This window comes from Typopeltis vanoorti, chromosome 19, assembly GCF_054136105.1.
Source record: "Typopeltis vanoorti isolate ZY-2024b chromosome 19, IOZ_Tvanoo_1.0, whole genome shotgun sequence".
Classification (NCBI taxonomy): Eukaryota; Metazoa; Arthropoda; class Arachnida; order Uropygi; family Thelyphonidae; genus Typopeltis; species Typopeltis vanoorti.
In genome coordinates, this window is record NC_143567.1 from 26,361,545 (window position 1) to 26,605,337 (window position 243,793).

The window sequence follows — 243,793 nt, forward strand, 5'->3', positions numbered from 1 at the left end:
AATGTCTTCCTTCCCTTCAGATATAATAGACCTTGCATTTGTGACGTCACAATGTTAAAAAAAACGGCAATGAACACATAAAACACCAGGAAACGATATTCTAGTGATATAAAGTCCCATAAATAACTGAGGTCGAGATAAATTGCGCATGTGCAGAGGAAAAAATAGTACATCTGTTTGCAATTTCCATAATATTATTTTCCTTAAGTCGGTAAGAGTCCTTGAAAGAGAAAGAAAAGAAAGTGTAGGCTTTCAAAGATTCAAACATTGCGAATTTAAATAAAGTTCTTCGCTATGTATCTTTTGGAGAGGATTTTTAGGTGGCAGTTGAAGATGAAACGGGAAACGCACAAGATGGAAGAGTTTTTTTGTTTTTTTTTTTCTTCAGAAAGTGAAAGAAAAAGACGGTAATAGAGACTGTGTTGGAATGAGCACATTCGGTTTTTATTAGCGCAGAAGGGAGACCAATTGCCAATCCGTCTTTTTAAACGCAGTTTTAAATTCAATAAAAAATAAATAAATACGGGTGAAGGTTTTTTTTTTTTTTTTTTTTAATGGGGGGTTTAAACTATTTGGATCCCGGTAAAGTTAAAATATTTATCGATATATATATATATATATATATATTTTTTTTTTAAATTTCGATTATAAACAATAATACATTGATTTTACTCATATCACCCTTAATTCAACGTTTTAAATGGGTTAAAATATATTTCTAATTCTGAAAACGTAATATATAACCTTAAATATTGCATATCGAATGATTGCCTTACATCAACTAGAATTCTTAGAACGTCTAAACTGGGCGAATCCCTACGCGGAATTCGGATCCAGGTCGTTCCAACTAACAGGCTTCTTCAATACGGAGTGAGCACCGAAAGCCCTTACATATTTATAGCAGAAGTTGAAATCGAACACAGTTAAGATATTCATGTACTGGTGAGCATCGAGCTGCATGGTTGTTGTTCGCCTAGTTCGTTCTTGACAACGTTAATTATCGCGTGCCAAGCAAAACGGAATCTATTCATTTCTTGGAGACACCAACGCACGGTTTTATATCTGTTTTGGTCAACTAAACCAACAGAATTATTTCAGTTTATATTTTTTTATAAGGTATTGAAGATGCACATTGATTAAGTTTAATAAAATGGCCTTGGAATCTCAATTTAAGTTCCAATTAACCTCTCTAAATATATTTCTGCATGCACTGTTACAGAAAGAAAATAAAAACACGAAAACTTATAATATATTTGGTCTTCTATACTTTCCTTTTTTTTTTTTTTCTTCAAATAATAACGTATCTGTGCGTTATATTAAGAAAGTTCGGCTTTACGCTCTTCGGCCTAGCGCTATGCAGTTTCACATATCTCTGTTGAAGTAGTGTAGTAGAATACCGCTAGATAGCACCACAAACAACCATAGAAACGTTACCATGGTTACTCTAATGATAGTCATTGTTCAATTGTAATGTATATTTTTGGTTCATTGAATTGCTTTACATTCATGATATGTTTTTATTTCAAGTAAAATTCACGTTTCTGCTACACATTTTATATATATATGAAATATGTGTGTTTTATTGAATAAAAGTGTCTATTTTCGGGTCTTTATTGTTGCACCTTTGACATTTTTCGATCTATTAAAAATGAAAGAAATATTTTATTTTATTTTTAAGTTTAAGAAATTTTATTAATAAACCAACTCCTAAAAATGCGTTGAGATATTTTTAGTGCGCATGCTCTATCTACAAGAGGCAGTCTGAAGAATGGATGACGATTCGTTCAAACAGATTAAGGTAAAACTTTCGATCTGTGTTCTCCCAAAGGGCAAGCCGATCTTCTGACTAAATCGTGGTAATTACAGACGTAAGAATACTAATCCCTTGTGATTTTTGTTTTCTGTTGAAAAGCGGGATAAAAAAAAAAAAATTCGCCACCTTACGAAAGTGATGGAGAAAATAGGATGTCTTGTAACGAGATCGAAATCTTCCGACATCTCCTCGATCATCTCAAGATCCTGGAGGACTGAACTTTCCACTTCTGGTGCAGACAGGAAGTAATCATCATCACAGAAGATGAAACTATTTACGAAGGCGAAGAAATCAAATCCGTTTCTTGAAAATAACTTGAAATCTTTTATGTTATAACCTTAAAAAATCATAAAAATGTTTAAAACATGAAAAAAGTAGTAAATATCGACAAAATCTAGTCTTTATTTATATGATTTTGAAATACAACTGAAAGATTACACCCTCTGATGCTCATTTGATAGATGGATTCGTGCCATTTTATTAGAATGCGAGTATCACATTATAAGTCGGTCTTTTACCGAAACTGAGTTAGTCAGTCCCTTACGACAATGAACAGGCTGTTCTTTGGTGACCAGCCTGTTCCTTCACTTCATTAAATTGTATTTTTTCTCTTCCCACCATTAATTAAATTAAAAACAATGTAATGACAAAGAACGAAATCGACATTTGGGTATTGCATGCTTATGATGACACATGTAAGGAAAATATAGGTGAAACTGGTAACGAGAGTAGATGGGCAGACGCAGTTTTTGCTGACCAGCTAACTCACCTTTAGTTCTAAATAGATCATATAAAGATTCCTCACGTCATGGAAGGGTCGAACCCAGGTCTTTCCGAACAAAGGCTAAAATGTTAAATTTAATAAAAATTAATTTTTTTTTATTAAATTCTTAAAAATTTTAAAGAAATCGAAACTATTTTAGGATATTTCGTAATTAACATGATTGCAAAAAAAAAAACCTTAAAAAACAAAACACACCATTAAATTTATTTAATAATCCATTCTTGATAATTGACGTGCAATGGCTATTTTGCATCACATAATTCTTTCCGGATAGTTGATGTGTTATATAATCTAATCGTCCCATTTTTTTTTTTTTCTCTCTATCCAGACGACATTCCACTGCAATAAGCGCATATAATGTTTTACCGAGCTTTTCCACAACACTTGTTTTATCTTCTGGGTCACCGGCGCGCGAGTGATTCTACGGCAGTGGCAGAAAGGTTATCGAAACCATTTGTTATCCAGCAGACCACGAAATATGATGCGGGGTAACATTTATGAGACTTGAGCGTTTTTTTTTTTTTTTCTGCCGAATCCATTGAGCTAATTTCATCGCAAATAAATACATTCTAAGCACAGCTTACGCCCACATCTTCAACAGAATCATAATACGGTTATTATGCGTTTAAAATACATTATGTGAAGGTTTAACTAAATATCGTTACAGGATAATTCATAAACATTGATTGGATGAGTTCTGAAAACAATTCTTTGTGGAATATTGTTATGGTTACGTAATTTAAGAAATAATCTAATCTCCCGAGCATCTATTCTTATGTGCGCGATATTTCCAGTGAAGTTTCTTAGGAAAGTGACAGTGAGAAATGGACAGAAGGTAGAAATTGTCTCCGGCATCACATCAACACATATTTGCAGCCATAGTATATAGTGGAAATCAATAAGCAGTCCAATAGCACCCAGAAAGGCACATACCAAATATTTTATAGAGTAAAAGCATCTGGTGATTTAAAACATTCTTCCTCTTATGGCCAATATACATTTTTGCACAGAATATTAACATTGGAAAGTGCTTATTCTCTTCTCATTAACTCTTTCTAATCTTTTTTATAGTTTATTTTATTTTAGTTATTTATTTTTATTTTTTTTTAAATTTTATTTATTTTTTAGTCATTCAATTCAGCTACACAAATCGGAACAAGGTACTCTCCCAGTCTAATGTTTCTATTTTTTGTCCACTACATATACATTTTTATCATTTAACATATTACATTTGTCATTCCTTTCTCTACAAGATTCTTTCATCCTTGCGTGCATATGCAATGAAACTGACTCACTGTGCAGTATATTCCAATTATTTTTCTAATCCTGGACTCTTGACATTTATCTTACATTGTCTACTCTTCCATCAACTGTAAACATTGGAAGAAATTTGAATTTTGAATTTCTTATATGAGCTACGCGTTTTTTCTTTCTTTTTTTTTTTCTTTCATTTTTTTTTAACACAGATTTGATCCGTGCTTACCTTTCCATCAATATTTTATCTTATTTCCATCAGTATTATGGAAAAGCAAATTCTGATTTTTTTTTTTTTGCCCTTTTTTTTTATTGATTTCGCTATCTTTCTGATTTGCTACCAACGATAAACGCATTTCTTTTGCTCGACAGATTCCAAATAGAGTGACAGAATTCGCAGGAATATTCAGGACACTATTTGGAAAAAAGAAAATTGTGTTTCGTTGCTTTAAAACTTTCTTCTGTTTTTGACATTTCTTTGTTATTGAAATTTCGATAAAGAACTAGTCCTTCCTCAATTCAAAATGATTTAAAGACAAAAAAAAAAAAAAAAAACAGAAAGAAAGGGAAACATTTTTTTTCAGCACCACTTTTTAAATAAAATGCACTCGTATTTACAGAAGCAAAACATTTACAATAAAAAAGCTGCAATTAATAATTAAATACAGTACGATTTCAACATCCAATTTTAATTCAAATCCCTTTCTGTTTAGAGTTGCTATTCTTGTTGTAATTAACTAAATATGTTTATTGTTCTGCTCAGAATAACAGGCCTCGAGCTCCAGGCTTAATAATAGATAAAAGGAAACAAATTAATTAGCAGACGCATGCTCAGTTCGGTGAGCTGAAATTTACATGTTAGTTTCTCATTGAAGCAAGCGCGTGATGATAACAATCAAACAATGCAGGCGCGTGTATGGATCACATGCAGCAGTATGTTGCGTACGTGATAGGCTCAATGAAATGTGATTTACGCGCTGTGTTTATGTTAATTGCTTCTTGAGTGCAAGATTAGTGTAAACTACAGTAATTATACCGCTATCTTGAACAACATTTTACTCAACGCGACTGTGCTATCTCTTCAATAATACGGCTAATGCAAGGTAGGAATTTTAGTTCAAGTTTTGTGAAATTATATTTTTATTTGGGGAATTTAATGATGATAAATATCATAATGTTGCAAAAGTTTTGGTATATACACATTTGTCAAAACACATAAACAGAAATAAGATGAAATTGCAAACGATGCTTAGGCAGCAGGTTATTATTATTATTGTTGTTGTTGTCCTGTGGAAATGACGCGAACCGGGGGCCCTCTCTCTTTTTTTTTTCTTTGATACGGCAAATAGTTAACCCCCCTTCTGGAAACCCAGGTTTTAAATCTCGCAACTCAAGAAGTTTCACCGTATAACTGACACTATTTCAGAAAATAACATATATAATTTTTAGGGTTAGAAATTAAGAGATGGCGGCACTTGTCTGCCGTACTATCTTCTCTAGATGCCAACTAATATCATTGATACTCTTGGACCAGCTATGATTGTTGCGAAAGTTGGATTTCCAAGCATTAGGCCTAAACGGCGTCGTGTACTCCTTGTGGGGGATAAAAGTGGTTCGCAAATTATTATTATTATTATCATTATTATTATTATTAAAGTTCCGTTTAAACCATTTATGGAGTGTACTTTGCCTTATACTTGTTCATAGCAGTGCTTTCGGCTCGTGCTGAAAAGGATGTGACACCATGTCTATTTCAGAAAAGAGGAACTATTTAAACAGTAGATTTCTCTTGTTGCTATGGTTACAACTTACATTTTTTATATATATTTTTCAAATGGCAATTTCTTTAGTATAATCAATTTCTGTGTAAAATCTTTTAGTTATTAATCACACTTGGTTTAAACCGACGCATAAAGAACAACAATGAGTTACAATATGGAGTTTAAAATGACTATTTGAATGAAAACCAGACAGCCAGCTTTAAAAGCGTACTTTAATTCACCATGTCTGAGAAGAAGAAGAGACAGACGATGCAAAACAAAAATCAGTTGTTCGATACTCAATTTAAAGAAAGAAAAGAAAATTGAGAGAGTGAGCAACTGAGATTACTTTAACGATCTCGAAAAGATTATTGTAGTCTACTTCGAAATATCAGTGGTAGACCACGAAAGAGAAGGAGATTACGCAAATTAGATTATAATCATAACTATTATTATTATTAAATGATGGATTGTGCGATTTTTATAATTTTACACAGAAAATAGGAGCTGTATTTGAGATTAGTATTAACGCAACTCGCTTGTGATGTGACTACTTAATTATATTATTAAATTGTGTGCATTCTCTACAGATTTTTCGTAATAAAATTCTGAATCTCAATTGGAACGCAAAGAAATTACTAAGTAATGAAACTTTGGCTAATTTAGCCCTTAAATGCCTCCCCGGAAATAGAGTGAGTACAGTTAATTCTTCAGAGAAAGCTCGATTCATACAAATCCACTTCGTTTTGCGTGTAAAGGGATTAGTGGTTTTTTTTTTTTTTTTTTTTTTTTTTTTTTTTTTTTTTTTTTTACGCGTAAGGCTCTGATGAGTTTCTCAAGAAAGATCAGATACGATTAAGGACAAGGGTAGGTGTTCAAAGTTGACCTACTTTTCCACAGAAAAAAAAAAAATCAGTAAATGCCGATAGGGTTTAGGAGGTCACTCATCATCATCTGATGACTTTTTTTTTTTTTTCTTTTTTTTTTTCGGCTCACCAGTAAGTGCATGGAGTAATAAACATAGAAGGTGTGGATGAGAAAGATGGACGAAGAAAGATAGAAAAAAGAAGATAAAACAACTAAAAAAAAAAAAAAAAGAATGACCTAGAGAAACAATGACAAGAAAGAGAAAGAAAGAAAAACAAAAACAAAAAAGAGGAAAAAAAATAGTAAAATAGAAAAAAGCGATAGATAGCGTAAAAATAAAAATCACTAACTGAAAAATAAAATGACGCAAAAATGAAGTACGTGTCTAGACTAATAATTTTTCCCTCACAAGTAAATTTGTGTATGTTTTCGAACCGAGTGCAAGAATACTTTGATTATCTCCTCGTGTGTTTTCCTCCATCTTGATTGTCTCTTCGGTGTCTATAATGCGACGAAGACAATGACCTTTTTCACGCTGATATTTATTTTGATTATAAGCGGACGTTCGTGGACAGGCAGGTATTATGTGGAATGAATACTCACCTACCGGTGCGACGCACGAAGATTTATTTTCATTACTTTTCGTACTTTGACAGATTTCTTTTCTTCGAATATACCCGCATGCTTTAGCAGTACAAGTACAGCAATAAATCAACCCAATAATAGCTGGTCACGTGCGCAAAACGTTCTGCAAACGAAAAATGGCTGTTTTGTATTGTGAAGAGAGCGCAATCTCGAATGCTACGCGAGCATGTACGTTTCAGTTCCCTGCAAATCTCGTGCACTACCATAGCAACGCTCGCGTTAGAATTTTTATCACTTGTCATTTCACTTCTGTGAATCTCGTGCACTACCATAGCAACGTCCGTGTAGAATGTTTTATCATCGCTTGTAATAATAAACTTAACGAGAAAAAAATCTAGTTAGCAAACAACGAACTTTTGCAATATTAAAAGCCATTTATTTTCAATAAATTCATCCACAGTGGGTGATTTTCTTGGTCAAACGATATCGTTAGTATTTAGCTAACGCATTTATGTTCGCTCAGAATGAGATGTTCAAGTTTTAATCGGAAAATTAAGTTTTAAAAGTGATAAATTTTAACTTTCCGTGACCTTCCTTGATCGTCTGACTCATTCAAAGGCTTCGTTCCATTTAACTTTAATCCCCCATATTCTTTTTTCGTTTCTAAGATTTCCAATTTATTTCCGAAATGCGTTTTATTCACAGCGAGACAAATGCAGATTTGCAATTCAGATAAATATCCTTAAGCCAGAGTGCACTTGATTATTTGCTCTCCGCGCTGCTTTCTTCATTCCCGAAAAGGATATTTTCCCTTAAGAAGACTTTCAGATTTCAATTTCTTTCCTAATAGCATCCGGAGGTTTGTTACTTGTTATAACCAAGTCATTCTTATGCCGTGCACTTAAGTTGGCTAGAAAAGTTCGAGATTCGCATTTCAATTTTTTTTTTTGTCAAAAATAAGCAGGACTATTTCTGTCTTAAAAAAATAGAATAAATTGCAGAGAGATTTCTTTTCTCATTTATTATGAATATATCTGAAATGAAATAATTTTTCTTGCTTAAATCTGAATAATAAACGATTTTCTCGATTTAAAAAAAAAAAACTGTATTCCCCCCCCATCTTTGTTTATTTATTCTACATTGAGTAAAGGCAATATACGTATGTCCCAATACATACATTCATTCGTATTTCTACCTCTATATGATGGCAACATGGACCGATGTATCAGAATTCCTCCAGCAAGACATCCCCGTGTTATAAGGCTTCAATCAAAGCCAGTGATATGAGCCAAGACTCATATCACTGGCTTGATAACTAGCTTGACTGTAACTACTGTACTGTAACTGACTTGATGACTGTAACTAGCTGTACTCGGTTGACGCTTGGGCGGCGCCTATGTCTTTTAAATAATTCGCACTAAGGCAACTCGTGAATGCTTGGGAGTGTATTCCTGTAAGCTCTCTGGTCAACTTACCTTACGAAACTTTCATAGTTTCCCCATTCAGCTTTGAAATAATGCTGGATCTAATATCCACTTTGCTTATACTGTATAATCTTTCTTATTTATTTATTTATTTATTTTTTACATTACTGTATTTCCAATCTTGTTAAACATTCCATACAAGAAACTAATCCAATAGAATATTTTTTAGCTGTCACAAAGTCGACTTCATGACGCATGCGCTGTTGGATACCCCTCCCCCCCCTCACCCGATACCTATTGCGAAGACTTCTTTTTCTGTTCTCTTAACTCTTTGTTGTAATTCGAAACTATCAATCATAGAAAAAACTTTTTCGGTAGCCCATACCGTATGAAAAATAATTTCTTCTTACTATCATTCGTCATTCTTATCTTAAAAGTAGTGGCCCGAACATGTTTGCTATCAATTATGTTGCCAACTCAAGAGGAATACGCAGGAACTGAACAAGAAAAGAATCTTTAACTGAGGTCCAAAGATCTTTGATAGACAGAAAGAAAAATTAAGATTTTTTTTTCTCTCATAAGAAAAATAATAGTCAAATAAGTGTTGACTTCCAGTAAAGATTCGAGTTATTCTAAAAAGAATAACTCGAGAATTGATGAATTAATAATATACTCTACACGATAGATAGACAGAGAAAAATAGGATGCAGTGAAAGAACCAATGAATAATTGTTAAACAATGGTTTATAATGAGAGTTAAAGAGAAAGTACCAACAATACCGTGGTTCGGCAGAACATCACCAGATGGCGCATGGTGCTGATGACCATACCACTGTGAAATGTAAACACTCACTGACAGTTGAATAGAAAGTATCTACAACGTTGGGGTTCAACAGAATGTCACTAGGTGGCGCGCACGTGTATGCTTTTTGATATTTTTGCTGTTTATAATAACAGTATGGCTTGCTGGATATGATGCCATATTCCCATTGCAATAACGGTATGGCTCGAGTCCGCTAGGTGGCGTAGTAGATGGAGATTCGATAAACGATTAAAATATATATATATATATATATATATATATATTAAGTGTACAAATGCAATTAAATTAATTGAATATTTTTTTAGTCATAAAAACGACGTGATAATTTTCATCACTACAGGACTTTTCCTATATTTTACAGCCTGTTCTATATTTGGCCATCCTTTGCCGCAAATAAGTTTTTTTTTATTTTTTATAAAATACTTGATTTTAATTCTGCAGTTTTCAGAACTCACACGATTTCAAACAACGATACTAATTAGAATTAGGAACATATAATGGCGGTCGTTGTCTGCTGTGTAGTGAGCTCAACTATAGATGATGACTAAGACCGACTGTCTACCGATTGCCAAAACTTAAAATTAAAAGAGTGTCCACATCGGTAATATAAAAACGTTACACGATTTATCAAATTGAATTCAGAGCTGAGTCGCTTTTTTAGTAGATTTTTTTGGTCACGATTTGTTAGTGTTCAAACTTCCTTTAGGCGTTCTACGCGCACCGAAGCTCTAGTTTAACAGTAAATTAAAAGTGTCGTTGTAAAACAAGATAGGAAATGTTATCAATTTCAACTAATAACTTTAGACGGAATTCGAACCAAGGATGTGTATGAAAACATGGATACGATGCCATACTTCCATTGCAATAAAGGTTCGGCTTGAGTCCGCTAGGTGGCGTAGTAGGTGGAGATTCGATAAACGATTAAAAAATAGATATAGATATATATTAAGTACACAAATGCAATTAAATTAAGGGACATAATCAAAACCGAAATGAGCTGCGGAAGCTCATCCCCATCATTTATTATTATTTTCAATGTTGCTCTCTTACCATCGCAGTTCCCTCTCTCTCTCTCTCTCTCTCTCTCTCTATCTATCTATCTATCTATCCCTTCCATTTTCGCACTGACTACCTGTGTCTACTACACCATATTTCTCTGCGTTCCCTTCCATTAACCCGTTTCTATAATGCACTCTTTATAAAAGCTGCCGGTCGATCCTACCTAGTAACTTCAATTAAGGTTTATCCATCGCGTAAGGTTCACTGATTGCTTGAAGCTTAGCGGAAAGCTTTTCCGATCACGCGCGTATCCTTAGGCTTTCTCCATAGTTAGATTAGTACACCTTGCAATCGTTCCCCCCCTCAGTAAAAGGACTCTCTCACTCTCTGCCATCGTTTGACAAATTAGGGACTTGGAAATCCCAAGAACATTCGTTCATTTGATAATCTTATGTCAGTGCCTTTAATTCTTTGTTGTTTTATCTTTACTGTACAATAATCTCGCAGGAAAATTTATGTTTCGTTTTCGGTATTCCATTGGAGAATCTTTAAGCATCTTCTGAACCGGAATTTTTAAAGATAATCACTCATTTTCTTAAACTTCCCCAAAGATTAGAACACAATGGTTGCTATGGAAATAAGAGATCCGAGAAAAGTACATCACAACACGGAAGAATAACCGCGAACTCTCTTAAAGATGATTAGATCACTCAGTTTATTTCAATATTGTATCAGCTTTGTGTTAAGTTATGCTATTCGGAAAACATTTGAATGCCATTGCAGTTAACTAAATAAATATTTGGTGCTTAAAATTCTGCCTGTGAATTAAGCTATTTTCTGTTTACGAGATTTTTACTGTTACAAGATACATGTACCAAAGGACGCAGGACATATATGGCGCAGAGGGTGAAGCTTGACGCTTTTTATATTCCCTTTTGTCTCTTTCGGGAGCAGTGATGGGAGAGATTTGTGAGCTATTTTAACTCGCCCTGAGTGGGCAGAAGTGGTTACACGTCGTTGAGTGTTAGAATGGCATTCGGTATTTTATGTTTCCAGTGGTCATTACCGTCATAGTTTCCAGCTTGTTGTATTAGTTGGTTTGGATGCGTAAATGTCTTCATAAAGAATTTTTCTGCTAGGGAGCGTAGTAGTGGAGAGATGTAGGGGATATTTATGTCCCGGTGGATCTGGGCGTTCCTGATGAACCACGGGGCGTCCAGTATTCATTCGCAGGCACTTGTTCTGTAGTCTTTGTAGCTCAAGGATGTTTGTCTTGGAGGTATGGATCCAGGCTGGGAAGGCGTATATAATTGTGAGACGGATCACTGTCTTGTACAGTAGAATTTTGTTTCTTGAGCTGAGTTTGTTGTGTCTGTTGATCAAGGGGTATAGCTGGGCGATAACTTTTGAAGCTTTGGTGCATGTGCTCTTGATGTGGCTGTTGAAGCATAATCGTTTATCGAGAAGTATTCCGAGGTATTTAGCTTCAGTTTTCCAGGGAATTTTAGAGTTGAACAGGGTGATGTCTCCTTTGGGGGATGCTCGTCTTCTTGTGAAGAGTATCGTTGTGCTTTTCTGGGGGTTTAATTGTAGTCGCCAGTCTGTAAACCATTTTTATAAATTCAGGATGGTGTCTTGTAGTTTTTTGGTTACGAGATGTGGTTGGCGGAATCTGGCTAGTATAGCCGTGTCATCTGCATAAAGGGCGATAAAGGGTGGACGTGAGAGGATTTTGAGGGATGTCTGCCATGTATATGTTGAACAGGATCGGGGCTAGCAGTGAACCTTGAGGAACTCCAGCGAATATTTTCCTTTGGGTTGAGACTGTTTCATTGATTTTGACTTGCATCCTCCTGTATGATTTAATCAGGTGCATCATGTTTAGTGGAAGGTTAGCGATGATAAGTTTGCAGAGGAGGCCTTGGTACCAGATCTTATCGAAGGCCTTTGAGATGTCTAGGAAGATGGCTCTGGTGTGCTGATTCCAATTAAATCCTGTGGTGATGTATTCTACCAGTCTATGGATCTGTTGAGTGGTACTGTGATTTTGACGGAAGACAAATTGTTCTTGTGGAATGATATTTAGTTGGTTGACATGATCTTGGAGTCTGAAGAGGATGATTTTCTCAGCTATTTTCCCTAAATTGGATAGCATGCTGATGGGATGGTAATTTTCTGGTAGGTGTGGTGAGTCTTTGCCTGGTTTGTGAATTGGGATGATTTCAGCTATTTTCCATGACTGGGGGAAGTGCTGCCATTTGAGGATGGAGTTTTTTGCCAGATGTGCTATGGCTTTGTGGTAGTGTCTTGATGACTTTGTTAGTGATGCAGTCGGGACCTGAGGCTTTTTTGATCTTGAGGTGGTTGATGATGCCGATTATTTCGGTAGGCATTATAGGGATTGGATTGTCATCGGGACGATTTACTGTGAACCTGACTTTACGATGGATGTTGTATACATGGCTGATGTTTAGGTTCTCATATGCATGACTGCATTGTTTCTCTCGGTTTCTTGCTATAGCTTCAGCTTTGTCAGCATCTATGTATGCAAGATGCTGTTCTGCTTGGAGAGAGAGAGGGGGGGGGATTTGCGCTTATTCCTGAGGTTGTTTAGGAATTTCCATATGGAATGATCTGCTGTGGAGATGGAGGTGAGCTTGTTGTCCCATTGCTGATTCCTGTGGTTCTGGAGAGCTTCTCGGACAGATTTGTTTAGTCTGTTGAGGGTTATTTTGTCCTGGGGAGCACGTGTGTTGTGGTATTTTTTTCTTTGTCTGTTATTTTCCCTTATTAAGTCCATGATTTCTTCCGGGAGACGGTTTTCTTCGTGGGTAATCGTGGATACTGTGGCTGCTGTTATGGTTTTATTGATTTGATTGATGAGGTTCTTTAGTGCCGTGTATATTTCTTCCTTGGCTTTTATATGGGGAACCGGACCAATGTGTTCTGGTAGCACTTTCCTAAGTTTCTCCCAGACAATGGAGGTTTGGGTGGGAGGTGACTGGTCTTTGTTCCCTAAGTGAAGTAGGATTGGGTTGTGATCTGATGATAATTCGTTCAGTGCTTGAATACTGTCCTGGTATTTGATGTTGTGTATAATGGCAATGTCTAGGATGTCGGCTGTGCCAGTTGGGCTGTGGTGGGTTGGTTTGGTGGGTCCTGTTACGGCAGCATTGCTTAATCCTGTGTTGCTGAAGAGGATACGGCCATTTTTATTTGTGGTTCTGCTGTTCCAGGAGGGATGTTTGGAGTTTAAGTCCACAGCGACGATGATGGATTCATTTATGTCCAGTACAGTATCCAAGTCAAAAAATAGCAGGGTCTTAGCGGATGAGTTGTAGGCGGCGTAGATTTTAAGTCTTCCAGTTGAGTTTGTGTGGACTTCGACACCGGTGAGTTCTAGGTTGGAGGTTGGGTATTCCATTGTGCATGATGCAGTTCCTGATAAATATGGCTGTACCACCACCTCTGTAGTCCAGTCGGTCATTTCTATACAGTGTGTAGCCTCTCAGTTTTGGATTGTCTGATCTTAGATGAGTCTCGTTATTTAGGATGATGTCGGAGTCGTATCTGTGAGAGAATTCTTGAAGCTCTAGTGTCTTGTTTTTTAGGCCATTGGCGTTCCAAACGGCGATCTGAAGTGAGTCTGGGAGTAATCTAGTTTTGTTCATTTACAAGCATTGATAAGGTAGTTTGAGTTTCTTTTAGAAATCTTTTTGTGGAGTTTGGTGAAGGGTTTGACTTACTGACGTCTTGAAGCATGTTTGCCAATGAGGCTATGATGACTGTTGTCATGTTTGGAAGAATTTGGTCCTGCTGTATATCTTTGGATGGGCGGGCTACTTGTGCGTATGTCCTGCTTCGACGGTGGCTTTCCAGACTGTTGGTATTTTCCATTTGTGAGAGCTGGTATTTTGTTGTCTTTTGTTGGGTGTCAGGCGAATGGGGATCCGTCGACTCTGGTACCTGTGGGTAGGGTTGAGAGATCTGTTTTCTTTTGTTATCTGTTTTGTTCTTAGGATAGTGACTGCAGCCTCTGTAGTTAGCCGGGTGGGGGCCCCCGCAGTTCGCTGGTGAAGTCCTGAGTTTTGAACAGGTTGATGTGGGGTAGTTTTGTCCATATTTGAGGTATTTGTTGTCTGCTCTGCAGAGTTTCTGTGCGTGTCCGTATTTCTGACATCTGTAGCACTGGCCCGACGAGGCTCTTTTCCTTAGTGGTTCAGTTGTGATTTTCAGACCACAGATCGTTGTTATGTTGTGTATGTTAGGTATCTCTACGAGTGCTAGGGGGCATTGGACTCTTGTCTGCCCGCAATATTCTGCTGACCTTGACAGGTGGGAGATCGTGGACGGAGGTCTTCAGTTATTTCATCTGTGCAGATGTTTTCTGTTACTCCCCTGAGTACAACTTTTAGGTTTTTCTCCGACTTCAGTGAGTAAGTATGATATTTAATATCTAACTCATCCATGGTGTTTGTGAGGCGTCTGTAGTCGCCTACTGTGGCATGCTGGATTTTAACTCCGTCATCTACGTTTTTTGCCCATGAATAGGCAATTTGGTGGTTTTGCATAATAGGCCTGAGGGCCGTCCATCGCTCTTTTTCCCGTAGTTCAATTGGCGGGACTTTTTCACTGTAGGGTGTGGGGAGGTCAGTGTTGGGGCATCTTCTTCCATCTCCTCATTTACCTGAGTCTCCGCTGTTTTACGCTTTTTTTTTCGAGCTGTATGGTCTTTTGGTGTGGGAACAGAGATTATCAGCTTCTTCTTCCCCTGGTGTTGAGTTGTCCCCTTCTGTGGAGTCCTCTGTCGCTGAATATAGTTTAGAAACCCTGGCCACTCTACCTCAAATTTCTTCAACAGTTTTTTGAGAAGGTCGAGCGCCAGTTTCTTATCCAGAGATTGGACAAAGTCGTCGGGACTTAAACTGTCATGTTTAAAAGTATTCAAATATGCTTACCTGAGAAATATATATAATATAATGGCGAAAAGAACAGGCAAGGGGCGGAAAATTGCATCAAAAGTCAAAGTCTTACTTTGCACTCCGCTATCAAAGAAGATTCACAAAATCTAAAACTCACTAATCACAACTGAAATCACAAACATTCCACGCAACAACCATCATGCCGGTCTCATCCTATTCAAAACTCATCAGATCATTCTCTACATCTACCAAGTCCTTATCCTTATAAGGACTGGCTTCAAGGGGCGAAGCAAGAATGCTTTTCATATTCCCCGTTATCTGTAGCGGACAGCGTAGGGATAAGGTTATTAGGCTATTATTAAAGCTCTGATCATGGCAGGAGGGTAACAGCAATAGCAGAGCCTCAGTTAGAGCTTCATTAGCTACAGCATTGCTATCCATTACCCTCCAAGGGTATTGGATTGAATGAATCGCACCAAACCTCGGCTTACATCTATCTACCAAGACGTATGGCAATTTTAGTTATAATTGTATGATATAAACTAATTAAAGGTTCATTTAGTTCATTTTTATAATTTTAGAAATTACTTAAATATTTAAAATATTTCTAAATTAAAATTAAAAATAATATATAAGTTCCACAGTTTTTCTAGAGAAAATTAACTAAATTTTGCTATGAATTGAGCAAAACTCTTAACAATCTCCATTTTTGTGTTAAACTTTGTGCTAAATTATACTATTCTGAACCCCGTCGCAGTTAACTAAATAAATATTTGCTGTTTAAAATTCTGTCTGTGAATTAAGCTGTTTTCTGTTTACGAGATTTTTATTGCCTTCTTCCCCTTTCAAGAGAATGGTTTGTGACTTATTTAGTTATCCTAAAAGAAAAAAAAAATCACAAAAACATTACTCTTGCCAATTTCATAATGCATGACGTTTTGAGGTTTTTCGTGTGTTACCGCCAACAGATAAACGCCATAACAAGAACCACAAAAAAAAAAAAAAAAAAAAAGGCAAGCACGTACAAATAGAAAAATACGTGAGTCTGTTGCTATACAGAAATAATAAGATTTTTACTCCTTCAAAGAAACATTTTTGCCTTAGGCCCAAAAGAAATCTTGATTTTTCTTTCGCAAGAAATCCGATCACCTATAAAATAATATATTTTCCTTTTCCGAGATTGATAAAAACGTACATTCTTAGGATAAAATGAAAATAGTCCCTGTTTCGAAAACGAGATTAAACCTAAAAGTAGAACGGCACTTCGAGATATTATGACTACAAAATATAAAAAATAATTTTTGTACAAATATTGGGATGAAATCAAAGTGAACCAATATGTTTCAAATCAAATACATGTAAGAAAGGTCTATGGCAATTTCAGTTATAACTATATTATACAAACAAATTAAAGGTGCGTTTAGTTTCTTTTTATAATTTTAGAAATTTCTTAAATATTTAAAATATCTGCATTAAATTAAAAATAACATATAAGTTCCACTATTTTTCTTGAGAAAATTAACTAAATTTTTCTGAAAATTGTGCAAAACTCTTAGCAATCTCCATTTTTAATTATCAATTAAAAGATTTCATAATATAGACAAACTATTATTCAAATTATTATGTGTAAAAAAGAAATATAAATCAGTTTGATTCATATTTCATTTAAACACTATATTATTAAGAAATAATATAAAAATTCATTTTAATGTTAGCGTCGGGAATATAGGGAATGGCCTTCAACGAAAACGGGAGAATGATAACCAAAGAGATTTAAAAATGAAGTAGATAAATATTATGGATGGAGGAAGTAGTTTAATATCCACATATGTGAGTGATGGGTATGTCATTAGATCGCAATTTATTGCAATAATTTTCATTTATCTGCATAATCCCAATTAATATAAATGCAAAGACTATGGAGGGTTAATATAGATAATTAGAATAGTGTTAATTGCTATCTTCGATTACTGGAAATGTTAAAGGACGGTTAATATAGTAATTAATAAGTAATCAGGGCTGTACGTGTTACTATTATTGTTAATTAGTGTTTAGTTTGATGACAGTTTTAAAGGAAAGCCAATCTCTTATTGTGATTGTTCAAAGAGTTAACATTGTTGGACCTGTTGCTATGGTTTCGTTTATAAATATAAAAAATAATAAAATTGTATATATGATTAACCGCTCTGTCATAAGCAGTAATTAGGATTTTTTAGACGCCTGATTACTTGACAATTACCGGACATTCAGCTTTAGATGAAAAGAAAGATGGCGGCTATATTCTGAGGCATGAAAGTATTCAGAATGATTTATTAGAGAGAACTGAGGGAAAGCGTAAAGAAGACAATAACACACATGGCTCAAAAACATGGACTTGTAATAATAATTTTGTGAGTTCAACGTATCTCATCATTGGCCTGTGGAGTAAGATAGGCTGAGATTCAGCAGATAGTAGGAGAGGAAATAAAGGTAGAGTGCATAGTGGTAGAGTAGATGAATGAGGCCTCAGCTGACCTGTTTTAGCTGTTCACCCCCCAGGGGTGCTTCTAAACAAGATTAGGTGGAAGACAATTCTATAGAGGAATGAGTTTGCCGAGCAAACCCAGAACAGTATAACCAGGAAAAGAAGGGAGATGACCTGGCCCGGAAGACCCCGCCCTGAAAAGGGCTTGGGACCACCTCGGTGTTGGCCTTCGCAGTCCGGGTTTGTTCAGGTCAACCTCAACCTGGGGACAGAAGAACTTTCAACTGCGAAGGACTAGACATACCTGTGGGTTTAACACTGATCAGGAAGGAAGGTCGAGATAGCGTCAACACCTACAACTTGAAGGTGTTATAGGAGCAGACACAACTGGATTCCCCCCTGTATGATCTGGCAGATGGTTGGTGGGTCGCACCATCTCCTCAGGAACCGCTCTTCACCCTGCAAGTACCTCTCCTGCTCCAGGAAGCGGCGAAGGTAGGCTGAGAGACAGTTCCTAACACGGAGATAGATGCGATCCCCCCTCGTTAAGAAGGTGTTTTTTCCTGATTTTCCAAATGTGATGTTTAATCACATTTATTAGGAAAATCAGGTGTTTCTTGTTTTTGGTTACTGGGGAAGGAAACTGTAGAAAGACTATTTCGTCTTTCGCCCACGAATGAGTGGCCTAGAGATCGTCTGATTTTTTGAGATTTTACCCCTTTACTTAAACAGAGGGTAACAAATGGCAATGCTGTGGCCAATGAAGTTTTAACTGAGGCTCGGCTGTTGCCGTTACTCCAGCCATAACTGGAGCTTTTTAGTTCAATAACACCCCATCCACACAGATTTTCTTCATTCAGATGACGGGATAAAAAGTCAAGGACTCAGTCCATCGCCCAGTTCTTATAAGAACTGTATCTGCAAAACAGGACCATGGAAGTCAAAATTATCGGTACTACACATCTCAGCGACCCGTCTTGGCCGGAGTGCCACAGGGATCACTACTGGCTCCATTGCTGTTCTCTGTATGTATATACATGTCTGATATCCAACATAACCCAGTGACATCCATCACGGCCCTGTATGTAGATGACCCAGCATTATTAGTCAGATCTCTCCGACCACATTTCGTTACTAGAACACTTCAAGAAAACCTTCTAAAATTAGAAAGATGGTTCTCCAAATGGAGACTGCAAGTAAATCCCCTAAAACGGTCAGCTATTCTCTTCACAAAAAGGTCGATATCTCCTGTAGGAGACATCTGATTATTCAACACCAAAATTCCCTGGCAGACGGAAACAAAATACTTAGGTGTTGTCCTCGACAAAAAAAAATTAACTTTTAACCAACACATCAAGGCTACATGTACAAAGGCATCTAAAGCCATCGCTCAGATCTACCCCCCCCCTAATAAACAGAAGCAGCAAGCTAAACACCAGAATCAAACTGCTTTTATACCAGCTGACGATTCGTCCTATAGTTACTTATTGTTAGATCCTAAATGAAGGAATCTTGGAAAGACATCATTCATTTGGAATCTAACATATAAAACCTGCTGACAAAGAGAAATGCCTGCACATCAGTTGTAATTAAAAGTGAAACTTCTTCACTTTATGTTAAATTTGTGTTTTTTTTTATCTCAAGTACCTTATATGTAAGCTGTTGTGATTATATTAAGATTTCATTTTTGAGTATGTCTAAAAAGAGAGATAATCTGATTTAAATTTAAGCCTCACTTAAGCTATGTAAAATTTACTGTAAGTCATCAAAAAAGTTGCTACGTAATAATTCCTGGAAGGCATAAAGCTACACGTGTACAGCGTAACGCTAGAGGCTATAGCTTACTCGGAAAATTACGTTGCCGTGTATTCTCTGAATCCAAGTATAACAGCGTCGTAAAAGCGAAGGATGAACCAAAAGGGGTGAAAAGATAAGGGCCGTGTGCACAAAGGGGACTGAGAAAAGAGGGCGTTCTATAGAAGGAGATAAGGGGTTGAGCCCGTATCGAAAGGCTCTCTCTTGTCATATCGTTTCCCTGTTTTGGTGGTTCGCGTAAGGATGGGGGGTGAAATATGTGATAAGATGTCGGACTGCTTTATCCCTTAAGTCATAAATGTCAATTGTCATATTTAGAACATTTTAATATAATGTTGTGACTAATAATGTTTGATTAATTTATTTTAATCACTTTTAATACGAAATTCTTGTACGACGAGCGCAGTGGAAGGGATGATGAAGCGCAATACATAGCCTCTCCCACTCAAATGTCAACCTCACCTTCCCGTGGTCCATCCTGTTCTAAAAGTACAAACGAGGCACTGGCGACCAAGTATGGGCGGTATAACCTTAACACCCTAACAGAGTAAATGCTGTTACCAGAGGCGTTAGGTAGCAGCCCTACCAACTGACTTACCCAGCGACAGGTTAGTAACCTGCCCTGGGGAAATTCAAAATACTTTCAAGTTTCATGCAAAGAAATGCCGGACGGACTGTCAGGGAAAAGACCACAACCCAGGAAACGGTAAACGAAATTGGAAAAAGGAACACATAATGAAGATTGCAACATGGAATGTGAGAAGCATTGCACACAAAGAAGAAGATCTTGATAAACAACTAAACCAAGCTAACATAAAGATATGTATAGTAACAGAAACAAAGAAAAAACAAAACGGTATAAAAGAAACAATATATACAAATCTACAGTGGGGTAAAAAAAAGAAAAAAGAGCAAAAGCAGGTATAATGATTATGGTATATAAATCCCTAAGGAACAATATTGTATATTACAACTATTTGAATGAAAGACTAATAGAAATTAGACTCAAGACATTAAGAGGCCACATAACAATAATTGGTGCATATGCACCAGAAGAGGGAAAAGAAGAAGACAGTAATATATTTTATAAAGAATTACAGAATGCCATAGATAAAACAAACAAAACTGACTATTTACTGCTAGTAGGAGATTTAAATGCCAGAATAGGAAACAAAAAATACAAAACAAACATAGGTAAATTTGGCGAAGGTACATGTAATCAAAATGGTCGCAGATTGTGCGATTTTGTCATTTATAATAATATGAGAATAACGAATTCAATGTTTAAACACAAGGAAATACATAAATATACTTGGTCATCCAGAGGATACAAATCAGTAATTGACTAAATTATTGCAAATTTTAAATTAGCAGAGTTAATTTTAGATGTAAGAGCATATCGAGGCTTTGAATTAAACTCTGATCATTATATGGTATCAGCAAAAATTCGTTTTTAACCAAAGTGGCTAAAAACACATAGAATTGAAAATTCTTACCAGACAAGCTACAAAAATTTCTTCATTACAGGATCCTCAAGTTAGACAACAATATCAAAAATGCACAAACTTAAAAACAGAAACCACACATGAATCAAGTGACAGAAGATGAATGGGAAAATTTGAAACAAATTCTCACAGAAGCAGCAACAGAAACCTTAGGAATAAAGCACAAATGGATTAGAAAAAGAGGACTACGACACTGGAACAAAGAAATAGAAAATATAATAAAAACAAAAAAGGAAAGTTACCAGAAATGGCTAAATTCCAAAACAATAGAAGCAGAAATAGAGTATAAAAGAAATAGTGCAAGCAAAACGAGAAGTAAGGAAAAAACATAGAGAAAGATGGAACAATTTCGTAACAGAACTAGAAAAGGATTTATTTAAGCCACAACCCAAAACCTATAAAGTAATACAATACATGAATAAAGAAATAAAAGAAAAGATAAAAATACAAACAACAGATTTAGAAAAATGGGTGACCTATTTCCAAAATCTTTGGACACATGAGAACAATGAATTAAAATTTTATAAGACAAAGAATGACCTAATAGAAAATATCACAATGTTAGAACTGAAAAATATAATAAAGAAGATGAAAAATAGGAAAACGCCAGGAGAAGACAATATAAATATAGAACTATACAAAAATGCAAGTGAGAAATTTAATGAAAGCTTTTTGAAAATTTTTAATATGGTTTGGATGTTTTCTGGAAAAACCCCTAACTCTTGGAAAAACACACTGGTTATCCCAATCTATAAAAAAGGAAATAAAGACAATTGCAATAATTATAGGGGAATTAGCCTGCTGAATACAGGATATAAAATATATGCAGGAATATTAAAAGAGAAACTAAGCAGCATCGTAGAAAACAAATTACTAAAAGAACAAAATGGCTTCCGAAAAGGTCGATCCTGCATAGATCCAATTTTTACTTTAAAAATTATTAATAAAAAAGAGAAGAGAATTTCAAAAAGAAACACATGTGGCGTTTATTGATTATGAAAAAGCCTTTGACAAAATTAGTACACAAAAATTGTTTAAAATATTAACCGATTTAAACATACCAAACCAACTTTTACAATCTATTCAAGAAATATATACAGGAAATAAAATAGCAGTTAAATTAGAACACACCTCAGAATGGAAAGATCTATCAAGAGGAGTATGACAAGGATGTATCCTCTCACCTCTGCTTTTCAATATATATATAAATATTAACAATCTGGAAACAGCATAACCCTTTTGGTATACAAATGACTCCGCAAATGAAGATAGATACACTACTATTTGCAGATGATCAAATAGTATTAGCTACATCAGAAGATGACTTACAAAGATCATTAAAATCATTAAATGATATCTTAACTTAAAATACTAGAACAAGTAAACACTTTCAGATACTTGGGATGTGATCTATCATACGAAGAAGAAAAAGACATAGACCCTAAAATATCAAACTTTGTCAAAGTAAATGGCATAATAAATAATACATTTAAGCTATCCATAGTACAAAAACACACTAGAATCAGACTACATAATCTCTTGCCAAAACCAACCAGCACTCTGCTATACGGAAGTGAAACATGGACCATGAAAAGGAAAGATGAAAAACGAATTCAAACAGCAGAAATGAAGTTCCTCAGAAAAACAGCTCGATATACCAAGTGGGAGACCACAAAACAAATGAAGAAATCTTACAATCCCTGAAAATAAAACCAATTAATTATTACATAAGACAGTATAAACAAAAATGGCTAGAACATTTAAATCGAATTGACAACAGCAGACTACAGAAAATATTATACAAATACAAAATAAGTGGAAAAAGAAGAATCGGAAAACCAAGAAAGAGATGGCATAAGACCGGAACAGGCCATATGGCCTATATTCCATGTTAGGAAGAAGAAGAAGAAGAAGAAGGAAAGTATAAAATTGAAATCAATTTAACAGAACATATTTCTAATTTATTAGAAACGGTCAGGATGTCCTAAATAACGCTTTTGATTAAGTGCTACAAGTGAACTTTTAATATAGAGATTCCATCTGCTGCACATCGAATTCCTATGCTTGTAAAGCCACTAATGATGAGTTGGACCTACGCAGTGTGCACGTGAATAGATCTTCATAGTAATGACACCGGACAGAGTCGATTTGAAGATTTTAAATTAATGCAATAAACTAGAAACCAATAAACAATTTATTTTTAAAGTTTTATAGAATTTGTAATCTTCTGCGTATATAATCCATTGACTTTTTTTTTATAAAGTCTGGAAATAAATTCATAAAAAAATTTGAGTTTTTTTTTTTTTCACAAAGCTTTTTTTTTTTTTTTTTTAGATTTCCTTGGTCATCGTTCCTGTGTTTTTTCTATGGGGATGAATATTTATGCTGAAGTTTGTATAAAGAATGCGTAGCTTGTAAAAAGTGTTTTATGCAAGAATGCCGTGTGTTTAGAATTGAAGTTCTCCAAAAAAGATCAATCATTCTGAGCGTGCTCAGTAGTTTATTGTTGGTTTTATTAAGGTGCTACCATTCAAGGGATTTTTTTTTTAGTTTGGTATGGGAAAAGATAGACAATACTTCCGAACGTGTTTAGGTTTTATATACGAGTTGGCGAAGCATCAAATTTTTCGTCATCATAAGAGATTATCGTGTTGGTTGGTTCATGGTGAGTCAGATATACATTAATAACTGACAAAAAAGTAAAAAAAAAATAATAATGGGGGGGGGGCAGAGAGGGATTAATATATTTTTTTTAAGATTGCAAAAATCCAGTATTTTAATATTATTTTACTTTGATTTGATAAATATCATGAATATTAAATGGGGTCTGTCTTAATCCCTTTTTTATATTCCCCAAAGGCTAACGCAAAATTTGCGTCATAGAAATCAACTGACAGTTCCGTTTCTGACCCATCATAACGACAATGGAGTGCATTTCATGCTAACAAGATCAGACGCGAGTAACCACAAAATTCTGGAAGACAACTACTGCCATCTTGTGTTCCTAACTAGTAGTACTGTTGTCGTGACTTTTAAGAATTATACGGTTAAAAGTTTTCCCAAGAAAAACCTTACTGCTCTGTGCTTAAAACGGACTAACTTCAGAAACGACTTAAGAAGTCCTGTAAAAAAAAAAAAGTTCTGATTAATCTTGGAACCCATCGGCTTTCTTCTACATCCAGGGTTTCCCAAACTGTGTTCCGAGAGAATTTGTCATTTTAGTTTTCTAAGCATTTTTCATGAATAATTTATAGTGGAAATATTCTGAGGAGAATAATATTCGTGAATATGTTGAAAAGCTCAGACTCAGAACGCCTAATAACATCTGTGGATCGTTAATTTTCACACATCGAAACCTTTCAACATTTGGGAAAGGGAATGCCGCTGTTTATGACCGAATCATAAAAATTGCCTGTAAGCCGATTACAACAATGGGCGGCGTATCCTCTGTTCTCAAAACTGAACGAAATAACATCTGCGTTGCAAATGTTAGTCACCAATCAGAAAGGAAATATAAAGAAAATTTTTCTTGAAAATAGTAGGAATACAGATTTAAATTCTAATATGAATAAGAGACAAGGGACTTTGTTTATTTTTGGTGTTAAGTAATCGCTTATTGAAGTTGTTTGTGACGCCACAAATAGTGATTCATCCACCTCAACACTACAAAGATTCTCCAGGATGTACAAAAGGAGGAGAAAACTACCAGCACACAGGAGAAAAAGTCAGCATTCACTCGTAAGTACTTATAATAATATACATTTTTGGTGATCAGAATGGGATATGTCAATGAAAATCAGCACAAATTAATTTCATGACGTTTATGTTTAATCGATGTTCAATTAATTATTAATTAATGATCAATTATTAATTAATAATAAAAATAATCTAAATTAACAATTAAAAAGTTTAGGAAACCTGACGATGTCCTGGACACTGTATAAGATCTAACGAGCCATCCATTTATATTGGCACCGAGCCATTCCTTTCTTCATATGGTAATAAGTGACAGCGACCTCTAGTGGATATGAGAAAAATTAGTTCTTTCGTGTTTACATATAAGTTTATGGTTTGAAACATTTGAGGATTAAAAGAATTCTAAAGGCAGTTCTTTTTGTGGATAAAAGATAAAGACTATCCCATCATCTTCTCTTTGGTATCCAGTTCAATACTTTGTTTGTCCATCGTTATCTTGCACTCTCTCTCTATTTCTTCTTTCAGTTTTGAGATCCAATCGTTTATTAACTGTATTTTCTCCGATCTGTTAGTTCAGGATTTTGTTTAATATTTTTAATTGTCTCAATGTTTTTCATCCCAGTGGTTTCTGATTTGTCTAATATTTGTAGTTTCTGCACGTGTTTATGTCCTATATATAACTGTAATATTTTCTATAAAAAATGTTTGAATTTTGACTATTTTCTTAAGACTTATTGCATTATTGAAAGTGTATGCTCCAGATGGTGTTGACATAAATATATTATCCGGATTCTTAAAGAGTTGTCACCCTCTTTATCTTCAATGTCCACATACAGGACACACCCACACTGGAGGATTCGTCTTCCAGTGATCATCCCATAATTGTTGTTGTGTGTTCATCGAGAGTTGTTCTTCCCGATAGCGTGCTTGCATAGGAACAAAAATCTTCGCCTTTGGTACAAGACAATAGTGGCATTGTTTGCATTAACCATCTGATGTCCGGGAATGATGGATTGCTTTCTAAGAACACTTTATCTTGCTACAGAAAATATTTTATTGCTAAGTGAATAAAGACAGGTGGATAACACACATTATCGTTTATTTCTTAAAATATAGGGAAGCAATTTCCGAGCTTGTCACTGATCTTCATGATATTTGTGTCGTAATAAATAGAAGCATAAAGTTGAATAGAAGGATTGATATAACCTAGGGCGATACTTTCACTGTTTCTTTGATAATTGATATGGAGATTTTTCCATATATTTAACCCTATATGGTTCTTTTATCTTTCTCTATATACATATTGTATCGTACACCCACAGTTCATAGAACTGGGAGCTGGCAGATTGCCAAGAAGAGTCAATTCATGCTGAAGCGATGAAAGAACTAAGAGATGTACGAATTGGTCGCCAACACGCGAAATCACGTGCTTTATAGATAAAATTTCCCAACTGTTATACAAACAAAATAGTTACCACTTTAAAAACTACAATGATCATAAAAGAGAAGTTAATTTTCCGACGTGTAATAATAAAAAAAACAACTCATCCCAGAAGACGGATTGCTTACCCCATTATCGGAATGGATTCTCCTTTTTGTGACATGCGCAAAAGTGTCGAAGGGTCTCGTAATACATTCACTACACAAGCAATATTAAAATTAATAATGAAAACAATTAAACCATACACACATCGATGCACGTTTAGCCTACTGTCGTTTTTTATTCCCTAGATGGTGAAGAAAGAATGGTTTTCATATAGAAGAAAATGTATGGATGGGGTAATATAGAGCCATAAGCTCTGATCATGGCAGGATGGTAACAGCAATAGCAGAGCCTCAGTTAGAACTTCATTGGCTACAGCATTGCCATCCATTACCCTCCCAGGGTGCCCATTTTAGTCGCCTCGTACGACATGCATGGGCTACAGTGGGGCTATTCGTATTCCAGCCACCATACGGGGTGCCTACTGTAGTGAGTGGCAACTGACATTTATGTCTTTAGGGGGTGAAGCTAGATGCTTTTCATATTCCCCGCTATCTGTTGCGGTTACAGTGTGGGTAAATTTTATGAGCAGTTTGCTCTCCCTGAATGGGCATGGAGATTATGCATCGCTCCAGGAAGTTGAAATGGCTTTTGGTGTTTTAAGTTTGAATATATCCGTTGCCTCGTAGCTTGCTGAACTAGATCGTTGGGGTGTATGGACGTTTTTAGGAAAAACTTTGTTGCTAAAGATTGTAGGAAAGATTAAATATAAGGAATATTTGTATCTCTATGAAGTTGATTGTTTCTTTCAGAATCATTCTCAAACACTTGTTCTGCACTCGCTGTATTTTGATAATGTTAGTATTAGAGGTGTGGCTCCAGGCCGGAGAGGCATAGGTGATTATAGGACGAATCGTCATCTGGTATAGTTGCAATTTGATTCTGTTGCTGAGCTTGCTATTTCTATTAATTAGCGAATAGATCTGAGAAATGGCTTTAGATGCCTGTGCGCACGTAGATTTGATGTGTTGATTGAAAGGTAGCTTTTTGTCGAGAATTACACCCAGGTATTTAGTTTCTGTCTGCAGGTAATTTTAGTATTGAATAGTAACACATCTCCTGCAGGAGATATTCACCTGTTAGAGAAAAGAATGGCTGAGCTTTTGGGGGGATTCACTTGTAGTCTCCATTTGGAGACTACAAGTGAATCCTTTTGTACAAGTGAGTACTTTTGACAATCTTTCCCACGATATAAATGAGTGAGAGGGAAGAAACAGGTATTCTTGTTTTCCCAGTTATAGAAGAATTGGGTTATGATCAGATGAAAACTAGTTCAATGATTTCAGGCTGTACTGAAGTTTAATATCTTGCACGATAGTTATATCCAGGATTCAGTAGTGCCAAACGTACTAAGACTATTTGGTTCGGTGGGGCCTGCCACAACAGCATTGTGTGATCCCATGAATTTGGAAAGGATGCAACCGTTCTTGTTGGTGGTTCAACAATTCCAGACAGGGTGTCTGGAGTTTAAGTCTCCGGCAATAATGATGGACTCTTTGACGCCTAAGATGGCATTTAGATCAGAATGCAGTCGTTTTTAAGGGTGGGTTGTAAGCTGAGTAGATTTTCAGTCTGCAAGCCGAGCTAGTGAATACTTCCACGCCTGTGACCTCAAGGTTAGTGGTTGGAGGGTTATTTACAGAATGGTGTTTGATTATGATTTTTAATGAAGATAGCAGTGCCGCCACCTCTATAGTTTAACCTGCCGGGTCTGTATAGTAGATAACACCTTATTTTAGGACTATCTAAGGGTCTTAAATGGTCTCGTTTATTAGAATAACATCTGGTCGATATCCGTTGGTAAAATCTTAGATCTCCAAAATTTTGTTTCTGAGGCCATTTGCATTTCATGCAACGATCTGAAGAGAGGCTGGAATTAATTTGTTTCTATTCATCTATAAGTGCTGTGAGGATGGCTTGTGTTTCGCGTAGGAATCTTTTAGTGGAGGTTGCTGACGGGTTTGACAGGCTGAAGTCTTGTAGCATGTTTGCTTGAGAGGCCGTAATAATAGCTGTCAGGTTTGTAGGTGCTGTTGGCTGATTCCGTTCTGGCGTTGACTTGCCTGTACAGACCACCTCTGCCTAACTTCTTGTTTGTCTTTGGCGCCTCTATCTTTGAAGGCCTCTGACTGTGGAAGTCGAGTTGTGGTGTAGGGGGCCCTCTAGTTGTGCTAGAGGAAGAGGACTGTTTAGCTGTCTCCAACCGTCTGTTCTTCGGGGTACTGAGTACATCCCTTATAGTTGGAAGAATGAAGGCCCCCCGCAGTTGGCACATTTAGCCGAGGTGGTTTTCGGCTTTGTACAGATATTGGTTGGGTGGCTATCCCCACATTTCAGACATTTAAACTCAGCTTTGCACAGTTTCTGGGCGTGGCCAAATTTTTGGCACCTGCAGCATTGCTCAGAAGATGCCCTTTTCCGGAGTGGCTCTGGTGTGATGATGAGCCCGCAGATTGATTTTAAGTTGTAAATATTTTTGTAAATGTTATGGATCTCTACAAAGACTAACGCCATGGGAGTCTTGTCAGATCTATACATTCTGCTGACCTTAATAGGAGGCAGATCCTTTAAGTTAGGATAACCAGCTATCTCTTCTGAATCAGTGTCTTCACAGACGCCACGAAGGACCACTTTTAATTTTTTTTCTGAACCGAGTGAGAAGGTATCGTACTGAATACCTCTGACGTCCATTTCCTTTGTTAATTTTCTGTAATCTGTCATCGTGAGTTTTGATATCCTCATCCACATTTTTGGCCTTTGTATAATCAATGTGTAAACTGGACATTGTAGATCTTAGAGCTGTCCATCTGTGGTTTTTCTCTTAGTATGATCAGAGGCACCTTTTCTTTGGGAGAAGCAGTGGAATCCGAAACTGGAACGGTTTTGTACCATTTCTTTATCTTTGGGTGGTTGTACAATTGTTTTGCACTTCTTGCGTGCGCGGACCTCTTTAAAATCTGAGGGAATAGAGATCACCGATTCCAACTGTTCCTCCATTTTAGCGGCACCATCATCTGTGACGCTTGATGGGGGAAACGTATCATAAAGTTTCACCTTTCCCGGCCAATTGTTATTAAGCAGCTGGCGTAGTCTGATGAATTCACGATATACTTCCTCAAATATCGCCTCATCCTATTGGTTTTTCCATGTCTATCAATGTGATGTGTCAGAAGCTGAGAGGAAAAAAAAAAAAAAAAAAAACGCTTACCTTGCAGTTGTAGCCTGACCGGCACTTCTGCAAAACTCCGAATTTTTTGGATAAAAGCACTGCCATGGAATGGCGAAATCTTCACAACTCATCTGCAACAAGTGTCCAATTACAAAAGACCGACTCACAATTGACTAAGAAAGAAAATCTCATCTCATGTGCGAATTTCCTAAACGGATCACCTACTGTCGTTCTTAAAAGAACTGGGCGATGGACTGAGTCCTTGACTCTTTATCCCGTCATCTGAATGAAGAAAATCTGTGTGGATGGAGTGTTATTGAGCTAAAAAGCTCTAGTCATGGCTGGATAACGGCAATAGCGAGCCTCAGTTAAAACTTCATTAGCTACAGCATTGCCATTTGTTATCCTGGAAGTCCTAAAAAGGACTTTTTCTCACTTGCGTGTCCTTATAAGGACTGGCTTAAAAGGGCGAAGCAAGAATGCTTTTCATCTTCCCCGTTATCTGTAGAGGACAGTGTAGAGATAAGGTGTTATAGTGCTATTAAAGCTCTGATCATGGCAAGAGGGTAACAGCAATAGCAGAGCCTCAGTTAGAACTTCATTGGCTACAGCATTGCCATCCATTACCCTCCAAGGGTACTAATTTTAGTCGCCTCGTACGACATGCATTAACTACATTGGTGATACGTAAGTAAAGCCAATCTCTAAAAATTAAGACGATCCCTAGACCACTCAATAGTGGCCGAAAGACCGTCCATCTCAGCGTTGGCTCCACTCAATGATGGCCTTCCACCCAACACCACCACCGAGCAGAACCGCTCAAATTCCGAAGAAAATAATTCACCGACAAAGCCCCTCAGCTGGCCGTGCAGGAGAACACCTTCCCCGGAGACTCAAATTGCTCCCTTAAGGCAAAAACCTTAAGAGAGCGAACTCAAACTCTCGAATCTCAGCGTCCAATTAGTCGCCTCTTACGACATGCTTGGATTTGCATTGGTGATACGTAAGTAAAGCCAATCTCTAAAAATTAAGACGATCCCTAGACCACTCAATAGTGGCCGAAAGACCGTCCATCTCAGCGTTGGCCCCACTCCGTGATGGCCTTCCACCCACACACCACCACCGAGCAGAACCGCTCATATTCCGAGGAAAAGCATTCACCGACAAAGCCCCTCAGCGGGCCGTGCCGGAGAGCACTTTCCCCGGAGACTCAAATTGCTCCCTTAAGGCAAAAACCTTAAGAGAGCGAACTCAAACTCTCGAATCTCAGCGTCCAATTAGTCGCCTTTTACGACACGCATGGATTTACGTCGGTGCTATTCTTATCCTGGCAACCACGCGGAGATTCTCACTTGCGTGTCATACTTCCAAATAACTTATATTAATATTATATAAAAATATAAAAGGTGTTTCGGATTATTTTGTTATATAATCTTTAGTTTTAATATTTTATAATAACTCGAAAATTTTAACATAAATTATAACTAATTTTAGTATTTTTCTAAAAAAATGCATCTCTAAGTTTGCCAAAAACTTGATATTTTATTTTTTTTAATCTATCTTGTTTCATTATTGGATTAATATATCACTTGCCGCAGTTATACGAACTGTTTTACAAAGGAAGCGAAAATTTCATAATACCGAAGATTAAATCCTAATATTTCTCTAAACAATGAAACACATTTCATAATACAATGGAGAGTGAGTCGGATACACAAAGTATTGTACAACAATACAGATATTTTGCCTGATTTTTCAACAATCCTTTTGCTAACAGGTCGAAGTCTTCTTGCAACTGTAAACAATCAGAAATGGAAATAGAATTTATTTTAAAGAAACCAAACTTCCAGGGGGGGGGATGAAGATATTTTTGATTACTGGAATAAAAAAAAAAAAAAAAAAAAAGCCGGAGCCCGCATGATTGTTTGTGTGATTCGTATTTGAAAAAAGTGGGCAGTCTTATTAAACTTAGTTCTGTTCTAGTTTCTATAGTTTACTTGTTTTGGAAGACAGAGAAAAAAAAAAACGACGTTTCCTTTGTTGTTAGTCTTAGAATTTTCATCCGGGATGAAATTGATTTCCAATAGAGTCAGAAAAAAATAAAAGAAAAAAAAGTTTAGCATCCATCACAAGTCAAAACGTGGATTTAAAGTTCAAGGCAAACCACACAAAAGATTATTAATCTACCTGCCAACACACACATCACTGATTAAAGTTATTTGAATAATTTTATGATTAAATTTTCTTATTTATCTATTAAGTACCAGAATTTATTAGCCATTTATGTAAAACCAAGAAGAAGAACATGAACACGAATATTTTTAACTTCCTTAGTTTTTCCTCCAGATAATTACAAACTCTGCCAAGGTTGTTGAGAACACGCACGCACACACACATTCAGCTAGGATTCAAAGTTCGCATCTTTGTTGACAGAATATTAGATCCTCGCGTGTCAGACCTGGAAGTAATGTGGAGCAGAAACTTGGCAGGCCGGTGTCTACCAACCATTTTTCTTTTTCTCTTCTAGGGCTCAAGTTAAAGGCATTAGCCGGGATTACAGTAGCCTTGCGGTTACCTAGGCAACGGTCAACAATCTTGGATGCTAGGAAGTAAGTGCCAACCTACCGGTAATTCCTAAGCTTTCAAGAAACTAACGAACATCGCGTCAAACATGTTCTACTTTTTTGTCACTTTGATCTACTTTTTTCTCTCTCTCTCTCTCCCTGGGACTCAGAGATGATTACAAGAAGATGGCTGTTCTTTTGCGTTTAATATCTAGTTCGCATTAGAAGTGGAGCTCGAAATGAGTTTTATTGGTAGATTCATCCATCATCGCCCTTGTTGATATCATCATCCTTTACTAGGCTTACTGTTCCAGCACAAATATAAGTTTAAAATATTTGGAAAGATTTTAGACACATGTCTTTATACGCGTATCTACACGTATATGTGTATTTTGTCTTTATACTTGTGTTTGTCTACTTATGCATTTTTTTCCCGAATAAAACTTCTATTCTGTGTAAAGGTACTTATAGTTGGATTTCATCTTTGCATTTGTATTTACGCATAAAGGTACTTACACGTGGATTTCCTCATTATACTTTTTTTACATATAGTAGTACTTATACTTGGATTTTCTCTTTATATCTGTATTTGTGATAAACGTACTTACACATACATTTTATCGTTATACTGTATTTACACATAAAGGTTCTTATACTTGGATTTCATCTTTATATCTGTATTTGCACATAACGCCACCTCATAAGTATATTTAATCTTTATAATGACGTTCACATACAGCTATACACAAACAACTTTATGTATGCATGGGATATTTTCTTGTACTTCTACCTTTTCGCTTATATACACAGTTTTTTATATGTTTGCTTTTACTTTCACTTGTAGCCTTATACGTGTACTTTGGCCTTTATACCTAGATATGTTCTTTATACTTTACCCAAAGTCATTGGCTACCAACCAATCTATTCTTAACATCTTTTTAATTCGAAGTAATTCCCGTTCTCGTATTCTTGACCAATTTCCTTGCAAGGAGACACTAACTACGTATCCGAGGCCAGTATAAATCCTTTTAACTCTACAAAATCACCAACCACTCTCGCATCGATATCCCCATGTCATCCAACGCAGCGTTCCTATCGGTCACCTTGTCGTTATTATGTCGGTTACGACACTATTTATTTTTTCCCGGAGCCGAAGTTCAATTACAGGCTTCCCATCTAACCGACGTTCAATGTCATAATAAATTTTCCAGCCGCAACTTATACGATCATCTAAATCCATCGGGTGATTGAAAATTGAATTTTTTTTTTTTTTCTTGTTGCTGCCAGGCAATCCTATCATTTGAAGAACGCAACCAAAATTAGATTTTTAAGCGAAGTATAACAGTCTGATTTTTATTTTCCCTCTTTTCTAACATCTGTTACGCTGAAATTGTAAAAATGGAATCCGGCCATCTTAGCCCCCCCCCCCCCCCAATATAAATGCCAACATTTTGGTATCAGTCAGCAATGTTATCCACAAATACAATGCAACACACAGAAAGTAAACTAACCAACATTTGAGGACACATGAAAGTGTAAAAAGAATCCAAACTTTGCATTCATAGAAGTATCTTTATTTTCTCATGCTTTAAGAATACAAGGGTACTGCTAAATGGAATTTGACTGCAAGTGATGCGACTGGATTTCCCTGTAAAAGGAACACTTCATGCATTGGTAACAAGTAAATATATAGACAACAAAGAATTCTAAATATTTTATCAACAGTTCGGATTTTTAAAATCTCTCTATCTACCAATCTATCTATCTCTGCTCCTTCTTCTACGTCTGATAACCCCTTTAGTTGTTTTTCTAAGCTAATTACCAGCCTTTAGGCTAAGTGGTAGCGTTTGGAGCTAGTGATTTAAGAGATCCATGCATACAATAGCAAAGTAAGCGATGGTAGGGAGCCGACTGTTGCATCTTTTGTTTGTTTATAGATCTCATAGATGCCTGGAGCGGATGTTGAATAGGAGTTCCCATGTATCGTTAATGGATCCATTCATAACACGACGATACATCAAAGTTAAGCTTATCATTATTAGCTGAAAGTCCTGCATAGAAATGTTAAAACGCTTTTTTACACTAGACTAATATAAGAACCCATCAGGCAAAGCTTCTCATATTTCAACAATAAATTAAATCCATGACCAACTTAAACACAAGAATTGTGGCGAATAGCTTTTTAACGTAAAGCAATAGAACTCTCAGAATAAAAAGATAGTTTTGTTGTGGATAATTCATGACAGCATTAAAGATAATTTGGAGAGACACCATTAGGAACTGATCAAGATGATCCGAAATCATCATCATCATCATGTTGAACAAGATTTTTAGCAACTTTTTATAAGAGAATTTTGATGATACTCAAGACGATTCATGATTATATTTGAGATCTTATTGTCAAGCTGAAGATTTTTCAGCGACATACTAAAGGAACTTCATGAAGATGTTGAAGATGATTCAGGGAGACGCCATCATTCAACTGACCAAGGTTTTTTACTAACTTCCTAAAAGTGATTCATGAACATTGCCAAGATAATTCATGCAACGAACAATTTATGTTAATACTAAAGATCATTAAAGATGATTTCGGAAGATAGTGTCATCCTCAAATTAAACAAGATCTTTCAGCAACTTACTGAAGGTGATTCATGATGAAGATCCCGAAGACAATTCATCAATACATCGGAAATGATTCTTCAATAATGAACCTGATTCTTGCACATATATAAATGTTTGTTATTCATCTTTTCAACAATAGATTTCGATGCCACTGATTACGATATTGGAGAACTAAGTGGTATAAAAATGGTTTGTTATCCTGTGTAGTTTCCGGCCTTCTACTTAAGCTCACTCATATTATCCAAGCTTTCGTTAATGAAGTTTAAAAAAAGAAAAAGGAAATAGAAAGAAAATAAAAACAAATTGGGAAATGTAAGGGTCGTTTCTTTAATTCGTATGAGGCATTTTAAGTGTAATTCAGTTTAGTAATAACTAATAAAATGAATAAGGGAAAGTCTTTTTTTATTCAATATAAATTCGCGTAGAATCCAAAATGACAACAATCGATTTAGCTTCGTTTACGATCATCACGCGAATGTAATTTCATGTGCACGTTTTAGAGTTTTGCGTTCGCTTGTTTTGGGAAGAAGATAAAAATGGAAATTCATTCTGTTGCAATTTCTTATTATGGAAAAATAATCAAATCTTCATAAATTATAAAGTTCTTGTTTTGCTATAGCTCTATATTTGTAATGGGTTTAATTTAATGTTATGTTCTCTGTCACATGCAGAATGCGTGGCGAGATGAAAATATAAAAAATAAGCAAAAAAAAAAGGACTGAATAACTACAACGATATATGTTATGGAGTAAATGGGTTTATTAACAAATAAATATATGTTTACACATGATAATATGTTAATCCATAACTATCAGTATTTTTTTTTAATTTTTTTTATTTTTTATTTTTTACGTCCCAACGTATTACTTCAACTGAATTCAATCATTGTTGTTCTTTATTTGCATAAAAAATAAATTAAAATTGGAATTTAGAAAGAAAAAAAATTGCTTCACTAGCTTGTCTGTTTTTAATCAATTTACCCGTTTCTGTTGTATCAATCGAACTGTATTTGAAGTTAAGCCCAATTTGCATCGCATTCTATTCCCACAATGCACAGCCAGTTTGATTTTCCTGCTTTTCGAAAATGAAGATAACTTTGCACTTGTTAACAATTACACGATAATCCAATTGTGTTTTATCGTTCACAATAGCTGCTAAAATACCAAGCTACCTTATGTGAAGAGCTAACGAAATGTATGCGTGTGTGTGTGTGTGTGTGTGTGTGTGTGTGTGTGTGTGTGTGTGTGTGGTGAAACTATCAATAAGGTGGCACATCTGCAAATCTCATTTCGCTCCACGCATATCGGTTTTATTGAGTGAACTACCGTTGTAATTCTCGTCACGAGCCTCCAACCATCCCCCCCACTTTTCATACTCGCGTTGATGTTTCTTCTGTTCCAATAATTCTTCTGGTTCTTTAGCTTTCATCGGAAACAGCAGATGGAGAGAGAGAGAAAGTGTGTGCGTGTTTTTTCATCCTATTTTTCAGTGATGAGTTAGGATGTTGAAGTTCCGAACAAAACGCAATCGAAAAATCGGTATACGTGACGAAAGACCTCGTGATGAACTGCGTATTAAACAGAGTTACAAACCTCACTCTAAGTTATCAGAAGTTTATAACTAACTTCTCAAACTGTTAAGTTTGCAAATAGATTTTAGCCATAGTGTCGATAGTTCGATGTTATGTCAGCCCCGATTAAAAATCTTCATATAAAAAATAATAATAAAGCAATTGCATTTCTTTCCTGTTAAGCTTTTGTATTAAATTTACATCTTATTTAAAAAGGTGTCGCATTAATTTTTATTTTTCAGAATTATTCCTTTAAATTATAGATTTAAAAACTTTTTTTATAATTATTTATTATATTTTAAACTTTTTATTATATTTATATCTGTTTTCAAGACAGAAATAAAATCAACTATGCATCCCACACGCACGGCACTAATCTAACCAATAAACTTTGTATTCTGCCATTATCACGTCATACTTCTAAACAAAAGACATGCGTTCACTTGTATGCAATCCTACAAACTCCACAAAACAGGTTTTTGTTTCTGTTAGCAAGCATTGTTTAAAAAGGGTATCATTTTCATAACACCTTAACTTACAAAAACAACAGTACAAACGGAGGTTATAAAGTATTCTATGTTCCAGATCATAAGTCTACGTGCTGTAGACATTTTGGTGGAGTTCGCCAGCTAACTTGAAAACTATTTTCAGTCGAGTGATGAGTTTATTTTTGCAACCTGCTTTATATTCATGGAACAAACAGCAAGAGAATACATTGGGGAGGGGGCTCTTACGGCTGTCACAGATGACAACTGCTTGAATTCTTATCTTCAAGTTAATGGAATTTCATTTTACTTCGATTGTGGAGTTAAACTCTCCAAGGCATGCAAACTTCAAATCATTTTTCCTGCCTTAAGCACTTCGTAGGGAAGTAAAGTACCTTGCCCAAAACTGCCTCGGATTTCATATTTTGCTACAAATAACTCACCAAACGTAGAATGCAAGCAGCATGTTCGTGTTCCGTGTTGTATATTGCTTTTTGTCTTATTCATTGTTTATCTTTTTTGAATAATCAAAAGGGAGGATGAGAGAGAAAGGATTTCTATATATAAATGTGCAACGTGAAAAGGATCAATAGTTCAGTTTTGATTTGGTTTTTCTGATTTTTTCTGGTTTTGTGATTCTTAATTTTTGTCCCATATCAAACAAATCACACCAATGTTCTATCTTGATTTTATTTTTGTTGTTTGAATTTTTATTTTCACGTGAGACAATCTCTGACTTTTCTTTTGTGATTATCAGTTTTTAAGTGTAATTTTGTGATCGCGATTTCGTCTCTTTTTGATTTTTCTTTCTGTTATTTTGTCTTCTGATTATTTTATATTTTTAATCCGTGATTTTGTCATTTTTCTGGTTTTTCTTCCTTTCATTTTGTCCTTTCTTTTTCTTTTTGTAATTTTGTCCGTTTCTGATTTTTCTTTTTAATTTTGTCCCTTTTTCATTTTTCTTTCTCTGACTTTGTCCTTTTTCTGTTTTTTTTCTTTCTTTGATTTTGTTCCTTTCTTTTTTCTCTTTATAATTTTTGTCCCTGATGTTTGTTCTAATTTTTCTGTTTCATTACGATTTTCGTCAAAATTATGTTTCACGTTTAAGTGATTTCCACACATTTTGTCACTGCCAGATATTTCAAAGTTTATGTGATTTTTGTCACACGCCGATTTTTTTCCATATTTTGTTTTATTATTGCGATTTTTGTCAAAATTATTTTTATGTATAAGGGACCTTCTCGAATTTTGTAATTGTCAGATATTTTCAAGTGAATGGGATTCTGCAATTTTTGTTATCCTTTGATTTTTTCCGATCTGTGTGTGATTTTTGCTATGCAAAAACATACAAAACCTCATTTGCACAAATCTCACACGCGTCATCACCAAGTAACTTATACATCTGTTATATCTGCCAATGTATGTATTATCTGCCAACATGTCACCTCCATATGTGATTACGTAATACACTGTTTGTTAACCTTCGTTTTTAAAGGTGCCTCACATCGTAGGCTGAATTTGAGCTGATTTTTTTCCTGCTTGATTCACTCAGCAAGGACAATAGCGTTTAACTAGAAAAAACCTTGGTTCGAACCCCGTCTGGAAAGCGAGGAATCTTTATAGAGGCTTTTAAACTTCAAATAAGGAAGCAGATCTCATACAGTAGGGTTTACTTACTGAAATTCTGGTTATTCATCCCACAAAACATGAAATTGGGCAAAAGAAACCACTTGGTTAACAGACGTAATACATTGGGCCACACAGCCCTGGCTTCTGTCTAAACATCCAATGTAAATCTGGTAGTAGGCAGGCACTACGCAAATAAATTATCTGCATTTAATGGGGATTTTTTTAAGTACTTTCGTAATGGGAAAATTTTCTATTGACTTTTTTGTGCCGCATTCTTTTTTTCTTCAAAACTAAGGCATGGAAATTTCAAATGAGATTGTTTTCTCTTTCTTCAAGAAAGGTTATTCAGTTCATTTGTAATTAGTAAATCCTTAGCTAACGCTATCAAAGAACACAAAAACAAAACAATTTTTTTTTCTTTTTTTTGGTTGAAGAAATCCGATAATGGACCTTGATGAAAATGCGACCAAGCATTACCTTAAGAAAAAAACATCTGAAGACGATTTTCATGTTTGTTATCTCTTTACACGTGTTCTTCCTTAAGGTAGCTTGTCATGCGAGTCTCAACTAATACCAGCTGCACTCAAAAGAACAACAAAAAAAAGGTAAAGTTCTTTCCAGTGCTGAGAGCTTTCTGCGAAATATCTATTTATTTTTTTTACCTCGAGAAAAGCTAGAGAACAAACTCAAGAAAGAGATTCAGAGAAGATAATAGCAACCAAAAAAAAAAAAAAAATTCCAAGAAAGGCTTTCATATATAGTAAGCATCTACAAATTTCAAAAACACATTCTGAGAGTAAATAAACAAAATTTTAGCTCGGTTAATTCCTCGCAAATTAATTTCCCAAGCAGTTAATGGTAAACACAAAGTACAGAGTTTAGCGTGGCTTGGAAGCTTTTTAGCAAACGTAAGTGAACTCTTAAGTAGATTTATTAGCACAACGTTTGCTTTTTATCTTCACAAATGATCCTACAAGTCATTCTAAATTAATAATTCATTCTTCGTAATTGCATTTACGAAGAATGAATTATTAACATATATTCTTAAAGTTATTACAGTTTCCAATGTTTATGTTTTGGTATGCTTTCAAAAGAGCGTCGACTGGGCTCGAATCCTATAGGGCGAAGAACTTTTATAAGGGTTTTTCAATCAAAGAGTGAGATAACCAGTCTCATTCGGAGGCGGTGAGTTTTTTACCCCTCGGAAAGTCGGGTTTATCATCCCTCAAAACAGACAAAAGAAAGGAAAGAATAATGAAAAACCAAAGGAAAAAATAATTCAGGCTAAGGATATCTATACACATAAAGATGGGCCAACCTTAGAAATCATCCAAAGGCAGATATACTAATGGTAATGAGTGTAGTTCATATGTCCACTTTGTTTGAATAGAAATGCAAATTTGAGACTTATTCCAGTGGATTTTCTTGTTATTGTTGTTCGGGATTATTCTTAGAAATTTAACCCACGAAGCAAATATATTCTAATCTCATTTAGGGTTTCAAGAAACCTTTACAAAGACTTTTGATCTGGTGGTGATTGACCGGTCTCGTACGGAGGTGGAGGAATTTTTCCTTTTACAAAACCAAGCAACCAAAAGAACACATTCAAATAACGGACATCATACACCAGTATATTAAGGGGAAAAAACAACAGGAAACGAAGTCAGATGCTGGAGGAGCGTTTCCACCTCGTATGAGACCGATTAACAAATTTGGATTCAAATCTAATTTTGTGCTATAAGATGGAGTCGCACTTGCTTTGCCGTACGAGGCGGTCCAGAAGACTGGATGTGAGCAAATCCTATGAGAAGTAGTCCGTAATGGGAGCTGAAATCCCAGAGGACTGTTCCTACAATATCCCATATAAGCTACAGACAGTTTAATAATAATAATAATATTTTAAAAATAAAACATAAGCCCAAAACTGTTTCCGAATCTATGTTTTTAGAATTTTATTTATTATTATTATTTCGTCTTTTTTCATGAGATAAACCGTTAGGTCATCCAACCTTGAAGCTAGCTTAGTCTAGTTTCTGCAATTACGCAGTCTGTGATGACAATCCTTCAACAATGTAGGACATCAATAACTTGATATTGTTGATCTCAGGTGAGTCAGATAATTACTATCAGATAATATTTGATCTCAAATGAACCTGAATGTATATTCTTTTGGGACATTTTGATCCAGAGGGTTGCAGCCGTAATTTTCTTATAAATTATTGTATATTCATTATTGGATGTAAAGGATATCATTATTATTACGTGATACCTCCAGGGAGTTCAAAGACTCATCGAGGGAGTCATCTACGTTACAACTTTCTCCACCACTCAATCTACCAACTACAAAATTAGTAAAATATTAAAGAGATATTTTACTAGTTTAATGTTTTAAAAGATTTGTGTTATTTGATGGTTGTACGCGTGATATTACTTTATTTATTACATTATTTATTTGTTTATACTCGAATGTATTTCCTACAGTCTATTTTCTGATATGCGAGGATAAAAACCGAGTTTATACATTCAAAAAATTCTTTTGCGCTGAGCCAAAAAATCGGTCGGATGATTTGTGATTAAGGTGAAGGCAACTAAGGATATGAAGTCCATTACCAATGCATTCTTCATAGAATTTGAATGTAAATATTTGTACTTTTCTTCTTACATGTTAGAATCTACCGTAATACAATATTATTAAAGTATCAACTACATCTTTTTCAAAGGTATTCCTTCTGGTTCACCTGCTTTCTCATTCCCTAACTTTTGCCATCTCGTTCCTCATCTTTCAGAAGGAATCAACCAGTTCCCATATCCTTCAGATAAGAAGTGTCTTCGTCTATACGTCCATTCCTGTCATCTACCAGGAGATCCTTAAAATGTTTCACGAAGGCTGTCATGGATACCAACATTACTGGATGTGATCTACAATTAGATATTGTCATACACTTCACGGCCCTCATCGAAAGGATCCATCTTTTAGATCTCCAGTTCTGCTATTCAAGTCGCCAAGGACAAAGAGCGTTTGTTATCTGTGTATGATTCCAATGGTGTTTCACGTGCATTGGCGTATCCTCTATTGACGCATGCGCTCCTATGATGACCATTCCAACTTTCTAAATACTGAGCACCGTTTTTATTAATCGCTCACTGATTTGCTCTTAGCTATTGATAGAATTTTTTCATTTCTTTTCTTGATCCACAAGAAGTTCCTAGATTTCTCTGCTTTTCTTATCCACCAGACTCTAAATCTGTAGGAACCACACTGAATCTCGAATCAGTACCTTTCTATTTAGTTACTGTCAAACCTATTACACCTACCTATATAAATCTGTTATGTATATCTGAGTTTTTATAAGATATACATAACTTTTATAGCTTACAAAACTTTTGTGAGGAGCAGTTGATGACGAAAGATGAAATGGTTATCGTCCTTCGTTCATCTTTTTTTTTCTCTTTTTTTTTGTCTTTAGGCGAGATTTCTATTAGATATACATAACCATTAAACTGTAAGTTCCATTGAGCCACCATAGCTCAGTCGGTCAGCGCTTCTCAACGTGGGTCGTACGCCCCACCGGGGGAGGGAATTTGAATATTTTGGGGGCAATTAGAAAATGTACATGTACATATTTATATTATGCTTTTTCGGAACTTGGCTGACTATTATGCTAGAGGGTGGCATCAAGATCTTTCAGACGCTGAGGTGGGGAATGATCCAAAAAACGTTGAGAAACACTGGTACAGACGAAACCCTTTGGTCGGAAAGACCTGGGTTCGATTCCCGTCCATGATGTGAGGAACCTTTATCTGGTCTCTTTCGAGTAAAAGTGAATTAACCGGTCTCATACAGAGGTAGGGGTTTTTTCCATCCTGAAACTCGGGTTTTTCGTGCCTCAGAACAAGCAAATCGGCACAGTGAACACACACGGATTACAGTCATGAAAAGTGGCGGTTCGTGGCTTGAAATCGTGGGGGTGGTGCAACTTTCGACATATACATACATACCGTAAGTACAGTGTATACATGTTGGATAAAATATCAAAATTATGGTAAAAATTACAAAAAATTAAACATGAAAAAATATTGTTCATTATCGATAAAATTATACAGTTTAGTATAATTAAAAATTACTTAAAAATAAAATCCATTATCATAACCACAATAATGTTCTAAAATAAAAACTACAACAAATGTTATGTCTTTAATTGTAATGTCCAAATATTTAAAGAGACGGAGTAAATAAGATAAGCACTACGCACACTCTGCTACTGGCGCAAACTGCAGTGGAACTGCGCGACGGACAGTTCCCCATTACGCTAATAGTTCGCATCTCACTATGACGTGCATATGCTTGCGCGCGCAGCAATATAACACTGTGGTAAACACAGTACTGCTAGCGTCCTTCGCCCTCCTAAGTGCTACAAGATGGATTTTTATTATTTTTTATACAAAATAAGAGAATTTTATAGGATTGTTGATGATAAAATTAAATATTACAAGCAAATATAAATAATTTAATAAATATATTTATATATCCAGAAAAAAATGGGGGTGCTGCAGTTCCGCAGTGCCTATGGGCGAGCCGCCCCTGGTCATGAATACATAATTAATTCCCCATTAGGAGGCTTAACCAGTCCCAAGGGATGGATGAGGAACGGGGGGAACCCCATATGAATAAATAAATAAGTAAATGTAAGTTCTATGCGAATAATCTGTGTCGGTGTTCATAGCCAATTTCGTTGCTCAAATTTCTATCCAGCTGCTTTCTTTTGGAAATAAATAGTAGCAATATTTCTTTTTCTAAATAATAAAAAAAAAAGTGGTACTAACGCTTTCCTCAGCGGCCCATCCCCGCCCCAACCTGGAGGAGCATAGTTTTATTATAGGAATGCATGCACCCGAAGCCTGTGGGAAACCTACTCGAAAACTGTACTAGGAAACATAGATTAACATCGGGACCTTTACCCCTATAGGGGCCATCTTCACCTCGACTATGAGCTCATTCTATCCCTCGAATATTTTAGTATCGAAATTAAACAAGAGGTTCCAGAGAGAGAGAGAGATCTATTCAAGTAAGGAGTCAGAACAAACCCATCTAGGGAACCATAGGAACTCCGGAACTCTGGTGGGGGAATCTCGAAACATCAACGCTCTCTGGGAATAGAAAGAACATATTGCATTAATAATAAATCTAACAGTTTAGTGAAAAATCTGCTTTCCTTTAAAATGAATATTAAGTTAGAGACAATTTTAATTTATTTATTTATTTACTGCCAGTTATTATCCAGTGGCACACTCATGATTTAAACTTGGTGAGAGCGAGTTGAGTAGACAATTGGCGAATACACACTACGCATTGCATACGACCTATGACAGCATCTGCAGTGATCGCCAATACATGAAACCCGTGATCTCCTTTGGCCTGGCTCGGGCAAACGAAGTAGCGCTCGGTCCGCCCGAGCACTACTTCGTTCGCCTTGCGTTCACACCCGCCGTGATTCCAGAGAGTTATAGGGTATTCCCGCCTTATGCGACCGCTAATTCATAAGTAGTATAGAAATAGAAGACACAACACAAGATAAATTATAAAAAAAAATTTAAAAAAAAACTAATTTTATTAATTAGGAAAAGATTTTTGGAAAATTTTCTAGTGTTTTTTCCTTTTTCGTTTGGAGGCCGAGCCCTTTCCCCCTTGGGTATGGCACTGTTTTATCTACGATGGAAAAAACCCTTAAGGCTTTGTTGGTATGTTCTGTTCTATTTATATATTATTAAAGCAGTCTGAAAATAAGAGAGAGAGGTCACTGAATACTTAGGAAAATCCATAACGAATTCACTTAATTGACATTACATAAAAATAATGTTCTAACATAACTGGGAATATTTTCTATAAATGACTTTATCACGATTTATTATGATAAATTATTGTGACTGGAAATATTTTTCATATTAGTTTTCTTTATCATTAAAAGAACTTTATCTTGCTAAAAGTAGGTTTATTTTTATTTATTTCTACGCATCCAACTTACATTTATCACGTGAACAATTAAATTAACATCAAACAAAAATCAAAAACAACAGAAAAAAAAAAAAAAAAACTCGACTGTAGATTACATGCTTTCGTTACCATGACAACGAACGGATTCCGCTTCTATTTCTTGAATCTAGTTTAATAAAAACAGATGCTGTCTTTTGAAGCAATAAAAAAAAATCTGAATTAGTATAAGAAAAAAAATGACTTCGGTTAACTATTCAAAACCAATTATCTTGAGTTATAAGAGCACATGATTAAAAAAAAAACGATTCCAATACTACTTCGTAAAGAATAAATATACAATTTCATATTAATAATGCATCCATGGCGAGCAAAAATAACGATACAAGAAATTTGAGAAGTCTGGCGTAGAATGTTACTACTGTAAACAGCAGATCGAAAAAAAAAAAAAAAAAAGCTTAAGTATACCGGATCGTCTTCAAGAAATAATTATATGTATAGGTAATCTGAGCACATTACCTAAATAATTAATTTTTCCTAGTCTAGACCTTATAATTAATTTTTTTTTTTTTTTTGTTAATCTCCCATTAATCACTCTTCATGTATATTTTATGTTCAAGTATTTATTAAAGCATTCATTTAGGTAGCGTAAACTGATATCTGATACACTGAAAATACTCTGTTTTTTTTTATTTATTTATTTTTTCTCTCATTAAATCCCGAACTATACGCTAATACTTTTCTTTCATACTCCAGTTACACAACCCCCCCAAGGAGAGCTGTGTCCAGATGTTTTTATTCTTTCGACAAATTCAAACATCTCGTTACAGGATAAAGAGAAACTGTAATCAGACTTTTTTCCCTTTGTTTTAATACTTTTCCCTTAAAAAAAACTAATTGGTTTCATTCTGCTAGACTTTATTCCGTATTTGATTCATATTCTCCAATTTTATGCCATTACACTGTCGAAAATGCTCGATTTTACAATTAAAATAAAAAGCTTAAAAATAAAAATAGGCTTAAGAATGTATCGATTTTGATTTATTTACCCACTCTAATTTTAATTCTTTCAGCGCTTGCATTTATCATTATTAATTTATACCAGATAAGATGTAGAATACTATTAAAAAAAATAAAGGATATACAGTCCTTTCTTTCATTATCCGAGTAAGGTCAAAGGTCACAGTGATTGCTATTAAAGTACTGTACTGTCACACACAAAAAAATAATGATAAATAATAATAAAACTAAGGCCGAAAATAATCTTAAAAAGATTGCAAGTACCACGTTGATGTCCTTCAAAGGAAACATATGACTTTACCGTCATTACTTTACCCAATTTCTCTTCTGCTGTCACTTTCTGCAAACTCATCAAGTTTTAATGTCGCTATAGCTCACGTTCATGCGGAAGCTTTCGTTCTGATGTTATTTCGGCTTAACAGTGGAATCGACACGAGTTATCGCCTCCTGTTTGATGCCTGTCACGGCAACTAAGTATACGGGGGTTAGGGGTCGTAGGTTCCGTGCGAAATGACATGTGAAGCAGTCAGCAGTTATGAATCCAAGGTAACAGAGGAAACGATTAATAATAATAATAATAATAATAACATTTGAAGATCCTTTTAAATAAGAAAAAGAAAAGCAAATTGACTTTAGCTTTCTATGGGCAAAATAAATTCTCATATTTACGACTAGCAGCTGACATATTCTAATTAAAATTTCCTTCAAATTATAAATATTCCTCGTTTTATAATAAAAAATGGAATATTTTAAGATTTTTCCACTTTAGATATCTCACGAAGTTGTTTAATAATTAAGAATATGAAGCATTACTAGTCGTCCGTATACGTTATGCACGCTTTGACACTAATTAGGAAACCAAAATTGTTTAACCTTTACGTAAGTTCAACCTTTTGCCACATGTAATATATTAAAAATATGAAAAACTGCTTGTTCGAGACTTATTTCAGAATGTTTTCGCTGATAAGTTTATGCTTTGAGCGAGGAAATATAAGTGAAATTTGCTATTTATTTTAATTTTATTTGATTTACGAATTATATTTTTTTACGCAAGCAGAGAAATTGATATTAAAATTGACATTAAAATAGACCGAATTCGTCAAGCAATTGTAAATATGATTAAGTTGGAATTCTACATTTAGATGCATTATTTATCATTTTCGGGGTTTTTGCGCATGTGCAAAAAAGCATTGACTATTCACGAGCAGAACTTTTTTTTTATTATTATAAAGCGTGCAGCGCGTGAATCTACGAAATGAACATTTCTATTAGATTGCTCGGGTTTGCGCACTGGTGTGGAAAGATTGAAATCGTCTTTATTTCTGCATAGTTTGTACAGAATAAAAAAAAAAATATTTGAATGTAAACATTTATTTGATGAGAAAAATATTTAAAAATTCATAAAAACAAAAACTAATTCAGAATGAAGTAGATATTTTTCGTTAGATATTAAAAGAGTCAAAAACATATCGGGGGAAAAAATATCAAGCCAAAACGAAACACATTCATTTGAAAATAAATTCAATAAAAATAAAAACAAAAGCATTCTTTTTTATTAATTTGTTCTTATAAAGAAACTGTTAGTAATAATTATTGTTAAGACAATTTCTTCGAGAGTAAGACGTTCGATGGTGACTCTTTTTATTATTTGCCACAAGATTTTTAATTTATCTCCCATTTAATATCATTCCAATTTATTTTTCATACTCTTCGGAAAACTTGACAGTTTCATATTATTAAGGCGTGGGGGTAGTTAGCAAAAGACAACTTTTCATACTTAAGAATGAATATACAATTTTTATCGAATTACCAGCACGAAAAAATGGGAAAAATAAAATATGCAACAACGGTTATAAACTCGTATTAAGTTTTGAAGCGAAAAATTGGCATTATGATTAAAATGACAGCTAAAGATAAAACTGAATTTAAAAGAAGCCAGTTTTGTTCACTGAATCCAATTGATACAATTAATTTAATTATAGATTGATGGACGCAAAGCCGCACTGTTTTATTAGAATTAAAGACTGAGTGACAGTTGAAACCGTAAAAAACGATCTAGAGGTAGCAGGTTTTCCCTTTATTTGTATATTTAAAGCTCAATTCTGTTTGAAAACAAGAGAGCTCTGAAAAAGATATACGAGTCTCTGGAGTATGGCAAAGCACCTGGGTATGCTGCAAGAAAACTCAATTCAAAAGTTTTGAAACAGACCAATAAAGGGAAGATAAATGAATACAAAAATAAGAATAGAAAATTTTCTTTATACAGATAAATCGTGCTATAAAAAAACAACAACTAAATTAGATATAAAAGTAGCTGCATAGTAAAACTACGAAAAAACCATGAACATTATAAAACAATTCTTCATCGAAAATAATTCGGAAAGTGCATTTTATTATTTTTAAAAATAAATAAATACGAAGAAATCCATCTTGTGGCGTTGTTGTCTCCCTGAAAGGGACTTGGAGCTTATCTTTAAGTCTATGATTTGTAACGTTACGTGCGATTAGAGTATTGCAGACAATTGGTGCCATCTCATGTTCCTAATCCCAACTGGTAATGTGCGAATAGTGGGAATTGAACGGTCGATTTTTGTAAGATGCGGAGTTAAAAATCAGCTTTTTCCGGTGTGGGGGGGGGGGGGTAGGGATCCTGTTTCCAAGATCGACTAATTCAAGAACCGCCTAGAAAGCGTCTAGGAATAGTTTGTACACAAATTGCAATTTGATAAAAAAAAAATGATCTTTTATTTTTAAAATGTGGCGTGAAATATTTGCCAAATTTGATAAAAGATTATTTATAACAAAAATGATTATTTAAATTTAAATTCACAGTAGATTTTCGATGTTTAAGAAAAAATTTTAGTTGAAAACTCTTGAATAGTATCATTTCTGAACTTTTATATAGATCAATTAACGTCTGGGAAGGATCAAAATTTCTTCCTGAATAAGAAATCGTTCAGTATATTTATCGAGGGTGATCAGCCATATCCCAACTCTTTACGTGTGTTAAGCAATCAATGAACTTCCGTATATGGGTAAGACATTTTCAGACACAATTAGTGTAAAAGGTGCAGCATGCATTAATCTATGCATGCGTTGCAGGCTACGTGATTAGTTACCTATTCTCGTCTTGCAGGCTAATCGATTATTCAACCTATTCACGACGTCTTACAGGCTAACCAACAAGTTTAGCCCATTCGTAGGCTAACTGATCGGGTAGCCTACTACGAAGTCTGGTCTCTTAACCTGAAAACTGATCGTGCAGGCTTACCGATCAGTTAGCCTAAGCTTAGCTTGCAGATTGAACGATTAGTTAGCCTACTCCTGCCTTGCAGGTTAATTTATTAGTTAGGATACTCATGCATTGAAGGTTATTTAATTAGCTTATTGACGTCTTGCAGACTACACGATCAGTTAGTCTACTTTTTGTTTTGCAGGCTAACCGATGCGTTCAGTTAGCCTGTGCATAGTTTGCAGACCAAGTAATTAGTTCACACGTCTTGCAAGCTAATCAATTAGCCTACATGACATGTGTAGCAGGCCAATCTATTGGTTAAGCTATTCACGTATTCCAGGCTAACCGATCAGTTAGCCTATTCCATGTCTTGCAGGCTAACCGATCAGTTAGCCTATTCCATGTCTTGCAGGCTAATCGATCGGTTAGCCACCAAAACCGATCGGCTTGCAGACTGATTGATTAGCTAGCCTACTCATGTCTTGCAGGCTAATTATGCATGATTCGCTAAGTGAATGAAAAAATTCCTTTCCATTTAATTAAACACACAGAGCCATAAAAACAAACACAGAGACACTAGAAATATAATATCTTTATTCAACTAACAATGACTTTTTCATTTTATCCTCAGTATTATTTTTGTGAGTAATGATCGAAGATATCTGAGAGCAAATAGTAGTCTAATTACAGAAAAGTAAGTTTTTGGAATCTGATAGAAGCAAAAGAAACTGCGTTTATCATATATATATTTTTTACGATATTTTATTTTATTTCAAAGCAAAGTTTGTGCCCAAGTTTTCGATGCCTTGCCAGCTAATGACCAGAGAATAACAGCCGATAATAAAAAATTAGCCTGCGGTCGATTTCGGAGAAGTCTCGTCAGAAAGGCAGGCTATTTTTTTTCCCGAACTTCATACAATCCCACGCAGAGATTAAAGTAACATACGAAACATAATAATATGGAACACAATACTGCGGATCATGAGCTGGCAAAGAGAACAGAAACGTGGGCATCGCTTCGCTTTGAAAACTGTAACTGTTAGGTTAAAAATTCTAGTTAAGTTTAAATTTTCTAAATATTTTATAGTTATAGGTTTAACCGTACATGTCAAGAGCTTATCTTAGTAATCTCAGTGTTAATAAATATACCCGAAAATCAAGTAGTACAAACACAAATGTAAACTTATTATTGTAAAATGAATAATAGATTTATATTCGTGGACTTGCTATACAGTTCGATATTTATATTTATAGACACGTATAGATGTATCTGTATATACCTGTCTGACGAGACGCCACATGCCGAAATTGATCGTAGGCCATGTCAAACTATGTGTTCAGTATTTACAAGAAATAATTTTATGGTTAGATTGAGATTTTTTTTAAGATCTATTTTAAAATGTAAAATGAATTAAATGGATTTTTCTTTTAAGATATTATTCATGATTTACATAGTTGACTCTATTCGTACGATATTTACCTTGAATTTTATTGCTACTTGAATTGACTAAGCTAAGTAGCTAGCTGAAATTCGAAGATGAAAGTTCGCGCATGCGCAACTTTTCAACTTGGAAAGTTGGAACTTTGATTATAATACATTTTTAATGTTTTTTTTTTATGACTTAAAGGGGGGGATGCGGTTTTTTTTAATGGAGAATGGGGAGGAAGATGGGAATTGAAGCGTTTAATTCTGGATGCAATACTAGAGAGAAAGAGAGAGTGAGAGAAAGGAAATTATTCGTTAAAATAAAGCAATTAATGTTAAAGATATTGCTTTGTTGCTAAGCCTAAAATAGCCTTTTTCTCCTTTTACAGCTGCTAAAAAATTGTAAAGAAAAATTGGGCTATATGAGTTACGATATGAATTCTATACAAGTGGTCTCTTGATGATACTGTTCAGCAATGTTCCATTGAAAAAAAGAACACGAACACACACACACACACACACACAAACACACTCTTCAAAGTCATTGCTCGTAGATGGCCAATGGCTTCCTTACAATGTCCAGCTTGTATCTTTGAAGCTTCAGCACAATTAGCAAAAAAAAAAAAAAGGACTGGGGCGTTTTTTGTACAATCGGTCTTGGCGAAGACCAAAAGAAGGTCCTATCTTGTTCTTCAAGAAAGCAATGCTTTTTTTTTTTTTTTTTGGTTCATTTTGTTTGTTTAATGAATGCTTGGGAGAGGAGATATGGGGGAAAAGTTTAAACTGGGATTTTCTAAATGTCTGACACGTCATCTCTTTCATATCTGTAGTAGCTAACACCATCATCTTTGAGAGGTTCTAGCATCAATTCTCCATGCTCCTGTCAAGAAAAAGTTTCCTTGGAACTGTCTGTGTTAAATCCGGTTAACGGCATAAAAGGGAGACCGTTCTCTGGCTGGCGATCATCGTCATCTTTTTTCAAAGGCTTCGTCGATCCTCCGCACATGATAGCGAATCGGAACTCTCGACACAAAGACGTACACAGAGGTTCCTAAAGAAAAAATTAACAAAGTCAATTACGTGGAAGTAGTTTAAAAAAAAAAAAAAGGCTGTTGGTTATGGCATAAAGCGCAAAAGAATGTTGAGTCGGGAGGCAAACTTGCCAACTAAAAATACATTTTCTTCAAAATAATAATGAAACGCTTTAAGATTTATTTTATCGATCAGGTTAACCAGACCAACTTGAAATTATTTTAATCAGTAATTAAAGTCGAGAAACAGTAGTGGAGTCGTATATAAAAAGTACTTAAAATAACTACACCTCATTTGATTAATTCAAATATAAATAATAATTTCTATATACACTGATGAGCCAAAAGTTTAGGAGAATGACAACCCAGCCTGTTTCCGGCCAATCAGACTGCACGATGGTGGTATCCTGGTATGGAGGTTGTTCTCTCATCCCCTTGAATACATCTTGACGGCTAACTCTTACGTAGCTGTTTCGGACCAGATATTGCCCTACATGGGGACAATGCGGCCGATGGAACCGTACTCTTCCAAAAAGACAACCTCCAGTGTGAATTAGTAATTGCGAAAAAGCCAAATTTAATTCTCCTGATTTGAATCCCGCCTGATCCCATTTGTGGGATCAGGTGGGACGTACCATTATTGCTTCAGCATTGATAAAAGATCTGATGAGCATAAGCTAGCAGGAAGAAGTCATATGATGGAGCTTATTGAGAAAGCTGGTCGACGCCCGTGCCTCGCTTGGTCACTGACCTCCAGGCGTTATTCTGTCTGGTTGGTCCATAATACCTTAGGACGCCTTTGGTGGAGTCAATGTTAACAAGGGTGCAAGGGGTTATCTCAACCAAGAGGTTAAACACGCTACTAGACAGGTAATCATAATGTGTCTGTCCCGAGTGTATATTTTTTAAAATTATCTTTGAAATGAGGCTAATATAAACTAATGCAATTGTTTTATTTATCTAAATCCAATTTTAGTTCCTTAACTTATTCCAACAACCATTCCTATTACAAGATACTTAAAGCAAATAAAACTAATTTGTTTAAAATACACTTGCAATGGCGATGGGATGAATATACAAGTCATACTCTGTGCCCAAAACTTGGTGTCAAAGGGTTGAAGACATAATAGTGAAGCCTGATGTGAGTGCCAATTTCTTTTCAATCGATTATAAACACGAGTTTTAAGGTAAATAAACCTTTATTGTTTGAAATCACTGTAGATCGATGCCTTTAGGTCAATATATCTTTAAGCTATTATTAAGTTTTTAACTATAGTTAAAAACCCTTGTTTTTAACTATAGTTACTTTATAATTACATTAACTATCAACAATAATAATAAGAATTATTAGTTGAAGTTTATATAAAATACACACGCCCAAATGATATTTTTTAACTTCATTAATTGTATCCACGTACCCTTTCTCCACTGGGGATTTTTCGGGACTTCCAGATGAACTCGAATATGACGATGAAGCAAGCCATGGTCACACCACAGAATAGAACCAGGAAAACTCCACCAACATTCGCTAATCCCAACTCACTCGCTGAACTGGACATTGACGCTTCTTCTTTGGCACATTTACCAACCCCTTTCTGTTTCCACCAGCGCTCTTTAAGGATGTGTAACACCCCTCCTTCTTGTAGCTTCAAAATGGCGCTGGAGAGATGCCCACGATACGGGGAGCCTACAAAAAAAAAAAAAAAAGTTTGATTGAAAAATTTAGTACACCGGTAAGTTGTCCGAAAGATGTATGCTTACTGTGGTATCTGCCTACCTTGCGGGGTTGCTATTCCGTATCCTTTTGAATCCAACATCCCACCCACTTGAGTAAGCTCACAGTTTCTCTCTATGATGTATTCGATGGTGGTAGATTCCATCAGAAAGGCATAGTTTCCTTTCTTTACCCGTTCCACCCCTTTGGCATTGGTATCTGTAAATACGCTGGGTCTTGTGGATTCCATAAACGACCACATACGTTTGTAAGTAGGAAATTCAGATTCCTGTATAAATATATAAATTATTTTAATATTTAGAACAAATATGCGAAACAGCTAGTTCCAAATCCATCTGCATCATCGCCATCTATCGTTAAAATCGGAAACTAATAGAGATGAATTACATTCACGATTACTTTACATTTTATTATAATTCGAAAGGCTCCCTCTTTCGGAAGGATACAAAACGGCGTTTAAAATATCGAATTATATATACTTACTCGGAAAAAGGATTCTGTGGATCCTGATTCCACGCAGCCATATGGTATGCGCGTCTGTTTGGCCAAATCTTCGGCTCCTTCGATAGGCGATGCCAATCTTTCTACAGTCAAGAAAGCAGCTAAGTTAGCTGTGTACGATGAGACCATGATGAGGGTGAAAAACCACCACATGCCTGCTATCATTCTAGTAGAAATGGCCCTGCAAGTGATTGAAAAATAAACAATATTTAACTGTTTTACATTTCGTAATCATTGCACACAGTCATGCAAGTATATGAAATTCAACAAGATATACTTGAGGATGAAGCGAAAGAACATTATAGTGTTTGGAATTGAGGCAGAGATACGAGGAATTAGAAATATGCTGCCAGTATGTCGCGTGTGTTCTTGTAAATGGTTAATTTATTTTGAGGATGATAAACCTTGCTGTCCCAGTTTAAAACGTTAAGTTGCCTTCGATTAAAAATCCATTCATTATTTTTCCTACATTCATCCCACATATGAGACGTCCAAGCAGTGGCGTAGCTGGGGGGGGGGGGGGTCCTCTCCGGGCGGCACTTTGAACCTTTTTGAACTTTTGTAGTTAATTCTAAAATACAGTCTCGAGAACTCGGTTCCAAATATTGTAATACTACTGTGAATTTTCCTCACAATTGCTATAAGTGTTGCTAGTTGTGAGAGGAGTCTTTCCAAATAAAATTGATTAAGAATTACCTACATTACTATGAAATAGACGCCAATGTCATCGACGATTTTGCTAACAGAAAAGCAAAAAAAAAAGAACATTTTAGAATGTTGATAATTATTAAAGTTTTACTTCAAAAACAAACATAGTGTTTTAATTTCCTATACGTCGTTTTGACTTTTTGTAGTATTTTTGGCGTGCATTGAGAGGGGCGGCAAACTCAGGGATCGCCCTAGGCGGAAAAAGCTCTGACTATGCCACTGGGACCACGGAAGAATATCACAGAAAAGCAGTAGTAACCATCGTTCAAATGGAATGGTTACTAACGCTTCAACTGCACGAAGTTAGTGAAGAAGGCTTACCCATCGCCAGCTGATCGGTAAGCCTTCAGATACGTTACCATCGCGTTCAATCTCGTGTACTCACTAGCGGCCGGCCTGAGGAAACTGCTTTATTGCAGTAACATCAAATGGGAAAAAAGTGTTGGTTCCCTAATCATTAATAACAAAAACATTTGCAACTTTTAAGATTCTTGGAAAATTTTAAATTAAATATTATTTTTAGAATAAAAATGCAACTTGACTGAATTGCTTACCTTGGTGTAATGTCACAGCCTTGACACATGAGGCAACCGATGGTGAACCACAAAGTGTTCAAAAGGGTGAATTGATTTTCAAGCTCCTCTGGTTCCGTATCGCAAGGGTGAGGGTTCACCCATTCGTACGGACTAAAGCGGGCTACGATAAAAAGAAAGAGACTCACCCCAAGGAAGGCTGTGGCCATATACAGCCACACTTCTACTGACAACGGAGATAAGAAGGAGAAAAGTTTTGGCACCTTTTTCGTTGGTTTTTTGAATAATATTGCTATCCCTAAATTCATAAATGGCATGGTGAAGTCCACAGCCTCTTCTCTCTCGTAGGTGATTGTGAGATCTGCTATGACAATGTCAGCTTTCTAAAAAAATTCAGGATAATATATCAGAAGATGTCACCCAGCCTTCCAAAGTAATCTTTTATAATATAAAATTCCGACTATGAAAAGTTCATACATGCAAGAAGATGTTAATGTTATACTTTATTTAAACACAGGATTAGTGCTACAGAAACAAATGCCATTTCTATGGCTATATGCACATGAATGTCACCTTTACTGAATGGTAGTGCTGTATAAATAAAAGGAATATTGTAACGCGTTTTATTTCCAAGTATATGTGAGCAGGTTCAGTCCTAATTAACTTTTGTCAAGACCATTGTACGTCCTACACGGTCACAGATAGTTGGCATAAGACTATGAATGATTTTCATCTGTATCCAGGGAGGACAGTACGGAAGAAGACTACCTCCATCTCGTGGTCTCTAACCATAACGCTATATATTACTGTCTGTAATAGTACGAGTTCTACGATCAATTTTCTTCATTTTGGGCGGTTAAAAACCTCAGTTTCGGAAGGATAAAAATCCTGCTCGTTGTGACATACATGGATTAATTATGGAACTGTCTGAAAAAAGCTCCTCTAGTTGGCGACTATAACTGAAGTCGATTACCATCATCATACGGGTATCTTCATGGAGTAAGAAGACCAATTATTCACAACACTATTAGAAATATTGCTTCCTTTGCAGAAATATACTTTCGTTATTATTTTAATTAAATTTTACAATAGTTTTAAAATATTTCATTTCAGTTTAATTAAAATCAGGTTACTGAAATTAAAGTTATGTTTATTATTTTTATCATTTTATAATATTAGAAGAATAAATTGATTATTATATTTACAATTCAAAACAACATAATTTTAAGCCACATTATTATTCAAGTAAAAGTATTATTTTTACTTAAAAAAACTCATATCGCGGTAATATTTGTCATTATATTCATATAATAATTGTAAATACAAATAAATAAATGCTTAAATGAAAATAAAAAAAACAAGCATTCATTATTTATTTAATTAATTTTTTTATTCATAATTTGTCACGATCTTGACGCTTTCGTCTGCCTTAGCAATAAAAGTAACTAAGAACGTGGCTTCCATTATTCATAATAAAGGTTTGCGCTACACACCAGCGCCATCTACTCCTTTCTGCTCGATTATGTAAACAGTTAATTATATCGGCATCATTTTATGACATTAGTGAAGTCATTTCAGCAGTTGGAAACGTGAAAGTTCTTGAGTCCACACATCATTAACGTACACTACTGGAGATCGTCCTTCAGTTTTAGCTGACATCTACGGTTTCGTACAATACATCGGAAACAAGTCACCGATTGGGCGTCAAGCCCGGTTACATGTTTGCTAACAACACAACCAGCAGAGCATGCACATTTCACACGTCATTTAACGCGAACGCCATATCGGGGCTTCATCCGGGAACTGTTCGCTGTTTACCATTCGTGATAATCAAATGATACTGAAGCAATGGCTGGGAAAGTGTTCGTTGATTCTGTTTAGAAGCAATTTTATCGGGCGTGAAATCTTGTATAGTTCGTTATACAATGCAACAGGCCAACGAAGCGTTAATAAAAAAAAATAAAAATAAAAAAAAGAAGCGATACTTACGCCATCTATCAACTCACGGATCATCCCATTCCACTCCCCCATGTCATTTCTTCTTCCATAGCTGTTATCATCCACTTCCTTAATCTTATACTTGAAGCCCCATATTTTAGCGATCTCTTCCATCAAGTCAACGCAGTATCCTTCGTATTCTCCGGGAATTTTCTTGTTCTTTCGGGTCATGTATGGCTTATTCTAAAAAAGTCACCAGAACTATACTTTAGTGTACTTGAGCAAATGTTTCAACTGTGGAACAAAATTATTTGAAGGCCACGCGAATTTATTTTAACAAGCAAGCATGCTGGAAAACATTTTAAAACCATCAATTAACAACAACAACAACAACAAAAAAAAGTTTAAATAATTACGTAGCGGACTAAATAACTTTCTTAAAGTTACGTCAGCATTCCCTTAAACTAACAATTGATATAATCTTGACTTCTATAATTCTTCAATAAGTACGATTATGTGGGCCATATTATCATCACAAACAAACGCGATGCGAGTGTACACTGCAGAAAAGACTTACCAGTATTGTTGTAATGATCAAAGTCTTATTTCTCAAACTTTGCGTATATTCTTCGTATACTCGAGTCAAATTTCCAGTCAGTTGAAAACCAGTGTTGATATTCCATTCGCCAGTCTTTTATGTAAAAAAATAAAATACACATTCATTTACTTACGGATAACAACGATACGAGTACAATAATAAAAAAAAAAAAAGTTAAATTAAAATAAGAACAATTAGGATTATTTGTCATTTGAAATATAGTTCATATTGATAATTATACTGCGTTGGCAAAAGTCCTGGAACACCTGAGAAAGACGGCCTGGTTGGCCACGTAGTTAGCGTGCAACGCTACAACCAGCAGGCAACGGGATAGAATTCCAGTGGGCGTGGATGTTTGTGAATGTCTTTAGATGGGAGTTGAATTCAATCACCCTGTCGCGCTTCAGTCGAGATGTTCCAATATTTGAACAGCACAGTATATATGCAATATATAATCAGATAGATAGATAGACAGATAGAGATTCCCAGAATGGACACATCCTTGTTTGCTATTAGTCGCAGACAAGGTTATTTTTTTAAAAATTATGATTATTATTATATTAAAAAGCATACGAACTACAAAAATTGAAAATTATAAATCAAGGAAAAGAGAATTTATCTTTACCAGCTTATCTTAGTTTGTAGGAATTTTACGTTATTGGTAAAAGTCAAATCTGTCTCAAACTATATTTCGCGTGTTGCATCTCTCCAGACTGAAGCTCGAGTATGTCCAAAGTTTTCTCAAAATATCAGGGAAAACAGCATGTGGGATGCAAACTTGCTTCCGTATTGTGAAAGACGGGAAGTAAGTAATTACAGGTAAATCTTACATCTTAATTTAAAGAAGATGGTTGTTCTCTTCGTCGTTCACCCGTCAATTAACCTTTGACATTGATGAATTATATTCCATTACTCGCTACGGTGGAGACTGGTTGGAAATTAACAGTTATTTGGCGCTCAAACCAAGTTCCAAAACTAAGAAAACTCAAATATTCCATAATTTCCATTCCGAAGTAATATTTTCAACATAATCTTCCGGCTAAGATAGTACTCGAGTATTCCTAAGAATTGGCCAGTCATAGAGTTTACATATTTACCATAAACTTTGCTATTTAGACCTAGAGAATCGAACTCGTTATTATATGTAACCCCCATGAAGTCTCAGTACACATTATGGAAAGCCATTCGAGTCTAATTTACCACTCATAGCCACCCCGCACTATACACTACCTCGCAAATGAATTTTTCTGTTAATTACGACTGCTGTCTGATAATTATTTCATATTAATGACAAAATGATATATAAATGATGAGGTCTTAAACAAAACTGCATTTTTGCATAATTTAAATTTTAACGCTAAAAATAAAATATAAAATGACTAATATATAAAGTGATATTATGTCGATAATTAAGTAGTTATCACTTAGCTAGAAAAAAAACCCAAAAGTTACCTCTTTTAGGCCGATGTGAGTTAAATCTAACACTTTTAATTTGAAATCTGTACGGAAGCCGTCATCATCAAATTTTATGTCTCCAGTCAACCCTTTCACCGTTATCTGAAAAAGGTAACATGCATTCAATAAAAGAAAATCTAATGATAAAAAATAATCCATTAAAATATATAATCTAACATATTAACTACTTACATCTCTTAGATGGCTAATAATAGATATTCCATAGGGCCATGGTGTTTCTGTATCACACGATAAAGATCGGATCCTTATTCTCTGGTTCTGGTCTATCGTGCTTAGGGTTGTTGCAAAGACACGTACCGCATCGTACATCAATGCCACTTCAGTCTGCAAAGAAAAGCCAAGCCCACAAATTCTCAGTTTTAAATTCAATTCAATGCGGCCATTTTTATTAGACTACATTTGCGCATACAAAATATGCAAATATCGGCATCTATGAAGGTCCATTTAGCACGTTTCAAGCATATTAAAAAACATTCCACATACTGTAAACTAAACAAAAGAGACTTCATGTCTCGCAACCCAGGAAAAAAGCAATTTTCGTAACCTAGCAACAGCGTTGCTAGGTTACGAAGTTCACTACGTATATTGTTGCTTTCTGCTATGATTCGTATGCGGTATTTCCTGCTTTTATGGAATCTAGGAAACGGGCATTAAATTCGCAGTTAGGAATTTTGTTTCTACAAAAGCAAATAATGCAATAAAGGCAACGAAACTATGCTAAACTGTAGAAAATGAAACATTTAATGAAGCAGCCAAGCCATTGCTAAAACACATTCATCTCGCAGATGAATTATCATATTGCACAGTGAATATTTTTATTCTACTATGTTCTCTACGGATGCTACACTACGCCACCTACCGTTATATTCTATCCACCAAGGAAGCATGGAAGGAAAGACATTTATAAGTTGGAAATATTACACGGAGTTCAAAGATCGCATTCATTGTACATCGACTTTTCCCCTTTTATTTATTTAACATTATAATTGAGTAATTAAATATAGATATTAAAAAAAAAAGAATAAAATAACATATAATCCCCTCCTTAAAGTCGTAAAATTACCTTGGAAAATTGAGAATCAGGATCTGTTTTTTTCCCGTATGTTACAGGCTGAGATTTCCAATCGAGAATCATATCTTGGAATTCAGGAGTTTCATCATCGATCAGTCTGAATCCTGAGATGTTGGTTCCGGCATATTGGAAATCTTCCAGATTTACTGTATGAAGATCCTATGACAAAATGTGGAGAGAAGAGAAATTATGCTTAAAATATTAAATAATCATCGCACAGAAAATTTTAAGAAATAATTATATTAAAAAATTATATATATATATATATATATATATATATATATATATATATATATATATATATATATATATATATATTTATTTATTTATTTATTTATTTAAAAAGCTGGTGTATTTTTTTTAAGTTTATATAAATATATAAATTTGTAAAAATTCTTTAAACTCATATTTAAATCCATTGAACCCTAAATCGAAAGTATGAAGCCTATATAGGCCAGAGAAATTGAAGAACAAATGGAATTGTAACTTATTCTGAACAATTGGTGATAGTAAGGAATTTTGAAGTGTGACAAAAGCTGCCACTCACTATTCAAATAAGCAGAGAGCAGGGATAGTTGTGGAAGAAGATTTATGGGTGTCAGATATGAGATGTGGGTTAATATTTTCCATTTGTAAAAGCAAATCATGTTTTAAACATCAAAACTTACGGAAGTGGTTCTCTTGACAAATGGCCCTTATAGACAACACAATTTGTCACTCTTCCTTCTTTTTTGGGGAGACAGGGAACGGCTTTCAACAAAAGGGTTATTTATGGTAATATTATACAGAAGAGAAAGTATTAAATGTTAAAAACAATAACAGAAAATCCTTCCAAGATTTAAACAGTTTTACTTGGAAAATGCGTTCGTTCAGTTTTAAGGTAGCCAGTCGTGTACTTGGATTTTTGAATGGGCATGCTGAGAAGAGAGAGAGAGAGAGAAAGAGGGAGAGGTGATATAACGGGAAGCGATTAAACGCAGATGACAGTTGATTTATAAGAGCAAGAGAAAGAAAGGTAAATAGAATTTAAAACAGAGCGAGAGAGAGCGATGGAAATAATTTATCACAGGAGAAAAGGGAAAAGAACTGAGGGAAACACATTTAAGAGAAAAAGACAGACAGAGAGAGAGAGAAAGAAAAAGGGATGGATTATTTGGTTTGGTTTATTTAGATTTACAGCCGAAGCAACTCAGGCCACAAGGCCAGTGTATTACTGTACGCCCACATATACAAGTCCCTTCGACACTTCTGCGCATGTCAACAGAAGGAGAATCCATTTCGATAATAGGGTAATCAATCCGTATTGTGGGATGAGTTGTTTATTATTACAAATAAAAAAAATTAATTTCTCTTTTATGAATATCATAGTTTATAAAGTGATAACTATTTTGCTTGTATAACAGTTTGAAATTTTTACGTATAAAGCACGTGATTTCTCGTGTTGGTGACCAATTCGTACATCGCCTTGTTTCTTTCTTCCCTTCAACGTGAATTGATTCTTCTTGGCACCGAGCCAACTGAGGTTCTCGTATCTGTGGTCGGACAGTATGTATGCTAAATTTCTAATGGCAGGTTTGCCTGTTCTGTGGGACGAAAAACCCGAGTTTCCGGGAGAAAAACCCTCTACCTCCGTATGAGACTGGCTAACTTACCTTCATTTAAAGATATGGATTTAGAGAGAAAGTAAGAGACAGATACAGGAAACACACTGGATGGGGAAATGGATTTAAGGTAGAATAAAGATAGAGATAGATAAATAGAGATTAACACAATTATTCACATGGTCACATATGATAAATGATAAGCATAAATCAATACATTCTTAAACTTACCAGCGTTGTAATTACGTAATTGTGATATTCCGACATCATGTCCACTTGTTGAGCCTAAATATTCAAAGAATATTCCAAGTTAGTAGGTACTTATCTAAACACACACATTTATTCATTTATACATGTTTACTCTGAAAATGAATGAATATTCGAAATCATATGCGCGCGCGCCTCATACAGACATGAATTAGCATACATTATTGTAACTGTCTAATGAAATCATTAGATTTACATACGTCTGCATCTATCTACTTATAACGGTACAGCTTTACGTCAATATATTTGTTTCTAGAAACCAAGCAGAAGCCATCAGCACACTTGTGAACAGGAGAGGCAACGCTGATTGCGTGCAAATTGTTAGCCACACGAAGGATCGGCTTCTTACAATCATTAATCACGTTTGGTGAGCGCAGATTTAACAAACATGCCCGGATGTAGGAGACTCCTTTCCGAACAGATAGAGAGAGAGAGAGAGAGAGAGAGAGAGAGAGAGAGAGAACTCCGTCGATGTTTGTGTAAGCATTAAAACTGCGGCCAGGAACCGAACTACTGCATGATCAATGAGATCGCTGACTGACAAGGCTGACATGAAACGAAGAAGGGATAATGATCAAGTAAAGAGAGAAATCTATCGGATAAGAAAGAGGAGGAATAATCTATGAAATGAGAGAGAGAGAGTCATTTACATACTTTTAACTAATAGGATTTGAATTCTTGAAGTAACTTCGAGTTACGGCACTCCAGTTAAAACTACTTACGTGTTTCAGCACGGTGTGAACATGCTCAGTAGCGACATCTAAGACAAAATTCTTAATCCCTCCTCTACCCAGTTCCTTGAGTGTCTTCCGGTACTCCAAGTTCGGACTGAATTGTCTCACCAGAACCCTTCTTTGTCTTATGATTGGATCTTTTAACAGTTCTTTCAGACGAATCAGTGCTGGAATTTAAAAAAAAAAAATAAATAAAAATAAATTCAAAAAACCCAAAGAGTTTCGAAAAAAATGCATATCAATCCTCATATATTCTTATGGTAATCTTAAAAGAATTAGAATCTGAAGTTTTATCTGAATTAAAAACGCTTAAGATCAATCCTAAATTAATTTTTAAATTCACAATCTTATCCATCTCAAGAAACCTGATCTAAAGAAATTATGTAAAAGAATTTATCTTTTAAAATTCATCTCAAAGCATTAATATATTACAACGTACAATCCCATAGTTACAATTAAAACGTGCGAATTGAATTGTATTAAAAATATAATAAAATATAATTAAAATTAAAGAAAACTTAATTTATAATATTTTTTAAACCTTGAAAATTCACATTAACTGGTTTTGCAACAATTTATTTCATATTTATTACAGTAATTTATGTGTTGAAGAATAAGCGCCCTCTATTTCGTATTTATTACACTCATTTATGTGCTGAAGAATAAGCGCCCTCTATTTCGTATTTATTACACTAATTTATGTGCTGAAAAATAAGCCCTCTATTTCGTATTTATTACACTAATTTATGTTCTGAAAAATAAGCGCCCCCCTATTTCATATTTATTACACTAATTTATGTGATGAAAAATAAGCTGTTGGTAACAATGAACTGTTTTGGTTTATTAAACACATCGTCTGAATTCAAGTAGTAGTTCCAATACCTACCATCATTATCTTCGTAAAGGATTGCAAACATTTTCCAATTCCTCTGCTTCACATAATCCAAGTACGCTTTGCCCAAAGCTGTTGGGTCGGGATACAGATTTGCTGAATGATTATCTGGTCTGGCTCTGTAATCCCATCGAGTTTGGATATGAGGGACTTCTAGTACTCCACAAGTAGACTGTACTGCTGCGCTGCTTTCTTTAGACTGTGGGCCAAATATGGCTGCCATTCCCTCTCCTAGAAGGTCACATACTGCAACAAAGAAAGAGACTTCGATTTTGTTTGTTTTAACTATAATCAAATAAAGTACTCATCATTGAGATTATTGCTTGGATTTAGTAAGGATCCATTCTCAGTTATTACCTTTTCTAGAAGCTTGGAAGCTATCGTGTCTCTCCAACCTTTCCACTTGAGCTAATAATCGAGAACCAGGAAGTATAGAATTGTCAGCATTCACTCTCTCTACTGCATAACGGAAAGCCATTTCTAAGATGTCATCCCCTGTTTCAAACATTCCCCCTGAAAAAAAAAATAAATAAATAAAGCCAATGTGGAATCATGTTAAGATTTGTTTCACCATTGCTATAAGTAGTAGAATAATGGATTATTCTATTACGTATTCTAGTGTACTATGTCTGTTTAAAATATGGTATTCTTTAGTCGGTATGTCTGTATTGTAGAATAAAATATGTGAAATAAAAATTCTAGAAAACCTTTTCGAGCTACTTCGTAATTAGCTGTACTAATAAATAAATAATTTATTTTTCATAGCATATTCTAACTGGAAACAACAAATAAATATATTTCATTGGTGAATTGTTTTTTTTACGTATAGTTACCATGACAACCACTCCTTTAGTTTAATACAATAATGACGTCATGTTTATTTCGTTTGGAACGTACAGGTGAAATGATTAACCAATAGGGAACTCGAGTGCTTTGCTTCGAAACCTCAAAACTAACAGCTGTGTAGGATACATGACAGCGCCGATGCAGTCAAAGGAAGAAAATTTTCCAACCACGCATATATACGCGCTGAAATCCGGAAGTAAAAAAAAAAAAAAAAGAATAACTAAAGAAACGACATGGAAGACTTGACACAACTTATAAGAGGCGCTCGACAGAGACCTGGAAAAGTTTCTTTCATCTAGTCGTTTCCCCTTGACGCTCGGAGACAGTTGAAGAAGCAAATGTTAAAGTTGAGAAGGAGAAGGAAGAGAGAGAGTGAAAGGGAAAAAAAAATGCGAGGAGTATTGTCATGCAATGCTTCGCCTCTAGCGAATAGAAAAGCTTCTTTTGTTAGATGTGTACTCTAAATCCTCCTGAATCAGCTTTTGCTGCGAATCAAATAAGATTCACGCAGAAGATCTGCCTCCGGGAAAGCACAACTCATTTAGAAGTCTTAAATTTAAAGTTGAAGAAAAAACTTTTGAAGTTTCATTCGCCTTCTACTGGCAAAAGCAGAAAAACAGTTCAAATCCCTGGACGGTGGTTAAGATGTTTATATAACGTTCGAAAGTTTAGATTCAATGTGACTTAAGAAAGAGCTGCATAGAAAATATATACCTGCTTCCATTTTATTTGGAAAGCACTCAGTAAAAATATTCTACTCTCCCTCTCTCTCTCTCTCTCTCTCTCTCTCACACACAACGTAACCTTAAATTGAAAATTTCATCTTTCTGGTTATTATTATTATTATTATTATTATTATTATTATTATTATTATTATTATTATTATTATTATTGCTACTAATGACACCTGAAAAGACTAATACATTCGCATTCTTTTATTTCTTCTTCATTCATTTCACTTATTTTCAATCTCTTCAGAACTTCAGTTATTAGCCACTGAACATGTTCGTGGTATTTTACTGCTAAAAATACTGACATAATGAAATAAAGAAAAATCGTTAAATCCATAAATTTAATGTCACAGACTTCATTTAGCCTCTAGTATTACATCAGTTCATAATTAAAATTAAAAAATAACGTTCTCTGTTAGTTATAAAAAATCTCTTGAGTGTTAATTGCTTCAGTTTACATTTAATGAGCAATGCGTGATCACGTGCGGCACGTTTTGCGAACTGTTGTTATTCACCATTCTCGCGATCCACGTAGAACGTGGATCGCGAGAGTGGTGCATGACTGGCCAGATGAGTGCGAGAGAGAGTTTTAGCGGTAATATCGGCAAGCGGTGTTGAAATAACTAAATGGATGTGAAAAAAAGAGAAATTTTTACCCGCAAATATATATATATATATAGCAGATTATGGAATGAAATTAGCCACGCAAGCTAAAGAGAATCCCAAACAGTTTTTTCGATATGCTGCAAGTAAAAGAAAAAATGTATATGGCAGAATGATTTTAAGGAATGCCGATGGTAGGGAGGTACCTGAATCAGTTGATATAGTTGAATTACTGAGCGAGCACTTTGCAAGAGTATATCATCCAGACGGTGATATTGTAGGAATGAAGGAACCAATAGCTTATACGGGAATTCAGGTGAAGGAAATGGAGATGAATAGTATATTACAAAACCTTAATGTGAATACATCTGTGGGATTGGACGGTATACCCGCTCTGGTCTTACGTGAAGCGGCTAAAGAATTGTCAGTGCCCTTGACCATTTTGTTTAATTTGCGTCTCGGGTCTGGGTTAGTCCCGGATGGGGTGGAAAGAGGGGAAAATAGTTCCACTGCATAAAGGAGGTTCCAAGACTACTGTTGCAAATTCCCGACCGATCAGCATATCAAGAGTTATTGTCAAGGTTTTGGAGAAAGTAGTCAAGAGAAAAATACAGGAATGGATAGATGAAGATGGGATACTGTATGGGGGGATAGCATGGTTTTGAAGGGTAGATCACTTGCTTACGTTTTATAACACAGTGAGGGCTGAACTGGATAAGGGTAATAGGTATACAGTGATACTGCTGGACCTTGCTAAGGCCTTTGACAGGATACCACATGGAATTCTAATCGGTAAACTGCAGCATATGGGGATGGATATAGGGTTGGTGAGATGGATAGGAGGGTGGTTGATGGAGAGATATAAGAGAGTAGTTTATTCAGGGGTAGAGTCCAAAAGACGACCTGTGACTAGTGGTGTGCCGCAAGGTTCTGTTCCTGGACCACTGCTGTTTAATTTGTTCATTAACGATATAGGAAAGGATCTGAGAGGAACTGTTCATTTGTTTGCTGATGATGAAAAGTTGGGCAGAGCAATAGTGAATGCACATGATGTCAAAATTTTGCAGGATGATTCGGATAGATTGGCAGTCTGGGCTAATGAGAATGGATGTCAGTTTGATGTAGTAAAGTGTAAAGTTATGCATTTTGGGGTGAAAAAATTAGCAGCACTTTATCACATTGGTGGAACTGTTCTCCAGGAGGTTGACGATGCCAAAGATTTGAGTGTGTTGGTGGATAGGGAGTTGAAGTTTAGGGGGCACATAGCAAAAGTGGCTAAATCAGCTCATCACTTGGTTACTGAAGAATACTTTAACTAGCAGAGATAAGAAAGTTATTGTTCCTCTGTATCGAGCCTTGATGAGACCCCATCTTGCCTACTGTGCCCAGATCTGGGCGCCAGGGTTTCTTCTTGATAGGGAGGAGGTGGAGAGGATCCAGAGACGAGTGACCAAGATGACAGCAGGTCTATGGAATGAACCTCATGAGAACAGGTTGAAGATTTGTGGGTTGCAGAAATTGGTTGATAGGCGGAAAAGGGGTAATGTGATTGAAATATTCAAATTACTGAAGGGTTTCTATAAAATGTTAGAACATTTTTTTACTTGGAGAGTGGTGAATGAGTGGAATAAGTCCAAGGCAAAGTATGATAAATGCTATGTGGATGTTGAATAGTTGTTTTTGACATGGCGTTTAGGGCCTCCCTCGATGAGTCTGAGGACTCCTTGGAATTTCCCGTAATAATAATAATAATAATAATAATAATAACATGCAGGAAAATGGTAGTATTTTTCTCTTAATTTGGAAATTTTCTCAATAAAATTTAATTAAAAAACTATCAGAACTGAACTATTTGAATTGCTTGGCGAAAGGGGGGGGGCATTAAAATCCGTCCAATTTTTTTTAAAAAAATTTTATTTGATATAATTCAGAAAAATTATATCAAGTTTAATATACATAACCTCTATAGGAGTTCTCTTTAGATGAGAAAACATGCTGCGAAATATATATAAATATATCTCGCATATTTATGAAATATTTAATAAAAAATATAGTAATACCCTATCGTGGTAATACTGGTTGCTGAGCGATTCTCTAGTAAGTTATTTCCCTGTAGTAATTCTCTAATAATGCATATAGATAATATCTTCGGCAAATGTATTTTCAAAATTGCCTGATCGAATATTTATATTCACCATCTGTTATATGTAAGAGTTTCTTGAAGGTGCGGTGGAGATATTAAGCCTTAAAATTATATTATTCCCTAAGGGATTAATATAATTATAAGGGAGTTTGGATAAATGTTTGGATAAAAATCCAAACGATAATATAAAATTTAAAAAAAAAAAAGTAGAAAAAGTCGTAAACACACCATAACAAAACAGAAAAATTTGAAACAAATTAATAATTTTTTAAAATTTAATAAATTAATAAAATTAGAAATTTTATTAGAAAAAAAGCACTTTTCTCATAAAAAATTAATTTATGAGCAATGAAATCTAAAGAACTGGTAGCATATGTTAAAAAAAAGTAGCAAAATTAAACGGATTTAAATGTATTAAAATATACCGAAGAGTATAATTTGAACTGAGATGCTTACGGAACATAAGTATTTACGACCAAATTCCAAATGGATCGTGAAAACCCTAATTTGATTAACTCAATTCTGAGGGGGGGGGAGCAAGAAATTATTGTTAATCTACACAAAATTTCTTCGTTCAGTAATGAGCTTTCCAAAATGATATATTAAAACTAATATTAATCCAACAATTTATATTGAACTGCGCCATGTAGTTCATTGCCCTCATTTGGAGATTACCCTTTAGAAACTGTCTGCGAAAATTGTATTACCATTAATGGCCAAACAGCTCAATAATAGCATTAGGACGTCATTGATCGCTAAACTGGAGACAATATTGGTATTGGCTCAGTCTACTAAAGATAAAACAAAGATGCATGTATTTCTTCAAGCGTTAAACTGTTCATAAATAAAGGCTATTAGAAATTAGTTGATTTAGAAGTTAAAAAAAAATCCAATTTCTTAAGCAAATTTTTGCAATCTTTGAAACAAAAATAAACGGATATTGGCTAAATTATTGGATCAGTTATCTGAAACAAGAGTGCTGTAATAATAGCTGTCAGTATCGCAGATTCGTCCTAATAATGCTACTATTAGATAGTGAACGGCTCCACAGACATGATAGATTATTTTCTAAATACTATTGACAAACGTCTGGGTACTGATTCAAAGGATAAAAATTACCAATTTCAAAATTGAGTAAAAAGCTTAAGGAAAAAAAACTTTTTTTTTTTTTCACATTTCTACTTGCATTTTTAACCATCAAAAAGTTAGTAAAGTACAGTATATATTGATAATAAAAACAGTGAATTAACAAGCAAAAAATTATTTAATAAGACTGTGAAAAATTTCCAAAGCATAATAATAATAAATGTTAAAAAATAATTTTTTTATTTAAAAAACATTCATAAAATTACTCATTAATTTTATAGTAATATGAAGTTACAAGAACGCTAGTTTTCTGCTAAAAATTCTTAACATTTTACTTAAAGATTCCAACTTCAATTAAAATTAAATCTTTTAGATCAAAACACAGGCTTAGTGGTAGATGCAAATCCGTATGCAAGACAAGTGAATGACCATTATTCTTTATATATTAAAAGTTTTATATAAATCAGAATAGCAACCTCAGTGTTTACACTGAGTGGTTAATAATCTATAAATGTAATTACAGAAATTTCAATATCATTTCCGGCCTGGTTGGCTGCGTGTTTAGCGTATCCGCTTTCCAGCCAATTGCCATGAATAAATGCAGATAAAATTATAGCATTGAGCGCGAGACTCATGTTGCTATAGTAACTCTTTGCTCGTGATATACTAATGTAAACGTGCGTCTTTCCACAATGGAATACTAATTTATTTTTATTTTTATAATAAAAATAAATTTCAGGAATGTCTATAAGCAAAATGAAAGTCACATTTATCGGATTGTCACCAAACATGAACTTTGGGGTTAAATTTGAATCCCCATCGACCATTTTTAACCGTTTAAGAGATGAAAGGGCACAACGCATGCGTCCTACGAACAGACATAAGCTTGTTATATTAGTGACTTATTTAACGTTTTAATCTTTGTATTTTTAACATTTTCATTAGCAAACTTATTGTATAACATCAACCGTTCGTTATTCAGCAAACAATAATAACCTTGTACCTTAACGCCCTCTATGCAAATATTGTAATATTTTATGAGTAATCGATTGATCTCCACAATGAAAATACGGAGAGAAACCCTAGAGACTAAAGCCATTAAAGTAAATTGCCAACTACTATAGCGCCATCTACGAACAAAAGTTCTGAATGCTAAACAAAAATTAGCATAATAAAGCGAATTTAGAATGCTTAACTACGTTTAAAGTATTCTAATTACCATCACATTAATCCTACAGATTAGATGTGTGGTGCATCATTTGATGAAGTATTTCCATAATTTATTTCCGAAACATTAGTAAAGTTGCAAAATTCAGAAGCGTAACATTCTTTGTCATTCCCAAATTGAGTATTTAAATTACTCTATCTTTGCTAATTATGCTGCCAAAATTATTTAAGCTCAGCTCAGTTCTGACCAAATAGGTCACATAAAGATACAAATTTAAGCACTTACCCTTCAAGCTGCTCATTAAAATGTGCTGCTGGCATTTAAATCTGAAGATAATATGTCACCGAAGCTTCTCCGTCTCTTGCAAATCTAACGGGTGAAAGTGCCTAGAGTTATTTAGATGATGCATCAAGCTCTGGCCTTGCAATTTACGATCTAAGCCAACACGTAGTTCCTCCAGCTAGGCTATTAAAATAGAAAGGCTCAGGAGTTCGTGGAACTGTGGTTTCATTATAAACGATGCACTGGAGATATAAGATAATTAACTTCTAAATAAGGAAGATTTAAAAACGCAAATTTTCAAATTGCGTCTTCAATTTCGCAACAAACTTTCAGAGATAAAAGTGAGTCTTGTGGGACATTGCAGGACTTTAAAAATCTGCAACTAGTTTACCGACATGCAACTCAAGAAATGATTAGAAACCACGTCTGCGAGAGAGAGAAAGAGATAAAAAGTTTTCAGAGAGAAAAATGATTAATAAAACTTTATTTTCAAATCTTTAGCAGCGGTGCTTTTGAGACTTTGTAGTATTATAAGTGCGAGTCTGATTGCTGACTACAGGAACTTGTCTTGGAATTTCTTCAGCTGGTTTTCGAGTTGGTGGATCACTAATACAGGCAAACAGGTCTTCTTTATTTTTATTTTTCGGAAACTTGGATTTTTAATCACTGGTAACCATCGATCAAGCTCATTATTTCAGATAATGCTTCAGTTTAGGATTTAATATCACATGGTGGCGCTAGTTATCTGCTCCAGGTAACTCACGGCTACTGATGAATTTAAAATCATCAGTAGCCGTGAGTTCAGCTATCGGTAACCGGCTGCAAAAAGGCTCCTAAAAGTTAGCACCAAAAATAAATAAATAAAATAATCTCTTTGGAGAATTAAAAAAGGCGGTAGAATGCTTATCTATAAGAGTTTGTAAAAAGAGTTAATTTCTCGAAAACGCACTACAGAAATCTGAAGGACAGTCTTACAGGATCTGAAAAGTTTATAGGATATAGTTTATCCTATAAACTATAGGATAAACTATAGGATCTGAAAAGATTTTTATTGTGATTCGATAATAAGCGCGAAAATAACACATATTTTCCTGTCATGCGCACTTCCTTCGCAAAATATCATAATTTAAAACAATGTTTTTTTTTTTTTTTTCTGTAGTGGCAAGTCGATAACTATGTAGAAGTTCAAAAAAGAAAATTATTCTACACTTAACGAAAAATCAACCCAGTAGGTGAACGCTAGTGTATAAGTAGTTGGCAAATCACTATAAAGAGCTAAAAGAGTCACCTATTTATTTTAACGTCTTTTTATTTTCCTTTGGGTAATTTATTACGCTAGGTGTTAAAGAAAAATAAACTAAAATGAAATGAAAAATTGTTTCATTTTACCTATTTCTGTTGTATTTTATGTTTACTTTTCTTTTATTTACAGATTTATCTTCACACGTATAATTGCATTTACTGTCTTAAAATCGTATATTCTTAAGTATAAGGCAGTTATGCACAGCTTGAAATATTTATTCTAAATCATTTTATGCTTTATAACAAACCAAAAATAAGACAGTTAACTAAATGAGCTAGTTTTTCTTGCAAAATCGATAAATTCTTGTAATGCATTCTACTAATAATTTATTTTTATGTGAACAGTTGTAACCCAATTGTACATTAGTATCGTGGTTCAACTAAGTTTTTGTAGCCTAAATGTGATTATATCGGGCTATAAATAGGAACAACAACAACCTTCTCACACTTCGTTTACAATTCATCTCTCTCTCTCTCTCTCTCTCTCTCTGAGATAGCGTGCATTGTTTCTCCATCTCCTGGAGTGCATCCTACTCATATAATATACAGCCTGCAGTCTCCTAAAACTAAAAAAAAAATGTAAAATCGTGCCTTTCGCAACAGTGGAAACAGCGAAGTAATATCCAGTTCAGTGCTGATAAGTTCATTACTCCCTTGGGAGACTCCAGGCACCAGGGACTACTTACCTTTCATCTCTCGTGAGTTTGGACAATGAAAGTATGTTTTATTTTCCAGAAATGTTGAAACTAACAACCCTGCCGCCCACAATTCTATTGTGGTGAAGTTATTTTGCATGTGCACTATATGAGTCATTTCTTATCATTGCATATTTTTATATTTTCACACTTTTTTTTATCAAAAACTCTCTAGTCTTAATTTATAAGACTCGTGAACTGAAAAATCATTTTTCTATAAGATGGAATAGCCATTTTAAAATGAATCATGAAAGTAGTACACAACCTAGGTCATTATTGCCAATGTACATATACACCAATTTTAGCAGCGTTTTTTTTTTTCAAATACATATTTATATATATCTTTGGTAGGCCAATTCTAGAATCAGTTGTTTGATAATCAATGATGGCCTTCATAACTGCTATGATTATCTGAGATAATTTCTGTATTCATGTTATTGCCGTAATATCATTGCTTATTCTGGATAATAATAATCTCCATGCAGTCAATAGACAGTGCGGAAGGCCCATAGTAACCATTATTTCACACAATATCTATCATAAACCATTCTCCAAGCAAAAAATCTAGTCTACACGCCATTACTGGAAAACCTCCAAGGGTAAGTGACCCTTATTCTCTCTTTCTCTACTTGTCAAATTTCCTTTATGTCAATCTTATAGAACTTCTTTAATAATTTTTTTTATCGTGTCTCTCTTTTCTGTCCATGAACTAAACTTTGCAATCCGCACATCTTCAGCCTATCCTCATAGCGAGCATTCAACGGATGTGTAACCAACTTGGTCACTCATCCCTGGATCCTTTCCATCACCTCCTGATCCATGAAATTCAGTTGACCAAATTTGTGTACAGTAGTCAAGAAGCAGTCGAATCATAGCCTTAGAAGTAATAACCTTATTCTATTTTTACTTGTCAGTATGTTGTTCAATATCCAAGTGTTCTTATGAGTTATTTTACCAACTTTTACAGTGTTCCCTCTGAACTTCAATTAGCTGTTCACCATACCACTCAAATTCTAGCCTTGCCAATTTCCTGCAATCCAATAATTCCACCTTACGCTTGCAACATTAAATTGGCAACCATTATGCTTCGTCTACATCGTGAGTCTATTTAAATCATATTGCAAAATGTCTACATCCCTTTTATCAACTCCCTCCTGAGCTCAGCATCACCAGCAAACAACTGCATATCGCTACTTAAATCATTCCTCTATATACTATCCTCTGATGTCTGTCAGTCAGCAACCTTCGTCCTCATCCACGTCACCGGCCTAGGTTGGTCGATTGGTAGAGTCTCTGCTACTAATGGCTCACGCAAAATGTTAAGCGAGTTTGAGAGCGATTAGTAGTTGGAAGGAGATCGATCGTTCGATGCTATTGGCACACTCTCCCTCGATGAGTCTTTGGACTCCCTGGAGGTGTCACATAATAATAATAATAATACTATCCATTCCTATTTTCGCCAACTTACGCATACCTTTCCATGAGGTGTTCTGTCAACTGCCTTTGCAATGGTCATAATTTTCTTTATCCAATTCAGATGTCACTCTATTGTAAAATATGAGTAAATTACTAAGGTAGGATTTACCTTTTACCAGCTTTTACTCTATGGCTGTCCACCATAGAGTATCGTATTCCAATTCTTGAGGTCTACTTTAACCAAATTTTCCAATACTTTAACCACCACCACCGTGAGATACTAATCGATCAGTAATCGAGTACTAGAGCCACTCATGTAATAGAACTGTCTTATCCTCTTTCCTCTCCCTTGGAACTTTGCCAGTGCTAAGATTTACGTTATTTAGTTACAATTTCATCAAAGATACTGCCAACTCTCTTGTATATTCCAATTCATCTATTTCAATTCTCACATCAATCTCTGACACATTGGTGATTTCCAAATCTCCTCCTGGACGATACCCCTTCACCTGCAAAGTACTTACTTAATAACTTAACTATTTATTATGCCACTTTTACTTTCCTACCACAAGCACTGATTAAAATTATCTTTCCATAATAATGTTTCCTCTTACTCGTTACATAGCCAAAAAGATCTTTTGAATTTTATTTTGGCCTACTTAGCTAATTTTCTCTCATAATCTGATTTGGTCTTTCTTGACATACTGGTCACTCTTCTCGCATGCACTTCGTATTGATGATGTGCTTGCAGATAACCCTTTTCTTTATAGTTCCTCCATGATGTTTTTGTTTAAATTGAAGCTCGTACTTTTTATCACTATTCATCAATTTATTCCCTGCTTGCTTCATCTTTCTTCCTCTCGGTATGAAGTCTGATGCTGTCTCTCACAAACAATTCCTAACCACATACATTCCCATGCACTACTGAAATTCTTTCTTTGTAGTTCCTTATAACATGGCACAGCTCCAAGTTGCGGACTAAGCCTGTCATACTCATTAGCTTCGCAGTTCCACAGAAATTGAACGGAGAAATCAACATGTTGAGCAACCTCTCAAAACTAGACTACATGGTCACCCGATCGAAGGAAGGTGGCTATTGTAATTGTGGGTACTCTCTCTCTCTCTCTCTCTCTCTCTCTGATGCTATTACCAGATAACACCCCCAAAGCCCCGGTCTCCTCCATCACATGCTGTTTCAGGTAATTATCCTTAGTAAATGTATAAATTTTATTTCCATCATTGTGTCCTTTCTTCCCTCCAATCTATGTCACTATATTTGAAGTCTCCATAATAATTACACGACTTGCACTTATTTTGCAATTCCGCCTATACATGGCATATACATCTGTCTGAGCACACAATAGTCTATAGCTGCATCCAAAAATATATTTAGCTTTGTTGTTCATTTAAGGCTATCTCGCACCAGTTAGCCTCAAATGATCTATCATCTCAGACCTAAAATCCTTAATAACTTCTATTTTAGTTGGTTGCAGTTCCATCATCAGCAATACCCCCCCCCGCTCTTTCTTATTCCTTCTGTCCTTCCCGAAAATACAATACAGATTGTATTCTATCCTATACCTGTATAATATTCTGTCAACCATGTCTCACTTATGCTGATAATTTTGGCCAAATCAAGCTGAATAATGCCGAAAAAACTCCTCTCATTTATTTCTGATTCTTATGGCATTGATATACATGCACTTAAACACACCTTTGAACCTTAATTACCCTTTCATGATTCTATTACTAAGGTTAGTAATTCAGATTCGAAACCAATGGAATTACATTCGACATTGCATAATCGTTTCTTAGAAACATTCTATTTTGTACACCATGAATCACCATACATCATACCCATCACATCACTGGTAGTTTCTTGTACATCTACATCTCTCTCTCTCTCTCTCTCGTTCTCTTGAATTGTTCATACATTCCCATGACTTTCATCTATCTTTCCTTGTTCCCACACTCTCTTAACGTCATCTCAGCTCACTTCCCTCATTCTTTCGTTCCCTGGACCTCTTATCCTATCCAATGTCTCTCTTCCTTTCTCTTGGTCCTCTCTCACTTCTATTCCTTAGTTCTTCTTACATCAGCCAGTTTTGTGTTAAGCCTTGTAACCTCTCCACTCACCATCTTTAGCTCAAATCTCATACTTTCCACCTCTTTACTGACTGCCTCTATTTCCTTCTCCATATCATACACAATTCTCTAACCAAAGATATGAAATATAAATGCAATAAATTTCCATTATTAATATACAATTTCATTTTGTAAATTCAACCCTCGTGGGTTTGTGTATATAATTTTCGATTTTTTACGGAATATCCGGAAGAAAATGACAACTATATAAATATCTCCCCATTAATATTCCCGAAACATTTCACAGACGATAAATGGCTGTAACTCATTTGTCACGAATAGCGATTAGTTTAACAGCCGGATTCAATTCGGATGAACAGGAAGACATAGAAAATGGAAAGACACTTCGCTTTTCAGAAAGCATCCGTTCAGAAAATTTCATGACTTTTCTGAAAGTTGGAAGTGTGCCAAACCGGAAATAAGAACCTCAATTGCTGCCTAAGAAAGAAACGCCTTCTTTTTAAATTTTCTCTGTTCGAAATTGCGCTTTCGAGTAAACGCAAGAAGCAACCGCTTCCATTGGAAATGAACTCACGGTTCGCTCAAGTACCTTGGACTTCATGACACGGAGAAAGTTTAAGACTTTCGTTCGAACATTTCCCGGCTATTCACAGGAACAATTCAATACGTGTTGGGTTACTTTTATGACGTCATTTCAGTGCAGAACAATTGATCTTCCCTTTTACGGACGTATCTAACAGTTTAAGGTCCTCTTTCCATGCCATTACGATGCAGTAGCGTTCACTATTTTGGAGATTAAGTTTATCGATATGTCAGATGATCATCTTTGATCCACGCCCGTGAAAACGTGAAATGCATATAATCTATCTGGTAGTGATCGTTCTCCTTAAATGTAGTACACGCATGTGTGTGTGTGTGTGTGTGTGTGTGTGTGTGTGTGTGTGTGTGTGTGTGTGTGTGATGACAAACACCAAGAAAATATCACTACATAATAAGAATTTCAAAAATCGGTGATCTGCTGTTAAATTTGCTATTTTTAACATTTAGTGCTAAGATTATATCACGGATTTTTATGATGTGGCGTCCTTGGCTTATTTGTTAGCGTTATGACGTTATTGTATTGTCAAGATAAGTTTTTTTTTTTTTTTTGCTTGTAGCGCCTAAGGTAACTTCCATTATGGCTGCTTTCAATCTTTCAAGACTCCATCTTAGTACCTACAGAAATAAAATTTTAAAAAATACCACCGAAATCAGATTATTATTATTGTCGTTAAACATGTATCTCCATGGAATCCAGAGACTCATATTAGTAGTCCACAAATATTAATCACTATATACCTATCATATCTCCCACAATGCATCCAAAATCTCGCCATGGGAGACACGAACTAACCATTTTTCAAAATTACCTATCATACCTTTCTTTAAACTGATTCAGCGACGAACTGATAACCACTTCAGACAGCCTATTTCAAATGAGTGATCATTCACCACCCTCGTAGCAAAAGTTCTAAAGGTTAGGCAACAGAACTAAAGTCTGAATCACCTACTTTGTTTCAAACCATTTTGTAAACGCCAAATAATCTCTCTCTCTTTTTTTTTTTTTTTTTTTTTTGCGCGCGCACGTGTGTGTGTGTGTGTGTGTGGATGACTACACTAACCAGTTATGCTAAAAGTATACATCAAAGGAAGATAGTTTTATATGTATATATGTAAATGAACTCTCATTGGATGTTAAATCCACTATAATTGACAACAGATACATCTGCTGCTGTTAATAATAATAATAATAATAATAATAATAATAATAATAATAATAATAATAATAATTTTAACACAGTTATCTTTCAAAGAAATTACATGAGTGTAGGGTACATTTTGTTACATGATATTAAAATTATTACGATTAGGACAGGTGTGATATTATAATTAATGTTAAAATTAATAGTAATCCTAACAAAAACAATTTACAGTCACAGTTTTACATTAAAACAGTTAAACAGCTATTTTTGCATTTTTTTATTTACATTTTAATTTTACAATTCTACAATAATAATAATAATAATAATAATAATAATAATAATAATAATAATAATAATAATAAATTGAATATAAAAAGCTCAAATAATGCGGGGAAATAATACAGTTTAAATATTCTGACATTTGCTACTCACCAAAATGCATTTCCAGAATTTAATGTGTTAGAAGCAGAATTAATTGCAAAGTATTTCACGCTGTGTCTGCCACTGGGCATTTTGCAATATCAAACTTACATCAACCATCTGCAGAAAGATTTCGTATAATGCACTTTAATATTTAATGTTGCTTTGATGGAAAGTTATGAAGCAAATCTTTCGAGAATACTTAATTAAGTTAATTATGCTCCAGTAAGAACCGTAATGACTGCTGACATAACGATGAACAAGAAGACAATGGCGTCTAGAAAGCTGAATTACAGTTTAATTTGTTTTACATTTATAATATATCAGCTAGCGTAGCTCCGCCTGATTAGTCACCAGGAGTAATTAATCCGTGCAATGACGCGTGTGACGATATGAAGTTGTCATTAGAGACAGCAGCGTATCGTATAATTAAGAATTTCGTTGATCGGACAGGAAACATGCATATCATATTTGCATAAAACAAGGCCAATAACATACCTGAGTTGGAACTGCAAAAAAATGATATTTTCAGCTAATTATACATAACGTCAGCAGAACACGTGATTAAAAAAGTTACTATCCTCGTGCCACTCGCGCTTGACAAACAAGAAACATCTACGAAGTTAGTAAATTACAATAGCTTATACCAAGTAAGCAATTAGTGCATACAATAAATATTAAAATAAACTTACCTGATTTCAGGTCATTAGTTATTTAATGAATTCTTATTTATAGCAGAGGTTTTAATTGTGCAGCGCCACCATTTAAAAAAATAATAATAATAAGAGAAAATACATCACGTGAAGAATTTTTTTGTTTCCGTCTTCTGCTCCCAGTTTTTAATATACGTCACTCTGATGCGCCACCTATTTTGAGTTCGATTCATTTTAGATAATAGAGTATTCTTATTTTTAGTAGTAAAAAACAAAATGGCTACGAAATAGGTGCTTGTCGTTATAAATATTATTTTAGTGCAAATTCGGCAGCTTCCGAAGTGTAAGCATTCTCCTATATAATTTAAATATTGTGCGATTATTTATATTCGTATTTACAAATGACTGGATTTACTTGGATTTATATTTATGTCAATAATTTTGTTTTCTGCTTCAGAATGATTTGTCTTCGTAATGATTTATTTATTTCATATACGAAAGCGTAAGTACTTATATTTATTTATATAAATTTTGTCGTTTGCTTCACAAATTTGATATGGGTTATCTTAATGATTTATTTATTGAACAACAAACAAAAGGCTCTGAAATAAGTGCTTGTCGTTATGAATAATATTTTAGTGTAAATTCGGCAGCTTCCGAAGTGTAAGAACTCTCCTATATAATTTAAATATTGGGCGATTATTTATACTCATATTTACATTTACTTGGATTTATATCTATGTCAATAATTTTGTTCTGTGCTTCACATATTTTGTACTGGTTATCGTAGTGATTTATTTATTTAATATACGAGAGTATGAGTACTTGTATTTATATTTATTTGTATAAATTTAAATACAAGTACTGACACTCTTATATAATATTGTTAAATATTAAATATTTAACAATATTAATTGTATAATATTGTTAAATGTTAAATATTGGGACATTTTAATACGATACAGTATAATAATCGTAATTACAATTGAGTATATAATAATAATAATAATAATAATAATAATAATAATAATAATAATAATAATAATAATAATAATAATAATAATAATAAATAATAATATATTAAAATAATAATAATAAAATCCAATATATGTTATTTATCGAATCTTTAAAGCAATATTTAAGCATTTTATATGGAATAAAAATGTAAGGGGGGGGATGATACCTTTAATTTTCTGTTTAACCTACTGTCGCTGATGTTGTTGTGTCAACATTTAAATAAGATATTTGATTCATCTATCAGTCTCGTGCGCCAATATCATAAGCAATGGTTGTTTATCTGAATATGTATGAAATATTTCTCTCTCTCTCTCTCTCTCTCTCTCAATATCTTTATGCGCTACATTAAAATAGCAACATTAAAAGAGAAAAGAATTGAAAGAATTTTCTATCTTTTTTGTTACCTTGAAGCTTTTTTGTGTAACTTTCGATGCTTATTAAAATATCTTTGATATTTTCCATGACTAATTACAATTTGATTGGAAATTCATTCAAATTTTTATTTTTCATTGAAGTTATTCCCGATCTAGTGAACTACGAATGCATCCGTAGGGATCACTACACGAATATTTCTAAGAAAAATAAAGGAACTGAATGCAGTTAAACCGAAATTAGAAATACACCCAAACTTGAGTTAATTTTAAGTTTCGGATTTTACGACTTTCTGATTCCTTCGTGAAATTATTGACATTGGCTTCCATTCTAAGGTTGATGATCTTGACATTGTCGTTCGTCTTTCAACTGTCACGGTCATTAATTCCTCTAATCGGGTTCTTATTTCAAAGCAGCCTGTCTCATTTTTGGCGTATTGTTTATTTTTTTAGTTTGGCTTAGACTATCAGAGGGGAGCGTTACAAGCACCAGCACTGACGTCTGCAGATTCTTTTAAATAGTTTTGTAATGCCAAACGCTCTGCTGAAGACAATTATGGCGCAGTTTACTGTTTCCAGGATCATTTAATGTAGAAAGAAACAGTCTAGTTATCAGATGAAATTCTATCTTCTGGAGGTAACTATCAGCATCTCGGTTGAGCCTTAAAAATCTCTTAAAGTCTCTCTCTCAGGTCCATTGAAGGGATGGGAGCGGGGATAGAGAGACTTGACATTGATATATCGAACAGTCTTCATTTTTCTCAGAAAGACCTGAAGGACGGGATTCAATTTTAGTACAAAAAATTATTTGAGTCATGCTTGTTCTTATGTTCAGCTTTTGAATAATCTCTCGTATTGGATTTTCTTAGGTGGTTGAGAGCTCATATGTATCTAACTCAGTAAAAAGATAGCATTTTCCCTAAATTAAAGGTATATCTTTGACTACGATTGTTATTCCACTGTGCTTACTCGATCTCTATCTGAACTAACGAAAGCGTTCACGTCGCGACCCCTGTCGGCTTGTTTACAAGCCGCGAATTCTGCTACCAGCGATCTACAGTATAGCATAGTGCAATACAGTCTTCTATAGTTTCCTACAGTTTTATAGTGCGACTAGCATCTTCTTTATCAGAGACACAATGACTAAAACTCAACGGCCCTTATGGGAGCCAACCCTGACAATCATCTCACACAATACAGAGAGCCTCTCCTCTGTAAAAGAAGATCTTATTGCAAAAATGTGTAAGGAACAAAAATGTGATATTTTATGTTTACAGGAGACACACAAAGGACCTCAACAAGCCAAACCTAAAATTGCTGGGATGAAGCTCATAAAAAAAATACCAGATGAAAAGTCTGGAAGTGCTATCTTCACTCGGCAGAAGTTCTAGGTTACAGGATGCCTAATCACAAACCAAAATAACATAGAAATCCTTGGAATAGATCTGGATAACATCAGTGTTTTCTCAGTATATAAACCACCTAGTATAACCTTTGCTTTTGAAATGTCCCAGTACTTGCCACAAAGGAAATCTGCTATTATTATAGGCGACTTTAACAGTCATAGCACACAGTAGGGTTATAGTGAAACAAATGAGGATGGAGAGTTAGTTGAACAGTGGGCTGAAAGTAATCAAATGAATCTTATACACGATCCTAAACAGCCATCATCATTTAACAGTAGAAGATGGAAAAGTGGTTATAACCCAGACCTTGGATTTGTTAGTAACAGAAGAGCTAATGTGTGCACTAAATCGGTACTTGCACCAATCCTAATTTCACAACATAGACCAATAATGCTGCAAGTTTTCCCACCAGTCCGACTTAAGGAGATCCCAATTAGAAAATGCTTTGCTTTAATTTAACAAATAAAAGCTAACTGGGAACAGTTCTCAAGAGAATTAGACATAAACCTGACCAATATTTCACCCAGACTAGAAAATTATGGAAAGTTCATCAAAGCTATTAGATGGTCTGCTATCAGGCACATTCCAAGTGGTTGTAGAACATGTTACATTCCAGGTTTTACAGAGCACGACGTGGAAATATATGAAACATATATTGTGACCTATATGATAAAGATCCATTTTCATCAGAAACAATTGATGCAGGAGAGGAACTTATAGCAACACTGTCTGAAAAAGAAGTCAACGCATGGGCAGAGAAAATTAAAAGCTTAGATATGAAGCACAGTAGCAGGAAAGCCTGGCTCTTGCTCAAAAAATTATCTGGTGACTCCACAACAGCAGCAACCGAAGTTAATATAAATGCAAATCAAATTGCAACTCACCTATCTCTGAATGGTAAACCAAGTACCGAAGGAAAAATACCTAAAGATTATATTAAAAAAGTTAGGGATTCAGAAAATAATCTCTTCGAAGCACCATTTACTAAAGAGGAACCAGAAAATGCCCTAAAAGCCTTAAAACTAGGAAATAGATGATATTAGAAACAAGATACTAAGGAATCTGGGAGAAAAGGCAAAAAAGTGGTTAGAATTTTTTAACTTTTGTTGGAAATTTGCTTAAAGTACCCAGCATATGGAGGCAAACGAAAGTAATACCTATCCCTGAAACCGGGTAAACCTGCTGAGGATCCAAAGAGTTACAGGCCTATAGCTCTCCCATGCACAACACTGAAGCTGTGTGAGAGGTTAATCTTGAACAGACTAAGTCCTGATGAAAGAACAGGCAGGATTTAGACCAGGAAGATCGTGCACTGGACAAGTATTAAACTTAACACAGTTTATTGAGGACGGCATTGAAAGGAGGTTAGCAACAGGAGCTGTATTTATAGATTTGACAGCAGCATATGACACACTAAATCTTAGAAAGCTTATAGTCAAAATTGACAGCATGACAAACAGCTATCTGTTAGTGGAGATATTTAGGTCGCTGCTGTTCAGCAGGAGATTCGTTGTTGATTTTCAAGGAAAAAAGAGCAGGATAGGGTATCCAGAAAAATGGGCTACCTCAGGGAAGTGTGCTATCTCCCCCTCCTTTACAATATACACTGTATATGCTAACGACCAACCTACAAACCCACGGTCAAGAACCTTCTTATATGCAGATGACCGGGGAATAGCTTATCAAGCAAAATACTTTGACGACATTGAGAAGCAGCTCATACAAGAAACCCTTACAGTTTACTATAAGGAAAACCAACTGAAACCAAATCCCAGTAAAACCGAAATGTGTCTTTTCCATCTCAATAATAGGGAGGCGAGGAGATAGTTGAATATAGAATGGAATGGTGTGAAACTGGTCAATTATCCAAATCCAACTTACCTAGGTGTTACACTAGATGGGACCCTAAATTATAAGCGACGCATAGAGAAGACAGCAGCTAAAACTCAAAAACGTAATAATATTCTCGATTAACATAATCTCGGTGGGGTGCAAATCCACAAGTACTGCGCACCTCTGCACTGGCACTCTGCTTTTCGACAGCCGGGTATGCTAGCCCTGTTTAAGGAAGATCATCACATGTCAAAATTATTGACAAGGTTCTTAATGAAACATGTGGGCACATTGCCGGCTGCCTCAAGCCTACAAAAATTGACCATCTATACTCACTGTCTGGTATTGCGCCTCCTCACATCAGAAGGACTACACAGAGCAGATATGAGCGGAAACAACAACTAAATGATGAACAGCATCCTTTGTATGGACATGTTGTAGTGCATAAGAGGCTGAGATCAAGGAAAAGTTTTATTCACTCAGTGGAACCGTTGGTTGATTCCATAAAAACTACAAAGTCAACAATGTGGCAAGAACAATCTTCAGAGGCTCTGAACTTAAACGAATCTCTTCCTTCCGGCTTACATCTGTACTGGAAAAGATGGAAGACATTGAATAGACTTCGTTCCGGAATGGGGCAGATCAAAGCAGAATATGGCCAGATGGGGCTACACAGACAATGATAGCTGCTCGTGTGATGAAACACAAACCATGGATCATCTTCTGCAATGCTGCTTAATAGACATTAATAATATACTGTATATACCCGAGAAGATTTAATGCAGTGTAATGAAACAGCTTTAAAGTACAGGGTGACCATAAAATAATTTCCCTCTTTGGAGGCATCTGTAGCTAAAACCAATAAACGGAATGAGACCAAATTTTATATTGAGACTTTTGAAGACATAAGGAGATGATTTCCGCGAAAAAAAAAAAAAAGATTTAGTACCAAAAGTCGCCGACAGCGGAAATTTTGGCGCTGGCGGAGCCGAAAACAATCAAATATTTGCAGTAAATGCAGGTAAAAAGGATTATCCAAATTTTCCTGTGCGTATGTGACAGCAGCGCCACCAATTCCACCTAAAAAGGGATTGAGAATGTTCAGGCTGTTATTCGAATGACCGTCGGGTTATCAGTCAGTTTTTTCCGACGGCATGGCCGCCTCGATCCCCGGACATCACTCCATGTGACGTTTGGTAGTGGGAGTATTTGCAATCTGTTGCGTAAGTTGGTGGCATTCCCAACTTGCATGTCTTGAAAGAGAACATAAAACAGTCTGTTATGAACACCCAATCCAACTCCTTACGCTCAGCTGTAGAGCATGTCGCACACTAGATGCAATTTGTTGTATGCAAGAAATGTCAGCACATTGAAAATCGTGTATGTGGTCCAGGGGACCCTGATTCTGATGAATAAAGCATTATTTCCTGTGAGTTCAATCACTACATTAATTTCTGTCTCTCGCAAGTTGTTGTTTTAGTTTAATTATTATTATTATTATTATCATTGTAACGCGCCACATATCCAGCTGGAATGTGTGACGCGGCTGTCGCTTACACCGTCGAAATGTTATTATTCCATTTTATCTGCCTTTAATGTAATTAAAATCCGTTGTTTTCGGCTCCGCCAGCGCCAAAATCTCCCTATCGGCGACTTTTGGTACTTTTTTTTTTTTTTTTTTTCGAGGAAATCATCTCCCCATGCCTTCAAAAGTCTCAATATAAAATTTGGTCTCATTCCGTTTATTGGTTTTAGCTACAGATGCCTCCAAAGAGGGAAAGTTATTTTATGGCCACCCTGTATATTGGTCACTGGTTGAGTGAAATTTGACATTTTATGTTTTTACTTAATATTTCATTCAAGTGGAATTTTTGTCTTTTAATGTATGCTTTTAATCCCTATTCTTTTAATGTCTATTTTTTATGTATGCATTTAATAATTTATATTTATGATTTTCTGTAGTTCGCACTCGAAATAAATAAACAAAATCCCTGTACTTTTACACTTTTGCTCAAGTTAAAGATTCTTGAAAATGGATTCCGATAAATCAAACCATAGGAGACTTAACTCACCATCATATACATTTGTAGTAGAATGAGTGAAGAAATGTTAGAATAAGTGGGAGAAAGGTTAGCATAACAGGTGTTTGATGCCAAGATGACAAAGAGACCCAGAGGAAGACGAAGGTCTAAGTGGATTGGTTCGGTCAGAAGTGCCTTAGCAGCACGGAATTGCAGATATGACAATATTGGAGTGATATTGATTTGGAGGAAAATTGTTGATAGGAGATTAACAATAATGTGAGGTTGATCATGTGCTGCCGTCATAGTAATCTGAACACCCCTTGAGAATACATATTAGGTAATTGATAATGACCGTTATCTCTTCAAACCAATATTTTCAAGCCAATTTATCTGATTTAATTGGTCTGTGTAAGCAACGTTTATGATGTATGTTTAGTTATGTTTTCTAGGCATTGAGAACTAGCATTCTGAGTCCCTTACTGTGTTGTTATTATTTGGAAGTATGGCTGAAGCTGTTAAGGTCATGAGACCAGCGTATTATGTTTGTTAATTTCATTATTTTTTTTTATGTCTGGTTAGTCTATTTTGCGGAGTGAAAAAAAAACACGAATTTTGGGAAGATAAACCACCACTTCTTGATTGGCTAATTTACTTTCGATTGATAAGTCAATATAAACGCTCTTAGCACCAAAAATGGGATTCTAACCAGTATTGTCTTTACCGACTAGGCTATTGAGTTGGGGTCCCTAACTCTTAACTGTGTTAGGATCTACCTCTTTATCTGTATCACCTCAAGATTACTTGAACGATCCTTTTCATCATACGCATCAGTTATCCAGAGGAATTAATTATGAAAATTACAGTCTTCGTTTGTGGTTTGTTTCCACCAACACCAACATTTATTTTGTCGTTGATCAACTTGAATTCCCGAGTGGTAATTTTAACAGAGTAATAATTATTTTATTATTTTTATCACGATCACTTTGAATAGTTCCTTCCGTTAGTAAAGAAGGATCTGAAATAAATCTCGAGAGGAATGATTGCGCGCGTTTTCTATGCTTTTGTATGCGATATTTTATCAGTTCGTTTCTCATAAAACATGAAAGAAGGTAATGAATAAACTCTAATTACACAGCGTCACCATATATTAAATACACATCTTTGTATGTGTGTGTCTATTGGAATTCCCCACGGGTATACACGCATAATAATCATTTGTATGCCATTAATGGGGAACTCAGAAATGGTTCTTCTACATCGCAATCAAAAGCATCCACAAATTAAGAAGATGGTGTCAGACTAACTTGGGGGGGGGGGGATATTTGTCTCTGCGATTGCTGGAGTAGATTTCCCCCCATTCCTCTGCATGTTCTATTGGGAGATTACAGTAACTGTCAATAATCATTGGATATTTGTATTTAAATATCATCTTGTATCAACCAGGTAATCTCTTGATACGAGTATTGCATTGTTTTCATTTGCGGGTATTGTCCTATTAGAATAATTATAAATATGATTATTGTTTTTAAATACAGCAGATTATATTTATCAAATTAATACATTTTAAGATTTTCTGATTTTTTTAAACTAATTTAAATATTTAAATTTCTTCAAAAATTAGAGAGATTATCAAAGTTCCCACTGCAGATATATGACTATCTCATGAGGTTAAATTTACGTTTTGTTTCTCTGATAATTGCATGCTTGCGATGTTTTTCTTTTATTATTATTTTCAAGATCCACCATCATTATAAAATTGCAGAATGCCCCATTGTATTTAACAGGCTAATGACCTCGCTCTCCGTCCTGATTTTATTCAAGTGAGCGTTTTGTAAATGCAGAATTCAGATGACAATTAGGAAGGATTGGACATCCTTACAGCAATTCAGAAAAATTACTTCTCTGGTTCAAAAATAATCACTCTTGAAATGCAGACAGCGGGACAGAAATGCTGCCTATGGTAAGTCCATTTTGCTTAGGAAAATAGGCTAAAATATTTTCATAATTTTATTTTTCGCACCCAAAGATATTTTTGTGTTTTGGTGCGTTTTTTACTCTCAAAATATATTTATTCTTGTAGAAGGAATTACTCATTCATAATTCGTATACGAAACATTATCTCACTGATTATACCGAAAAAAAATGTAAACCTCAAACTTACAACAAAAACAAAAAAAAAAATTATATTCATTTTCTGAAACCAACATTGATTTTTACTCTTTCTTTGTTTCCACATTAATAAAAACACTAAAATATTTTAGAACATATCATTAAAAAATAAATAATGAATTCTCGTATCCAAAACTATTACACCTATCTCATAAGCACACCGTCATTAAAATAATTTATCGTATAAACGCTTCCAGTATATTCTTAACTCTAGTTTGTACCATTAATGCCTTTTAAAGTCATTAAAACGAAGTTTTTTTTGACTCACTCTAAAGTCAATTAAACTCTGGTTTTAATGATGATTTTCTGTTCATTAAAATTGTACTTGGTATCTGAACATTAATCTTTCAGTGTCATCATTGGTTCCTTCTTGTAATAACCGCATATAACATTTCATAGTATACAGTATTTACTTTTGTTAGTTAATGTGTTTCCGTGTTCATGGGAATTATTAATAATAAGAAAGTCTTTCTTTGTTTCAAATAAATCGGATATTAATTAAAATCGAAATATCCTTGAAACCGATGTAAAGGAAAAACAAATAATTTTACAAGACACCTTTAAGGGAATATAGATGACTTCCTTCAAGATGTTTAATACCGCCAGAACTCCAGCAAATAGACATATTGTGTCTGAATGTAAACATTCTTCTTTTTCTCAAAGCAGAAAGAAAAACTATCCTAACAAACCTATTATTATTGTGCCTGGTTGGACATGCTGCTAACTCGGGTTATATTTCTGTGCAAGTAGTTTTTAAAACGAGACAACATAACGGAACAAAAAAAAAGGAATAAAAATTTGAAGGAAAAAAATATTACAAGAGTTCTGTTTTTAAACTTGTTTCTGAACTTGCGCAAAGCAATCTGCTGTTAGCTAAAAGTTGTGAAACCTCGTACGAACGAAAAAAAAAAGTTATTTTAATTTCTTTCGTTTTTCGATTATTATTAAAAGCCAATTCTTGTTAACAAGAATGTGCGTTTTTTTTTCAATAAAAAAAAGTTCTACAAGCGACAATTGTAGGAAAGTTGGTTTCCATGGGAATGTAATTGTTGAACGTTTCTAGTCAACTGTGAATACCAATTTTTATAGCCTTTTTTAAACTTTCTTTCCAATGATAATAAATGTCGATTTTTTTTTCAACGAAGATAGATTTCTCTGGTTGTTGATACCGATAAAGATAAAAACCAGTCAGATTAGACGTAACATCGGTGATATCGATTTTACATTTTGGCACCTTTGGTGTTTGTGCCATTTGATGTCATCGAGTTTGATGGAAGCAGAATTTTTATTTTTATTTTTTTTTGATGGACGTGCTTCAAAGCAATCTGGAACTCCCAGTTATTATAAGTTGCGTTACAATTTCACAGCTGCCATGGTTACGGCTATTTTCCGTGCATGAGGAATTCCACAGACGATTTGAACTCTTGTAATTCGACTTTCTGTTATTATGAATTGACATTGGTTGTAGGAGGAGATTCTAGGTTCTCTAAATCCTCAAATGTCCCTTTCATTCTTTGACCCCCTAAGAAATTGGTAGGTCGCTATACATCGTCTGCTATCATCGCTGAGGTTGAGTGCATTCACGCGGAGTGTTAGATAAGAGCCATTTTTTCTAAATCCTAACTACTATTTATTTCTGTATCCGATTTTATTCAATTGTAGGATTAAAGACAAGAAAACTATTAAATACGGAAAAGGCCGAAAAGATTTAAACCAGTAGGGATTCCATTTTTATAAGTTAAAAGACTACTTAATAATAACCTTAGTTACTCTCTCTCTGTATTCACTGGGCATCTACAGATGCCGTATGGTCACTCCGATGCTCGTGATGTTCCACACCAGGCCTCGCCATGTAGTCCTGTTGTTTGCTTTTCTGGCAGCCTCAACTCTCTGAAGATCAGTCACTCCACACACGCCATCCATCCATCTCATTGATGGTCTACCCCTGCCTCTTTTTCCAGGAACTTTACCTTCTATTACTGTTCTGAGAAGTCCTCCTTCCATCCTTTCTATGTGTCCAAAATATTTTAACTTTCTTCTGTCAATATCCTTAAGGAGCCTTAAAGTTCTGCTAATCTTTTCTGACACCCATTCATTTGTACGCCTTTCAGTGTATGATATTCTCAACAGCCTTCTGTAACACCACATCTCAAAAGCAGATATCTGTTTCTTATCTGACTTCTTTAGGTTCCGAGTCTCGCATCCATAAGTCGCTGTTGGAAAAACAGCTGCATCCAAAATCCTCAACTTTGTTCCCATGGAGATAGATCCATCCTTCCAGATTTTAGACAGGTCTCTGACTGTTGTTTCAGCCATTCCTAACCTTTCTCTGACATCTTCTGAACAGCAATTCTTCACGTTAATAATGAATCCCAGGTACTCAAACTTTCTGACTTTCTCAATTCTTTCTCCATTAAGATACGCTTGTTTTTCAAGAGCTTCTCTGTTTGTTTTTCCTTTGAGAACCATAATCTTTGTCTTGCTAGGATTGAGTTGAAGTCCTCTCTGATTACTGATCTTGTTACCTTTGTCAAGAACTAGTCCTAGTTCTTCTATGTCATTACAAAGAAGTACTGTATCATCAGCGTACTGATCAATCTACCTCCTATCGTAATTCCTGTCCTGAGCTCATCCAATGCTTCACGCATGATGTCCTCTGCATATATACTAAACAAGTGAGGAGAAAGTAAACATCCATTTAAATGCATCTAAGTATTAGAAATATTACATTATTATGGTTACATTATGTGTGTTTCAACCTCGCCTTCAAATTGTTCGAGTCGTTTTTTTTTTTTTAAACTTAAAAGAACAAATTTCTCTTTCTCTAAGCCTTGTACAATGTTTTCCCAGTATTATTTATCAACAAATTCGGGATTTTACAGACATCGGTTTAGAACAATCATGGCATACCACTTTCAACTGAAACAACTTCGTGTATTTTTAATTGCACTTTATATTAAAGGTATCGCATAAAAAATTGTTACCAGATAATGTTACTTGATCTTAATGATTCTGATTTGGTTATTAAACAATATATCATTTTTAGACCATCTATAAAATAGTAGAGTGCTTCTCCAGACACAGACCTATCGAGCATCGCCTATCGGCAAATTGAAAAGAAGTTAGCCGGTTTTCTACGAAAGTAACAGAGTTTATCCTTTGGGGAAAAAAAAATATATAATTCGTAATTTACTGTACTTTTTCTGAGTTGCTTTGGCTATAATTCAAAATAACATTAACAACAGCTGGTTACTTTAATACACCATTTAATTTAATATATCTAATGAAATCAATAAGGTGTTATACTTTCAACACACATCACTTGCTGAAATATATAATATTAAAAATTTAAAGAACAAGAAAGCTCCTAGGCCAGACGACATCACCAACAGGGGTGATCAAGCTGCTGCCCGGAAAAGCTGTAGTGCACTTGATCATAATAATAAATGCAATCTTAAGATTTCACTATTTTCCTTCCACCTGGAAACTGGCTGAAGTAATTCCAGTACATAAGCCAGGCAAAGACCCACACTTACCGCAGAATTATCGTCCAATCAGTCTCATCTCCAATCTGGGTAAGGTTGCAGAGAAGGTCATCCTCTCACGACTCCAAGCCTCAGTAAATGAACTAAACATCCTTCCTAAAAAAACAGTTCGGTTTTCAGCAACACCATAGTACTACCCAGCAAATCCACAGAATTGTGGAATATATTACCACCAGCTACAGCTGGCGTCAATACAAGGGAGCTGTTTTCCTAGACCTATCCAAAGCATTTGACAAAATATGGCATTTCGGATTGCTAGATAAACTTATCTCAGCCGGTATTGATCATATCTATAGAACCCAAGCATGCAAGTCAAGATCAATGGTACTACTTCATCCCAGCGCCATATCTTGGCCGGAGTACCGCAGGGATCCCTGCTGGCTCCGTTGCTATTCTCAATATACATGTCAGATATCCCGCACAATCCAATGTCATCCGTCATGGCCCTATATGCAGATGATGCAGCATTATTAGCCAGATCTCTTCGGCCACACCTCATTACTAAAAAGCTTCAAGAAAACCTTCTAAAGTTAGAGAAACGATTCTCCAAATGGAGACTACAAGTGAATCCCCCAAAAAACGCTCAGTCATTCCCTTCGCGAAAAGATCGATATCTCCTGCAGGAGACGTCTTGTTATTCAATACTAAAATTCCCTGGCAGATAGAAACAAAATACCTTGGTGTCGTGCTCAACAATAAAATTAACTTTTAACCAACATATCAAGACTATCTGTGCAAAGGCATCTAAAGCCATCGCCCAGATCTACCCCTAAATTAACAGAAACAGCAAGCTAAACATCAGAATCAAATTGCTTTTATACCAGCTGATGATTCGAACTCTACTCACTTACGCTTCTCCAGCCTGGAGCCACGCCTCCACTACAAATATTATCAAACTGTAACGTGTGGAAAACAAGTGCTTGCGAATGATCCTGAACGCCTCATGGTTCGTCAGAAACAATCATCTTCATCGAGATACAAATATTGCTTCTATTTTCTCTTTCCTACAATCGTTAGCAACAAAGTTCTTCTTAAAGACATCCATACACCCCAATAATCTAGTTCAGCAACCTGTATCCTACGAGGCAATGGATATATTCAAATATAAGAGACCAAAAGCCATTTTAGCTTCCAGTAACGATGCATAATCTCCATGCCCATCCAGGGCGAGCAAACTGCTCATAAAACTCTACCCTCACCGTAGCCGTAACAGACAGCGGGGAATATGAAAAGCTTCTTGGTTCACCCCCTGAAGACTTTAATGTCATTTGTCACAATGCTGTTGCTATAGAAAATGGAAAACGTGATCTTGATTAGGTATATGGCGTTTTATTAAGTTAATTCATTTCGCTGTTGTAACAGTTGCATGATGTAATATATAACCTTTAACTGCTAATAGTCGAAGGTTTAACACTAATTAAATGTTCACTATTTCGATGTTAATAATATTTTTCTTTTTGTTTTATATAGAATAGTTTTCGCGCGTAATCAGTTTATACGATTCAGTTCAAATGAAAGAAATAATTGCGTTCGTTGCATTTAGTAAGAGTGACTTTAACGAGCAGGTGAAACTAGCAATTAATGGTTATGTTGGCACCGTCTGCCATAAATTAGTCTGGAGTGTCGGGACAGACCGGAAGAACTTTAGTCAAAGTGCACCCTTCCATTTCAATTCTAATACCTCTCACCACACGCATGTCCTGTTGCTAGCAGGATATGCACTGTAGCATCACGAGCGACCTATCGGAAATGGAATCTGCGCGTGTGTCAAGTCAACTTCATATTTCTTTTAACAACTATAATCATGGAGATTTAAGAATGCGAGTGTTATATCTGCAGGCAATGGCGACAGGTTTTAAGATTCTTCGAGCTATCGATCCGGACATCCTGAGACCGATTCGCTTTTTTTTCTAGAATAGACGATATGCAGCATAAACATGTATTCAAATGTCTGATTTAAATATATTTGGCGTTGCCTCCAAGACGAATTTTGGAAGCATCGAAATGTTAAGGCAGTGCCAAATGCAAAATCGATAAATGTAGGAGAAATGTCTAGAAAGGATGGTGATAAACTTAATCTTCAACGTACACCGTTCATATCTAGTCGCAGACTGCAAAGGAATTACAATCCTTCTTTGAGAAGGCAAGACCGCTGACAGAAGTGTCTTAAACTGAGAGAGAGAGAGAGAAGTGTCGATACGGAGATGTTTTTGATCTTATCTTTTTTTTTTTTTTATCCAAGAAAGAAAGATAAAAAGACAAAAGATTTCTCCTATTCCTGGAATTGATAAACGAAAACAAATAGACTTAGTGTGGATATAGCGCTGTTGTTTATAAATATCTAAATCTTTTATTGAAAAATGCACGTGATTTAGTACTGAAGGATAAGATGGCGTACTAGTTTGTATTCTGAATTTGTTTTCTGTTTCAAAAGCTTTCTCTTCTTGTGGACATGATAATGTACTCGTATCGTTATGTATATTATGATCAGAATATTCCAAAGATAATTTCCATTTTTATGATTGCTGGCCTTGTTGACCTGCTAGTTGGTTAGCTTATCCTCTGACCAGCCGGAGATTTGCGAGTTCGAATACTGCCTTGAGGGTGGATGCTTTTAATCGTTCCTCATTTTCGTAAACGTGTACGTATAAAATATAGATCTCTCCCAAGATGGGCCAGAGTCTTCGTGGGAGAAGTTGACCCAACCTTCCCAAAATGGGAGAGGCCTTGACCTGGCAGTGGGGAAGATAGAATATAAATAGATTATCATAGCATATAGAGGTGGGAAGGTTTTTCTTCTTCTTCCGGAAAATCAAGTTTGTTGTCCCTTAAAACAGGCAAACTGGCCAGCGAACTTACATATCTATTGACAAATATATAATTACCCTCAAGGAATTGGATGGGATGCGAGTAAATGCCTAATGGTCGTTGTGCAATTCTTGGTTTTGTCTGTCTGCTATATTCCAACCATCTTTTCTGCTTTCAGATAAGCCTAATCCAGTGTTAGTTCAATACTTGGGTCCAAGATGTTTTAATAATTTGAACGACTGTAGCGTACTTTATTTTCCATATATCATTGGCAGAATATTTATTTATTTTTTTTCTAAAAATGATAGATATTCTAGTTGAACATTAAGTAAGTTCAGAGACACATAAAAGGGTTTGTTGCGAGGTTAAAGTTGTCTACTCGCCTGCCATCGAGTTTTGACAAATTCAACCAAAAATTACAGACTTTCTCTTGGCAAATGGAATCATGTAGAACGCTTTTTAGAGCGTCTAAAGCTCTTTGCATCAGTCAACTTTATTGAAGATAACTCTTCACCGAGACTGTTGAGGAAGTCTGCCTCTTACAACGCATTTTTCCAATGACTTTTGTAACCCGTCGGAGTAGAATGCTCCCGTTCGTGTTTATAGATTGACAAATCAACATGTTTCCCACCGGAAACTGAGTTTCCTCGAGACGGTTACCATAACAACCGATGCGACTATCGACAATGAATTGTTACTTGAGGTAGTTGATTACCATTCTGTGCCTACCGGGGCTTGAAGTACTGAAGACACCAAGTTTCTTAACTTTTGAATTAAACATTTCTCCTTTGCAGTTATTAATTTTTTTTCCTGTTTCCTTTTACTGTGACAGATCGTGACGAATAAAGTTGTAATTACAAGTAGTCTGGTCGTCAGATAATACTTTTCCGAAACATCTTACTTAATTCTGGTGTTCTGTTTTTGGCATTGTTTATGATATGTTCAAACTGGGAAGCGGGCTATGGTAATGAAAGGATGCTGCTCATTCCACGATCAAAATAAATAAATAAAAATGAGTTGTCTGACAACGCACCTGACTGCAAAGTTCGATAGCATGGTTGTCTTTTGTTGCTTCTCGTCTGGGGAATTAACGATTTATATCAATTCCCTGGAGTTAGGAACGATCCTGTGACAAGTATCGCTCGTTGGAACACACACATACACGTGCGTGCTCACTACAAGGGCATTATCTACTTAATAGGGTAGTGTGTAAGAAATATTCACTATGCGTGACGGAGTTGTAAATGAGAGGATGTCTTCTCATTAGGGCATCGATCTGTTATCCCACACCCCTCTTTTTTTTTTTTTTTTTTTTTCAAATGCGAATTCTGTGGGTGATAAACTGACCGATTGGTTCATTTCGATGCACATACATAAAAAAGTCGTTTCTAGCAGAGCCAATTTTTTCCCCCTGACGAAGATATTTCATACAAAGGTCCTCCTCTGTTGGTGTTGGAAGCGAATATTACTTTGGCAGAGTCCGTCCTGTCTTTGTTGCGAACTGCATAAGTCGGTGCTCATAAAGTTGGACTTCGGCCAAGTGCTTATTGCAGAACACCCTATTCTCACTTCGTGAAATAAAAAATAAATAAATAAAAAAGAGGAAACGGAAGAGAGATTATCTTTTTTTTTTAATCAGGAAGACTCAGCATTGCTCTAAGGAAGATTTAATTCTAAGATATTCTATCTTGATGGCTCTCTGTTTCTTACTTCTCCCTTTTTGTCGCTTCGTCTTTTTGCTTTCTCGCGGTGTACATCCTTGTATATTGTAAGATATTCGTAAATTATTCAAGACAGCATTCTATCGATTGTATCTACGCTGGTCCTTCCCGCATACGTAAATGTAATGCATGTAATATCTGACATGTAACAGAACCGGTATTTTAACCATTAATCGTATGACGTTTGGCATATGGGGTCTCATTTCCAGCTGTGTTACATATCCCATATGCCGATCTACAGTAATGCCATCATTCCACCTGCATTAATTTTATGTTATCATAAGTGCGTAGTCTCTCCATTGTTGACGTATAAGTCACGTGATCCAGCTCACCATTCCTTTGCAGTCATTTAGATGGAATGAGAGTGGAATATTCCATTTTTTGAGGGGGAGAGTGATATTCCAAAATGTATTTGATGGTATAATGTTTGGGACTTAACAAACCTTCCGCATTTTGTTAAACTGGATACTGAAGCTATATTTTACAAGGGGATGGTTGATCAAACAGAAGACCGACGGTGACACCACAGGTAACTGGTAACAGGCGAACTTCATACCTGTTGAACAAAAAAACACTAGTTTTCTGCCGGTTAATATATTCGATTCCTTGCGCTTAGATGAGTACAAGTTGGCAATGAATAGCTTCACGAAAATAAAATGCGACTATCCAATTATGAGGATGAATGTTCAAGATTTGTAGATCTCAAAATAATTGATATTTATTATTATTATTGGCTACTCCAAGGAATCCTTAGACTCATCGACGAAGGACCTAAACATCATGTCAAGACCTATCCAACATTTGCTCGGTATCTATCATACTTTGCTTTGAACTCATTCACAGTCATGGCACTCACAACAGACTCTGGCAGCTCTGAAAATTTTCCTCTGAATTAATCTTATAGAAACCCTTAAATAATTTGAATGTCTCGTTCATATCACCTCCTCTTTCCCACCTATCAACCAATCTCTGTAACCCACAAATCTTCAACTTGTTCTCGTAAGGTTCATTCCATAGACCTGCTACCATCTTGGTCACTCGCCTCTGGATCCTCCTCTTCATCACCAAGAAACTCTGGCGCCCAGATCTGTGCACGGTAGCCAAGATAGGTCTTATCAAGGCTCGATAAAGAGGAACAATAACCTGCTTCTTTCTACTCGTCAAAATATTCTTCAGTAACTAAGTAATCTGATGAGCTGCTTTAGCCACTTTTGCTATGTTCCTCCCGAAAATCCATTAACACTCCCAAGTCGCTGGCTTCGTCAATTTCCTGGAGTACAGTTCCATCGTTGTGGTATACAGCTGGTAATCTTTTCACCCAAAATGCATAACCTTACACTTTGCCACATTAAACTGACATCCATTCTCCTTAGCCCAGTCCTCCAATCTATCCAAATCATCCTGCAGAATTTTGACATCATCTGCATTCACTATTGCTCTACCCAACTCTGCATCATCAGCAAACAAATGAACAGTTCCTTTCGAATCCTTTCTCATATCATTAATGAACAAATTAAATAGCAATGGTCCAAGAACAGAACCCTGCGATACACCACTAATAAAAGGCCTTCTTTTGGACTCCACTCCTGAATAAACTACTCTCTGATATCTCTTCATCAAGCACCCTCCTATTCATCTCACCAACCCTATATCCAGCCCCCATGTGCTGCAGTTTACGAATTAGAATTCCATGTGGTATCCTGTCAAAGGCCTTTGCAAAGTCCAGCAGTATCACTATAAACCATTACTTTTATCGAACTCAGCAGCCACTGTATTATAGAATGTGAGCAAGTTACTGAGGCATGATCTACCCTTCACAAAACATGCTGTCCCCCCAAAAAACAGTATCCCATTTCCATCCATCCATCTGTGTATTTTTCTTTTGACCAACTTCACCAACCAATACTTTGACAACGACTCCTGATATTGTGATCGGTCGGTAATTTGCTACATCAGTCTTGGAGCCTCCTTTGTGCAAGGGAACTATTTTCTCCTCTTTCAACCCCCTCGGGACTAACCCAGAGCAGCCACTTAGATTAAACGATATGGTCAAGGGCATTGATAATTCTCTCCCCTCTTCACGTGAAACTCGAGGCTGATATACCTTCCAATCCCGTAGCAGTATTCACATCAAGGTTCTATAGTATGCTATTCACCTCCATTTCATTCACCTCAGTTCCTATATAAGCCTTTGGCTCTCTCGTTCCTGCAATATCACCACCTGAATGATATACTCTTGCAAAGTGTTCACTTAGTAATTCTATTTCGACTGATTCAGTTACCTCCCTACCATCAACATTCATTTCAATCATTCTTCCATATCCATTCTTTCTTTTACTCGCAGCATATCGAAAGAACTCTTTGGGATTCTCTTTGGCCTGCACTGCCAATTGCCTTTCATGGTCTGCCTTTGCTTTTCTTACCACACTAGTTCCCCTTCTGGCTTGTGCTGTTCATGTGCCTGCTGGTCACCTGTGGAGGGAATTTAAGAAAAGTGGCGTGGCAAAGAAAACAAAGAAAATTGAACAGAAATCTGTCATCGAGTAATTAACAGGAACTGCGTGAAACTATATGTCGATTTATAGGAAATGCGCTCCTTTCAGTCCGTGTTTCATAGTCACGCGATTGATGCTGGACTGAGAATGTCCCAATATCTCCCGACTCTTTTGACGAATCTTTCTCTGGATGACTTTTCATGAGAAGTCTTCGGTGATTGGCCTTCCTTTATCACATGACGATTTACTGAAATTGGTGATGATTGTCATAGCCTGAAACGAAGCAGGGAGGGTTTCCTTAATGTACTGTTCAGGAACTGATCACAGTATCTTATGAAACAAAAATTCCGGATTCAAATATTCGTCGACAAGGTCAAGGTTAATCTTGACTGTATAATCCATAAAAAAATCCATGGCAAAAGTTTTCTGACATACTGAGATCAGTTAGGCCTCATCTGTAATCAGCATGCTATTTCTCGTTCATAGTCTTCTTTTACACCAATCCTTAGATTTCTAAAGGAGTATTGAGAGAATAAATCTTTTTCTTCTTCCTTTTCCCATCTATTTAGGGTCGGCCTTTTACATGATGCGACTTTACGCGCGTGATGCCAACCGATTTGTCGCAGAGCCTGACTTTGTGGGCGGGGGAACGGTATTTTTGCTTGTAGAAGTGAGCGCGTTCGTGGAGCCATTCTAGGGGACGAAAATCCCGAGTTTCCTGGCGAGAAAATCGTATGAGACCAGCTAACTCACCTCTCGTCGAAAGAGACCAGATAAAGATTCCTCACGTCAATGACGAGAATCGAAACCAGGTCTTCGTCGACCAGAGGGCTTCGTCTATACCAACTGAGCCACGAGGGCTTTATCTTGGAAAAATGAATAATCTATAAATATATGCGGTTTGGCCGATTTTATCTACAGTAAGTGTGGAATTATTAAGTATTCGGATCATATCCAGTCTCTCTCTCTCTCTCTCTTTATTTCGTTTACTATATATTATGTTATGTGCTTTTCTTTAATTCGTCAATTCAGTTTTACTCAATATCTAGCTTTTTTAGGAGGTTTTAAACTACAAGTTATTTTAAATTTATATTCCCTTATATCAACCGGATATGAATTTTTCCTGACAATCTAACTGACTTTCCAATAATTTAAAACATTTCTCGGCAGATAACGCACTTATCTGTTTATCTAATGGCCATATTTCCATTACTTTGAAATTCTGTACAAGGTAGAATCCTTACCCGATCGATCCATCTTTCGCAGAAATGCAAATTCCTCATCCATTTGTCTGCTGCAAAATGCTTTCTGTATTTTTGTAGATTTGATACGTAGATGATATTTGAAAGGCTTCCGAAGTGCAAATAATGGGAAGAGACCTTACATCTGTCTCATCATCGGAACGCATTAATAAACAATGGAGAATCGAGGGAAGAAAAAAAAAACCCCATCAAGACTGGATGATGATTTTGTGTTAACTTTCATTCAACTGCTTGCTGGTTGCCCATCAGCCAGCGGGGCGAACAAAGAAAGAGTACTTTTCGGAACGATAAAATATTCATCAGTTTTTAATGTAAAACCTCGCGGATGGACCGTACGGAAAACAATATATTAAACATGAAAGAATTCCTGAATTAATGATGAAGTACGAGAAAATCGTGGTTACAACATTTGGGAAAATATAAATGGAAATGGGAATCTCGTGCTTTAGGGGGGGGGAGAAAAAACAAACCCCTTTCTCATTCTCGTTTTGACTTTACTGTAATACTGTGTGTAATTTATAACACTGAATAGTATTTTAGTTTCATTTGTAACAGACGCGGACTCTAAGTCTAATATATTATTCCGGTAATGGCTCCCCCAATAGAAATTATCTCCACGCGTGAAATACAACTGCCGAAAATGAAAGAGGACGTTTCTGTCACCTTTGGCGATAACATTAGAAACACAACTGGGCCATTGAGAAAGCAGAACATTAACATTTTACTCCCCGATACAACAGTGGGTGGTAACGGAGAAATTGTTGGCACTTTGGTGGGTTATAAAGCGTACGAAATTACCCATAAAGGACGTCATTATTATCAGATGACTTCCCACTGTGGACTACTGGAATAACTTTAGACGTTGGAATGCAATTATGAATGGATGTCACTCTAAGGGCTTCTTCAAGATGGTGAGTTTCACTACGCAGTTGCAGCTCTTCATCGTTATGTGAATCCCTATTGTTAAACAGATCGTATGTTGATTGTTGAAGAGATGGTAACAAATGCAAGCAGAATAATGATAGTAATTATTGTTATTATAATAGGTCAAGTACATGAAAGTAGAATGTTTTTGCATTGTTACAATTACTGATTAATGTTAGCAACATACATGCATTGTTGTTGACATTATTATTCGGGACAGTCGTTTTATATTAATGTACAAGAAGTTGCAAAACATATGGAACATTGTTATCATTTGTGTACATTATATTGTTCAGCATATGAACGTGTTGCTATTGTTATGGGTTTTGAGAAAAATCAGCGCATGCTACAAACTTAGTTTGTTGATTTCCTCATTGTTGAGGAAATGGCAGACGAACTGCAGCCTGTTGGTTGTGGAGCGGATAAACCACTGGGACAACTAGTTGTTATTATTGGGTAGATTAATGGTCACTCTTGTTCAGTAGATCAATGCTTACCGAGTAGAATAATAGTTGCTATTGTTTAGTAGATTAATGGTAGCTATTTTCAGTAGATCAGATCAATAGTTGCTATTGTTCGGTAGATTAATGATTGCTTCAGTTGAATTACGAAAATCGCCGAGAATTATGTAATGGTTGGATCGATTTATCCTTGTAAGCAGAATTCGTGTATGAACTTCAGCATTCTGCATCCAACTCTGGGAAATGAAACGAGCGGCTTAATGCCAACTTGTCTTTCTTAGCTCTGCCGGGGAAAGAAAGTCTGAACACTCCAAAACTATTCCAAAGGTTTCTACGTAAAGTGGATCACAGACGTCCGGAGAGAGAGAGAGAGAGAGAAAGAACAGAATAAAAAGAAGAAGTGAGTTTTGAATTATTCAAACCAAGTTTGAATACGTAACAGAGTTCATCCCGTATGCTTTGGGGGCAGGTGACGATCGTTCAGTTTCAGGTCGTTGCGAAGTGCAACACCCTCGCGCGTGAGATACGAGAAACCCAAGAGAAAAAATTTTTCTTTCACAAACGAAAACGGAATTATGATCAAATGTAGGCAACCTTTTTCCTGACATCAGGTTAACAATATACATAAAGAAAGTGAATTGTCTGCACACTTGCATTCGCTATGATATACGTAACGTGCACCACGGATCTAGGAAGCGCCTTAAATATGGTTGACGCCACTAGTGTAGGCAACCCTGCACCATTCCAGGCAAGAAATGGTATTGAATACGTTAAGAAGGCATTTGCTGTACTTATAAATTAAAAAATTTCATCACATGATGTAGGAAATTTTTATAATTTTTTTTTTCAAATTACCTAAAAGTAAGAATACGTGACGTTTCGACCACATTAAAACGACTTTCTTCAATGTTTCAACAATTCTTCTATAGTTACTTTTCAAAGTTTCATGATAGTTGTATAATAAAGAACAATAAATCATCATAATTAAAAAAAATCTTAAAAAAAACTTTAATTAAAAATTAATAACAGTAAAATTCGCTTCAGTTTATTATTATTATTATTATTATTATTATTATTATTATTATTATGGAGTCTGTAGACTCATCGCGGGAAGTCCACCAACAATACTAACCTTCATTTGTACCTGTACAATACCTGTCGTACTTTGCTTTGAATTCACTCACCGACAATGCATTCACAACCACCTCTAGCAGCCCATTCACCACTCTCCAAACAAAAGATCTAGTGCTCACTCCCTTGCTAACCACTCTTAATTTCCAGGAATGACCTCCAGTTCTCCTTCACACGAGTCATGTCCCGAAATGGTTCATCTGTATTAATCCTATAACAACCCTAAGTTACTTATTTGTCTCTATCATATCCCGCTCCCATTTCCAAACTAATACACATTAGCGTACTGTCTAGATGGCAGCACAATCGCCATTTGAAAATATCGGATCAATTCTTGATATATTTTCGCTTTATTCAGTTTTTGCTCTTTATTTCATCTGCAATTTTTAAGTTTTAACAAGAATTGTTCTTCGGCCAAACCGCAGGTCTGCCGATTTAACTGAAGTGTGATGACCGTTAGACGGCTGCTTGTCGCAGGGACCATCCAAACTATATTAAATTCTGCGAGTCGAAACAATCTGGAGTGACTGAACATGACATTTCCTCCAAACCTAAGGTCATTTAGACAAACGACTGAAGTCCTACCTAATAGTCATTATCTTATGGAGGGATTGTATAAAGAGAACTGTAAAGCCTTATTAATACATCGCCCCAACTTGAATCGATCTGATGGGCTTAAGTTATTTCCGATTGGTTTCTAAAAATCAAGCCATGACAGACTTTTATGTGATATGTTGGTTCTCTCATAGATCACTGTTCAAATTAACAGAATTTTGAGCAAATTAATTTTTTTTTGAGAAAATAATTTTGGCGACCGACCAGCGCATCTTCGCGATCTACCAGTCTATCGTGATCAACTTCTCCAGGTTTCATATTGTTGTGACCTGGACAAGACCTGAACTATGTACTAATCCCTTCCCTAACTTCGTGAATACAGTTTGTCAATTTTGACGCCACAGTTTGGGGGTGGAGAGGGGGGGATACAGTACTCTCATTGTTTTCATTTGACGAATCGAAACCTCCTCAATGCTAACTGTTTTAATGCAAGAAATCTACATATTAGTTAGATACGAATGACGTCATTCACGTGCCACGTGCTTAAGTTATCTAATGTGAAATGTGCATTTTTATTTTTAAAGTCATAAAGTTAGATTTTTTTTTTATCTTTCAGTGTTTTTTTTTTTTTTTTTTTTTTTTGAGAATTTTATAAAAACAAAAGTTGTTGATTCTCCCCAACGCGCTCATTACTGCACTATCCTTTCAAACACGTGTCATAATAAAGCACACATATTGTCAGACGAAACTAAAACAGCAAATGATGCTTTTTAACAATCAAACAAAATAAAGCGCAGAAGCTAGAATAGAAGCAATTGTTGAGAAAATTATTGTAATTGCGAATATGATTCATTTGGTGCTTTTTTTTTTTCGTCTGCTTCCGAACAATGCATACTAAATAAAATTCATGCATTCCATAAGCGAAAAAACTTTTTACAGCAAACATCCGATTTTTTCCATTATTAGGCAATTTCAAGGAAATGTTTCACTTACCGATCTTGATGATCTCTGGCAAGCCCAGGACTGCAGGTACACACCACACAACGGCCGCAAAATGCGCCATCATCGCCGCTACACCGGATGCGTCCCCGATCTTCAGCATGATGCCGAAGATGAAGCAACTCGGTAACATCACTCAGAGAGGAACGCACCTTCTTTCGAAGCTAACCGAAGCCCATTTTGTCGACTAACAACTCATGCGGGAGAGAAAGAGAAGTGAGAGAAAGAGAGAGAGAGAAAGAAGGGGGAGGGGGAAGACGATCTTTGTGCACGTGCGAGGGTGAGAAGAAGAAGAAGAATCGCAAGAACTCGACCAAATACCGACACCTGTCTTCGCATCCAAAACTTGCCGCACCGAGAAATAAAAGAGATAACAGCGGACGCTTTTCCAAGGGATGGAGGCGAACGAATCTCGACGCTAGTTGGCGCGCGAGCTGGCTGCCGGTGAAATGTACGCGCAGTCAACAGCACTGCTGGTAAACTGGGATGCTGCAGTGAGCTTCTGTTTGTGTGTGTGCGCGCGCCTTTCTTCTGCGAGCGTTCTCTGACATGGTACGCTGAGCTACCGCACGAGCATGAGGTTATCCACGTTTCATCTCTTCGTATGAATTACATCAGAATATAATTGAGGTTGTCTTTCACTTTTTTTTTTCCTTTCTTATATTAAAAAAAAAAAAAAAAAAAAAGAGGGGGAAGGCTTAACTATAGGAAGTCAAGTATGAGACATCTGCTAAAGCTGATCACTCTTTTGGCTGAATGTTCTTGCTTCTCCTATTATTTGAAGTTGAGTTTTTTTTTTCTCCTTTTAATTGCTCAATTCCCAAATGCGTTACGGAATTTTCTTCGGTTGATTGCAAATAAAAAATTCTTTTTTTTTCCGAAGACACATTGAACAGGAGGTCATTTGATGACTGCTAAAAATAATCCACCATTTTTGGAAGAACCCTTTTCTCTCAAAAAATTATTAATTTAAAGTAAGTTTGAACTTAGAATGGCATAATTTATAAAAAAAGTCTCAACTTTTTATTATATTAAATGATTTGCTATCTCAGTGATTTTTTTTAAAATAATTATCTTTGTTTGCCATATATACGAGTTGTGATCAGAAATATCCAGATCGACCACAAGATGACACAGTCATCTTAATCCTTGTCGAAGTCAAGGATTACGGTCAAGGCTGTAATCCTTGACTTTGCTACGTTTTAAATTCGAAGTAATATCTTGGTAGTCTGCGATTTCGCTGCATCAAAAAATGGCTGGTTTCAAAGAACGCACGCGTGAAGTTCCGTATCAAATTGGGAACAAACTACTACAGAAACCTTACACATATTAAGATTTGTTTTTTGAAGAAAGAACCATAAGAACTTTACCATTTGGTTGTTTCTCTAATTTCAAAAACAAAAAGTAAAACGATGTCTGAATTGCAATCATACAGTAGTTTTGGCATTCAAGTATCCTGTGGATGTACTGAATGACGCATGGCAATACATATTTGAGAAATGGCATACTTAGATTGGTCTATGACAATAGTCCCGCTCATTTTACTTTGTTACTCATTGTAACTGTTAATATTTGGTCCCTTGACACTTAGTATGAGAAATTTTCTTTTTGGATTTATTAATGGACCATAGTTCTTTATAAATAGATACAATCGTCGACAAGTTTCGCCAGCTAAATCTGTCTGGCTTCTTCAGGAAAAGAAATGGGTACACTAACGTTAAATGCTAAAAAACGAATGAAGTAACAAGAGTTAAATTAATTAAAATTGAAATGACGCGTAACATCAAGAGCATCGAGAGCGGAGTCTTAGTCATTGTTAGTTGATCGTGTTTTATAGTTTTTCGCGAAGTTGAGTTCTGCTAAGCATAGTGGATTTATTAAGCTTTTCCAAATGTCTTTTAGTATCATGCCTTGATACTAAACTTGAGACAATCTCAACATTCTGTTGAGATTGTCTCCTGTCCGGAGTACTATTGCAGCTTCTTTAAATTTTCTACATCTGAAATCTTCAATGTAGCATGGAGCTGCTGTCCCAATCGAGAAATGTTTGGCTAATCCTGAAGTATCTGTTCTGTTGTTGTTGACATCCCCCTATATGTTCTTTGTTTCGGATTTCTAGGCTTCGTGATGTTTGGCCTATATAATTCAGTCCACAGGAACATGGGATGTTATTACACCTGCGTAATTGTAGAAGGTGATGCTGTCCTTAGGACATCTTAACGTGTGACGTGTAGTTTGAATAGGTTTGAAGGCAACCCTGATGTTGAAAGACCTCATTATGTTTGCTATTTTTGTTGAAACTGAGCCGGCTTAAGGTATGACAATGGACGATGTATACTGCGTGAATGGAGGTTGTCGCTGTGGGTTGTTTCTATTGAGAATCTTTTGAATGATATTTTGTAGATAACCATTTCTGACTAGAGTTTGAGATATGAGTGAGAGTTGATCAAGCAGATCTTTTTCTTCTGTGATGATATTTGCTGCTCTATTTTTAAGCATATGCATAATGCTAAGTTTTTGTGCATGATGGTGAGTACATCTGAAGTGAAGATAACATCCAGTGTCTGTAGGTTTGCGGTAGATTGTGAGCTTGATTTGTCCATTCTCTTGTTTTTTTATTAGCGTGTCCAGAAAAGGGAATTGATTGTTATTTTCCAACTCTAACGTGAACTTTGTTTTTTGGTGGAAAGAATTATTTTTTGAAGGAACTTCCGAATAATGAAGACATCGTTGGCGTATCTCCACCAGACTAACGGTTTCGGATCGGATTTATTTTGGATAAGATGTTAGCTTCTAGTTTTTCCATGCACAGATCCGCGCAAGGTGGTGACAAGGAACTGCCCATGGCTAAGTCGATTTTCTATGATCTTAATCACTTCTTTAGCTGGTACGTCCGTGAATAATGACACTATGTCTAGGCTTGCAAGTATGTTTGTATTTGAGATGTTGATACCTTTTACTATTTCAATGAAATGCTTAGAATTCTTTATAAAAGAATCCGATTTCTTTATCTTCTCTTTCAACAGACAGGCTAGGTGTTTGGCTAGTAGGTATGTCGGAGAATATCCACCGTCCACGAACGGGCGGAGCGGAACTCCAACTTTATGAACTTTTGGTACCCCATATAAGCGAGGTGGTAATGTGTGTAGAGATTTTAGATTTCGCTGTAATTCCGGAGGCTATTTTTTGAGTTTCTTCAAAAAATAATTCCTTCCACCAAAAAACCAAGTTCACGTTAGAGTTGGAAAATAACAATCAATTAATTTTTCTGGATACACTAATAAAAAAACAAGAGAATGGACAAATCAAGCTCACAATCTACCGCAAACCTACAGACACTGGATGTTATCTTCACTTCAGATGTACTCACCATCATGCACAAAAACTTAGCATTATGCACATGCTTAAAAATAGAGCAGCAAATATCATCACAGAAGAAAAAGATCTGCTTGATCAACTCTCACTCATATCTCAAACTCTAGTCAGAAATGGTTATCTACAAAATATCATTCAAAAGATTCTCTCTAGAAACAACCCACAGCGACAACCTCCATTCACGCAGTATACATCGTCCATTGTCATACCTTATGCCGGCTCAGTTTCAACAAAAACAGCAAACATCGTGAGGTCTTTCAACATCAGGGTTGCCTTCAAACCTATTCAAACTACACGTCACACGTTAAGGACAGCATCGCCTTCTACAAGTACGCTGGTGTATATAATATCCCATGTTCCTGTGGACTGAACTATGTAGGCCAAACATCACGAAGCCTAGAAATCCGAAACAAAGAACATATAGGGGGATCAACAACAACAGAACAGATACCTCAGGATTAGCCCAACATTTCTCGATTTCGAACCACTCCATCGATTTGGACAACAGCTCCATGCCTTACATTGAAGATTTCAGATGTAGAAAATTTAAAGAAGCTGCAGTGGTATTCCGGACTGGAGACAGTCTCAACAGAAATCAAATCATGATACTAAAAGACATTTGGAAAAGCTTAATAAATCCACTATGCTTAGCAGAACTCAACTTCGCGAAAAACTATAAAACACGATCAACTAACAATGACTAAGACTCCACTCTCGATGCTCTTGATATTACGCGTCATTTCAATTTTAATTAATTTAACTCTCGTTACTCCATTCGTTTTTTAGCATTTAACGTTAGTGTACCCATTTCTTTTCCTGAAGAAGCCAGACAGACGTAGCTGGCGAAACTTGTCGACGATTGTATCTATTTATAAAGAACTATGGTCCACTAATAAATCCAAAAAGAAAATTTCTCATTCTTACTTTGTTTTACCAGAAATTCTTGCACAAACGGCTTCATAGTTGTTCCACGCTCGATATTTTCTAAATCTAGCAGTTAGTGACTTTTTTTTTTCAGATTTTAAGGCAGCACAGAAGGATAAAACAATTGATGACATCATGACTAAGTAAAAAAATCCGTATTCCATCTTGCCGAGTTCCAACCTTTCCCCTTCCAAATTCGTAGATATCCATGTTTCGGTTTGATTGCGGCCGAAGTAACTTGGGCTATGAAGTCAGTTTGTTATGTTACTATCTGAGTGTGTTCCCCGGCTGGTTTGTTTGTTGCTGAATGAAAAAAGTATTTACCAAAGGGAAGCTTTTTCCGTAGAGTATATCTAACTCACCTTCATTGAAAAGGTCCCAATATATATTCTTAATTTATCTAGGTTTAAAATATCTAGGTTCAAATCCGGTCTGAAACGGGATTTGAACCTAGGCATTTTAACCGATAGGTAAATCACCTCTTCATTTATTCATCATATCATCCTCTTGACTGTCCTGAATGTGCTAAACTATCGGGAGGGTCGCAGTATTTATGAATGAAGGAGGTGGGTAGTTAAGCCACGCATGCGCAAAATGTAATTTGACACAAACGCAAGGCGATTACAAAATTCTTATAAAAACGATTGTCAATTTTAGAATTTCAGTTGATACTTCCTCTATCACTTATCTTTTCTTTCTTCTGTATAATTCCTATTTTAAATTTAATAAATGTGATTATGGAGCGCACTACAAGCTTTGTTTTTCTTTGCTTTAGCATCTGCGATTTTCTACTTGGGTATCTTCATTCATTTCAGGTTTGTCTGTTTATTTATTTTTTTAATTCGAAGGTTGTTTATTCGTTCCCATTCTCCGTGTTGTTTCATTTTTCTCAGGGCATCGTTAAGAAGCATTTTTCCGGTGCAGCCATGTACGATGAAATGAAAAGTGCCAGTAATTGCTTTGCTGTGTTCCCAGTGTGTGTGTGTGTGTGTGTGTGTGTGTGTGTGTGTGTGTGTGTGTGTGTGTGTGTGTGTGTGTGTGATTCTTGCAGGGTTAATCACCGGGCGGTTAATTTGTTTACCTGCGCAGTGCCATCAAAAAGACATTACAGCGAAAATGATATCGAATTGATCTCGTTTTGGGGTCCTGCCCAGCGTTTACTTACTTGGATCCACTTGGCGCACGCGCACGCACACGCACACATAAAAGAGAAAAGTGTTAATGACAAACAGTTCAAATGCAAATTTGTTTGCATTCTTGTTCGGTCGACTGCAGTATCTATTTTTCTTGTTGTTTAGTTTTTTTTTTTTTTTTGTCAATGTTAGGCAGAGTGAGAGATAGAGATTTTTTTTTTTCGTTTTTGTGAATAATCAAAGAACACATTACCATTTTTATTATCTTCATTTCAGTCATGTGTACAGAGAATGAAGTTTATCCTACAAAAAAAACCAAAAAAAAAACCTAATTATTCTTATTTGATCAACCAGGTTATGCGTGTGTGCGCGCGCGGAGAGAGAGTATTTTCAATATATTATATAAGGCTTTCAATATACCCTCCATTCTGCCCAACGTTTCGACAGGACTTGTATTCCTCAGCACGCCTTTTTTGTTCATTTAGATTCTGTTCTATTCTTTTACTTTAGTCTGGCTTACAACTGATGGGAAGGTGGAGACTATTGCGTTCTTCAGTAGAAAAATCGGAGGAATAAACATCCATTAATTGTATTTCATAAACCACCCGATTAAACAGCTCTTAAATTATACCAAAATATATAATTAACATCAGTATTTGGTGGGAAATTTTTATTTCAGGAAATTTAAGCTAATTCATTAACGTTTTTCTCATACGAATTTTCTGTTTAATTACTTGAAGATAATTTAGTAGTTAATTAATTAGAATACGTCCCATGGCGATAAAGGTAATCGCGTGCCATCTCGTTTTTTTTTTTTTTTTTTTTTTGTGTGGCATTGTTGAGTTACTTCGTTATAAAAAGGTTTTTTTTTTTCATTCCAAACTCAACATTTTCGATTTAATGAAAGTGTCAAAATTGTTTCTCTCTATAAATATAATTTACAAATAAAAAAACGTATCCCTGAACTTTGTATTAATAAAATATGTTAAATCCGGTAATGGATTTATAGACGCAATTATGTACAATCTATCATTTAAATTTCACCAGAGTTTGCAATTGAATCTTCTTAATATCATATCACAGTTTCGTTTGGTTGTCGATTAACTCGGTGTGACGTCATGCGTCACAGGTTTCCATAGCAACAGTAGGTTGTGTTTGCTCTTAAACTCGGCGTGTATTTTTCCAGTAGGAAAAATACACGCCGATGATGGGGAGTTTTATTTTTTTTTTTATTAATACAATAGTGGCCTTTGGGAGTGCATAGCTATAATTTTTTTTTTATATATATTTTTAATTTTTATGTAACTTCCACCCACGAAGAGTTGTAAGCCTATAGTAGATTAGTACGATGGGTGAACTAAGGATTTTTGTCTCTATTTTTGAATTAATTTTTATAATTTTTTGAAGTCCGGAAACCGTGTTCTAGAGGCCAAATATGGAACTTTTTCAAGCCACTTTAGGAATGAAATAATTCAAACTTTTACAATAATTTCATTTTATTTGAATCCTATCAATAACCTATTTTATTCAGCTAAGAAAGACTTTTTTTTTTTTTAATTTTTTGTTTTAATTACAAAGGGCTTACAATTTTGGAAGCGTAGGCGTGTTGTAACCTTAGTGTCGTGATCTTAATATTTCTTAAGGGGAGCAGATGGAGCCCCTTTAAGCCTAACAAACATTTTGAAGATCGGTAGAAGCTGGTTTCCACCTTCCTTTATCAATCGATGGACTCAATCGTTGTTTTCAGGGGAGAGATTACGGCAAACAAGTGCAACCATCTATGATTCTATACATTTCGAAATGGGGGATTAAAAACATGAGTTTCCAGGGATAATCCGTATTTTCCTGTCTCGCTTAACTTAGTCGAAGAAATACCTGCAAAAATGTCTTCTAGGCGCTGCGTAGAGCGACTGGCGATAGAGGCACGTATAGTGACCACATTAGATTATATATTACAGAGCTTGTGTTGTTAATCATTACGTCGTAAAGAAGGATTATTATAACATCGTATCATCGAATTGTCCAGACCGGAGAAGGCTACGAGACCAACAGTCTCTGTGTTAATGGCTTGTTCCTACGGCTGGTTTGGCTGTTTCACTGGTTAACGATATTTCTGTCTGTTGGCTAAGAGAGGCGTCAAAGCTAACAGAACTGATTGTAGTCAGCAATAAAAAGGTAGTTTGCATCTCAATATGAAAATGTTCTGCAAAGGTCTTTGTGACGTATAATAGCAAACACCTCACTCGCTTGTGTCGACTAAATCAGACTGACTCACAGAAGTGAAGTATCTGTTGTCGGGAATGCCGCCAGTTGATACTTCAGTAGCGGAAAAGGTCGGTCGCTGAACACGAATCATGGTTGTTCCACGCTGGCGAAACGATCATGGTACGAAGAAAAAAAAAAAAAATCTGTGGAACCATCGTGTGAGGTGTGAACGTAGCAGATTCGTGCAGCATCATGAGAGTTTCCCAATCTCGTAGACAGGTGGCAGGGCACCCAAACTCCACTCTCGGAAACTGACGTGTAGCATCCTGAAATTGTGTTGTGCGGAGGTATTCTGGTTGGTGGTACGACAAGAAACAAGTCTGCTAACTTCGCGGTCGAATTTAGCAGGCATTCTCAGCCGAAACAGATCTCAATTTTCATACGATCGTTCCTTATGTATCTTTCGGAAATGCCGATCATCATGCATACGGGAAAATGATTAAATATCACTTAAGTATCTGTGGTGAATTTTTGAATGGTGATTTTTTCTGCATGGCTACCGATTGGAGGCTAAATATAAACCAAAAAGACTGTCTAGTGACGAAAGACCATAAAATTGAGTTCATTATACCACACGTTATATCTCTTAAAAATTTCTTTTTAAGAGATATTAGAAGCCGAGTTATATAGCCAAGGGTGACGGTGTGTTTTGACGAACGGTCGGTCGTCACGATATTCATGCCGTATGCGACGAATTCTCACTATCAATCGCTTCGAGATAAAACTCACCATTGACCGTTTGGCCAAGCGGAATGAATTCTTTATGGATAATGCCGTTGGAATCGTTGAAACAAATCAGTATTGTCTTTACTTTTGACTTCTCCAAGCGACTTTTATTTTATTTATTTTTTTTTTTTCGGATGTCCCTCTTCTGGTGGTCTCCACTCAGCACTATGACGCTTTGTTTCGGGCTCATACTCAAAACACCGCGTTTCGTCACCAGTGACGATCATTTCAAGGAAGTTTGTCCTTACGAGCGGTTTTAACGAGGTCCTTTCAGTGTTCAATTCGATACCTTTTTTGGTCGTCGGTCAACTTGTGGGGAACAAATCGCGAATTCAATTTACGAAGGCCTAAACTCTCGGTCAAAATGTTGTGCACAGTTGATTTTTGAATCCCCGATTCATCTTTGATGAAATCGCGCACTTTTTGGATGTTAACTTTGCTCAGTCCAGTTTTGGACGGCGCGGCTTTTTGTCGTCCTCAAGCGTCTCACGACCACTTTGAGGTCATTTAAACCACTCGTAAACATGAGTACGGGATAAGCATTCATCCTCGTATTCTTTTTGAAGCATTTGATGCGTTTCGGTAAAACACAAAAGTCAATCTCAGCTCTCTGTTTGAAACTCATTTTCCGACCGTTCGTCAAAACACACTGTCACTCTTAGCACTATAATTCGGCTTCTAATGAAACAAATGTCACAAACAGTTGACCCAACACTAATGAAGGTTCCCGCTTTCGACAACAGGAGGCGCCACTAGTTCTATTTTCGAAAAGTTCGGTTTCTTTTTGGATAGAGGGAGTACTAGCAGATTATGACGATAACATGTTCTTATATTCGAATGTTATTTCTTGTGGTTGTATCAGTTGCTTTAATATCATTTTTGTTCTAGGGGTTTATGAGACTTTCCAGGATCCTCTCCCACCTTCGTACATCGAGCAATACATAGTCTATATTTAAGTTTCAGCAGTTAGAATTGAAGGAAGTGCAGGAAGATGGTTTAATGTTAAATCAGGTGTCAGACAAGGATGCATATTATCCCCTCTGTTATTCATTATCTATATCAGTGGTTCTCAAAGGGTGCGCTAGGGCGCACTGGTGCGCCCTAGAAGATTTCCGGGTGCGCCCTTAGGGATATACCGCTCTTTTTGTCAACACGTCATTATTGTGTTAATTAACAGCGGTTTTTCTTGCAAAGAGAACAAGAATATGGTTTATTCTTGTTGTGTATATATTACTTATTTTAAAAGTGTTGGAAGTGGATGTTATGTGCATATTACTTATTTTCAGATAAATACACCCAAATAAAATGGGTAGATTTCTCAAAAAGAATCGTGATATTGAAGCATCAGATTCTGGAAGTGAGCAAAAGTTAAGTGCAAGTAAGAAAGCAAAATCGCGGCCTACTCGCAAATATAATGAAAGTTATTTAAGCTTTGGTTTCACTTGGACCGGAAGTGAAGATCATCCTTTGCTGCTATGTTTAGTATGTGGATGTAAAATGGCAAATGAATCATTGCTTCCTAGTAAATCGAGTAAACATTTTAAAACTATACACTCTAATTTACAAGATAAATCTGTATGTTTTTTCAAGAGATTGTCTGAACAGCAAACAAAAGCGGCAAGTTCTTTTAAAAGTATAATGACTATTTCTGATAAAGCTTAAATCGCTTCTTATCAAGTCTCAGAACTGATAGCAAAAAATATGAAAGATCATACTTGAGGTGAGTCACTTATTTTGCCTGCTTACAAAAAAAATGGTCATGACAATGCTAGGAAATGAAGCAGCAATGAAAATAAGCAAGATTCCTTTGTCCAGCGATACAGTTCACAGGCGAATTATAGAAATGTCTTCTGATATCGAGAAAAATGTATGCAGTAATAAACTTCAGTTTAAATTTTGCATTGCAAGTTGATAAGTCAACAGACATTACCAACAAGGCGCAACTCTTAGCATTCGTCCGTTTTATTAATGAAGATCAAATAGTAAATCAGTTTCTTTTTTTTTTCAATGAATTAAGTGTGTCTACAAAAGGTGAGGACGTTTTTAACATTTTGAATAGCTATCTTGATAAATGGCAGTGAACATGGAAGTCGTGTGTAGGCATTTGTACAGATGGAGCCCCTTCCGTGGTAGGCTGTGTTAAGGACCTTACATCTTTTGTAAAGAAAACAAAATGAGAATGTTATCGTAACTCACTGCTTTCTTAATAGGGAGGCCTTGATGGCCAAAATATTGGGAGAAAAATTAAGAGAAGTTTTAGATCAAGTTGTTCAGATGGTAAACTTTATTAAAACAAGACCTGTCAAATCGCGTTTATTCGAAAAGCTTTGTATCGATATGGATTCACAACACAGACGGCTGCTTTTACACACTGAGGTGAGGTGGCTGTCAAGGGGAAAAGTACTTACCCCTGTACATGAGCTACGACAAGAACTTCTTGCGCTTTTTGAAGAGATGAAACAATTACATTTTTGTAACCTCCTTCGGTGCGAATTTTGGATTTCAAGGTTACAGTATTTGACCGATATATTTCAGCAGCTCAATATTTTGAATACTAGCATGCAAGGGAAAGAAGAAAATATTCTCACATCCACTGACAAAATAAAAGCGTTTCAGAGAAAACTACGGATTTGGAAAAGAAAAGCTGTTGAAGGTAATTTGGAAATGTTTCCATTGGTAAGTAACTTGCATAAACGAAACACTTCCAACAACAGTTGAACATTTAACAAGTTTAGAAGAAAAATTGAGTTCTTATTTTCCATCACTTAACACTGAACAATACGATTGGATTAGAAACCCATTTATGGAAACTTCAAGTGATTTTGGTTTAACATTAACAGAAGAAGAAGAACTGGCAGCTATATCCACTGATCGTGGATTGATGATTAAACATAAGGAATCGTCTCTTGAAGCCTTTTGGATTTCTATAAAAGAAGAATATGTGTCAATATCTAAAAAAGTTTTGAACATTTTACTACAATTTTCAACATCATATTTATGTGAATTAAGATTTTCTACCATAACCACAATTAAGTGTAAAAAGAGAGGAACTCTTCAATGTATTGACGAGGAAATGAGAGTTTGCCTTGCAAATATATGCCCAAACATTGAAGCAATCGCTAGGACACATCAGGCTCATGTTTCTCATAAACACAAGAATGAATAAACTTAAGGTATGTTTTATTTTATTTATTTTTTTATCGCATTATTTTTTCTGTAATATTTGAATTAATTATTATAGCATATTTCTCAGAAATTTGTATATATTGCGCCTACAATTATTTGTAGGATTTTAAATGAGCCCCGACTTCAAAAAGTTTGAGAACCACTGATCTATATGGATCACATTATGAAGGAAAGTGGTATTAAACCTGATATGAAAATTGGAGATGTCAAACTTAGCTCTTTGCTTTACGCAGATGATGTTATGCTTCTAAATAAATCCGGTAGAAGTCTGCAAGATTCCCTGACTAAACTGAATTGCTGTTCTGATAAATTTGGTATGAAATGTAGCAATGATAAAGATAATGACTTGTATACTGAATAGAGAATCTATAGAACAAGTAAAATATAGCATCTATTTAAGCACAAAGTTTAGTGAAGATGAAAAATTAGATATGGAAATAGACAACGGATTAAGCAAAACTGGTATATGGTACGTAGTCAGTTAAATAGTCAGTTAAATAAATTCATATGGAATAAGAGAGAAATTAGTCGGAGCACTAAATTAGTTGTATACAAGACAGTGTTCAAGCCAATTTTAACTTATGGATCTGAGAGCTGGGTCAGAAGTAAAACACTTGACCAAAGACTAGAGACCGCAGATATGAGAGTCCTGAGAAAGATTAGAGGCGTGAACAGATGGCATCAATGGCAATATCATATTAAAAATGAGGATATAGGAAGGAACTTGGCGTTGTTAGCATTCAAAAATTTATGTGTCTTAAACAAAATGAGAGAGTAAAGGTTAGTAACAGATGTGGGATACCAAGATGACAGATAAAAAACCAGAGGAAGGCTACCAAGATCTGGGTGGATTGATGCAGTCATACGTACTCTAGAAGGACTTAATATAGCCTTAATTTCTTTATTAAAACAAATTGTATATATCATCATTATTGCTATAATGCTTTTCAAAATACGGTCTGGTAATTTTTTTTCATTTATATCACTAACCTAAAACCAACTTTCTATAGGCAATGGCTTCATTCAATTCAGCAGTACCCGTGACGTCAGTTTTAACTTTTTTTCGACACTGTGCACCTGGCAAGGTTTTAAGTTAAGAACGATGACTTCTTCGAGGTCTGGTTATGACGTCAATTTTAAATAGCACGGTTCAACTTTAAAAATTGAGAATAAGTCAGCGAATGTTTGAGTTATCTTCGACCGTCTCTCTCTCTCTCTCTCTCTCTCTCTCTCTCTCTCTCTCTCTCTCTCTCTCTCTCTCTCTCTCTCTATCTATTATCTATCTATCTACCTATCTCTTCGTATTTCAAAATTCTATCATGTTATATGTCCATCAACCTTTAAGTCTATTAGCAGAATTACTTGCACATACTATTTTACATAAAGAAATTAATATTTTCTTTCTAAAATTAAGAACGACCTCCTAGCGTTCTTAAAAAGCCTCTTACATGAATTTTTTTTTTCTTTGATTTCCTACCCAAAATGAAAGCTGCCGACAACTACCTGGAATAGTTCCAAAAATTTCTTTCGTTCCTTTATTCCTCCAAAAAAAAAAAAAAAAAAGTAACCTTCGGATGCACCTTTAAGGAAGAAATAAAGCGTCAATGCGTTGCCAAAAAGAAAGTCTAAACGATAGATAGAGAGTGAAATTCTCTAGCTTGTCAAACTCTATGGTCTTTCATCCAATTTACCTTTCGCTATTTTAGCTCTGAGCGAGGGATTTGTGGAGTTAATAATGTAATATTTATCTTTTGGATTCTGCAGAATGTGAAGGATAAATATTACCTTCTGCAGAAGGTAAAAAAAAAAAATTTCACTCGGATTCAGCACAATTTTTTTAGCTTAGAAACAAACCTACAGAAAATATCACAAAGTATTGTATTAAACAAACTAAATCGAATTGTGGGTACGATAAATTCAAGCCATAAGGCAGATCAATGCTTCCAATTTCCCGATTTTATTTTCGGGCCCTCTTAACGCTCGATTTCGGAGTGAAGCGGAAATATTTCGAAGGCACGATTGCTAATTTTAATTCCCATCTACCCTCGATGATGCTTTAAAAGAAACGCTAAAAATTAGCGGAGGAGAAAAAAAATCAATGACAGGTTGCAGACCTGCTAACTTAATGAGTACTATCGTACTGAAGCTCTTACATGAGTTAGGCGGAGACCCGTTTCGCCAAATGACCTATCGACCTCCATGTTACGTTCCACTCTTTTCGCACGCAGTTACGCGTTGATGGGGATTGTGTCGTTTTGCTATTTATAACCCCCTAAAGAGGTCGGTCTCTCTCTCTCTCTCTCTCTCTCTCTCTCTCTCTCTCTCTCCATTTCTTTACTCTGAGGAGTTTATTCCTCGGAGGGTAGTGGAAGTAAGTGTGTTGGTTTCGCCCACGATCAAAGTCGGGATTTGGGAAGAGATTACGTTTCCACTGGGCAAGAGACGATTACTTATGGATTTGTGGAGGTTTCGTTCAAGATTATGTGGCTTGTTTCCGAAACGCATGCGCATTGGATGTTCCCGATAATCCTACGAGCGTTGCGTGGGCGTTTCAGCACACTCCGTCGTACCGTGGATAACCTTTATTCGCTAATGAACATAAGACGGTGATAGACAGAAGAAAAAAAAAAACGTCCGGAAATTAGAATTATATCAGGATAAAAAAGAAAACAGAAAATGTGAGGTCGCTAGAGAGAGAGAATGAAAGTCGAAGAGCGATGACTGGACTACTACATTACGCTTTAATGTTTGATTATGTCTTATACAAATTTGAAAGAAAGAAAGAAAGAAACAATCTGGAAGGCTTCTTCATTTTTTTGTAACTGAACGAAGCTTGGAATGCGATGACCAATAATAAGTGACAGAAGAGATAAACAAACAGAGCGGAAGACAAAGATAGATTGGAAAATGAGCGACTGCAGATAAAACGATGGACAAAAGAAATTTGTGGACGTTTAAATGGAGAACCAGCAGAAGATACGACCCTAATATTTATTGCTGTCTGCTTTTATCTTTGTGCAAAAAGGCTTGTTGCAATGCAAGTCAAGCGGAACGAGGTTCTTAAATCCTTCCCAGTAAGCGATTAGGATTCCCGTACGTCACTGTGTCAAAAAAGAAAAGCGATGGCTGCATTCTAACATGGACGTTGGGTTATTATAATCATTCTTATTGGAGGTTGCCAGAATGCAACCCCCCCTCCATACCTCAATTAATAATTCATGAGGAACAATTTTATTGTTGAAATTTTTTGCTAACGACCGATGTTTGGCGAATGTTTAAGATGCACGCAATGGACTGCTTCCTTTATGTTTTTTTTTATATTTATTTATTAATTTGCACTTGTGTTCTAGAGAAAAGTAGCAGTGAAGAATTCTTTGGCATCTGATAGATGTACGGATTACAGTGGATGGGATTAAATTCTTTGACTCCATGAATTTATTCTTTGAATCATTTCCCACACCAAAAACAAAAAATTTAATCAGTTGTGCATCGGAGAGTTATTTATCACTGCATCCAGGCTTTCATTATCTTATCTTGGCATGTTAGAATATAAAGATGGCATCTCAGTAAGACTCATCGCATTATTTGTTTAATATTCCTCATAAATTAATGATTTCCATCTATTGTATATTTGCTTCCAGCATCTAAAGACTCCTCCTCAAAAATTTCCTTGAGGAGGAGTAAAGAATCGATTTCATTCATATGAAAATCGATTCTTGCACTTTCAGAAAATGAAATCTTGAACATTTGTAATGGAAATTTAGTCACAAAAAAGCACTTCGTTTTTCATATGAAATTAACTCTTAACGAGGTATATTAATTCTTATGTGAACAACATCTTTAATAGGACCTTTAATTATGGGTTTACAAAAGGGAAAATAGTAATCATTAAGGATTTACTAAACATTTAGCCTGAATTATGGTCTAGTAACGCCACTGTTGATTTTTGAGAACACTTATCCTTAACTTAGCCTTTTTTATGATTTACAAAACAGACTTTATTACTTTATAACATTCTTCTTCTTCTTCTTATTGTGCTATCTTCTATCGAAGTAAACAATAGATTTAAAAATCTATTTATGGATGAATAAAACTAACGTTGATTTTGAGAAGACTGAATATACTTAACTTAAGCAGATTTGTTATTTAGTAAATTTAGTTTTAGTGTTTAGGATTTAGTAAATGTAGTTCTTTATTATAGATCAAAAATTAGCGATTATCGTGGTTTTAAAAATTTGATTTTTATCGTTGATTTATTAGATTAGCTTTTAATATAATATTAGCCTTTATTGTGGATTTATTAAATATGCAATTTAACATTTTAGGGGAATTACTAAAATTATCTTTTTTGTGAATTTGTTAAAATTAATATTTTTTAGGTATATACTAAAATTAGCCTATGAAAATTTATTGATCATAAATCCTTTATCATAATTTGCTGAAATTATCTTTTATCGCATATAAATAAATATTAGCCTTTAATATGGATTTACAGAAATTAGCTTCATGTTTTTACAAAAAAAAATAACTTGTATTTTGGATTAAAAATCAGCTTTTATTATAGATTTACAAAACTGACTTTTATTGGATTTACAAAAATAGTCTGTATTGGGAATTTATAAAAATTATGGATTTACAAAATTTAGTCTTTATTATGGATTTGTAAAAATTAGCCTTTGTTTTCTATTAGCTTTTAATATCCATTATTCATTGATATTGAATTAATTTCCAAACGCATATTAGTCTTAACATTACGTTCTCTAATATACATCCCTTAATTATAAGCTTAAAGTTTTCAAATGAAGTAATTAATGAGCCACTTTCAAATCCATTCTAACATTTCCCATGACAGTTTCTATCCAAACAAAGGAAAATGAAATTACTGCAACTGGAATTAATATATTTTTTGTCTGGCTTTCCATCATACTTGAAATACATTTAAAAAACTTAAGTTTTCCTTTGTTAGTTAGAAATTATGGATTTTATTCGACTTGACCAAAATGTTTGCTTATTTATTTATGTTCCTAAACCACCATCCTATTTATTGGAGACATGAAGTGGCTTGTTAAAAAAAAAACCTTGATACAAAATTGAACCCAGCTTTTAAGTGCATTTTTTTATTTTCGGAATATTTAACTGCATTTTGAATTCTGAATTCACTGAAAAAAAGTACTTAATAAAGATTGAGCATTTTTTTTTTTTTTTGCACATTTGCTTCTTAAATTAACTGATCTGAACACCAAGTGCAAAGTTCCACTCATCGTTTTATGTCAAGAATTGTCAGCGTACTTAGCTAGGAAGATACTTCAACCACTAAAACGTATGAGAGAGAGTGATTTTTATAGGTGAAACTAAAACGACTTTGTATTCATGAGGATAATGGCCTGTTGAGAAAATCGATAGAAAGTTAAATAAAGAAAAACCCTCGTTTTGTATGCATCTGTATTGTGTAGCATTAAGTTCGTCTTGTACCAAGAAGGAGAGACAGCAACGACAAATCTTTCTCAACCCTCTTTGATTATTCAGGATTGTATCAGGATACGATGGTGTTCATCTCTTTCTTCTTTATTCAGCGCTGAGTGCAAAAGACTGTTGAATCCAAGATGTTTGCGGGTTACAAATTGTCGAAAACACTTCAATCGTTCTCTCTCTCTCTCTCTCTCTCTCTCTCTCTCTCTCTCTCTCTCTCTCTCTCTCTCTCTCTTTCTCTCTAAAACATTCTACTGGATTCCTGGCTTGCATATCACTGCTACTTGAGAAATCAGGAAAATTTTTCCATTCTAATACAAAATTTATATTGTTTTTTCAACGCAAGGTAAAACACCAGCGTCCTCTATTGAACAGTGAAAGAACTATCATATATTTTATTTATTTGCAAATAAATGGGTCTCAAAATGTAAATTTTGAAACGCATTTTTATAGCACTTAACTTTGAGACGCATAATGGTAACACATACAATTTATATGTATGTGGAATACAGATTTGCAAAATAAATCAAAGAAAAAAAGTGTACTTCGACGACATATTGATGACAGAATAGTTCATCCTCCCCTCACCGTTACTCTGCTGTGTTGTCTGCATCTATTTCCCCACTTCCATATAAAATCTAATAAATGACCTCTAGAACTTTTGCTATCCACTGGGTAAAAATATCTGCTAATTTCAGCAGATATTTTTCGTTCACTGAAGTCATGATGAATTCATTTTGTCCATTGTTACTGAGTTCGTTTTTATTGAGACGCAAGGCAATTTTCTTCCAAGACGTGAATAAACCTTTCGTGCCAAGAGAAATAGGTATACACGTGTGCTATTAGCCATTTCTGGCAAAGGAACAACGAATAATAATTAAAAGAAGTGCTAGATGAGCTCCGACCGCATGTTGTCGGCGAAAAGATATTGCAAAGGCGTCATTGATGGATTATACCCTAATTGGCTTGCTACACGCTTGTCTAAGCGCTAGGCACTGTTCTCTAAGCTGTTTCGCAAAAGTAACAATCTCTGCACTTACAGGAACGAAAAACGTTCAATAATGGACAACTCCCAGACTCATCTACCCGATAGTGAATAAGTTCCGGGTACAACAGCTCAATAATAAGCATTTTGTAAATAACTAAAGAGTGCTCAGGATAAAAGAAAATGCGAGTGAGGGATGGATAAATTGAGAGGTAATTAAGCAAGCATAATTTTAATCCAGCTATGGGTTTCTTCCAAAGTAAATGATTATATAAAAAATGACGTCATTTTGATCTTTTCAAGTCACTTCATTTGAATGATATTTTAATATAATCGAAACCTATACAAAACCCTTTTTGATTTTATTATATTATATAAGCCGCAAATATTCAACTTTTTCATTATTTTGATCAATGTTATCTTATTTTGATGACTGATATGCTTTAATATTGATAAACATATTGATACTACTACTATTTAATTGTCTTACGCATTTTGATAACATTTAATTTTGAGACCATTTTGATAGCACTTAATTTTGATATGCATGTTGATAGCACTTAATTTTGAGACGCATCTTAATAGCACTTAATTTTGATATGCATGTTGATAGCACTTAATTTTGAGACCCATTTTGATAGCACTTAATTTTGAGACGCATCTTAATAGCACTTAATTTTGATATGCATGTTGATAGCACTTAATTTTGATATGCATGTTGATAGCACTTAATTTTGAGACGCATCTTAATAGCACTTAATTTTGATATGCATGTTGATAGCACTTAATTTTGAGACGCATTTTGATAGCACTTAATTTTGAGACGCATTTTATAGCACTTAATTTTGATATGCATCTTGATAGCACTTAATTTTGAGACGCATCTTAATAGCACTTAATTTTGATGTGCATGTTGATAGCACTTAATTTTGAAAGAATTTTGATACAGTTAAATTTGATAAGAATTTTGATACACTTTCATTTTATCTTCATATATTTGACTTAACTTTAATATCATTTTGATCATGTTTAGTCCTTTTTTTGTTTTTTAACTCTGACTAAATCTAATTCAATTTTGATGTTCTTTTTAAATTCCATATTCATCCTCTTTCTATATCGATTTCTATTTTCTTTTTGAATCTACTTTGATACCAGTTTTCGTGTAACCTTAGAACACAATCTTTCTTCTCAGCTAAGATATAATTTTTGGAACTTTAGGTAGTAAAGCCGCACAAATTAAAGATAATTCCCTGATTACGGCGCTGGCATATCTCTAGAGAACTTCCACGTAATACTTTGACATTCAATGAATTATTAGGCTGAACAAGTTGCACACTTTATAGGATTAAGACACTGTTGATGAATTCTAAACATAATTAAATTACATAATGATGACAGATATTAGTTAATCCCCCAGAGGAAACTCAAGGGAAATTTCATTATGGGCAACCGCGTTACATGTTTTGCTTTCTAAATCCCCTCCCTAATGTTCTGGAGTAGGTTTTCCTAAACAGGAAAACTTGTTCAATCAACGAAGAAAGAAACATAGTGGCTCTTAAAGTAATTGCTTATGCTCAGACTACACAAAACAGCAGCGAAGGGATGTCTTAGGATAAATACTTTCAAATGAGTGACAGAAAAAAAAAACAAATAAAGCAGATTTAGACACTGATAGCAAGAGAAGTACAAACTGTGCAAAAATAAATTCTCCCAAGTATTCGGACTTGAAATGATGGTAGATAGCGATTATGGGATTCAAAATCATAAATAACAAGGTATACCGTATGCGCTACCGTCATTGTGCACGTGTAATCATCATAAATCACTTGTTTATTTTGGTTTTTCCTGCAAGAGATGCAGATACGGGAAGAGCCAGTTGTTATGGTGCTGATCTCCCCCCTGCATCTGCCGGCGTTCATATGTGGATATTATTGATGATCCACACGCTTGCAAATATTCGCTTTGCTTGTCCTACAGTAATGTGTGTAATCAAACTGGCCTCTCATAATGATGTTAAACATAATGAAATGATAATCGTTGCCTAGGGCAACGAAGTATTATTAATTGCAAGGCAAATGTACGCAGTTGTAAATGGCTGATTAACGAGTGCCGATTACAATTGAAATTTATGCTAAGAGGATTAGTCGTAGAGTATGTTTCGTGGCGCCGGCTGCAACCAACAAGCGGAGACGAAGATATTTGAATGCAAGATTTCATGAGACCTAATACCAGATCGAGCTCTCTTGTCTCATTTTTGCTATTAAATTCTTGGAACGAAGAAATAGCCTACGCCATAAGTATGTAAGTGTAAGGGGATTACTTGCTCGTTTTTTTTTTCCTTTATTTTCTCAAAGCAGACAATCCAAACAGACCAAGAGGTGAAGGACGAAATCCCATAAGGTCGTTCTAATTACCTAATAATGATAAGAGCTTAATTCTAACAAAAAAAAAAATATTGCATCAGGTGTTTTGGTTAAGCTGAAGAATTATCGACTTTTATTTTTTATTTTTTATTTTTAAATCGTAATTCTATTTCTGGCATGAATGAGTACATTCAGGGCTTCCACAAAAAGGATGAGTACTTGAATACAAATGTTTAAAACTTAACAAATATTGGGAATGATAGATTGGATGACCTACTTCAATGTTGTTTTCATACAGATTTAACACTCGTTCTTCGGTGAATAGATAGCCGATGGCTATCTGTTCACCGAATAAGTTAAGTTTCCAACCTTGCAGGGGTGGGGGTTGATACAAAAAAAAAAAAAAAAAAAATCAGAGGGTTTAACGGGGGGGTGATACGAAATTGTTCTATCTTAGAAATTAGTATAACTGCAAGAAAAGTATTCTCATGCGTCAATTTGGCAAAGTAACTTCTATATACGTGTAGGATTATAAAAAAATATTGAAATATTATTCACGAAAAATTTCAACAAATTATATTAATAAATTCAGAAATTTTACTCAACATAATATCGCGCATCATAATATTGTTTCTTTTTTAATATTTGCTCCTTTCCTAAAATTGAGATCTGGATCCATCCTTAGATATAACCTCTTGTGACTATAAATTCTCATGTTGGCAATTTATTGAGAAGCGGTGTATTTGGAGAGTAGAGCTGACGTGTTAACCTATTTACTGTATGAGACACAGTGAGTGTTGTCACTTGGGAAGACATGCTTAAGCTATATTGGGTGATCTTAAAACTCATTTCGATCTGTTGCATTATTTATATACCCAAATTTCCTTTAGCTTTTGTTATCCCTTCTTATATCGTTATCTGATATGAAAAATAAAATACCATGAAACAAAAATAAATAAAAATAATTTAGAAAATAATAAATTATAGTGGAAGAGTAAACTTCCACTACAATAGAAATTTCTATATAACGGGAGCTAACAGGAAAATAGTTTTATTTTTTTCCTTCTTTCTGATCCAATGCAGATTACCTAACAGGAATCGAAGCCTTTTTCTGATATCAAGGTTGTTGAGAGAGCTCGCCAATTTCTCTCTCGTCTATTCAGTTTATATTTACCCTCTTTTATTCCGTAATAATATGAAATATTTCGAATTTGAGAATAATTTATGAAACTAAAACACGCTCTTCTGTGATATTCTCAAAGCTTGTGCAGTCGAATATAACTAACACAGTCCGTAAAGCACTTGAGGCTTCTAAAAGACGGAAGGACCCGATGGTAAACGTTTAAATTAATTACGAGTCAGAAGACAAACATTTGTCCTGCACATTACGATAATTTTAGTTCCCCTTTATAATTTCTTTGCACATGTACGAAACAGCAGAAACACTAATTTAATTTTTCCTCTTCTCTCTCTCTCTCTCTCTCTCTATTTATCTAAGCAGGAAAGAAGAGCGCTAATTTAATTTTGTCTCAGCCATTTTGGCACGGCTAAAAATTCAATTATGCCCTCTCTTCCTGAAGAATCATAATATCAGAAAGCAAAAGCTTCAGGAAAGAATGAAAGAAAAAAAAAGTTGAAAATTTTCAAAATTAATTTTAATACGTGGCTCAAACGTCATCTTCAGTTTTTGTATATTTAAAGATTTAAGAAGTACCCTAAAACACATGGCCATTTCGAATAAATAATAAATCACTAATTACCTCCAGGAAACTAAAAATTGCGCTGCCCATTGTTTAAAAATATAAACGGAACCTAAAAGAATTTTCATTAAACTTGGAATTTGCAGGTTCAAATTTATTTGTCCATGATGACATTTTTATGCAGTGGTAATTTTTAGACTAGAATAAATTTCGTCCTAGATGACGCTTTAGACGTTCTTCAGTTTTAACTTCGAAAAGAACGTCTGATGTAAATATATTATAGTTTTTATTTTTTATTTTTAAAGAATAAATAAATATATATATATTTTTAGAGAGGAAAATAATTTTGGACACAAGATGACGCTTTAGACATTCTTCAGTTTTAACTTCGAAAACAACATCTGATGTCAATATATTACAGTTATTAAATTAAGGGGGATAAAAATCCCTTATTATTTTACAGCCAGTATGCGAAACTCTTAAGATCGAAAACTACGATCTAAGAGTTTCATGCCGAAGAACTATCGGCGAATCCGAGCGTAAGTGACCATCTGGTAGTACAACATCAAGGATTACTGAGGGAGCTTGTTCCACCTTTGCTTCGAGTTGCCTTGGTGTTGTACTACCAAGTGGTCACTTACGCTCGGATTCACCGATAGTTCTTCGGCATGAAACTCTTAGATCGTAGTTTACGATCTTAGAGTTTCGCATACTGGCTGTAAAATAATAAGGGATTTTTATCCCCTTAATTTAATTAACTTCGCCAGAAAAATAGCCGTTTGGCTTTTCATCTTAGTTATATTACAGTTATGTTAAAAAAAAAAAAGAATAAATAAATAAATAAATTTTTAGAGACGAAAATAATTTTGGCAGTAGATGGCGCTTTACACATTCTTGAGTTTTAACTTCGAGAAGAACCGATTAAACATATTACATTAAAAAAAAAAAGAATAAATAAATAAATATATTTTAGACTAGAATAAATTTCACTCTAGATGAAGCTTTAGTTATTCTTGAGTTTAACATTGAAAAGAAATGATGCAAATATATTATAGTGTTTTTAAGAATAAATAAATATTTAGACTAGAATAAATTTAGATGTCCTTCACTTTTAAGTTCGAAAATAATTGAAAGAAACAGATTATAGTTAAAAAAAACTATTTCCCTCTCTCTCTATCTATCTATATAAAATAAAGAATAGAGGTTTCTCAAATAAAATAACTTGAACTTTTGTAAAAGTTACAAATGGGTGTTTTCAACCCCATACGTTAAAATAAACATTTTTATATGAAAATGACTTTAGGGGATAATTAAATTGCCAATTTACTTTTATACCATGATGCCACGGGGCTGGTTAAACTTTGCGTTCCCAAAAGCAATAAAAGAATGGAGTCTGAAATGAAATATAATTTAAGAATCCGAACAGCGGTACCATGGGAATAAAAATTAAACGACAAACTTAACTACATTCTATCCGGATTCTAAGATAAATATGTACACAGATAACTGAAACGAGATGCTAGGAGGAAAGCTAATGATACTATCTTCATCCTAATTACGTGTCTGCTCGCAAAAAAAAAAAAAGTAATTTGTAGTTCGAGCGCCATTAACTGAGTTAGAGATAAAAATACTATTTACGTAATCAAACCATGGCTCACCAATCCTATTTCTTTTTTCTAATTATAGTAAAGAGCAATAAAAAAGGTAAAGTGAAATATTGTTTACTTAGCTGTAATAGAAAAGTAGTTTGTAACGTTCTGCGCATGCGCGCTGTTTTTTTTTTTTATTAAAAAACCGAAGTTTGCGCATGCGTAAAATACCTTTTAGAAATATTTTCAAGAATTTATAAACCGAAACGCGTTAATGATCAAATATTTGTGCCATGATTTTGTCTATAAACAAAATTATGATTTTGTTTATAGACAGAAAATATGAACAAAAAACATGATTTTGTCTGAGACGTCCCATGTAAACATAGCAGACGTAAAATATTTACTAGACTCATCTTTGGGATAATTTGTATTTTTTTATTGGTATTGTTATTTTTGTGTTTTTATAGACTGAAGTTCTTTGAAAAGCAACAAACCGGGATATAATGAACACAGCAGCGAACTAATGTTAGGTTATAAAATGTAAGGTTATAAAAATATTTAGTACTCATTTCTGGTATCGTATATAAAAGCACAATATAAGAGAAAGCGCTTATTGGAGTGGCATTGTTGCAGTCTACATGGCTGGTTACCATAACAACGTAACTTAATGTTCCGGAGGAAATGCGGTTTTTTTTTTGTTTGTTTTTTATGACGTAATTGTATAGTGGAGCAGTTTTTTATTATTTTTATTGAAAACGACTATGGGTTATGGATGATTTGCAGGAATAGGTAAACTAATGGTGGTATTGCTGTACATTCTGTTTTAAAATTCGTTCAGTTCTGTACAGCTTTACATGGAGACTTTTTCTTCTTGTATCTAGTTTGTATTAGCTCTGAAATCAATCATGTGTTGAAGTGTTTTATTTTTTTTCACTCTAATAAAAACGAATCTTTATCGTGTTAAACAAGATTTGTTCTGTTAACATATAAATAAATGAATAAAATAAAATAAATAATGAATGATAAATAAAATAAATAAAAAAGAAAATGAATAATAAATAAAAAAATAAAATAAATAATGAGTAATGAATAAAATAAATAATTAATAATAAATAAAATAAATAATTATTAATAAATAAAATAAATAATAAATAAATAATAATTAATAAAATAAATATAAAGTAAATAACAATTAAATCACTAAATATAATATAATTATTTTATAGCACTGTATGAAATAGGCTATAGGAGTATTATAAAAGCGTTGGTTGTTTTGCGCCAGAGGGGAAAAAAATGTCTTCTCAGGAATTGTGATTCTTGTTTTGTGTAGAACATATCTGGAAATTTAAACAGACTTTTTGTAGAGGAAGAAATAAAATAGTACTGAATTTTATCCTGTTTTTATTCTGATAATAAATTCCTATTATGATGGACATTTAAGGATTTGATTGTAGATGATGTTTTGTTGATATATATATACGGAAGGAAGAAGGTGGATGAACATGCAGGTACTCTGTTGTTGGTAGAGAAGTTGGAGACTTAGGAAAGTAGAAAATTATTACTAAATTTGGAAGGAAGTTTATAAGACGTTTGTTGAATTTCTTGTTTGTGGAAGATTAATATTCTTACTGCTGATTAATATCTTTTCAGAAACCCATTTTCACTGTCAATTATTAATGTTGCATTCCTGTCTCCTCCCCCCCTTTTTTTTCTGATAAATTTCTGTTATTTCCTAATCATGAAAATCCTAAACACCAAAAATCCTAAATATTAAATACTGAAATACTAGATATTAAAATATATATATCGCAAACGCCAAAATAATAAAAAATCCTAAATATCAAAATCGTGGCGAGTATTAAAATACTAAAACTCTAAATAGCAAATTGGTGATCAAAACAGACAGGCCAACAAAGAATAAACAAAGCTCTTCTAGTGGATAAATTTGTTCTGGAGCCGAACTTAACAAAGGCCACAAAAAGATCTTTGTGGTAGAATTTCTAAATCAGCTGCCAATAAACGTTATTCATTTTAGTTAACTTTCATAACTAAAATTAATGACGTTAACATTCAGAGCTATAAAATGTAACCTAAATACCTTTAACGTTAACGAGAAAATTTAAAATAACATTTTCAATAACATTAATTGTGTCAGTTTTGCAAAAAAACAGTTTCAATGTATCAATCAAAGCGTGCAGAAACCAAAAGCTCAAGTGTGCATCCATGGCTTACTACGTTGTCTTATCTCCACCAGCCAGACCGTCTGCTACAAATTACTGATGAATCCGATAACAACATTTGTGCTGAAGGAAATTATTATCTCTAATCACAGGCCTCGAGTTTTTAAAACTACTTCTAAAAAAAATAAAAAAAATAATAATAAATATACTTTTGTGGCAAGCTGTTTTTGAACAGGAGGAAATTAAAATTCTTTCTAGAAATAAAATAAATGGATAAAATACAGAAAGAATTTAAGCAATGGTAGTTAAATACCTTCTGAGACTGGTACAAAGATGCCTGCTTTTCTTTAGTGTTCGGAGGGTAAATACAAGACGCTGTCTCGCATGAACCAGAGAAAATTATTCTGGCCACAATATCTTTGTGTTTTTTTTTATGAACGACGGTCACATTTGCTGTTTGCTTTGATCCTGTTACTTGCTACTAAGATTATACCATAACCTTAGATGCCTGTTTTGGGGAAGAAAAAAAAATCGAGAAAAATTCAGTGAGGCAAAAGGGTTTGGTGCGTTAGAAGCGTAATGTAGAAGTACTTTGTGTGTGTGTGTGTGTGTGTCGGTTTGATTCCCCCAAGGGTTAGTATTCAGCCATTCGGATACTATCCAAACATTCGCCAAAACAGTGCTCTACACAGTTTTATCGCACTTTTTTGTCCTTCTTTATATATAGTAGAGAGGAAAGAGCCATGACAAAGAAATGTCGTTTTCCTTGTGTACACTGAGAAAGAAAAGATAAAAGATAGTGGGAAGAGACCGATGGCAAAAGACAGACAGTGAAAGAGAGATTGAGAAGTATGGTGGATAATTTAAGTTACAATTCGTTCATTTTTTAAAGGCATCTAAGTGCGATCTGAAACTACATTGTGAAGTAGCTTTCGTGTACCAAGTTTAAAACCGATGTCAGTGATACTCCTCCAATCTCGTAATTCGTTTTATATGATTTAAAAACATTCATGAATTAAAGAGCGGTTTTTTTTTCCGATTTACATTGTTGTATGTACATATATGTAGTGTATATAAATAGCAAAAGGTATGATACTTTGCCATTTAACCAGTAGATGGCGTTGATTTTTCGATTTACATTGTTGTATGTACATATATGTAGTGTATATAAATAGCAAAAGGTATGATACTTTGCCATTTAACCAGTAGATGGCGTTGATTTTTCGATTTACATTGTTGTATGTACATATATGTAGTGTATATAAATAGCAAAAGGTATGATACTTTGCCATTTAACCAGTAGATGGCGTTGATTTTTCGATTTACATTGTTGTATGTACATATATGTAGTGTATATAAATAGCAAAAGGTATGATACTTTGCCATTTAACCAGTAGATGGCGTTGATTTTTCGATTTACATTGTTGTATGTACATATATGTAGTGTATATAAATAGCAAAAGGTATGATACTTTGCCATTTAACCAGTAGATGGCGTTGATTTTGTGGACAAGAGTTTGGGGCTATTAAGATGGAAGAAAACTTTTTTAAGTGATTACACGTGGTACAAGTCATGAGAAATAATTACTCAGATTACTTGCAGTTAGCAAACTTCCAATAATAAATAATTAAATTTAAAACAAAAAATCCCATGATTTAGCCGAAGTACGCATTGATGACTGTTAACTCTTTGTATACATAAGCAGAAACTTGTTGCTATGGAAATATGGGATCTTAGAGTCACACTCGCTTTCTTACACAAACAGAAAAATTTCATTATATTCAAATATAATAGATGAAAACCCCTTGTTGCTACTTTTTCTTTAACCTTATATATATATATACGAGAAAGTGGGGTGGATATATTAATTCATAAAAAAGAAAGAAAAATATTTTAATATTGCGGGAAAAGATAGTGTTAGAATAGATGACTACATACGCTTCTTAGATTTATCAGCTGCGCCCAACCGCCAGCTGTTTGCTATGATATCTCAGGCAGTCGTCAAGACTGTGCATTGCGAGGTTATTTGCAACTGTCTCCTACAGATCGCAGCTCTTCCTAACACCTTTTACAGGTTCTGCTTCGAGTTGGTCCACTTCTCCCATTTCTCGCTTCGCAATATCAAAGTTACATCAGCGATATAAACAGAAGGCCATAATGTAATCGGTAAGAAACGCAACGCCCTCTAACGTATAAAAAGAAAATGTCGAATTGTTTTCCAACAATACGTATAGCATCAATCGAAAATCTCAACAAAGTTCCTTTTATAAATTTTCATATTCAAAATCTGTTATTGTTAATATTATTAATAATAATCAGACCACAGCCAAACGAACAAAGTGATCCTAACAGACGCATTGTTGTAAAACTCGCCTAAAAACAAATATAGAGTATCTTACTGAAAACCTCGAAAATATTTTTAGAGTATCTTACTGAAAACCTCGAAAATATTTTTTTAAATCTTTCACAGTATCTTATTTTTGATTATTTCAAAGTTCGGTAAGAATTAAAATTTTTATTTGTAAAGCAAGACGAAAGCTAAACCATTTCCTTAATGACTTCGCAGCTGACGGTAGCTGAACTTGAGTCATTTGTTTCCTGTCGCCAGCAGTTTGGTCGCGCTGTGGACAGACGAATGTTAAATCGAACCAACTCTCACTTCCTGCTGCTCTTTGGCTGTTTGTCACTTACCCAACATGCACTGCGAAATCACAATAGCGCACTGGTTTCAGATATTCGTTAAATCTACATTTAGCTGTAGATTTTGAACAATTAAACGCAGACAGGAATAAAAATGAGGAATTAAAAGCTTGGAAAATGTGTACGACAAACACTTTTTCAGAGTTTGTCTTAGTTCTCTCTGATCGTATTCATTTCGGGCTGATGATTTCTAGACGTTTATATTAGTAACTAGTATGAGCATTGTTTTACAGAAGAAAGACACCTGTATGGATGATTTTAAATGTCTTTAGATGAGAGATGATTTTCATCGCCTGGTGTGACACTACCTCTCCGCTTAATAAGAGATGCGAAGCGGTTTAAATAAAGTGTGTATTTAGGACATTTTAAGGACAGTTATTTAACGCATGGGAGTATCCAAGATACTCCCATGCGTTAACAATACTTCCAAGAAAACTTTATAACACTTTCAGCATTTTTTTTAATTACTGCAAGTATCTATTTTTGCTAATAATAAGGGGGAAAGAAGATTGAAACCGACGCCTAATGATATGCAGTGCAGTTGGTAAAGAAAGTGTATTATAACGGCTTTTATATGGCGTCATTGAAATAAAAAGTTTTATCTCCATAAATGAGTTATAATCGATAGCGCAAAATATAATATGCATATTGTTGAACTGAATTTACGTTATTTTCAAGAGATAAGAAAAATCGAAACTTAGAAAAATGTAATAAAATAATTTTAATAAATTTAGTAAATTTTTGTTTACCCGCAAATCAGGAGCATCTCACAGTTTGTGAATTTCTATTATTAGAAACGGCACTTGGTTTTAAAAAAGTCAGTTATTCTCTTTCCTTCTCTTTAATTCAGACTTCCCACTTAATCTTACACATTTCTATTCAAAAGGTGTAGATTATTCTCTCTCTCTCTCTTTCTCTGGAGGTTTTTTTTTTTTTTTTTTCAATTCGTATCATAGAAGGGGGAGAGTGTCGGCAATATTTTTTCCCACATTGACAAAGAGAACTTGGAAAAGTTCCCTGTGTTATAAACTTGACGGCCGATTTAACTCTTCTTATAGACTTAGAAAAGAAGATAAATTGCTACTGGTTCTGCGCCAGATGACCCTCCCGATTTAAACCAAGTCGATTATAGCTATAAAGCACTTCGAGAAAGTTCAAAAATTCTTTACGATTAGATGCAGATGATTTAAGATGTGCTTCAAAGCTAATGTAGATTAACACGTGAAAATATCTCCGAACTGGAATTTGCAGCGTTGAAGAAATTATATTTCAATATCGCGATTAACATTTTAGCCCATCATACGGATAACATAAGGGTCGTTATCATAACATAGTAAAGTGTTTAAGACATTTAAAATCGAGAGATATTCCAGACCCTCTGTTGAAGAAAATCTACAGAGAGGGCGGGGGGGGGGGGCGCTTCTGATTATCATTTATCCAACCATTCGTCTATATGGAACTCAGTGAACAGCTTTTGATGTTAAGAATTTGGGGAAAAAACAGGAATTTAATTTTTGTTAAAATGAACAATAAAAAACACACTATATTATTGCAAATAGACCTACAGTGTTGCGTTATGTGCACATTTCCTAACTGGTTAAATGTTAGGAAAGACAACTATGGCTAGAAGGTCTCTGATTTTAGCTGCCTTAAACCCTCGCATTAGGAGGGCTATTTCTGTTTGTATTTCCTGTCAAGATTGGCTGTTTTGTAGCTGAAAATGGTCTTTGACAGATGTATACCCGTCCCCATACACATTCACCCAGTCCAGTCCACGGTGAAAGTCAGTATACCTGATACTGGACGTGAGTGATATATTGTTCATTTAAAGCTGCTGATCGACATGGGCAAAGAACTTGGTATGATTGTAGGGTGCTGGTTTAAGTGTAGCAGAATCCAAGAAACTACCAATATTGAACTCCGTTTTTTTTTTTTTTTTTTTTTTTTTTTTTTTTTTTTTTTTTTTTTTGGAGTGCTGTAGTGAAAGCTTTTCAAAGAGTGGAAGGATGCTGAGCATGACAGCAGTCGCCTGGCAAATGGTGGATGCTCGTGTCTCATCATAAACGCAGATTTTCCTCTATGGTAAAGCCCATAGAGGAAAATCTGTGAAATGGCTTACGATGGAATTTAATCAGATTTATTTATATTCTACTTTGTTCATTAAGGACTAAGTGGTTCGATGATGCCTGAGAAATGTTACTGGACCACTGAAAATGGGGAGAAAAAAAAAGAGTTGATTTTATTGTTGAATCTGGTTTCTGTCATCTCCCTAGGTTTTTCGCCAACACGTGTTAGGCGAAAAACCTAGGGAGATGAATCACCCCAATATCATGCCACTGTAGAAACATGCACGCTTACAGTACATTTACTTGGTGCCCGATACCCAGAGACAGTGCTATGGGTGCTACAAAATACCTGAGCACTGTGGATGAACAGGGGCAGCCCTTAATCGGCGACTGTCTCTCCAGGTGCGTTTCAGCAGGACAATTTCGTCTGATTTGAATCCACAAATCATCTCTAGGATTACGTAGGTCGAGATCCAGAGTTCGAAGACTCTTTCCCACACATTCTTCAGATCTAGGGGAAGCATCTGATGAAATGGTTAAGCATATCTTCTGCAACTTAAGATTAAAGAGTCCGTGTCACGTGGCCGTTCTAGCAGCAAGAGAGGAGCCGATGAATATTGCGACAGTGGTCATAATATTTTGACTAGATTGCACGATGATGATGATAATAATAATGTGCAATCTAGTCAAAGATATGGATTTGAAGTAAGCAGATCAAGAACTGGGGGAAATTTGCAACAAAAAAAGGGGAAAATTAGGAGAGAAAATAAATATATATGGGATTTTAAAATTCAAGCATATCCGATATTTAGAGCACAGTATGCCAGATATAACTGTGATAGGGAGACGCAACAATGGTTAATAGATAGCCAATCAGAGAAGAAACAAGAGCTATCAAAAGCCATAAATACCAATCAAATTGAATTAGGATGTCTTTTAGAATAAAAAAACTCACAGTAATACCAAGTTTCCGTACGAACTCTCTTTGCAATATCAATAATCTCTACCTTATTTAGGTATCCTAGAAGTAACATTTTTTGTTCAGTTACAACATTATGTAAGCCTACATCTTACGAAAATATCCACTCGATTCTTAAGTCGCTGGATAGCACTTGAATAAATAAAGATATGATAGTCAAAGAAATGAAATTTTAATTCTAACTGAAATATGCCGTTTCTATTCGCATTAATAATAGCAACAAGAATGAGCGAATGAGAAAGCACCAGAGAGAGGGATAGAGAGAGCAATTTGCGAATTGCAGTTCGTAGCATAAATTCCCCACTGAATAAGACCGAAATGTTGATATGTGATCACATGACACGATGCTGTGCATCCTGTTAATCACAACTGCAGTGGAGAAGCACGCGTGGTTTAAAGTGCTCGGACTGCTTAGCAGCGATCGTAAACTAGCCTTGACGAAATGGCGCTGTTCGGTACAGAGGAGACCGAACGAAGATAGCAGTTTGGCAAACGCTTTCCCAAAGATAGCCTAAGGTGGATGCTTGCGCCGAGTACACTCACAGCTGTGATCCCACTGGAGCTCGGTGGAGGTCATCCATTCTCCGTGTAAGCCGATGGGGAACATTATCCAACTTCCTAATTATCTAGACGCAATAGCCACTTGGAGAGCCTTCTTAAAACCTTAGCACGTGACATTTATGATTGCGCTCTTAAAGTATAATCATTGCTCTGGGAGTAAACGAAGCTTTGCCACCCGAGGTATTAGACATAACTCTGCTTAGCTATCCAAATCACTTTTCGGAAGACATAAAAAAAAAAAAAAATCGAACGACGTTTCGAGGTCCATCATATCAACCTTCATCACAGTATTATTTTCTCCTATCAAGTTGAAGTTCTTTGAGTGAAAGGAAAAATACATTCTTAGGATCAAAACAGATTGAAAACCATCTAGAAATGATGATAGTGAAATAAATTGAAAGAGGGGATGAATAAGGGATGTTGCCCTAGTAATCACGAGCTCCGTTTGACTCTCTTTAAATTTCGATTTGTACCTGAAAGCAATTTATTGCGTAGATCACAGTTTTAGCTGCAGAGTAAATCACATTCTTCGGCGATAAAAGGTCGAGGACTTGCGACAAGCTTCGTCTAAGAGAAAAAAAAAAAGAACGAAAAAAAAAAAAAGAAAGAAAGAAAGAATCGGGCACTTTAGCACTTTCCCTCCTTGTTGACTTAATGGTTTCACAGCTGACGTTAGCTAGATTTGAATCATTTGTTTCCTGTCGCGAGCAGTTTGGTTATACGCTGTGTAGAAGAACGTTCAATTGAACCAACTCTCCCTACCTAATGCCTTTAGCGCTGTCACTTACCCATCATGCACTGCGAAATCACAATAAGAGTAATGGCTTCGTAGCTAGGTTCTTCTGCTTTCAAATATTGTTTAAAACAACAATTAAACACAATTTCAATAGAATTTGTGTCAATAGATATGCTATAAAGTGTTGCGGTAGTTCCAAAGTCCATTTTATCGACATTGTATATTGATGTCTTTCAGATACAGTGACTTTAGGACTGGGAGGGGGAGGGGGATAATCGAAGGCGTAAAAATTAATAATTAATCCTAGTAATTATCAATTGATGGATAATGGTTCACTTAAATTGTAATCATTGCTCTGAGAGTCGGCGGAACTTTGATATAAGTTGAGACTCACTTATCACCATTAAATTAGCCAATAAATTATTTAAATAATTAGTTAAGGATCGTTAATACTTTAAATTACTACTAATTAGATAATAATTAAACATGAATATCGTAATTATATTATTATTTGGTCATAATAATATGATCAAGCGGTCAATGATGTCTAATATAATCTCACAACAATATTGCGGTTGTCTTTAGGTGAGAGATGAACTTCAACGCCCGGTGTGACCGCTCCGCTTAGTGTAGGCCTGAAGTGGCTTGAAAAAGTTCCATGTTGGTCTCTAGTGCAGGGTTTTCAGATGTAAAAAAAAATAATAATAATCATTTTTTTAATAATTATAATAATTTTTAATTTTACCCTTTCCAGGTAAAGTTTAGCAGCAGAAAGGTTCCCCGATGCATCCGTCACACCCACATTCATCTGAATAGGGTGTGACGGATGCATCGGGGTCACTCTACACCCTATTCACCTGAATAGGGGGTAGAGTGATCTGTTATTCCACATCACGGACTTCCAACACCGTAAGAACCAGCCAATACACGGTATAATCCGTGCTATTGATTTTTCCTGCCATTTCACAGACTCCAAGACTGTGCGGCTTTTTAAGTAATGTCCCAATATTAGCCGATCTGCCATAGACTATTTGAATTCCTGGTTTCTTTGTTTTCACGCTAGACCGCTGAGATTAGACCGTTTGGTGTCAGCTTAACTGTTGATATTCCTCTTCATTTCGAGATGGAAAACAAAGAATGTGTCAATATATATTTCGACTTTTAGCATTTCTGCTAGTCTTTCACCTGCTGAACTTTTGTAACGTGTTCTTAGAAGCTAAATTTTCTTTTCTGTCAATTTTTTATGCGTTAAAATCTTTATCTATGCATTCTTTAATCAAACGTTAAGATTACAGCGCGTTAATACTAGCGAAGTTCTAGAGAGAGAAAAAAAATGAATTATTAAAAGCTAGCGAAATTTATTATTAAAAGCTCGTGATGTAAACACTTGTTTCATTTTCTTGTTAAGAAGTTTCAGTTATTACGTTCTTAGCGAAAATTACATAACAGAAGATTGTAGTCAAGCAATCTTATTTCATTTTTTTATTATTTTAAACAAATAATACCCTGTCAACATCAAAACCGAGAAACTTAAGTCTGCGATGAATTAAAACTTGGACTTAAGTACTTCGATTGAGTTAATGAGAATGAAAGTTTAATATTCTTGACGCGAAAGCTCTCCGACATCTTCGAGCGATAAATTAAAACATGACCCCCCCCCCCAAAAAAAACTATCACTCGTGAAACGTGTAACAGGTAGGAACAGCATTATTCTAAAATACTCGGTTTCTGAGACTATATTGCTCATAATGTGGAAGCCCTACATCTTTTATAAATTTCTAATTACACAGGCCATACAACATCCATATTGTCCTTAATTCTACAGTTGGTATAACCCACCCTTCCAATATTTCGGATCATATATTTCCAATCAAAAGGCATCGTCTATACCAACGTTTCCCAAATGGTAGGTCACGACTCACTAAAGCTAAATGCCCGGTCGCAAAAAACTCTCGAAAACCTACGTGTTTCGCTTCTGGGTTTTCTTTTTTTTTTTTCACGAAACTCTAAAAATATAAGTAAATAGCGTTTAATTGGGACTAATGAATAAATAATTTAATGAATAGAGACGAAAAACGCGCTCCGTCCTCGTCGCCATTTCACAGTCTCTTTGTTTCTATAACTGTTTCTGAATAATTTATTTCATTCTTTCTTCATCTCGCTTGTCCAACAGCTAAGGATGTAATATTTGAATTCGAAGACAGTTTTCATGACGTCAATTGGTTAATGAAGGTTGCCTACCTTTGTGACATTTTCGATTGTTTGAATAATTTAAATCTGACATTACAAGGTAGCAATGGAACTGTATTTAAAGCGCAAGGGAAGGTGGAAGCTGCAACATAAAAACTCAGTTTGTGGTCCCGTCATGTGGAATTACAAATCTTTTACAAAGCTAACAGAATTACAAAAAGAGCATAATATCTGTTATCAAGGAACATCTGCTAGGACTGCAGGCAAGTCTGAAGGAATATTCCCCCCCCCCCCAATCAACAGCAACAAAGCATGGATAAGGAATCCTTTTACAGTGAAAGCAGAATCTGAGACAGAATTGCTAGATTCAGATATTGAATCTATAATTGAACTGTCGTGTGATACGGCACTCGAAGACGTCGTCAACACAATACCACTGATGGATTTTTGGCTGTCTTGCCGCGAGGAGTACCCCGTTTTAGCAGAAAAAGCAATATAATTTCTAATGCCTTTTGTCACAACTTATAAGTGTGAAACTGGCTTTTCAACACTGGTTTTTCTAAAAAAAAAATAAATATAGAAACCGATTAGAAGTCGAACCGGATTTAAGAATAAAGTTATCATCTTTTCCTCCAAACGCTGAAGTTTCTAGTTAACAAACAACAACATCGCACTTCTCATTAATAAATTACTTGGATTTAGTTTAGTTTCTTTATATTTTTGTAAGAGTAAATGCTTCTTTATTATAATAATAATAAATGAAAACTCTATGAACATTCAAATCTGTTTTATTTTACCTATTGGCCATAAAAATTTTAGTGGGTCACGAAGATGGAGTATTAAAATAACCGGGCCACGGAAAAAAAGTTTGGGAAACCTTGGGCTATACCAACTGAACGAGAGGGGCTCTACCCGATCGACAAATGCGCTGCTAATCTTTCATTTCCCACTTTATTTAAGGGACAAGCTTTCCTAAATTAGCTCTATTATACATTCTTGAATATTAAATGCTAAGTTTTTTTTTTCCCATTTTATTTCATCATCTGTTTCATTTATAACCTAAATGAAACAGATGATGAAATAAAATGGATAAGGAATATTATTTATCGCCATATTAATATCTGAACTATTTATTTATAATAATAGTAAAAACGAAGAAGAAAAAATGCTGTAAAAATTATTAGCAAATCCATCCGAGGCAAAGAAATATAACTACGATATTTATGTTGCAAACTAGTTTTTAACAAGAATAATAATAATAAAAATAAGAAGAATAATATGTGATGCACTGTACAAAGAAAAGATTGTTATCTGCAGTCTAGCTTGGTTATTTTAGGAAAAAGTTTCCGATTGCATTTTGTTGTACGTTGTTACCATAGTAACAGTGTTTCGAGTGCTATTACACAAATAAAATGAAATTTTAGTGGCACCGGTAACACTGAAATGCTATTAAAATTACGTTTATAACTTCAGATCGAGTTAAACTATCGTAAAATGCATTTATAAGACAGCTTCCGACTGAACGTGTAAGACGATCGTAGCGATATTATTCTACAGGTTTACTTCATCCGTGCAGCGATAGAGTACTTTGACTCTTCCAGTTATTCGCTAGGAATGCTAACTGCACATCCTTTAATAAACCATTTTATTTTCTCTTGTCTGCTTGTTTTTTTCTTTCTTTAGTCGGCTGTTTCGATTATTTATTGTATATTGGAGAGTAAATCCCACTCTTTCACTCTCTCAGTGTCTAACAAACTTTAAAAGAGAGTTTGGCCTTCCATACCAACCGTAATCTTGGGTCTAGTATTTTTGCAGTACGGATTTTATTTCTAAAAGAGACCGAAAAACCACCCAGTCTCTCCTCTCTCTTAACCCCGAGAACACATAGTCAATAGTCAAAATTTTAACAAGGATCGGTCTCGAGAGTGTACTGAATATCACAGGAGACTTGTGCGAAAGAAGCTAAATTGTGAAGAGCGAGGTAGAGTACTCGTAAAACTTGCATCGGGGAGCAATTAACTACGGCATGGTTTGCAGAAACCTTGGTTCTCTATAAATGAAAATGAATATCGTATGTAAATCTTCAATGACCTACCCTGATATTCAAGCCGTACTTTCCGAAGGATAAATATAAGCTATTGAGTTCTTAAATATATCAATGGCAAGCATAGCCAGTCTGATTTAAATCTTCAATAAATAAATAAAGCAAATCAAATTTCTATCTTTTCCTGTTTTTGATATTATTCGAATCTTCAGTGAAAAACATGGGTTTCTTTTCTTAGAGTTATAGTAAACTCCAAATTAGTTAATTTTGAGACTCCTCCTTCTATGAATTTATATGTGAAGCTAAGATGGACCTGTAGATCCCATTTATCTCCATCTTTTTGTACTGAAGGCTTTCTGATGCCAATATTCTTTAGCCATCTCCAGTACTCCATTCTTCCATCTTCTCTGGTCATCCACGCATTCGTCTTCCTTCATAGAGATGCCAATGGGCGATTGTCTTTGTTCATCTATCGCTTTTCATCCTCACAATATGTCCTATTCATCTCCATTGTCTTATCCTAATATCTGACACTTTTGTGGGAAATTCATCTATGACCTAAAAACATATCGAAGACATTATCTGGTCTTCGATGCAGGTTTTAGATCTCCCTCCAACAAAACATTTTAATGACACCCGAATACAATTATTTCCAATAGCAGAAATTATTAAATAATCTGCCTGCAGTGTGTAACCGATTTTTTTAAAAATTAATTGGCTATAAACTTAGAGAGTTCAAAGCAATTCTTATTTCGTATTTCATCAATTGCTCGACCAAACAAGTCAGAAACGCGCCATTCTTTAAAAGTAGTTGTAATGAAAGTAAAAGTTTCGTATTTAATATATATCACGTGATTCATAATTCTCCTGATGAAACTCGACAAGTAGTTTTTTTTTTTTTTATCCTATGCGATATTTCACGTTCTACACTGTAGTCGTGTTCTGCTATCCATGGCACACGTAAATAAGATACTCTTAATGCAGCTCATACCAATTTATCATCTTCAGACACAACAAGGGCAGACAGGTCCCCACGAATCAAAGCTAAGATGGCATCTACCTCCTTAAGATAAATGTCCTGTCTTTTGTGTTTAGCACAAAGTTACAACCTTTGCGTGCGTCTCATTATTTATACAAACCTCGTATCGTCAACAAAAATTAAAAAAAAAAAAAAAAAAGACGAGAACTAAGGCAGACAATCATGGCATCCAATTGAGGTGAAGCCAATTGAATCTTTTTACCGTTTATTCTTGAGATAAAATAATTGGATAGACCTCCAAGAAGTGCAGGTTTCAACGTCGTTCTTTGTAATCTAATAAAATAGAATTTAGTCCCAAAACGATCTGTTAAAAAAAAAATGACTATTCTAATATAGTTCGAGAGTAAAGATTCACGAGTACCTTCGCGTGCTGACATTGTTGATGAGTTTTTCAAAAATAAGTCTAATCAAACAATATACAGATTTCCAGCAAGTTTGGCTGGAAAACTTGGCAATTTGCCAATTTTCTTTCTTTCAAAATCTAAATATTCCGTTTTGGTTTAAATTATAATTAACATTTCAAAATGTCGCCTTTATTTTGTATTTCAGACTTAAAAATTGGCATTTTGCCAAACTACTTCCTTTTGAATTAAAATATTATTATTTTTTTGGATTAAATTAGGATTGAAATTTTGATATTCTGTCCTGTTGAAAGACTTCACGTTATATTTTTCCTGAAAGGGGTGATCATCGATAACAAACCCATTATCTTTAATCGTGTTTCCATTTTAGGTAGCGAATGTGTCCACAGCTTTGCATTATAATTCTTTATCTTCGAATAAAAAGACTTCTAGGACAAATGTCTAAGAGATAAGAACAAGAAAAAAAAATCGCTACCAAAAGAAACATGAACTTGTAATTAGCAGTGCAAACATTTGCTCTTCTGATGTCACATCCCATGAACCTTAATTAAACACGACGATAATAGACGTTTCTTCCATTTGGGTATCCTAAAGAAAGAAACTTTAACAAACATTTTGGGAGAAATAAAAAAAAAACGAATTTATCTGCACTAATTAATTTGATTCTACAGTGACTATTAGTATCTAATCACAAACAAAAGCTCTAAGTTATGTCTTTTGTCTTTTTTGGATCCATTACCACCAATCAATGAACGAGTTTCGTGCCAACATTCCATTTTCTGCACGTGAAAGAAGCAGACGAACATCGATAAACACAAATTTAAAACAAAAACACGTGACTAAAACATCATTAACAGATTATATTTCATTACGTCATTAAGATAATTGTAACGCGATCTCACTGCCACCTGGCTGTGAGAAACAATAAAACTTATTGTTTCTAAGAGCAAAATTACTGATTATTTTAACACTAATTATAGAGTTATTATTTGTGTAAAGAATAATAATTAATAACTGATTAAAAACAAATATTGTCAAAAATAATGGATAAATTGCTTGACAATTGATGTTACCTTTGTTTTTAACTGTAAAATAAAGTATTAAAAATAAAAGAAACATATATTTGTATTTATTTCTTTGATGATTAATAGTATTAAATAGTAATTAATTATTCTTTATATTAAATGACATCTCGTCTAAATTTTTGAATATTTTTATTGCTATTTTACATCTGTAATGTAATGGCTAGTTGTAAACGGGTTTAAAAATAGAAAATTGATAAAGGACTGTTTTGAAGGTGGGGAAAGCAGTGGAAATGATATAAAGAAGCCTTTCAAATCTCAAAACAAAAAAATTGGATAGACCTCCAAGAAGTGCAGGTTTCAACGTCGTTCTTTGTAATCTAATAAATAGAATCTAGTCCCAAAACGATCCGTTTTAAAAAAGTGACTGTTCTAATGTAGTTCGAGAGTAAAGATTCACGAGCACCTTCGCGTGCTGATATTGTTGATGAGATTTTCAAAAATAAATCAGTCCAATCAAACAATATTCTGATTTCCAGCAAGTCTAGCTGGAAAACTTGGCAATTTGCCAATTTTCTTTCTTCCAAAATCTAAATATTCCTTATTATTTCTGCCTAAATAAATTCATGAGAGTTCATTTAGAAACAACTCCATAGAAATATTTATCAGATATACGTCGCCTTCAACACAATCCACAAACAACAAACAAATTAACAACTTTTTGTGGATAAAACTAACACATTCGCTAATTTAACGACCTTATATAAATGAGTTTTCCAATAAAATATTTTTTATCGTTCAGGAGTATTTATACGATAATCTCTATAGTTTTAATGAGCGATCGTAAAAATTCCAAAACTTTATTCATTAATATCTTTTTGTTTCGCTTTTCTTCCAACTGTTAAGAATTTTCATTTTATTGTTCTTAATAAAGAACTTTATGGGGGTAAAAGAGAGATTCTTGTTTCACCCATTAAATATTATGCGAATGCAAAGAGTTTCCGAGTTGGAAAACTGCAGTGCGCACTAAAGATAAAGAGAAGATAAATCGTTATTTTTTCCCCTATTAGTTTTAGGGTAGCAATAATAAAATTAAACAGCAACTCATTACACTTTTAGAATACGGAATCCATTTGCACACGACACCGTCGGATCATTAGCTAGCACTTGGAGAGTTGACAGGGCTTTGATGTATGATTCTAATATCGTCGCCAGATACAAAATAAATGAAGTTTACCCATTTCGACACAGCGTTCTCCCCCTCTTTTCCTATTTCTACACGTGATATATCACCGGTGTTTACTCTTTGCATTGTAGAAACGTGAATTGGCATCGGTGTAATAGCTAATTCGTGATATGCTGAGTTTTATTTTCGAGAGATGATAAATTAGTCCGTCCATTGAATTCATTGGGGCGCTTGCATTATTACTAAATGTTTCGTTCAATGGAAGGTGGAAGAAATTTAAAGTTAGACAAAAATTGGGGACTTTCCCTTTTTTATTGTTTTCGGTTTTGGTTTTAGTTCACTATTTTGGTTGAGTGCTGTGTTTTAACTGTTTCTGCGATGTATTAATGATGCGGTGCGTTTTTAATAGTGTAAACAAGTTGGCGTTCGTAATTTTATTCATTTTGTGTAGCTATAAAACGGATACATCTCCAAGAAAGCATTCAAAACTATGTATACTCTTTCTAATCACACATCCATGACTCAAAGACAAATTGCCAATGAGTGGGGTGTTGGTCTGGGTACTGCTAATAAGATTTTAAACAGGTTTAGGGAGACAGGTATCTTTTCTCCTGACAGAAAACTAAAATGTGGGCGAAAAAGGAAAACTACACTTACTCAATATCGTTTAGGAAAAGAAAAATGAATCCAAGGTTGTCTGCTGTAGACTTAGAGACTTGGCAGCTAGTGGGATTAATGTTTCTGACATGACAGTCCGTCGAAGATTGTAGGAAGCAGGGAACACTGCCCACAGACCCAAAAATAAACACCTGTTAATGAAGGCTACAGAAAAAGAGGCTCCAGTGGGCAAAGTGTACAAAGATTGGACTGTTGAGAAGCGGAAGGTCATATTCTCAGATGAGTGCCATTCTTTGTCCAAGGAATGTGAGTACCCTATGTTCACAAATCAGCGGCTTAGAAGACTTCTCCTGCCCACCTTCAATAAGCTCCCAAACATCCAGCTACAAAGATCTTCTGTGGTTGTTTTACACATCACAGTCCAGGATCACTTGTATGTGTTCACAGGATGATGTAAAGTGACCAACACATAAAAATATTGGAGAAAAGAGTGGTCCCACAGATCCAGAAAGAAAAAGAACTCATGTTCCAACAGGATCTCGCTCCACTTTCTTCAAAAAAAAAAAAAGTGAAAGAGTTCTTCAAAAATCACAACATCCAATTGCTTCAGTGGCCAGGCAACTCTCCTGTCATTAACCCACTAGACAGGAGATGGAGAAATAAGAAAAAAATGTGTTCTACGTTGCAGAGTCCATGCCTAAGCGAATCAATGAACTTATTAGGAACAGAGGAGTGTATATAAATTATTAGGTAAAGTTGGAGTTTAATTTTGGTACTTATTGTCTTCCGAAATTAACATTTTTCTTTAAAAGGTGTGTTCGGATTAATTTGTTTGCTACTGTGTACTGTGTGCGTGTGCGTGCGTGCGTGCGTGCGTGCGTGTGTGTGTGTGTGTGTGTGTGTGTGTGTGTGTGTGTGTGTGTGTGTGTGTGTGTGTGTGTGTGTGTGTGTGTGTGTGTGTGTGTGTGTGTGTGTGTGCGTGTGCTTGCGTGTAGAGAATTTTGTACACTCGCTGACTGATACATAAAGAAAGATGAATGGGAGGAATCTAAAGGTAAAGTCTTCAAAGGTTAATAGCTGCCCTTCATCTATCTACCAGCAGTGCGCGTGATGTGCACCTTTAAAAAAATCGGAAAGTTATCAGCATCTCTGAGAAAAGATTGATGCCCCAGCAGGATAAATAACTCGGCGATGAGGTTCAAGAGAGAATTAAAGGCGTTCTTAGTTAGCCTCTTCCCTCTTTCATTGGGTACACCATCGAACTGAAGGGGAATCCCATCGGGAGGGTAATACTATAAGAGCATCAGACAGCTCTTGATTTATGACATTTGTATCCGCAGAAGTCTTTATTTTTCCACCATAGAAGAGGTAATTTCCGTTTCTTATTTCTCTTTCGGGAGTCATAACACTCATTTATCAAAAGAAAGTTTGGTGAAGCACTTCTTCGAAAAGCACGGGTTTTAAAGATAATTTCGTTTTGACTTTGGCTTCATTAGTTGACCTCAATTGCGATATTTTATTGTTTTCCAGTCGTATTCATCATTCTCATTTTTCCTATAGTAGAATCGTAATGTTTAAACAGATAAGTCAATATTATATTTAAAATAAAAAAACAGTCTTTTTATTATATTGTTTGAAACCAACAAGAATGGCAGATAGGTGGCGCATGCTAAATAATGGTCAAAATTGCATAATTAATAATACTATCTAAATAACAATTAGGAACAGTGAGAAAATAATGATTTTTTTTATTTATAGCAAATATTCACAAATGTACAACAACGAACATCTTCAGTTGTATTTCAATCTATTATTTTATTAAATCTGCAACGAAATGCTGCATACATTCCATTTTCTATAGAGATTATAATTTTCAGCTAATAATTCATTTGTGTTTATTTAATTAAATCCGCAATTAAGATATCTTAAGTTAATTATGCCAAGAAGGTTAAAGATAAATAAACAAGGGTTGAACATGGATAATAATGATAATAATAATAATAAATTATTTTTAACACTACACTACAAGGTTGGGTACAAAACTACTAAGTACGTTTTAATAATAGATATACGTAATCCTTCTATCTGTTTGTCTATTTTTTTACACTGTTGTATAGCGCTTTTTTTTCTTTGAAGTCTCTTTTAACTGACATCCCCAAATCTTGTGTTTTAAGGTTATCTCAGGATAATTTTGGCTAGCCATGGTTTCGATTGTGTCAGCTTCACGCGAAGTATACTGTTCAACCGCATTTATATTTCTGATTGATCATACAGAAATAAATGCAATATTCAAAGCTGAATCTCTCTCACACACGCGCACGCATGCTCGTTATATTAACCTCTATGTTTTGGGCAATGTGAAGTGTGTGGGTAGGCATTGGACATGGCGTGTTTGTGTTAGTACTTGAGGGGACTTCGTAATGCTTATTTGGAGTGTCGTTTCAGTATTCTACATAGTGCGGTTTTCAGCTCTCTATACAACCCAAGGTTTCGATTTTTGAATGGATTGTTTGGTGATGTCGGGTACATAAAAGCCCCTATGGCTTTTCCGTAGTGATTCTTGTATTTATATGTGAAGCACTTTATTGACACAAGTCTAGTTATCGTATATGCTGTTTTGTAGTCAGGGTCGAAGTATATTTCAACATAACTAGTGACAGCCTAAGTTTTACTTTCAATATTTTGCATTCTGCCATTGCGGTCAGTATGAGGATGGCATCTTCTCTTTGTTGTCAGAAAACTAAGTTTGCCCGACAATAATCATCCCTGTTTTACGCTCACGCGCACACCAAGACCGTACCATATGGGCTTTGAAAACCAGAACCAATGGATTAGGGTGGCTAAGCCTTATTCTCGCAGTCTCTTATGTTTGTTGCGTCTTAGTTCTAAAACCCTCTTCCGCGTCCTAGATGAACCTGTCTCTCCAACCAAAAGACATCGGAAAAACTAGCTAAAGCTCATATAATAATAATTAGACAAAAATTAAATAAATAAATGCTACGTAATGAAGAGCAGCAAAATAATAATTTCAAATTGGATTTTAGCTCAAAAATACGTTATTATTGAACATTTTATATTATTACGATTATTAAAGCTAAAGCATAAACAGAAGCCAGATTATTAAGTATTATTGCAACTAATATTAATTGTTAATTATAATTTTAGCCGACTTCTCATTGTTGTTCGTTTGCGAATATTATTTAGAAGGCAACAAACAAATCAATAATATATTGAGAACTGCTTTGATATGTTGTGTTAAGCCTAATAATAAGTAGAACGTAGATAACAAATCATGTGAATATTTGTTTTGAAAGAAGCTCTGCTATCTCCAAATAACAGAAGCCTATTGCTATCTTTATTCCACACACACGCACATTTCTAAGCTCGAAAGAGCCCAAGAACTTTTAAATTGCTGTATTGATTTTTATTTTACACTTACCTTTTCAAGTCCGAAAACAGTAAAAATAGTTCGTTTCTTATCTCGATGTTATTCGCACTATTCCTTATCATCTTTTCTTTCTTTTTACGTGCCTAAAGAAAGTTTCTTCTTTTACATACATTTTTCCAACTCAACTTGCCTGTCCATGAAGATTGATGGAGACGCAAGAAAATACGGAAGGATTTTTGTTTTATTTTTAAAGGTTTTAGGCACTCCCTTGACGTCCTTTTGCATTTTAGGAACTTCTTATATCTACCTTTATCGACTGCAAATAACAGTTGAGTTGCAGTTTTGTTTAATTCATTCGCTAAAAATAAGATACATTCTCAGGCAACATCGCCCTATGAAGTTGATGACATTATCTTCTTATTGTTTACAAGTTATTCAAAATATATATAGGTGTATTTGAAATACTTTAAAGAAAAAATAAATGATTACAACATAAATTTACTCTCATGTTTAATTAAATAAATTCATATTTTGTTATAATTATTTTATATATATTATAAAATATAATAGTTAAATTTGATATAAATAAACAATATTCTAAGATTTGGCAAAGAGCAAAGTTTATTTTTAACTCCTTTACAACTTGAAGTACTGTGTTTCTATTTTCAAGCAATTAGTTATATATGCTCAGAATAATATTTATATTCATATCAAATGTTATACGAAGTATTATATTATAAGTAAAAAATATAGTATATAAAATCCTATACATTCATATATAAACATAAATTGACATCGTGCGTCTGGTTGTGTTGTAATCCTTCATAGATGGGAGGGTAAACCATTAGAATCAAAGGGATGTACTTTGTGAGCAGCGATCTTCAGAATCTGTATGACAGTGGGAATCTACTTACTCATGTGTATTTCCATAAAAGAAAATCTCTAAATATTTACATATTACATAAAACCGACGAGAATACTAGATAACCCGAACCACTCCCCAAATATATCCTAGATCTCTTCTTTAATAATGACCGCTCCAGATATGCAGTGAAAATGTAGTGAGCCCCCTGGGTTATTCTGACCACAACCTAGTGCCCATCTCCTTCTCCATGCAACAACAAACACACACACACACACACACACACACACACACACACACACACACACACACACACACACACACACACACACACACACACACACACACACACACACACACACACACACACACACACACACACACACACACACACACACACACACACACACACAAAGAGTAGTTTGACATTATAACAGTGCCAAATGGGACAGTCTCCGAGACTACTATTCCCATTTGGCACTGTTCCCACACATATTCCCAGCTTCATTCCCATGGTTGGACTATTGTTTCAGGTCTTCCAGTACAAACATCGCACCGAACGTATCACCAAAGTAATCCTTACTGGCATGAAAACGTACAATCCCCACACTACTCAGAACTGCCGTCCCCTAACAAAACTCTGGTTCTCCAAATATGTGCCAAGGTTGTACAAATGAAAACTCAGGCATACCACAAAACTGGCTCAAATCAAGAACTCCATCCTCCTTTACTGCCTATATTGAAGCCCGAAAAAAGATGCAAGAAAATTATCAATGCTTCCAAAACAGAATTTGAACCGGCAAAAAGCAGGAAGCTTGTAGCCTGTCCAAATGGCAGCCATGACGTTTGATCTCTTGCCGAGGCAATTGGCCATAACTTTTGCCCTACACTATTTCCACCTCTATCATACCCAGATGGCTCATTTGCAACATCACCCATAGAAAAAGCTAACCTGCTGGCATTACACTTTGCCTCCAATGCACAAATAAATGATGATGGCAAACTCCCTCCAGTCATCACAACCGCCCAACATACAGTGCCCCCTGTATCCTTTTACCAAAAAGTCTCCTGGCCCTGACTGCGTTCCTCCAATTATCCTGAAGGTCTGTGCATCGTAACTGATTCCTATCCTATGTCACCTGTACACACTCTTACTCCACTGGTGTATATATTCCAAAACCTGGAAACTGGCCTATAATCAATCCATTCCTAAAAAGGGTGACAAATCACTGCCATCTAACTACCACCCTATCTCACTCACTTCAGTCCTGTCTAAAGTAATGGAGAAGGTCATCAACTCCCAACTCCTAATCTACCTTGAAGGTATCTGGCTATTAAGCGACCACTAGTATTGATTCCGTCAAAGCCGTTCAACAGGAGATCTACTCTCATACATCACCCATCACTGGATAAACACCATGGAGAAATTCGGTGGATCCGAAGTAGTTGCACTTGATATCTCCAAAGCCTTTGACAGAGTCTGGCACAAAGGCTTACTAAGCAAACTCCCATCATTTGAACTGCCCCAGGACTTCTGCAGATGGATTGCCAGCTTCCTCTCTGGACACACTATGTGTGATGGTGGATGGATCCCTATCCTCTCACCATCCAACTAATGCTGGGGTCCCACAAGGTTCAGTTCTCTCACCGACCTTCTTCCTTCTATATATCAATGACCTACTTCAGTTGACCTCTAACCCAATACACAGTTTTGAAGATGACAGCACATTACACTCCTTCCTCATTTGACAAACCCTCCTCTACACAACTCAACCCACAGAACATCACCCACCACTGCCCTTAATTCCGACCTCCAAGCCATCCGCCAATGGGACTCAGATAACCTTGTCAACTTCAACGCTAGTAAAACCCGGTTCTGTCTTATTTCTCACAAAAAAGAACCATTTTCCCCAGCATTGTTTTTGATAACACCCAAATTCCCAGACAAGATGAGATTTCTCTTCTCGGAATTACCCTGACATCAAGCCTCTCCTGGCATAAACACATCACAACCATTGCATCCTCAGTTTCCAAAAAACTAGGTTTTCTCTTTCGCTCAAGACGCTACTTCACCTCTAAACAGCTGTTAACCTTATACAAATAACAAATCCGCCAGCTACCGAATACTGCTCTCACATCTGGAGTAGGGCTCCTAAAAGCTCCCTCAAAACGTTTGACTCAATACAGAGGACAGCAATTAGATTGATAAATGACCCAACTCACTCCCCTCACTTTCACATAGACACTTGGTCTCTGCAATCTGTATATTCTACAAATATTCCCATGGGAAATGCTCATCAGAAACAGCATCAATAATTCCCCCACCCTGTACTAAGCCCATTGGAACACGTACATCTGCCGCCCAACATCCTTTCATTGTACACCTCGAAACTCACAGAACAAGTTTCTTTCCATCCTCCTTCATCTCTGCTACTTCGGAACTGTGGAACAGTCTTCCCCTGACGTACTTCCCAAAAGAATACAATATACAGGCTTTTAAATCGAATGTCAACAAGTTTCTCCTTTCCCAACCCACCACCCATATAACGGTACTAACGTACTATAGGTTGACCAGCCAACCTCTGGCATGTTGGCCAAATATAAATAAATAAATATATATATATATAAATATTTATATATATTTATAATATATATAAATATATATATAAATAAATAAATATATATATTTATATATATATTTATAATATATATAAATATATATATATATATAAATATATATATATAAATAAATAAATAAATATATATATATATATATATATACTGTATATATATATATATATATATATATACTGTATATATATATATATATATATATATATATATATATATATATATATTCAAGATGCCAAGTAATTTTATGTAAACTTGGATTTTAATCTCATTTCCCAAGTAAGCAAACAGACAAGTAAGTCAAGTTTGCATATGCACGTAGTGCAAGTCTTATAAGGTCAAAGCACCTTGTGGCAACTTGTATAGGTAAAATTCATAAGGTTTGCATTACTTCAACCTTAGCATTTTCAGATCTGGCTCCAACTAGCGAGACCTCAATAAAGGTCGAAACCGGTATGGTCGAAACCATTGCCTTTAATGCATAGCATCACACATCTCTGCAAGGGGATGTGCTTTACATTAGGGGAAAAGTACTAAGGAAAGTGATCGAAGCTTAATCCACCTTTACCACGAGTTGCCTCAGACTTGCACTACGTGCTGGCACAAACTTGACTTATTTGTCTGTTTGCTTACTTGGGAAATAGGATTAAAAACCAAGTTAATATAAAATTAATTGGCATCTTGAATATATAATATACCCAAGTTAAAAAACTTTCTACATATATATATGAACCGTAGTATTTAATTGCTGTTTGGATCCTTTATTAATTGATAAGTTATACAAGATAGTGCGAAACGTAGCACCTGCTGACTTCACTATTTCACACTTCAACCGACAATGGAATCCTTATTACCACATATTTTCTCCCCACAACAAAGATCACTGATATAATCAAAGGTCATAGGAGTGGCCAGCTCTGACAATCCATGTTGCAAATACGTTTCATTTCTCATCAAAGCCTATTTGTTTCAAGTGTACTTTAACAAAGGATTCCAATGGTGTAGTCCTTATAAGGACTGGCTTAAAGGGGCAAAACAAGAATGCTTTTCATATTCCCCGTTATCTGTAGAGGACAGTGTAGGGATAAGGTGTTATTGAGCTATTAAGGCTCTGATCATGGCAGGAGGGTAACAGCAATAGCCGAGCCTCAGTTAGAACTTCATTAGCTACAGCATTGCCATCCATTACCCTCCAAGGGTATTGGATTCGGGTCTCCCCAATGGTGTAGTTTAGTTTTTATTCGTTTGTCATTTAAAAAAACTGTAGTAATTAAAAAAAACAGTGTATTTGAAGAAGTGTATATTTATAGCTTTCAAAATTTGAATTTATATTTATATTTGTATTTTTAAATTTAAATTTATATTTTAAAGATATATATTTATACATTTTTAACAAATTGCTCAAAAATTAATTTTCTTGGTTTATTTCGAGTATGTGTGCTGTATTTTCATTTTTAATTTCTGACTTTGATGCGACATCGGAAGATATAAAATAGAACCTCGACAAGAGATGTGTTCTTAACATCGAGAGACCCAATTTAACTGATGTTTATAATGCTCAATGCAAAGAGAAAAAAAAAAGCAACAGATCCAAAATCAACGGCATCTAACCCAATCTCACAAGATATTTATAGCTGAGCGGCGCTAAAGAAAAATAACCCAAGAAGCACTAAAAATTTTATAATAATCGAGCTCGTAGATGTTTGCTATTAGAATACTTTTGCATGTTAAATTTCTTAGACGAACTCTACTTCAACGGTCAACAGACTTTCAAAGAGTAACAACACTTGGGAGCGAAAATTGTTTACATTTTGTTTCTTGAGTTCCCAGTGGATGTTTTTTTTAAAAGTATGCTTTAGCGGAACCTTTTGAAGTATAATACCATTTCTAGTGGCATCGTCAAACACTAGCGTTTAAGAGCTACTAGAGCAAAAGTGTGTAATTGAATTCGAACGAAATAAACGAAAAAGCGATGAAGTTTTAGATTAAAAACCGTCTGAAAAAAGAAAAAAAAATAGATCTCTAGCAATAATAAGTAAAGTAATGTTAATAGATAATTATAACAGACATTGAAATTACAGAAGTGAAATTAGAAGTATGGATATACCTACAGACAAATAACAAAGATATTCAATTACGTCCTTATAAGGACTGACTTAAAGGGGCGAAGCAAGAATGCTTTTCATCTTCCCCGTTATCTGTAGAGAATAGAGAACTGTGTAGGGATAAGGTGTTATTGAGCTATTAAAGCTCTGATTATGGCAAGAGGGTAATAGCAATAGCCGAGCCTCAGTTAGAACTTCATTGGCTACAGCATTGCCATCCATTACCCTCCAAGGGTATTAATCATCGCATCTCACGGTCGATTTTCGTTCAATCTATAAGTTTGAATTATGTTTAACCATTACCATTAACATTACTGACAGGATGGGTATTCCTGTCAGTAATGTTAATTTCATATTACCATGACAGGATGGGAATATGAAAAGCACTAGTGCTTTTCATATTCCCCTTCATCTGTAATGAGAGTTGTTTGGAAATGGGAGATTTGTGAGCAGTTAAGCTCGCCCTCTGAGGGCAGTTGTGTTAGCTATGATCGGTTGAGAGAAGAATAGCCTTCGGTCTTTTGTGTTTGTAGTAATCAGTCTCGTTGTAATTGACAGCTTGTACGATTAGTGGGTTTGAATGTGAACTGGACTTCACGAAGAATTTTTCTGCAAGATTACGAAGAAGGGAGGAGATGTATGGAGTGCCAGTGAATTTGTGAATTTCTGATGAACTACGGTGCATCGAGGATCATCCTAAGGCATTTGTTTTGGATTCTCTGCAATTTCGAAATGTTTGATCTTGAAGTGTGACTCCATGCTGGTGAGGCGTAGGTAACGACTGGACGTATTACCATTCGGTAAAGAAGCAATTTATTATGTAGGTTCAATTTGCTCTTGCGGTTGATTAATGGGTAGAGCTGTGCTATTACTTTGGAAGATTTGGAGCCAATGAGATTGATGTGCTTGTTAAAAAGGAGTTTCTTATCCATTAATACCCCCAAGATATTTGGTCTCTGATTGCCATGGGATCTTATGACCAGAGAGGAGGATGTCTTCTTTATTGCAGACCTTTCTTCTTGAAAACAGCATGGCTGAACCTTTGAGGGGGGGTTCACTTGAATCCTCCAGTTGGTGAACCAGTTTTCTAGCTCATTGATACTTCCTTGGAGTCTAGAGATTGCTAGGCGAGGGCTGAGCGATCTAGCTAGAATAGAGGTGTCGTCGGCATAAAGGGCCGTAGTAGTTGTTCTTGAATTGAGAGGAATATTTGCCATGTAAGTTGTGAAAAGTATTGGGGCCAGAAGAGAACCCTGAGGTACTCCCGCCAGAATTTTGTGCCTTGAAGACACAATTCCGTTGAGTTTTACTTGCATGTGCCTTTCATTGATATATGAATATATGAGTTTCACTAGTTTAATTGGGATATTGTTTTCAATTAATTTGAAGATAAGGCCTTGATTCCAGACCTTATCAAAGGCCTTGGCAACATCTAAAAATACAGCAGGAGCGTGAAGGTGCCAGTTAAAACCATGAGTGATATGTTCTGTTAGTCGGTGAATTTGTTGTACTGTGTTGTGAGTTTTGCGAAACCCAAATTGCTCATTTGGGATTATTTTCTGTTTGTCCACTAATTGTAGTCTTGGTAGGATGACTCTTTCTATTACTTTTCCAAGACAGGAAAGAAGACTGATGGGCCTGTAGCTTTAGGGAAGTTGTGGGTTATTACCAGGCTTTTTCAGAGGTATAATGTCCGCGATTTTCCAATCTGTGGGAAAGTACTGGAATCTTAAAATGGAATTGGTAATATTAACTAGATGAATTATGGCTTTCCGTGGGAGTAGCTTTATTATTCTATTGGTAATGTCATCAGGGCCGGGATTGAATGATGTAACTAGTAACTAGTAACATTACTGGCTTAACGGGTGAAGCAAAAGCTTTTCGTATTCCCGGCTATCTTAATAGAGACTGTGAGTAGAAAGAGTTTATGAGCTATGTTGCTCGCCCTGAGTGGGCTAGGAGATTAATCCTCAGTGAGGAGGTTGAGGATGGCTTTAGGTCTTTTGTGCTTAGAATAGTCCATTGCATCATAGTCAGCGGCCAGTTGGATCAGTCTGTTAGGATGCACAGTTGCTTTTGAAAAGAATTTGGTTGCTATAGTCTGCATGAAGGTGTAGATATAGGGGATCTCCGTGTCGCGGTGCAGTTGGACAGTTCGGATAAACCATGGAGCGCCCAGGATCATTCTAAGACACTTGTTCTGAATGCGTTGTAATTTAATGATATTTGAGTTTGAAGTATGGCTCCAGGCCGGTGAGGCATAGGTGAGTATTGGACGAACCATCAGTTTGTATATGAGAAGTTTGATTCTGGTGCTCAGTTTACTGTTTCTGTTTATTAGCGGATAGAGCTGGGCTATGGTTTTTGATGTGTTTGCACAGTCTTGATATGGGAGTTGAAAGTCAGTTTACTGTCCATTACTACACCGAGATACTTGATCTCTGTTTTCCACTGAATTTTTGTGTTAAAGAGGAGAATATCTTCTTTGGGAAGCACTGATCTTCTAGAGAATAAGACGGCTACGCTCTTCTGAGAATTCACCTGGAGTCGCCATTTGGCAAAATATTGTTCTATTTGCAGTAGGTTTTCTTGCAGTTTCTTGATGGCTAAGTGAGGCTTTAATGATCTGGCCAATATCGCTGTGTCATCAGCGTAAAGAGCTTTAATTGAAGATAATGGGTTGTGTGGTATATCATGCAGGTATAAGGAGAATAGGATTGGTGCTAGTAAGGACCCTTGTGGAACTCCAGCCAAGATGTATTTCTGTGAGGACACTACTCCACTTAATCTCACTTGCATGCGTCTACCGCAGAGGTACGTCTTGATGAGTTGAATGATTCCGATTGGAACACCGGATGATATAAGCTTGTATAGCAAGCCATAATGCCAAACCTTGTCAAATGCACTGGCTAAGTCTGGATTGAATGATGTTCTTAAAGTTCTTAAAAGAACTGGGCGATGGACTGAGTCCTTGACTCTTTATCCCGTCATCTGAATGAAGTAAATCTGTGTGGATGGAGTGTTATTGAGCTAAAAGTTCTACTCATGGTTGGGTAACGGCAATAGCCGAGCCTCAGTTAAAACTTCATTGGCTACAGCATTGCCCTGGAAGTCCTAAAAAGGACTTTCAGAGACCTCCGTTTTTTCCATCCATGGTGTTATCAAAACCACATAATTAATATGGTTTTGATAGTACCAAAGAAAAGGTAGACTTCTAGAACTATTCGTTTTGATTTTGAATTATTTTAATAATTAAATATTTTAAAACATTTTAGTTAATTATAAAACTTAATTTCATATTCTATACACAAAATTTAACGGTTTACAGAAATTGTTTACAAAGTGATAATGAAGCGTGACTGACCAATACATTAAAACTTCTGAAAGCGAAATTTTAACGTCCACAGATGATTTACGCAGTTAAATAATATATAATGAAAATATTAACGATACATAATCTTTTATATCCAAAGGAAATAAAACTTAAAAATTTGAATATTAAGCTGACATATCTTTAATATTCTCATTATATATATTTTAATTTATCAAACGAAAACATTTTTGGTCTGTATCCTGGTATTATAATTATACACCTACTCGAAGTTCACTTATGAAAATTATAACAATAATGACGGTTTTGATGTTATCGATGGATGACGAAACGGGATCCCGGGAATAATTTTCTAGATTTCTAGAAAATCAACCTTGGAGATGAAGATCTATCTCCATCCTGGGAGGGTAATGGATGGCAATGCTGTAGCCCATGAAGTTTTAACTGAGGCTCGGCTATTGCTGTTACCCTCCTGCCATGATCAGAGTTTTAATAGCTCAATAACACCTTATCCCTACACTGTCCTCTACAGATAACGAGGAAGGTGAAAAGCATTCTTGCATCGCCCCTTTAAGCCAGTCCTTATAAAGATGTTATCGATTAACGTGTTTTTGTCTTAAGTTTAGTGTATTGATGAGAATAGATAGATAAGACAGAATAATGAATTTAAAAAAGGCGAATATTCGAGATCCTGGGGAGAGTTCATGTATTTTATTTTAAGAAACGCAAAAAGGTCATATTTTCATAAATTCTCTGGTAAAATTACAACCTTTTTAAATTTCATTTTTCATTAGTGATATTATATTCATTATTTACATCCATGGTTTTCTTACTGTTTTCATTGTTCTCTATATAGTTTGATTTTCTTCGAAGTAAAATATTTTCCAATATTTTTGCTAGGTTATATAAATCATTCGAGACAATAAGAAGCTATTATTAGAAATATTGATGATGGCCAACATAACGATGCCTTTGTACTTCAAAGAGGAGATCATTTAATGACTTTTCTACTGCTCCATTATCGTTACGAGTCAGAAATCTGAAATAATTCTTGGAAGTTTGAAAACTGGGATCCTCCCTCAGTTTACTGCCTTCGTCGACACAGGAATTGCCATAATTACAATGGGAGGTGTTGAGAGTGTAGGAAAAGAACGAATCGAATCCATCTGCTCGTTATTTATCGCAGAGAGAGAGAGAGAGAGATAATTGAAGGCTTCGTAGTTATCTTTTGAAATCGTCCTTCTTGTTAGGATCCCTCGATCTAGCAATAACGAAGCAAAAAAAAGGAAGGAGGACAGAATCTCACTAATGAACTAGATAACCTGGCTAATTCCTCTTGAGAAAATTTTCCAATGTTTCGAAGCATTTCATGTGAAATACCGCAATGAAATCACACAAAAAATTCTCCTAAATTTGCTCATGTTCTCGTTTTATAATCGTATAGAGAGAGAGAGAGAGATGAAATAAATGATAAATGAAACACCTGAAAATAAATGATAAATTTCCACTGACTTATCATAATTTTCTCTTTTAAGTTCACTGACTCGTAGAAAAAATTTCTTTTGCTGTAAAAGAAAGCTCTTTTGTTGACAAATTTCTTGCTTTCCGTAACTGCAAGCGACTGTCAAAACATTGCGTGAAATGTAGGGGCTTTTAACCCTTAACCATCTAGTACAATGTGCGCTTGTCAAACTCTGGAACGTCAGACGATAAAGTGTTAGCGAAGTAGTTTTCACACGTCATTATTCTGTTGTGAAAACAGCACAGAGGAAGAGGGAAGAAAGATGAGAAAGAACTGCTTAATACGGTATTAAAATACGTCTTCCGTGGCGATAGTTACTAAGCATCACATTATCGTGCACGATTCCTGTTTCTGCGCGCTTCTTATGATTCTTTGTTCAAACTCTGCCAACACTAATGATCACTTTAAAGCGACGGAGTCTTACACACCATCTGCAAACTCTTATAGTAAACAGAGACGCCATAATGATAGTAGGTGAGTTTCTGGCATCAACAGCGCCAACTTATCACAGCGGAGAAATCTGAAACAATATTCCATTTTAAGCTAAATGGATTTCAAATAAATTATTATTATTATTATTATTATTATTATTATTATTATTATTATTATTATTACAACAATGATGTCTCCATGGAGTCAAAAGACTCATCGCGGGATACCCTACATCATTGATACAATGATTATTTAATCAATACCTATGATACTATTTTTAAAATTCATTTACAGACGAAGCACTCATAACCACCTCTGGTAAAAGTCATCAGTATCAATGCTATAAAACCCCTTTAATAATTTCTGTGCTTCTATCATATCTCCTCTCCTCTCCTACGTCTAGTTTTTGGAGTCCACAGACCCTCTTAGGAAACATTCCACAGACTTACAACAATCTTTGTAACTCGCATCTGGATCCTCTCCACCACTTCATCACAAAGGAATTCAGGTGATCAGATCTATGCTCAATAGTACGTGTAGCCTTATTCATGCCTTATAAAGTGAAACAATAACTTTCCTCTCTCTCTCTCTCTCTCTCTCTCTCTACTTGTTAGTTTGTTCTTCAACAACCATGTAATCTGATGTGCTGTTTTGGCCACTTTTCCAATATGCCCTGTAAAATTAACTTCTCTGTTCACAATCACCCCCCCACCCCAAGTCCCTTGTCTCAACTTCTTGTAGTTCAGTTCCATTAATATAGTACACAGCACAGGATCTGATCCTCCCAAAGTGTATCTATCACTTTACACTTTGCCAAGTTAAACTGAGATCCACGGGAATTATAGCCCATACTGACCGATTTAAGTCATCCTGCAAAATATCTGCATTACCTTCATTGACTATCGCTCTTTCCGATTTTGCTTCGTCAGCACGCAAGTTGATATTTCCTTTCAAATTATTTCCAATATCATTAATGTACAAATTAAACAACAGAAGACCAAATACTGACTCTGAGGTACACCACTGATCACATGCCTTCTCTTGGACTCAACTCCTCCATAAACCGCTGTTTGATATCTGTCCATCAGTCACTCTCTAATCCAAATCACTAGATTTAGATCTATTTCCATTTGCTCCAATTTATGCAACAGGATTCCGTGTGGATTCCTGTGGAATGCCTTTGCAAAGTCGAGCAGTATCACCAAGTAAGGATTTCCTTTATCCAACGCACTGTTACTTTATTATACAGAGTAAGTGAGTTACTAAGGCAAGATCTACCCTTCACAAAACCATGTTGTCTCTTATAAAGTATCATATTTCTGTCCACTCAGCCCTAAATTCTATTCATTAATTTCTCCAAAACCTTAACCACCACTCCAGATATACCGATCGATCTATAATTTGCTACTTCTCTCTTGGAGTCCCCCTTATGCAGTGGAATATTATTTTCCCCTTTCCACTTTTGCATACCATGGCGCTTGGCCGCACAAAGGAAGACTTGGTTTCGATTCTAGTCGGCGACTAGAGGAAATTTTTCTAAGCCTTTTTTCGAACCGGTTCCTGAGTTAGTCGATCTCTGGCATGGGCAAGCGGGTTTTTCCTCCCGGAAACTCGGGTTTTTCATCGTGTAAACTCAAGAAAATCGACCGTAGAACCCACGTTATTTCAGACATTAAATATATTGTGTTAGGGTTAGGGACCAAGAGATGGCGGCACATTTGAGCCGTCTCTCTTCACTGTGTATCGCTTAATTAGTGATAGCCTTGGGCCATCTATCTCTGATTGGTACCAGTGGAGATTGAACTGCCCACTCAGTCTCCAAAAGTTAGATAGCGCTAAATGGCCTCGTCTACTCCCGTATACGGGAATAAAAAGGCGTTAGCTGATTTTTTTTCCTTTCCACTCAATTGGTACTTTACCTGAACTGAGGCTTAAATTATACAGCTTGGTCACAGGAGGTGCTAATTCTCTTGCACATTCTCGTAACATATGGCCCGATATGCCACCTAACCCAATGGCCGTGTTAGCATTAAGGTTCTGTAACATACTAAGTACCACCTGTATTTCTTCTGTCTCTAGATTATCATCAGTCAGTGACGCATTTGGCACTGTAATATCACAACCAAGATGGTACACTTTTGCAAAGTGATTACTAAGAAACTCAAGTATTTGATTTGCTTCTTTAACTTCCCTGTCCTCAACACTTTTTAAAGTCATCCTTGAATAATTATTCCTTCTTTTACTTGCCACATAACGAAAGAACACCTTGGGATTTCTTTTGGACTCATCAGCTAGCTTCTTCTCATAATAGCTTTGACCTTCCTTACTATACAGGTCACCCTCTTGGCCTGTCCTGTACCTTGTACCGCTCATGGGTATGCTCATTACCTTTTCGTTCTACTTCCTCCACAAACCTTTCCTTTATCTGCAACTCCTGCTTAATAATACTATTCATCCATCTCACTCTTACTTGATTTCTCTGTCTAACTCTGGGTATATAGTCTGATACCACTTTCCTTAAACACTCTTTGACAATCTCCCCCTTCAAATTGTTATGCCATACTTCTCAGCTTGTCATAATCACCAGCCTTGTAATTCCACATACACCCCTTCTTAACAAATATTCAGTATTTATTACAATCTTCCAGGTCAAAACCACATGGCCTCTTTCCCCAAGTGGAAAGCGATGACCAGATCTAACACTCTCGGATATTATATTTAATTATATTAATTAATTAATAGAGAGATAAATTAGAAATAATAATAAAAATATTTTTAAATAAATGACATTTTTTTATGAAAAAAAATAATTTAAAAACATAAATAATACATTTAAATGATAAATAATTCAAAAATAACTTAAATGATAAAAACTAAAATAAAAACAAATAAAGAACAAGAAAAATTAAAATAAAATGAATAAATATGAAATGATAATAAAAAACAAAGTAAAAAGAAACGCAAAATTAACCGAAAAATACAATTTAAATTAAATTAAAATTAAAATAAAACAAAAAATTTAATTTCAAATGAAATAGAAGAAAAATACTAAAATTGTATAAAAGTAAATTAAATTTTAAAATAGGCTCTTGTATAATCTCGTGGCCAGCATAACGCTAGGTATGCCGAAGAAAGAATAAAGATGTTAGATTCTGTTTTTATAGTTACCGACTAGAAGACATTTGATAGCCTGTTATCCAGTCTCTTTCACAATTAGTCAATCTTAGGTGCAGGTATGCCGTTGGAATGCATTCCGTTTCGAAGGTGGAAAGAAAAAGACCGACTACCTACCGATTTTCCAAATAAACTAAAATTAGAATTTTTGAAATAAAAATTATAATAAAATGGACATGAAATATAATAAATGCGAAATAAAAAAGAAGATAATTAAAAATAAATTTAATAGAATTACTCTATTAGCAGTTTTGATCGTAGGATACCAAAGAGTAAACTTGAGAAATAATTTCTGTATTGTGGCCTTCCTGGTGAGAATAAAAGCCTCCTAAGGGGAAACCCTTTTTTAGTTTTCAATTACACCAGCTGCAGTAAAAATCTGACCTATTTGCCCGCGTGAAGGGAGGAAGTATAAATCGTTACTTAAGTGCCACTGGACTTCAGGGATCCTTAAGACGGATAGTCCTTGAACAGCGTTTCTTCACGCGTCTCTGTGGTACAATCAGATTATCCAACGATGAAGTTGCTCGGAAGGCCCGCTTTTATCGGAGGAGTGAAAGAGACAAAGTACTGGTGAGGATTCCTCGGGGGGGGGGGGGAGTGGAGTACTCTCCACCTCTCATTTTCGGTTAAAGTTTTGGAAGTGGGTTTTGGTTATCCAGGTGAACCTGGAGATACTCGTTTCGGATCACTTAAAGATTGTTTAATACAACTTGTGTTTTATTCTCACGGGTATGCTTAATAGTGCTATCCAACGTCTAATAAAAATCGCGTTGTGTTATTATATCGTAAATTACCGTAAAAAAGGAAAAAACGATGAACTTGTAAAATGAAATCAAAAATAAAGGCAAGTTAAAATGACTAAAGAATAATAAATTTGTTTAGAAATTTTATATACAATTAATTGCAGTCCCACTTCTTTGAAATAAAACAAAATCAACATCAAATACACTCACGAGACAAAACATTATAACTACCTACCTAACAGCGGGTGGTCCCTTTATAATTTGCAACAATAATTATAATTATTATTTTTAAGACATGACATTATTATTATTATTATTATTAATAGTAGTAGTAGTAGTAAACTTATCCTGAGATAAGCTTACTAAAAAGCTTCGAGGATGCAAGCTGAGACATTACATCTCAACCAAGATCAACGCAAAGAAAAACAATCCATTTATTACATTTAAGTGCTGTAGTTCTTTCTTACTTAATATTTCCCTCTTTTACCTTTACGGTGTCGAGGGTTTCTATTCCTTATAACCGCAGCCGTTATACGAAGATAAGGTGGTTATCCCTATGCCTCCTGGGATATCCTATGTCTGTAGAAGTGTTATATTCTCAAGGCCGGCTTGCCCGTTTGTGGGAGGAAAAAACCTGAGATAAACGGGGGAGAGAAACCCGGTAGTCCACCCCCAAGAGCGTCTAACATGGTTATACCCGAGAAAGATCCCAAGCTCCTCACGTCAGCGATGGGAATCGAACCTAGAACACTCCTGCCCCAGGCATATGGTTGCGAAGCGCGTAGCCACTCGGTCAACCGCGTGAACTAAACGCTGTAGTTACAGCGCTTAAATACATTAAAGCAAAAATGTAAATATAATTTATTGTTATTGTATAAATACTGTAAAAATGTAATCCTGAAAAAAAAGGAAAATTTGTATGAATTTCATTGTTTAAAAAAAATACGGAACAATATGTTTTGTTAAGCCTTAATATATAATCGTAATTTTAATATTACAAATTATTGAATTGGGACAGAGAGAAGCACCCTCTCTCCTGGCTGCCTGTCCTAGCTAACATTGCTCCACCCCACATACGGAGAAGACAAGCCTCGATTAAAGAATTTAATAAAGCAATGAACAACCCACCCCTGCACCAGACTCTCATCAATCCACCTGGTCTTCGCCTAAAATCTAGAAAACCTCTCTGGTCCATGGACGAACTCTCTTCAGCTATCCTGCCATCAATACCTGGCACGTGGAGAAAATACTGGTCCAGCGTCTCCCAACAAACGGCTTCCTGGTAGAAGATCCCTGTGCTCTGCAGTCTGGGTTTGCTCTTCCTAGGAAGATTTGGTCATCAGTCAACAGGATCAGAACTAACCAGGGCTGATGTGGCTACCTACTACATAAATGGGGGCTGTTAGACCACCCTCACTGTGATTGTTCTCCCGTGTCTCAGACGATTACTCATATTGTGAACGACTGCCCAAGGCGAAAATTTCACGGTGGTGGCCTACAGGACATCCACAAGATGACGAATGAGGCCTTGGATTGTCTTTCCAGACAGGACATTGATCTGTAGTTGTAATTACTTTTGCTTTTTTTAAAAAAAGGAAGACTTGGAAAGCAGTTTGTGCCTTTTATGTAATGAACTTTTACATATTAAGATTTTCATCACTTGTTTCTGGATATTGTGATTGTACATTTCACTTGCCAGTTTCACAAAGCCATATGCGTAAATAAATAAATAAATAAATTGAATTTTTTAATTATTATTATTATTATTATTATTATTATCATCATCATCATCATCATCTTGTGGCAAGTAAAAGAAAGAGTGACTACAGTATAATGATTTTGAAGACGGTAGGGAAGTGACCGAATCTGACGAACTAATTTTGTATTATTGAGTAGTAATTTGCAAGAGCGCATCATTCAGGTGCTGATATTACAGTAATAGATATGGCAGGGATTAATATGGATGTAAGGATAGAGTAACGATGGTAAGGATTTGCCATTTTAATGTGGCAAAAGTAAGGTCATGCATTTTGGAGTGAAAAGATTACCAGCTGTGTACCAGATTGATGGAACTGTACTCCAGGAATTTGATGAAGCCAGGGATTTGGGAGTGTTAGTGAAGATAATAAGATTATCTTGCTATCTTCAATGCATACAAAAGATAATAAGATTATTATTCCACTTGAAAAGTCCCCATCTAGATTATTGCGGATATTTCTGGTCGCCTGGGTTTTTTTGAGATGTGGATGAGTTGCAGTGGATTCAGAGGCGAGTAACTTAGATGGTGACAGGACTGTGTGATGCTCTTTATGAGGAAAGATTAAAGATTTATGGGTTACATAAGCTGCTTTTTCGGCGGATAAGGGGTAATATGATAGAGACATATAAGTCGGGTATAGGATTGATGTGGAGGAAATATTTCAGTACATGAATGTGAAGAAAACAAGAGGTCATCCATGGAAATTGAGTAAGAATGTGGTTAGTATGGGAGTGAGGACTACTATAGATTATGTGTGGCTTCTTGGTGAATGATTTCAAGGCGAAATATGACATATATTTCCGTATTAATAACTGTTGATTAATATTTTTAAAATGAACCTCCCGCGATAAGTTCGAAACGTGTGGAAAGGTAACTGACAATTTTCATACTGAAAGTACATGTTACCCATAGCAACAGTAAAAGTATGACGTCATATCCTTTTTCAAACAAAAAACCGATAATATAGAGACTCCGTCATTGTATGTTAAATTATATGGAATACTAGAGAAATACAAGCAACAGAGTTTGTGCAGACTGTTGAGTATTACTTTAATTTTACTGCTTTCTTCTTTCAAGATTTAAGATTATGGTCTAAATCCTGAAAGAAGAAGAAATCTCATACGGTTATTGTTTTCGGAGCACTTATATATTTTTTTCTAGTAGATTTATATTTAATTATTTTTAGTCTTCTATCTTCGTTGTATGCGTTCTCTCTTTCCAATTTTTTAGATATTCGTTTTATTCGATCGTTTATTACATCGATTTGCAATTCTATTTTTATTTTATCATTCTTGAACATTCTTTAACTGCTCTGAGAAATTTCATTTTGGCTGCTTGTATTCTACTTGCATCCTTCTTTCTTTCTCTGTCCAATATTTAACCGTATAATATATAATATAATATTTATTGTTGGTATTGCCATAACCTTATAAAATTTTAATTATGTTTCCTTTCGCCATTTATATTTATTGTTACCAGAAATTGCTATAAAAAGACGTAATTTAGCATCTGCATTATTATTTACAAATAAAAAAAAAAATAAGGACTGGCTTGAAGGGGCGAAGCAAGAATGCTTTTCATCTTCCCCGTTATCTGTAGAGGACAGTGTAGGTATAAGGTGTTATTGAGCTATTAAAGCTCTGATCATGGCCGGAGGGTAACAGCAATAGCCGAGCCTCAGTTAGAACTTCATTAGCTAAGCATTGCCATCCATTACCGTCCAAGGGTATTGGATTGAATGAATCAATCGACTATGTAAGTAAAGGTTCAATCTCAAAAATATCGGACGATCTCTAGGCCACTCATTCGTGGGCGAAAGACCGTCCAAATCTCAGCGTTGGTTCTACTCAGTGAAACTCGATTACCGAGCAGAACCGCTCAAATTCCGAGGAAAATAATTCACCGACAAAGCCCCTCAGCGGGCCGTGCCGGAGAACACCTTCCCCGGAGACTCAAAGTGCTCCCTTAAGGCAAAAACCTTAAGAGAGCGAACTCAAAAACTCGTCGCCCAAGTGGGTAAGAGCAACAGCCGAACCTCAGTTAAACTTCATTGGTACAGCTTTGCGTTGCTATCCATCACCCCCAAGGGCATTAATGAATCAATCACCGACTATGTAAGTAAAGGTGAAATCTCAAAAATACGGACGATCTCTAGGCCACTCCATAGTGGGCGAAAGACCGTCCTAATCTCAGCGTTGGTTTCACTCAGTGACGGGCTCCCCGACCACTGAGCAGAACCGCTCAAATTCCGAGGAAAATAATTCACCGACAAAGCCCCTCAGCGGGCCGTGCCGGAGAACACCTTCCCCGGAGACTCAAAGTGCTCCCTTAAGGCAAAAACCCTAAGAGAGCGAACTCAAAAACTCGTCGCCCAAGGGGATAAGAGCAACAGCCGAACCTCAGTTAAACTTCATTGGTACAGCTTTGCGTTGCTATCCATCACCCCCAAGGGCATTAATGAATCAATCACCGACTATGTAAGTAAAGGTGAAATCTCAAAAATACGGACGATCTCTAGGCCACTCCATAGTGGGCGAAAGACCGTCCTAATCTCAGCGTTGGTTCCACTCAGTGACGGGCTCCCCGACCACTGAGCAGAACCGCTCAAATTCCAAGGAAAATAATTCACCGACAAAGCCCCTCAGCGGGCCGTGCCGGAGAACACCTTCCCCGGAGACTCAAAGTGCTCCCTTAAGGCAAAAACCTTAAGAGAGCGAACTCAAAAACTCATCGCCCAAGTGGGTAAGAGCAACAGCCGAACCTCAGTTAAACTTCATTGGTACAGCTTTGCGTTGCTATCCATCACCCCCAAGGGCATTAATGAATCAATCACCGTAATGTGTAAGTAAAGGTGATATCTCAAAAATATCGGACGATCTCTAGGCCACTCCATAGTGGGCGAAAGACCGTCCAAATCTCAGCGTTGGTTCTACTCAGTGAAACTCGAGTACCGAGCAGAACCGCTCATTCCGAAGAAAATAATTCACCGGCACGTACCCCTCAGCGGGCCGCGACGGAGAACACTTTCCCCGGTAACTCAAAGTGCTCCCTTAGGTCAAAACCTAAGAGAGCGAACTCATTTACCCAGGATAACAGCAACAGCCGAACCTCAGTTAAACTTCATTGGTTCAGCATTGCCATCCGTTACCCTATATGGGCATCTCATATAAAATCAATCACCGACTATGTAAGTAAAGGTGAAATCTCAAAAATACGGACGATCTCTAGGCCACTCCATAGTGGGCGAAAGACCGTCCTAATCTCAGCGTTGGTTCCACTCAGTGACGGGCTCCCCGACCACTGAGCAGAACCGCTCAAATTCCGAGGAAAATAATTCACCGACAAAGCCCCTCAGCGGGCCGTGCCGGAGAACACCCTCCCCGGAGACTCAAAGTGCTCCCTTAAGGCAAAAACCCCAAGAGAGCGAACTCAAAAACTCATCGCCCAAGTGGGTAAGAGCAACAGCCGAACCTCAGTTAAACTTCAATGGTACAGCTTTGCGTTGCTATCCATCACCCCCAAGGGCATTAATGAACCAATCGACCGCATCTCACGGTCGATTCATTTCCATTTACAACATTTACAACAAGCATTATATTCATTATTGTAAATACGTTATTTATTCTACGATTAGGTTTCTGATTACTATTTTAGTTTATGCGGAAATTTTTTTCCCGAATGGCATAGTTTTAGATGAAATTGGTAATTTATATCCAGTATTTAATTAAAATAAATAATAAACAAACATTTGAAAGTTCTGCCTGATATTTGTATGTTTCTTGATTATTTGCAAGTCAATTGTATAGTTTTATGTATAAAAAACATATATTCGTTGTAATTATATTTTATTATTATTTTTAAATTTCTATTATCTTTTAATGTGAAATGGATATGTGGTTATCCTACTTTTTCGCCCTAAATATGGCAATATTTTCTATTTTTCTTTTTTGGTTGGAGGGAGGTAACGATCTCTTTGTACATGTTAACTAATATGAGAGAAGGAATCAGGTTTGGCTATGGATTGTGTAATAAATGATTCTCTATTGCATCTCTTCACGAGTAGAGCATTTAGGATCTGTTGATATACTGGGAGAAATTCACCGTCTAGATGAAAAGGTGGAAATAGATGCACTGAAGAATATAAAGAAGTCGATTTTAGACTTGGAAGAAGCCACTTAATATACAAGCAGTGAAAGGTATGTTAATAAATAATACAAAACTAATCTCGTGATAAAAAAAACTGTTCACCTTTCAGATTAGACTTTTAAAAGCATGTTTTTATTCGGGAAATTTAAAAGAACTTTAAGATGTTTTGGTAGATCGCAGTTGATCGAATTTCACAGATCAACCTGAGCTGACTCAGAATAATTAACTTCTGATGAAAATCCTAATTCAGGTGAGCTCAACAGCACAAATCTTGATAATAGAACTAGGTTGAAAATCAATAATTCATTATTTAGTGTGTTTCGTAGATCTCACACTGGTGGCGCTGCTAGCAGTATGCATAGAATTTACGAGTATTTCATCTCCTAGATACGTGGCTGAAAATTAGACAATTTTATAGTCTCAACACGTTTTTTTTTTCCCTTTTTTTTTTAAATCCCAGTGTCCCTTGCGTTCAGTTATATAGAGTTTAGCTAGGTTTAAGTTTTCTATATGCGAATTCTTTGGTTTCACTGTCGTCCCTAATGGGCGAATAGTTTTCCGCTAAACAGAGTTACTCAACTCTTTTAAGGTGCCCTCCCCCCTCCCCCTAATATAATTTATCTTCTGGACGTTGACAAGTGTTCAAGTTTGAGAGTAATCGCCTGTTCTGTCTTTCCACTTTGCACCTAGCGAGATTGTTGTCCCCGCATTCCGGAACTCATCGGTAATTTCGAGTGCTTTCCCCATCCCATTGTTCGCTACATTTTTATGTTCAATTCAAGCAAGACTTCTGCATTTTACGCTGCGCTTATTCGAGAACTTCCATTTATTGCGCGCTGAGCAAATAGAGAAGAATTATCTGCCTGCGCTACCTTCGCTATTACGACTCAGAGGGGAATTTGCAAGTTTGTTCAAGCAGAAATCTGCTATTATTTGACTTTGCAGAATGACCTCTCTCTCTCTCTCTCTCTCTCTCTCTCTCTCTCTCTCTCTCTCTCTCTCTCTCTCTCTCTCTCTCTCTCTCTTCCTGTTCTGAGGTCGTTGAGTCTTTTTATGCCCCGTCTCATTTCTATTCCATTCACTTTATGTTCTTTCTAACATTCATTCATTTCACTTTTTTCTTTATCCTCTTATCTTTTATTTCATTATTCTTTTTTTTCCTCTCCTTTTTTCTTTTCTTCTGTTTCCTTTTATTATCTTTTTTCCCTCTTTTAATTTCTCTCTTCGTATCTTATTTTTTCCTTGCCTGCTTTTAATATTTCTATTACATTATTTTGTTCTCTTTTTTTTTATCCTTTGCTATGACTATCCTGCTTTTCATTTTCGATTTCTATTTTGTTGTTTTATAACCAATCGTGTTTACAACCTATTTTTCTTTCCCATCAATTTCATCTCTTGTAGAAGCAAAAAAAAAAAAAAAAGACAGAAACTGTTGTGAAACAGACAAAACGGTATGAAAACACTAACAACGTAGGCATCTGCTTGGCTGAGTAGTTAGCACGTCCGTTCTACAAGCTAACAACTTTACAGTTTCATGATGTAGTTTTTGATCCTCCTTCTTTTCTAAATTTCTCCCGTTGTGGGCATTTTTTGGTCTTCATCATCATCATCATCTTCTTCATCTTCTTCATCTCATTGCATCTACTTCTTCATTATTACCATTTCTTCTTCTTCATTATCATCATCTTCTTCTTCTTCCTCTTTCCTCCCATTGCAACTAATGAATTGTTTTTGGCTTCATATAGCTAGATATTAATCAGGTCAAGAGCTCGAGGAATTTTATGGACTTTTTTTACAGACTGGGTTAATCTGTTTGCGGTGAATGGAATAATGTGCCTCATTTTGGCTAAAAGGAACAAATAAATTGAGAGATCAGAAGCAATTGTTAAATTCAATCCTCTAGCCTCATAGTGTAAGCTGTCTCGGCCATTTTAAAGAGCAATTATTTTTTCTTAGTAGTTATGAAAGTATAATGTCTTTATAAATGTGATCGACGTAAAACCATCTCTTAGAGAATGAGAAATTTAACGTCATATTTAAGTGATATTCTAAAGATATTCAACATAAAATTATGCCCTACTTCCTGCATCAGTTTAAATTGACAGTTCTGATGATATGAGAAAGTGCGTGTGCCGTGTAGATGGCATCAGTGGTACGACTAGCATCAGATATAATGTACAGAGAAATATAAGAAAAAAATACTGATATCAATGTTAACATTATTAAGAAAAAGTGACATTTCTCAGATTGTATGTATTTGTCCGATGTCAGCTAAATAAAAAATGAAAATAATTCATATATTTACACTATTTCAGCGAAGTAATGCTTGGATTTTTTGAAAATACTTCTAAGCGCACTGAACTTCATAATTTTTCTGCCATATTTGTTTATTTCGACCCGACTCCAAACCATCCATTTATTTAACTCAAAAATAAACCAAGAAGCACTACCATTTGTGTTTAATTTTTTTTTTAATTTTTGAGTATAGTATTTGAGTATTTTAGAAGTATATAAAAATAAAATCGAATAGCAAGCGCCTTGTCAAATTTTGCGATTTATCAAAAAACACTTCGATGGACTGCATTTTATCTTAGGGAAAATAGTTTTCAGGCTGCATAAAATGGATTTAAATGGCCACATGCAGCCCTTTGGTTGCTAAACTGTGGCACCATGAAACTGTTTGTCCCAATTTATCGATCTCAGCATCGCTGAAAGAATGCTGGTAAAAGAACAAATTTGCTATTCAAATCACCGAAAATCTAAAGAGCTGCGCCTTCAGCCAGACACTGCATAATCCTGTCTGTCGTTGTAATTCGAGTCTTACACTGATCATTAACCATCAGGAAGGCTGAAAGAAAGTTCCTACAAAGGGGATGAAGACCGTAGAAGAAAATGGTGATTTTTTTGTTTTATCATTGCTCCGTCAAAAATTATTAATTATAATTATTTAAAACAGCAAGTGTTAATTATTAGTAATGATTAGCGTTAATTATCTTAACTAATATAGTTAATAAAGTGGATCCTTAAAGTGATTAAATGAAGATTTCTCATATGATTTGCTTATTGTTTAGCTTGGATTTCTTGCAAATGAAAATGATTCGTGCATTGAAAAATAATTATATTTTTTAAAAAAGTGTGAAACCTGTGAATATATTGTAAAATAGTAATTCGTTTAGGCGTGAAACCAGCGAGTTATCATAACATTTGAATCTCACACTTGCCTGCATCACGCTAAATGTATGCAGTGAAGCCACGTTTACAGGGTACATTTCGTTACGAATTGGATTACACACCACAGAAGTCAATATTATTCAACTTCTGCGTCTTTGTGCAATTGAATTATCATTCCCTTGTCGAATAGCATGCCGTTTTCGTTTTCGTAATTCGATGTCGTTTTCCTAATAACAACGACAATACAGTGAGGCTGTGTTTGTTATTCCTACACGATATTAGATGACACTTTTTTTCGTGAAGAAGGTAAAAAGTTTTGCCTTCAGCAAATTGAGTTATCTCATTGCGGTTCCTTATAATAATTATGATGCACCAGATCCGAACGAATACATATCGCCAGTTTTGCAGAACAATGGACGAGATGGTTTGATTACAACTAAGCGAAGCAAGAAAAATCGCTTCCATATACATTTATTCTCATATTCTCGCGAATTCCTAATAACCAAAAAAAAAAAAAAACTATTTTTCTCGATCTTACTATAAATGACATTACTCAGGAATACGACGAATAATCCTATTACTCGATTTCTACGTTCTCATGTCGAATATGGATGAGAAAGCGAAGAAGATGATGATTAAACTCTTATAGAATAATGACGAAATATAGAGGAATAGGATAATAATCCCATATGAAATATGGATGAGGAAGGGAGGAATAGGCCGATTAATCTCATGTAGAATATGGATGAGGAAGAGGAGGAATACTGATATCATGAATAAAATGATTAATCTCATGTTGAACATGGATGAAAAAGTGAGGATTGGGATGATTAATCTGGTCCACATGGATTTGGGGGTGAAGGATAGGATAACTAATGCAGTATAGGATGAAAACGTGAGGAATAGGATAACTAATCTCATTCGAAATATGGATTAGGAAACGAGGAATAAGGATACTTAAATATAAAGAGCCAAGAGGCTTCATTTCGTCGATATAAACATTATTTAAATTAAGGGGATATTAAATCCCACATTGTTTAAAACCGAATAAGAAACTCAAAGATTGGAATCAGAGAGTTTCTTGCCGAATATAGTAAACTATAAAGTATCGGCGACCACTAGCGTGAGCTAATGCAAGTAGTCCTAGTACGTAGTACAATCTCAGGCAACTCGTTTCAAAGGTGGGGAAAGTTCTGATCGGTAATCTTGGTATTTTCCGTAATGTTGTAAAAACACATTTCCTAGGAAATGTATGCTGTATCGGTTGCACCTGTTTGACAACTCGTATAGCAGAGTATATAAGTTCTTTTCGCTATACCCTTTGATATCTATTTGGTCTAGCTACTCACTGATGAAGCCTCAAAAAAGGTTGAAATCGGTCTGGGTAGTGATCTCCCACCATAATGTAATAACAGCATACATTTCCTAGGAAATGTGTTTTTACATTATGGAAAATACCAAGATTAGCGATCAGAACTTTCTCCACCTTTGCAACGAGTTGCCTGAGATTGTACTACGTATTAGGACTACTTGCATTAGCTCACGCTAGTGGTCGCCGATACTTTATAGTTTACTATATTCGGCAAGAAACTCTCTGATTCCAATCTTTGAGTTTCTTATTCGGTTTTAAAGCAATGTGGGATTTAATATCCCCTTAATTTGAATAATGAGGAATAAGGAGATTAATGTGAGGTAGAATATGAATGAAAGAGGAGGATTAATCATGTCATTAATAGGATGATTAATCTCGTTTTCATGTAGAACATGGATGATAAAGTAAGGAATAGGAAGATTAATTTTATGCAGATAGATTTAGAAGTCAGGAATAGGATAATTGATTTATGGTAATCTATGGATGAGAAATTGAGGAATAGGTTAACTAATCTCATGTGAAATATGGATTAGGAAGGATGAGAAGGTCAGGAACAGGATGATGAATCTCGTGTAGAATATGGATGAGAACGCAAGGAATAGGATGATTATCTAATTTAGAATATAGATAAGAAAGATGATTATTATATCATTATGGGGTTATGCGAAGGAAAATAAAAAGAAAACAGATGAAGAAGATGAAAATAAAATAGATGAGGATGAAAAGAGAGCGCCTTCCAAATTTGAAATTATAAAATTTAATTAATATTCAAACAAATTTACAGGAAATTCGATTAGAAGAATCTGATGAATAATTATATGTCGAAAACAATTTAATAGAACATGGTAAGAACTAATGGATTCCTTAAAGTTTAAGGAAATATCTCAAAAACAGTTCTGTGTCACTTAAGGAGTCGCTTGCAACACTTAAATAAACATTACGAAACCATCTGGCGTTCTATCGAGGGTTTCCAAGCATCCGCCTTCGTATCCTTGGATATCTTACCATTAAGTGAATGAATGTTTTTCTTTTATTGATTTCCAATAGCAAATACTCCCAGAAGACCTTTGAGTAGATGGCATTGAGAAGTAGAAAATCGAAACTTCCCTATCAAGTTGCTCATCGACATTTCATCAGGATGTTCGGTGCTCTAAAAAAAAAAAATGAATGAAAAATAAAGTTGATGAACCTTTTTATAATGTTACGATGCATATAATCGAATTATGTCTGTTCATCAAGTATGAATCATGTTCGACTTTTTGCCGTTCAGTAAAATACTTATATTTGCACTATCGGTACGTTGGTTTTGGGTATATTTATATATAGTGTATATAATACTGTGTATTGTTTATACCCATTTTGAGATAATTGGAAATTGAGGAAATAAGCTGCATGTTCCGAAAGCAATTTTACATGAAAGAAGACACCATTTTATTTCATGTATAGACTTATTATATAATGGAAATATATGAAAACTAGTACCAACATTGCAATGCTGACTAATGATATTCAGATGAAATTTTAAAATCTTAATGGGGAGAGATAGGAAATGAATGAGTTGGGATGAAAATGAGTTCAGAAAGCAGGAGATCAAATGGCGAAGAGAAGGTACTACATGAAAGTACAACGATAGCATAAGTTCTGAAAAGAAAAATAAAACAAATTCGTGAATATTAAGAGAGATGAATAGAATAATCTCCATTATAGAACAAAATGGATAGCAAACTGATAAAAACAGCTGAGAGAAACTGTTTTGTTCAAGGTGTTTAATCACTGGCCCTTCGAAGACATCGTGTTAAATATCTGATCTTTTATATTATTGATTTCCTATAAAACACTCACCATTCTAGTTGCTACTGCCCAATGGTTCCAGAGACAGACAATGTCCTTCTAGATATCGACCAAGTGTCCTGTGCTAGGCCATTACTGGTTCGTGTATCTGCATGTGTCATCTTCGCTGTTATTATCGGGAACAGGAACATCCGGATGGAACTCGGAGAGAGAGATCATTGTGAAGTCATTACAAAGCTGAATAATGGATCACACTTTGGCTATTCAAAGAGAACATTCGCCGCATCTCGAACTGTTTTATTTATCATTAACGTTGTAACTAATAACCAGAATCGAATTTCAGTAATTTGCGTAAAACTTCAACTCCAGATTTCGTTAATTTATAATTTAAAAGATGAAAATTTGTATTGGAAAAGCCTCACAAGAAATATTAATATTTATAATTCATTTATTACCTGTGGGACTTTCTTTTCGTTCAGTATTTCTTTCCTTCGTTTTCTAAACTTTTATTCGCCTTCTAATATGTCTTGTTTTTCACTTTTTATTTTACTTATTAATGCATAACATTCTCTCCCACTTTCTTTCTTTTTCACTCTGTCTCCCCCTTCTTTTGTATCTCAGTTGTTTACCTATCAATACCTGTCATTCCCCCCGTCTGTCTCTCTTGCTCTGTTTCCTCTTTTCTTTGGTTTCTCAGCTGTGTGTCAGTGCTGCGTTCTTTTTTTTTCTCACTCACCCTCTCTTTCTTTAAGGTTTTTTTATTTATCTTTAGCCTACTTATCACCACATTTGTTTTTTTTTTCTCACCTTTTGTTTCTGAGCTGTCTATCATCACTTCTCTCTCTCAACCTGCTTTTGTTTTTGTTTCCAAACTATCTGACAATACCCCCCCCCTCTCTCTCTCTTTCTCTCCAGCTATGGATGAGATATGAGTGTTCTCAGTTGAGCTCCTGCTCCATACAATATCCCTTGACGTATGTTCTGAAAGCAACACACACATCCATACTGATGTGAAATATAAGAATATTTGATCGATGTGCGTTCTTCTATTCTGTCAGTTGCAAGCAACTTTTCACCAGGGTTGTTTTCAATGTCCTTTAATCGATTTCCGGACATTTTCAAAAAGTCCCGGAAATTGAAAGACGAAAGGTGCACTTCACCGGAAAGAGAATATATCAAGACCACAAGTTCTATAGGGCCCGTCTGAGATATGAAGTGCACCCAAGCAGAAACACACACAGAAAATATTAAGAAAAGTATTTTGCTTATGACTTATTTCTTATCTGGGATCAATTGCTTTTAACAAGTGTTAACTTAAATCTGAAATTGAACTACTGTACTAACTATTTTTGGGATTAAACAAGGCATAAACAAGGAATTACCTATTAATTTAATTAATATGCCTATTTTACCCTTACACCTATTTTATTTATTTTTATTGTTTTTCATACACTTAATGTAACATTAATGTTGGAAAATCTCCCTAGAATTGGATTCGTTAGACGAAACGACTAATTACTTGAGTAGATAAACACTGACCAATGACATAGCACTTGTCAACTCTTCAACTATGACATCATTAAAGTAGCCATAGTAAGCGTGTTTTTAGTGCTGCCATCTAGAGGTATTCTCAAACGATACAGGTACCAGATACTATACCGTAATAGTATTGAGCAGGATATGTGAATCTGCTAGGTCATAATTTTCAAATATAATTAAGAGATACCTGATTCAGTATACATAAATGTTAATTTAATATTAAATTCAAAATAATTCAAATTTAAAAAAGTATTTGAAATGAAACTATGTAATTAAAATATAATATTTTTTTCTGAAAAAATGCAAGAATAATTTTGCTGGAGTCATAGGGCCAAAGGTAAACCACTCAGGACATTACATGTGTAACATATTTATTTGGAATGTGTGTCACTTTAAAGTTACCAATGATATGGATGGATTACGAATTGAGTGCTTGACGGACGTGTTTATTTTCTACTGCTAATCACTGCGTTTTTAGGCTGCACTTTACCACTTACAGAAGCATTCCATGAATCTTGCATCGCACTGGCTCTAACCTTGCCCGAATTCCTAATGTCTCCCCCTCTACACGAAACGTGCATGAGGTCAATGGCCGCGTAGGCCCCACCCAATATGAGGACCAGTGGTGGATGTATGGTTCTTAGGGAGGTAGGTGATTCGGGCTGAGCCAAGCAACTTCACGGCATCTTCCCACAACACCACAACACTCATTAACTCTTTCTCACAAACTTTGCTAGTACTATTGCTAGCAGAACTATTGCTAGCAGGTCCCTAGACTTGCAGGATTTACTTGCGTTTATTACGCAAATCAATCAAGATGAACGTGTTCGATATAGACGTCATCATAGACTCGCTCGATGAAGAGCTGGCACTTATCTTCATAAACAAGTTTCGAAAAAAGTTCAAGCTTAAATGGCCTGCAAGTATGTTCGATCCTGACATCATCATTGACTCGCTCGATAAAGGGCTAGCATTCAGAAGAGATTTTTAAAGAAGCTTCTTAAAAAATTCGAGCTTGAATGGCCTGGCTTCCTAAATCTCTATTCCTTACCCGGGGGTGACGATGTTGAAAATGAATACACTCCTCAAATGGAGGGAAAACGTAATCTAGTGGTCTCTGCCTCTACTCCCTCCCTCTGAACAAGGAGAGACCCACATACGCAAGAAGCGCAAAACTTTCGCCTCGGAGGCAACAAATGATACTGGCATGGATAAAGATGCTCCCAATTCAAACTTCTCTGCCTCCGCCAATGAAAAGGTTCCCCCAATCATCTTAAGGGGAAAGCAGAGATGGACAGTCTTAAGAACTATCATGGCTAACCTGCAGAAAAACTATTCCATGGCCAAAAACGTAGACGAGGGCATCAAAATTCAGCCCGCCACGATGACAGACTACAGAAATTTAACAAAGGAAGTGGACGCCAGAGGTATTCAGTATCATACCTTCTCACTTACCTCGGAAAAAAATATGAAAGTGGTGCTCCAAGGAGTATTCGAATATATTGTTCAAGACGAAATAGTTACTGACCTCAACTTACAAGATCTACCTCCTATAAAGGTCAGCAGAATGTATAGATCAAACAAGACCCCTATGCCTCTAGTTCTTGTGGAGATCCACAATATTTATAAAAACATGTACAACTTAAAGTCAATTTGTGGGCTTAAAATTTCAACCAGAGCCACTGAGGAAAAGCATCACCCCTTCTTCTGGGCAGTGCCACAGCTGCCAAAATTTTGGCCATGCCCAGAAGTTGTGCAAATCTCAGTATAGATGTTTAAAATGTGGCGAGACTCACCCCACAATTACTTGCGCCAAGCCAAAAACCACCCCGGTTAAGTGCGCTAACTGCGGCGGCCTCACCCTGCCTATAGGGGGTGTATTTACTACCCGAAAAACAGGCAGACTGAGCCAAACAGTCAATCTCCCTCGTTATCTAAAACGAGAGCTCCAGATACTCAAGCTCATCAGTCTCCCACTAGTTCGAACAGGGCGACAGGTGCTCACCCACCATTAACTGAGCCCCCCCAAGAAGATAAACCTTCAACATAAAACAAGGACATATGCCGACGTGGCCCGCTCCAAAAAAAGACAGCCCATGACCAGAATCTACCTAATCCACATTCAAATATAACAGCTGTCATCACCTCTTCTCTTGCAAATATGCTACAAGATTTCAGTAACTCTAATCCATCACTGAGCGCCACAAAAAGGTTTTTACGGCAAACCCAGTCCATTTTATCTGCACTTTCTGATGTATAGGAAAATACTCACCCCAAATTCTCTAAAGATTATTGCTTGGAACGCAAACGGTCTCAAAAACAAAATACTATAAATCCAAAAATTCAATGATAGATATAATCCGGATATATTAATTAATGAAACGCGCCTGAGACCTGCTGACAACCCCAAAATCAGAAGGTACCAGCTTTATAGGAATGACAGACTTGAATATAGAGGTGGTGGTACAGCCATCCTCATCAAAAACTACATCAATCATCATTCCGTAGCCAACCCTACAACCACTAATCTCGAAATCATAGGTATTAATGTCATCACAAACTCCGTCGGAAACCTAAAAATCAATCTACGCAGCCTACAACCCACCATCAAAAACATTGCTGACCTCAGATCTGGATTCCGTCCTCGGAGTTAAAGGGCCAGTCATTATCGCCGGAGACTTAAATTCAAAACATCCTGCCTGGAGCAGTAAATCTATCAACAAGAATGGCCGCATCCCGTTTAACTACTCAAGTTCCAATTGCACAACTGTGGCTGGCCCCCTCAGTACCAACTCATCACAGTCCGATTGGCTCCTCCGAAGTCTTGGATATAGTTGTCCTCCAGAATGTTAAATTACAGTACAACCTGGAATCACTGAACGAATTATCCTCAGACTACAATCCTATTCTGCTCCAACTGGGTAATCGGAAGGGACCGCTCCTTTCGCCTCACACCTTCATACCTGGGGAGAAATTATCCAAAATGCTCCCAAACTGCAAAAAACCTGCTGAAACTGGAGCACTGGTTCTCCAACTGGAGATTGCTAGTAAACCCTCAAAAGAGCACTGCCATGCTTTTCACTAAAAACTCAATAAATCCTAAAGAAGACATCTTCCTATTTATTATCAAAATTCCCTGGAAAACAGAAGCTAAATATCTCGATGTACTGCTGCACAGAAAACTAACCTTCAGCCCGCATACAAAAGCCTCATGTACAAAGGCATCAAAAGTCATAGCACAGCTCTACCCTCTTATCAATAGGAACAGTAAGCTGGATACCAAAATCAAATTGCTCCTCTATCAGTTGATGATTCGTCCCATTATTACGTATGCGTCCCCAGCCTGGAGCCACACCTCAAGTACAAATATCCTCAAATTGCAGAGAGTACCAAACAAATGCCTACGCATGATTTTAAATGCACCATGATATATCAGAGATGTTCGACTTCATCAGGACACAAATATCCCTTACATCTACTTTTTCCTGCAATCTTTAGCAGTAAAGGTCTTCTCAAAATCGTCTTCAGATCCAAATGAACTAGTTCAACAAGCAGCAAACTATGATGAATCGGATTTCTCCAAATATAGGAGACCTAAGGCCATCTTAATTCCTAACGAGGATCTATAACTCGCACCCACTTAGGCAGAGCACTTAGCTCATAAACTTTCCCCTACACAGTAACCTTATCAGATATCAGGGATTATAAAAGCCTTTTGCTTCACCCCTTATAGACAGTAACGTTTTGCGGATTGAAGAGTTACGTTTTGGTTCGGCTACATCTAATGGACAACGAATTTTGTCGGAAAAAATACGTTTTCCTGATCTGGAAAACCTACATTCCCCACTAAAAATAAATAAAAAATAACATTAAAAATAATTTATTTAATTATAAATTGCTGTTATCTGTTTCAGCAGATTCGATATCATTTACAGCGTCGTAAAGCAATTTCTTTGTCTTAAGACTGTGGGAAAATATTTTTCCAAGATTTGCGAAACTGCAAATCCTCGCTCAGCATTTTCAAGGAGAATCTCTCGAAACATATGAACGTTCATCTGTTTCGTAGCGATGTTTAAATAACAGTTTGCGTCTCTCTCTCTCTACCATTTACATCACGCACATCTTTGTATCGATTTCCAATAGAGAGCATTCCCACACATCTAATTATTGTCTCCAGTTAGAAGCTGCAAGGGATAAAAGGATGAACACGTATAGACAGATGGCGTATTTACACTCGATAGCAATCTCTAACATGGCTGGTCTCAGTAACAAACTTACCATCAACTGGGACTTTAATAGCTCGAACTTAAATTCCACGCCAGTATAATTAGACTCAAATAGCTTCGGATTGAAAGAAAATTGAGAGATAAAATATCCATTTGATATTTATCATTTATATATACGATTCTAGCGTTTCAGTCGTAGTTAGCATTTATCAAAATATATCGGCATTCATTGTCAGACTAAATAAAAGTTCTTGATTATACACTGGAGTCCAAAAGCTAAGGACGAACTACATTTTTACCTTTATATGAAAAGATTTTCAAATGTAGACATAAATTTATTGCCAGCATGCTAATAAATTATATTACACAAAAAAATGTGTTATACATTTTGAACAAATTAAATTACAGTACGACTTTTGGCAAAAGTTATAAATATCCTAAAGACGTAGTTAAGGAATTAATGTGTAGTGCTTACAGTAAACTATGCGGAGAGACATTTCACTATGGAATATGTCCACCCCGAACTGCGATGCAGCTCTCACTACGTCGAACCATGCTTAGCACCAACTGATTCAAGAATTCTTGAGGAAAATTGGCCAACTCCTTCTTCAGAGCAAGGATAAGGCCTGGTTTGCTTTGTGGATTGGAATTTAGAGCGGCAATGCGTCCCAAACGTACTCTATGGAATTGAGATCTAAGGAGCATGTTGGACACCCGATTCCATTAATATCCTCAGTCTCCAGTATCTCCACTCCTTGTGTACGATGTGGTGGGATTTGGTATTGTCATCCATAAAAATGAATTCCAGTAAACAGTCGAACATGACGTTGAAGAACTTCGTTGCGATATCGTTCACCAGTCATAGCCCCTTTTTCCAGCACTTGTAACTCGGTGCATCCATTTAGCATAATGCCTCCCCACACCATGACCCCAGCGCTGCCGTCCCTTTCAAGAACATTCCCGCAATGATAAGCAATACCACTTTCAGGCAGATCAAGTGTCGTCTGGAATCTGAGGAATGACTAAAACCACCTTCATCTATATTAGTCCATTGGTGTTTTGTCTAATTTTTATGGATTCACCATTGAAAACGTGCTGCACGATAAGCTGTGGATAAAGGAACACAGACTACAGACCTCCTGGCGTATAGGCTTACTTGTCGCAGACATCTTGCCACAGATTGTCGAGATATCCGCGTATCTGTGTTGAATGGTGCTGACCTGCTGGTGCATCGATTACGTTTTGCTGTTATAAACAAATATCTGTCTTCATGCTTCCTAGCAGATGGAGGGCGACCTCTCTGCAAACGTATGGAACAAGTTCCATTGGTTTGAAACGCTGCCCAGAGTCTGGATACAACGCTATGTGAGATTCCAAATTCTCTGATAATATCAGTAATTCTGCGGCCTTCTTCAAGCTTGAAATCATCTAGATATCTTTGAGACATTACAAGACATCCAAGTTTGCAACTTTATTCCCTCACGAAAAGAGCTTCCTTCAAACACAATTTCAATACTGGCCAATATTTTCTTCGAGGAAAAAAAAGCCATCTCTAAAGTAACATTTGGAAGCATATTCTTATCTTAAGTTCTTAAGATAATTTTACATGTTTGACGAAACATGAGCACACAACATCTTTCGTCAAAACATGTGTGCTCATGTTCTTCAGGTGTGGTAACACTTAAAGCAAATTAAAAAATATATATATATATAAAATCACCGTGCATGTTCTTATCCGTATAAGGACTGGCTTAAAGGGGCGAAGCAAGAATGCTTTTCATCTACCCCGTTATCTGTATCTGTAGAGATAAGGTGTTACTGAGCTATTAATGCTCTGATCATGGCAGGAGGGTAACAGCAATAGCCGAGCCTCAGTTAGAACTTCATTGGCTACAGCATTGCCATCCATTACACTCCAAGGGTAGTGGATTGAATGAATCGACTATGTAAGTAAAGGTTCGATCTCAAAAATATCGGACGATCTCTAGGCCACTCATTCGTGGGCGAAAGACCGTCCAAATCTCAGCGTTGGTTCTACTCAGTGAAACTCGATTACCGAGCAGAACCGCTCAAATTCCGAGGAAAATAATTCACCGACAAAGCCCCTCAGCGGGCCGTGCCGGCGAACACCCTCCCCGGAGACTCAAAGTGCTCCCTTAAGGCAAAAACCCTAAGAGAGCGAACTCAAAAACTCGTCGCCCAAGGGGATAAGAGCAACAGCCGAACCTCAGTTAAACTTCATTGGTACAGCTTTGCGTTGCTATCCATCACCCCCAAAGGCATTAATGAACCAATCACCGCATCTCACGGTCGATTGATTCCGCATGTTCTTATCTTTCTTATTTGAACCTTTTATATTTCTATATACTTTTTAATATAAAGTGTAAAAATGCGTTAACAAAATGTTTATTATTCTTAAGGAATTTAACGCACATTTGTAGTAAACAGAATTCGATATTAAGCTTTCAAAAATTTTTTAAAACTAATTTTAAAATAATATATTTTAAATACTTTATTCTGATATTTTTATAGAAAACACTAGTCAAGTTAATCTACAAATAGTGAATAATATAATTACCAGTCAAGCAGTAATAAATAGAGCCTCAGAGGAACATTAACTATTCATAATGTCTTTTATTTCAAAAACCATCTCAAGATTTTATATGATATTTATAATAGGATTCATTACTAATGTTATCGACTAAATTTAGTTTTGGCTACTTTTCTTCATAATTTGATAAGTTTAACATTCAGTCCTATCACACGAAAGAGTCATTTTTTATGTCTTTGTTGTTGCTCTTAACTATAATGCGTAAAGACAGTTACTATGGTAACCGCACGTTTTGGTCTGTCTTGCGTTTATTTATTTTTATAAATCAAATGCTATTGGTCTGTTTCATTATTGATAAAGTATGTTATTGGTCTGTTTTGTTTTAATAAATTATGAGCTAATGTTTATTATCATTAGTTATTATCATTTGCCGTATTTGTTCGTGCTTGAATTAAAAACATAATGTCGTTATAATTCAAGTCAAAGTAGAATTTAGATCCATGACTCCTTGGGATGAGCTCGTTTGTCTTTGTTAGGGTAAGTTTCTGGAGGACATTCAAAGTCTATTTATTAATTAATTATGGCTGATCATTAAGAAGTATCCAAGGATCCTTAAATGATGAAGTAGATCAGTACATTATTCAAATTAAGTGGATATTGAATCCCACATTATTTCTTAGCCGAATAAGAAACTCAAAGATAGGAAATGTATCTTTAAAGCCTTTGGTGGCTCTTATCTCAGTAATCAGTATATTATTTTTACCTAAGGCTATTTTTGTGAATTTTTTTAAGTTCTATCCTAATGTCTACACTACTTGATTACAGTAAATGCATACTTATTAAGACTCCGTGGATCGATCGAAGAGATTATTAAAATAATCCATTGAAAGAATATTAAAAGCGTGTTCTTTCCGGCGAAATATATAAGATTAACTGACCTATACTAACTTCTTCAGATGCTTCTTCATCTCTTTTTTTTTTTTCATTTTGATTATCGATATAATTAGACATAGGGACAGGTAGCGATCTAAGTCTCTTGAAAAATTCGTTTTAGAACCCTTTAATGAATGCGAGGAGTACAATAACCGTTTTTATGGGTTTTTCGCTAGTTATCCTAACTTCTCTAGAACTTTTTCTCCCGGTCTGTTTATTTTAATATTGATAAAATTTCCTTAGGCGTAGATTCATCATTAGAAGTATCCTAAGCCTGTTGACATTCGTTGTGTGTATACTTGGCAAAATTTTGTCACCTCCTAATTTGTCATCATCATGAATAATTTTGTTTACAAGTTCATTTTTAGTTCATGAGCTGTTTCTCTAATAATTGTCAATATAAATTGTGATTTTTTAAATTATTTTCTGCACCAAACTTATTTATACAGTTCCAAGCATAAATTATAGACAAGAAACATTATAAAGATTCCATCATGGTTTCATTTTTGCAGATATAATTTTATGGAATGGCGTGTATCTTATATTATTCATATACTTTCTTTTGTTTTTATATTGCAATGAATTATCAGTGATTTTCTTAATATCAGAACTTTTCTTTCCATTACCAATCCCACAATTACAGACTCTTTCGAGTTATCCATTAATATCTCTACTTCCATTGACTGATTACTTTCTTTATCTCTTTAGTAGCCGTTTTCCAAAGTGAATGTAGCAGGGGCGAAATGGCCATTAGCTCACATAATGAACGACATCTACCAACACTAATCCCATGAGCTGCAGTCTGCCATGATAATGACAAAGTATTGGTGTGGCTTTTGCTGTGATGCACTTCAGCTGAAGCAAACTTAAGTGACCTGATGGAGATGGCTGCAAGGATAGATAATGGCTTACTAAAGTGCGGATAAATGGCACCCTTCACGTTGTAAATCTATTACCGGTGATATGCTTAATTTTGATGAATGTTTGTTATTAAGAGTAGTAATAAATAATATTTGTTAAAAAATTTTCTGTATGCACTTTCCCAATATTAATTGTTTGCTATCGTTTTAAGTTTTCTTATATTGAACTTTCCAGTTTTTTTATTTATTTTTAAATATTTTGCTATGTTTATTCATTTCCAAACTTTTTTCATGTTACAAACCTCATAAAACTTAACTCATTTAACTCGGAGTAAATTAATCACTTTCAAGCTATTTCTTATTGTTTTAAATTAAAGGTGTAATAGTAAATAATCAGTTATTTAATAAATATAAAAAAATATTTCTTCAAATTTTGAAAATTTATTCTATTTAAATATATACAAATAATATTAAAGACAAAAAGTTTTTAATTAATACAATATTAAAGGAATATCATTTTAATGCATTTAAAATTATTTCTAGCTTATCTTGATATTTTCATACTGTCATCGTAGATGGCGCTGTTTAGTCTTTGCATGAGATATAATCTTGACCACCTGAAACAGTAAATCAATCAATTGTTAATTCTATTATTAACGTGCTTAAAAACTGTAATTATATTTTCATAGTTTTATTTGTAATGATAGGGTGCCCATTCTCGATGTTTATCCTAAATTCATAAAAAACACAGACTGATAACTGATAAAGTCGACAGACTACGCCGGAGTAAAACGCATTCAATGCGCATGTGCTTATTGGTTGGGCAGTACGCACATGCGTAATGAATCATTTTGCATACCACAGTTCGCTCTGAATCAAAACAGTTATTCCTGATGTAAATAAATACATATTACATTATATTTACATTAACCACGTACTAATATCTATTAATATACATTATCTGAAATACGTATAGCAGAAATGTTTACTAACTTACTTTTTATTTTAGTTAATCTGAAGATCCTAAATGTCATTCAATAAAAGTAAATATATTTCTACGTGGGAGATCATCGATCTATTGCTAAAGGCTTCCAAGTTCCACGTCTAATGTGAAGGAGAATTTTTAGAGAAGAACTTTCTACTTTGGAAAAGCACATAACACAAAATTCTCTTATTACGATAGAAAATATATAAAGGTGTTTACTATTTCCTTTAAAATTTAAAATTGTATTTTTAAATTACTAAAAAAGCAGAAAAAAATTCAATAACAAAATCACTTTAATTATTATTTCTAAGAAATATATATATTTTTTAAATAATAAATAATACAAAGGAATATTATGTTTAACAGAGGTAAGTTGACATTTGTCCTTTTCAAAAAAAAAAATTTGTTTGTAAAGGATGAGAATGAAACTGGAATTGCAGATTTGGAATTTTTTAGTATGAATGACAGATCGCACAGATTATAGTTTAGGAGAGTCAAGATGTGAGAGCAATCTTATGAATCAAATCTGAGTTGTGAATTTTGGTGAAGAAAAGATGTACATAATTTTGAAAGATTTTCTTTTTCATTTTTGCTTGGACCTTTTTGGTTTTATAATTTCAGGCTTATATGTTTTTTTTTTCCGTGATCGATTAGGCAACAGACGTAAGGAAGTAATTAGTCAACATATTTCATTTAAATTTCACTTTGCTTTTTTAATAAAGGTGTTTGGAAATTACCTTCAAGTATTTTGCAAACTTTTAAAAAATATATTCAAAATTAAATTTAAATCTCATTTATAATTAAGATTCCAAAATTTATTTATAAGAAAAATCTATTAATACATTATTTTCATGATGAAACACAAATCTTTAACCCTCTAAAAATATCAGTTTAGCAACAACCTAGTTGAATTGTTTGTGCTAATACCAATGTATGGTAACTTGCATTCTGTATACAACGGTGGCTAATTTACTGAGAAAACTCCTTTTAAAATTCCGAACTTTATATTAATATGCGGGAGACGCAAATTAGTTTTTAACACAAACTTTCACTCTTATTTCATGACTGCAAGTCTCTTGCATGAAGCAGACTTGCGCACGGTTAGAAGGTGGGGGGGGGGGGGGGTGTAAGTAAATTTAACTACCCTAGACTGCGCTCTACAGTATAATTTAGAAGAGTCTGTAATTTTTCAGTTCCGCCACTGCATTAAGAGCTAATGTCGTCTTCATATTCTACTTATTATCCCGCACACACAAGTACGTCACAAGCTTAGAATTGTGATTAAGTGTATAGCCACCTTTTACATAGGCGTGCACAGACTTTTTGCCAAATCATTATCATGTAATAAAATGGGCCGTCTTTAGAAAGAGACGGTCCATTTTAATATCCATCCAAGTTTTCTTTTTCTTTTCAAATTCCATTTTTATGTCTGCCTATCTTTTTTTTTTGTTGTTTGTTTCATCAAATTCTGAGAATTCTATTTAATAAAAATTCGTTTTTTTTTTTTAATTTTCGTTAAAAATTGCATCATCTTTTTGTTCTTTTGCAGCTCTCTAATATAAAATAAATTGTCAACAACGTAAAATATATTTTTGTTTTCCAAATATATTATTATTAACAATTTTAGGATAATTCAAACACAGTTTATGATAAATGGTTATTTCCTATTACCTAAAGGCACCGGATGTCGCATTGGATATTAGCCACCTGGTGGTGAATGAACTAATATATATGCAGATGATCTCACCTAAAGAGAATAAACTTCCAGGCTAGAGAAACGAGCTTTCCAATTATGCCACGTTCTCCAAACACGTCAATATTCTCTATTTAGAGTGCAAACTCTGAATTTGAAAGACAGCTAACGAATTGAATGCATTCTTAGCAATCCGCTAGATATGAGTTTTCCGCAATGTGTTTGTTTAAGGTTGGGGGAAAATCGTAAGTTTGGTTTGCCTCAAATCACCAGTTTCATCATGTGCTAACGGCGGTCTGTTAGGAGATAGAATGTATTTCCAGTAAGGAATAAACTAAAATGCTTCAAGGCTAAATAATTTCTAAGAAGAATCTTTTAAAAGAATAAATGACGTATTTTTCGACATAGAAAACGTCCAAGTTTGTATATACCTATGGGATTCGAACCCACAACCTAATGGGTTTGAATCCAACAGAAAAGAGTGTCACTCTTTTTCTTAATCTAGCATAAACAAAGAATTTCACAAGGGGCCAACTTAAAAACATATTAAGGAATGTATTTTATTTACTGTTGTTGGTATACCGACTTTTTTTACAGTAGCCAAAACTTTCAAGAGATACCTTTGAATATTTTACGTTTTTATTTGTAATTTTAGAACATAAACTTTATAAATAAGAAGGAAAAAAAAGAACATAAACAAGTTGGTTCATCTATTTATTCATCTGTGTGCCAATTGTATCTCCTCCATTTGCTGAATTTTTTTTCCCCCTCTTTCTTTTTCTTCTGCGCACACAAATTCTGTGTCGTGAGTACTTCCATTCTAATAAAAGAAGCAGCAGAGAAGCACATTAAAAAAAATACCAGACGTCTGCTTAGAGGAGTCTAAATTATAGGATGGTAAAACTGTATTGCAATACAAACAAGTTGCTGTAGCCGTCCGCCTACCACTAGATCAATAAACGCAATGAACCAACACTAATCATAGAAGAAATTGCTTTAAATAATAAATAAAAAAAACCCTGAAAACAACAGATTTTTTTTTCTTTTCTTTCTTCGAAATAAACCGCAGATCACGAAACATTCCTGGAAGCTATCGTTCATCAAATTCTGCTAACTCAATGTTTTAACTCATGTTACGCCCTCGAGCATCATCGTATTATAGTGGTTGAGCAGAATAATAATATTGTTAAACCGTTTAGGAAAACTTGATTTCATTTGTAGGTTTGTTTACTTAGTTTTTGAAAGAGCTCGGGAGAAAAAAAAAAGCTAATTAAATTTTCTTGTCTATCTGTTTTAAACTCATCAAAAGCGCGCCTGTTGCGCTAATATATTTTTAGCTAGTAAAAATATTTTGACTGTATTTTTCCAACAATGCTTTCGCTGATATTCAAAGTCAAATTCTGACCAAGTAATCACGCGATAATTGCTCGTGAGATTAACGCGATCAAAATAATATTAACAACAAAAATTAAAATAATCAACAGCATTACGTATTTATCACGTGATAACACATCAAATTGACATCGACTAATAATATCAACAACAAAAATAAACAGCAATACGTGTAATCACGTGAAATTGACATTGACCAATAATATCAACGACAAAAATTAAAAATAAATAGCATTAGATATAATCACGTGAAACAGATATCGACCAACAATATCAACAGCAAAAAAAAAAAAAAAAAAAACAGCATTCAAACATAAAATTTTTCGAAATGCACAAAATTAATTTCGACTGTGTTCAATTATCAGAAAAGTCAATTATTGTAAACAAAGCCTGAAAATTAGTTTAATCATTTGAAAATTTTAAGAGTAACTTTCATTATATTTCCTTTTGTCCCAGTAATAAATTTAGTAACCCAAACACTCACTGCAATTAAGTTCTAATTAAATAATTTGATTATTTCCAGCTTAATTAAGAAAGTGTGGAACTTATAAATCGTGGCTGTCGTAGGTAATTCTTTGGAATTAAAAGAGGCAAAATACCTTCGTAAATCTTTTAAGGAAACTTGTCTAGAGAAATACTAAGGGAACTTCTTAATTACAAGGCATTTAATGAGAACAGAATCTATTTGTAATACTGTAGAATAACGTAGATATTTCCAGTGAGTTTGGACAACTTTCATCACGCGATCTCCAATAAACAAATACGTGTTAGTTGGTATTCTCTGTCTTACTTTATTTCTATTTATTAGTTTATACATTTATTTTTATTTTGTGGGACAAAAAGAACTCAACTAAATGACTTGGTTTCTAAGAATAGATTTTTCCTATTCTGACTAAAGCTGTTATCTTCAACCTTTATGAAAACGTGTTATTATTTCAATGAAAAGCAAAGGGAGAATACATATATATTTAAGTAGATAAGTTCTGGCGACTTCAAAGGAATTCAATGATGGAATTATTTGAGACTTTTGTTTACACGCTGTTCTTTGATCTCTTTTCATCATTTCGTGCCTTTTAAGGCGATGCTAAAAGAGATTAAAGACATTCTCTTTATTCGGTTATTTTTCCAGCTCTTGTTTCTTGGATCTTTGTTGCAAGTTTTGTTCACTGACGTGCAATTCTTTATCTGTGCCACTCCCACCTACTCATTCGTTCCCCCCCTTCTAATTACCACCAGGCACTTTTCCTGACTTAATTACATAACAGTACATTTAACAATGTTCCTAGCGACCTAACCTTAACACTAACGAGTCTCAATTTTCTTTGCTTTCCAACTTCTCATAGTTAAGTATGCTAATCTCTAACATTCGTTCTTTCTCTTCTTCTAATGTTACATGCGGTTTCTCCATCTGTAAAATAATTAGAATGGCATAAGAGTTTAAAGAATTTTAATTCTTTGATATTTAGTTTGCTTAGTTTGTTAATATGAATTTTACACAGTTTCTTCTCTTTATCAATGTCATTTATTTGATTTCTCTTAGAAATACAAATGCAAATTAAAAGTTATTTAAATTTTTGAAATAAAATTACATAAAATTGCAAATATTTTAAAAATATATAAAACAACTTAAGAAAACACCTTTATATTTTCCATATATGGTAATATTATAATTAAATTATAATGAGCCACCTATAACAGTATGAACGTGTAATTTTATATGTGAAACTAGAATGTATATAAATATTACCTGATTGCGTACTTAGAAGACTCTGTGGCCTAAAAACAAAAGAATAATATGATGTCAACAAATATTTTAATCCGTGCAACAGATGGCTTGAAAGTGTTTGGATAGATCAAAAGTTTGTAATTAGCTATCAATACGGTCCTGTCAAATTCCAATTCATAGAGCCTCGGCTGGTTTAGAAAGTAAACAGTTCGTTGATGTGTTGTTCAATACATTTTTCCGTCTGTCCGTAGCGGTCTTGCCTTCACACCATACGTGATAAATTCGAAGGTATTTTGTATTCTAACGAAAGGAGTGATTAGTATTGAGTCCGTTTATTTAAGATTTTTCGCTACTTCAAAGGTAGCGATGATGTCTTGTTCGTCCACATGGATGTAGAAACTGTGTGTTCTTTCGACACAAGCTGGGGAATCTATGCGTTCAGTTGGAAGTACAAACACGTCCTAATTATACATTTTTGGAGTGCTGTAAAGGTGGGCAACGAGAGGATAAAGACAGCTAAGACTAATTAGTGTTTCTACCAAATTCATGCTGGTTCTAAGAAGCTTATTAATGCTATTTTGCAGTTCTCTTGTAGGATCATGATTACGTATAGAATACGTGTTCATGTGGAAAAATTACCATATTTTTATATCGTATTCATCCGAGTCATGAACTACTCTAGAGAATCGGCTGAAAAAATAACCATGTGGACATTGTTCACTAGACGCTTTAGAGCTAATCTTGTTTTTTTTATTTATTAAGATACTTGATTTAAAACCAGCAGGGAAAGTTGTTAAGTACATAGAAAGATGATTGCACAGTTATTGTTAATGGTTTAGGCAAATTTAAAAAGTGAGGAACTATATAACATGCTAAATGATATGTGTATATCGATTATATACACCTTTTATTTCCAAAAGACAGCAGGTAGACACCACCTTTGGTCGTCACCGATAGTTGAGTTTATGACTACCGATGATTTTAAACAACTTCTGAAAAAGAGGACGACAGATTAACTTCTACCTCGCGTTCTTAATCCTTGATTGATATTTATTATTATTATTATTACGTAACACCTCCAGGGAGTCCAAAGACTCATGGAGAGAGGGCATCTACTGTGCAACTCTCCGTCTCCATCAGTCGCAACTACCTTCATCATCTACATCAACACCATCTGCCGCGTACAATCACCACGGGTATTTCCACAGACAATCACAAACATCCATGCCCACGGCGGGATTCGAACCAACAGCCTAGAGAGCGGACACAGCTAACCACCCGGCCAACTAGGGCCGGCGTATTACAGTCCATTTCTTTAGTTAGTTGGGGGGGAGGTAAAAATCCGAGTTTCCGAGAGGAAAACACATTAGTCGTAATTAGTTAACTCGGGAAAAAGGCATAGAAAAATTCTTCTAGGGGCGAATAAAATCGAAAGTATGGAACCGAAAAATTTACCACAAGCCTACACATATATTATATCTATATATTATAATGATATCATGAAGACGAAGGCGAGGAATGAATATATATACATATATAAAGGATGCATTTATGTAAATAAAATTGTTTCCAAGCTTCTGTTTTGTGTTCTTGTCTGCACTCCGAGCAGGCATTTCAGGCGAGTCATTCTTCTTGGTTTCCCACTACTTACTACACCGTTACCATAGCAACAGCATATCCATAGAGGTTAGTTGCGTCTGTAGTATAGCTATTCAACAGATGGGACAAGACGTTCTTCCCTCATGCATGTGTAGCTAATGAAAACAGCGAAACCTGAGTTATTATAGTGGGAGGAGAGGACGAACCGCTGAAAGGCAAACAGATATTTTACATGCGTGGCGTTAGGAAAACACGTACTCGATGCTTTCTGACTGATTACTCGCTTGGCAATGAGGAAAACCCAATTCTCTACTGCACTTTGTGAAATACGCGACCTGATGTTGGAATACGAATGCATAGTAGCCCAGTTTCGTCAGGGAGCTTCAATGGGAACAGTTGTAGCCAATCAGAGGAACTTGGCTAAGTTATAAACAAACCTTCACTGTGAGAATCTAAATCACTGATAGAAATATCTCGGATTGTTCGCATTTCAGTGATGGCAGCGGTTAAAACTAATGCATAGTAGCTGTGTAGGTGTGCTTAATTCTGAAGAACGTCTTATTCTTCTAGAAAAGTAGTGTTACGTCTCTTAAACCACTTGACTGATTATGGTGAAATTTGGATTGGGATGTTTTGGATTACAGCCCGAGCAGTTCAAGGCCAAGTGGCTAGTGTATTATGTCTGTTAACTGGTTGGAGATAAAAGCTCTCTATGCGACTGGATAGCTTTAACCTCGATACCAGTCACATATTAGTCTAATTATTCAATACGTCTGAATAAACTAATATTTGTGGTTTTGCCTATGAGGGCAGAACTACAAATATTAGCTTATTTATAGCTTATTCAGAGAATGAGTAGTCCAGAGGATGAGTGACCCAGTATAGATGAGAGCTCAATTGATTATCACCTCATCTCTCATCATTTCACTCTACTCTCGTGCACGCAGGTTTTGCTGCTTGCATTGTGTATACCTCCATCGAGATATTTCATCAGAATGGACATCCTAATTCTCCTGCTCGTCACTATTTTTTTGTAATTGTTTCGACTTTCAAATCCATTATCAACAAGTATCTTCCTCCTCAGAACCTGTGTAGCTCAGTGGATGTGGCGTTTGCACACCACGGCGCTTGACCGCACGAAGGAAGACTTCTTGGTTTCGAATCCAGTCGGCGACTAGAAATTTTTCTAAGCCTTGTTTCGACCAGTTCCCGAATTAGTCGATCTCTGGCACGGGCAAGCGGGTTTTTCGTCCCTTAAACTCATTAAATTACTTAAATTACTTTTTGTAATTGTTTCGACTGCAGAACCCACATTATTTCAGACATTAAATACGAGTGTTAGGGACCACGAGATGGCGGTACTTGTTGAACCGTCTCTCTTCAATGCGTGCCGCTTAATCAGTGATAGCCTTAGGAGATTGAAGTGCCCACTCGGTCTCCTACTTTGATATGGCTAAAGCGGCCTCGCCTATTCCCTATATACGGGAATAAAAAGGCGTTAGCTGATCTTCCTCCTCAACGTTCTGCCCATCCAAAGTCGTAATATGGATGGGCAAAAAATTGAGGAGAAACATAATCTATGTTAAAATCTCTTTCTTTCTTTTCATCATTTTTGTACATGATCTTTCTTTTGTTTTTCATACAGTATTTCATTATTTGATTCTTTCTCTTCTTCAATTCTGTTCTGTCTCTCTCTACGCAATATAAACTACTTTTGTGCCTTGTATTTGTCCATCAACTCATTATCTCCCCAAGAATTCATTAATTTTCTCTTCTATTTTACTTTCTTTTCTTCCCAACATCTTTCACTACGTGTAACACACGCACACACATTTCAGTCGTAAGCGCCAGTTCATCTCTTAGCCTCTTAGCGCCGAAACGACTTCTGCACACACACACACACACACACACACACACACACACACACACACACACACACACACACACACACACACACACACACACACACACACACACACACACACACACACACACACACACACACACACACACACACACACACCACCTTAAAAACGAAACTAAAAGGAAGTTCGTGTAAAACCCGTTCTCTAACAGAAGCATTCGCGCAGCACGTCCTCCGAGATGACAGCCGTGACAAGTGAATTGTCGTTTATAAGGTGACCCAAGCAACCAATGCATTCGCTTGTTATTGCTGTCGGTGTTTCAGCGACGGGAAAAGGGAATTCTTGGCTGTAATAACATCTCCCGAAATGTTCCGGGCATAATGCGAGCAAACGTATCTACACCGCAGGCCCACGATAATAAGAACACTTCGCTATGCAGAGAAACAAAATTCATTTGGAAAAAGACATGGGTTCCAGTGGCGACCCGTGAAGCTTTAAGTGGGGATGCTGCCTATACAAAATAATTTAAAAAAAATTCTTTTTTTCCTAATCAGTAACCAATTTATTAATAAATAAATCTACAGATTTATTAAAGATGTGTCTTAGAACAAATGATAGCATTACACTAATTATCGGAGTCATGACTTTATTCATAAAGGTATATGCAAGTTAGAAGGCAAAATAAAAATCTGAAGGCATATAAAAAGAATGACAGCAAGATATTTTCTTTGTATGGTATGTGCACACCACCTAGTGGAAATTTTCATAACTAACTCTAGTAACAATGCGCGAACTCTTCTGCTGTTGCTATGACAACAAGAAAATGCATCAAAGCTATTCGCTAAATTTTCATAACTAACTAGTAACAATGCGCGAATTCTTAATTCTTCTGCTGTTGCTATGACAACAATGAATGAATCAAACTTAATCACTAAAGACAGCGAAAAATTTTCTTTGTACAGCATGTGCACACACTGCCTAATGGAAATTTTCATGACTAACTCTAGTAACATTGCGCGAACTGTTTTGTGTTGCTATGACAACAATGAAATGCATCAAAGCTATTCGCTAAATTTTCATAACTAACTCTAGTAACAATGCGCGAATTCTTAATTCTTCTGTTGTTGCCATGACAACAATGAAATGGATCAAAGTTATTCGCTAAAGACAGCGAAATATTTTCTTTGTACAGCATGTGCACACCGCCTAGTGGAAATTTTCATAACTAACTCAAGTAACAATGCGCGACTCTTCTGCTGTTGTTATGACAACAATGAAATGGATCAAAGCTATTTGCTTGTCCTTTTTTATTGTTGTTTTTTCGAACATTAAAGTGAAAAGAACAAGAAAATGTACATTTTCTGTTTCAAATATGTGTTCATTATTCTTAATTTACAAAGTTTTTTTTTGTTTTGTTTTGTTTGTTTGATTGTTTAGCTTCTCTTTTAGCACTTTTCTTCGTTTCCATTTTTACAAACATCGTCTGCTTATCTCCTACTGCGTTTCTCTTAACGATCTCAATTTAATGGGATAATCAGACGTTTGTTATTTTCTTTAAAATAGTGTGTCAGTAGTATAATGCATTTGTCTTTTCAAGCATTAAAGTGAATTACCGCATTTGAGAAACGTCATTTGTTATATTGTCAAAAAAAAAAAAAGGCTTAAAATCTTCAACAATACAGAAAACAGACAATGGGAAACACTCAATTCACAAAATCGCGTGCTGCTTTATGAAGATCACGGAAAGGTTTGACAGCAACTCTTGCTGATGATGCAAGAAAATTTAATGAAGCTTTATAGGAACTTAGAAAAGTGTGTAAAGAGGGAATAGAATTAACAATACGCCTCTAGAATTAATCATTTAGATCTGAATGATTTTAATTATTATTTAACAGTTAACTCGGATATAAATCTGTTATTAATTATAATAATCATCTGTAATTATTATGTGATACCTTCACGGAGTTCAAAGACTCATCGAGGGAGATTGTGCCAACAGCATCGGACGATTGATCTCCTTCCAACTACTAACCGCGCTCAAACTTGCTGAACTTTTTAAGAGCCATTAGTAGCAGAGGCTCTACCAATCGACCAACCTTTGCTATAACCTCTGAAAACTTATTAGGATCACTTTGTCAGTCTGTTCGTGTATTATGCGTATTGCACACGATCAGTGATAGCTTGCAGTAGACTTCATTACAGCTCAATGTTTGGGATTAGCAAATAATATGCTATATTTGTACAACGCTCTGGAAATTATTCATATTTGTATATTTAAACGAGTCTAAATATCCAAAAATTATATATTTGTTTCAGTTTCCTTGCCAATGCATTCTTTTTTCGTCTTTTTTTTTTTAAATTTCAAAAAAAAAAATAAAAAAATAAAAAAAATAAAATAAAGAAAATAATAATAATCAACTGAAAATAAAAAAAAGCATTGCTTTGAAATATTTTATCCAACATTTCCTAACATTTTTAATCCTAAGAATTGCGTTTGGTTTTTTTTTTTTTTTTTTTGAATTCTTGTACAACAACAAGAGGGTTTTTATTGTTATTTATTTTTACATGGATGTCTCAAAAATGTCTAAACACCTATTTTAGATACATTCGAGCCATTCTTCTGTTCATTCCCTATTAGACTGTGGATGGACAAATTTCACTGAAATTTAGAAATAAAAAAAAAACATATGTATACTTGTAAAATATTTGCGGTTTAATTTTTGAATTAATCAATCAGGAATAAGTCAGTTTCCCTTTTAATAAAGTCTACCGATAATTCCTCTTTTTTTTTTTTTTTTTTTACACTCATGATTACATTTTTTTTTTTTTTTTTAATTCCGGTAATACAAAACTCCCAAGAGACTCCTGGTGAGTCATCTAGTTTCTGTCATATAGTTTTCTTACAAAGAAAAAAAAAAAGTAACACAATCTACCAAACGAAACTACATAGAGCGTTCTGGCAAAATATCGTCTGCCTTTTCCAAGAAAGCATTTGGGCTATTTAATACCCTCTCGTGAATCGAGTTACACCTGCTAACGACAGCAGTGACAGAGAAGATGTTCGAGCAACGACACGGTCGTATAAAGAGAAAGAGGTTCTGTCAACTATGCTTCAATTCAGAATTACTAGCCACCACAATAATCCAACAGACTATCCGACTCCAACAACGCAATTTACTTTTTGCATGAGCAACTACGCAAACTCAGTAAATTGCAATTTACATAAATACAACCGAACCGAAAAAATAATTCACAATTGTCGTCTGCTTTTATTTTCTATCTTCTGCTACTTGGGCACGTAGAAATGAAATTACTAATTAATTATTTTGCATGCAAACAATTTTAAACTTGAATACCAACAAATTATACATGTAGAAAAAAAAAGTCGACTTAATTCTATTTAATTTTTACACTTGTTTTCGTCAAAATATTCTAAGCTTTCTTTAACCGACAATGTCGCTACTTATTTCCCTCTTAATGTTCTTTACCATTGCGTTGATAGCATTTTTCTCTGTAGTTTTTTTTTTTTAAATGGATGAAAAAAAAAATGTGGAAGGAGGTAAGTGGTTCAATGTTTAAAAACACTTGCTGTTAATGACTCTCAAACACCGGTAGAAGGAGCTACTGGTTAATTGTTCGTTTCAGAACGACAACAATGAAAATATTTAAATGCATCTCTAAGCACGTGAACAAATAGTCAACAGAGAGTGTATGGTCACGTGACGTTATGTTTCTTCGCTTAGGTTGCTGAGTAATGTTCCAATTAGCTCTCCAGGGAGTAAATGCATAAATATATTTTAAGACAAACAACTAAAACTTGTAAGTTTTCCCTTTTCAAAAATAACTTAAGAGATTGTGTCTTAAGGTTCTTATAGTCCTTTGTTAATTAAGAATGAGGTCTTTTTTTTATTATCGTAATTTAAAGAACTATTTTTTTTTTGCTAATTTTTATCAAAGAAAAATGCGCTAATTACTCAAATACTTTAAACAAAACCAATCTTAGAATTTTTTTTTAGATCTCGAGACGTACTTTTCAAGTGTCGTAGTTTAAAATAAAACTTTTCAGAATAAATGAAAAAAAAAATCTATTTTTTAATCGGGTTTAATTTCTTTTCGCTTGATCCTTTTTTTGCTTCCAACTACACGTTCTAAAACCTCAGAAAAACACCTTCAAACTTTTAATTACTGTTGGGTTCTGTTTTACACGAAAAAAAAAAAAGTTTAGACTCAATAGACTGTAATTTCTACAAAAGTAGCTAGATGGCACTACATTCGCCCATAATAAAATTGAATCCTTCTGAAGTTATTTGATACACTTTTAATATTTCGAATTGTGTATCTTAATTACATATACAGGGTGTCCCAAAAGCGCCATACATAGGAAAACGTAATTTTGTATAATTTTCTATAAATAATTTAAAACTTTTTTTGCCTATATATAGAAAAAGGTGGCCAACATGGAGAGAATATTTTATAAATATTTTGTAAATAAAGGTACATTTGGCTACAATTTCCAATTTTCCTCATGCATGGCGACTTTTTGGACACCGTATGTAGTTTTAAGGTTACTTTTTTCATCCACCAGGTGGCGCATTGTTAGTAATACAGACTATAACATTGATGCAACACTACAGAATATAAAGTGCCAATTCTGTCTCATGCAGTGTTGGTAGGTTTCTCCTTTACACATTAACCAGCCGAAGAACACACCCATTGATAAATCTATCACAGCAATGATTGGGTTTATATGAAGCCAATGTACTGGACCAAGAGTAATACTAAATCGAAAACTGCGCACTGTATATAGATAAAACCAAAATATTTAATTTGCATTGTCATCTGCTATAATAATTTCTAGTTATTACGTTCACTATATGGAAGTTACATTGTAAAAAAGACTTTGAAGAAAGAGAGGTAGCATGCTATCTACATATTTTATTGCCTACTTTTCAATACTGCAGGCATTGCTATCAATATTTAGCAGTCGTAAAGGCCATTCTAATGCGACTGCCCAAAACAATTTTATAGTCAGCTATTATATCTTTTCTTTGTGTAGAATGCCTTTGTTAGAGCGCTTTGTTTTGATAAATGGGGGTTATTTTGTAAGATTCTTAGACGCTATGAATCATAAGTGTACTGGCAGTTGGAATCCCGAACAAAACAAACATCTGACTGGTGTTTGAGTGTCGGTGCAGACTCCAATGTGGCCAACAGTCCGCAGATAAAGGTGGATTTAGTCCAAGCAATTGTTAGCGCAAGTATTTCGAGAAGATGGGGAACAAATAATAATAATAATAATAATAATAATAATAATAAATGAACCTTTATTTGGCAGTATAAAATGAATAATGTATATTCGGAAACATTCGCGATTTCATCAAGGGAGGTCGCGAATGTTCTGGAAATGTTTCTGCGATTATAAGGCATGAAAATGGTAAGATGGCAGTAGCACTGCAACAGTGAGTGGTCGCTGGTCGGCGTTATTTTTCTACTATTCGCAACGACTGTGATACACGGTATAAAGACAACCTTTTCTAGTGTAGAAAATGTACGAGTGGATTAGAAAACCCCCATTTCAAATTACCCCCCTGAAGGTTTCTCACTTGAGGGACAATTTATAGACTTCACTTCAACCGACGAAATCAAAATATGTCTTAATCGCTGTTTGAATTTTGGGCCGGTGTGGATGATGAATTTTCTGCACTCAAGTCAAGAGTTTTTTGCACTTTTGCCATTTCAAACATCGTATCTTTGTGAAATCGGGGTTGTCTGCAGTGGCTGCCTTAAAAAAAAAAAAAAAAAAAAAAAAAAAAAATGTAGATCTCAGCATATGAAAAGCTTTGCTCCACAACAGATGCCCAAGGAAGCCGTTAATTTTTAGATTCATTGTTATTGTTTAGTTTTAATTAGTTGCTCGGCATATTTTGCAATGTTCCCGTAAGCGTAAGTAGTTTATTCAATACAATGGATTTTATACATTTTATTATTTTATTTTCAGAGTGTATTTTATGTTTTTTTTTTTGTTACATTGTTTTTGTATCAATAATTAGTTTCATTAAATGGTTTTGTTTCGATAAAGTAGTTTTTCCTTGGATTTCCACTTTCTTCGCACACCTCCTAAAAGGGGAAGTGCCCCATAGGTTCAGAATCACTGCTTTAGGGAATATTAGATGAACTAGTGACCCCCATAAGATGATACGTTTAATCAAAACGTAACAGATCAAGATTTAAACACCTTTGACATCATCGAGGTTCAAAAAGTTAGAAGAAGAGCAAAATATATTGTCACCAGGTGGCACTAGTGTAGCCTCCAAGTGATGAACGCTCGGACTGTTTTTCCTCTCTTGTGATAAAGATGTTTTAGTGCTGTTTTCTTTAGTAGTGCCAAAAAGAGCACCGTTTTCCACGTTGTTTAAGACTTTTATGGATTGGAGGGAAGTTTGTAATGAATTTCACGACCGTTTCGTTTGATAAAGGAGCGTGGAATTTTTACTGCTAGTTCGGTCCTTTTATCAATATGTCTTCATTAGCCTGCCGGTAGATGGCGACATTTCGCTACTGTTCCCGGTCATTTATATAAATCAACATGTCTCCACACGTCTCTAGATAATGGTAAAGAACATGCAGATCTCACAAACACGATACGAAATCTCGGTCTTCGAGTCATAAAATGGGAAATACATAAAAATTGAAAGAGGTAGGGGGGAGGGGAGTTTAAAATACTACGAAGAAAATAACACAAAGAAATTCTTAGAAAGAGTGCATCTTTCTTTCGAGAATGTTCTGATGATCGGAAATCGAAATACGAAAAAAAGGAATCCGGACATTTTGTCTTACGTGCGTGCCCAATTGCAATGTCATGTCTTTCTTGTTCAACTACCGGTCTAGGATTAAACGAAGCAGACGAAACTAGTCAAGAAAGTGTCCTCTCTCTCTCTCTCTCTCTCTCTCTCTCTCTCTCTCTCTCTCGTGTTTATTTGCCTCGCATGGGTGGTTCTGAATCACAAATACTGAGTACATTCGCTGCTGAAAGAAGGGTTGTTGGTGTGTTCCGATAACAGGGATGTCCCACAGGAGGTTGTTATAAATTGACTCTTTTTTTTTTTTCTTTTTGCTGAAGAAATACGGAGATGGGTTGTTAAACTTTTGTATACTTCAACTCCAACTACGTTGTATAACGAAAATTCCCAAAACATATCTTGTCTTTTTTTTTTTTTTTTTTTTTTTGGAGGGGTGGAGAATGCAAAACATCAAAACTCAATATGAAGGGATGCTCTTATCATTCTAAGAATTTTCCCATTGCAATTGTTCAAGAAAGTGGTGCTTTTCAAATATATTTACTTCATAGAAGCTTCACTCGGCTAGTGAGATGAAGCTGAATGTTGCTATGGCAACCGCACTATCAAGTACCACATCACGAGACCTCAGATGAAAAAGGTAACATGTAGCCAACTGATCATAACGAAGTCTCTCTTTCTATCTCTCTCTGCGTATCTTTCTTCCATCCTCTTTCCTTCTGGCTCTTACAATTTCTACCTTTGAATCCACATTTGCTAATTTATTTTTATTTTTCTCTCTTCATTCTATTTAATCTCCAAACGTCTTGTCTTTGAGTCTTTCCCAAGTGTCTTTCTTCCTTCTATCTTTCTGACACTATCTATTTTTTTTTCGTGCATATTTGTCTATTTTTATTTATTTTCTCTTCTCTTCTCTTCTCTCTGTTTTCATCTATCAATTTCCTTCTGTCTCGCATTCTCTTTGTTTCTCTTTTCACGTATCATTTTTTCTGTTCTTGTCTATCCTTTTTTTTTTTACTTTCTCTCTTTTCATACGCATTTCCGTTTTTATTTTTCATCTCTTCTCTGTATTTTAATCTCTCACCTTCTTTCTATCTCCGAATCCCTCTCTTTCTAAGCGTTTATATTCTGTTCTCGTCTTTCTATCTTGCTTAAACTTTCTTTCTATCCTTATTAGCGTATTTTTATTTATTTTTCTTCTGTGAATTTTAATCTTCTAATCACACACACACACACACACACAAAGTTATCTCGTTCCTTTCACTAAACGGCTGCTATGCCAGTAAGAAAAATAAACTGCAGACACTCCCAATCAACAAACAAAGAAAGAAAAGCACAGTAAAAGTCATCTTTATCAAGTAGGCAATTGGCGGAGTTCCCCATCGTCTCATCTACGTCGATCGTTGTTGCTCAATGTTTGTCATTACTCTTCTTTATCATTAAGTCGTCGGAGCTTATTCTCTCTTTCGTTCTCGTCTTTCGCCAGGAAGCGTCTTAGTTCCTTGATAACTTTATCTGCAATAAATCTAGCACAGAACGGTGCGCACGGAGGATTTACTTGATTAGACATGGCTGGAGGGTCATTCTGAGAAATATTTATCTCTTTACGTACTTAGCGAAAAAGAAAAAAAATACTAAAAGCTTTCATAATTGCTAAACCCTACCCACATTCGTCATCTCCCCGATTACAAAATATTCCACTAGATGCAGCATTTCGAACTTGTAATTATAAAATTTGACACTAGAGGGAGCTGAAGTACATTATGCAGAAACACCCACCCACATACAATTTCATAGCAGTCGAATTTTGCAGCACTATACACATTAAATTCTATGTAAGTGCCGATTACTTTTTTGGAACTAGTGTAGGCATCATCTTATAGCGAAATTAATAACTGGAAAATATAAATAGCTCTTACTTAGAACGAGAGGGTGCTCCTGTTACCAAGCCCTCATAGCTTGTTAGCGCAGTGCATTATACTCATTGTTTGAACTTCGCAGAAATCTAATGAACTGGGCGTTGAGAATAGAAATCTTAAGGGGATAACATCCGGGCAACTCAAGAGAGAGAGATGCGATCCTGTTCATATTCAAACAGCTTTCGAATTCATCTGTTTACTTGGGGCGTAAATTAAACCTCTGGTAAATGTAACCAACCCCGTACTTTGTTGGTAATCTAATTAACAAGCAAAGCTATGTGCGAAAGTCTACTTGCAGACCTATTTGGTTACATCAGAGAGCTTTAAAGAGGTTATGTGCTAATGAAATTCTCTCCTAGTAATTAAATATTATCTTTATTTTACCATAAGTTTCCCATGTTGAATGTTTAATTCGATTTCTAAAATTTAACTACTGGGGGGGGGGGATTCTTTGCGTACCTAAATTAGCGCCTGGCAAAGCATTACTCACATTAATTTAATTAATTTAAATAACAAAATTTTGTCAGAGTATTTAGAATAATTTGTAACAAATCGCACCAATGCATTCAAATAGTATTTTAATTATTTTTGTAAGAACGAATGGATTATTTATTTTTCTTTACGATGAAAGGAACTATTTTAATATTTCTTTAATAATTAAATTAACTATTCATGAATAAATTTGAATAACATTTTTTCGTGAGTAAAATTTGTTTTTCCTTCAATCTTGAAAATGACTATTTTTCAACAATGAAAACAACATGTTGAAAATAGCTATTTAAAAAATAAAAATAAAAGAACTAAAATGTGGAAAGGCTGAAGGAATAGATGAAATACTTGCAGAAATCCTGAAACAACTTCAGAAAAAAGGAACTGAAGAAATAACCAAAATAATAAATTTAATTTATAACAAAGGAGAATTACCAAAATATTTTATGACCTTAATATATATACCTATACCAAAGAAAAGTAATGCAGTGAACTGCAAGAGTTTTAGAACAATAAGCCTTATTTCCCATACATCAAAAATATTTATGAGAATCTTAACACGAAGAATTGCATCTAAAGTGGAAGAATTTCTTGGAGAAGATCTGTTTGGTTTCAGCAAGGGTACGGGAACAAGAGATGCGATTGGACTGTTAAGAATAGTAAGTGAAAGAAGTCTGGAAGTGAATAAAGAAGTTAATATCTGTTATATAGATTTTGAAAAAGCTTTTTACTTTGTAAAATGGAATAAGATGGTGGAAGTAATGGAAAAGATTGGTATAGATTGGAAAGACAGAAGGCTAATTATTTCACTATACATGGGACAAACTGCCATGGTGAGAGACATATATTGTACAACAGAACCAGGTATTATTGGACGAGGAGTAAGACAAGGCTGTTCTCTGTCACCAATTTTGTTTAACATGTATTCCGAAGCAGTGTCAAGAGAAGCACTGGAGAATTCGGAAGAAGGAATAAAGATTGGAGGTAGACAGATATTTGCAATAAGATACGCAGATGACAAGGCATTACTATCAAACACTGAAACAGGACTACAACATCTGTTGAATAGATTACAGGAATCCTGTATCAATTATGGAGTGAAAATTAACATCAGATAAACAAAGGTAATGAAAATAGCAAGGAAAGAGACAAATATGGATATCAGAATAAATGGGGAAAATTGAATCAAGTAAAGACATTTAAATATCTAGGAAGTGTGATTAGCAGTGATGGAAGATGTCAAAGTGACATAAAAGCAAGAATAGCGATGGAAAGAGATGCCTTTAATAGAAAATGGAATTTATTCAGAAGTAGAATGGACAGAAACCTAAAGAAAAAACTAATAAAATGTTATGTGTGGAGTGCTGCCCTCTATGGAGCTGAAACTTGGACATTGAAGAAAGAAGAAATTAAGATTTTTGAAAGCTTTGAAATGTGGATTTGGAGAAGGATGGAAAAAATCAAATGGTCAGAAAAAATAACTAATGAAGTGGTCTTAAAAAGAGTAGAAGAAGAAAGAAGTCTGTTAAGGAGGATAAAAAGAAGCAAGGGAAACTGGATCGGACATATTCTGAGAGGGAATGGAATCATCAGAGATGCCATTGAAGGAAAAATAGACGGGAAAAGACCCAGAGGAAGAGTGAGGAAAACAATGCTAGATGACATGCTCAATGGAGACAGGTACGCAACCTTGAAAGAGAAGGCTCAGAACAGAAGAGAGTGGAACGAAAGTTTCTGCTACTAAAAGAAGAACCTGCTCAATTGCAGAATACTCAAGAAGAAAAAGAAGAAGAAAATAACATATCTTGAAGACCACATTTTTCCAACAATTAAGAGGGCATATATTGAAAATGACTATTTTTCAACAATGAAAAGAACACATGTTGAAAACAACTCTTTTTTCCAATAATGAAAATAACTTTTTCTTGAACAATGAAAAGAACTACATATTTTTTGTCAACAAATGAATTGGTACATACAAAATACGCTGCTAAACAATTCATTTCTCTTCCTTAATAAACCAGTGAGAGATTAAAAAAAAAGGCAAGCTAATTCTTCACCTCTTCTTCATATTATATTTGACTTAATAAAAATTTTCTTTAAATAACGATAGTGACGGAGATTATTTCAAATATTTGAAGCTTTAAATTTTGTGGTGCCAGTAGCAGCTAAAATAGAAGGGAATTGGATTGGCTTATAAATAAAAGAACTGATTTCAAAAGATCGGAGTTTCAAAAATAATGTGACCCTATCTGAAATTCAGAAAATGTTCTAATAAACAAACCAGGTACAAAATTATAGTAAAAAATTTACTTACTTTCTTGTAAGTAATTTTTTTACTATAATTGTGTATTTTATTTGGGATCCAGGATTAAAAAATTGAACGTAAAAAATACTCTTTACGAGAAACCAAATTAATATGTACAATTATTTTTCGATGTTATTAAATCATATTAAAAAGAATATATCGGTAGCGCCATCTATACCTCATATTTTTCCTGAACAATTATTGTCCATTTCGTGGTTGTCATAACAACCGGCTATGCTGTGCTGTGCTGTGCTATTCTAAATAACCATTATTGTCCATTGCAGTTTCCATGACAACTGCATATCATATATCGACACTTGGAGACGTTGTTGTTCGAAACAATTACCGTTCATATCACAGTTGCCATAACAACGCTCATACATCGATACTTGGAGAATGTGTAGTTTCTACACGAAATGTTCAATCTACAGTGCTAATCCGTAATATTTTTCCGCTCATCGGAAACGCGTGTATTTCCTAATTTTGCATGGATTTTTGCCTGTCACGTCTTGTGTTGCAATTCATTCCTCAGCGTCATCCTTCCGTGACAGTTAACGGCCGACCTTTTAAACTCTTGCGCTGTCGAAGGCTTCTTGAACAGAGAAATGAAAGGAGTATTCTTGGCGTAGCCAAAAGTTATCTCTGACATAAGCTATCAACTCGGGTGACATGAATATAAAAAAAGGAAATAAAACTCGTGTTTTTCTCTTCGGATCGGCGCAAAAAAAAAAAAAAAAAAAGGTAAGGTTGGAAAACGCTAAGACTATTTTGAAATTTCCTAGGGAATGTGCTGTATATTACGAGGGGTCTGCTGAAAAGTTGTGATAATCCCCATGAAGGAATTGAGGCAGACCCATATAACTTACACATATTCCCCACAAGGTATTATACACTTGTAACGATGCCGCTGCAATTTGCAATCCTCTGAGATAAAAAATCTTTCCCTTGTTGCACAAACCAGTTCTCAGCTGCGGATTTGACTTCATCTGTGGTAAATTTTGTTCCATTCAAGTGTTTCTTTATATTAGGGAACAGGAAATAGTCAGATGGGGCCAGGTCTAGCGAATAGGGTGCGTGCGGCAGACATCGAAAGCCCAAGATGCGTGTTGTCTGTTGGGTTTCACGAACAGTGTGAGCAGGTGCGTTGTTCTGCAAAAGCAACACTCCTCTACGCAGTTTCCTTCAGCACTTCAATTCGTTCAGAGTTGTTGAATAAACTGCTACTATAACAGTTTCATGTTTTCGGAGGTACTTAGTAAAAATTACACAATCCATATTCCAAAAGACAATGGAAAGGATCCTCCCTGTCGACTTTTGGATTCGGAACTTCTTTGTGGTCTCTACTTCATTGACTATTGTTTGGTCTCTGGATCATAGTGACGAAGCTATGTTTCATCAATTGTTACAATATGAGCTAAAAAACTTGCAGCTGATTTCTCAAAATGACCCAAAATACACGTTCTCTCTTTTGGTTGGCATTCAAACATATGCAGAAGCTCCCACTTCGCTGGGAGCTTCTGCATATCCAAATGTTGGTGGTTAATAACCCCAGTTCATTCCTTAGATATCCCCAGAGCCTTTACTAAGTTTTGGCTGGTATTCGTCTATCATCAAGGATCATGACATACCCTGCATCGATGTTTTCAGGTTTGATTGATCACTTTGGAAGGTCTGCCTAACGGGAGTCTGTTGTCGCCGGATGCCCAGTTTTGAACTCGGTCACCATCTATCAACTGTTGGATATGCTTGGCCACAGTTCCCTAAAGTCTCACACAAAGTTTGGTAAATCTTAGTTGCGGACTTTTTTCTGCAGCACGAAAAATTTGACGGCCTGCAGCTCTGTATCTTTGAATTTCTTCGAAGCCTCTAACATGTCTTCTTTTACATACTAAAAGTAAAAGAAAAAAAAATATTGCAATTTGAGGAAACATGGGACTTTAAGATATATTCTTTCTCTCTTGTGATTATATCACCTACTTTGATATAATTTTTGTTCTAGGTGTTTATCAGAAGATTTCAGCATTTTATATATATATATATATATATATATATATATATATATATATATATATATATATATATATATATATATATATATATATATATATATATATATATATATATATATTCGAGTCTAGTCGGCGACTAGAGGAAATTTTTCTAAGCCTTTTTTCGACCGGTTCCCGAGTTAGTCGATCTCTGGCACGGGCAAGCAGGTTTTTCCTCCCGGAAACTCGGGTTTTTCGTCCTGTAAATTCAAGAAAATCGACCGTAGAACCCACATTATTTCAGACATTAAATATATTGTGTTAGGGTTAGAGACCACGAGATGGCGGCACATTTGAGCCGTCTCTCTTCACTGCGTACCGCTTAATTAGTGATAGCCTTGGGCCATCTGTCTCTGATTGGGTACCAGTGGAGATTGAACTGCCCACTCAGCCTCCAAAAGTTAGATAGGGCTAAATGGCCTCGCCTACTCCCGTATATACGGGAATAAAAAGGCGTTAGCTGATTTTTTTTTTTTTTTTTATATATATATATATATCACTCCCACACACGAGAGGCCACAAGGACAAATAATGTCCTGTGTGGCCTGGGGAGTCAAAAGCAAAATAATCTATTGATATTACTCTTGAACAGCTGGCGTTTGTAGTTCTTGGCGAATACATTATAGCGAAGGGTGTTTTACAGAACCGAAGATGGGGTGGAATGAAAGATAAATGGGAGTAGCAGGTTTGGCAGCTGTTGCTCGTGTCGCTGTAGATTTAGCAAAAATGGGGGAAATAATGGAAGTTAATTCTGCTAACAGAGCCCTGAGGGACATCTGCATTAACCCGGCGCAAGTGAAGTGGAAAAATGTAACAAAAGTGGTAAAGTCCCACAGACCCACCCAAATAATTTATCCTTCGCCAAGTAAAAGGCTCCCTCTGTGGATCCTCTGAAGATTCTTCCTCACATCAGACAGTTCTGCATCAGACTCATGGTTACTGACTAATTCTAAATCAATTTCACTATCATTATCATCTCCGCTAAATGACTCCTCGTCTGTCAAAGCGTCATCTATAAGTTGACGTAATTTCTGTTCTGCTTGCTCGTAACTCATCTGGTAAAAAAAAAGAAGATATTATTCTCAAAATACCCTCTAAATATATACAAATTAAGTGGATATTGAATCCAACATTATTTCAAAGCCGAATATATAGAAACTACAAGATTTTCGTACCGAATATAGAAACTATAACAATATCGGCGGATCCAAGCGCAAGCAAACCTTTCATGACAGGGGCAACTCGTGGTAAAGGTGGAGTAAGTTCTGATCACTTTCCTTAGTATTTTCCCTAATGCAAAATACATCTCCTTGTGGACATGTATGATACTATGCATTATTGGATCCGCCGATACTTTTACAGTTTCTATTTCTATATTCAGCACGAAAATGTTGTAGTTTCTATATATTCGGCTTTGAAATAATGTTGGATTCAATATCCACTTAATTTGTATAATTTTGCATCGCCGAAGTGAAGCCTTTTGGCTCTTTATTCCAGTACCCTCTAAATATTTACGGAAACGTATTTGGCTTATAGTTGGGATGCAAAAATATAGAAGACACAGCAGTAACGATAATTAGTAGAAGATACATGAAAACAACTTACATTTCGGAAGTAAATATAGTCACACTTTTGGAAAGGTGGGGTCTGGTGGACCCCAGCACACTTTATACCTATGCAAAGTAAACTTGCTTGCGCGTAACAGCCTGTTGTCTATGCCAGCGTCGAGTAGTGGGTTACGGGAGGGGAAGCTGTACTGAGGCATGACTCACTGCCACGCGTTGTTAAAAAGTTATAGTCAATTTAAATCTTTGGGGTTTGTGACACCCCACCTTACTAACGCCAGGTTAAGAAGAAAATCTGAAGAGAGAGCACCTTCTACCTTTACATAGTGGACAACCTGAGGGAAAAGTGGAGATCCAGTTACAAAGGGAGGATGGCAGACCATAAGATGGCAATTTATGATAAGTCCTGGATGACAAACCCATTCAAATGCACTGCAAAGTCTGAATCGCCAAGGACGCTGTAGTAGATCATAAAGAGATGATTTTTATTATGATATTCCATTTGATAAAATAATATATAAATTTATTCGGTTTCCGTAAATAAACCACCGAAATAAAAAAAAAAGTTATTATTATACTTAATTAAATTTCATAAACAATGAATTTAATTTAATTCAAATTCTTAAGAAGCTAACGTGATGATTTAATATTTTAAATAATTTAAAAAGGCTATGAATCCACAGCCTGAGAAGCTCATTCAAAAATTATTAACTTAAACTAGAACAGTAAAATTTAAGATGAAAAAAAAACGTAATTTAAAATGTAAACGATAGATGGCGCCACAAATCGCAATGAGGTCATAAGTTTTTATATCCAATAAAATCATTCGTATTTTATTGTTGCTATCCTGCTGTGCTCAGCAGTGCGTTTTTGGCCGATAACAAAACAATGGGTGGTATTTCATATTTCTTTTCTGATAAATAATATAGAAGCATTTCAGAAAGCTATCTTAAACAACATGTTAAAAGATTCGGAGTTTAAAAAAAAAAAAAAACGTGTTTCAAAGAGATGGATAGTTTAGACTGGTTGAACAAGTGATTGCATCAATAGATGATCAGAAGAGCAATTTCCGTTGCTATGGTGATCTCGTGCGACATTGAGAACATCTAACGGACACAATGGATAGCCATCTGAACAATTCATTCAAGCGCTGGCAACAGAAATCGACATTAACAGATAAATATGTCCTTTTCATTTCTTTTCAACTCGCTGAATCTATTTGCGCCCTCTAGTGTTTGGAAAAACTCAAGAATATTAAAGTTTTAGTGCACTTTTATTGTAAGAAAAATGAGACTATTGTTCGGCAATAAATGCATTTATTGTTACCTTTTATCCAACGACATCGTCGTGTAAACCAAACATAACAACAATTAAAAATAATGCATTATTAGTGACTTTATCCATAGTTTATTTCAAATCGAAATAGAATATGACGTCACAATACAACAACACATTTTTTTTTGTACGAGTATATCCATATTATGATGGATCATTAATTAGATATGAGAACAGTATATTTTTTATTTGATACAGAGAGAGAATTGATTACACAGTTACTGAGGATGGTAGAAACGGACCAAATGCTTTGTAGATATCAGGTGTAACAGTGCAAGTCTCTCCAAACATGTAGCAATGAGTCTGGAGTGATGGAATCCAGGTTAGTGGTCACTGATTACGTGGTAGGTTTCCAAATGATGAAGAAGTTAGCTGTTGATGAAGATATTTCATAGAATTACGTATCAGTGAATGAAAAGCCTCATGGCCTGGGTTTGAATCCCATCTGGAACGCGAAGAATCTTTGTAAGAAATGTTCAATAGCTTATAAGGAGATGGTAGCTTCTTACACTGGAAAGTTTGATTTTTTTTTCATCTATAAAATGGACAAACACTCCAGAGAACTCACGCTATTAAATGACCCAATATATTGATCTCGTAACGTCAATTCCTTTGGTAATTCAAAACAGAAATGGTCCTAATCAGAAGATGGAGTAATATTATATAAGATTTTTAAAAGCTATTGATTTACGATACTCTGTTGCGTGCAGGCATAGATAACAAGCGAATGAGTAATTTTTATATAAATTCAGGTTTTTAGGACAAACGATTTGCAGATTTTTTTTCTTACGTAATTAACCTCGATCCAGTTGACTATATAAAAATTAAATGAAGAAACCTATTATAACACATAATGTGCAATCGTTTGGGTTATTATATTAATCAAAACAAACTTGCCTAATAATATATTTCCGGTAACACGCATACTGCATATTGTTGCATAGTAGCGCTATCTAGTAGATGATCTGAAAACTAAAACTAAGCGGTATCGCAGGGAGGTGACAAGGAAGAGAATCAGTACGGTAGTTACTTGAAGATTATCTTACGGCAAACAGACAAGTTTTCTTTCACGTAACTTTAATGGCATCGACCTGCGTCTATCTGAACCCACTTTACATTTTTTCCCCTTTCTTTCATTCCCTCCCTTCTATATTCCGGTTTTCATAAGCTTAAAAAAAACAACAAAAGTATAGCAGTGTTAGTAGAATGACGTCATTCAGTTAAACTGTGGTTGGAACGTGTATATTTCAACACGCGGTAGTTGCACGTTTTAGTGGAGCAGACGATAATTGCAAAATAATCACTTTATTACCAACTTTGTAAGTTAGTTTCGTATTTTATTGTGAATATTTTATTGTGAAATTTACTGAAGAAGTTGTTCGCTAGGCGTCGTGTATGTGTGTATGGCCTTGAGTGGCAAATCGCTCATTCCTGTCGACACTGATACTTGACCCTGAGTTGGCCAGAATAATATTTCCATGGTGTTCTCTGAATTAGAGTCGCAGCATTCTGGGGGTCAATTAATGTCCTAATTTTGTTAGCAAGGAGGTTTTTGATTACAGTCACGCTGTATCTGTGAGGTAAGACGCATGAAATTATAAAAATATATCACTAATCGTAAATTATGATAAAATAATTACAGAAAAAATTCTTTAAAGTAATATACAGGAAATCATGTTTTTTAAGGGGGTGAGGTGGGGGGAAATCGCCAACTCTCGCCTGTTTTTTTACATGTTTCGGAAGTGAACTCGATTGTATACTGGACATCCGGTGCATAAGACTGTTTATTATTTGGTATAAGGTCAGTTGTCTTATTATCAGCAAGAGAGAGGTCATGAAGTTCATGGAACTATTCAGTAGGCATGACCGTATTTATTATCTAAATTAAACAAATTAGAACTAGCTTTTGTAAGCTAGTTCTTATGACAAACTGATTGCGTAAATAACAGCACACAAAATGAAGTAGCAAATAATTAAACAAAATTTATATTTTAATAGCAGACGATGGAGTCTGCAAATGAATGAAATTTACTACATTTTAACAGCAGACGATAAATTCTGCAAATGAATTAAAATTAATACATTTTAATAGCAGACGTTTGATTCATTCCGCAAATGAATTCAAATTAATACATTTTGATAGCAGACGATGGATTCTGCAAATGAATGAAATTTACTACATTTTAATAGCAGACGATAAATTTTGCAAATGAATGAAATTTACTACATTTTAATAGCAGACGATAAATTCTGCAAATGAATTAAAATTAATACATTTTAATAGCAGACGATAAATTCTGCAAATGAATTAAAATTAATACATTTTAATAGCAGACGATAAATTCTGCAAATGAATTAAAATTAATACATTTTAATAGCAGACGATAAATTCTGCAAATGAATTAAAATTAATACATTTTAATAGCAGACGTTTGATTCATTCTGCAAGTGAATTCAAATTAATATATTTTAATAGCAGACGATGGATTCTGCAAATGAATGAAATTTACTACATTTTAATAGCAGACAATAAATTTTGCAAATGAATGAAATTTACTACATTTTAATAGCAGACGATGGATTCTGCAAATGAATGAAATTTACTACATTTTAATAGCAGACAATAAATTTTGCAAATGAATGAAATTTACTACATTTTAATAGCAGAATAAATTTTGCAAATGAATGAAATTTACTACATTTTAATAGCAGACGATAAATTCTGCAAATGAATTAAAATTAATACATTTTAATAGCAGACGATAAATTCTGCAAATGAATTAAAATTAATACATTTTAATAGCAGACGTTTGATTCTGCAAATGAGCTGAAAATTAATACATTTTAATAGCAGACGTTTGATTCATTCTGCAAATGAATTCAAATTAATACATTTTAATAGCAGACGATGGATTCTGCAAATGAATGAAATTTACTACATTTTAATAGCAGACGATAAATTTTGCAAATGAATGAAATTTACTATATTTTAATAGCAGACGAGGAATTTGATAAATCAGCTGAAATTTATTAAAATTTAATAGCAGACGACGAAGTAACGATTAAGCTGAAACTTACTACATTCATAGCTTATAGTTCAAAGTAGACTTTTTTTTTCGAGTTCCAATTTTCAGTTCTAAAAGCTCTTTGTGCGAGTTGCAATGTTAAAGTTGTAATGCATAAAGTGATTCTTGTTACGTGTTTGAATTTCTAAGCATGGGGGGGGGGGGGGAAAGCATATCAGTATTGATCTGCAAGTATAAAGTGAAGGAAAGTGGTCTCCGTTTTCAGCGACTGTTGTTGACGAATCTCGGAAGCTATCAGTTTCGCGGTTCGGGACCAGCTGTTACAGTGACCGAGGGTAGACACAAGTTGCTACTGACATGAAATAGGATCGGACATCCGGGGTATTGACACCGAGTGACCTCTTAAAATGCCGGATATTCCAATGCGTGATATTTGCGGAATGACTTAATTTAAATAGCGATTTAAGTTTAGAATTCGAATTGAAACGTATTAAAATATTAAAGCGCGCATTTATTTTTTTCATTTTGAGTTTTTTTTATTAGAGAAATTTCCTTGCAGTATCTCAAGTTTTCTTTACAGTCATGTTACACTTGCATGGACCAGGTTTACCACCTGCGAAGGGTCTCTACAACCCTCAGCTTGAGCGCGAGGCATGCGGAGTCGGATTTATCGTTAGCATAGATGGCATTCCTTCTCATAAGGTAAAATGATAATAAAAAAAAATCGTCATTTGTAATGGAACATTTTTATGCCGGTCGATATCAGATTAGGCTTAACTTTTTTTTTTTTTTCTCTCTTTCATTCTAGTTAATACGGGATGCTGAGACAATTTCGAAGCGGATGGAGCACCGAGGCGCATGTGCCTGCGACAATAATACTGGAGATGGCGCTGGAATCCTTACGGCCATTCCTCACTCGTTCTACAGGAAAAGATTGAGGTAAAATTTGCGCTAACTCAAATGAAATGGCTTAATTTTTTTTTCCTTTGCAACCATACAATATGGTGACTTGCAATTTGGTTTCGTTACTAAGAAACTGATTATCCTTCGGCTTGAAAGAAGACTTATCGGAATAAACATTGAGATCTTTAAACTTTCAAAGAAAATGGGACATTTTCAGGAGTCTTCTCCTATTAATAACCAGTAATCTAACTATTGTACCTCAACTTATCCAAAATATTCGCGAGAAAAGCATTTTCAGCTAGATTAAATCCATAGTCATTCGATGTTTCACTACAATCAAAAAGATGAATGATTGTTGAAAGCTTTTCCAATGCATAGAGTGTCGTGTTATTCTTGTAACAGACAACAATGTCGGTTTGATGACGCCACAGAACATACTTAGTCAAAACTGATTTGCAACTATATCCACTCTATTTTTTTATTATAATTTCGTTCATATTCGACTGCAGAACATTTATGTACTACATTGATCCATCAATACGACCTAGCACGATATAAAATTGCAAACAAAGATTTCTACTAATACTTGGAGAGGGGGAAGGTTCGTGTTTGTTCTGTTGCTCAATTAATATATTTGTTTGTTCATTTACAGGGAAGAATTGGAATTGGATTTGCCGTCCCCTGGAGAATATGCAACCGGTATTGTCTTTGTGGAGAAAGATACGGCCCATATTGTGAAGCAGATCTTCCAGAAACTGGCTCAAACACTTAATCTTAAGGTAGGATTATTAGTTGTTTTTTTTTCTTACATACTTGGTTAGTTTGTAGGAAATAGTAAAGCATAATTGTCATTGGTTGGACGATTGTGTTAATACAGTGGAGGATGTTGTTCTTCAGGTGTACTGCTGGAGGGATCTCAGGACAGATGATAGTACTCTTGGGCCTGTTGCGAAATCAACGGAGCCGTTTATGAGTCAAGTGTTCGTCGTAGGACCCGGTCTCCATAGCGAAAAGTTCCGTCGACAGGTAAGAACCAAGATTTCTTATTTTTTTCAGTAAAAATTTGTCTTTATTCTAATATCTTGATCTTTTACTCGATCCAGACATCTTTGCGAAGTAGCTGATTTTTTTTTTTTTCCCTTAGGCAGGTGGGGTCGCCAATAGTTGCAACACGACTGTTGGTTTGTTTATATAATAAATTTTATATAATATTTTTGCTAGGTCCTATATTAATACTTAATTTTATTAAGAATAGTTGATTTAAATATATAATTAAGGATTCGTAAATTTATATAATGTAAATGTTATTAAAAATTATAAATAACAATTTTATTTAAATTGTCTGTTTTTTTATTTTATTTAACTAATTTGTTTCATAAATAAAATTAAAATATTTAGTTTGAATTCTAGAGATTCCGATTCTAAACATTATTTACATATTTAATTTATTCTTTTTTTTATAAATTGAAAATTTAAATATGATTCAAAAATATATTTTATGCAAGTTCAACTAGTAATACGAAGCGGTTTATTTCTTTTTCTCTAACAGGTGTTTATGCTAAGAAAATATTCCACCCACCAAATACCCCGGTATGGAGTGCGATATTACATCTGTAGTCTGTCTTCGGAAACAATCGTGTATAAAGTAAGTTTTAGACCACTGATTTTAGAGAATTTATCTGTGGCTAAAATAGTGTTGGATTGTTTTGAATTAAGGCTACGAGGCCAGTGTATTGTCTGTTAATAGCATGTTTCCATAGGGTCCATTTGTTTGTTTTCTGGTGACGAAAAAACTGAGTTTCCAGAAGGGAAACTGTCATCTCCGTGTGGAATAAATTTTAAAAAAAAAAAAAAAAAAAAAAAAAAAGAAACTTCATGGTTTCTTGCGTTCGAGACTGGGTTCGAACCTAGCTAAAAAAATTTTTTTTTTTTTTTCGAAAATGAGAAATATATTGAGTTATCTTAATATAACTCGACTACTCCTCAGTGTTGGACATGCACAGTCATTATTCTAGTAGCATATTTCAAAATACACTTGTTCCGTGTTTTGAAGCTTCGTAGGCAACACAAAAACCATATTGATTACCACCAAGTTGTTGATGTTCAAATTAATAGCCATTTATTTTAGTTGTTTTTTTCTTATATATATTAAGGACAAAAAAATTATCGATTTTTCAGTTATTAAAATATTAAGCTAATGTTTTTCATTAACAGTCAGGTCTTGATCCTTAATCAAGGAAGTTTACTTTCATCTCCTAAGATTTTTTATTTTTTATTATTATTATTATTATTTATTTTTTTTTATTGGGGTAGGGTCAGCTAACTTCGACTCAAGTATGGTCATACTTCAAAGACCTACAAGATCCAGAATATAAAACCTACTTAGCTCTTGTCCATGCAAGATTTTCAACCAATACATTCCCCACCTGGGAACGTGCTCATCCACTAAGGTTAGTAAAACTGAGTTGTATCTTCAATTTATTGAACCCTTAAATACTCCCCTTTTTTTTACTAATCAATTTATACGGACGATGACTTAATAGACAACTTTCTTTATGCAGAACCCTCGCTCACAACGGAGAAATCAACACCTTACGGGGCAACGTTAATCTCATGAAAACCCGTGAGGGGGTGATGAGAAGTTCCCTCTTTGGGGAAGATCTTAAGAAATTGTATCCAGTTGTAGAACCCAATATGTCCGACTCTGGAAGCTTGGATAACGTACTGGAGTTTCTTGTTATGGCTGGACAGAGGTCCCTACCGGAGGTAAGCACATACATTATGGCTACTGTAAACCGGAAGTTTTTATATTTATTGTGTTTTTATTGTAAAAGAATTAAAGTTAATGACCTGCCCTATAGGCCGTCATGACGATGGTTCCAGAAGCCTGGCACAATGACCCACTTATGCATCCAGAGAAGAGACTGTTCTACCAGTGGAGTGGATGCGCAATGGAACCATGGGATGGTCCAGGTATGCCACTATAAATTTTTTATGTAATTCTCTTTAGATGAATTTCAACGGGAAGTATGACATTCACCGACATTTGCATTTGTGTCTATGGTGGGATCCGAACCCATGTTGGTTTAGAGATTTTTATTTTGTTTGTTTTGGGTTTACTAAGGCTATGAGGCCAGTGTATAATGTGTATGTTCTTGTGGTCTGGTTTGTGAGAAGAAAACCCAGAATTTCCGGGACAAAAAAATTCTTCCACATCTATATGAGACTGGTTAACTCGCCTTCATTTAAAAACCTCCTACCAGTTCTGCGCTTCCTAGACAAAATTCGAACCTTAGTCTCCAACTCGGCTAACCAGACTTGTATTTAAATAAAATTTCTTCATACTAAACGAGAGTTTCTGCCTGGTGTCTGAGGAGAACCAACTAGTTCGAAACTGCCGTCAGGCCAGGGAAACCTTATCAAAATGACCAATAAAAGGCGAATATATGGACGCTTGGGCAAAGCGATCATGTCTTCTATAGGGTTCCCCCCCCCCCTCCTAGAGAAACTCGTAAATGCCGGCGAGTGTATTCCCGTAAGCCTACGAAACTTTCATAGTTTCTACATTCGGCTTTGAAATAATGCTGGATCTAATATCCACTTGAATTATATAATTTTCCATCGCCGAATTGAAGCCTTTTGGCTCTTTATTTTTTTATTTTTTTCATCCTTACCTTTTTTTCCATTGCAGCGCTTCTGACATTTACTGATGGGAGATATATCGGCGCCATATTGGACAGAAACGGACTACGACCTTCCAGATTCTATCTGACGAGGGATAATTATATGGTTATGGCCAGCGAAGTAGGAGTTCTGGATATAGAAAAGGAAAGAGTCTTACTAAAGGTAACAATTTACAATAATTTTTTTTTTTTTTTTGAAGAAATATGTGTACCATAAAAGACTAATGATAATTCCTCATACAAGGAACGCTTTACCTTTTATGTCCCAAAAGCAACAGAACTTTTCGAAAATAGAAGCTAGTGGCGCCACCTGCTGTATCTTTTTGTTGTCGATATCGGCAACTTTCATTAGTGTTGTGTCAACTGTTTATGACATTTTGTTTCATTAGAAGCCGAGTTATAGTGCCAAGAGTGACCGTGTGTTTTGACGAACGGTCGGAAAATAAGTTTCAGACAAAGAGCTGGGATTGACTTTTGTATTAAACTTGATATGTTTATCAACATATCAAGTTTAAGCACAACATCCGTACTCAAGTTTACGAGTGGTTTAAGCGATTTCAAAGTGGTCGTGAGACGCTTGAAGACGATGAAAATCCAGGCCGTCCAAAAACTAGACTGAGCGAAGTTAACATCCAAAAAAGTGCGTGATTTCATCAAAGAAAACGCGAAATCGTCCCGTGAGATTGATTGAAAAAGAATTAGACATTCAAAATCAACTGTGCACAACATGTTGACCGAGAGTTTGGGCCTTCGTAAATTGAATTCGCGATTTGTTCACCGCAGTTGACCGACGACCAAAAAAATGTATCGAATTGAACACTGCAAGGACCGCGTTAAAACAGCTCGTAAAGACTCAAACTTCCTTGAAACGATCGTCACTGGTGACGAAACGTGGTGTTTTGAGTAAGAGCCCGAAACAAAGCGCCAGAGTGCTCAGTGGAGACATCAGAAGAGGGGCATCCGAAAAAAAGTCGCTTCGAGAAGTCAAAAGTAAAGACAATGCTGATTTGTTTCTACGATTCCAAGGGCATTATCCACAAAGAATTCGTTCCGCCTGACCAAACGGTCAATGGTGAGTTCTATCTCGAAGTTTTGAAGCGAGAATTCGTCGCGTACGGCATGAATATCGTGACCACCGACCGTACCTCAAAAGGCACTGTCACTCTTGGCACTATAACTCGGCTTCTGATGCAACAAATGTAATAAACGGTTGATACAACACTAATGAAGATTTCCGCTTTCGAAAACAAAACAAAACAAAAAAAAAGATACAACAGGTGGGGCCACTAGTTTCTTCTATTTTCGAAAAGTTCGGTTTCTTTTTGGACAGAGGATGTATATAAATATATTCGCACACACATAACTTTTAAAATGGAGGATGTTAGTAATTCACGATGGTTCCTTCTAAATTGAGGTTATTTTTAACTGAATAACCTCCAGGTTTATTTCCAACCGGCATCGTAACAACAATCTTAATGAATCTAATTAAGGTTTATGATCTCGACGTAATTTGTGGAGTCCAAGTACTCCATTGGTTGCAGCTCTAGCTTAAGGTGCTTCTTCATTGTTGAAGTAAATTATAGTGTTGTTTGTAATATTTAGAAAGATATTTACACGCAACGATTATTATAAGTGACCTAAACGTTATAATCAATTAAGGGAATTTTTTATATAAAATTTTATATTACGCTAATAATTAAAAACTAAAACTCCATTGAGTACTTCACTTCAGGGCCGCCTTCGTCCAGGAAGAATGCTTTTGGTAGATACCAAACAAAAAATGTTTGCTAGAGATGAAGAGGTAAAAGTCCAAATTGCTCGCCAGCGCCCTCTAGCTGACTGGTTGAAGGAAATGGTAAGTTCTTTTTAACATTTTCACATTTAATCAAGCATCTTTATGGATAATTCTAGTAAATTTTCTTATAAAAATGAGGAAAAAAAACTATTAAATATTACCGAATAATAAGTCACTAGTAAATAATAAGAATGTTTTAAACTGCCATTTTAAGAAACAATTGCTTTAAATTTATTTTAATATTCAATTAAGTAGATAACTTTGGAAGACCTCTATGCTGCTCATACCCGTTTCAAGCCCAATAATTCAATCCCAGATGCAACTAAGCCAGTCCAGTCTACAATGGAAGATCGTAGATTAGGATTATATGGATATACCACAGAGATCATAAACATGCTGGTACTACCAATGGCTAATACAAGGTATGTAATATTGTTCTTAAAACGTAACAATATTCCATTGAGTTAGATTACACTGATTAAAAAAAAAAAAAAAAAAAAAAAATTTTTTTCCCCCCCTTTGTTGTAGGAAAGAAGCGTTAGGATCGATGGGCAACGATGCTCCATTGGCATGTCTGTCACTCTATCAGCCCCTAATTTATGATTATTTCAAGCAACTGTTTGCACAAGTTACCAATCCACCAATCGATCCTTTTCGAGAGAAAATTGTCATGTCATTGGTACGATATTCTTCTATCAATTTATTTATTCGATTATTTTATGGGTTTACAAACATCTGCAGGTAGATCAAATTAAAATAATTACATAATCGTAAAATATTCATTTATAACGCAAGTTATTGCAGTTATAAGTTTACAGAATGTTGAGTGTAGTTTTCATGAACTATTTTATTATTTGTTGCTATGGTAATGAAACTAATCCATTTCAGGCTTGTCCAATTGGACCAGAAGCTAATATCCTCGAACCCAGTCCACGTCAGTGTAGACGGTTATGGTTAAAACAGCCAATTCTTTCTCTTAGCGACATTGATGTTATTAAGAATACAACCTATAAGGGATGGAAGGTATACACTTTTTCTTATCTTCAGTCCACAGCTGTCACGATGTATCTTTGCTCCATTTATTTATCACAGTATATATAGATCAATAACAAAACTTTTGTATTTTGTTCCAGACCAAGGTGATCGATATAGTATATCCGATTAGTGCTGGACCCAAAGGGTTAGTTATGGCGTTAGATCGTATTTGTGCACAAGCATGCGAGGCTGCTAAAGCTGGTTATACTCTGGTGGTTTTGTCGGATAGGAAAGCTGGTTTTGAGGTGGTGCCAGTTAGGTAAGATGATTTTTAATTCGTCCACAAATGGGCAGTCATGAAAATGATCAACTATAATTAGGTTAACTAATTTTTTTTGTTTTTATTTAGCGCCCTCTTGTGTCTGGGAGCTGTTCATCATTCTTTGCTAAATGAACGTCAACGTATGAAAGTAGGGTTGATTGTGGAGACAGGGGAAGCTCGGTAGGTCGATTTATTTTCTGTCAAGTGTCAATTCTTTTATATACATAGTTAAGTTTCGTATTATATTTTAATTATTTTATCATTTGCCAGAGAAGTCCATCATATGTGTCTTCTCCTGGGATATGGAGCGGATGCCATTTGTCCGTATTTGATGTTTGAGATCGTACAAAATCTAAGGGAAGAAGGGCTCTTAGATCCCCCTATGAGTGATGAACAGATCTTTCATAACTACGTAGAAGCCATAGGAACTGGAATTTCTAAGGTATTTTATAAACTCACAGTAATTACATTGGGTCCGGTTTGAATAGTGATGATTTATAAAATGAAGTCCCTGCTATCTAGCGGTGGTTTATTTTACTGTTACCGTTTATTGTTGCTATCAATACATTCTTCACTCTCTCCCACTCTCCCTATGGACTTTTAATAAGAAATAAGACCCTACTTCGCCTTTTCAAAGTTATTTGTAACACTTTGTATCGTTTTAACAATAAACAAATTACGACATATAGATATATTTTAATATCACGAACACAACAAATTTCATCAAAATTTGTCAAGCCAGAGCAAAGTGCTATTTCGAATGTTCATTATAAATAAGAAACGAAAGTCATATTTTGGTGTAGCTTCATTCAAACTGCGTTCCAAGGTAACCATCACAATAAAGAAAAGTAAACCAGGACTTTCCAGAACTATGTGGACTTAATAGGTAATTTTAATTAGACCAACAGGACATCAAGGAAACGAAAATTGACCATCCTGCATTTTAATGTCACAAAAAGTCATAGGAGTTAAATCTGGACTGTGAACAGGACATTCCATTGGTCCTTGACGACCTCACCATCTCTTTTCAGCAAAAAAAAAAAAAAAAAAGCTTCAACCTATGCGCGTTTTTGTGTAGCTAATCGCTACACAACCCCCCCCCCCTCCGCTTAGAGTTCGGTTATGTAGACTTTGGTTCTCCCCAGTAATATACTGTTGGTTTCTGACCTTTCAAGAGCGAGTTGAACCTATTCATTAATAAGGAGGAAATAAATATATTATTCTGAATTCAAACATAAATTTATTTGCTTTTTGAAAATCATCATCATCAAATTTCATGATGATGATGATAGTACTACATGAGCCAGTTACACCACTACTAACTTTCTTCCAAATCAGTCTGTTACTTGTCAATATTGGAGTCTATTACTCCAATATTATCAGATCTTATATTTCTGTCTTATAAGGCACTTTTTATTGTATCAATCCACCAGCATCTTGGTCTTGTTCTGGGTCATTTTGAAAATCATGCATGTGAAAATTTGCAATGTTCCTGTGATAGATAGATAGATAGATAATAATGAAATTTACAGTGGTTTAAGTAAAATTTGAATAATAAATATTAAGGTCATTTATAATGCCCACTAACGTTTTGTTTACTTCCTATATAAAACAGATGAACATTTTATTATCCTTCTTTCTTAAAATTCATTTTAATTTTTAAGAAATTTGGGCTTTCTTTCATTAATTTCTAAATTAAACCTTTTATAAATCCATATATGAATCAAATAAAGGTACAACGTAACACAACTGTTTAAACTCGATGGCGAAAAGAATCAATCGACCGTGAGATGCGGTGATTGATTCATTCAATCTAATATCCTTGGAGGGTAATGGATGACAATGCTGTAGCCAATGAAGTTCTAACTGAGGCTCGGCTATTGCTGTTACCCTCCTGCCATGATCAGAGCTTTAATTGCTCAATAACACCTTATTCCTACACTGTCCTCTACAGATAACGGGGAAGATGAAAAGCATTCTTGCTTCGCCCCTTTAAGCCAGTCCTTATAAGGACTGTTTAAACTCCACAAACAAAATCATCTCCCGGAAGAAATCATGGACTTAATAAGGGAAAAAAACAGACAAAGAAAAAGATATCACAACACTCGTGCTCCCCTGGACAAAACAGCCCTCAACAGATTAAACAAATCTGTCCGAGAAGCTCTCCAGAACCACAGGAACCAACAATCGGACAACAAGCTCACCTCCATCTCCACAGCAGATCATTCCATATGGAAATTCCTAAACAACCTCAGGAACAAGCGCAAACCCCCCCCCCCCCTCTATCTCTCTCCAAACAGAACAGCATCTTGCATACATAGATGCTGACAAAGCTGAAGCTATAGCAAGAAACCGAGAGAAACAATGCAGTCATGCATATGAGAATCTAAACATCAGCCATGTATACAAGATCCATCGTAAAGTCAGGTTCACAGTAAATCGCCCCGATGTCAATCCAAGCCCTATAATGCCTATCTCACCTACCGAAATAATCGGCATCATCAACTATCTCAAGATCAAAAAAGCCCCAGGTCCTGACGGCATCACTAACCAAGCCATCAAGGCACTACCACGCAAAGCCACAGCACATCCGGCAAACATCATAAACTCCATCCTCAAATGGCAGCACTTCCCCCAGTCATGGAATATAGCTGAAATCATCCCAATTCACAAACCAGGCAAAGACCCACACCTACCTGAAAATTACCGTCCCATCAGCATGCTATCCAATTTAGAGAAAATAGCTGAGAAAATCATCCTCATCAGACTCCAAGATCATGTCAACCAACTAAATATCATTCCACAAGAACAATTTGGCTTCCGTCAAAATCACAGCACCACCCAACAGATCCATAGACTGGTAGAATACATCACCACAGGATTTAATTGGAATCAACACACCGGAGCCGTCTTCCTAGACATCTCAAAGGCCTTCGATAAGATCTGGCACCAAGGCCTCCTCTACAAACTTATCATCGCGAACCTTCCACTAAACATGATACATCTGATCAAATCATACCTCTCCAACAGGAGGATGCAAGTTAAAATCAATGAAACAGTCTCAATCCAACGGACAATCCTCGCTGGAGTTCCTCAAGGATCACTGCTAGCCCCGATGCTGTTCATCATCTATATGGCAGACATCCCTCAAAATCCTCTCACATCCACCATCGCCCTTTATGCAGATGACACGGCTATTCTAGCCAGATCTCTCCAACCATATTTCGTTACCAAAAAACTACAAGACACCATCCTGAATCTAGAAAAATGGTTTAAAGACTGGCAACTGCAATTAAACCCCCAGAAAAGCAAAACGATACTCTTCACAAGAAGACGAGCATCCCCCAAAGGAGACATCACCCTGTTCAACTCTAAAATTCCCTGCAAAACTGAAGCAAAATACCTCGGAATAATTCTCGATAAGCGATTATGCTTCAACAACCACATCAAGAGCAAATGCACCATAGCTTCAAAAGTTATCGCCCAGCTATACCCCTTGATCAACAGACACAGCAAACTAAGCTCAAGAAACAAGATTCTACTCTACAAGACAGTGATCCGTCCCACAATTATATACTCCTCCCCAGCCTGGAGCCATACCTCCAAGACAAACTCCAAAACATCCTCAAGCTTCAAAGTCTACAGAACAAGTGCCTGCGAATGATTCTGGAAGCCCCGTGATTCATCAGGAACGCCCAGATCCACCGGGACATAAATATCCCCTACATCTCTCCACTACTACGCTCCCTAGCAGAAAAATTCTTTGTGAAGACATTTACGCATCCAAACCAACTAATACAGCAAGCTGGAAACTATGACAGTAATGACCACTGGAAACATAAAAGACCGAAAGCCATCCTAACACTCAACGACGAATAACCACTTCTGCCCACTCAGGGCGAGCTAAAATAGCTCACAAATCTCTCCCGAAACAGACAATAGGGAATATGAAAAGCGTCAAGCTTCACCCTCTGCGCCATATATATCCTGCGTCCTGCTGTTTAAACTAATGATTATTGTCTTTTTTAGGACTTCCAGGGTAACAAATGGCAATGCTGTAGCCAATGAAGTTCTAACTGAGGCTCGGCTATTGCTGTTACCCTCCTGCCATGATCAGAGCTTATAGCTCAATAACATCTCATTCACACATTTTCTTCAATCAGATGAAGGGATAAAGAGTTAAGGACTTAATCCATCTACCAAAAAAGAAAAAAAAAAAGATTGTACGATATAAAGATGCGCAGATATCGTAGTAGTTATAAAAAAAAAATCAGAAAATAGAAAATGAGTAAATATGAGTGCTGTCATCTTGAGGATCAGAAATGGGACCCCATGAATCGTTTTAAGTTTTATTAACCAGCGAAGTGATAGTCAAGTCCAATCGTTACTATATTGTGCCTGTCTGTAGTCATTTTCATCCCTTGAATTTTGATAAAGTAGCAGTGAGGGGGGGGGGCCGGTGTTTAGGGGGTCGAACTTTTTTTTTCTCTCTTATATTTCATATTTGTAGAGCTCTGAGCCACATATGACAAACAATTTTAATCAAAATTATAAATTAATTTTTCCTGCTCCTTAAATACAAATTTGCTGTAACAACGCTGTGTTTTTAATTCTGAACAAAACCCTACACACAGCACTGCTATGTGTAGGGTTTTGGTATTTTGAAGGTAAACTGACTAACTTATTATTATATGTATTATAATAAGCTTGTGTATCGATAAAGTATAGTTGTCAGACTCAAAACATTCACATTTTGATTGAATGATACTGCGTTTTGCAATCAATTATTGAAGACCACTGTATTCAGTAACCACCTGAAAAAACACTATTTTCAGACAGTTTGAATATTTTGTGTCTTCTACTTAGAGATTTCGTTTATTTTTCAGGTTATGGCCAAAATGGGAATTTCAACTCTTCATAGTTACAAAGGTGCACAAATTTTTGAAGCTGTAGGACTGAGCCAAGAAGTCATTGATAAATCTTTCAAGGTAAGTTTATTATTATTACAGCAAAAAAAAAAAAAAAAAATGCTTTAAAACGCTTCTGTGGTTAGTAAACATGACTATAACAATCCGATTATGCTAACATTCTCGCCATTGATTCATACTTTTCAGAATACTCCTTCTCGACTTGGTGGCGCCACCTTCCGGGTACTGGCTGAAGAAGCATTAGGACGTTACCATATTGCTTACAGCGATCGTGAGTGTGATAATATCGTTCTAAGAAATCCAGGATATTACCATTGGAGATGTGGAGGAGAAAAACACATCAACGATCCTCTTAGCGTTGCTAATCTGCAGGTAAATAGGCTGCTGATTTGTAGAAGTGTAAAACAGAATCAACTCCACTAAGAGTTAAAACAGATTTATTTATTTTTTTTAATTTATTTATTTATTATTATTATTTTTTTTTTTTTTGTAGGAAGCTGCAAAACTCAATAGTCAAGAAGCATATTGTCGCTTCGTCGAAAGTACCATGGAGAGTGTACGGGCGTGTACATTGCGAGGTCAACTAGAGTTGGTGTATTCAGATGATCCCCTTGATCTGTCGGAAGTAGAAGAAGCCAAAGAAATTGTTAAACGATTTGTCACAGGTAAAGAAAGTCGGCAATTATTTAAACCAATCATCTGATACTTGCTGAAAATAATTTATCTGATTTGGACTGAACTAATGAATTTCCCGTGTTTTGTTTACTTTTAGGTGCCATGAGTTTCGGAAGTATTTCTATTGAAACCCACAAATCTCTAGCTGTTGCCATGAACCAAGTAGGAGGGAAATCCAACACTGGTGAAGGAGGGGAAGATGAGGATCGATGGCTGGAGCAAGATCCTAATAACAACACTCGTTCAGCTATCAAACAGGTAAACGAACTATGGTCGGTCATTTCTATTGACACTTCTCCCCCCTAGTGGGGGAATAGCACAATCTTTTCCTACCAAATACTCAACTACTAATTAGTATTTTAAATATTTATGGTACGTGGCACCACCTAGTGGAGAAATACATAGCTAATATATTTTGTTTCAATGATCGGATTCTAATAATAATATATTTTTTAGGTGGCATCCGGTCGCTTTGGTGTTACAATTGGCTACTTGGCTAACGCTGATGAACTCCAAATAAAGATGGCTCAAGGCGCAAAACCCGGTGAAGGAGGCGAGTTACCTGGATATAAGGTACTTAAGACAATTTGTTTTCCTCTTGTGGTTACTTGCCCATTATTATGAATGTTTTTACTGACTGATAATTCGTTTTGGCTGTAGGTGACTAAAGACATTGCAAAAACGAGGCATTCGATACCAGGAGTTGGTCTTATTAGCCCTCCTCCACATCACGATATATATTCCATAGAAGATTTAGCCGAGGTTGGTGAGTTTTGACAATTATTATATGGGCTTGTTATATATTATTTAGTTTGATGTAACGTTTTCAAGGATTGAAGTCGTTATTCTTACCTTGTTATTTCTCGATGTAGTTAATATACGACTTGAAATGTGCTAATCCCAATGCCCGCATATCGGTGAAATTGGTATCTGAAGTAGGAGTTGGAATTGTTGCCTCTGGAGTGGCTAAGGTATGTGGATAACGTGTCTTAACGCCATCTATTGGCATTAGAATGAGTTAATGATTCTCAAATGCCTTCATTTATCAATTGAGGAGGGAAGGAAGTATTTGAATTTTTCCCTAAACGTCTTTGGTTTCTTTTAGGGGAAAGCCGAACATATTACCATCTCGGGTCATGATGGAGGTACAGGAGCAAGTAGCTGGACGGGAATAAAAGGTGCTGGACTACCGTGGGAGCTGGGAATTGCCGAAACCCATCAAACCCTTGTGCAGAACGATCTGCGATCAAGAATAGTACTTCAAGCAGATGGACAGATTAGAACTGGTAAGCTATGTTCTCAGGATTTTGCAGTAGGTATTCTAAAAAGTGGATCACAGTAATTAATGAAATAGATTATTATTATTATTTTTTTTTTCGTCATCAGGTTTTGATGTTATTGTGGCTGCTTTGCTTGGCGCTGATGAGTTTGGCTTCTCCACAGCTCCCTTAATCGTTCTGGGTTGTACCATGATGAGGAAATGTCATCTCAACACCTGCCCTGTTGGAATCGCCACGCAGGTACGCTGAAATGAAGTCGCCTCGTTCTTTTAAAACATAAAATGTATTTATTTTTTTTTTAGCATTTGCCTTAGAACAAATTAAAAACACGTGAAACTTTTTTTTACATTTAAATACATTCTAATAAATACTAACACAAATATGTAAATATTATCGCCGAGGACTTATATTTTAAGATACGAACGATTCCGAAATTTTTGCGGAGAATTCCGACCGCTGGTTTTGAACTATTTCCTTAAAAGTTTAAATTCGAACAGTTCGAAAACTACGCAGTTAGAACGATCATGTCGTCGACTACACGCGGACCTAACGAAGGTCAATAATTGACAATACGCGACAAAAATATAAAAGTTAGAAGGAAAAAAAAAAAGTGTCGCTTATCTCCTAAAGCCCTTTCGCATACTCTCAAGGGCGTAGTTGTTTTGCATTCTTTGGCTTCGTTCTACCACAAGTTTTACCTGCAAAATGACGGTGCAGTAACTTAACTCCAAGCTAATTGTGTGCACGGTACCCATATCTGGATAATTACTTTTTTTTATTTTTTTCCAGTTTACTTTATCTGAGGATAACTTGGACATGTCGCATTTAATGTGACTACAGGTCAAAAAGGACACTTAAATCAAATTATTCTAGATATATAATATCTAACTTCTCGCTATGCTAGAAAATTAAATGGCACGAAGAATACATACTACAGTTGGTCAAAAAAGAAAATAAAAATATTGAATCTTTCCAAAAGACTGTTACGAAGAATTCTTTGTGCGATTTGTTACATTGTCTTAACAAGTACAATGTAACAAAGTCAGAATTTTCTGAAATTGGAGGAAGCCAGTTTTTATTTTTTAACGGTGACTGAAAGCCGAGTTCATCGCTGTCGATGAGTTTGCATGCATTGGGGGAAAGTGTACGACAAGCATCTACCACCATCGCGTGATCCTAAACCCAAACAGTCGTGTTACATAAAATAGTGCGACTTTTATTGTCGATTTTTCTGAGTGGGATGGAGGGGGAACACTCCCATGATAGATTACCTCCGGACTGTAAAATGTTACAATAAAATTAGCATTTACGATCACATAAAATACAGGATGTTTCAAAAAGAATGACCGATTTTTTCTCATATATTAATTAAGCGTAGCGGCTATTTGGGCGCTAGTAGTGGCATCTAGCGGTCGTCCTATCAAACTCTAGGCCTAGGCCGTTCACATGGCACAAGTCGCATTCATTTGTGGTTCGTGGTTGCAGAGATATACAATTTTCAAATCGGGACATTATTTTTGAAACACCCTGTATATTAAAAAAAAAAAAATAAATATTCGAATCATTAACATCCTTTATACGGATGTTTAAATGTTTGTTACTAAAATGAATAAATTAGCTCATAAGAGGTCATTTATTTTTGCGAAATACACAAATAGTATTCAGAGATCATCTTTTTTTATTATTATTTTAGGATCCTGAACTAAGGAAGAAATTCGAAGGGCAGCCAGAGTATATGGTGAACTATTTATTTTTATTAGCGGAAGAAGTAAGTCTACCTATCAATACAGAGTTATATTTTCAGATAGATACGGAGAATTTTTTAATGTTAATCATGCATCCCCAAAGTCATCATTTACGTGTGAATATAAGGTAATGTTTGTGTTTTCTAGTGGTAGGCAGTACTACTGGAAAAATTGAAAATATTGTTGATAATTTAAAAAGTTAAAAAAAAAAAACGCTTTTTTTTAATCTTGAGTAGAAAGTCGTTAATCAATTTTAAAATTAAACAGCTGTAAGGAAAATGGCTTTCGTTTTTTTTTCTTTTTGTACAGGTTCGCGCCTACATGGCCATGATGAGAATTAAAAAATTTCAAGATCTAATAGGAAGAACCGACTTGCTTCGAGTGTACAAAGAGTCTAACAATCTCAAAGCAGAACTGCTAGACTTCTCAGACATGCTAGTAAATGCTGTAAGATTAAGACCGAGTGCTAGCATCTTAGGAGGAAGTGTTCCACCGGATTTTGAACTCGGAAAGAGACTTGTAAGTAAAATTAGTCTATCATCAAAATCGTTGCGAACGAATGTAACTCAAATTATTATTAATTAATTATTTTTTAACAGGACAATGTCCTTATAAAGGAAGCAGCCGACGTTATAACAGGTACGAGACAAAATATCACAATCCATATGGCAATTTCCAATCTGGATCGAGCATTTGGATCTACATTGAGCTACCACATTGCTTTGTAAGTGGGCATTATATTCTTCTGGATATAGAATAAGATACTGAGGGATTCTGTATGTGAATGCATTTTATTTTCGTATTCAAATATGGAGTTTCTCTTCTAATTTTTTTTTTTTTTTTTTTTTTTTTTTTTTTTTGAAACAGAAAATATGGTGACAATGGACTTGAACCTGATGCTATTAAGATCAAGTTAGAGGGTTCTGCAGGACAAAGTTTTTGTGCTTTTCTGGTTAAAGGAATAACGGTAGACTTAGAAGGAGACTCCAATGATTATGTTGGGAAGGTAATTGAAGTCATTTTTTGCTAATCGAAACCAATATCATTGGTGTGTTATCCTCCCTGGCCCCTTCCTTCGATCATTTTTAATCTAATGGTCTCTTGTTTTGTTATAGGGACTTTCCGGAGGTGAAATTATTGTCCGTCCACCCTCTGACATGCCCGACGATTTCCGTTCTGAGTTGAATGTCATCGTTGGTAATGTCTGCTTGTACGGAGCCACATCTGGGAAAGCGTTCTTCAGAGGCATAGCAGCCGAAAGATTTTGCGTGAGAAACTCGGGGGCAATAGCCATAACGGAAGTAAGAACCGATTCTAACCAAATAGCAAAGTATAAATTGTGTAAATGAAATGTATGGTTTTCATAAATATTCTATGCAGCATATTTCATTTTTATGAACTTTATTAATCCCGGATTATATTATTATTACGTGACATCACCAAGGACTCATCTCGGGGAGTTGCGGGGTGGGGTGGGGGGGGCTCTGGGTTAATACTCCACATAATCTAACGTTCCCACTATTTAATCCTTCATCCACACACACACACACACACACACACACACACACACACACACACACACACACACACACACACACACACACACACACACACACACGATGGTACCATTCGCCATCTACTGTTGCCAAGTGTTTTTGTCTGTAAATTGCATTTATTTATGCTCTGGCCGATTTACCACGATGCGTGATGAAAATTGCAAGCTTCCAGGAGAAAAAATCTCAGATACCTCCGAAGGAAATCGGCTAGATCTCTCTTCACACAACAAGAATCAAACTCGGATTTTGATTGCAACAGGCTTATTAAGTAGCATACTATTACCAAATAAAGGTGAGGTTAGACTTTTTACACAAAATTTGTAGTTTGAATAATGCAAACCATTCACCAATAGCTACTAACAACACATTGGATGCATCTTAAGCTGTAGAAGTTCGTATAATTCATGTATAAAATCATTATTACCTCCTGTACCTACTGAATACCTGATCAGGGTTTCTATGTTCAACCGCTTGTGCTACCCATAATAAGTAGGGCAGATCATACCCGCCCTTCTTTGAAGGTATTGTCCCCATGATTTACTATTCAAATATCTGAAATATGGGTAACGTTGTGGTATAAATTTATCTAACGTATTGAAACTAGGATCTATTTTGGTCATCTGAAACTTCTTTTAAAAAATGAAATAAAATTAGGTGCCCAGAAATATGAATGTGTGTTTCTGAAATGTTTCTAATAGCTCTGCTGTTCTATTAAAAATAATTTGTCATATTGATTAAGCTTTTTGTCCACAACCATATGGAATTTACATAACTATTAGAAACAACGTATTAACATAGTTGCTATTATTATTATAGACAGAAATTTTGCCATTTTTAATTTGAATTTTTAAAAATGCTGTCTTTTTCTGGTAAGATGATGAAAACGTACGGTCTATTAATCGCTACATGTACTCTAAATATCCCCCTTTTTTAATTCTAGGGAGTTGGGGATCATGGCTGTGAATATATGACTGGAGGTCGCGTTGTGATTCTAGGACTCACTGGTCGTAACTTTGCAGCTGGAATGTCTGGTGGAATAGCTTACGTGATGGACAGGTAAATTGACTATCTGTACAGCGTAATGTGAATGCACTAACATTAAAATATATCTTATGAGTAAACAATGTTGTCACAAAAAATAATTCGCCTTTCAGAGATGGAACTTTTCGTTCAAAATGCAATCCTGCGACTGTTGACTTACTACCGGTGGAACATTCGGATGACTTTCTATTTTTGGAGAACTTAATGAGAGAGTTTCATGAGAAAACGGGCTCTACTGTAGCTCAAGAAATGCTGAGTCAGTGGCCCAAAATGGCATCGATATTTGTTAAGGTAAGAATCGTTCTACAACCAGTCAAATCTTTTTTGTCCGCACATGTTTCGATTGAATTCTGTGTTTTTCTTAATTCTGGCCTCTGGTGTTTTCAGGTATTTCCAAAAGAATACCAGAGAGCTCTTAAACAAGTATTGGAAGAAGAAAAGGAAGCCAGAATTGTGGTGAATAAGTCCAGAATGACTAAAATGATTTCTGATATCCAAGACATTGAAGAGATTGCTCGGACTTCTAAGAAGCTTCCAACATTGGATAAGACAAGGTGGGACTGATTTATACAAAATAAATAAATAAATAAATGTGCAAATGGACAGCTACTCAACATATGGCTTTCTAACTGTTATTTTCATTTTTTTAGAGGATTTATGAAGTACAATAGAGAAAAATCCCAGTACCGGTCAGTGAGCCAGAGAATCGCAGACTGGAAAGAAATCTACAACCACCAGGGGGTGCGAAAATCGCTACGAGTACAGACTGCCAGGTAAGACAATGTTCATAATATTTGGAGGCAAAACTCACTTTGAAAACAACTATAAAAATGCACAAACATTTTTATGTTGCCCACTTAGCAATAAACGCGAGTCTTTACGAGAGTTTTCTTTCTCCAATAGTAAAAGCAAACCTAGGAAACTTAATGCTCGGCACTGAACGAGTCGTAAAACGAGACGTGATAGGGGTGTTTGTGGAAGTAGTTACCATAGCAACTGCGATCGTTCCGCGAATTTAATGTGGATGTAAATGAGGAGAAGCTTGCTTTAGGTACACCGTAAACCTAAGGATTCTTAATTTAATTTTTCGCTCTTCTTTAGCTTGCATCATCGAATACCCACAACATTTTAAATATGCACATGTCTTAGACGCACTAGTTTCCGTGACCAGAAGGAGATTTTCTAAGAAATCCACTATTTGTTCAGCGTCTCCATGGAGAACCCAAAACATCGCACATAATTTTAAGAAGCATACATATCAATGTATGTAAAATTGCAGCCAATTTTATTTCAAACTGCATATAAAATTCATTCGGATAGATGAAATCGAATTTCGTTTTGCTACAATCACTTTAAAGGAATTCGCTTGGATTCATGAGAAACACGAATCCAAAGGCCACCGTGGAGATATTTATTGATGCTTCAGTCCAAAAACCCTAAATAAATATACAGATAACAAATTTAACAACTAATAAATGCGACTTTTAAAAGATGACCAAAAGTACACTTCATTCTCGGGTGTATTTCTCCTATCGCTAGAATTTGCCCTATAAATAAAAATCTTCGTTCAATATTTTCAGAAAATTACAGCTTACACAAGCTACATGCGAATTTGCCCTCTGTTTATCCGATTATTTTTTTTTTCATATAAAATGAAAATAAAATATAAAATAAAATAAGTCATTTATCAACTTATGTATTAAATTTTTAAGGTATTAAAGTCTACAACTATTCTTGGATGGAAGTGCCATTAAAAATGACCAATATTTTATGATAATATACAGTATTTCTTACTTACTGTGTTGTGCTATTTATCATATACAGCAGCAGCGCTACCTATTCATTTTAACTTCTAAATAGAGTACATTTTTCACTGTTGTAATAAAATTCATTATTACCAATCAGTTTTCAGTTAATAAAAAATAAAATTGTTTTTATAATTTTATTTTATTCGTTTAATATATATATATACATACATATATTTGCGAATTTTATACTTTATTCCGAGTATGTCATATTCAAGAGCGACACTTAACGGAGTATCTAGCAACTGTAAATAGGCTTAGGTTAGTTTATCGTTATTCTTCCAGTTCATGATATCAAAATTGCTTGTTTACAAAAGGAATATTAGGTGACTTAAACTGATCCTAATTGAGTATATTTGCAATAGTTCTTTCTTCCCTATAAAAATTAATTCACCTTTAAATTGTTTTAATATTCAAATGGACGTTATATTTACTGTGAGCATTTTTTATATGCTACCTTTTGTATACAACGATATTGCTAAATAGCAGCCGACAGATTATTTGTTTACACAGGGAACGAAATGATAATGTAATGTTTCGAACTTATATAATAATCGAGTATTTATGTAAATTATATATTTCAAATATTTCTTTAATATGTAAAATAATCTAATAATAATAATACAGCATATTCAGAGTTAGTTTTTTAACTTGTTATAACTTATTATTATGCAAAATATGTTTATACCTGGTAGCGCATGCGCAATGTATTTAGACCTCTGAGATAGCTACGCAGGTGTTTACTGTTTGGTACAACAAAACTTAAATGAATTTCAGATTACTTATAGATGGATAGCGAAGTATAAATAGATTAGTGTATATCCTCTGGATAAAATTCCAAAATGGAATTTGGGAGTGTTATCGAGCGAGATGTTATATTTGTTCTTGGACATTGTTTTAGAAAGTCTGAGAATTAAGAGATTGGCGTTTGTCTGCAGAATGTGATTTAACGAGAATGCTAAGTATATTAGAAAATAGAACAAACATGATATTAATAACAAAACTTATGACAGATTTAGCAGTTATAATTTTAGTAACTTAAGCATTTAATCTTAAGATTTTTTACCCCAATGTTCCAGATGGGTTGTTGAGTCATTATCAACATCGATTTGCTTTGTTTCAGGTGTATGGACTGTGGGGTACCATTCTGCCAGTCATCTCATGGTTGTCCTTTAGGAAATATCATCCCTAAGTGGAACGATTTAGTTTTTCAAGTAAGATGTGCATAATTTTCTAGTTTATTTTGCCTACTTTACATTTTCTTTTCGCTCGCAGTATTCCTTTATTAGGTTTGTTCTCCCCCCCCCCCCCCTTAGATATATTCTGCCTTGCCTATATCTGATTTTTCATATACAGAGTTATTTTAGAGTCGATATAACAATATAAAAAATATTCTGACTAGCTTTGGAACTGACAAACAGATCCAAGGGCTCTTCTCGTAAAGAATTCCGGACATTTCCAGGGAAAATTTATTTCAAATACATTTAAGTGAATTTTTTATCGTTTAATACTCTGTATATTTAATTTAAACAATATCCTTTTTTTTACACACTCCAGAAACATATGAACGTATTAACTACAAACTAATAACATAAATAACAATTCTTAAACCTTCTTACAAATTACGAAGTTTCGATCAATATTTGTACTTAATTTTCCAATATAACTAGTTGTTTTTTTATTTTGTTATTTAAGTATTGTTTTTTTGTGTAGTAATTGTGCAACAGGCTAATATACAATACTGAAATTTTGAATTCGTAGGATAATTGGAAAGAGGCTTTAAGTCAACTGCTACAAACCAACAATTTCCCAGAATTCACCGGTAGAGTATGTCCAGCTCCATGCGAGGTAAGGTTACAGTTATTAAAACTTTGGTTGGTTTGGGGACGGGAGGGTATTCTATATAATAGAACGATTGTTGACTTAAAATCTCCAGAACAGAATTTGCATATTCAACTTCGTTTGTGTATTCCTTTTGTGCTGATCTGGAAAAGATGGCTTGGTAAGTCCAGTTTTTTCTTTACGAAGAAAAATCATTTTTTATCTATTTTAATTCTGTCTGTTTGCTATTACAATGCATGCTTTTCTTTCTCTCTGATAGGCAGCCTGTGTTCTTGGAATTAACGAACCTCCTGTCACTATCAAGAATGTCGAGTGTGCCATCATTGATCACGCTTTTCACATGGGATGGATGACACCGCAGCCTCCGAAGAATCGCACAGGAAAAACAGTCGCCATTGTGGGAAGTGGACCAGCTGGGTTGGCTGCAGCAGCTCAACTCAATAAAGTAAAATATGAGATTATTTGAAGTATCAAATGGTTTTTGGAATTCTCAATTAGCGTTTATTTTGTGCTTATTTGGTTCTCCATTTCTAGGCTGGGCATTTGGTGATGGTATACGAGAGGAATGACAGAGTCGGTGGACTTCTTCAATATGGTATACCTAGCATGAAACTGGATAAAGAGGTGTGTGTTAAAGGCAAAATTATTTTTGGTACTTTTACTCAATATTGCATTTATTTCTTAAATATTAAAGTTTAAATTTGCTAGGTCTAATCCACTGAACGTATGTTACATAGTCGAAAGAAAAAAAAAAGAAATATGTTGTCCCCCCCCCTTAATCTTTAATTTTGGAGATTGGGATTTGTGTCCCTGTTTTCAAGGTAATATTTGAGTTCATTTCTATAGTTCTTGCTTTAGGATGCTGCCATATTAATGGCTTATTCGTTTGTGCGTTTGGTCAAAATGGTGTCTCTTCCAAGACATGTCCAAGAAATTAGCATCGAGAAACCAAAGGGTACTCTGAAGATTGGTACGAAATTTTCCGCAGTCTGATATGATAACGATAAACCAGGACTTCATAATGACAAGAGTTCAAGCTGGGACATTACAAATCTTAATCGGACTCACAAATGATCAATCTTCGCGTGCATTCGACAGCACCGAATTCTTTCGTACAAAGAACATCTCATCTGGACAGCGTTTGGAAGTCCGTTATATGGAGTGACGAATCATGCTCTATTATTTTCGCATCGGATGAATCCAGCCATTTTACTTGGTCTCTTACCTTTTGAATTGGATTTGAATTCCAATGTATAAACCATTCTATTATCCCTTCTAGAATCTTTAAAATTTTCAATTAAAGGTCGCAGGTCCCAAAGGTTTAAACGTAGTACTAATGTTGGTGATAGAATATCGAAGTTGGAGTCATGCTGTAGTGTGTCAAGTTTACGTTTAGACATTTAAATTGTCTGTTGCTTTCAGATATTAAACAGAAGAATCCGTCTCATGGAAGAAGAGGGTGTACAGTTTCGAACTAACGTAGATATAGGCAAGGATATCTCAGTGCGTGATCTACGTAACGAAAATGATGCAGTTCTATTGGCTGTTGGCTCCACGTGGCCAAGGGACTTACCCATACCAGGTATGGTTAAACTGCTACTCTACGAAGCTACTTTATTTGCCTATTTCTCCGTGTCACTCTGTTTTGAAAATATTTTCTTTTTATTCCCAGGAAGACATTTAAAAGGAATTCATTTCGCTATGAGCTATTTGGAATCCTCTCAAAAGAAAAAAATGGGTAATGACATTGACATTTCGGCTGTCGATGCCAAAAACAAAGATGTCATCGTTATTGGAGGAGGAGACACAGGAGTTGATTGCATTAGCACTGCATTGAGACAGGTAAGATCGTAAACATAACCACTGGAATATTGGTGTGAATTTCCTGTTGTTATAAATGTATTCCACAAGCAGGAACTTGGACTTAATATTTATTTCATGGTTTATTCCTGTAGGGAGCCAGAAAAATTGTAACATTTGAACTCCTACCCGAACCTAAAAAATCACGGGGGGATGCCAACCCATGGCCTCAATGGCCAAGGATATTCAAGGTCGAATACGGTCACGAGGAAGTACGAGTTAAGTTCGGTAATGATCCACGACAGTTTTCCATCCTCAGCAAGGTACTGACGGAGTAAACCATACAGATATATATATTTTTTAATTAAAACATTTTCGTAGTATACATTCATCAGAAAATGGCTCTAAAAGCTTCTTAACTTTGATTTTCAGGAATTTCTGGATGATGGACAAGGCCACGTAGCTGGAATTCGAACATCAAAAATCAAGTGGTTTAGAGATGCAACAGGAAGGTGGAATATGAATGAGATTTCTGATAGTACACGAGATTTCAAGGTAATGTTTTTTTTTTTTTTTTCTCTCTCACTTTGTTTTCTAAGCTTGCAACAGGGAGTGTATTCATGTTCTTTGAAGAGCGACAGCTTAAAGTCAGTGTGACAGAATCACTGGATAATATTCGGCATTCGAGTGTGTGATGGAGTAACTTGCAAATGAATTTGTAGTTGCGTTTTTGCATGATTTAGAACACTCTTGTAGTTAAAGCTATTCAGAAGCACCTGATACCGTTGCAAGTTTTGTTTTCTTAAGGTATCATTTAATAATTATTTTTCACTTTGCATGCCATTCAACTAAGCCTAATATGTAGTCTATAGTCACCTTCATTAATTCAATCTGAATACGTGTTGTTTATTAATAGCGTGTATTCTTTTAGCTGTCTGTCTTGTTGGATAGAAAACTAGCTAAACAGGTTAACTTACCTTCGTTTGAAAAGTCGATATAAAGGTTTTCGTGACGCGGTATATTATTATTACTATTACATGACTCTTCCAGGAAGTCCAAGGACTCATCGCAGAGGGGAATTTTCTCTGCCTCGCTAAATACATTTCATTCTCTCCACTACTACTTAATCCTATTACTACGACACTACTATCATCAATGCCATCTACCACCCATCATCACCAACAACTATTTTTTTTTTTTTTTTGTCTATAAATTGCGTGTGTTCTGAAGGCCGATTTGTTTGTATTTATTTATACTGTGCTGTCTGCCAGAACCGTCAGCAGTTTGTAAAATGAATGTCTCCAATGATGACGTGCATGATTTTTCGCTTTATTTTAATAAAATTGTAAATTAATAATTTAATTGAATTTGCAGAAAGCATAGTCGCGTTTATTATTATTATTTTTTTTTATTTACACAAAATGATAATCACGCAGTTCGCATCCTTGCTCTGAGATATCTGTTTTAAGGTCAACACTGCGTTATTTCGATGAAATAAATAATACGAAGCATATCAGTTTTCAAGTAACAGTTGGCTTGCATCGAGAGTCAGCATTAAGTCCTTTCCTGTTTAATATTGTGATGGAGGAGGGGAGAGAAGACGCGCCTTCGACTATGTTGTACGCGGATGACATCGTGCTGTGTGTGCAGAATCAAGAGAAGAAGTGGCAGCTAAACTGGAAAGTACTGGAAGAGAGAGGTATGAGACTGAGCAGAAGTAAGACAGAGTATATATGCTGCAAAGTGGATGGCAGACAGATCTGGAGCTGGAAGGAAATGTCATCAGGAAGGTTAGGGACTTTAGATACTTCGGTTCAACAGTGAAAGAGGATGGAGAGGCTGGGAAAGAAGTGGGATGCAGGATAAAAGCTGAATGGAGGAACTGGAGAGAGAAATGGCTGGAGTGTTTTGCGATAAGAGGATGCCGATCAATCTAAAAGGCAAAATCTACAGGACAGTAGTGAGAACAGCTATGACGTATCTATGGGAACTGTGGCCCTGAGGAAAAATAACATCAGCAGGATTGAGGTAGCGGAGACGAGAATGCTTAGGTGGATGTACGGTGTGACCAGAAAGGATTGTTTGAGAAATGGCTATGTAAGGGGAACGGTGAAAGTTACGAACTTAGGAGCGAAGATACAGGAGGCAAGGTTGAAATGATTTGGTCATGTGACAAGGAAGGACAACGAGTATGTGGGAATATAGGTCATGCAGATGGATGTGCAGGGGAGGAGGACTTGAGGATGAAGAACTTGGATGTGGTTACAGGCCAAGGTAGGAAGTTGTGGAGAAGACCCACTACAAACAGTCGATTCTACTTAAGTAGGGCATGCTGCAAAAGAAGATATGACTGCAGCCTATGCAACTCGTGTTTCAAGTGATGTTTTTTTAAAAAAAAGCTTTTTGACTATGGTCAGTGCGTGTGTTCTATGGCTGGTTTTCGTTTGCTGGGGAGGAATCAACTATTAAAAGCCAGTTTTCGATTCGAATAAGACTTCACAGAATGCTATTCTGCACTTTTTTTTTATTTAGTAATTATTTCTTTTCGTTCCGCATCCTTTAAATTATAAATAAGGATTATCTTCATTCGTATTTAAATGCAACATCCAACCTTGATCACTGCCTTGCTAGAAAAATGGAAGATTGTAACACATCTTTGGCGACTGCTTTTAAAATTGCGAACCAAAGCCTTTGAACAGTTGAAAAGCGATTAAATAGTGTTTAATTAAACTAAAATGAAAGTCGTACCTTTTAATGGGTAATGAAAAATTCCATGAACTGAATGCTTGGTAGAAATGAAATACTTCCTTCAATTGTAAACATTTAAACGCTGTCAACAAATCGACAATAAAAGTATCGACGCTGACTGTAATTATTCCCCACTCTGCTAAAAATAATTAAAGAAATAAATGACATGCCATTTTTATTTACCGAAGGGAACAAACGACACGACAGAGTCCTAGGTGTTGGCATCGAGAGATCGTTACTGACACTGCTTCTCTTGTACCCTAAACTAGTACTTTATTCGTTGTATAGTGTGTGCGTTCTAACACTGATTTTGATGCACGGCCAGGTTGTAATGCCCAGTTTGTTCCGCAATTTAACTGCGGAAGAAACTCTGGAAACGGCTGGGAATGATAATAAAATCTTCAGTTGGTGCGTAGACCCACACTTCACTGTGCAGGCATTCGAAACCGAAAATCCCACGGAATAGATCGGACGGTGTCTTACTATAATATCAACCCTGTATATGGTCTTCGCCACGTTTGCAGTGTGCCCAGTTCACCATATCATAGATTTAAGTCCTCCGAAAGGACCACCTCCTCAATTCCATTTCTGATAACTCTCCTTAGCTTTGCATCATCAAACAGCTGAATATCTTCTCCAAAGGCATACAATCTCCACATATAGATATCAATAGTAATGAATCAAACACAAATTTTCGATTGACAATCGAAAATCAAGTTGAAAATGGCATTTCAACTTGACAATCTATTAATGTTGCCTTTTATAAAATAGAAATACGTACCACAGTATATACAGTTCCCCTAATCAGCTTCTGTTGTTAACTACTTTACAAAATATAATGAGATGATTACTAAAGCTTATTTGTCACTTAACATGTCTTTCAAAATAAATAAAGAAAAAAAAAAGGTTTATGTGCATTCAGTCTTGTAGCCTAATACTACGTTCTTTGTCACTTAATATATATTACGTTTCTGCAGTGTTGGGTCTATACTCTTCTTCCCCTTTTGTATGACCTTTGGACCGTGGCACTAATGTATTGTATCTTGATACCTTTTGGTCTGGGTTTAAAACTGAAATGAACGGATATTTCCATTCATTTCAGTTTTTATTTCTTATATAAAACTTGCAAAACAGACAAACGCTCAACACATGTCATTCATAGACAATATTCTGACCCTTACTGCCTTAGTTGTGTCGGCTATAATTCCAGCAGTGCCGCCAATGGGGAAGTCACTTGGCGTCATTTTTGTGGACTTCTAATTTAAGTTAATTACAGGATTGTACGCTATAAAACATTATAATAAAAAAAACAATTTGTAAGTACTTTTTTTCTTGCTTTTTGATTCAGTAAAATCGGCCATCACAACACTCAATTTACAGACAAAAAAAAAAAAAAAAAAACCTGTTGGTGATGGGCGATAGATGGCGTTCATTGTAGTTGTGTGTAGTGAGACATTTAAGGAGTAGGGGAGACAGTTGTGTGTAGCTGAATGAAATAGAGTGCCCTCTTGCGATGAGTTCTTGAATGGTGTCACGTAATAATAAAACTTTGGAAGATTTTATCATCAGATTTTAAATTTCTTTCTTCAGGGCCAAATTGAACTCCATTTTCGCATAGTTAATTCTTTATAATAGTTGTTAATAAAGTGAAAAGTTTTTAATTTTGTGTTGTATCACAGAAAATAACAATGCAACTATCAATTAATATAGCAGTTGGCTTATTCATTCCCAGGCTGACTTGGTGCTATTGGCAATGGGTTTTCTTGGACCTGAACGATATCTGTTAGAAGAACTCGATGTAGAACAAGATCCACGTTGCAACGTTTTGACTGACCCCTCGAAATACAGAAGTTCAGTGCCTCGTGTGTATGCAGCTGGAGGTAATTGTTTATGATAATTTTAATAATAAAGTTGAACAGCTATAAGAGTTATAATATTGCATTTATAAGGATTGAGTTGACAACAGGACTATTATTCTCATGTACTTATTACTTTATTATAATTGTCAGCTATTTGGTTACTTTACCAACTATTCTATCTGCATTTATTTGAATACAAATTGTTACATTTCTTTCAATCCTCGTAAATGCAGTGATAAATCAGATATTCAATGATTGCCATAATGGAAGTAAAAATGCTATCTTTGGTTTGAAGTAATATTCAACCATTGCTAAATTTAGATGTTTATATTCATCTTATTTTTCAGATTGTAGAATGGGCCAGTCTCTTGTGGTCAACGCTATTGCCGAAGGCCGATTAGCTGCCCGAGAGATTGATTCGGATATCATGTCCTATTCGTGTTTAGCAGGACCTGGAGGAGTCATTCCATACACTCACGAGTTAGCGAATGGCAGCTGAGAAAGGCAGGATGAATCTCACAAATCGAAATGATGTAAAATATTTCATTTATGGTGTTGCTAGTTTGTACTCACAAGCCACATTCAAACCCCCATGTAAAAAGTCGCATCATAAAAATCACGTAGCTGAGATATGGTTTCGCTGAAACTTCAATAAAAAATACTAATAATAAAAGTTGAACTAAGTGTATTTATTTGATGGATTAGAAGCATTGAACTTCTGTAGGCTTTATAGTAACTCACAAATTTTAATGTTTATTCATAAAATGTCTGTCTGTTTGAAGTTTATAATCTTTCGGGTAAATAAATCCGGTAATGCCGTTTATCTCCTATAGAGAGTATGCGAGGCCATTTAGCCTTGCTAACTAACTTTTGAAGACGTGGGCAGCTATCCCCACCCTTACGCAATGACAGAATAGTTTATCCACGACTTGATTTTAATTGGCATCAGCAGAGGAAAGGACAGAAGACAACTGCCGTCATTTCCTGATCCCCAACACCATATATTGCATTGAACATTTCAGCCATTGAAACGATTTTCTTGAGTACGGGTGTAAAGCCCGAGTTTGAAAGGGGAGAAGAAACCCACTCGCTCGTTCCAGAGATCGAGAAACGGTTAAAGAAAGACTTAGAAAAATATCCTCTAGTCGCGACTACAACTTTATCTTCCTTCAGAAGGCCTAGCGC

General features: G+C 35.4%; 2 protein-coding genes across 6 annotated transcripts; one reads left to right on the top strand and one right to left on the bottom strand.

Annotated features, from left to right (window-relative positions):
- Window positions 1-49,113: 49,113 nt before the first annotated feature.
- On the bottom strand, window positions 49,114-77,901 carry KaiR1D (Kainate-type ionotropic glutamate receptor subunit 1D). Of its 2 annotated transcripts, XM_090409484.1 has the most exons (15): window positions 77,602-77,901; window positions 63,407-63,562; window positions 63,044-63,295; window positions 62,146-62,324; window positions 61,388-61,441; window positions 59,547-59,714; window positions 58,655-58,807; window positions 58,460-58,564; window positions 56,987-57,100; window positions 56,461-56,652; window positions 54,493-54,854; window positions 53,213-53,411; window positions 52,772-52,997; window positions 52,413-52,681; window positions 49,114-51,014 (listed from the first exon to the last, which is right to left on the bottom strand). In XM_090409484.1, exons 1-15 carry the CDS (start codon window positions 77,609-77,611, stop codon window positions 50,847-50,849), a joined length of 2,607 nt encoding a protein of 868 aa, XP_090265610.1. In that variant the 5' UTR covers window positions 77,612-77,901; the 3' UTR covers window positions 49,114-50,846. The 2 variants fall into 2 exon arrangements, with proteins under 2 accessions (XP_090265610.1, XP_090265611.1); XM_090409485.1 differs by lacking the exon at window positions 56,461-56,652.
- Window positions 77,902-78,478: 577 nt separating this feature from the next.
- Window positions 78,479-243,287, top strand: LOC150095931 (uncharacterized). 4 transcript variants are annotated; one of them, XM_090409353.1, is made up of 45 exons: window positions 186,084-186,100; window positions 214,232-214,353; window positions 214,460-214,590; window positions 215,207-215,333; window positions 215,452-215,580; window positions 216,104-216,199; window positions 216,868-217,004; window positions 217,116-217,320; window positions 217,416-217,527; window positions 218,246-218,400; window positions 219,970-220,092; window positions 220,288-220,454; window positions 220,561-220,711; window positions 220,921-221,055; window positions 221,166-221,326; window positions 221,417-221,509; window positions 221,600-221,771; window positions 226,216-226,317; window positions 226,444-226,629; window positions 226,751-226,922; window positions 227,030-227,190; window positions 227,389-227,505; window positions 227,593-227,694; window positions 227,805-227,903; window positions 228,038-228,218; window positions 228,319-228,452; window positions 229,906-229,980; window positions 230,267-230,476; window positions 230,557-230,681; window positions 230,825-230,963; window positions 231,073-231,258; window positions 232,454-232,569; window positions 232,668-232,845; window positions 232,942-233,108; window positions 233,205-233,327; window positions 235,483-235,573; window positions 236,121-236,207; window positions 236,461-236,646; window positions 236,736-236,825; window positions 237,624-237,783; window positions 237,874-238,043; window positions 238,157-238,324; window positions 238,434-238,556; window positions 242,482-242,629; window positions 242,956-243,287. In XM_090409353.1, exons 2-45 carry the CDS (start codon window positions 214,234-214,236, stop codon window positions 243,105-243,107), a joined length of 6,162 nt encoding a protein of 2,053 aa, XP_090265479.1. In that variant the 5' UTR covers window positions 186,084-186,100; window positions 214,232-214,233; the 3' UTR covers window positions 243,108-243,287. The 4 variants fall into 4 exon arrangements, with proteins under 4 accessions (XP_090265482.1, XP_090265479.1, XP_090265481.1 ...); XM_090409355.1 differs by lacking the exon at window positions 186,084-186,100 and adding an exon at window positions 211,703-211,944; XM_090409354.1 differs by lacking the exon at window positions 186,084-186,100 and adding an exon at window positions 211,704-212,205.
- The last annotated feature ends 506 nt before the right edge of the window (window positions 243,288-243,793 follow it).

What these genes read in the sequence shown, in the direction of transcription:
- LOC150095931 (XM_090409353.1), top strand. Translation starts at nt 214,234, where the DNA reads ATGTTACACTTGCATGGACCAGGTTTACCACCTGCGAAGGGTCTCTAC. An exon ending in AGATGGACAGATTAGAACTG is followed by an intron (nt 228,219 to 228,318) that starts GTAAGCTATGTT and finishes TTTCGTCATCAG; the next exon opens with GTTTTGATGTTATTGTGGCT. An exon ending in ATAGCTTACGTGATGGACAG is followed by an intron (nt 232,570 to 232,667) that starts GTAAATTGACTA and finishes TTCGCCTTTCAG; the next exon opens with AGATGGAACTTTTCGTTCAA.
- KaiR1D (XM_090409484.1), bottom strand. An exon ending in TGATCATTACAACAATACTG is followed by an intron (nt 56,653 to 56,986) that starts GTAAGTCTTTTC and finishes TGACTTTTTTAG; the next exon opens with AATAAGCCATACATGACCCG. An exon ending in TCCGTGAGTTGATAGATGGC is followed by an intron (nt 54,855 to 56,460) that starts GTAAGTATCGCT and finishes GAATTTTTTTAG; the next exon opens with AAAGCTGACATTGTCATAGC.